At 41.9% G+C, this 224,709-nt stretch overlaps 5 protein-coding genes across 8 annotated transcripts; 2 read left to right on the top strand and 3 right to left on the bottom strand.

The window, feature by feature from the left end:
• The first annotated feature begins 3,785 nt into the window (after positions 1-3,785).
• On the top strand, positions 3,786-33,952 carry sec23ip (SEC23 interacting protein). Of its 2 annotated transcripts, none has more exons than XM_060926083.1 (18): positions 3,786-4,001; positions 14,769-15,277; positions 18,606-18,798; positions 22,539-22,732; positions 22,881-22,970; positions 23,071-23,191; positions 26,715-26,804; positions 26,988-27,129; positions 27,432-27,640; positions 27,796-27,887; positions 29,262-29,414; positions 29,525-29,620; positions 29,712-29,885; positions 30,396-30,551; positions 32,800-32,902; positions 32,998-33,183; positions 33,262-33,430; positions 33,537-33,952. In XM_060926083.1, exons 1-18 carry the CDS (start codon positions 3,872-3,874, stop codon positions 33,613-33,615), a joined length of 2,886 nt encoding a protein of 961 aa, XP_060782066.1. In that variant the 5' UTR covers positions 3,786-3,871; the 3' UTR covers positions 33,616-33,952. The 2 variants fall into 2 exon arrangements, with proteins under 2 accessions (XP_060782066.1, XP_060782065.1); XM_060926082.1 differs by having other exon boundaries at positions 3,787-4,001; positions 18,591-18,798.
• A 1,146-nt stretch (positions 33,953-35,098) lies between these two features.
• On the bottom strand, positions 35,099-42,444 carry csgalnact2 (chondroitin sulfate N-acetylgalactosaminyltransferase 2). Of its 3 annotated transcripts, none has more exons than XM_060926078.1 (8): positions 42,069-42,444; positions 38,015-38,967; positions 37,630-37,846; positions 37,205-37,306; positions 36,874-37,055; positions 36,538-36,632; positions 36,364-36,445; positions 35,099-36,252 (listed from the first exon to the last, which is right to left on the bottom strand). In XM_060926078.1, the coding sequence occupies exons 2-8, from the start codon at positions 38,664-38,666 to the stop codon at positions 35,960-35,962; spliced, it is 1,623 nt and encodes a 540-aa protein (XP_060782061.1). In that variant the 5' UTR covers positions 38,667-38,967; positions 42,069-42,444; the 3' UTR covers positions 35,099-35,959. The 3 variants fall into 3 exon arrangements, with proteins under 3 accessions (XP_060782061.1, XP_060782064.1, XP_060782062.1); XM_060926081.1 differs by having other exon boundaries at positions 42,344-42,439; XM_060926079.1 differs by lacking the exon at positions 42,069-42,444 and adding an exon at positions 40,760-41,990.
• A 26,655-nt stretch (positions 42,445-69,099) lies between these two features.
• ret (ret proto-oncogene receptor tyrosine kinase) lies at positions 69,100-126,977 on the bottom strand. Its single transcript, XM_060924769.1, has 20 exons — positions 126,753-126,977; positions 88,016-88,261; positions 87,485-87,763; positions 86,072-86,310; positions 85,097-85,292; positions 84,799-84,998; positions 79,651-79,933; positions 79,253-79,384; positions 79,019-79,129; positions 78,805-78,921; positions 78,333-78,589; positions 78,039-78,186; positions 73,694-73,801; positions 72,972-73,186; positions 72,420-72,542; positions 71,876-71,946; positions 71,636-71,773; positions 71,343-71,442; positions 70,614-70,761; positions 69,100-69,702 (listed from the first exon to the last, which is right to left on the bottom strand). Exons 1-20 carry the CDS (start codon positions 126,817-126,819, stop codon positions 69,545-69,547), a joined length of 3,336 nt encoding a protein of 1,111 aa, XP_060780752.1. The 5' UTR covers positions 126,820-126,977; the 3' UTR covers positions 69,100-69,544.
• A 25,415-nt stretch (positions 126,978-152,392) lies between these two features.
• Positions 152,393-213,985, bottom strand: si:dkey-192p21.6 (uncharacterized protein LOC565246 homolog). The gene is made up of 18 exons (XM_060924768.1): positions 213,907-213,985; positions 213,197-213,291; positions 205,247-205,368; positions 200,544-200,674; positions 194,750-194,819; positions 194,145-194,211; positions 193,437-193,516; positions 176,367-176,443; positions 174,998-175,028; positions 174,325-174,485; positions 163,072-163,184; positions 162,796-162,917; positions 161,860-161,983; positions 161,656-161,742; positions 158,983-159,060; positions 155,112-155,182; positions 152,844-152,956; positions 152,393-152,639 (listed from the first exon to the last, which is right to left on the bottom strand). Exons 1-18 carry the CDS (start codon positions 213,983-213,985, stop codon positions 152,458-152,460), a joined length of 1,803 nt encoding a protein of 600 aa, XP_060780751.1. The 3' UTR covers positions 152,393-152,457.
• Positions 213,986-219,777: 5,792 nt separating this feature from the next.
• On the top strand, positions 219,778-223,500 carry pcbd1 (pterin-4 alpha-carbinolamine dehydratase/dimerization cofactor of hepatocyte nuclear factor 1 alpha). Its single transcript, XM_060924767.1, has 4 exons — positions 219,778-219,880; positions 222,566-222,697; positions 222,822-222,902; positions 223,012-223,500. The coding sequence occupies exons 1-4, from the start codon at positions 219,812-219,814 to the stop codon at positions 223,102-223,104; spliced, it is 375 nt and encodes a 124-aa protein (XP_060780750.1). The 5' UTR covers positions 219,778-219,811; the 3' UTR covers positions 223,105-223,500.
• The last annotated feature ends 1,209 nt before the right edge of the window (positions 223,501-224,709 follow it).

The following is a 224,709-nucleotide window of genomic DNA, read 5'->3' as shown; positions in this document are numbered from 1 at the left end:
CTGTTATGGGTCATGGTGGATCTGGGTCCTATCCCTGGGAACACTGGTGGTGAAGTGGGAATACACCCGGGATGGGACACCAGTTCATCACAGAGTACAAATACACACACACACACATATTCATACCTAGGGGCAATGCAGAGAGACCTAATTGACATTATATGTCACATTTTTAGCTTGCTAGTGAAAGTTTTACCGTCAAGGGCACAAGTGCATTTGCATCCATTACACAATAGACACAGATTTAAATTATATACATGATTATTGTTTGCCACAGCATTAAGATAAATTGCACATCGTCGTCACTGCCAAACCCGATTTGAGATTGAGGCGAACCATGTTTGGTTGACTTGCCCAGAATTGCAGCAGTAGGGTGGCCAGTTCCTTTCTGTGCACTCACAAGCAATTTAGAGTAGCCAGTTAACACAACTGCATGTCTTTGGATTGTGGGGGAAACTGAAGCACCCGGAGGAAACCCACACAGACACAGGGAGAACATGCAAACTCCACACAGAAAGGTTCCTGTTGGCCACTAGACTCAAACCCAGAACCTTTTTGTTGTGAGGCGACGGTGCTATCCACTGCACCACTGTGCCGGCCCATAAATTACACAGTTACAAGTTATTTAAAAAAATTATACAGGGGGGCTGCAAAAGTAGGTATACAGTAATGAAAAACAAAATGTTGCACAAAACATTAGTATTAAATGAAACCTAGCACCGCTATTATAATACTGGTAATACTGGAATAATCCTTACTGTATATCTACAGTGGCGCTTGAAAGTTTGTGAACCCTTTAGAATTTTCTGTATTGCTACATAAATGACCTAAAACATCATCAGATTTTCATACAAGTCCTAAAAGTAGATAAAGAAAACCCAGTAAAACAAATAAGACACAAATATACTTGGTCATTTATTTATTGAGGAAAATGATCCAATATTACATATCTGTGAGTGGCAAAAGTATGTGAACCTTTGCTTTCAGTATCTGGTGTGACCCCCTTGTGCAGCAATAACTGCAACTACAGTAAATATTTCTGGTAACTGTTGATCAGTCCTGCACACCAGCTTGGAGGAATTTTAGCCCATTCCTCCATACAGAACAGCTTCAACTCTGGGATGTTGGTGGGTTTCCTCACATAAATTGCTCACCTCAGGTCCTTCCACAACATTTCGATTGGATTAAGGTCAGGACTTTGACTTGGCCATTCCAAAATATTAACTTTATTCTTCTTTAACCATTCTTTGGTAGAACGACTTGTGTGCTTAGGGTCATTGTCTTGCTGCATGACCCACCTTCTCTTGAGACTCAGTTCATGGACAGATGTCCTGACATTTTCCTTTAGAATTTGCTGGTATAATTCAGAATTCATTGTTCTATCAGTGATGGCAAGCCGTCCTGGCCCAGATGCAGCAAAACAGGCCCAAAACATGATACTACCACCACCATGTTTCACAGATGGGATAAGGTTCTAATGCTGGAATGCAGTGGTGTCCTTTCTCCAAACATAATGCTTCTCATTTAAACCAAAAAGTTCTATTTTGGTCTCATCCATCCACAAAACATTTTTCCAATAGCCTTCTGGCTTGTCCATGTGATCTTTAGCAAACTGCAGACAAGCAGCAATGTTCTTTTTGGAGAGCAGTGGCTTTCTCCTTGCAACCCTGCCATGCACACCATTGTTGTTCAGTGTTCTCCTGATGGTGGACTCATGAACATTAATATTAGCCAATGTGAGAGAGGCCTTCAGTTGCTTAGAAGTTACCCTGGGGTCCTTTGTGACCTTGCTGACTATTACACGCCTTGCTCTTGGAGTGATCTTTGTTGGTCGACCACTCCTGGGGAGGGTAACAATGGTCTTGAATTTCCTCCATTTGTACACAGTCTGTCTGACTGTGGATTGGTGGAGTCCAAACTCTTTAGAGATGGTTTTGTAACCTTTTCCAGCCTGATGAGCATCAACAACACTTTCTCTGAGGTCCTCGGAAATCTCCTTTGTTCATGCCATGATACACTTCCACAAACATGTGTTGTGAAGATCAGACTTTGATAGATCCCTGTTCTTTAAATAAAAGAGGGTGCCCACTCACACCTGATTGTCATCCCATTGATTGAAAACACCTGACTCTAATTACACCTTCAAATTAACTGCTCATCCTAGAGGTTCACATACTTTTGCCACTCACAGATATATAATATTGGGTCATTTTCCTCAATAAATAAATAACCAAGTATAATATTTTTGTCTCATTTGTTTAACTGGGTTCTCTTTATCTACTTTTAGGACTTATGTGAAAATCTGATGATTTTTTAGGTCATATTTATGCAGAAATATAGAAAATTCTAAAGGGTTCACAAACTTTCAAGCACCACTTTGCAGCCCCCTGTATATCATTAGCAAATTTTATCAATAGCTGGGTTTAAGGCCTTTGCTCCCCTGGAATTACAGACACTACCTCTTTTTCAGCTCTTTCAGTTCAACCATTAACCACATGATGATTTTAATTCAGAACACAGATTTTAATTTTATTTGGTGCTTCAGACTAGAAGGTTTATCAGGCTGGTCCTGGCCCAAGGCCCTAATGTTTGACATCCCTGCTACAGACATCAGGATGATGATGATGATGATGATGACAATTATTATTATTATCCATCCATTCATCATCTGTAGCTGCTTATCCTGTTCTACAGGGTAGCAGGCAAGCTGGAGCCTATCCCAGCTGACTATGGGTGAGAGGTGGGGTACACCCTGGACAAGTCGCCAGGTTATTGCAGGGCTGATACATAGAGACAAACAACCATTCACATTCACACCTACAGTCAATTTAGAGCCACCAATTAGCCTAACCTGCAAATCTTTGGACTGGGGGGGAAACCGGAGCACCTGGAGGAAACCCACGCAGACACGGGGAGAACATGCAAACTTCACACAGAAAGGCCCTCGCCAGCTGCTGGGCTCGAACCCAGGACCTTCTTGCTATGAGGTGACAGTGCTAACCACTACACCACCGTGCCAACTACTACTATTATTATTATTATTATTATTATTATAAGGGCATTGGTACAGTGGGTAGCACTGTAATGAACATCTTCAGGACCATTTTATTCTTATATTATATTTATATTTGTTATTTTGTCCCTGGGGCGGCACGGTGGTGTAGTGGTTAGTGCTGTCGCCTCACAGCAAGAAGGTCCTGGGTTCGAGCCCCATGGCCGGCGAGGGCCTTTCTGTGTGGAGTTTGCATGTTCTCCCCGTGTCCGCGTGGGTTTCCTCCGGGTGCTCCGGTTTCCCCCACAGTCCAAAGACATGCAGGTTAGGTTAACTGGTGACTCTAAATTGACCGTAGGTGTGAATGTGAGTGTGAATGGTTGTCTGTGTCTATGTGTCAGCCCTGTGATGACCTGGCGACTTGTCCAGGGTGTACCCCGCCTTTCGCCCGTAGTCAGCTGGGATAGGCTCCAGCTTGCCTGCGACCCTGTAGAACAGGATAAAGCGGCTAGAGATAATGAGAGATAATGAGATTTTGTCCCTGATATGCCATGGCATGATCTTTCAGTACAGTAGAAAGCAGGCACAAAAACGTTTGTAAACTCGCTGATCGATGATTTTGAAGGTTCTTTGATGGATTATTTTGGCCTGCAGCGTGTTCATGATCGTGTGAGCTCTTCCTGTAGAGCTCTACTGCATGTGCACCGCCTGACACATCATTACTGCAGTTTATTTTGTCTGAGTGTTCATGAAATCTATGTTAGTGATTAAAAGCTCTGGGTTCTCGCTCTGTCTGTGTGACGATTACGGAAGCGCGTACTGAACTCTGCTGGTTGAATCCGGCAGTGGGAATAAGCTACGTGTAATATTTGGTTAAAAATGGCTGAAAGGAAAACCAGTGTCCCCGGCTCCAGCGCTAACTTGCTTTTTTCCACAGCTCCGGAATTTAACTTCAATCTGCCGTTTATTCCTGTCAGCCAGGCAACTGATCCAGCAGTTTTATCCGGAGGTAAGAGAAAGTAGTGGAAGTGAAGCAGTGATGCTAGCTGTAGCTTCCAGTCAGCAGCTAATTGATGGCGAGTCTGGAGGGGGTTTGTTTTTCAGACACATCACTGTGAGTCAATTCCCGACTGTTAAAGCTACTGTATAATTTTATTGGCTTATTAATTTAAGTTTTGTTACCCGTCCTGGTAAAGCATGACTAGCTATTGTTTGTATTCAGCCGGTTAGTTTAGCTTGTGGCTAGCGAGCTTGTTTAACTGGACCGGTGTACAGCTGTCTATACTACTTAAATTTTTTCTTCTTTTAATTAACTTCTTTTTTGCAAACGCATTTCTTGTATATTCGACCTCAAACATTTACTCTGGAAACATTTAATTTTTAATTAACTCATGGTAAATATACAAGTGATTGTACGTAGTTGCAGAACTGGCTCTGTGTGGAATTTTGTGGAAAATGCTCTGGTAATAGGGCAGAAGGGACATTCGGCTCTGTTAAGCCCCACTACATTGAAAATACATGGAATTTATCAGCAGCATGTCAGACATTATTACAGATTACTGAGGAGCTAGTCAGAGTGTGGGAGAACTGAAGTTAGTAAAATAAAACAGAAACTGAAAGTTGGACTTTTTTTGCTGAGGGTTTATTTCTCCTCACCTGTGGGGAATCGGCTCTACTGTTTAAAAATATCATCTCATGGTTTGGGCCTGTTTTGCTGCACCTGGGGCAGGACGGCTTGCCATCATTGATGGAACAAATAATTCTGAATTATACCAGCAAATTCTAAAGAAAAATGTCAGGACATCTGTCCATGAACTGAATCTCAAGCGAAGGTGGGTCATGCAGCAAGACAACGACCCTAAGCACGCAAGTCGTTCTACCAAAGAATGGTTAAAGAAGAATAAAGTTAATGTTTTGGAATGGCCAAGTCAAAGTCCTGACCTTAATCCAATCGAAATGTTGTGGAAGGACCTGAAGCGAGCAGTTCATGTGAGGAAACCCACCAACATCCCAGAGTTGAAGCTGTTCTGTACGGAGGAATGGGCTAAAATTCCTCCAGGCCGGTGTGCAGGACTGATCAACAGTTACCGGAAACGTTTAGTTGCAGTTATTGCTGCACAAGGGGGTCACACCAGATACTGAAAGCAAAGGTTCACATACTTTTTCCCCTCACAGATATGTAATATTGGCTCATTTTGTTTAACTGGGTTCTCTTTATCTACTTTTAGGACTTGTGTGAAAATCTGACGATGTTTTAGGTCATTTATGCAGAAATACAGAAAATTCTAAAGGGTTCACAAACTTTCAAGCACCACTGTAGTGTTTTCCCATGTGTTATCTGTAACCGCTTATCCTGTGCAGGGTCACAGACAAGCTGGAGCCTATCCCAGCTGGCTATGGGTGAGAGGCAGGGTACATCCTGGATAAGTCGCCAGGTCATCGCAGGGCTGACACATAAAGACAACCATTCACATTCACGGTCAATTTAGAGCCACCAATTAGCCTAACCTGCATGTCTTTGGACTGTGGGGAAAACCGGAGTACCTGGAGGAAGCCCACGCAGACACGGGGAGAACATGCAAACTCCACACAAAGGCCCCTGTTGGCCACTGGGCTCAAACCCAGAACCTTCTTGCTGTGAGGTGACAGTACTAACCACTACACCACTGTGCTGCACCTGACCTAGTATGAGAACAAGAATGAAACTAAGAATGAGATTAAAATTCTCATTCCGTAGGCACTTCAGCAGAAATTTCAAACTCATTTGATTGTTCTGAATTTCTGGAATAATGAAACACTTCCGCGGTGCTCCCCAGCCAGCAGCTCCAATCCTGGATCCAGCTTAATGAAGTCATCAGGAGGAACCATGGCAGCCAGTTTCGGCCCCTACTCCTCAAATGCCTTCTGCCATGGTGGGGCCCCTCCCTAAGGAGGCTTCAGAAGAGCTGGTGCTGACTGGGACGTCATGAGCTAAACATATTACAGATAATACTAGCCTAGCCACACTTTGTCATCACGCTTCAGCCAGATGAAATACGAAGCTTTCTCTGCTGCCTGTTGCAACGCAGCTACCAACGTTCCCAATTCCCTAGTAGTAAATCCAGACCGACCACGCATTACCTTAGGCCATTTTTTTTTTTTTCCTTTATACCAGTTCTCGGCTAACATAATCACGACAACCAACAGCAAGGTGATAATACTCTGGATTCCAGCCAGCCTCTCTACAAGCATCAATCAGTTCCTCGTACCGCCTGTACTTCCGGTCTTCTGCATCTCCAAAGTTCTCTTCCCACGGGACTATTAATTCAAGCAGGATCACTTGCTTGGCATCGACACTCCACACCACTAAGTCTGGACGCTGACTAGTTGTTACAACCAGAAAGACAAGGGAACTGCCCAGGTCTGCCTCCACTTTCCATGTTTCCTGCCACCTCTTGTCCACTACTTGTTTCTTTGGGGATGGTTTTGTTGCTCCCTTTTTCCCTTCTTGGTGAAACACAACTTTTCTTTGGCACTCCTTCATCGGCAACTTCCCTTGAATAATATCCACCTTCATTTCAATAGCTTCTACAATGACCCTTAATACCTGATTGTGCCGCCAGGTATACGATCTTTCAAACCCATAGGGCAGGCGGACAAGATGCGACGCAGTGTGCCATACTGTCCACACTGGCACTTGCTGTCTTCAGACACTTTCCAACATACAAGGTTAGCTGGAGATGGAAGCATGTCATAAGTCAACCTCACCAAGAAGCTCATTCGTGCCGGTTCCCATGCCCACAACTCTTTCCAGGACAACTTCCTTCCAATCACAAGCTCTTCCCACCCTAAACACTGCCCTTGCTGACTACACTGCACCAGGTGTACGTACCTTCTCTCCCGTTCCATCCACTTCACCTCATTCACAACCGTGTCTCTTCTCTCCTTGTCATTACTCTGGCAAAATGGTTTAAAGTTATGTGTACCTAGTCCCCTCTTATCACTTTGAACTGTTCCTACAATGTCTAAATACCTCAAACTACTCATTGCTTTATCTACCTCTTCCTCGGCATTCCACTTCTTGCCAGTGTGCACCTCTAGAGGGTCCTCTCGAATGGTCTGGTCCTTTGAATACCTCAACATCATTACTGTTCTCACTTTACCCACCTTATACTCCTCAAAAATGGATGCAAGAGGTAATTCTAGTTGACCACCCTTCCCATACAGTGCTGTTATTAAGCTGTCTTGGAAGTCCAAGCCATTTCTGTATATAAACACTGCATCTCTGCTCAACCCTTGAAGCTGCAACCTCATACATCATAATGGGCCACATCAGTCTCGGGTACAGTCCAAACTGAAGACATCACACCTTGAACTTTCCTGGTAGTTTAGTCTTATCAATACTCCTAAGGCCTTCCTCTGCCTGGTTCAGGATCTCTACTCCTTGGTGACGATCACTCAGTGTGCCTTTGTACCACCTGCCTAGACTCTGCACCGGTTGTTCTCTCACAGTGGGAATAATGTCTCCAGCTAATGAGAAGTGAATCTCTTTGTTTTCCCTTTACAAATGAACAACTCCTCGACTTCTTAGCCTTAAACTTCATCCTCGACCAGGTAACCAGTTCATCTAGCCTTTCTAAGATCTGATGTGCTGCATTCGTAGACTTTGCAAGCACAGTGATATCATCCATAAATGCTCTCAATGGTGTTCTTAACAGGGCAATGTTGACCTTTGTTGATTTTAATATCATTTCCATGACTAAGACAAACAAAATTACCGATACAGTACAACCCCGATTCCAAAAAAGTTGGGACAAAGTACAAATTGTAAATAAAAACGGAATGCAATAACTTACAAATCTCAAAAACTGATATTGTATTCACAATAGAACATAGACAACATATCAAATGTCGAAAGTGAGACATTTTGAAATTTCATGCCAAATATTGGCTCATTTGAAATTTCATGACAGCAACACATCTCAAAAAAGTTGGGACAGGGGCAATAAGAGGCTGGAAAAGTTAAAGGTACAAAAAAGGAACAGCTGGAGGACCAAATTGCAACTCATTAGGTCAATTGGCAATAGGTCATTCACATGATTGGGTATAAAAAGGGCATCTTGGAGTGGCAGCGGCTCTCAGAAGTAAAGATAGGAAGAGGATCACCAATCTCCCTAATTCTGCGCCGACAAATAGTGGAGCAATATCAGAAAGGAGTTCGACAGTGTAAAATTGCAAAGAGTTTGAACATATCATCATCTACAGTGCATAATATCATCAAAAGATTCAGAGAATCTGGAAGAATCTCTGTGCGTAAGAGTCAAGGCCGGAAAACCATACTGGGTGCCCGTGATCTTCGGGCCCTTAGACGGCACTGCATCACATACAAGCATGCTTCTGTATTGGAAATCACAAAATGGGCTCAGGAATATTTTCAGAGAACATTATCTGTGAACACAATTCGCCATGCCATCCACCGTTGCCAGCTAAAACTCTATAGTTCAAAGAAGAAGCTGTATCTAAACATGATCCAGAAGTGCAGATGTCTTCTCTGTGCCAAGGCTCATTTAAAATGGACTGTGGCAAAGTGGAAAACTGTTCTGTGGTCAGACGAATCAAAATTTGAAGTTCTTTATGGAAGTCAGGGACGCTGTGTCATTCGGACTAAAGAGGAGAAGGACGACCCAAGTTGTTATCGGCGCTCAGTTCAGAAGCCTGCATCTCTGATGGTATGGGGTTGCATTAGTGCGTGTGGCATGGGCAGCTTACACATCTGGAAAGACACCATCAATGCTGAAGGGTATATCCAGGTTCTAGAGCAACATATGCTCCCATCCAGACGACTTCTCTTTCAGGGAAGACCTTGCATTTTCCAACATGGCAATGCCAAACCACATACTGCATCAATTCCAGCATCATGGCTGCATAGAAGAAGGGTTCGGGTACTGAACTGGCCAGCCTGCAGTCCAGATCTTTCACCCATAGAAAACATTTGGCGCATTATAAAACGGAAGATACGACAAAAAAGACCTAAGACAGTTGAGCAACTAGAATCCTACATTAGACAAGAATGGGTTAACATTCCTATCCCTAAACTTGAGCAACTTGTCTCCTCAGTCCCCAGACGTTTACAGACTGTTGTAAAGAGAAAAGGGGATGTCTCACAGTGGTAAACATGACCTTGTCCCAACTTTTTTGAGATGTGGTGTTGTCATGAAATTTAAAATCACCTAATTTTTCTCTTTAAATGATACATTTTCTCAGTTTAAACATTTGATATGTCATCTATGTTCTATTCTGAATAAAATATGGAATTTTGAAACTTCCACATCATTGCATTCCATTTATATTTACAATTTGTACTTTGTCCCAACTTTTTTGGAATCGGGGTTGTACATCCAGCTGCTATTCCCACCTCTAGTCTTTGCCAATCAGTCGTAAAATCGTCTGTTGTAAAACGCATCCGAAAGTTGTTGTAGTACTGCATCAGCATTGCTTTCACAGGTTCTGGGAACCAGAAATTTTCCATTGCCATCTCGATCAGATTGTGAGGCACAGGACCATATGCATTCGCTAAGTCCAACCAAATCACAGTCAAATCTCCCTTCGATGTTTTTGCTTCCTGTATTGTGCCCCAGATTGCAAATGCATGCTCCACACAACCAGGTATACCTGGAACTCCAGCCTTCTGAACTGACTCATTCATATTATCCGTTTCTCTGGACGAATTCTATCACTCTCTTCGCTATTATGCCGAGCAAGATTTTACCATCAATGTTCAGCAGTGAAATGGGTCTAAACTGCGCTATCCCATGGGCATTTTCTTCCTTCGGTAGGTAAATTCCTTCAGCTAAACACCATCTGTCCGCTACCAATTTCTTTCTCCACATTTCATGTAGGAGGCGAAAAAGATGATTTCTAAGAAGTGGGCATTTCTTGTACACCTTGTAGCTAATGCCGTCGTTTCCAGGAGCACTTTTGGCATGAGCTTTCCTAACAAAATCATCCACGTCCTTCATCTTTATTTCGCTCATATCAAATGCCATGCCTGGTGCTGTGGGCCTTTGGAGCCCCACCATCCTGGACAGCTTGTCCTCACGCTTTGGGTCACTGTAAGTTGCCTTCAGATGGTTTTCCAGCTCATCTTTCATGCATTCAAGCTTCCTACTTTTACTTTCCACAAAGAGCCCTTTTGCAAACTTGTATGGATTTTTAACGAACTGCTGCCTAATTTTCTTCTTTTCCTTCCTTTGACTTAGCCTCCTTTCTCTTCTCATCAAATCCCTGTGTTCCCTTTTCACCTGCCCTTATAACAATTTTAGACCCTCCTTTTCATGCTCCTCAGCACTTAACCACAACGTCCTTAACCTCTTTTTCTCCTTCCGCAACTTATCAGCTTTGCTCTTCCTTCTTGATGGTCTGCCCTTCTTCTGTCCCTGCCTTGGTAATTGCTCCTTCTCCAGGCCAAACCTCCTCAAACCTTCCTCATACACTGTCTCTGCCAGCTTCCCTAACTTCTTTTCAATCGACCCCTTGAACCTGCGTACTAGTTTACTCACTTCATCAAACTGATTGTATACCGCTGTATCATTCACCTTTGCCCACTTAATCTTGGGTTTCTTTTCAGGTATCCTCTCCACTCTGCTCAACTGTGGTATAACTCCCACTGTGGTTAGCCTCCTGGGGAGTTGGACTACACGTCTCTTGGCCGTACAGCCTGCGCTGCTGAGCAGGGTCCTTTCTCTTGCACACTTTTTTCCTTGGTGAATACGTAACCCATGATAGGTCTTAAAACCGCTTTCCGCAGCATTCGTACCTCTCAATTCTGTAGTCCGTGTCCAGTTCAAGTTCCAAATTGTCCGTATCCGGTCCAACGCTCAATTCCATGTTGTCAATCTGTGATCGATTATCCTCCCCCCGTTTCCAACGATTGTGGGGGGCTTCCTCTCTTAACCGGTTAGAGGAGAAAATTTGGAATTCAACACTTGGAATTTTGAAAAAAGGTTGGCCAGTTCTGGAGATATTTAAATTTTTGTGGCTACTGCCTCATATAGAGGCTGTAGCCACTATGTCATCATGCTGTAAGAGTGTAACAATCGCGCATACGCATACAGGTGTTCCTATTAAAATGGCCGGTGAGTGTATACAATTTGGTTCACCATTCGAAATAAATGGACTAGACTAAAGAAATCGCTTTCAGACACATTTATGCTTATTACCGAGGGGAAAGTGCGTTCCTATTTTAAAATGTACTCCAGGTTGTCCCCCTTTCCTCGCCGCCTTCGGCCAGTGGTCCCATGTGTGATTGTAGATGTGATGCACTTCCGAGTTGTTACAGGAAGTTGTCGAAAAGAGTATTGAGACCACTGAGCTCTAGTGCTGGGCCTTTTCCGGGAAATAAGAGTTTGGGTCATGGCGACAGCGTGTACACGTCAGCCTTGGTTCGGAGGTTTTAGTTTCAAAAACTGAGGTAAGAGTAGAATAATATAGAGTACAGACACTTGGTATATTTAAACTGTTCATTTTTGGATTACGCTTCATTTTTGTGGCTACTGCCTCCTAGAGTAAATATATATGCTATATTTACTGTATGGACATGGCATCAGAAAGCAATTTTATTTATAATTAGTAGTCACATGTACCAGGCGGCACGGTGGTGTAGTGGTTAGTGCTATCACCTCACAGCAAGAAGGTCTGGGTTCGAGCCCCGTGGCCGGCGAGGGCCTTTCTGTGCGGAGTTTGCATGTTCTCCCCGTGTCCGCGTGGGTTTCCTCCGGGTGCTCCGGTTTCCCCCACAGTCCAAAGACATGCAGGTCAGGTTAACTGGTGACTCTAAATTGACCGTAGGTGTGAATGTGAGTGTGAATGGTTGTCTGTGTCTATGTGTCGGCCCTGTGATGACCTGGCGACTTGTCCAGGGTGTACCCCGCCTTTCGCCCGTAGTCAGCTGGGATAGGCTCCAGCTTGCCTGCGACCGTGTAGAACAGGATAAAGCGGCTAGAGATGATGAGATGAGTCACATGTACCCATAGGGTACCTATTTTTCAAGTACGGCCGCCCGGGCCTATTGTTTTATCATATCGCATAAAATAGGTACCCTGTGGGTACATGTGGTTACTGCTTATAAATAAAATTGCTTTCTGATACCATGTCCATACAGTAAATATAGCATATATCTATATATTTACTCTAGGAGGCAGTAGCCACAAAAATGAAGCGTAATCCAAAAATGACCAGTTTAAATATCACAGAAGTAAAATATACCAAGTGTCTGTACTTTTATATTATTCTACTCTTGCCTCTTAGTTTTTGAAACTGAACCCTCCGAACTGAGGCTGCCGTGTACACACGGTCGCCATGACCCAAACTCTTATATCCCGGAAAAAGCCCGGCGCTAGAGCTCCATGGTCTCCATACTCTTTCCATACACTTTTACACTTTCCATAACAACTCGGAAGTGCGTCACATCTACATCACACATGGGACCACTAAAGGAAAGGGGGACAACCTGGAGTATATTTTAAAATGGCAAAAAAAAAAAAACCCCAGGTAATAAGCATAAACGTGTCTGAAAGCGATTCCTTTAGTCTAGTACATTTATTTTGAATGAACACCGGCCATTTTAATTGGAACACGTGTATGCGCAGCGCGTGACTGTTACTCATTCTTACAACATGATGAATAAATAAAAAGACGTGGGTGGCACGGTGATGTAGTAGTTAGCACTCTCGCCTCACAGCAAGAAGGTTCTGGGTTCGAGCCTAGTGACCGACGGGGATCTTTCTGTATGGAGTTTGCATGTTCTCCCTGTCTGTGTGGGTTTGCTCTGGTTTCTTCCACAGTCCAAAGACATGCAGTTGGTTTAATTGGTGACTCTAAATTGACTGATTGTAGGTGTGAATGAGTGTGAATGGTTGTTTGTCTCTACATGTTCAGCCCTGCGATGATTTGGCAACTTGTCCAGGGTATACCCTGCCTCTTGCCCATGGTCAGGTGGGATAGGCTCCAGCTTGCTTGCGACCCTGCATAGGATAAGCGATTTATGGATAATGGACGGAAAAAGGTGCAATAATTGGCATTTCTTTCCATCATTTTATCATGTCGTGATCTGTAGCGTTTATTTATTGGATTTACACCCCACTAACCATACATATTTAGAGTTCTTGAACTGTGGGGAATTGAATGTCATAATGGTCATTTACCTCTGGTGACCTTGGTACAACCTTGGGGACCTTTAGCGCGACCTTGAGACTGACGTGTTTCGCCCATTGGGACAAGTTTTTCTGTCTTGAATTCAAATTTTAGCCACAAACACTCAAACCATAGAGATTTACACTCCATACCAGGCAAGGAGTTACAAGCTACACAGAACAGTGACCTTAGGTTAGCCTGGCAAGCCAGACTAAATGTGAATATTTAGTCTGGTCTCGGTCGTAGACATTTCCGAAGGGTGTGGGTAGGAACAACCTGTTGTCTTTCAAACTGTCTCTGTGCATATAGGCCAACACTCTGACCAATCAGCGCAACAGTGACTGTGACGTAGTCAGAGCGACAGAAAGCAATGGGGGAGCCAGCTGGTAGATCAGACTTTTGCCATAGCCGGTCGGCAAAACAGCGAAAACGTCCTTCTTGAAAAGGAATGAGTGGAGAGCCTCTTCCTGCTCATGTTTCAACGAAAACTCCAAGTCTAATTCTTCTAAAACCGATTCCAAAGCGGAGTCAAACGCACGCTGTTCACTAGTGGTAGCCATCTTTCCTGTTGTGCTTTCTCCAGCATCGCGCAGCCTTGTCGTCACTCCTGCAAAAGCCTGCCCAAAGAATCCAAACAAAAACCTTGCGTTGTGATTGGCGGGCACGATTTGATGCCCGGGGTGTGTTGTTGATATGGTCCGAGGCTAGACCCACTCGTAGGCAAAAATATTTTTGGCTGCTAGGCGGGTGGGTCTAGTTTACTAGGCTAACCTAAGGTGACATTTAAGTGACCTGAGGCCTTACAGTACTGGACCATGGATAATGAGGGTCGAAATCTGGCGATAATTTACTCAGTTCGCAACAAACCTGGCAATGTTGTATACCAAAATGCTTAGAATTGCACTACAGAACTTTTTCTAAATACAAAATGGGGGCTATTCCTAACAGTTTCAGAAATCCTAGTAAATTCATCATATGGCGCTAGAACATTGTGGCTCGTCTCGGCCAATGTGGCCTTATATTGTCATTAAATAAAACTTGAAATGAGGCCTAAAAACTCAGATTTCTTAAATTCATATGCAAATCCTAGTTGCGCAAGTATAATTTGAAGAAGTGGCGCTGTTGGTATCATTGTTGCCTCACAGCTCGAGGGTCTTCAGTTTGTTCCTGAGCTCGGGTTACTGTCTATTCTGTGTTTTTGTGTGGGTTTCCTCTGAACTACTCTGATTTCCTCTCAACTTCCAAATACTTGCTGGTAGATGAATTAACAAGTCTAAATTGCCCCAGATGTGAACGTGTGCAAGTATGGTAAGCTGTGAGGGACTGGTGCCCCATCCAGGGTGTGTCCCTGCCTTGCACTCAGGGTTCCTGGGATTAGTTCTAGATCAGTCAGTTACTGAAGATGAATGAATGTTTCTATCATAAATTGATGTTGATTTTTGGAAGTGATTGGAAGAAAATTCCTGTTCTAATTTTATCTACAGATTGGAATGAAAAGACAATTTACCAATTTATTGTGTTTTATTCATTATATTTAGTTTTACCTTCAAGTTAAATTGTGAAATCAAGTTGTGACCTGCTATCTTGCTTTTCTGTTCTCATCTAGATGATGTGAGTGAAGTTGGTGAAGAAGACAGCTTTCTTGGTCAGACCTCATCAGCAGCACCTCAGTCATCAACATTCAGTTATTTTTCCGCCTCAGGGGGCAACAGTGATCCATTTGCTTCAATCGGGCCTAAGTCATACCTGCCTCCTGCTTCTTCTGTTGTCCCAACAGCTGCTGCTCCTTCATTAGTGTCCAGTGCTGCAAGTCTGCAACCGACCCCTCCGATTTCTCATGTAAACTCTGCGCAGCAGTATGGCAATGCGGTTTACCAGAACCCCATCAGCACACACACTCCTTCACCTACTGTGACGGCTACTCCTCCACCCCAGGCCAGCCAGCAGCCCTTTAATCCATATCGTCTCACAGCCACAAGTAGCAAAGCCAGCCCTTATATCATGGCTCCTGAGCTACAGCAGCAACCTCCTCGTCAGACTCCACAGCATCTCAATCCCTACTCTCAGACCCTACCACCTCCCACATTCCCGTCTGCACCCCCAACGTTCAACCAGGTATGGTCTCTTGTTTCTCAGACCTTAATCATACTGATTATTAGAGTGGGAATAAGGTTCCCCATAAATGACTGACTGGAAAGGTTTAAATTCTACAACTGTATGAGAACCATTATTGGGCTCTTGAGCAAAGACCTTAATTCTGCAAAATATAAAACATATATTTTTCTTTCCATGTCAGGGTTAGAAAATTTTGTAGCTGTTCACCTGAAGTCAGGTTTTCAGGGTCGTGTCCCCCCCCCCCCCCCCCCAAGTATTACTACAGTGCCTTGAAAAAGTATTCATACCCCTTGAACTTTTTCACATTTTTCCACCTTACAACCACAAACTTAAAAGTTTTTTTTATTGAGATTTTATGTGATAGACCAACACAGAGTAGCACATAATTGTGAAGTGAAACGAAAATGATAAATGGTCTTCAAAATTTTAAACAAATAAAAATCTGAAAAATGTGGTGTGCATTAGTATTCAGCCCCCCTGCGTCAATACTTTGTAGAGCCACCTTTTGCTGCAATTACAGCTGCAAGTCTTTTGTGGTATGTCTCTACCAGCTTTGCACATCTAGACACTGAAATTTTTGCCCATTCTTCTTTGCAAAATAGCTCAACCTCAGCCAGATTGGATGGAGAGCGTCTGTGAACAGCAATTTTCAAGTCTTGCCACAAATGCTCAATGGGATTTAGGTCTGGACTTTGACTGGGCCATTCTAACACATGAATATTATTTGATCTAAACCATTCCATTGTAACTCTGGCTGTATGTTTAGGGTCATTGTCTTGCTGGAAGGTGAATCTCCTTCCCAGTCTCAAGTCTTTTGCAGCCTCCAACAGGTTTTCTTCCAGGATTGCCCTGTATTTAGCTCCATCCATCTTCCCATCAACTCTGACCAGCTTCCCTGTCCCTGCTGAAGAAAAGCATCCCCATAGCATGATGCTGCCCCCACCATGTTTCACAGTGGGGATGGTGTGTGCAGGGTGATGAGCAGTGTTAGTTTTCTGCCACACACAGCGCTTTGCATTTAGGCCAAAAAGTTCAACTTTGGTCTCATCTGACCAAAGCACCTTCTTCCACATGTTTGCTGTGTCCCCTACATGGCTTCTGGCAAACGGGACTTCTTATGCCTGTCTTTCAACAATGGCTTTCTTCTTGCCACTCTTCCAAAAAGGCCAGATTTGTGGAGTGTACGACTTATAGTTGTCCTGTGGAGAGATTCTCCCACCTGAGCTGTGGATTTCTGCAGCTCCTCCAGAGTGATCATGGGCCTCTTGGCTGCTTCTCTGACCAGTGCTCTCCTTGCTCGCTCTGTCAGTTTAGGTGGATGGCCATGTCTTGGTAGGTTTGCAGTTGTGCCATACTTTTTTCCATTTTTGAATGATGGATTGAACAGTGCTTCTTGAGATGTTCAGAGCTTGGGATATTATTTATTTATTTATTTATTTATTTTTTTATAACCTAACCCTGCTTTAAACTTCTCCAGAACTTTATCCCTGACCTGTCTGGTGAGTTCTTTGGTCTTCATGATGCTGTTTGTTCTTCAGTGTTCTCTAACAAACCACTGAGGACTTCACAGAACAAGTGTATTTATGCTGAGAGTAAATTACACACAGTAGGACTCTATTAACTAATTAGATGACTTCTGAAGGCAATTGATTGCACTGGATTGTATTTAGAGGTATCAGAGTACAGGGGGCTGAATACTAATGCACACCACTTTTTTTTTCAGATTTTTACTTGTTTAAAATTTTGAAGACCATTTATCATTTTCGTTTCACTTCACAATTATGTGCTACTCTGTGTTGGTCTATCACATAAAATCTCAATAAAAAACTTTCAAGTTTGTGGTTGTAAGGTGAAAAAATGTGAAAAAGTTCAAGGGGTATGAATACTTTTTCAAGGCACTGTATTTTGGCAAACCTACATATGATGTACTGTACAAAAGTCTTGGGCACATGTAAAGAAATGCTGTATACCAAAAAAGACTTAAATAATAATGTTTCAACATTTAAAAAAAATACTATAAGCAGCAATAAGCCATAATAAATGAAATGGTCAGAATTTGGTTTGAGATGACCCTTTACTTAAAAAAAAAAAAAAGTAGTCTCAGGTAGAATGAGTGCGTGCAGTTTTATAAGGAAATGAGCTGTAGGTTTTACTGAGCATCTTGTAGAACCAGCCACAGTTCTTTTGGACACTGTCACACTTGCTTCTTAATTTTGCAGCAAAACCCAGTAGCCACTTTTTTTTTTTTAAATCAGAATTTCTCTCTTATGCTGCTCAGATACAAACTTTTTTTTTTTTCCCTGTAAGATTTAATTTTGTGCTGGAAAACAAATGTTTGGAACTCTAAAATGGTTTTGTACCAACTAGATAATGTGGAAGTCATAAAATAGAAATCTATAACCAAGTTTGTATTAAAAAGAAGAGGGGGGCCTAAGACTTTTGCACAGTACTGTATATTGTGTATCAAGTCTTTTTAAGTGTAGTGATATGCTCGTCATGTTACCCACTGCTAAATGTGAATCTTTGAGTTGATCACAGTATTTGACATTACAATGTTCTAAAAAAGGCCTTTCTGTTTCACTAATGGGGCTTTTCCACTACCAACGCGGCTGAGTTGGGCTGAGCCGTGCCGTGCTGAGTTGGGCTGAGTCGAGCTGAGTGGGGCTGTTGGGGTTGCATTTCAACTACAACCACGCTGAACTGTGCTGGCTGGAAGTGGGTGGACACATTGGGTGGAGTTAGTGAAAGTGGGTGGACGTCACGTGATGTCGTTAGGCGGCGCAAATGGTGACATCAGTGATCTTTTAAGCGGTAGTCTCATGACCCGGATAGTAAACAATAAACATGGAGGACATGGAGTCGTTAGTGTTGCTGGTCTTGGTGCTGTGGCTTGTCACCGACAACGCCAACAGATACTGGCAAGAGCGTATAGATGAGGCGAGGCGCATAAGGCTTCAGAAAGTCGTAATTCTTCTTCCGGGTTTACGGTGTTTACAGATCCCAGCGTGCTCGTGGGGCGTGTGTGGGCATGTGAGGACACTCCTCCTCACCAATCAGTGCACAGGGGAGTGTCTCCTCACGCCCCTAGCCCCACTCGGCTCGGTTTGGCTCACTTCGGCTCACTTCAGCCCCACTCCAAAACCGTGCGAGTTTTGGGTGCTGAGTAAGGCTGAAGTGAGCTCAGTCGTGCTGCTCTGAGGTAGTCGAAACGCGAGCCGTGTTGGGCTGAAGTGAGCTGAAAAAGGGTAGTGGAAAAGGCCCATAAGACAGACAGCTCTACCCATGTCGTCAGTATCCTATTGTTTCTCTGTAGCCTCCCCCTCCACAGGTTCCTCCCCCACCTTCAGGACCCACCATGGCAGGACCTATGGTTCCAGCCAACCCCATGATGCAATACTCGTATAATGTCTATGAGCCTGTTCAGCCTCACTGGTTCTACTGCAAACAAGTGGAGTCCAGGAAAGTTTGGCTTCCCTTCAGTATCTTGGATTCCATACAACTAGAGGAGACTTTTAATTCTGGTAAGCAGGACATGGTTGAAATATTATATTATGCTTATTTACAACTCCAAATCAGAAAAACGTGGGATGGTATGTTTAAATTGAAATCAAAACTGAAAACAATGGTTTGTAAATAATCTTTGACCCTATATTGCACTCATAACAATACAACAGCACATTATTTGATGTACCTCATTTAATTTTTGTTTTTCAAAATAAACATTTCAATTTTGATTATTGCAACACATTTCAAAAAAAGTTGGGACAGTAAAGCATTTACCACTTTGTGATGTTGATTACTTCTCACAACACTTAAAAGATGTTTAGGGATTGAAGACACCAAGTGGTGAACTATTTCAGGTCCCCCCCCCAATTCTTCCTGCAAACAAGTCTTAAGGTATGCAGCAGTATGGGGTTGTCACTGTCATGTTTTTTCGTTTCAAAATTTGCTGCACGTTCTCGATTGGGGACAGATGCCACCTTCTTCCCCAGCCATGCCTTTGTAATGTGTGCAGAATGTGGTTTTACATTGTCTTGTTGAAATATCCCTGGAAAAGATGTCTTGAAGGCAGCATATGTTGCTCCAAAATCTCACTGTACTTTTTCTGTATTAATGCTGCCATCACAGAAGTGCAAGTTACCTTGACCAAGGGCACTGATACAACCCCATACCATGACAGACCCTGGCTTTTGGACTTGTTGCTTGTAACAGTTTGGATGGTTCTTTTGTTCTTTGGTCCAGAGCACACAGTGTCCCTTTCTTCCAAAAAAAAAAAAAAGACCTGGAATGTGTTTGTCTGCCAATACACATTTCCACTGTGTGATGTTCCATCCCAGATGCCTCCAAATCCAGACAAGTCGATGGCACTTCTGAACACAGTTAACATTAAAGCTTCCTTTCTGCACAGTAAAGTTTTAACTGGTTTGTGGATTTAACTCTGTACTGCAAGGCAAGTTTATTTATATAGCACATTTCATACACAATGGCAGTTCAATGTGCTTTACAGAAGTAAAAAAAACAGTAAACAATAGAGAAATAAAATTACATAAAATAATTTTATTTTTATTCTAAAACAATTAATTAAAAGAAATTAAAAGAAAATAATAAGAATTAAACAGTAGTAAAAATAATAAAATGAAGTAGTAGTTCAAATAGGATGAGAAAGAAAAAAAACCCCCAGCAGAATAGAATAAAGAATAAAATAGGATAAAGCTAAAGTAAATTTAAAACATGCAGAGAAGTAAAGATTATAAAGAATGTAAAGAAGACAAAATTATTTAACAGAAAGCATCTGAAAACAGCTTGGTCTTTAACCTAGATTTGAAGCTGCCAACAGCAGGAGCATTTTTAATGTCCTCTGGCAGTTGGTTCCATAGCTGGACTGCATAGTAGCTAAAAGCTGCTTCACCACACTTTGTTTTAACAACTGGTTTTAATAGTAAATTTTTCTGTTTTGATCTGGTAGATCTGATTGGGTTAGGCCGCTGCAACATATCAGAGAGGTAATTGGGCCCTGAACCATTTAGAGATTTGTACACCAGCAGCAATACTTTAAAGTCAATTCTGTAGCTTACTGGAAGCCAGTGAAGGGACCTTAGAATTGGAGTAATGTGCTCTGTTCTTTTTGTTCGTGTGAGAACCCTCGCCGCTGCATTGCATTGCACTGTAGAGCTTGACAAAGGTTTGCCAAAGTAATCCTGAGCCCATGTGGTTATATCAGCTATAGATGAACGACGGTTCCTGATGCAGTGCCGTCTGAAGCATCGGAGATCACAGGTGTTCAGCTTAGGCTTGCGCCCTTGCCCTTTGCACACTGAAATTCCTCCAGCTTCCTTGAATTGTTTAATATAATGTACCGTAGAGGGTAAGAGATCCAAATCCCTTCCTATCTTTCTTTGAGGAACATTTGTTTTTAAACATTTCCATAATTTTCTTATGCATTTGTTGACAAACTGGAGATCCTCAGTCTGTCTTTGCTCCTCAAAGACTAGGCCTTTCCTGGACCCTGATCTTGTACCAAATCATGATTAGTCACCTGTTTTACCTCATAGCTAACTCTAAATAGCCCCCATCCTAACAAATTTTTTTTGGGAATGTGCTGCAGGTCTGAAATGCAGGAATGGATGTCTATTAACAAATGAAATGAAGTTGACCAGACAAAACATGAAAGATCTTGGGTTCATATTGTCTGCAATGAAATACAAGTCAAAGTAAATTCAGAAATCAGTGTGGGGTGGTTTTTTTTTTTTTGTTTTTTTTTTGTATTTTCCATACCAACCCAACTTTTTCTGATTTGTGGTTGTACTTGGTCCAGTCCCATAATACCAGTCAAAAATTTGGATACGCCTTCTAATTCAGTGGTGGGTTTGTTTTTTTTTTTTTTTGCTTTATTAGTTAAAATATATTTCATGTCTTAAAGTATGGATGGACTTAGTTGAACAGTTCTTGACATATGGATTACTACAGTTGTGGAATAGGGCTATTTACTGTTTGATTTCAAACACATGAAGAAGGCAAGAAATTGCACTAACTTTTGACGAGGCACCACTGTTAATCGAAAAGCATTCCAGGTGACTACCTCATGAAGCTGGTTAAGATAATGCCAGTAGTGAACAAAGCATCATCAAGGTAAACGGTGGCTACTCTGAAGAATCTAAAATATGAAACTTTTTTTTTTTGGGACCCCCCCCCCCCCCCCCCCCCCTTTTTTTTTTTTTTTTTCGGGTCACCACATTTTTCCATATATTATTTCATAGTTTTGATGTCTTTGGTATTGTTCTACAATGTAGAAAATACTCAAAATACAGGGAAACCTATGAGTAGGTGTGTCCAAACGTTTGACTGGGACTGTGTTTTCATCAGCACTGCATATTTTCAGTTATATGCTTTGAAAGCCTGTTAAGAAATGCTGGGTACAGTACACAAGATCACTACTGTTTCTAAATAGTTTTTATGATTCTTATCATTTATTAAGCACAGACTCTGTGTTCAGTGCTTTGTTGATTTCCACCATTTTTTTTGTGTGCGTAACCAAAGGTTCCTTTACATTTTTCTGTTTCTGACCACCGAATAAGTGAGTTTTTACTAGTCACAGGCTTTTATCGTTTTTGTTTTAAAAAATGTTAATTATGTACCGTCTGAAACCAAGTAACAAACATCAAGTTTTAGTTTTATTCCAATAAACACCCTTTGGGGGGGAAAAAAAATTGTGTAGCCCAATTTGGATGGGATTTGATATCTCCAATGACCTTTCACATGCCTCCTCCGTGATAAAACTCTCATGTCCAGATGGTAATTAAACTATTTATACAACCAAGAAAGTTGATGAGAGACTTTCTCAGTTTTGTGATTTCATGAGCTGCACTAGGTGACTAAATAAGCGGAGTAATAGCAATAAAAAAAAAACTTTTTCCAACTCAAGAGGCAGAATCTGCCTGCAAAGTCACAAATGTGTCTAACCGGATGGGACTAAAATCAGACCGAGTAAGTAATTTTTAGTCTGTACTTTTATACAGACATGGCCAATTTGGACAGAAATTAAATCTGAGCAGCACCTGCAAATGATGGAAGCATTCCAGGTCCTCATGTAAATTGAATCCCAGCCAAACAGGGCTTATGCCATATTTCAGTGATAATTAAAACGCATCATAAGAGCTGAGTGTGTACAGTTTCCAGTATTAAGCTAGGGAGTTGAGTGGTAGCAGGAACTGGTGGTTGTTGTTGTTGTTAATAAAATATTTTGTATGTTTCAATATCTCAGTCCAGCCAGACCCCGAGAATGTGATCATAAGTACAGATGGTGCACGCTATGATGTTCAGCTTTATGACCGCACTCGCACTGCTGTGTACTGGGAAGAGGAGCCAACTGAGGTGCGCCGCTGTACCTGGTTCTACAAAGGAGACACGGATAGCCGCTTTATCCCCTATTCTGAGGATTTCAGTGACAAACTGGAGGTATTTCACATCCAAATTATTATTATTATTATTATTATTTTCTTTTTCTTTTCTGTGTGTGTGGCTGTACTCGGATTTATTCTTACATGTTTTGGATTAAACTAGCAGAAAGAGAAGTGTGAGACCATAGAAATGTTACTTTTAACAGGCAGAATATAAGAAAGCCGTTTGTACTAACCAGTGGCACCGCCGGCTGGAATTTCCTTCAGGAGAAACGATTGTTATGCACAATCCAAAGGTATGCTGCTCATATTAGTCTTCCAAGCATCTTTTATGGGCTGTGTACTAAAGAGCTCCCTTGTCATGTTTATTCAAAACGTCATTGGTGCACGTAACAGGTCATAGTGCAGTTTCAGCCAACAGCCACGCCTGATGAATGGGGCACTACACAGGATGGTCAGACTCGGCCCAGAGTGGTGAAGAGGGGAGTGGATGATGACCATGATGAAGTCCCAGATGGTGAGTGGAACAATTTTAATTTATTTTGCTCACTTCTTCCTACAGTCACGCTAATATTTTAAAGTTCAGTGCTATGGTCCATCCTCTTCTTACACACACACACACTGCTTTTACTGCATATATACATTGCTTTTCACTGATGTATTGGTGATATGCCAGTTTTTTGTATATACCGCTGCCCTGGTATGCATCCTAGTACTTGGTCTGAAATAGCTATATGGTGTGTGAACAAGAACTGATCTTAAAGTTGTATTAGTAAATGTTTTAACTAAATGTCAGAGGTGGACAAAGTACCCAAGTTCATTACTTAAGTCAAAGTACAGATCCCACTGGTCAAATATTACTCCGATACAAGTGAAAGTTGTCCAGTCAAATTTTTACTTAAGTTAAAGTACAACCCCGATTCCAAAAAAGTTGGGACAAAATACAAATTGTAAATAAAAACGGAATGCAATAATTTACAAATCTCAAAAACTGATATTGTATTCACAATAGAACATAGACAACATATCAAATGTCGAAAGTGAGACATTTTGAAATTTCATGCCAAATATTGGCTCATTTGAAATTTCATGACAGCAACACATCTCAAAGTTGGGACAGGGGCAATAAGAGGCTGGAAAAGTTAAAGGTACAAAAAAGGAATAGCTGGAAGACCAAATTGCAACTCATTAGGTCAATTGGCAATAGGTCATTAACATGACTGGGTATAAAAAGAGCATCTTGGAGTGGCAGCGGCTCTCGGAAGTAAAGATGGGAAGAGGATCACCAATCCCCCTAATTCTGCGCCGACAAATAGTGGAGCAATATCAGAAAGGAGTTCGACAGTGTAAAATTGCAAAGAGTTTGAACATATCATCATCTACAGTGCATAATCTCATCAAAAGATTCAGAGACTCTGGAAGAATCTCTGTGCGTAAGGGTCAAGGCCGGAAAACCATACTGGGTGCCCGTGATCTTCAGGCCCTTAGACGGCACTGCATCACATACAGGCATGCCTCTGTATTGGAAATCACAAAATGGGCTCAGGAATATTTCCAGAGAACATTATCTGTGAACACAATTCACCGTGCCATCCACCGTCGCCAGCTAAAACTCTATAGTTCAAAGAAGAAGCAGTATCTAAACATGATCCAGAAGCGCAGTCGTCTTCTCTGGGCCAAGGCTCATTTAAAATGGACTGTGGCAAAGTGGAAAACTGTTCTGTGGTCAGACGAATCAAAATTTGAAGTTCTTTATGGAAATCAGGGACGCCGTGTCATTCGGACTAAAGAGGAGAAGGACGACCCAAGTTGTTATCAGCACTCAGTTCAGAAGCCTGCATCTCTGATGGTATGGGGTTGCATTAGTGTGTGGGGCATGGGCAGCTTACACATCTGGAAAGACACCATCAATGCTGAAGGGTATATCCAGGTTCTAGAGCAACATATGCTCCCATCCAGATGACGTCTCTTTCAGGGAAGACCTTGCATTTTCCAACATGACAATGCCAAACCACATACTGCATCAATTACAGCATCATGGCTGCGTAGAAGAAGGGTCCGGGTACTGAACTGGCCAGCCTGCAGTCCAGATCTTTCACCCACAGAAAACATTTGGCGCATCATAAAACGGAAGATACGACAAAAAAAAGACCTAAGACAGTTGAGCAACTAGAATCCTCCATTAGACAAGAATGGGTTACCATTCCTATCCCTAAACTTGAGCAACTTGTCTCCTCAGTCCCCAGACGTTTACAGACTGTTGTAAAGAGAAAAGGGGATGTCTCACAGTGGTAAACATGGCCTTGTCCCAACTTTTTTGAGATGTGTTGTTGTCATGAAATTTAAAATCACCTAATTTCTCTTTAAATGATACATTTTCTCAGTTTAAACATTTGTCATCTATGTTCTATTCTGAATAAAATAAGGAATTTTGAAACTTGCACATCATTGCATTCCGTTTTTATTTACAATTTGTACTTTGTCCCAACTTTTTTGGAATCGGGGTTGTACTGAAGTACTTGCTTTTAAAAATACTTAAGTATTAAAAGTACGTTTTCTGTCAATGCATTATTGTATTATTGACAACGCTTATAATACCTCATGCCTCTGAAACAACCGACTAGATTATTTTGTGAGTTCACAAAATTAATGCATGCTGTGCATTGTGGTGGTTTAATGTTAAACTAGCTCGTCAGTGAAGCTCCACTTGACATGCTAGCAAACTCTCTCTTTTTTTTCAAACAAAATCATATCGGGTAGCTAACATTACTAGAAAAGAGAGATTTCTACGTTGTTTATTTGGCAAGATTATGCTAAAACACATTTCTGAAAGGGCGGCACGGTGGTGTAGTGGTTAGCGCTGTCGCCTCACAGCAAGAAGGTCCAGGTTCGAGCCCCGTGGCCGGCGAGGGCCTTTCTGTGCAGAGTTTGCATGTTCTCCCCGTGTCCACGTGGGTTTCCTCCGGATGCTCCGGTTTCCCCCACAGTCCAAAGACATGCAGGTTAGGTTAACTGGTGACTCTAAATTGACCGTAGGTGTGAATGTGAGTGTGAATGGTTGTCTGTCAGCCCTGTGATGATCTGGCGACTTGTCCAGGGTGTACCCCACCTTTCGCCCGTAGTCAGCTGGGATAGGCTCCAGCTTGCCTGCAACCCTGTAGAACAGGATAAAGCGGCTAGAGATAATGAGATGAGATATTTCTGAAAGGACTTCAGATAAGTTAACGTTATTCATGTTGACGTAACTGTTTTTACATGCTAACTAACAGTGTCCAAGTTAACTAGCTATGTGTTAATGTTAGCCATGGACAAGGCTATGGCAACTTGGTGGGCAAATCCATAGAAAGTCGTTTGGCTAACCAGACTGCATAACTATTGCAACATTATCGCTAGCTCTAAAAGCACAGACCACTTCATTGCAAGCTTTCTCTTGGAATAAAACATTTACATACCTCAATATGCTACCGCAGGTTGGATGGCGAGTTTTTGTAGGTAAACATTTAAAATGAAACGAATCTTTAATCCTTTCAGAAAAGTGAAACATGGATTCTAGGTATGGCCATGGGTGCATGCATTCTGCGGAAGAACCACCTCCTTCCATTCTGCCATCAACTGATCGAGTTCAAATATTGCTGCTGAGAAATCACTGAACTTGATTTTATACAGTCTGTGAGCGTGACGTAACCCGAGTGAGTGAGTGATTGATTACTGACCGGCTGTCTCAGGGTCACTTGCGAAAAAATCAATCACATTTTTAGAAAAGGAAAGAAAAAAACATCCACTTTCAAAGCCGCTTCATAGTAACGAGGACCTTGATAGAAATGTAGTAGAGTAAAAAGTACGATATTTGTCTTTCAAATGTAGTGAAGTTAGTCATAAGTTTCCAAAAAAAAAAAAAAAAAAACTTAAGTACAGTACTCAAGTAAATGTACTTCATTATTGTCCACCTCTGCTAAACGTATATAGAACATTGCAGTCTTTCCCCTAGTGCTTAGTCTGAAACGGCTATATGGTATATAACATTGCAATCTCTTCTCCAGGTGAAATGCCACAAGTGGACCATCTGGTCTTTATGGTGCATGGCATTGGTCCGGTGTGTGATCTGCGGTTTAGGAGCATGGTGGAGTGTGGTGAGGCCCAAAAGCTGTTTATGCTTTATTTTTATTGCTAATGAAACTCTAAGTCAGACAGGGACTTTCCTTTATTTCTGATCCATAATTTTGCAGAGTATCAGTATCTTTATTGGTGCTATTGTAAAGGATTTGTCATGTAATAACAATGAGAACTGTGTGTGTGTTTTGAACGGCTCGCAGTGGATGACTTTCGCAGTGTTTCCCTGAAGCTGCTGCAAAGTCATTTTAAGAAGCCTCTAGACGACCGTGTTATAAGTCGTGTGGAGTTTCTGCCTGTGCACTGGCACACAGCCCTGCATGGAGATGCCACAGGAGTGGACAGGTTCGAATACTTGATTCAGATACAACTTAAAACTGTGCAAAAATACAGATACAGCATTTCCCAGTTTCAACATGTTTTAACCCCTAACATGAGTTACTCTTCCTTTAACACGCTGAACCTACAACTATCAAAAAGATTAAGGGACCACTTTCTCTAATTTTTCCATAGCTGTATAGATAAGAAAAGGTGTCTAGTGAGTAAAAAAAAAAAACCAACTGTTGTTGTAAATAAGGAATACATTTGTGTACTTGTGCCAAGCTCACTGAAATAGCTTTTTTTTTTTTTCTCTCCTCCTTGTTTAGGCGGATAAAGAAAATCACCCTGCCCAGCACTGTGCGCCTGCGACACTTTACCAACGAAACCCTCTTAGATGTGCTATTCTACAACAGCCCAACCTATTGCCAGACCATCATGGACACTGTAGCTGTCGAGATTAACAGACTTTATGCATTGTTCATCCAGAGAAACCCAGAATTCAAAGGGGGAGTGTCAGTAGCTGGACACAGTCTAGGTATAAATGTTTCTACTGCATGAATAACCTACTCTGTGAAACAATTCATGATGATTTTATTTTTTCTCCTTCTGTAGTTATATAGCACCACTGCACCTTCCCCCTGCCAAAAAAAATTTTTGCTTTATTATAACCTTTAATTGTTATATTTGTAGGCTCTCTGATACTTTTTGACCTACTGTCTAATCAGAAGAACCCATCTTCTGCCTCAACTCCGAATGGGACTGCTCAGCCTGAAGTTAAACAGGTATTTCAGATAAGTATCAGGTTATTGATCGAACAAGAAACTCATGCTTACTGCTGAGCATGACTCCAGTGGAAAAGATTGAACTGAACAGAATGCTTCAGAGATGAGCGTTTCATTGAATATATTAGTTGTGATTTAATTAGACTGTTTATGGGTTTATAAAAAAAAAAAGCATTCAAGTGTAATTCCTTGACAATAATCGTGTGTACCATTTGGCCATTGTGAACTGGTGTGAGCATTAGCTGTACCTCACTGGATCTTTTAGAATATCTGGCAGTGGGCACTTTTCACATCAAACTATCTGACGAGTCTCATTTCTGTCAGTCATCTCTGAGATGCGTCTAGATTGCATATTAATTATGGACTGGAATAATTAGTACGTGATGTGAATAATCAAGTGTGAAGGGGGGAAGCCATCATTCTGACGCAACCATTTTCCAAATATAGTTGGGACACTTGAGTGCTCATGTTTCAATAAAGGCACTGTGTGTGTGTGTAGGGGGGGATTGGCTTTTGTAATTACTTATGATGCAGAATTGACTAACATGGTTGAGGAATGACCTGGCTGAACTTCATTTTGCCTAGCAGAAGTCTCATCTCTCATCTCATCTCATTATCTGTAGCCGCTTTATCCTGTTCTACAGGGTCGCAGGCAAGCTGGAGCCTATCCCAGCTGACTACGGGCGAAAGGCGGGGTACACCCTGGACAAGTCGCCAGGTCATCACAGGGCTGACACATAGACACAGACAACCATTCACATTCACACCTACGGTCAATTTAGAGTCACCAGTTAACCTAACCTGCATGTCTTTGGACTGTGGGGGAAACCGGAGCACCTGGAGGAAACCCACGCGGACACGGGGAGAACATGCAAACTCCACACAGAAAGGCCCTCGCCGGCCACGGGGCTCGAACCCGGACCTTCTTGCTGTGAGGCGACAGCACTAACCACTACACCACCGTGCCGCCGCCTAGCAGAAGTGTGTTCGACTATTCACATCCAGTAAAATTCCATTTTTGTTAGTGTTTCTACAGAGGAATACACTGAGAATTGAGGCCATAGTTATATAAACAGGCATGTTAATAAACAAACATTCATGGGTACGGTGTTGAGGCAAGGTGGGACAAAAACCACTTGAATGTGTGTACTGTTTTATCCTGGCTTAAACTTCTAAAGAGAATTGTTAGACGTGCATGCATTTTGTAAACATAACTTTTTTTTTCTTTTTTTTTAATGTATAGATTCTATTGTTTCTGCAGACAAACTATTAGGAGATAACCAACCTAGTGGTTTATATGCAAGGGTGTAGATGGTGGATTTACGGTGTAATTCCATAACACCGGAGTGAGTGCTTTTGTGTTTTTTGTTGTAGGTGAGTCCTCCTGAGGTCTTTAGCCCGGCTGCAGCAGAGGAAGCAAAGGAAGAGGAAGATGAGGCCGCTAATTTGTCATCTGTTCTGGAGCAGCTGGGCCTGTCTGAGTACCTCAGCACCTTTGAACAGGAGAAGATCGATGTTGAATCACTGGTAAGAGCAAGTTTAAGTTTATTAATTAATTAATTAATTTTTAAAAAAAATTGTACCTGTATTCATTATCTAAGCCAGCTTGTGCTGTCATCTCCACCCACCCCCTGCAGCTTATGTGCACAGTGGATGATTTGAAAGAAATGGGTATTCCTTTGGGGCCACGCAAGAAGCTTGCAAAGTTTGTTAAAGAGAAGGCAGCGAAGCAGGTAAATGCTGTTGTCTGTAAAACAGGTGCTGTTTGTCTGTTTCTGGGTTTAATGCAGTTATTTAAACCCAGACTTTCTTTGTAATATTCAGGCTACACAACATGCTGCAGGAGAGCAAATTGTAGCTAAAGAAGACCTTAAACAAGTTTCAGCCCCTCAACAGACTGAATCGGTCACAGCTGGTGCCAGGTCCAAAGTCCCAGTGGGCAGACTTATGTCCTCCATGCATGTGGATTACAACTGCTTTGAAATTGGCACTGGGCAGGTAAAGTCCTTGGCCTATCTTTATTATGACCAAAGAACCCTAGTGTGCCCATATATACATTATCACTTCCACGCTGGCAGCCCTGCTGAAAGCTTACTGTAAAAATATTAGCTTGGCTTTATTGCCTTTTTATTACAGCCAGTGTTTCCCACAAACAAGTTATAGACATGGCATTTTGTCAAATTTTTTTTTTAACGCACATTGTAGTTATTAACTTTTTTATGCAACAAAAGGGCATGAACAAAGCTAATGAAGTCAGGGGGAAGTGAAGAGAATAGAATATGAACAAACAAGACAGAAGAACCTGACCTGGTAAAACTCCTTCCCTGGAGGATGTCTGATTGTATCTAATTTAGTGTTGCAGCTACAGAGGAGCTCTTGATGATTGCATTCATTTTCTACACACTTCAGGGATATAGTGGAGCACATGATCCAAGATGGTTACATTTCTTATTTTGTGTAAGTCAGACTTTGACATTAGTGCCTTTTTTTTTTTTTGTCCCCATGTAGGTGTCTGTGGTGTATCATGCTCTGGACTTTGACCCTGTCAATTTCTTTGCACTTGGCTCTCCAATTGGCATGTTTCTGACGGTGCGAGGGGTGGAGAAACTCGAGGATACCTACCAGCTACCCACCTGCAAAGGGTTCTTTAACATTTATCATCCAGTACGTTTCAGCACATCATAGACATTTTTCACTGTCATCACAAAATCAAAACCAATATTTTCCACGCATTCCCACTGTGAATTCTTTTTCAGTTTTTGAAATGGCATGTTGTGTTGTGCTCCAGGTACACTTTCAACTCGCACTTGTCAGACCATTTGATACAGCCTTTTTTTGAAACCACCAAATGGTTTTAATTTTGAAGCCCACTGTTCAACCACATACACTTGTGTTCAAAATAATAGCAGTCCAACACGACTAACCAGATCAATCACCGTTTTTGGTGGAAATTATATTACTACATGGCAGATAATTTACCAGTAGGTGTAGTAGAGTCATAGAAAACCAACAGACCCAACATTCATGATATGCATGCTCCTGAGTCTGTGTAATCGAATAATTAAGTGAAAGGGACGTGTTCAAAATAATAGCAGTGTGGAGTTCAATTAGTGAGGTCATTCATTCTGTGAAAAAACAGATGTCAATCAGGTGGCCTGAATTTAAGGATGAAGCCAGCACATGTTGTACATCCATTTCTCTCTGAAAACCTGAGAAACATGGGTCGTTCCAGACACTGTTCAGAAGAACAGCGTGCTTTGATTAAAACGTTGATTGGAGAGGGGAAAACGTATACTGTAATGAAGTGCAGAAAATGATGGGTTGCTCGGCTAAAATGATCTCCAGTGCTTTAAAATGGACAGCAAAGCCAGAGAGACGTGGAAGAAAACTGAAGACTACCATTCGAATGGATCGAAGAATAGCCAGAATGGCAAAGACTCAGCCAATGATCAGCTCCAGGGTGATCAAAGACGGTCTGAAGTTACCTGTGAGTACTGTGACAATTAGAAGATGCCTGTGTGAAGTTAATCTATCGGCAAGAAGCCCCCGCAAAGTTCCACTGTTTAAAAAAAAAAAAAAAGACGTGCTGAAGAGGATACAATTTGCCATGAACACATCGACTGGCCTAAAGAGAAATGGAAAAACATTTTGTGGACTGATGAAAGTAAAATTGTTCTTTTTGGGTCCAAGAGCCGCAGACAGTTTTTCAGACGACCCCCAAACACTGAATTCAAGCCACAGTACACTCTGAAGACAGTGAAGCATGGTGGTGCAAGCATCATGATATGGGAATGTTTCTCTTACTATGGTGTTGGGCCTATTTATCGCATACCAGGGATCATGGATCAGTTTGCATATATCAAAATACTTGAAGAGGTCATGTTGCCTTATGCTGAAGAGGAAATGCCCTTGAAATGGGTGTTTCAACAAGACAACGACCCCAAACACACCAGTAAGCGAGCAGCATCAGGGTTCAAGACCAACAAAATGAAAGTTATGGAGTGGCCAGCCCAATCCCCAGACCTTAATCCAATAGAATACTTGTGGGGTGACATCAAAAATGCTGTTTCTGAGGCAAAACCAAGAAATGCAGAGGAATTGTGGAATGTTGTCAAATCATCCTGGGCTGGAATACCTGTTCACAGGTGCCAGAAGTTCTCAGAAACCGTGGTTATACAACTAAAATATTAGTTTAGTGATTCACAGGAATACTAAATCCTTAAGATTTTCAGTTTATACAGTAAATATTTGGAGTTTGTAATGAAAAATGCAGACACTGCTATTTTTTTGAACAGCCCAATGTTCATTTTTCTTCATGTTTTGATGAATATAATGTGCAGTGTTCCCAATGCATGGAAATAAAAACTATTATAAGGATTTTGAGCTTTACTCACGTTTTTAAACACACTGCTATTATTTTGAACACAACTGTACGTGAAAATGTCCACAGTCATTGCAGTACCGGTACATGACTACTAGCAATGGGTTAACATGTCCTATTTATTTAGTTTATCGATGTGAATTTGATTTTTATCCCCTGCTGGCTGAAAGGCCCGAAGGGGGATTATGCCGTAGCAATGTCTGTCTGTCTGTCTGTCCGTCCCCTCACCTTTTGAAATAAATTTTTGGAAGAATTTCACAAAACTTGACAGGTTTCTTTATGTCGGTAATATGCATGTTGCAATTTTGTTCAATTCAGTTGCATTTTACCAGAGTTATAGCTGTTGATTACCAAACTTGTACCTTGACAATTTCATGAGGGTGTATTAAGCACTTCTAGCATAGAGAGTTGCCAGTGGGGGATATTGTGTTCTCCGAGCACTCGTTTTTAATGGAAATTTGCTCTATCCCACATGTACAATAAGCTTAATATGTTCTAATTCAATTAGTTTAAAATGTTGTCTGTTTTCAGTTGGATCCAGTGGCATACAGGATTGAGCCCATGATTTTACCGGATATAGAACTGGAACCAGTTTTGATTCCTCATCATAAAGGGAGGAAAAGACTTCATCTTGGTATATATGACAGAATTATTGGTTTGTTTGTTTTTCATTGCCTAGATCTAGTCATAATTAATAAATACCAACTTTCAGTATTTTATTGTGTACAGAATTAAAGGAAAGTCTGTCCAGGATGGGTTCGGACTTGAAGCAGGGCTTTATCAGTTCTTTAAAGACTGCGTGGCAGACCCTGCATGATTTTGCTCGTGCTCATACCTCCTCCACAAAGCTGCATGAACAGTTGGCCATAGTGGCCAGTCAAATAAAAGAGGAAGAGGAAATGCAAAGTGAAGAAGGTAAGTTTTGAGCAGGTTTGCAGGCCTTGTGCATGCTGATGTAGAACTAAAAATTATTTTCTGCAAAATTCTGTTTAGCTGACAGTAAGTTAGTAATGGAGACTCCTGAGCCTGCAAAGGAGGAAGAAACTCTGGTGAAGGTGGGCATGTTGAACGGAGGACGCCGCATTGATTATGTCCTGCAAGAGAAGCCCATTGAGAGCTTTAATGAATACCTCTTTGCTCTCCAGAGTCACTTGTGTTACTGGTATGTGGCATACAGTGTAGTGTTCATTTAAGGAAATAAGCTGGAATATTTATATTAAACTGACATGACTGACTTTTTTTTTTCTCTTTTCTCCCCCATTTCTCAGGGAATCTGAGGACACAGCTTTGTTCTTCCTTAAAGAGATTTATAAGACCATGGACATTTGGCCAGAGCAAACACACTGATGATACTTTAAAAAAATAAAGCACATGAAAAGACATTTTAAACAGTTTTGAACTTTGCAGGAAAGCCTGCTTCAGCAGTTGAATTTTTTTTATTTCCTATTTGTTTTCCTGTACAAATAAGAATGCATAAGTATTATTCTGTATATCTTAAATTAAGAAGTGGAGAATAATAGTGGTAAGTTCTATCATCAGCATTTTTATAGCGCTGTGAAAGATTGATTATTGATTTATAGTGAATCATGGTAGTAACAGAAACCTTACTGCAGTAGGTAAGGAAGCAGTTCTGTCCTATGTAACCAAGCCCCATAATCCACACATTAAACTGATTTTTGTCCAACCTGTGTGTTCTTGTCAGTGTTGTTGAGTCACTAAACCTCGAGTCCAAGAACAAGACTCTAACTGCACCATTGGCTGGTGGTTGTTGCTGCCTTTATGTGAAACCGTCTCTGCTACTGTGTTGGACTAACCTTACTGCTTGGCAGCTCCATTTTAGTTAACAGGCTACAGATAAAAAGCTTGTTCATCACTCAACAAGCCCCACTATCAACAGAGCATGCCACTTCTCTGGGTGGAGTCTTGCCAAATGATTGAAGTTTGAGGTTGTTCCCATCCTCACCTCACTAGTTCTTCTACATATGGAACATACAGCAGTGCATTTTTTTCCCCCACTACTCCAGGCATTTTAATGCCATTTAACGTTAGTTTGTTCCTGAACATGATGCATGAACAAGTGACTGTGCATTCTCTTACACAATTAGTATAAAAATTAATGTACACTACCGTTCAAAAGTTTGGGGTCACTTTGAAATGTCCTTATTTTTGAAAGAAAAGCACTGTTCTTTTCAATGATCACTTTAAACTAATCAGAAATGCACTCTATACATTGCTAATGTGGTAAATGACTATTCTAGCTGCAAATGTCTGGTTTTTGGTGCAATATCTCCATAGGTGTATAGAGGCCCATTTCCAGCAACTCTCACTCCAGTGTTCTAATGGTACAATGTGTTTGCTCATTGCCTCAGAAGGCTAATGGATGATTAGAAAACCCTTGTACAATCATGTTAGCACAGCTGAAAACAGTTGAGCTCTTTAGAGAAGCTATAAAACTGACCTTCCTTTGAGCAGATTGAGTTTCTGGAGCATCACATTTGTGGGGTCGATTAAATGCTCAAAATGGCCAGAAAAATGCCTTGACTATATTTTCTATTCATTTTACAACTTATGGTGGAAAATAAGTGTGACTTTTCATGGAAAACAAAATTGTCTGGGTGACCACAAACTTTTGAACAGTAGTGTAGATATAAATATCTTATGGCATGTTACAAAAAAAAAGTCCTCGTCTCCAATTTATGGTTCCGAATGCAGTTAAAGTCCAAGTCATGAGTCCTTAAAATTAGGGCACTAGTCAGACTCGAGTCTTACAAGCCTGGTTCCTCTGATTTAAGTTTTTGACAGTGGAAATGATTACAACCAGGAGCCGACACAGGATTGAAACACTGCTGTCCCTCTTTATTGAAGAAAGGTTGAGAAGTTTAGTCATCATTGCATTGTGCTGTTGTTTAACATGCTGCAGGTGCCAAACTGGTATTAGCAGCCACTACTAGGTAACTAATTTAAAAAAAAAAAAGTAACGGAAACTAAATGGCTAGTGGGTATTAATGGTCAGCACGTGATTTATATATATATTTAAAACCAGTTGGGTTTAAGTAAGCATTTACCCACTTCCACTAAACTGAATACCACAGGGTAGAGTCACCCTTTCACCAGCTGCATCTGACGCTTGCTGAATTGTCATTAGACATACTATCTTGTACTGAACAAGTTAATTCTACTTCTTCGATTTCATTCTTAGCGTTTTGTTCATATCCATTTACAACTGATTGTCTTTCAGCTGCATCCCCTTTTAAACAGCAGTGGCTCATTAGCACAGCACATGATTTTGATACTAAAAGCAATAAAAACATAACAGTAATAACATTTAAAAATAAGTGTATGATAACATGCCTAGGGTAGGCTATGAACGTGCTTGAACATAAAAGCACCAACTCGACTGGTCATTTTAAATTAACAAAAGAAATAAATGGACCTCCAGAACATGAATAACCTGGTCATCTCAGCCTTCATACGTAGTAGGTTCATATACAGCATTTCATTTGGCACAGTTTGTCCGTATTTATTCTTAGTTAATTCTTAGGACTCCATTTTAGTTATTAAAATATCTTCTGCATTAATTCAGAAAATGTGTTAATGTAACAAGAGCTGAACAAATCGCAGCTGGCTAAATTCTGCCTTCCTGAAATGCACTAACACTGTGCTTAATGTGAGCAGGTTTACTGTAATCGTTTCAATCCTCTGCCCTGCTCTGACTTTTGTAGGCCTGCTTGCGAAGGTGGTTTTCGATCTCCTCGCGGAACACCAACATGCCCAAATGAGAGTGAGACGCTTCGTTCATGGCTTTGGACTGGATGCACATGCGGTACTGTTCTGGTGTTAACTCATCTGCACACAGCTTCTCATGCCACAGGTGGAAGAGCCCTGAAACAGGCGTGCGCATCACTATCAGCTCACTCCTCAGATACTTCCTGTACAAATGGACATCCTCTACGCCCCAACCTTTCACTTCCAGATCAAATCCTCCTGGAGTGTTAATAAGAAAAGAAAAAAAAAGAAAGAATGCATGATGCCGCATTTAAAAAAAAAAACATTTACTTAAATCAGAAAATGTTACTCAGTTGTATGGCAGCTCACCAATGGTGAGGAAGTCTGAGCGATACTGACACGTCATGCCAAATCCAAAGTCCCTCCAGAATCCAGCATCTTTTTTATGAATCTGTAAATAATTCAATAGTGTTTCATATTAAATACTAGTTTATTCAATCCGCAGGATAACAGGAATGGAAAACAAGTCATCTGTTTACATACCAACTGATGTTCAATGGGTGGGGCCAATTCAAGATTTCCATATACTATGGCAGGATTGTATAAACTAAACACTACTGGATAGAACACTCGTTTCCCTTTAGTGGAAAAAAATGGACACGTAAAGAGGAGGGTAAACTAAAACAGGATAAACCCACCCCCCCACACACAAGAAATTCTACTCAATATGCTGTCTAATTACTGAATCTTCTATAATACAAGATTAACAGCATCAAGGTTTTACAATTCCAGACGACAGAAATCCCAAATCTCTATAGCATTAGTAATCAATTATCCACAAGTGATAGACACGAGCACATTTATTCTTAAATTACATACCAGGGGTTGTATTGAGACGGCATGTGTTGAGGAATTCAAGCGTGAAATAAATATCTACATCGCAGAAAAACATCAACACATCGGTCTCTTTCTTCCATGCATGAGCACCAATGTCCAATCCTCTGCCACGGGAAAATTCCTCATCCACAGGGATAAGAGTGTAATCCGTGAAATTCTCCTCACTTAGAAAAATGTAAGTGACAGATGAATACAAATAATATGAAAGACAAATGGACATCCATTTGAGTTTGATGAATTATGAATTACTTGGTCATATCACCCCTGATAACCAACCAGGGTTTAACCAGCTACACTGAGAACAGAAACAAACCTGGACATCTTTTGTAAGGATGAGGTCACCTCTTGCAAGCCCTCTTCCCCAAAGTAGACCACTGTAAGATGCACTCGCTTGTCCTGATGTATACACACCTCCCTACAGAAGAACTGTCATTATTACTCATTTTAATTCCATTTGACTTTTTTTTTAAGCAATTAAAGCAAACCTGAGACAGAAAATGCACCTTCTAGCCATAACAGACACATGGCAAAGATCTGCACACAGATCTCTATGTCACACATCATTCAATCTTCCAATGTACTTCTCATCATGCCTGAGATCACTGAATATATACATCTGCTTATTTAACCCCCCCTCCCTAAAAGTTTATTCAATTTCTGAACTGGGGCAAGTTTTATCTATTGTAGCCCAGTTTATCCAGGCAACTTGCTCTACAGATTTTATTCCACTATACTTACCTGAAGTTGTGTAGAAATTGAATAAAAGCTTCTGTTCTGCCTGACAGAGGCACTATAATATTGATGATTGTGCTGTCTGTGTCCACAGATGTGCTCCTCACTTTCATTAAAGGACCAAATGGACGGAAGAGGGTTACATGACGGAATTCATGTGCGTTTTCCTTCGCAAAGTACAGCTCGTACAGCGTGCCTTTGTCCCGCTCAGTTCTGTACAGTCCTAGAAAGCATACGGAGGGCACAAAAGTTCACACAATGTTTTGACCAATCCGATTTTACACTATTCTGAAATGCAAATATGCAACTGTTCAGCTCATACAAACAAATATTCCCCTAGACCCCTCAAAAAGTACACAAAAAACATGTCCACAAACATAAAGTAACTTACCCTCGACAAAGTGGCTCTCTGTAAAGGTCTGCCTCTGCATGGGGATGTCCTCCTCCTGGCCGTCCTCTTCATCAGGGTTGTTTAGAACATTCAGACCTGCCTCAATCACCTCTACCAGCTCATCTCGCCGGTCCTTGCGTACAGGTTTTTCCTCAGGATGCCGAGTAAGACCCATCTCCAGCTGATAAACCTTTGTGGTGGTGAAACTTTCAAAGGGCACTAAAGCATACTCGCTGGGGAGCCTTGCTCCTGTATTCACCTCTGCCTTATCGATCTGCGAATGCAGGAATTCCAACAGGTCACCGGGTTCCTGATCTCTGCCATCAACCAGGCCTTGTAGTCCAGGGCCCTCTTTTCTCTCCTGCAGGCTCTTCAGCTTGTCATTCATCTCCTGCAACTCCTGTTTAAGCTGCGCAATCTGCCTCTTGAGGCTGGCCGCTCGGCTGAGGTGGCGCTCCTCTTGCTCCTGGAGAAGGGCCTGATAATATTCTTTTCCATAAGGTTCACCTCCGAGACCAGGCAACCCATGATTCACATCAGCAGGTGGTGTACACTCCAGTAAGTAGGCAAAGAAGAGGAAGACAAGAAGCAAAAATATACCCAGAAGGAGCCAGCGCACCCGGCCTTGCAATGGCAGCCCTCGCCTGGGCATAGCGGGGAGAGGCACACAGTTCTCCTAATCAGCCACACATCTTCACATCTGCTCTGGCAAAACCTCACTTTATGCACAGACAGGTTAAATTCATGACATTTATCAAGATGTCATTTTGTATTAAACAAATTCTGTATAAAAGAGAAACCAAGAGCAGGGAGTGCAGTGAAGTCACACGTCATACTGCAGTCCTAAGGCATTTCAGCGTTTGTATTCAGATTCCTCAGAGACGTGTGAATATACTGCTCCCAGTGCTGCTTCTTCATGTTTACCTCGATCCAACTCAACAGGAATGTGCCATCTGGAAAAATACGAATTTTTTTTTCCCCATTAGAATTAACAAAAAAGGATCTTTTAACCCTTGTGTTCTGTTTGAGTCAAAATGACTCACTTAAAACACACACACACCTCCCCCCATTTCCTGTTTATATTACAAAGCCTATATTCAGGTCACTTTAATCCAAGAATTAAACAGATTGCAAAAAGTGGTTCCTTATCAATTGACACTGTCTGTAAAAAAAAAAAAAAAAAAAAAAGAATTCACTTGATGTTGTATCACTATTAGGGTGCATCAGTTGCCCCCTAAAAATGAAAAGTTCCTCCAATCATGATGCATTTTTGTTTTTATGTTCCTTTTGGTAAGAAAACACACTGGGTGAAATATTTTGACAAAATTCAAAAGTTTAATGGTGGCACCAGGAGCTCAAAGTTATGGAAAAAGCTGCTATTTTATGACTTTTATGACAAAATTTTGATCACTTTTCATGAAACATTATGGCACCTTATAGAGTATACCAAATATCTTAGATACTGTAGACAGTATGTCTAGAATGTCTAAAAATATTTGGAGGTTTATTTTAGGGTGTCACCAGCATTATCTATCAATGTTATAACCCTGGTTTTAAGCTTGCTGCCTATGCTAGCCCCTATTAAAGTGCCATTCCACCATTGGATGTATTCTTTGGCATAAAATACAATATATTTTATGACAACATGACTAGACAGAGAAATCTTTTAGCTTCAAAATGATATATCAAACATAATTTTTTGACAACGACAAGTATATTAATTTTGCGACCAAAGTCACCTAACCTTTTAATTTCCGCGCGGTAGTGAAACGTGATGTCATCGGCAGGTTCCCCTTCTTGCGTACCACGTGTCGGTCTATTTTTAGACCAGGAAACCCCCAAAGTGAGAGAGTCATTTCTCCTCGTATATGGGGGCCAAAAAAATTGCAAAAAATTTTGAGTTAATCTTTCAGTTAGCTAGATTTATTGGTATTATTTTTATCGCGTTCTATCCGCCATTGCTGATAATATGTGCCATGTCACACGTCACGTGGTACACAAGAAGGGGAACCTACTGATGACATCACGCGCGGAAATTAAAAGGGTAGGTGACTTTGGTCGCAAAATTAATATACTTGTCGTTGTCAAAAAATTATGTTTGATATATCATTTTGAAGCTAAAAGATTTCTCTATCTAGTGATACCCTTTATATATGTTGTCAAAATATATTGTATTTTATGCCAAAGAATACATCCAATTAGGGCTGCACGATATCAGAAAAATATGCGATATTCGATAACATGACTGAATATCTCGATATTGATATGCATCACGATAATTAAATATATACTGTTTTTCTTACCTCTACTCGCCGTTCTGCCCTGTATCTAGCATTTTAAAAAAAACACCCAATGCATCGCTTCCATTCCAACATTATTTTTTATTGGAAAAACATGGCTACACCTGCAATGGTGTCCATCAATCATCTTTAAATCTCTTAATTTTTGTGAGCGCAGCAGAAAATGTCTTAAGTTGAAGTAAACAAAAAACTGAAAACTACATTACATTAACATAAAGCATTCAAAATGGCAATTTCAGCGGCTCCCGGGAGATGAAGGTGAGCGACACAGATTCACCATAAACTCAAACACAATCTGTTAATAACACATGCGGGTGAGAGAGCAGTGGTGTGTGTGTGTGTGAGAGAGAGAGCGCGGTTTTATGTTTTTATGCTGCTGTACATCAGTGTTTGTCCCAGTGAGCCGCCCCACCACTGTTTTACAGGTACATGTCTTGCAAAGTACCTGAGTTTGCAGTACGTCATCCCTCCTGAATCCAACGTACTTCCAAATAGCAGACGTGCATTTTTTTTTTGGAAACCAGTTCCTCCTCACACAAGTTTGTCTCACCACACTTGCTACCGCTCCCACCTTCCGCCATCACCACGAGGCTTTTACTTGTTTTGCAATAGGGGGCGGAGTTATCCCGCAGCACTTGTTGACATTCAAATGTAATTGGACGGCACAGAAAAATGTGCCTTTTATCGAAATTTAAGTAATTTTTGCGGTATGTGTATCGCAAACTATGATATCGCGATATCGATACTTTTTCGATATATTGTGCAGCCCTACATCCAATGGTGGAATGGCACTTTAAAGTTATAATGATGCTGGATTACCTGTTTTCAAGACAACTGAAGATACAAGTGAAATATTAAGAAGCAAATTCTCAATGTCTATTTCCTATGTGGCCGTCTCAGATTTGGAACCATTACTCTGTCTTTTGCTACAACTTGCACAATGTTCTGGAATCTTTCTTCTATTGTGGCAGAACCAACTTTCTCATGGGCGAGTTTAACCCCACGCTCTGCCACATCATTTGTCACAATGAAGTTTGTGAGTGTTGCCTTTATCCTCTGGTAAGACGCCAAGCCATCCCATTGTGACACTGGTGTTAAGAGCAGATGATCACCGAATATATCACATTAATGCTTCTCAATCCCTTGCAAAGGTTCTTAACATGATCACTGGGTCACAAGAAATCAAGAAATGGAGTCCAACATTGTGATTCAAACCTTACATGAAAAAAGTGTTTTTTGGCAAAAAATGAACCTCATGGTGCCACCGTTAGACTTTTGAATATGGTCAAAAAATTTTTACAGGATGTCTTTATTGGTGAAAAGGAACACCCAGACAAAAATGCATCAGATTTTATGAAAGTGAGGGCAACTGATGCACCCTACTCACTATCATGTCTTATTTGCACTCACATCTGATTACACAATGTTAAAAGTAAATGTAAGAGCATGCCCAGGCATGAGAGGTAGTTTTGTTTTTGCCTGAAGTCAACATGACCCATGAACAATATCCAGAACACAAAGGCTCAATTTAAAGCTGGACAGAACTGCAGCACAATGGGCTGGTTAGACAGGAAACAGTGAGTAGTAACAAAATGTTAATATTAGCAACTAGACAGCTAATTTAACTCAAAACACAAATCACATTACACCTGTATCTTTTAGTTAATTAATTAATACAGCAGCTCTGTAAAACTGGTCAGACAGAGATGATTTACAGAATGATCTTTAACTATAAAAGCAGAAGTGAGGCTTACACCATTTCCTCCCTCAGCAACTTTCGACAGCAGACTCTACAACAGATTCACAACAAGAGCCGTTTAAACGACTTTTACGCCATATTATCCATCATTCCTAAAAATACATTACGAAACTGAATATAAGAGTGGAGCGGCGGAGTTCTCTCCTGTTAGCGAGAATGCTAACTAAAGAAAAGCTTCTCGCTGAAAGGATGGAGAGATGAAGAACCCGTGTGTTCCGTGAGCTTCTTTTCTTTGCTGAATGTAATACAGAAACTGTTGCACTGACTTACCCTGACGCTATATTTATGTTTACTTTTATTTTAGAAATGCGTGTGGAAGATGAGCTCTGCAAAACAAACGTGAGAGCTAAACGCCACGGGGCAGAAAACACGGAAGTACAAAATAAGAGCCAATTTCCGGTTGTTGTTGTTGGGGCTTTTTGGCTGTTCCCTCCCACACCACTTCATAATAAAAGTAGCGCTACTCATCTCATCTCATTATCTGTAGCCGCTTTATCCTGTCCTACAGGGTCGCAGGCAAGCTGAAGCCTATCCCAGCTGACTACGGGTGAAAGGCGGGGTACACCCTGGACAAGTCGCCAGGTCATCACAGGGCTGACACATATGGCCCTTTTCCACTACCCTTTTTCAGCTCACTTCAGCCCGACACGGCTCGCGTTTCGACTACCAAAAACCAGCATGACTCAGCTCGCTTCAGCCCTGCTTAGCCCCTAAAACTCTCACCGTTTTGGAGTAGGGTTGAAGCGAGCCAAAGCGAGCCGAGTGAGGCTGGGGGCGTGAGCAGACTCTCCCCTGTGCACTGATTGGTGAGGAGGAGTGTCCTCACATGCCCACACACGCCCCGCGAGCACGCTGGGATCTGTAAACACCGCAAACCCGGAAGGAGAAGAATTACGAATTACGAGAATTTCTGAAGCCTTATGCGCCTCGCCTCATCTATACGCTCTTGCCAGTATCTGTCCGCGTTGTCGGTGACAACAAGCCACAGCACCAAGACCAGCAACACTAACGACTCCATGTCCTCCATGTTTATTGTTTACTATTCGGGTCGTGAGACTACCGCTTAAAAGCTCACTGATGTCACTGTTTGCGCTGCTTAACGACATCACCTGACGTCCACCCACTTTCGCTAACTCCACCCAATGTGTCCAACCACTTCCAGCCAGCACGGTTCAGCACGGTTGTAGTCGAAATGCAACCCCAACAGCCCCACTCAGCTCGACTCAGCACGGCACGGCTCAGCCCGACTCAGCCGCGTTTGTAGTGGAAAAGCGGCAATAGACACAGACAACCATTCACACTCACATTCACACCTACGGTCAATTTAGAGTCACCAGTTAACCTAACCTGCATGTCTTTGGACTGTGGGGGAAACCAGAGCACCCGGAGGAAACCCACGCGGACACGGGGAGAACATGCAAACTCCACACAGAAAGGCCCTCGCCGGCCACTGGGTTCAAACCCCGAATTAGTTATTAGTGTGCTTGTTCAAGCACACAGCAGCCTTGCCTGTTCTTAAGTTTACTTATTCTGCCTTATTCTGACACGTTTTTTGGATCCACTACTCCTCCTAGGGCGTTCGAGATAGAGACACTGTTCCAACTCTGAGACATCTGGCCCGAAGTGGTGTAGTGTACCTGTATACAGCTTTTGGATCAACCTGCCCGTTCTCTTGTTCTTGTCGTTTTTCTTTTGTTTTTTTCCCCACAGAGAATGAATAGGGCTCATGAATCGAATTGTCCTACTTGGACACGCTCCATCGCAGATGCACCAAACCTCATGTGATACTTCAGGCCAACTCCCCCAACACATACATGCAATCGGTTCTGACCCGCACTCATTTTTCCTTTCTTTTTGCTCATCCCTTTTTCCTCCATAGGCTTGCATGGATTTTTGGCCCCATTGAAAATGAATGGTGTTTCAGGAGAAAAACTTTCACTCTCCATCAATTTTTTTAACCAAGTGACCAAACTTCAAGAAACTTCACTTGATGCCTCAGGCCAAATCCCCGCACAGATCCATCCCCTCATCTGAGACCTGCACTCGTCTTTTCCTTGGTTTTCACGCATCTCTTTTTACCTCCATAGGCTTCCATTGATTTTTGGCCCCATTCAAATGAATGGAGTTTTGCTCAGTAACACTTCACCACACAGCCATTATCTCTAGCCGCTTTATCCTACAGGGTCACAGGCAAGCTGGAGCCTATCCCAACTGACTACGGGCGAAAGGCGGGGTACACCCTGGACAAGTTGCCAGGTCATCGCAGGGCTGACACAGAGACAAACAACCATTCACACTCACGGTCAATGTAGAGCCACCAAATAGCCTAATCTGCATGTCTTTGGACTGTGGGGGAAACCGGAGCACCCTGAGGAAACCCACGCGGACACGGGGAGAACATGCAAACTCCGCACAGAAAGGCCCTCGCCGGCCACGGGGCTCGAACCCGGACCTTCTTGCTGTGAGGCGACAGCGCTAACCACTACACCACTGTGCCGCCCCTAATTTTATTTTATTTATTTTTTTGTTATTTCTTACAACACAGAAAGGAAGAAAGCAGAACTTTATTCATCACACACTTGTGAAATTTCCTCTCTGCATTTAATCCATCTGAAGCAGTGAACACACACATGCACACACACGTGAGCAATGAGCGCGCACACACACACACACACACATACCCAGAGCAGTGGGCAGCCATGCTAACAGTGGCCGGGGAGCAGTCGGGAGTTAGGTGCCTCGCTCAAGGGCACCTCAGCCCAAGGCTGTACCATATTAGCCTAACCTGCATGTCTTTGGACTGTGGGGGAAACCGGAGCACCCGGAGGAAACCCACGCAGACACGGGGAGAACATGCAAACTCCACACAGAAAGGCCCTTGCCGGCCACTGGGTTCAAACCCAGAACCTTCTTGCTGTGAGGCAACCGTGCTAACCACTTACACCACTGTACTGCCCAGAGGGAGTTGAGGAGCGATTTCTAACTCCAAAATAAACTCACAGAAGGAAGGCTATGTTTTTTTGCCATTTTTTTTAAATTAAGGAAAATTTTTGTCTGCAAAATATGGAAGTTCACCAGATCTATAGCTGCTTATCATGTCCAACAGGGTCACAGGCAAGCTGGATCCTATCCCAGCTGACTATGGGTGAGAGGCGGGGTACACCCTGGACAAGTCACCAGGTCATCACAGGGCTGGCACATAGAGACAAACAATCATTCACACCTACAGTCAATTTAGAGTCACCAGTTAACCTAACCTGCATGTCTTTGGACTGTGGGGGAAACCGGAGCACCCAGAGGAAATCCACGCAGACACAGGGAGAACATGTAAACTCCACACAGAAAGGCCCTTGTCAGCCGCTGGGCTCGAACCCAGGACCTTCTTGCTGTGAGGCAACAGTGCTAACCACTACACCACCGTGCCACCCAAGTTCACCACTTATTCCAGTGGGGGTGTTTGTGGGGTTTTCATAGTAAAAAATAAAATCTTTATCACTAAGGGAGTACAGTGTCTCGAGATGGCTAAAGAGGTGATTGTTTAGATCACTGATAAATGTTTTGGTCCTTTCACATTAAGAAAAAAAGATGTAGCAATGTTTTGTCCATGTCGCCACAGAAAGAACAATCAGTGCTTATGTCTGTATATTTAGCTAAGGAGGGGTGGCACGGTGGTGTAGTGATTAGTACTGTCACCTCACAGCAAGAAGGTCCTGGGTTCAAGCCCAGCAGCCGACGAGGGCCTTTCTGTGTGAAGTTTGCATGTTCTCCCCGTGTCTGCGTGAGTTTCCTCTGGGTGCTCCAGTTTCCCCCACAGTCCAAAGACATGCAGATTAGGCTATTTGGTGGCTCTACATTGACCGTGAGTGTGAATGGTTGTTTGTCTCTGTGTCAGCCCTGCGATGACCTGGCAACTTGTCCAGGGTGTACCCCGCCTCTCACCCAAAGTCAGCTGGGATAGGCTCCAGCTTGCCTGCGACCCTGGAGAACAGGATAAGCGGCTACAGTTAATGGATGGATGGATGGATTTAGCTAAGGTAACATTAATAGGGTAAATTTTGTGAAGAATCTTAAAATGAACTTCCTTCACTTTATTTGTAATGTAGTATTTGTTAGGTAACAGCCAATGTTGGAATGTGTTTAGTTTATTGCTGGGTTTCACGTGACATCACATCCGCCTCATTAGTTATTCAAAACTTTAGCTGGTGTTCTACCAAAGCTCAGTTGACAAAGCGTTTGTATGGAGAAGGTACATTGCTCGCAGGAAAAATGCCTTACGCTTGTGTTGTTTTAGGTTGTTCTAATCAATCAAACCGTGAAACTGAAAAGTTTCTTCAGGGTTCCCCGTGAACTAATAAAAAAGGGTGAACAAACACGGGATTTCACAAAAAGACGTCGAGAAAGGTGCCTTTTGAACCTCTCACTGAAATCGAAGGGAGCCGAGTCGAAGCATGCTCGAGTTTGCAGTGATCACTTCGTGAAAGGTTTGTATATCCCTCTCAGCTATGTCCTTAGTGTTTTCCAGTTAAGTACTTTTCTTGCTATGTGTTGTTATTTTATGGTACTTTTGTTTAGTCATGAAGCACTAAAGTCCTCAGCTGTTTCTTTGTTTACTCCTCGCAAAGTCCATATGTATGAAGGTTGCAACAAAATTCTTCCCCAGCCATACAGTTACAATGTGCCGTGATCACTTCTCCATCTTGTTTAACTAAGATCCAGGTCTGTAAAGAGGTTTCTGATGATCTTTGTGAATGATTTACTTGAGAGATAAGAGACAACGCAAGTGAGGATCAAGTGTACTGTTTGTTCACACTTCAACTTGCAGCGCTTCGTTGTAAAGATGCGAACGAAAAGCTTAAAAAAAACATACTTTCAAGGGCAAAAACAATACAGGATTCATTCGGCAGCGACTTGATACCGAGGTCCTTTACCCAGCCACATACAAAAAAGTTGTAAGCCTCCATACTCTTCCACGCTTTCATCTGTTTTGCGGTGTAGAAGGACGTCTGCAACACCAGATAGTTCGAGATGTTGGGGAACTCGACTGAAGGGTAGTTTTCGAGATCGTATGACAAATCCTTCTTTCCTAGACTGTAGAGGTCTATTCCATTGCACATAGCAATCTTCTGAATATATCTAAAGCAAGAAGTGGCTTCTAGATTACGAGCATACTCTGATAAATTATCGCTAGTTGTTTGCACTATGGCAGCTGTTTAGACCACCAGCTATTTCACTTCTGGTAAAACTGCTAAGAAAAGTCATGTGACTGAAACCCAGCAATAAGGCTGGTGTGTATTTAAGGGGGGAGGGGCACACCCGGCGGGGAGGGGCGCACCCGGCGGGGGGGCCCCCCCATCAAAAAAAAAAAAGTTTTAGTACATGGCTACTTGGAATTGTGACTTGATTGTATTGCAGATACCAAGATATGCCCGCTGTATTTTAATTAATAAGGTTTACAAAATAAATCGGTATGTGGGATTGAGCTGAAGAGTTTATGGTATAAATGTATATTTAATAGTAGGTCCTAGCTTAGTTTTGTTTTCTCTCTTGACATGAATGCAGTGAAAAGCAAGCTGGGTGAGTCCTGTTGGATTTTAACAGGGCGCAGGAACTTTGTGCATCAACATAATAACATACTGTATTCCCGGACTGCACTGTAGACTACATATAAAGGGTGTGTGCCATCCTTTTATGTTTATGGTAGCCAAGCCAAAATGATAAGATGCTGCAGCAGGTTTACTGCGTACATACAATTGTTGGCTGTCCGGCTACTGCTTGTGTTCATTAATTGGATATCCCTGTAGTTACTATACCCTGTGTATGTACATGGTACACATGCCATTTTGGGGGTGAGTCTCACTTTGATTTTTATGACAGCAGCTGGATAGGTCTGTGAGAGATGTTGATTTTTGCAACGGCTCTGAAGAAAATCTGCTTGAAATCCCCTGAGTCTTGGGAACTAAGACTTAATATAGAGAGCGTGCACGTGACGTCACGAGGTCACGTGATATTTGTTTATCTGCCATCTTGGACGGCATGGCCGCATATAGAACTTAGACGAACCCGTTCTAATTATCAAGTGTGTGGGAGTAGATCTTTCGAGAACGGTTATATCTTGTTCAGCATTTGGTTGTACCAATAGACAGGGCCAAAAGGAGGGCCTGTCATTTTATAGATTCCCCGCAGATGAGGAGAGACACTGTTTTTAGTCACTGCACACTTTATTGGACCATTGGGGTCTTTTCAAAATATTAGTTAGAACTTGCTGTATAATTGTAGTATACTGCACCACCTATCACCAAGTTGTGATCAAAAAAATATAACTGGTTTTCACATGGACGTGTAATATTAATGTTCTTAATACAGGGATGCAAACGGCGTGCCTTTTGGCGGATGCCGCCTTTTTCACGGCTGAATCGTGCAGATCTGATTTTTTTTTAGGGGGGGGGGTGTTGGAGTGTCTGAATAATTTCATCAAAGTAAATTCTGTATTAAAATTACTAAATGAGCAAATGCCGTTACAGTCCATGAAACAGAAAGTATAAGTATGAGAAGAAAACAGTAAATCAGAAAGCTGCGCACATTTGCGCAGCTTCCGCGCAAACGTGCGCAGCTTTCTGATTTACTGTTTTTCAGACAAAAACATACATATTTACAACCCTGTCATTATCTGGAACTGAGTTTAGATTTCGAACATTCTTACGATAAAATGTCCTGCATAGTCTCTTTATGATAAACGTCTTAATGCCACTTACTTGTGAGGTTATCAAGTAGACATTCTTCTTCGGAACCTTCCAGAGGTATAGTTGGGATACCCATCCCGCAACAAAATATTTATAAGCTTCCAGGCTCTTGTAAGCTTTGAGGGCTTTGCCAGTGTAACACGATTCACAATTAACAAGAAAATTGTAAATGTCGTGGTAGGCCAGATCGGGCAAATCGCCGGCACCGCAGCTCTGAATTTCCCTGAACAAGGATTGCGGCAAGTTGTACGGATCTGCAATCCTCAACCTGGAACACTTTTCCATGTAACGCTGCCTCACGTCACCTTCAAGATGCTGAACAAACTTAGACAAGTTATCGCGCGATGTAGATGGGGTATTTTCCGAATGTTCTTGGGGATTACTCCCTGGATCCATTACGCTCGCACAAGGTAAACAATCCTGAAGCCGTCCAATATGGCGGAGTAAACACGGACGGGTCACGTGACTGCACATCCTCTATAGGTCTTGTTCACATGCAACTCACACAATCATTGTATCGTTATCTCAGTCTATTAGACTCAGGAGCTCAGAGTGTAGTTACTGACTTTGTATTATAGACATGCAACTCTTGCAGTTTTTGTTTATAGTTATCTCGGTATTAAGCTCTGCCTTTCAGTGGCCACTTACATTGCCTGAGTTTACCTGGGTATAGTCACTACGGAGTTATGAAGTTATCACCCATAACTTCATAACTTCATGTCTATACCTGGGTATAGACAAAGACAACAAAGAGAAACATGGTGGTGGGATGACACTGTGCAGAAAGCCATTCAGGAAATGAAGAGAGCGTTCAAAGCATGGCAGGCAGCAAGAGATAGCATGGAACTAAAAACAATATACCAAAGTAAATGTAAACACGCTAAAAGGGAAGCAGCCATGGCCAAAGAAAGAGCATTCCAACAATGGTATGAAGAACTAAATACCAAGCAAGATGCAGAAAAAAATTTACAAAATTGCAAAGGCCAGACATAGAAGCAGGCAAGACATGAAAGAGGTCTTTATCATTAAAGACAGGAATGGCAAAGTTTTGGTTGAACAGAATGAGATTAAGAACAGACGGAGAGAGTATTACAATGACCTGCTCAACATCGAAAATGAAAATGATGCACTGCCAATTATACAGCCTGTCAAGGGACCAGAACCACTAGTTACAGAGGAAGAAGTTAGAAGGCCAATCAGCGGTATGAAAAACAACAAGGGAAGTGGACCATCTGGAATAATGCTAGATATCATCAAGGCGCTAGGAGATGAAGGCATTAAATGGATAACAATCATACAGGATATATGGTATCATAGAAAGCTACCAATAGGCTTAAAGACCAGCACAATTGTGCCTATATATAAACAAAAAGGAGATTCTATGGACTGTGGTAGCTATTGTGGAATAAAACTCATTGAGCACATACTTAAGATCTTAGAAGGCATTGTGGAAGAGAGACTGAGAAAGACCATCACCATAAATGAGAACCAGTTTGGATTTATGCCTGGAAAAGGGACAGTTGATGCCATATTCATCATGAGGCAGATGCAGGAAAAGACCTTGGAAGGCAACCAGATGAAGTAGTGGGAATTTTTAGACTTGGAGAAGGCCTTCGATAGAGTTCTGCGTGATTTGAACTTGAGGAGAAAAGGTGTCGCTGAGGAGCTCATAGAAATAGTCAGAGCAGTGCATACTGAAACAAAGACTTCTGTGAGATGTAAATTGGGAGTGTCAGATCAGTTTGATTTGAGAGTTGGAGTACATCAAGGATGACGTCTCAGCCCATTGCTTTTCATCACTGTGTTGGATGCCTTCACGCAGGATATCAGATGAGAGCTGCCTTGGGATATGACCTAGTCATAATGGCAACATCTGCGGTTGAGCTCTAGCAGAGGTTGGTTATGATGTGTGCCAAAGAAACAAAAGAACTACACATCACTGATAAAAGAGGACACTAGCTGAAACAAGTGACTGAGTTCAAGTACCTGGGCTCAACAATAGAGGACACAGGTTCCATCTCCAGGGAAGTTCAACTTTCCAGGTGGAGAGAGATCACACCAATCATCTGTGAGAAGAAGATACCTCTCTACCTAAAAGTAAAACTATACAAGACAGTTATCAGACCTGTGATGATGTATGGAGCTGAGACTTAGGCTCTTAAGAAGAGTGAAGAGATGTTGCTGGAAAGAACAGAGATGAGAATGCTGCATTGGATTTTGGGTGTAAGCCTACGAGACTGGCTGAGAAGTGAACAGATACAAAAACAGCTTGGAGTAGCATGCATCAATGAGAAAGTTAAAGAATCAAGACTTAGGTGGTATGGGCATGTCTAGAGGAGCAAGGATTATATCAGGACTGCCTTAGAGATGCCAGTAGTAGGTAGATGAAGTCGAGGAAGGCAGAAGCTTAGGTGGAGTGACTGTGTTAAGAGGGACATGCAAGAAAAAGGGATTTCTGCGCAAGACACACATGACAGAAAGAGGTGGCGTACACTGACCAGAGTGGTTGACCCCTCCACAGGAACCAACAGCCTGAAGGAGAGGATGTTGGTGGGTACTGGGCAGCCATTGAGAGACTGTCTAACCCCTTTATCAAGGGAAAAATGACATTAAACGATGATGATGATGACGACCTGGGTATAGTCACTGTCTTATATGTTTATTGAATGTCCTGAACAGGAGCTCAGATTGCAGTTGCTAAAACAGTAATAATTTATTAATATAAGGTGTTTTGTGGTCAGTATACTACACTGTAGTGTGTCATGCGGTAATCCATTATATGACAATGCAACTTTCATAAATATTACCATATATCAGTTGTAATTATGTTCTACGCATATACCTGCAATTCTTTTTTTTTATATATGATTTATTTATAAAAAGTTATACAAGACAATATGCACAACAGTCTTCACAAATAGTTACATAACTACAGAACGTATCAAACAACCAAACAGTGAAGACACACTATACAACAAACCCCCACCCCCACCCTTCCCAATCAAAAAAAAAAAAAAAAAAAAATATATATATATATATATATATATATATATATATATATATATATATATATACACACACACCAGCAAAGAACCTGTACCAATGGCAGTTGGGAGGTTAGAGTCTCATACTGTATTATAACCCATGTTCATTCATCATCAATCCAACCACTCACATTCACACCAATGTACACACACACACACACCACACACTCACTTCCACTCACATCCATAAGGATACACACACACACACATGTACAGGCTCATCCACTTGCATTAAGTGAATAGTTTATAAGAAGCATATGGAAAGAAAAAAAGAAAAAAATTCTTGCATGCTGCTAAACTAACTTACTGTTATTATAGGCTGTCAAGGTACTGGGCTATGGTGCATTGGAGGAGGTTATTTAATCAAATGGTGGCGACATCTAATTAAAAGGAGTTGACATAATCTAAAACAGGTTCCCAGACCCTATAAAATTTGGGTGAGATACCACGCAAAGAATATTTGACTTTCTCCAAAGTCATGAAATGAACGACATCCCTAATCCATTGAGAAAGGGAGGGGGGGTGGGAATCTTTCCAGTGCAGCAATATGATACGTCTTGCTAAAAGTGATAGAAAGGCCACCAATTCACAAAAATAGGGTGGTAGTTTATTGCCAACAGGTAGGACACCAAACAATGCAGTTAATGGTGACGGACAGATGTTAGTGGATGTAATAGCAGACAGAGCATCAAACACACCCTGCCAAAAGTGCCCAAGAGCAGGACAAGCCCAGAACATATGGCCAAGAGTGGCTGGTCCTAAATGGCACCGATCACAGCTAGAGTCTACCCCTGGATATACACGGGCTAGTCTACTTTTGGACCAATGGACCCTATGCACTACTTTACATTGTAAGACTCCATGCCGGGCACAGACAGAGGATGAATGCACCCATTTCAAAGCATGATCCCACTCCACAGGGTCTATCTCTGTATTGAGATCAGTCGACCATGCAGTACGTAGTGCATTGGAGGCTGAGGAGTGGTGCGCAAGGAGAGTGCAGTAAATCCTTGAGATACTACCTTTCATGTAAGGGTTGATTTTGAGAATGATGTCTATGAGTGTGGGAGGGGGTTTAGTAGGAAATTCAGAAAAATGTTTCCGTACAAAATCTCTTATCTGCAAGTATCTGAAAAAATGAGTTGAAGGCAAGTCATAGGCCTGTGCTAACTGACCAAAAGAAGCAAATTTACCATCAATATAAAGATGGTTAAATGATATAATTCCCTTATCTCTCCAAATTAAGAAGGCGTTATCAATGCTAGATGGAGTGAACAGGGGATTAGAGTACACAGGAGCCAAAGCAGGCATAGATTGTAATGCAAAATGTTGCTTAAATTGTGTCCAGATTTTAAGACAATTTTTAACAACTACACTATCCGAATGCACAGGCGGTGATGAAGTTGTGGGAAAGCACAGAAGGGAAAATAGAGATGATGGACCACATGAGGCCTCCTCAACTTGTAGCCAAGATGGAGGTTGGTCACTAGAATAATAGCAGTGTAACAAGGCTCTAATATTTGCTGCCCAATAATAAAGTAAGAAGCTGGGGAGGGCCAGACCACCCAGCTCTTTAGATTTTTGCAAGGTGTCTTTCTTAATTCTAGGGGCCTTATTATTCCATAAGAAGTGAGAGATGATTTGATCCAGTGAATGAAAAAAACGTTTACTAAGAAAGATAGGTATACATTGAAAAAGATATAATAATTTGGGGAGCACATTCATTTTAACACAGTTTATCCGTCCTGCAAGAGAGAGAGGCAAGAGAGACCATCGCTGAAAATCCAGAGACAGCCTAAACAGAAGTGGGGAAAAATTACACTTAAATAAATCCGAATAATTTTTGGTTATACAAACACCCAGGTACTTAAAACATTCTAAAGATGTTTTGAAAGGTAAGTCAGATAACGGATATGCCCTGGCCGCTGCATTAATTGGCATTACCTCACTTTTATGGAAATTTAGTTTGTAGCCTGAAATCTGACCAAATTTCTGCAGCACATTTAACACAAGAGGGACAGCCCTGTCCAAGTCTGACACAAAGAGAAGAAGGTCATCAGCATATAGGGAGACCTTATGTTCAACACCACCCCTTAAAATGCCAGGTATCTGGCTGGACCTAAGGGCCACTGCCAGTGGTTCAATGGCAATGGCAAATAATAATGGAGAGAGCGGGCAGCCCTGCCGAGTCCCACGCTTAAGGGAGAAGTAGTCAGAATAATCATTGTTTGTGCGAACACAAGCTTGGGGGGACATATAAAGAAGCCTAATCCATGACATAAAGGTATGACCAAAACCAAACCGTTTCAACACATAGAACAGATAAGGCCATTCGACACGATCAAATGCCTTTTCTGCATCCATGGAGACTACCACCTCAGGGGTGTCAGAGGAAGTTGGAGCATAAATGATATCAAATAAACGTCTAACATTATGAAAAGAATGTCTGTTTTTAACAAACCCTGTCTGGTCAGAAGCCACAATGGTTGGCAGAACCTTCTCCAGACGCCTAGCTAACATTTTGGCCAATAGCTTAACATCTGCACAGAGCAAAGATATAGGGCGGTAGTTACCACAAGAAAGTGGATCTTTATCCTTTTTTAAAAGGAGAGAAATGATGGCCTGTCTGAGGCCACATCCACACGACAACGGCAACGTGATGTTATTTAAAAAAAATATCGCCTCCAAATGGGCAACGATCAGTAGAAATCAGGTCCATATGGCAACGCAACGCTTGCTGAAAACGATGCAATACACATGCCACACCTCTAGGGGCGCTGTAAGACGGTCCCTTCGGACACACCAGAACAACCCATACGAAAAAGAACAGTAAAGAACTTATAAGAGTTTACCACTGTCTTAGTAGTAAATCCTTATAAATATAAATAAATATATATGCCATGTATGATTTACTCCTGAAAGTGGCCCATTTTGCATTTTCCTCATACAAATTTTTTATGAAAATCTAGTATGTATGACGTGAACATTGTGCATGGTTTTTACAGATAATGTGTATGATGAATTACACCGTCTTTGTATGCTTCATGTAATGTTTGTAGTTTTAAATTATATTTTACAGTTTAAAATGTATATGCCTTTTATATGTAAATCCAACACAAACATATGTGGATTTACATATAAAAGGCATATACATTTTAAACTGTAAAATATAATTTAAAACTACAAACATTACATGAAGCATACAAAGACGGTGTAATTCATCATACACATTATCTGTAAAAACCATGCACAATGTTCACTTCATACATACTAGATTTTCATAAAAAATTTGTATGAGGAAAATGCAAAATGGGCCACTTTCAGGAGTAAATCATACATGGCATATATATTTATTTATAAATCCTTATAAGGATTTATCCTTATATTTATAAGGATTTACTACTAAGACAGTGGTAAACTCTTATAAGTTCTTTACTGTTCTTTTTCGTATGGGAATAGAAGTAAGGACGCATGCGCATAAACTATTATGCGCGAGACTTCATATTAGCCACAAAGTCAGGAAAATCTGTTCGTAAAATTACATTATAATGACCAAATACAATGAAAAGTATTTTTCCAGTCTCACCTGTGAAAGGTAATCCCATGTGATCTCGTTTGGACGGTAAACCTGTTGGTACAGTTAAACGCAGCTAATCTTTATTCTCCGCTTTGACCTTTCCAATATGGCGGCGAGGATGACGTACGCGGAAGGCGGCGTCTTTAATGGTCCGGAATAAATTGAATACTACACGTTGATGGATTAATTTGCTGTTTCTCACCTGTGAAAGGTAATCCCATGTGATCTCCTTTGGACGGTAAACCTGTTGGTACAGTTAAACGCAGCTAATCTTTAGTCTCCGCTTTGACCTTTCCAAAATGGCGACGAGGATGACGTACGCGGAAGGCGGCGTCTTTAATTGTCCGGAATAAATTGAATGATACACGTTGATGGATTAATTTGCTTTTCTACGCCCTTTTTTGAGGAATGTATTGTAGGACTTAAACCATCATCTGAAGAGGTGAGATCGCTCCTTTTTTCCCCTTATTTTTGCTGGCGGGATTGACTCTGCCCTAAGGGCTATTCTCTCTCTCTCTCACTTTGCACCAGGCATTACACAATAAATATTCACAGTGAAAATATTTTGTAAGCGCGTTTCATGAACCAAGTTATAGGATTTCTTGACAACTCGCATCGCATCGCAATGAGATCATTGGCACTACTGGTGTTAAGAATCAGACCATTTTATAAATGAATATTTTGCTGTAGAGCTGCAGTGTTTGTACAATTGCATGTTTTTGCTTCACTATTACTGTCACTATTCTGCTTCTTGCATTACTACTGTGAACTAACACTGAACATAATAATAATAATAATATCCAAGCTCGTGTTTCACTCTCACTAGTGCTCTGTAAGGCTTTTTCCTGGTGATATTCGTTACACTTCTACCCGGCGTGAAGCATTCACAGTCATGTGGTTGTGACGTCATCGTAAACAAATCCGTTTTACTCATCCAGACGACTTCACAACGGCAACGTTGCCAGATCTTTCCACTCTGGAACCCGTTCTCAAAAAGATTGCGTTTTGGGCACCCAAAACGCCGGCGCCGTGTGGACGCCAGGCCTAAACGATAAGCAATTGTATCGGAGTCACCTGAATCCGTTGCCGTGTGGACAGGGCCTTAATGTGAGGGGGAGACAACCATTTTGTAAAGATTCATTGAACATGTTAAGTAAAATTGGAGCTAACTGATCTGAGAATGACTTATAAAATTCAGCAGGAAGCCCATCAAGGCCCGGGCATTTGCCATTCTGCATTAGCATTAAGGCACTTCTGAGCTCATCTACTGAAAAGGGTTCAACTAAACCAGATGATGTTGCATTATCTAAAGAGGGAATATCCAAAGAATCAAAGAAACTGTCATACTGCCTCTCATCAGCCACGCATTCAGAGGTGTATAATTCAGCATAGAAGTCTCTGAACTGTTTGTTAATTAACTGTGGATCAATAATTGACCCATTCGTAGTACTAATCTGAGTAATATGCTGTAGTGAAGATGCCTGCCGGATTTGATGTGCAAGGAGTTTACTAGACTTATCTCCAAACTCATAATATTTATGACGTGATTTTAACAACGACTCTGCAGCATCATTGGAAGCCAAAAGGTCAAATTCAGCCTTTTTCATGAGCAATTCTTTTGAAAGATCTGCATTAGGCGAACCCACACATTTAGATTGGAGTTCTGATATATCTCTAGCAAGGCCAACCCTTGCCTCTGAGGAGACCTTTCTCTGATAAGCTGAGTATGATATGATTTCTCCTCTTAAGTAGGCTTTGCATGCCTCCCAAATGACTGCTGCTGATGTATCAGTGTTTGCATTAGTAGAAATATAGAGCTCAATGGAGTTCTTAATAGTAGATACAAAATTTGGGTCAGAAAGCAAAAAAAGAGTTAAAGCGCCAGGGGGAACGCGTCATAGATCTACCAGAAAGGAAAATGTCCAACACCACTGGTGCATGGTCTGATATCACAATAGGATTGTAGGAACATGAACTGACAGATGGAAGAATTTTGCTGTCAATGAGAAAATAATCAATGCGGGAGAATGTACCATGAACAGGAGAAAAGAAAGAAAACTATTTAGAACTAGGGTTGAGAAAGCGCCAGGCATCTACAACTGCATACTGCTCCATAAACATCTGAATTACTTTTGAGGATTTAGATAAACTACAAGGTTTACTGGATGAACGATCAAGTGAAGGGTCAAGACAACAATTGAAGTCACCGCCAAGAATAAGTTGATGGGAGTTCAAGTTGGGAAGAGAGAAAAAAAGGTTTTTGAAAAAATTATCATTATCCCAGTTTGGGCCATATACATTCGCTAGAATCAGGTTATTACTTCCTATTTTACCTATGATAATAACATAGCGCCCATTTGTGTCAGACATCACTTTAGTCACAGAGAATGGTACGGATTTATGAATAAGAATTGTTACCCCCCCGGGCCTTACTTGAAAAGGAGGAATGAAAAAATTGACCCACCCACCCCCTGCGGAGCCGAGGATGATCCAAAGGCAAAAGGTGAGTCTCTTGTAAAAAGGCAATTTTAGTGTTTAGATGTTTAAGATGGTCAAACACTTTGTTGCGCTTGACAGGAGAGTTCATACCCTTAACATTCCAACTAACAAATCTTAGAGCGCCACCCGATATACGCAGTGTGTTTGTGTGCGCCATTATGTGATAGAATGACAATGAAGGCCTATAACACCACCAATAATTGATTCGTCCACCAAAAATAATTGCACCTGCCCCCACCCACGCACCAGATATAAGAAATAAAGCACTTGGCTACCTTGAATAGGCCTATATAGAGTAAAAACGACATGCATGCAAGAAAAAACAAAATACACATAAAACACAAAAAATCTAACTGAGAATACGATAACCCAAAACATATCTGTGAAGATACTCAGTCGTCCAGGTACATAGTAATCTGTGGTTGGTAGAAGAGAGCAACTGGACTTGCTTGAAAAGTCTAGTCGAAGGGAACTCATCCCAAAGTGTGTAGAAACATATCTGTGAAGATACTCAGTCGTCCAGGTACATAGTAATCTGTGGTTGGTAGAAGAGAGCAACTGGACTTGCTTGAAAATACTTTTCAAGCAAGTCCAGTTGCTCTCTTCTACCAACCACAGATAACCCAAAACCCACCCACCACCCTCCCAAATCCCATAAATCCAGCTACTGCACTAAAGAGCAGCAACATGGAGCACTCTGATTCTATGATCAGCATATTTTCCACACTTCCTAAAATAACGCGCTGCTCCCACACACACAAAAAAAAAACAAACTCATATTCTATTGCATGGTGATACTATAACAGAAAACGGTTTCTGCATAAGCAGGCTCACATTTAACACTAATAACACGCCAACTAGGCATAACATTGTCCAAACTCAAACCAACCAACCTCGCATAAAACATGGAAAAAAACAAAACAGCTCACGGCGCTATATCTAAGCACGTAGCAGGCTAAGCAAAGAAAACCATTCTCGTTGTGAAACATTGACACCTGGAGCAATGTCGAGGAGTTCAATGTTAGCATAGTCTGTGTAACTAACGAGAAAGAAAAAACAAAAACCATTAATTAACGTTAGCACTGCCAAATACGCGCGCACACACACACACACACACACACCAAAAAGGACACTTACGCTCATAGCACTAAATGCAAAGTTCAGTCACTTTCAGTCACACTGTTATCCACCTACAGATTGCGAACAAACTTAGTAGCCTCTGCGACAGACAAAAGCCATGTCCTCTCTCCGTTAGGCAGAGTAACGCGCAGCTTGGCTGGATAAATAAGAGCCGGCTTGTATCCACGCTGATAGAGTTCAGACATACAGGTTTTGTACTCGGCGCGCTGTTTCAACAGGTCCGGGCTGTAATCATCGTAGAGGCGAATCTTGTGGCCATTGTAGAACAGTTCACCTCGCTTGCGTGCTTCACGAATAACCTGGTCCTTAACCTGAAAACGATGGAACCGTACGATCACGGGTCGTGGCCGCTCGCCCAGAGCAGGTTTAGGAGCTAGACTTCTATGGGCTCGGTCCAGCTCAGGAAGAGAGGCAAGCACGTCCGAGCCAAAGACGTCAACGAGGAGTTGGGAGAAGAAAGTAGACGGGCGGTTGCCTTCGATGTTCTCAGGTAGGTCGATTATCCTTATGTTTTGTCGTCTACTTCGACCCTCTAGATCAGCCACCTTGGTTCTAAGATACTCGTTGTCACGTTTAAGGCAGCTGGGCCATAGAAGGTTCACGCTGCACACTACACGCGTGTAAAGAAAAGTGGACAAACGTAGCATGACTTGCTCTGGGCCATAGAACGGCGTTCACGCTGCACGCTGCACACTTCACGCGTGAAGCGTGAAATGAACATGCACACTTTTTTCTAGGCGTGAAGATGGAAATTCCAGTCAATGCATGCGGTCACCGCCGCGCCAGCCAATCAGAACGGGTCTAGGGAGATAACTCTGCTTTCAGGGGAAAACTTCAGAAAAAATATAATTGAATGGTATAATTGAAAAATAGTTCTTCATCGGGATTGTCAAGCAGATTATAGAATGTTCGGTGAAATTCACCACGGGTTTCTCTCAGAAGGAAGTGTTCTCGGCTCCAAATTCTGTTCCTTTTTCTCTTCCTCTGTCTCAGTAAAAGCAGAATGAGGCAATCGTCGTCATCCGAAGAGTCCATATTGTTGGTTACTCGGTCAAAGTAGAACAGACGCAACACGTGAACATCCAAGCATGAAGTTTAATGGCCCAGGGTCCGGTTCTTCACGTGAACGTGTAGCGTGCAGCATGCAGCATGAACCTTCTATGGCCCAGCAGCCTAATAACAGAGCATACAGACTCCAATTGTTGTATGCGGTTATCCATGTCGGTAGCATTATCCTCCAAAGAGGAAATTCTTTGACCATGGTCTGTAACCATATTGTGGAGGGAGTCCAATGTAGAAGAAAAGGAGTCAAATGATGACTTGAAGTCAGCAGCAAGAGCATTCCTGTGTTCCTCCAGTAAAGAGCTAATTTCAGCCATGCTGATGCTAGCGCTGGCCGGAGTAGAATTGTTTTTATCGAGTTTCCTATTAGGCTTGGACATTTTGAGTTTGCCAAAATGAACAACAGTCGATATAAAACCGTTTTCAAGAGAATAGTTTAAAAAAGATACTTGATAAAAAGGTGAATAAAAAGCTTATTGTGGGAGCGAGCTGCGCACACGTCTACTCCACACACTACATACCGGAAGCCACTCCCCTCAATCACCAATCTCTATACCTGCAATTCTGACAATATCATTTTCAGTGACTAATAAAATGGTTTTGAAAGTTCCTACTTTTAAAACATATTTTTGATATGGTAATTTTCTGTAAGAGATTTCATTTACAATATGTCTCTGACAGCTCAAAATGCATCTCCGGGCATTTAAAAGTTGCAGAGCTTCCCCAGGCCCCTGGCCTTACTGGGTTGATGCCCCCCCTTCCCATTTTCCTGGATCCACCCCTGATAAGGAGCACCTAAAGTCCTTTTTTTTTTCTTGCATACACAATTTTTTCTTCATCTTTAATAAGTTATTATCTGTGCATACAAAATAATCCATGATGCATTTATAAAGACTTAAAATTTAATATTTGAATAACTTGTGTGCACAAGATAATTGTATGGTAATAACTTGTGCATACAAAAAATTAAAAATCACCTTTAAGGTGATTTAAGGACTTTAAGGGCTCTGTATGTTTAGCATTTTGGTATAAGTGTCACAGTCTGGTCCAGTCCGTCCATGCCTTAGATTGTGGGACTTCCATGCCGGCTCCAGGACAAGAATTCAGTCCTGCCTTGCTGAAGGCCGTTTCCTGAAGCAGCACTTCCACACCTGCTACCACTCCTCTCCCATCAGCCAGGGCTTTTTTAAGAACTGTTTGGAGCTACGGTACTCCATTTGCCAGACTGTCTCTTGTAGACTTTCCTTGCCTTGCTACAGCTCATTGGTATTGTGTCTTCTTGATTCCCCCTGCCTGAATTTTTCCTTGTTTTTTGTCAAGTTTTTCTGTCCATTTTTTTGTCCCGGTTTTTGCCTGCCTGTTCTTTTGAATTGTCTTTTGCTACCTCTGCCTGGGTTTCCTTTGCTCCTGTGTTCATCAGTTTTTGTGAAGATCTTTCTGTCCTGTTTTTGTCCTTGATCGTGTCTACCTGCTGCTCTGTGTTTTGACCTCCTGGCCTGTTTTTTTGACTACCGATCTTTGCCTGAGCCCTACTGTACCTTTTGCCTTTCTGCCATCTACTTCATTAAATAAGTTTTCTTGTTACACTGCCTGTTTTCTGAGTCTGCTCTTGGGTCCTCACTTCACCTCAGCTTGCCATTCCTGACAATAAGTTAATTTATATAAATAACATATAATAGTTAGTACTCATTCTTCTTCTTTTGGCTGCTCCCGATTAGGGGTCGCCACAGCAGATCTTTCATCTCCATTGCTCCCTGTCTTCCGCATCCTTCTCTACCACACCTTCCACTTTCATGTCCTCTATCACCACATCCATGTACACTACCGTTCAAAAGTTTGGGGTCACTTTGAAATTTCCTTATTTTTGAAAGAAAAGCACTGTTCTTTTCAATGAAGATCACTTTAAACTAATCAGAAATACACTCTATGCATTGCTAATGTGGTAAATGACTATTCTAGCTGCAAATGTCTGGTTTTTCGTGCAATATCTACATAGGTGTATAGAGGCTGTAATGGAAATTTCTAATAAACACTTCAGAACGCTTAGCAGTTGTCTTTTCAGTTATTTATTATAGTAGATCATATAACAGATATATAAAATAGGAAAGGAAAGAGAAGAATAGAAGAAGACACCACTTCTGATGATGCTGAGAGTATGCGCACTCTGAGTTGTGTTTTAGGAATGTTATCTATTATATTCTGAAGGCATTCGCTCACTGCTTGTGTCTTCACATGATTGGCTCAAGATTTTCTATGAAGTTTTGCTAATGAGTGCACCTGGCATGCTTTGGTACGTGTAGGCAGATGCAAGTTAGGGAGAGCTCAAGCTCCCTGCTTATCACCACCGAGGTCAGGAAAGGTGGTTACATCATGAGAAGATGCGTAGTTAGGACGAACTCAAGCACCCTGCTCATTACCACCAAGGCCACAGAAAAGCGATTACAACATTGGAAAAAACATCTTTCTCAGTATATTAGGCCATTTGAGCTCAACACACAGAAACACAGAGAATAGGAATGTTCATCCACTAAATTTCCCTCACAAGGCCCATTTTCAGCAACTATCACTCCAGTGTTCTAATGGTACAATGTGTTTGCTCATTGCCTCAGAAGGCTAATGGATGATTAGAAAACCCTTGTACAATTATGTTAGCACAGATGAAAACAGTTTAACTCTTTAGAGAAGCTATAAAACTGACCTTCCTTTGAGCAGATTGAGTTTCTGGAGCATCACATTTGTGGGGTCGATTAAATGCTCAAAATGGGCAGAAAAATGTCTTGACTATATTTTCTATTCATTTTACAACTTATGGTGGTAAATAAAAGTGTGACTTTTCATGGAAAACACAAAATTGTCTGGGTGACCTCAAACTTTTGAACGGTAGTGTATCTCCTCTTTGGCCTTCCTCGTTTTCGTGTGCCTGGCAGCTCCATCCTCAACATTCTCCTTCCCACATGCTCTGCATCTCTTCTCAGGATGTGCCCATACCATCTCAGTCTCATCTCTCTTAGCTTAATTCCCAAGCTCTCCACATGTGCTGTCCCTCTGATGTGCTCGTTCCTTACCCTGTCCAACCTTGTCACTCCCATCGCAAACCTTAACATCCTCAACTCCGCCACCTCCAACTTTGCCTCCTGTCTCTTCGTTAAGGGTACTGTCTCCAATCCATACATCATAGTTGGTCTCACTAATGTCTTATACATCTTACCTTTCACTTTTGCTGGGACTTTCCTATCACAAATGACTCCTGAAATCCTTCTCCAACTGCTCCACCCTGCCTGCACTCTCTTTCTCACCTCACTATCGCAGCCCCCATTTTCCTGCACAGTTGACCCCGGGTACTTGAATTCACCAACTTTCTTTACGTCTACTCCTTGCATCTTCACTACACTCTCATCCCCATTCTCATTGATGCACATGTATTCTGTTTTGCTACTGCTCACCTTCATTCCTCTTCGTTCCAATGCATACCTCCATCTCTCCAAACCCAACTCAACTTCCTTTCTACTTTCACCACATATCACAATATCACCTGCAAACATCATGTTCCATGGTGACTCTTGCCTCACTTCATCCGTCAAGCTATCCATCACTATGGCAAACAAAAAGGACTCAAAGCAGACCCTTGATGAAGTCCCACCTTCACCTTGAACCATTCAGTTGTTCCAACTGCACACCTCACTGCTGTTTCACTGTTCTCATACATGTCTTGCACCACTCTAATATACTTCTCATTCACTCCACTCTTTCTCATACAATACCATAACTCATCTCTCAGCACTCTATCGTATGCCTTCTTCAGGTCTACAAACACACAATGTAGCTTTCTCTGGCCTTCTCTGTACTTCTCCATTAGCATTCTTAAAGCAAAAATTGCATCCGACGCGCTCTTCCTTGGCATAAACCCGTACTGCTGTTCACAGATTGCCACCTCTCTTCTCAATCTCGCCTCCAATACCCTTTCCCATAGCTTCATGGTGTGGCTCATCAATTTTATCCCTCTGTAATTACTGCAGCTCTGTACATCTCCCTTATTCTTGTATATTGGGACTAGCACACTCTTTCTCCATTCATTTGGCATTTTCTCATTCTCTAGGATCTTATTAAACAATCTCGTTAGGAACTCCACAGCCGTCTCACCCAAACATCTCCAAGCCTCAATTGGGATACCATCTGGTCCGACTGCTTTCCCAGTCTTCATTCTTTTCATGGCTGCCCTCACCTCATCCTTACTAACCAACTCTGCTTCCTGATTTGCTATCTCCAATGAATCTGACCTTTTCTCTCTTGGATTCTCCTCATTTAATAAATCCTCAAAGTACTCTTTCCACCTTCTTAATACACTCTCTTTGTTTGTCAGCACATTTCCATTTACATCTTTCATCACTCTTACCTGCTGTACATCCCTCGCTTCCCTGTTTCTCTGCCTAACTAGTCTGTACAGGTCTTTCTCTCCTTCTTTGGTCTCCAGTCTTTCATACGACTCCTGGTATGCATCTGCTTTTGCCTTTGCTACTGCTCTTTTTGCCTTCTGTCTCGTCTCTCTGTATAACTGCCTGCTTTCCTTGTCTCTCTGATCGTCCCAATTCTTCTTTGCTAGCCTCTTCTCTTTTATAATTTCCTGCACTTCTTTGTTCCACCACCATGTCTCCTTGTCTTCCTTCCTGATGACCACCCTAGCACCTTCCTTGCTGCCTCTCTTACTACTACAGCAGTAGTATTCCAATCTTCTGGCAGACTTCCATGACCACTCAATGCTTGTCTCATTTCTTCCCTAAACTTCTTCTGATGTTCAACCTCTTTTAGTTTCCACCACTTAATCTTTGGCTCCACTATTTCACGCTTCCTCTTTTTCACTTTCAAGCTCATCCTGCACACGACCACTTGATATTGTCTAGCTACACTCTCCCCTGCCATCACTTTACAGTTTCCAATCTCCTTCAGGTTACCCCTTCTGCAGAGTATATAGTCCACCTGTGTAGATCTTCCTCCACTCTTAAACGTCACCCTGTGCTGCTCTTTCTTTTCGAAGTATGTATTGACTATTGCCAAATTCATCCTCTTTGAAAAATCAACCACCATTTGCCCTTCCACATTTCTCTCTCTTACACCATATCTGCCCATCACGCCTTCATCTCCTCTGTTTCCCTCTCCAACATGTCCATTGAAATCTGCTCCTATCAGCACGCGCTCCTCCCTTGGTATACTTTCTACCACTTCATCCATCTTTTCCCAGAAAGACTCTTTCTCTTCATTCTCACATCCAACCTGTGGGGCGTACGCACACACAACATTGATTACCACTCCTTGAATCTCCAACTTCATACCTATCACTCTATCTGACACCCCCTTCACATCAATCACACTGTTGACCAACTCTCCCCTCAAAACAATACCAACACCATTTCTCTTTCCATCAACTCCATAATAAAACAACTTGCATCCATCTCCAGTGTTCTTGGCCTTGCTTCCTTTCCACCTTGTCTCCTGCACACACAAAATGTCCAACTTCCTTCTTTCCATCATACCTGCTAACTCTCTCGCTCTGCCAATGTTCCCACATTCATTCCTACCCTCAATTCTAAGCTCCTTCCCTTCCATCTTTCACTCTCTCTCCTAACACGCCTCCCCCCTCTCTTTCTCCTTCTCTGTTTTGGTGCAACAGTAGCACACTTTCCACCGGCACCCTGTTGACCAACAGTACCAGAGGCGGTCGTTGTTAACCCGGGTCCCGACCGATCCGGTATGGTATTTCTCTTTTCATTCCGCATGTTAGATTTGGCACAGTTTTACACCGGATGCCCTTCCTGACGCAACTCTCTCCAATTTATCCGGGCTTTGGACCGGCACCAAGAGTACGCTTATGCACCCCCAGTGGCTGGATTATAGTTAGTACTCATTAATTACATCTATACTAAATTAGAGCATGATTTAATAAGCTGTATTATGCCCACAGAGACAATGCTATTAAGAGAGACTTTTTTTTTAATACCAGTCTTGCTGTTAGACTGATTGTTAGAGTTTTCTCCATCCTGCATCACTTGCTACTGTGACAGCTTTTCTACTTACAATTCACAGTAATGTAAAGACTGCAGTTTGCAGACAAATATTTGCACTGGTTTCTTCCATTTGATAGCCTAATGTTAAATTCAATTTTGTGTAATGCTTTTAACAATAGATTTTGTCAGCTTCAGAAATCTGGATGTAGATTTCAATCCCTGATGAGCAAGTAAGAGGCAAGGAGAAACTTCCTGAGACAATGTGAAGAAGAAACTTTGAGGGTTCTAGGGAACCCATCCCCTTCAGGGTGACACTGGATAGTGGGATTATAAATCATTACTTGACTGCAGTTGTATAATATATCAAACAGGACTGAGTTGCAATTATACTGAGACAGAAAGAAACTGTATTTATGATCACAGCAGCAGATCCTAGATACAAATCTACACTATCCAGGCGAGATTACTCACTGAACTAAAGGTGACACTCAGGGATTAACTGTTTATGGGAAGTGCAGATCTGTAGGGTATCCGTGTGGGACCATCCACAGCAGAAAGTCCAAGACTGTTATTTTGTGTGTACTGTTATATAGTAATTATCCTGATTGTTTACCATTCTCTTTTGTATTTCTTTTTATGTAGTCCTGTGTACAGTGCTATTGGATGTTGTATTCCAGCACAGCCTGAAGAAACTATATTTCATTCCAATGTATACAAGTTATAGGGAGGAATGACAATAAAATCTACTTGACCTAATTATTTCACAATATATGACAATTCACTTAATGTTTCTGCAGCTCTGACTATCTGTGGTATTCCAGGATTTGAAAACCAGAGAGAGATTTGTTAAAATGTGTTATTGTTAAATGTTCCCAAATGACTAGCTTCAGTTTACCTTCCACCAAAATTACTGACTACAATTTAAACATACTGTTTGATTTTTCTTGCTGGGGCACATGGTTCTTACAAAACTAATCTGTACAAATAGTACAAAATGATGATACTGTGTACTGAAGGAAATCAGTATATGTTATCCATTTGAGAGGCAGCAGCTCTCGATCAGAATGAATGGGTTGGTGTTTCTGAACTTAGACATGTTTCTAATTAATTTGTCAGCATCAATGTGTTTGATGTAGTGAGGGATATATTTTTTTCTTTAAAGATATTTCTTTGGGCTTTTTTCACCTTCATTGGACAGGACAGTGCAGAGACAGGACAGGAAACGAGCAGGAGAGAGAGACAGGGAGGGATCGGGAAACGACCCCGGGTCGGAACCGAACCCAGGTCCCTGGACCCACGGCACGGCGCCCCAGCCACCCGAGCCACGACGCCCCCGTGAGGGATATTTTTGCTTAATATTCTTTTGAGGAAGTTTATGTTTAATGTGAAAGTAGTGTTTAACATTGTAGTGTCTTTTTTTTTTTACTTTAATGCAAGAAGGGAAAATGGCTTCACGGTAGCACTGTGCATTGTGTTTTAAATAGGCATTTCTTCTGAGAATGATTTATTTATTTTATTATTTACTTACTCATTTTTGAGAGATTTTATTATCTATGTAGTTCATTTTTAGTTCACTATTATTTTTATTATGTATACCTTATTACTACTATTTTACCCATCCATCCATTATCTGTAGCCGCTTAACCTGTTCTACAGGGTCACAGGCAAGCTGGAGCCTATCCCAGCTGACTATGGGTGAGAGGCGGGGTACACCCTGGACAAGTCGCCAGGTCATCACAGGGCTGACACACAGACACAGACAACCATTCACACTCACATTCACACCTACGCTCAATTTAAAGCCACCAATTAGCCTAACCTGCATGTCTTTGGACTGTGGGGGAAACCGGAGCACCCGGAGGAAACCTACACAGACACGGGGAGAACATGCAAACTCCGCACAGAAAGGCCCCCTGTCGGCTGCTGGGGTTGAACCCAGGACCTTCCTGCTGTGAGGCAACAGTGCTAACCACTACACCACCATGCCACCTGTGTGTGTGTGTGTGTCTATGCTTGTATATGTATGAAAGTGTATATATAGGTCTGTATGTATATTATTTGTTTTTTGACCTTATTGATTTACCTATTCATTTTATTCCTTTTCGGGCGGCACGGTGGTGTAGTGGTTAGCGCTGTCGCCTCACAGCAAGAAGGTCCTGGGTTCGAGCCCCGGGGCCGGCGAGGGCCTTTCTGTGTGGAGTTTGCATGTTCTCCCTGTGTCCGCGTGGGTTTCCTCCGGGTGCTCCGGTTTCCCCCACAGTCCAAAGACATGCAGGTTAGGTTAACTGGTGACTCTAAATTGACCGTAGGTGTGAATGTGAGTGTGAATGGTTGTCTGTGTCTATGTGTCAGCCCTGTGATGACCTGGCGACTTGTCCAGGGTGTACCCCGCCTTTCGCCCGTAGTCAGCTGGGATAGGCTCCAGCTTGCCTGCGACCCTGTAGAAGGATAAAGCGGCTAGAGATAATGAGATGAGATGAGATGAGATTTTATTCCTTTTCCCCCCTTTAAAATTAATGGTATAATAGACATTGCAACAAATCCCATGGTCTAATACACGTATTTCAACCTGTACTATATCCTTGTTTGATGTGATAGTAAAATATGATTGCACATGATAAAAGACAATAAGAAGAAATAAAAAAGAGGCATTTCTTCTGATTATATTTATATACAATGTATAGGATGTAGCCTACTATACAGAAGCCTGGCCATAATATAATATAAAAACAAGCAAAGAGCCAAGCAACTTCTACCAGTTTTATTGATTTCAAATTAATAATGTTATGATAATATAACAAGGAATCACACTCGTTTGCATTAGAAGGGTTGCACAAAGAATGTCTTCACAAGAAATAAAAAATAACTGGCCATGAGACACTAAATCAGTATATTCACACTGTTTAAATTCCAGAGGTATCATAAGAATATTCATAATTTTGGTGACAAATTCCAGTGGTATTCTTTTAGCAAATAGGCACAAGAAACAAGAGTTGTACTTATCAATATGGCCTTTGTATCCATTCTTTGTACAATTATTTAGCAAAAAAGAAAAAAAATCTACAGCAGGTGATGGAAAAGAAGTTCCCTTTTCATTTCTGGGCTGAGATTTTAACTGATTTATATTTCTAACTTGAGGCTATATTAGAAGCGACACAGGCACTTGAAAGACACTGAATATGCACATTAAAGTGTGTACACAGTCATGCAGATATAACATTGGCAACAGTACTTCGACGTGAAGATATCTAAACACTGCATGTAACAGTGTGAGTAATTCCAGTCAATCTGCAGTCAGATGCCTCTTTATACAGAATACTAAAGCGACAGAAATAAAAGGGAACCAACTTTAGCATCATATAACTTATATACAGTTTAATATACATTTACACATCTTCCACCAGTTGTTTTTAACTATCAAGCTTGTCCATAATTTTTGCAGGAGTAGGCAAAGCCATCCAGTTTGCATAAACACTATCATTGGCATATCTTGTAAATTCTGGATTAGTTGCATCAAGTCTGTTGAGCAGTACCGGGCTCTTCTCAGGCCAGTTCGGGTATGACATGCCTAAAAATGAAAACATATCACTGTTTCTGCACTGAAGGAAAAAAAAATTAGAGGGCAGACAGCAAGGCTCTCAAACGAAACTCTGATTTGTTGTTTATTTTCAACACAAATATTAAAATTTAAGAGTGCATGAGAGATGCCTCTGGTCCCAATATTTACATGGAATGTTTCTACATTCATGCAGTAGCCTACTATGATGTCTTGTTATCCATGTTGTGTAATATTTATTGGTATTTCTTTATAAAATAGAACATAAAGCAAAGCAGATTTCCTAGTATGCAACTTTGTTCATATTCCCTGATTATCGGGGCATTAGGATGGCTGCATAGAAAGTAAGTTTATTGCTAAATACACTAAATGATTAATGTCTAAAGCCTTGCTTATTCAATCATAATGGAAGAGTTTAATTAAAAAGCCTTACTGTGTCTCTATTCAGCATTTTGAACCTACTACAAACATTGAACTTCTGTAATATGTAAAAGATATTACAGAGAATGTCAGTAAGTGATTCATACCAAACATAATGATTTAGATGGGACCTGTTTCAAATGTAAATCCAAATAAAACTATAAACCACAAAGGTGAAAAATGATTCAGCGAATACAAAATAAGCATCTAAAACATGAAATTATACAAAATGTGTATCATACTTAAATTTAAAAAACCTTTAAATATGAACTAATGTGAACCTGTGAATGTGTTCATGTACATCGGAAGCAGGTCCAAAATCAGAAATCTGATCATTTACACCACATACTAACTCATTTTAAAATCTCAGGTAGTTTTCAGACATCTCCCAATTTCATGTCATTAGCACAATCACAGCACATCCTCCTTATGGAAGCCATTCAAAGATAAACAGATTTTATTTTTTTTGTTTTAGAATCGAGTGAATGCATGGGAAATTCTACCATAGAGCTTGTTTTCAATCCAAGTGGAAGGGAGGGTTCGAGGGAGAGGGGTGTTATTACAGTCCACTAGAGGAGTGTCCTCTTCGGACAGAGTGTCGTCATATAGCAGGGCGTCTGCAGGAGTGGAAGCTGCCAGATCCAGATAGTCCTTTCAAGACAGAAAAGGACAATTAAGACTCGAAAGAAATGCAAGATAGTACTGAATAATTTAATTATTGATAATGGTCAGCTTAGGAAAGCATGAATAATATTCGAAGAATTGTGATATGTGTTAAAAAGATATTAAAAAGATATCAAATGTCAATTTTTAATACTTTGCTTTACTTAAGAGCAGAAATAGCTACCGACATATGATCCTGTCTTGTAAAGGACAGGGGTAAGACACTTACTTTGCACAATCTTACCATTATAATAAAACATAAACCAGTCAAAGCCCTTGGTTTTTGCACATGCTAATCAATAGTAAACACTTTAAAAATGAACCGTTTCAACTTTTATAGCTGAATTAGCAACAAATTTGACAGTCTAATAAATCTTGTAGCGAAATGCAAGCAAGGTGGAACATATTTCCTAGGACCATTTGCTCATCCACCCCTGAACTTCTTACATGACTTGTGTTAGCAATAAGGAAATACAAGTGCCTTGGGCTGGTAAAATTGAGGTCCAGGTCTGCTTTTATTTTTTCATGAACATGTCTATGTGTCTAGCGTCATTTCTGGTCATTCTTACTCTGCTTTTCACCATCATCTTCTCCAGCTCTTTGCTGATGTCACCGAAGGTTGGTCTCTTATCCGGTTCTTGTTTCCAGCAGCGAAGCATCAGACTATACCTAGTTCATGAAAGACAATTTATCAGCCACATATCATACCCTCTCATAACCATTTTTGTACTCAGTAGTGCCTATTTAATAGTGCAGAAGAGAAGATATTGGTTTTGTATATAATAACATGCATGCCATTTGGTGGATATAATTTAGATAATGACACTGAAAATAATTAATCATGCACTTCAAATAAACACACATTTCTTCAGTGCAGTTCTCAGGTTTTTCCATCCTGTAGCCAGTCTTGAGAAGATTAAAGAGCCGCTCAGGTGCAATGCCTGGGTACGGGTTTCCACCCAGGGTCACAATTTCCCATAACAGCACACCGAAAGACCAGCTTAAAATGAAAGAGAGAACTTTTAGGACACTGTCATCACAGAACTAGTCACTTGGAATTATTTTTGTCATATAATACAGTACAGTATAATACAGTACTTACACATCACTTTGTGTGGTATATATATGGTCAAACAAGGACTCAATAGCCATCCATTTGACAGGAATACGACCCTGAATAGTGGGAATATATGACACAATGTGTATATGTACATATAAAACTTGTGGCACAAATATTACTGCACTATGCATTCATTAATATGCTATAAGTGCACTGTCAGAAACAGGGGTACAGTAGGAGTCCATTTCTGTTCCCCAAGGAACAATCTACACTAATGTATCCCCTAGGGCTCATTATTGGACTTCAAGGTAACTATGTGTACCTTTTTAGAGCCAAAAAGGTACATATATGTTCCCAATCAGTATATAAATGGTACAAATAAGTACCTTAGAGGGTACCGCCCCAGTGACAAGTCATTGTAGCCCTAAAGGTACAATGATGTACTTTGTTTTCTGAGAGTGAGTATCCATGCAAATTATGCACAGTTGTAATCAAGTTTATTAAAAAGCAGCCAAAAAGATTTGCTTCGAACAATTCTACATATCTGAAAAGTGACTTTGAAAACCTGACAGTTTTAGTACATTACCTTGCTCCTCTTCACATAAGAATCTTCCTCATAGACATCTCGAGACAAACCAAAGTCCGATATCTTCATCTTCCTGCCCTCTGCTACGAGTACATTCCTTGCCGCAAGATCTCTATGAACAAGCTAGACAAATAACAAAAATATAACATTAACTGAATGTAACCATGAATACTCCATAAATACTCAATATTCAAAACCACAACATAAAATACATTCTTTCATTTATTGTCTACACATTGTCCAATTCAGGTTCACTGGAGCCTTGGTGTAAAACACGAGGTGGGGCTGCCAGTGTATTGCAGGGTATGACACACACCCTCACATTTAGGGACAATTGAGTAGACAGTCCACCCTGCAGGCCATGTTTTTAAGAAGTAACAGTAAGGCAGGAAACCTAAATGCTCAAAGGGAACCTACATGAAGCTCCACACAGAGAGTACCTGTAGCTCAGGATCAAACCCCAGACCCAGGAGCTGTGAGACACCAACACTATGTGCTACAGTGTATATACTCTCAATTTAAATGATCAAGACTCGGTAAGTGCAGGTGTACCTTCATTTCAGCCAGGTATTGCATTCCTCTGGAGATCTGCCAGGCGAACGAAATGAGGTCTCCCATGGTCAGAGCTCTTTCATCTGGATTCTCAAGGTAGCTGGAGTTTCGGTTGGCATCACTACCCATGTAGCTGGGCCCCACTTTCCGGCTCTCTCTCAGGAAGTTTCGCAGTGATCCATACTTGGCATATTCAACAATCAGGTACAGGGGACCTGGGCAGACAATGGACAGATAATAAGAGCACAAAAACATTCACTCATTTTTTCCAGCTTATCCCACTTATGTGTGTGGGGTCACTACCATGTGGACCCTATTGATCCACATGTCATATTAATTGGAGCAGAGTTTTACACTGGATGCCCTTCCTGCCACAACCCTCCCATTTCTGGGCTTGGGAAAAAACCATTCACACCTATGGACAATTTAGAGTAGCCAGTTAACCTAACTACATGTTTTTGGACTGTGGGGGAAACCCAGAGCACCCGGAGGAAACCTACACAGACACGGGGAGAACATGCAAACTCCACACAGAAAGGCCCCTGTTGACCACTGGGGTTGAACCCAGAACCTTCTTGCTGTGAGGTGACAGTGCTAACCACTACACCACCATGCCATCAAAGAGCACAAAAACATTAAAGAACCATAACAAATGGTCATTTAAATCTATGAGGAAACTGCAATTTATGAAGTAAGAAATGCTGAAAATATACGGTTCTTACCATCTTGGCTACAAGCTCCATACATTTTTATTACATGTGGATGGTTGACCTGCTTCAGCAAGGTGAATTCTGACAAAAGGTCACGAAGTTCACTGTGGGAAGCGTTTTCTGTATCAAATAGAAACATACACAGTACATGTATAACAACACATTCCTACAATTACATCTTTGTATTTTTTGTCATTTACTATACAGAGTCTAGTAAGGCTGCTTCTTCGATAATGTAATAATGATCTTACAAGCTTAGCCTTAAAAGAGCCTACTGACTCCTGGCTTTAATTATAAAATATAACAATGAACCTAATGTTTGGTAGCATATTAGCTACTGGAATACACAATACAAGCTAGCCTAAAGTTGGCTAGCTTGCTATCAAATGGCTGCTGATAGGCACAATAATATAATGGCCTAAAGTTTGCTACCTTGTTAGCACTTGGTTTTAATAACATGATATAATACACCCAGCTTAAAGTTACCTAACTTCTTAGAGAGTTTGGTCTTACTACTAATGTCCAGTAGCTCCTGGAGAAATAACAATAATTAAGCTCGCTCCTTAGCTAGCAACATTAGCACTGTATGCAGGTAGATGAGTAGCAATGTTGCTAATTAACATAAGGCCAATTAGGTAAGGCATGTGCACATCTATCTATCTATCTATCTATCTATCTATCTATCTATCTATCTATCTATCTATCTATCTATCTATCTATCTATCTATCTATCTATCTATCTATCTATCTATCTATCTATCTATCTATCTATCTATCTATCTATCTATCTATCTATCTATCTATCTATCTATCTATCTATCTATCTATCTATCTATCTATCTATCTATCTATCTATAACCCTGATTCCAAAAAAGTTGGGACAAAATACAAATTGTAAATAAAAACGGAATGCAATGATGTGGATATTTTATTCAGAATAGAACATAGATGACATATCAAATGTTTAAACTGAGAAAATGTATCATTTAAAGAGAAAAATTAGGTGATTTTAAATTTCATGACAACAACACATCTCAAAAAAGGTGGGACAAGGCCATGTTTACCACTGTGAGACATCCCCTTTTCTCTTTACAACAGTCTGTAAACGTCTGGGGACTGAGGAGACAAGTTGCTCAAGTTTAGGGATAGGAATGGTAACCCATTCTTGTCTAATGGAGGATTCTAGTTGCTCAACTGTCTTAGGTCTTTTTTGTCGTATCTTCCACTTTATGGTGCGCCAAATGTTTTCTATGGGTGAAAGATCTGGACTGCAGGCGGGCCAGTTCAGTACCCGGACCCTTCTTCTACGCAGCCATGATGCTGTAATTGATGCAGTATGTGGTTTGGCATTGTCATGTTGGAAAATGCAAGGTCTTCCCTGAAAGAGACGTCGTCTGGATGGGAGCATATGTTGCTCTAGAACCTGGATATACCTTTCAGCATTGATGGTGTCTTTCCAGATGTGTAAGCTGCCCATGCCACATGCACTAATGCAACCCCATACCATCAGAGATGCAGGCTTCTGAACTGAGCGCTGATAACAACTTGGGTCGTCCTTCTCCTCTTTAGTCCGAATGACACGGCGTCCCTGATTTCCATAAAGAACTTCAAATTTTGATTCGTCTGACCACAGAACAGTTTTCCACTTTGCCACAGTCCATTTTAAATGAGCCTTGGCACAGAGAAGACATCTGCGCTTCTGGATCATGTTTAGATACGGTTTCTTCTTTGAATTATAGAGTTTTAGCTGGCAACGGTGGATGGCACGGTGAATTGTGTTCACAGATAATGTTCTCTGGAAATGTTCCTGAGCCCATTTTGTGATTTCCAATACAGAAGCATGCCTGTATGTGATGCAGTATCGTCTAAGGGCCCGAAGATCACGGGCACCCAGTATGGTTTTCTGGCCTTGACCCTTACGCACAGAGATTCTTCCAGATTCTCTGAATCTTTTGATGATATTATGCACTGTAGATGATGATATGTTCAAACTCTTTGCAATTTTACACTGTCGAACTCCTTTCTGATATTGCTCCACTATTTGTCGGCACAGAATTAGGGGGATTGGTGATCTACTTCCCATCTTTACTTCTGAGAGCCGCTGCCTGTACTCGAGTTGAGGGGGGATGGGGGGATGCCATCCCCCCTGGAATAAAAAATGGTCAAAATCATCCCCCCTCTAAAACGGGCATCCCCCCTCCCTTCCCTTGAGCAATTTTATCAATAAATGTGGACATTACTTCTATTTAACATTGGAATTAGAAATGCCATTCCACGTAGCTTTGCTGAAACTGAGCATACAATAAGCTACCGCGAGAGAGGGCACACGCAAGCGAAGCGTTTGAGGAGGTGACATTCAGTTGGGGTTCCGTTATTTTTTATTTCATTCGGCGTCAGTGACAGCAGCGGATTGCAGCATCATGGCCAAGCGGAGTGGGCAGCAAGACCTAAGCAAGTTCGGATTTAAGATCGCAAGAAAAAACATTTCAGGAGGTAAGTCAAGAGTTACAAATATCAGTCCCACTTTCTGTGAGCCCACTATCATGCTGTAAAGTTACAGATATGTAGCCTAATTTGTGGGCGGCGGATAAAAACACAGCTATCATAATGAATGTTAGTTTGGAGTCTAGCCAGCTATCGATAGCTTACTCAGGTTCATGTTAGCTTTGATTTCTTGTATAAGGCCATTAATTTAATCAGCCTGGACGTTCGTTTGTTATTCTTCAGGCAACAAAAAGTGTTATTCAAGACAGGAAGGCTAAAATAAACGACACTAGCAGTTTTGAAGGCTTCATTGCCTCATTAGAGAGCCGGTCACAACATGTAAGGCAGAGCAGGATTGGTGTAGGGCTCAACAAAGTGTCTCTGCTAAAATACAGCTTTCTTTTTCTTCGTCATAGGCTCTTCTTCTGTCTCCTCAATGGGCCTTTTCCCCTTTCCAAAGAAACTTTCCAAAGATGCCTGCTTTTAACTCATTTTGCTAGCTTGTATCCAGTATGTATCAAAGTGCTGCTATGTATCGAAGCAAAGTATCAAAGTATCCAAGGCAGCTCCTTGGTAACCGTCAACGTTAAGGTGTCACGTGACCTAGATAACAGCGGGAATCAACGTTACAACATTATAAGAATAAACACAATAATAACAAAAAGGAAAAAACAAAAAAAATGCATAATACCTCAAACATCTTTTAGGAAGTTTAGTCTGATTTACAATTTACTGTTGCTTGTTTTAGCTTATTGGTTACCTACCTACCTCTGTATTTAACTCAATGTTCCCAATGTTCAGCTTTGAATAAAAATTCTATTGACTTGATATGAAAAGATTCAGTTGTTCATTTACAATGCCTACTGAGGTTTTAAGAAATTATTTACCAAATGATTTAAAAGGAGCCTGCCTACCATGACTATGAAGTTACACTTCAAATTTGTCATCTGCATTTCACCCTAATATGGAGAATGTGGTAGGTATGTCAGCCAGGAGACTGACTAAATATGACACATGACATCCACACTGTGCATGTTTTACAGTAAAATACCAGTGTATTATGTTTTTTTACAACAATAAAAAGGGTACACAGCGTGTACTACACACTTTATCAGCACAAAATACTGTATGTCTGGTAAATGAACAAGGTCCACAGACCTACGTTGTGTGCAAACCCTCCCGACGGACCGACCGATGGGTCGACACGCGACTAAAAATTTCACCATCCCCCCTGGTTTGATTTTACACCTCGACCACTGGCCGCTGCCACTCCAAGATGCTCTTTTTATACCCAGTCATGTTAATGACCTATTGCCAATTGACCTAATGAGTTGCAATTTGGTCCTCCAGCTGTTTCTTTTTTGTACCTTTAACTTTTCCAGCCTCTTATTGCCCCTGTCCCAACTTTTTTGAGATGTGTTGCTGTCATGAAATTTCAAATGAGCCAATATTTGGCATGAAATTTCAAAATGTCTCACTTTCGACATTTGATATGTTGTCTATGTTCTATTGTGAATACAATATCAGTGTTTGAGATTTGTAAATTATTACATTCCGTTTTTATTTACAATTTGTACTTTGTCCCAACTTTTTTTGGAATCGGGGTTCTATCTATCTATCTATCTATCTATCTATCTATCTATCTATCTATCTATCTATCTATCTATCTATCTATCTATTTTAGGGTGCTAATAGCTATAATGTGGGGCTACTGCTATTTTGTAGACACTCAGCATTAATGTTTATGCCCAACCCAACTTTTTCACATTCACCTTCTTCAGTGTCAGTGCATTTAGAAGATGAATACTAATACCATATTTTTACTAGCCTAACTTTTATTTGGTCTTATGACATACTTCATTCTTTGTCTTACCTTTCAACATTTTTACAGCTACTGTTGTATATCCTGCCTTTCCTTTAAGCCGGAATGCTGTTGCTTTTACAACCTTCCCAAACTCTCCCTCTCCGAGAGTTTTACCCAGGACTAAGTTCTTTCGTGGGAATTCCCACTTTGGATCCTCCTGTTAATAAAGTCAAAACAACATCTATGCCTGAAAGAATGATTGTGTTTGCTTTAACACTTTATCAGCCTTTTTACACACTAGACTGAACAATAATAAATACATTTCAACAATAAAACATGGCAGAATCATATATACGCTCTTACAGGTATCTTGAAGGTGTCAATGGCCACCTGGTTTTCCATGGAGTCCAGAGATCCTCGTCGAACATTATTAGCAGAGTAGCTGATAGGATAGGACTGGGCAGGCCTGCGGAAAGTCATCTCAGCTGAAGCGATGGGCGGTTTGGGGGTGTTCTTGTGATAACGATGGATGAAATAGGAGGAGAGGAGGATGGAGACGATGAAGGAGAGAAGAACTGCAGTGGCTATGACAGTCTTACACATATCATCGCATATTGCCTCTGCATGAGAGATAATAAAGCAACAAATGTTAATGTCATAGGACAACTTGTGCATTAGTTTGGACAAAGAAAGATCTAGAATGATCACAATGCTGTGAGAAGTTAAGGGAATCACAAAGCTAAAAGGTGGTTTAAAATCAGATTCAAATAAACCTTCCAACACCTTTCACATGATTAATAATACAAAGTCTGAACACAAGGACAAATGACCTCACCTTCCATATCGTCCTGCTCACAAAAGCACTTCTCTGAATAGCAATAGCAGGTTCCATGTCCTGCCTTAATGCCTAAGGCCAGCAGGCCTTTCTCATGGCCTCCAATAACTGGCTCACCTAAACAACAAAAGCACTAAGTGTGTGTATCTAACAACAACAGAAGTAATCAATAACTCAGAAAGCATAAAGTCCCCAAATCTGAAAATTTGCTCACGGGTGCAATCCTGAGGACATATGGAGATATTTTTGCTTTCAACCACATCACAGTAACCATCTGGACATGTACGCAGGTCTGGAGAACAAGTGGAGTAATTTTCTGATATTACTGTAAAAGAATGCATATGCAAAATTAGCATAGTGTAATATAGTGCAGTATACAAAAACAAATCCAAAACAAGACACTGTAGCACACAGTGGTGCAGTGAATTATAAACATGGATAGTAATACCTTTTTCTGTGCCTTGTCTCCACTGACATCTTCCAGTGGGAGTTCCCAGGCCTCTGAATGTCTCACAGACCCCACGTTGTCTCTTCTCTGCACAGGCCAGTAAACGCTGTCCCTCTGTCCTTAAAGGATCCGCTACAATGCAGCCATATACACATAGTGAGCCAAGTGCAGTGACATTTCATTCCACCAACACAAACTTCACTGAAAGTATCCTGCCTGCTTCTCTTGTGCACAAGTCTACAGCAGCCACACTACAAAAGATAATGAAACTAAATAGTCATATTGATTACCCTGATTTAAACGACAGACAACCCACTTTGCTTATGTAGTAAGCAATCATAATCAAGCCACTGAACGTTAATCTATAAGATCTTTCAGTCAAACAGAACAATGCTTACCTTCGCCTTCAAAAATGATGATGACTATTGTTTTTGCCTGAAACTGCTTATGCTGCTCATGAGCAACAAGCACATACTGCAGCTCCTGACATTCAGGTCTGGACAGCGGTTCTGTGTCATTTACATAGAGAACGCCAGACATGTACTCCAGATTCCGTGCCACATCAACTGCCGTGTAACAGGACTGGATATTAGCTGAGATGTTCCTGTCACCCAATTCTAAATGGTATGCAATTTCAATACCGTTGAACTTCAGGCAGTTGTCCACACACACTTTACCAATCTAAAAAGAATAATCCAGAAGGGACGCCGTTATTTAACCAGCCATGTTTTGGTATATGCCTCGATTACATTAAAGGGTAAGAAATTTACTTTGTAAACATTTCTTCATTAATGTAATGTAATGTATTGTAATGGGAGAGTCATCAGCACATGTACTGCTTCAGTAGTCAAATGACCATGACTACAACCCCTGGCAAAAAATATGGAATCACTACTCTTGGAGGATGTTCATTCAGCTGTTTTACTTTGTAGCAAAAAAAAAAAAATCCAAACAAAAAAACCCCCAAATCACAGATATGACACAAAATTATTTTATTTAACAGCTGAACATTCTGACTTTGTAAAATGTACCTTAAAAAAATTAAATTAAATTGTTGTAATTAATGGCACATTTTTTTAAAGATCAAGTATAAGAAAAAAATATGGAATCACTCAATGATGAGGAAAAAATTATGGAAATCACCCTATAACTTGTATTTCTAAAACAAATACCTGCACAAGCCTAAATATGCAAATTAGTCTGCAGTTAAAAGAGAGCAATTGTAGACCTTAAAGTGCATATCACGGGTAAATTCAGGAGCAAGATCAATGTAATTCTCCTATTTTATATTAAACTTTGGTCAAATATCTGTCACATTTTGCATTTTGTGCAATTTTTTTACCTTGAGCAATACCAGAAAAATTCAGTTGAAATCAAGCCATTTGAGGCGAATTGGTCCGCCTCTGAAAAAAACTGCCATTTGAATTTCCCGGGAAACATGGATTTTCATGACGTCACGTGCGGGATGCCTCCTTCTGAATCCTACGTCAGCGCTGGTCTGTTTATGAGAAAACAACCTGGTGGTTTTCTGCAAATTTCTTCAACGTTATCACGTAATTATTAAAATGGTTAACAAATGTATCATAGGAGGGCATAGCAACAGCAATCTTGATGGGATTAGTACTCATCGTTTCCCACATTGCGCTCAGGTGGCAATTCCATATTTCAATGCATACTTGCCAACTTTTCAAAATTCTCATGGGGGAGAAAAGTGCGTGAAAGACATTTTCAATTGGACGAGGGTATGATGCGTGGTTGAAACAATAAAAAAAGTGGATCCCAATTAATTGCAAACCATTTGAAATTTATACAATTAAAGAGTTTTTGAATTGTTGATATTGTTCTATCAATTACTATAGGTTGTGGGATTCATGTATCAGGCATGAGAGAGCTCAGAGTGAAAAATCTGAAATAATACTCTTGTCTTGAATTTTATTATAATAACAATGAAAGGGAAGTCTGCTTAAATCAGATTTTGAGCTGAAAAATCTCATACCTGAATATTGTATACATACAGAGACCCACAGAAAATAACACAAGTGATGCTTTAGAAGAATGTTTATAATTTCTTAAAATAGTCACAGTGAATGAAAGTATTACTGAATTGCATCAAATGTGTTTTCCTTCTGTAAGCTCATGTAAAAATACAGAAAACTATAATATCATCTCATCTCATTATCTCTAGCCGCTTTATCCTGTTCTACAGGGTCGCAGGCAAGCTGGAGCCTATCCCAGCTGACTACAGGCGAAAGGCGGGGTACACCCTGGACAAGTCGCCAGGTCATCACAGGGCTGACACATAGACACAGACAACCATTCACACTCACGGTCACACCTACGGTCAATTTAGAGTCACCAGTTAACCTAACCTGCATGTCTTTGGACTGTGGGGGAAACCGGAGCACCCGGAGGAAACCCACATGGACACGGGGAGAACATGCAAACTCGACACAGAAAGGCCCTCGTCGGCCATGGGGCTTTCTTGCTGTGAGGCGACAGCGCTAACCACTACACCACCGTGCCGCCCCTATAATATCATATATAAATTAAATAAAATTTTAATAAGCTTTAGCCAAAATAGTAATAACTCAATTAAATAAATACTGCACTGTCTTAGTACTACTAAAATTCATCTCTCTCACTAAACACTTTCCAACAGAATTTTTAAAAAAGCACTAGAAATCCTATCAAAATCCTATCGGAATGCATCAAAGGAATTTGCTCATTTGTAATCTTTGACTGAAAGTTCATCTCATCTCATTATCTCTAGCCGCTTTATCCTTCTACAGGGTCGCAGGCAAGCTGGAGCCTATCCCAGCTGACTACGGGCGAAAGGCGGGGTACACCCTGGACAAGTCGCCAGGCCATCACAGGGCTGACACATAGACACAGACAACCATTCACACTCACATTCACACCTACGGTCAATTTAGAGTCACCAGTTAACCTAACCTGCATGTCTTTGGACTGTGGGGGAAACCGGAGCACCCGGAGGAAACCCACGCAGACACGGGGAGAACATGCAAACTCCACACAGAAAGGCCCTCGCCGGCCCCGGGGCTCGAACCCAGGACCTTCTTGCTGTGAGGCGACAGCGCTAACCACTACACCACCGTGCCGCCCTTGACTGAAAGTTTTCAAACAAAATTTAAAAATGGCACTATAAATACTACCATACTATCAAAATATACTCCATAAAGAAATTCACTCGAATGCAAAATTTTAGTACTACCAAAATACACTCACTAGTAATCTTTCACTTAAAACCTCAAAACTCTATCAAAATCAATCACTTTCCAGATAATTCACTTGTAAACTTTCACTTAAAACTTTCAAACATAAATTCAAAATAGCACTAAGACACTACCACACTATTCAAATACACTCACCAAACAAATTCTCTGTCATGAAAAATTTCACTAAACACTTTAGAAGTTGTACAGTTTGTTTCTGAAATGGTATAGAAGACTAGTTTATTTTCACACTCAAATGTCCATTATATTCTGGTTTAAAGTATCTTTACCTTAAAATGTATAACTGGCTGGTCAAACATTTGCTTATCCATGGAAATTCATTCTCCCATGCAACCTGGTGTTTGCATTCATATTTTTGGTGCTTGGTATTGGGTTTAGTGGCCATGATGAATGAATGCTTGTAAAAAATGTTGGACAGCCTGGGTGAATCCTACATTACGGAAGTGATTGTTGTTCTGGTCGTTGATTGGTTAAAAATCAGTTGACGTCAGCAGTGTTTCTCATACGATTCTGATTGGACATAATCGGGAGTATTTTTAACTTGGTGGTAGGGATTTCCCCAAACTGGGAGATTATCCAGCTTTTAACAAATATGATCAGGAGGCGGGAGATGGAGGCTAAAATCAGGAGCCTCCCGCTGAAATCGGGAGGGTTGGCAAGTATGTCAATGCAAAATCACTAGCTGCTAAACTTGGTCTACACAGGCTGTGCACTGAAACTGTGCAAGCTCTCGCAGCCTGCTGGCGCTTCCACAGGTGACGTCACGAATCTGGCTCCAGACTCCCTTGGGATTTTTCCAGACGCGTTCTGTTATTTTATTTTTTTCTGCTGTAGACAGATGGCCTTGTGCAAAATTACCCTTCTGGATGAGTGTGTAAAGGGACATTCTTTCATATAAAAAAAACAAATTTGGTCCAGGATATGCACTTTAATGAGCTGTTGTACCTGGCTGATTGACAAGAAACATGGCCCCAACAAGAGAGCTGTCAGTTGAAACAATGGAAAGGATTATAAAACTCCTTAAAAAAGCTAGTTCAACATGGAGTGTGGCAAAAGATGTTGGTTTTTCCCAGTCAGCTGTGTCTAAAATTTGGAGCAAGTACAAACAAAATGGGAAGGTTGTAAAAGGGAAACATACAGGTAGACCGAGGAAGACATCAAAGCATCAGGATGGGAAACTCAAAGCAATATGCCTTGAAAATAGAAAATGTACAACAAAAGAAATGAAAAACAAATGGGCAGAAGCAGGAGTCAATGTTTGTGACCGAACTGTAAGAAATCGGCTGAAGGAAATGGGAAACCATCATTAACACCTAAACAGAAGAAAACAAGGTTACGGTGGGCTAAAGAGAAGCAGTCATGAACTGTGGATGATTGGATGAAAGTGATATTCAGTGATGAATCACAAATCTGCATTGGCCAAGGAGACGATGCTGGAACTTTTGTTTGGTGCCGTTCCAATGAAACATATAAAGATGACTACCTGAAGAAAACAAGCAAATTTCCACAGTCATTGATGACATGGGGTTGCATGTCAGGTAAAGGACCTGGGGAGGTAGCAGTCATTACCTCCACAGTAAATGCACAGGTGTACATTGAAATTTTGGACACTTTTCTCATTCCATCAATCGAAAGTAATTTTGGTGATGATGAAGTCATTTTTCAGGATGATAACGCATCTTGCCACAGAGCAAAGAGCATTAAAACTTTTCTTCAGGAAAGGCATATCAACTCAATGACATGGCCAGCAAACAGTCTGGATCTCAATCCAGTTGAAAATTTATGGTGGAAATTGAAAAAAAAAAAAGGTCTGTGACAAGGCTCCATCCTGCAAAGCTGATCTGTCAACTGCTATACAAGGAAGTTGGAACCTGACTGATAAAGAATATTGTTTTTCCTTAGTGAAGTCCATGCCTCAAAGAATTCAAGCTGTCATAAAAGCCAGATGAGGTGCAATAAAGTACTAATTGTGATTTTTTTGGTTCATGATTCCAGAATTTTTTTCATCATCATTAAGTGATTCCATAATATTTCCTCTACTTGATCTTAAAAAAGTGCCATTAATTACAACAATTTCATTTAATTTTTTTAGGTATATTTTACAAAGCCAGAATGTTCAGCTGTTAAATAAAATAATTTTGTGTCATACCTGTGATTTTTTTTTTTTTTTTTGCTACAAAGTAAAACAGCTGAATGAACATCCTCCAAGAGTAGTGATTCCATATTTTTTGCCAGGGGTTGTAAAAGCATGCAAATAAGAACCAAAAACAGGCAGTAACATTATCCAAGCACCTGGGAGTAGGTTGTGGACTTCCGAGACAGCAAAGAGAAGTAGGTAATATTACTGAAGCTAACAGTAACTGGCAAAATGGTAACATTGAAATGCAGCATCATGGTTCCTTCAGGGCCTTGAAATGTAGTATCATTGACCAGAAAGTCCAACTGAAATGAGCGCTTCTCATCCACTGAAATGTTCCTATTGAGACGCAAGTCTGCACAAGGGCAAAAGAGGCACAACAATTACATTTACTGTGAGGATGTCAAAGTGACCAATCATACTGAATCAGACACAGTTCTTCAGCATCCTTACTGTACTTATAGACTGTCCCTCGCACATTGCCAAAGATGGGCTTTTCCTCACTGAAGCTCTGTTCAATGGTAAATGTGTTTTTAATCCAGGAGTCATTAGTCATGAGTGTCCATACATACTTATTCTGGCTCTGTTCCTTGTGATAGGTAGAAGTTGTGTCTCTGTCGTAGACAAAAAGATTGCCAAACGCAGCTCCCTGCAAAGGCAGAGCAACACTTATTAGACCTCGATTAAACAGGTAGAGGCATTAGAAACCCAAAGGTTCATGAAAGAAAAAAAAAATTATATATTTATATATACATATACAAAGTACTGTGCAAAAGTCTTAGGCACATGTAAAGAAATGCTGCAGACCAACCTTAAAATATAATGAAATTAAATGAAAGGTTTCAACATTAAAAAATAGTATAAACAACAATAAGCCATAATAAATGAAACAAAGTCAATATTTGGCATGAGACAACCCTTTGCGTCAAAAAAAAATAGTAGTCTCAGGTAGAATGAGTGCAGTCTTATTAGGAAATGAGCTGTAGGTTTTACTGAGCATCTTGCAGAACCAGCCACAGTTCTTCTGGACACTTTGACTGTCACACTTGCTTCTTAATTTTGCAGCAAAACCCAGCAGCTTTCATTATATTTTCTTTTTTAATCTGAAAAGTGCTCTCTTATGGAATTTGCTGCTCAGATACAAACAATTTTTTTCTGTAACATTTAATTTTGTGCTGGAAAACGAATGTTTGGAACTCTAAAATGGTCTTGTACTGACTCGATAGTGTAGAAATCATAAAATAGAAATCTATAACAAAGTTTGTATGAAAAAAATAGGGGGCCTAAGACTTTTGCACAGTACTGTATATATATTTAAACATATATTACACTTAAGATGTTTGTATTATTTGTACTTTTTGCAATACACAAATGGCTTCAAATAGTAAAATTCAAAATGACACAGAGATACTTCGGTGAAATGCTCACCTTACTGCGGCTAAATTCTATAAGCACATCGTCAGTGTCTGTGCCATTCACATACGGGGGACTGTCATCTTCATCATATATGTTGATATGCAAGGGTTTGCTAACAGTGTGCAACGTCTCTTCTGTCTGTACCAAACATACTATTATCAGACGATAGACCTCCTTCTCCTCACGATCTACAGGTGCTGTGACTACCAGCTCAGAAGTGGAGCTATTGAATGCGATTGGCACTGGAGACTCTGCATACAACAACAAAATGAAAATCATCTGATCATAATGACACAATTAGCCAAGTCTGTACACTGTAGAGAAGGAAAAACAAACGTTTTTCCAAATCATAGTTTGTGGTATGGATTTACTTCTGACAAAGTGGCTCTGGAGAGAGTCAGGAAGTCGGCACAGGACATTATATGGACACAGCTGCCCTCACTGATGGCCATATATAACACCAGATGCTTGCGCCATGTAGAAAACATCATCAAGGACTGTTCTCACCCAGGAAACAGCCTGTTTATGCTGCTGCCTTCTGGAAGGCGCTATAGGTCCATACAGGCCCGCACCTCCAGACTCATGAACAGTTTTTATCCAAGTGCCATAAAACAACTCAACTCTTAGTTGAATTATGTGCAATATTCTGTGCAATATTTTCTGGACTGTGCAATACACTTGCCCATCTATTTATTAACTTGTTGTTTTATGTCGATGTCTGCTGCATGTGATGTGTGCTGTTTTATATTTAGATTACACTTATTTTATATTCGCCTTTTTTATTTAAAACGTGTGCTGTTTTTATATTTTTATATATAATTTTAAAAATATATATATTTTTTATATTTTATATTACACTTATTTTATATTAGACTTTTATTTTTATACTGGATGTACCACTTGAGGAGTTGCACTGAAATTTCTTTGTACAGCTGTGCAATGACAATAAAGGCATTCAATTCAATTCAATTCAATTCAATTCAATTCAATTACTTCTCATCGCCATGTAACATCCCATATTTATTATTATTAACCTTTTTATATTTATATTATTTGACCTTAACAGTGCAATAATAAAAATGAGCTTCATCCATTTTTGGAGTTTGAGCTATTTCCGGATTTTCTCCTTATAAGTAACACTTTAATCTTTCCTCATGTATTTTGTAGATGGATATAGATGTTTATGAACAATAACTTGTGATTTCATAATGATAGAGCTGTTATGTGCAACACAATGTCAGAGCTCAGTTAGTGAATATCAATGAATACTGACTATTAGTATGAGGTTTTTCTGATTGATATTAGTCATACTCAAATAATTTAGGTCAATGCTTTAAAGTTTAACATGACCCCAAAACTCCAGGTTGGTAAAATGTGTGCTAGTGTATATGGTCCTTAATAATCAGCCTTTATTTCTGAAGGTACCTGTTTCCACCCTGTAGCTGATGGTGTAGTTGGGGCAGAGGTCAGCATGGGTAAAGCGACGAAGCTGGCGCAGAGCTCCAGGCATGCGGTTCTCTTTGATGTGGGGGCTTATATCTCTTTCAGGGAAGCACAGAGTCTCTATCTTCATCTGGCCACACGTGGGCACTGTGGCATTGAGGAATATGAGGACGACTTCCACATTAGGGGACTGAGTGCATTGCATTTTCGGAGACATGAGGGCCACTTTCAGTAACAGCCTCTTTGCAGATGAGCTGCTAGCTAGAAGATATACAGTCATTGAACATAACATTAAAACAGACCCATAAAAGATTTCTGAGACTTACCAGCTTCTTTAATATTATAGAATCAGGATAACTTTTAGCTGAACAAAACACAGATCTGTATTAAAGCAAACATTTACACAATGCATTCAAAAGTATACTACTGTGGTTTGGGTTATCATCCTGTTAATCTGAAGCAAGCAAGCATTAAAGTTCCCTTAAAAGGAAAAGCAGACTTTTGTAAACTCACATATTGACTCAAAGTCAGTCCAGTCCAGAGTTTTGTTCATGTAGAGCACTCCTGTGACAGCATCGATATGAAACCATGATACATAAGGAACAGGTTTCTGGATCTTCCTCCAGTACAGGCAGAAGTGCGGCTGCTCTGAAGCTCTGTCCTGCATGGCGTGCACCTGCAGCACTGGTGTACCTGCTGCCTGGCCAACATAGATACTCTCTGTGTATGTGCTCTGAGGAAAGTACAGTCCCCAGGAGCCTGTGACAAATAAATAAAAACATAAAAAGACATGAAGTTGTTTGCAGAGCCAGGATGACAATATTGTTGCCCTCAGTAACCAAAAAGGCTTTTTCATGGTTTGCTATTCATTAAGGTAAGACAGACAAAAGAAAGATTTTTTTTGTTTGTTTATTACTATGAACAGGCGGCACGGTGGTGTCGTGGTTAGCGCTGTCGCCTCACAGCAAGAAGGTCCGGGTTCAAGCCCCGTGGCCGGTGAGGGCCTTTCTGTGCGGAGTTTGCATGTTCTCCCCGTGTCCACGTGGGTTTCCTCCGGGTGCTTCGGTTTCCCCCACAGTCCAAAGATATGCAGGTTAGGTTAACTGGTGACTCTAAATTGACCGTAGGTGTGAATGGTTGTCTGTGTCTATGTGTCAGCCCTGTGATGACCTGGCGACTTGTCCAGGGTGTACCCCGCCTTTCGCCCGTAGTCAGCTGGGATAGGCTCCAGCTTGCCTGCGACCCTGCAGGACAGGATAACGCGGCTAGAGATAATGAGATGAGATTACTATGAACATTTTATTTTCTGCAGTTGGTAGTTTGTCTTCTGATTGCCATATTCTACAGCCAGCCAAGAAGAGGATAGAATGTTAGATGTCTATCTGCTTCCAGGGCTTTGAACCAGAATTTTTTTCCTATTGGTTTGTTCCAAACAGAAACGGAATTTTAACGTTTCCGGTTTTGGGTTCCACCATTAAATAGACGTTCCCGAACCGGTTAGAACAAAAAAATTTCGTTCCCGGAACGGTTAATTACATTCCCTGTCAGCTGTTTAACAAATGGCTATAAAATTATGTCTCTGTCTCATCCAGCTTAAGCCAAATGTAGGCTAATTCTATTACAACATTCATTAAATAAGACAAGAAATAATTCAAAACAATTATTATTTCAAATGTTGGCGATTTGGATTCTCAGTATGTCTTCCCATCTACACAAACAGAAAAAGTGCCAAAAATGAAAGACAATTCGTTTAGTGTGTTACCAAAGGCTAGTCAGACCCTATGCATTGATAGGCTAACAGAGGTTGTCATTTAATGTTCGCGAGCCTCTCATTAACGTGGACAAATATATTGATATCGTGTTTGAAATTGACGTTTTTGAATAACGATAGACTGCAATATTTACCTCTTATTTAAGATGTGGAGACGTGATAGTAGTCCACCCTCCCGCTCTCTCCATTCAGTCAGCGAACGTCACACAGGAAGTGAACCCCAGCGGGTCATAGAAACTTGCGCAGGAGAAGAATGACTTTTTTATTTGTAGGCTATGGAAACTTTGAGGAACGAAATAAAAACCGGTATTAACCGGTTACCATTATTTTTAATAAGCGTTTCTGTTCCGTAACATAAAAAATAATAAAGTTTCTGGTTTCGTTTCTGTTCCATGTGAAATAGAAAAAGTTCCCGGTTTTCGTTTTCATTCCTTGAACCGGTTCAAAGCCCTGTCTGCTTCACAACTGCATGTATTGCAAATAAATATTGTTCCTTTCCAATAAAAATACAGTCAACTGGATTCTTAGGATAAGGGCACTATCATGGCCCAGACAGAAACAGCAGTACTATAGCTCACATGGACAGCAGTTATTAACTAGATGAGTGACATGAGGACCCCTGAAGTAGCATTCTGGACCAGACAAAACTGAACCAGATCGGAAAAAAAAACAATATTCCACTCTAATATATATTTAGCTACTGCCTAAAAGCGGAGCTCCTGATGAGCGTAAAATGTGTTTCTAAGTGGCGGCCAGAGCTGTCACTCATTATTCATTTTTCAGGCGGAGCTGTCAGCCCAGGAAGCTGTGTTTGTTTTGCTACAGACGCTCGCTGCTGTGTTTATATTCACCCTAATGGTGCACGTTTGGCTAACCTGTAGAGGTTTACATCTTTGGTTGAGCGGCGCAAGGTGTGTAACATTCAGAGCATAATCTGTAAATATTACTCTGCAAAACGGTGTGTTTGTTTACAACCATGTTACATTAATTATTTTTGTTTTGTTTTCTTTAATTTTGACGGTGCTCGGTGTATGGTGTTTGATGCCCGGTGTTCAATGCTATACTCGTGTTCAAGAGGAATAAAATGCATATGCACCCACCAGAGACTCTCTGCTGTTGTTCTTAACATCAAGGGCTGCTACAGTGTTAGTAAATAATCCTATGTTATTTTTTAAAAAGCAAATTGAAAATAAGCACTGGATAAAAACCCCAACTATCTTATGTAAATAAAGCTAAAAATTTTGTTGTCTGGTGTCAAATGTTTATGGGATACTGTAGGACTTTGAGCGGGTGGGTGGAGCACAGAAGTACAGCAGGCCAGAACTGAGTTCCAAAAAACTCTTTATTTGCAGCTTTTCAGCATTACAATCTCCCAGTCACACAGACACGCACACCCACATCAGTCGTCTAGTTGGGGAGAGAGCTCCCTTCCTCTGCTCTCTCTCTCTCCTTATATAGGGCGCGATCACTGGGGAAGACACACAAACACAGGTTAACCCTTTGGTGACTGACCCCTTGAAAATGGTTCCTCCAGGAACGATGACTTTTCAGTTGTCAAGACAACGGAAAAACTAAAATACAAAAACAGAAAGATACATCACAATGCTCTTGTGCACAAAACAAAATGCTCTTGTATTTTAGTTTTTCCGTTGTCTTGACAACTGAAACGTCATCGTTCCTGGAGGAACCATTTTCAAGGGGTCAGTCACCAAAGGGTTAATTGACATCAGGTGCAGTGATTCTGCCACTTACCTTCCCTGACTCTGCCCTCCGGTCATAGACCGATGCTTGACCACGCCCCCGCTGCCACATACCCCCACTGCCTGACTCAGGCTGGGCAGCCATCCAGCCTGCAGCCGACTCCCCCCCTCCCCCCTTGACGGGAGAGTAAGTTCGCCACGACCATCTGCGCCCCCGGCTTGTGGATCACCTTGAAGTTAAAGGGCTGGAGTGCCAGATACCAACGGGTGATCCGCGCGTTGGCATCCTTCATGTGGTGGAGCCACGGGAGGGGCGCGTGGTCCGAACAGAGGGTGAAAGGGCGTCCCAGCAGGTAGTAGAGGAAGGCGAGGACTGCTCACTTGATGGCTAGGCACTCTTTCTCTATGGTGCTGTAGCGCCCCTCACACCCTGACAGCTTTCTGCTGATGTACAGCATGGGGCGATCCTCCCCCTCCAACTCCTGGGACAAAACAGCCCCCAGCCCTCTGTCCGACGCGTCCGTCTGCAACGTAAAGGGGAGAGAAAAGTCAGGGGAGTGTAACAGTGGCCCCTGACACAGCGCAGCCTTCACCTCAGAGAAAGCCCGCTGGCATTGCTCCGTCCACTGGACCGGATCTGGTGCCCCCTTTTTAGTGAGATCAGTCAGCGGGCTGGCGATGTCCGAATAATTAGGTATAAACCTACGATAGTAGCCAGCCAGCCCCAGGAACTGTCTCACCCCCTTTTTGGTCTTGGGCCTCAGGCAGGCCACAATCGCTGCTGTCTTATTAATTTGGGGACGCACCTGCCCATTGCCCAAGTGGAAGCCCAGATACCGTACTTCCACCCGCCCAATCGCACACTTCTTCGGGTTGGCGGTGAGACCCACTCGCCTCAGCGACCTAAGGACGGCCCTCAGGTGTTGCAGATGCCGCGGCCAGTCATTACTATAGATTATGATGTCATCTAAGTATGCGGCCGCATAGGTGGCATGGGGGCGGAGGACCCTGTCCATAAGCCTCTGGAACGTAGCAGGCACCCCAAACAGCCCAAAAGGAAGTGTGACAAATTGGTGTAAGCCAAACGGTGTGGAAAAGGCCGTTTTTTCTCGGGATAGTGGAGTCAAGGGGATCTGCCAATAACCCTTTGTCAAATCCAGTGTCAAATAAAAGCGAGCCTTGCCTAGTCGGTCCAGCAACTCGTCAATACGAGGCAGTGGGTACGCATCAAATTTAGACACTGCGTTGACTTTTCTATAGTCCACACAGAACCGGACCGACCCGTCGGCCTTGGGAACCAAGACCACCGGGCTGCTCCAGTCACTGTGAGACTCCTCGACGATGCCCATTTCAAGCATGGCCTCAAGTTCTTCCTGAACCACCTTTTTCTTGTGTTCGGGCAGCCTGTAAGGGCGGCTGCGCACTACCACCCCCGGGGGCGTCTCAATGTGGTGTTCTATGAGGCAGGTGCAGCCGGGCAGGGGCAAGAACACGTCCGAAAATTTGGTCTGCAACTGGGCAACCTCCGTGAGTTGGGTCGGGGAGAGGTGGTCTCCACAGGGGACTGGAGAGGTAAGCGATGTCAATGTTCTCTTTTGAACCTCTGGCCCCAGCTCTGCCTTCTCCAGAACCAACAACACCAATGCCACAGGGACCTCCTTGTTTCAGAGTTTGAGCAGATTGAGGTGGTAAATCTGTAGCGCCCCACCCCTGTCCGTTTGCCTCACCTCATAGTCAACGTCCCCGACTCGCCATGTGACCTCAAAGGGTCCTTGCCACTTGTCGATCAATTTGGAGCTCGATGTGGGCAACAGTACGAGTACTTTATCTCCCGGTGTGAACTACCTAAGGCACGTACCCCTGTCGTACAGGCGGATTTGCCGTTCTTGGGCCTGCCGCAAATTCTCCTGGGTTAGCTGTGTGAGTATGTGGAGTTTTGCGTGCAGGTCGATAATGTATTGAATTTCATTTTTGCTTGGTGAAGGTCCCTCCTCCCAATTTTTCCGCAGTACATTTAGGATGCCACGCGGCTTACGCCCATATAACAATTCGAATGAGGAGAACCCCGTGGAGGCTTGTGGGACCTCTCGCACTGCAAATAACAGGGGTTCGAGCCATTTATCCCAATTGCGTGCATCCTCACATACAAATTTTTTAATTATATTCTTGAGGGTGCGATTGAACCGTTCGACTAAACCGTCCGTTTATGAGTGATAAACGCTGGTGCGGATCGGCTTAATTCCCAGTAACCCATACAGTTCGTGCAGTGTGCATGACATAAACGAAGTGCCTTGATCAGTCAGAATCTCTTTGGGGATTCCGACTACGGAGATGACATGGAAGAGTGCTTCTGCAATACTACGTGCTGAGATATTGCGAAGAGGCACTGCTTCTGGGTATTGCGTTGCATAGTCCACCAGAACTAAAATAAAGCGATACCCTCGTGTTGACCAATCTAATGGCCCAACGAGATCCATCCCAATTCTTTCGAACGGGGTCTCGATTAATGGTAGAGGGCGCAAAGGCGCTTTTGGAATGGCCACTGGATTTACTAACTGGCATTCGCAGTACGCCTTACACCACCTACGGACATCGCTGCAAATCCTTGGCCAATAGAACCAGGCCATTATTCGGGCTAGTGTCTTATCCTGCCCCAAGTGTCCAGCCATGAGATTAAAGTGAGCCACCTGGAATACCAATTCCCGGCAGCTCTTTGGGATCAAAAGTTGTGTTATCGGCTCCTTCGTCTGAGTGTCCTGCGTCACTCGGTATAACCTATCCTTCATAATGGAAAAATAGGGGAAGGACGGGGTGGCGTTTGGCTGGAGCGTTTGACCATCGATTACTCTCAGTTGGTCAAACGCATGCCGCAGAGTCTCGTCTCGCGACTGCTCCAACGGGAAATCCGCGAGGGATTCCCCGAGAGAGGGAGGAGGAGCCTGCTGCTCCTCACTCTGATGCAGAGATGATGTAGATGGCTCTGTGACAGCTGCTCCCGCCAATGCCACACCGGGACCTCCCCCTGCTGAACGACGGCAGGACCCACTCTTCACTAAATGAGTCATTAACTCCTGAAATCCCGGCCAATCAGTCCCCAAAATTATCGAGTGGGTAAGGCGAGGATTAACCGCTGCCTTTACACTAAATTTCTCCCCTCGAAATAGAATGTTGACCGACACTAAAGGGTAGTTCTGAACATCCCCGTGCACACACAACACCTTCACCAATTGTGCTCCCCCCAATGCCTCGTCTTGCACCAGGCTTTGGTGGATTGAGGTCTGATTACAGCCGGAGTCCACCAAAGCCTGATACGTATCCCCTTGGACACTCACCGGTATGCGATATGCTCCAGCCCGATCGAGGGCGGTTCCTGGTGCATCAGGGATCCGGACCACTGCGCCCACCTCCATTGCCAAGCACTGATGCTGGAGGTGCCCCGGCTCCCCGCAGCACCAGCAAACCGGCCCGGGCTCTCTCTCTGCACCGGAGCTCTGGGGCTCACTCACCTGAGGGGGGGAGAGACGGACAAGGAAGCGGGAAACGGGAGGGCACCGCAGGTGCAGTGGGCCGGCTGGGGTGGAGCTGGCCCCTGCCTCCGCGGTGGGGGAATGGGGCAAGGATGAGACACAGAAGGGGAGGGGGAGAGAGAGAGAGAGAGAGAGAGAGGAGGAGATCTGTGATCCTGCCGCTGGAACAGCTGCCAGATGATCCTCCGCCAACTCGATGGCCTGATCCAACGACGCTGGGCGGTGGCACTGGACCCACTCCGCGGTCCCTTTGGGAAGTCAGGCGATGAACTGCTTCAGTACCACCAGATCGATGATTCCCTCGGCGTTGCAGTTGTCAGCCCTCAGCCACCGCCGGCAGGCATCCCGGAGTTACTGGCCAAACGCGAACGGCCGGCCGACCTCCTCTAGGCGTAGAGCACGGAAGTGATGGCGTTGTTGGTCTGGGGTGTGCCCCACACGCCGGAGGACAGCCTGGCGCAGGTCTGCGTAGACCAGCCGGCTGTCGGCGGGGAGCTGTAGCACGGCCAGCTGCGCCTCACCCGTTAGCAGGGGGAGGAGGCGCGCCACGTGCTGTTCCACTGGCCAGCCCCAGGCCTCTGCTGCTTGCTCGAAGAGTGCTAGGAAGGCCTCAGGGTCATCGTGCGGGCCCATCTTCGTTAGGGTGAAGTGGGGAGGGCCCACGGCGGTGGAAGTGGTGGACCCCGCCGACGCAAGGAGGTGCTGGAAGGCCTGATGATCTTACTGTTGCGCCAGCACCAGGGCCTCGAACCTTTGTGCTTGCTCCTTTCGGAGGGCGACCAGCGCCTGGTACTGGCTCTGTTGGGCCGTGGCAAGGGCGAAGATCAGGTCCACGAAGGGGGAGGACTCCATGGGGCTGTTCTCCTCTGTGCTCTTTTCCCGGGTTTTGGCACCACTGTAGGACTTTGAGCGGGCGGGTGGAGCACAGAAGTATGGCAGGCCAGAACTGAATTCCAAAAAACTCTTTATTTGCAGCTTTTCAGCATTACAATCTCCCAGTCACACAGACAGGCACACCCACGTCAGTTGTCTGGTTGGGGAGAGAGCTCCCTTCCTCTGCTCTCTCTTTTCTTATATAGGGCGCGGTTACTGGGGAAGACACACAAACACAGGTTAATTGACATCAGGTGCAGTGATTCTGCCACTTACCTTCCCTGACTCCGCCCTCCGGTCACAGACCGACGCTTGACCACGCCCCTGCTGCCACAGATACGTTGCCTTGCACTTATGATTGGGTTCCCTGTGGTCGTACATGTTTGTCGTTCATACATACGGATGTCGTACGGATGCAAAAGCCATCAAAAATCAGGTCGATGCATGACCATATTCTCTGAACTGTGGAGCTCTGCTCTCACGCTGAGTTCAAAATTTAGGTACACATAGACAGTGGTGCTTGAAAGTTTGTGAACCCTTTAGAATTTTCTATATTTCTGCATAAATATGACCTAAAACATCATCAGATTTTCACACAAGTCCTAAAGGTAGATAAAGAGAACCCAGTTAAACAAATGAGATAAAAATATTATACTCGGTCATTTATTTATTGAGGAAAATGATCCAATATTACATATCTGTGAGGGGCAAAAGTATGTGAGCCTTTGCTTTCAGTATCTGGTGTAACCCCCTTGTGCAGCAATAACTGCAACTAAATGTTTCCGGTAACTGTTGATCAGTCCTGAACACCGGCTTGGAGGAATTTTAGCCTATTCCTCCATACAGAACAGCTTCAACTCTGGGATGTTGGTGGGTTTCCTCACATGAACTGCTCGCTTCAGGTCCTTCCACAACATTTCGATTGGATTAAGGTCAGGACTTTGACTTGGCCGTTCCAAAACATTAACTTTATTCTTCTTTAACCATTCTTTGGTAGAACGACTTGTGTGCTTCGGGTCGTTGTCTTGCTGCATGACCCACCTTCTCTTGAGATTCAGTTCATGGACAGATGTCCTGGCATTTTCCTTTAAAATGAATTGGTATAATTCAGAATTCATTATTCCATCAATGATGGCAAGCCGTCCTGGCCCAGATGCAGCAAAACAGGCCCAAACCATGATACGACCACCACAATTTTTCACAGATGGGATAAGGTTCTTATGCTGGAATGCAGTGGTTTCCTTCTTCCAAACATGACGCTTCTCATTGAAACCAAAAAGTTCTATTTTGGTTTCATCCGTCCACAAAACATTTTTCCAATAGCCTTCTGGCTTGTCCACGTGATCTTTAGCAAACTGCAGACGAGCAGCAATGTTCTTTTTGGAGAGCAGTGGCTTTCTCCTTGCAACCCTGCCATGCACACCATTGTTGTTCAGTGTTCTCCTGATGGTGGACTCATGAACATTAACATTAGCCAATGTGAGAGAGGTCTTCAGTTACTCAGGCCCTGTCCACACGGCAACGGATTCAGGTGAATCCGATAAAATTGTTTATCGTTTCGGCCTGGCGTCCACACGGCACCGGCGTTTTGGGTGCCCCAAAACGAAATCTTTTGAGAACGGGTTCCAGAGTGGAAAGATCTGGCAACGGCGCCATTGCGAAGTCGTCTGGATGAGTAGAACGGATTTGTTTATGATGACGTCACAACCACATGTGCTTCACGCCGGGTAGAAGTGTAACGAACTCGATGCGAGTTGTCAACAAATCCTATAACTTGGTTCATGAAACGCGCTTACAAAATATTTTCACTGTGAATATTTATTGTGTAATGGTGCAAAGTGAGAGAGAGAGAGAGAGAGAGAGAGAGAATAGCCCTTAGGGCAGAGTCAATCCCGCCAGCAAAAATAGGGAAAAAAAAGGAGCGATCTCACCTCTTCAGATGTTGGTTTAAGTCCTACAATACATTCCTCAAAAAGGGCGTAGGAGAACAAATTAATCCATCAACGTGTAGCATTCAATTTATTCCGGACCATTAAAGACACCGCCTTCTGAGTAGAATCATACGTCATCCTCGCCGCCATATTGGATGGGTCAAAGCGGAGAATAAAGATGCCTCATTCATGTGCTGCGTTTAACTGTACCAACAGGTTTGCCATCCAAACGAGATCACATGGGATTACCTTTCACAGGTGAGACTGGAAAAATACTTTTCATTGTATTTGGTCATTATAATGTAATTTTACAAACAGATTTTTCTGACTTTGTGGCTAATATGAAGTCTCGCGCATAATAGTTTATGCGCATGCGTCCTTACTTCTTCTATTGTTCTGGTGTCTCCGAAGGGACCGTCTTACAGCGCCCCTAGAGGTGTGGCATGTGTATTGCATCGTTTTCAGCAAGCGTTGCGTTGCCATATGTACCTGATATTTTACTGATCCGTTGCCCATGTGGACGCGATATTTTTTTTAATAACATCTCGTTGCCATTGTCGTGTGGATGTAGCCTTAGACGTTACCCTGGGGTCCTTTGTGACCTCACTGACTATTACACGCCTTGCTCTTGGAGTGATTTTTGTTGGTCAACTACTCCTGGGGAGGGTAACAATGGTCTTGAATTTCCTCCATTTGTACACAATCTGTCTGACTGTGGATTGGTGGAGTCCAAACTCTTTAGAGATGGTTTTGTAACCTTTTCCAGCCTGATGAGCATCAACAACGCTTTCTCTGAGGTCCTCGGAAATCTCCTTTGTTCGTGCCATGATACACTTCCACAAACATGTGTTGTGAAGATCAGACTTTGATAGATCCCTGTTCTTTCAATAAAAATAGGGTGCCCACTCACACCTGATTGTCATCCCATTGATTGAAAACACCTGAGTCTAATTTCACCTTCAAATTAACTGCTAATCCTAGAGGTTCACATACTTTTGCCACTCATGGATATGTAATATTGGATCATTTTCCTCAATAAATAAATGACCAAGTATAATATTTTTGTCTTATTTGTTTAACTGGATTCTCTTTATCTACTTTTAGGACTTGTGTGAAAATCTGATGATGTTTTAGGTCATCTTTATGCAGAAATATAGAAAATTCTAAAGGGTTCACAAACTTTCAAGCACCACTGTACGTTTCTTTACTTGAGTTGACTCAGATTTAGGCCAGTCCCAAGTTTTTTGGACTTAACAATAGATGGCCTTATCTGTAAGGAACATTATCTAATGTATTTAAAATTGCATTAAATGAACACTGGATTATTTGATATGAAATTGAATATACATACAGTATATTTTTCCTCTTTACTTGTTTCCCTTGATTCTACAACATAAGCTTTAGGCAATCACAGTTGTCTCTCATGTGAGTAGCCATGAAATGGAGTGAAAAGACATGGAGTAGAGTTAAGTGGAGTCAAAATGTAAGATGTGAACCTTAATGAGGTAAGTGCACTTAAAGTCTTTATGTTTTACTCAAATAGTTCAATTCCTATTAAATAGCTAACTTGCTGGTTGAATGTTAGCTGTTAACAATGCCGAACTAGCAAGAATGTTACCTAAATGACTTACACTGGGCATATATTCAACATCAATTGCTTAACATCACTGCAGAAACCTAGCTATTTGAGTAGAACATAAAAATAATTTTATTTGTTTTACCACTCTGAAAGGATCTAATTTCCCCCAAAGATCCTGAATGCTTATCCTCTGGCCTAATTTACATAAAATATGTATTTTTGAAATATGAGTTTTTGAGATTTGTATTTAGGGTTCTGATTTGTTAAAACACCAAAACAGTAACTGGAATTTCTGATTATAAGGCAAATCTCAACCACTAGCAATTTCAAAACCAAGAAAAAACATTGGTAATTATTTAAATGTATTAAATACACCATATAATTTTAATTAATGTGATGTGTATAGTAATTCAGATATTCATATTATAATACTTTCGTCAGTTTCCACGCTCCATGGACAGTTATCAATGTGTATACTACACGTGTCCGCTGGATCATTCATGAAAATAAGTGAGTTACTCAGTGAAATCAAGAAAGGCATCCAGGTTTTAGATCAAGTACTTTAGTGAATGACAAGTAAAGCAGTATATCATATGACACTGACAAGCCTCTTAATGAATTTCTCACGTCAATATGATGTGGTTTCCGTTTCTCCTTGTACTCACCTTGGGAAGTTTAATTATGGTGGATAACATAATACTGTGAAGAAATAAATCATTACCTACAGTGGGATTGTGCATATTGGGGGGATGGGTAATCTATAAAACACCATAACAGCCCTGTGCGCTTTACTGGAAATTGGAGAGTGTTCTGCCTGTAATTATATCCCTCTTGTGTTCCTGTCCGACGGCTGTGGGCAGCCACTTAGGAACGTAGTAATATCATTAGCAGACATAGAAACTAGATTTTCTATTTCTGTTGTTGTAGTTTAGGCCTTGGCTCTGGTTTCACACACTGATTTGATTTAACTGTGCTGGGATGATAGGAGGTCAGATTGATGGATACAAAGCGTACCTTCCTGAAGAATGGAGATACTCCCAGGCACACTCCAACCTCTTTTATTAAATGCCTTCCTTAGACACAGACAGACATCAAAAAGAATGCAGTTACTTTGCAAGCTTTTTATCATTGCTCAAGGTAGTTGTTTCACTATATTTAATTGTTGCTCTCATACACTTGTTCAGTGATTTTTCTCTCATAAGAGGACAGTGAGATATCAATATCCTCTTATGTTTCTCTAAAGCAATGTATAATGTTCACAGGGATAAATGTTTAAAAAAGAAAGATTTTGGATTTTCAAAAAAAAAATCAGATTAATGATCCTGAATTTAGAGTGGCACTTGAATTTCAAGAAGTTTAGTCTATTATACAGACAGTATTAAATATTTCAGGGGAAAAAAATGCCAAGTTTTCTTCAGTGCTTCATGGTGATCACCAGAAAGAAGCATTTCCTTTCATTTGTGGAGAAATAAAATCTGGAATCTGTGTAGCTATGTGAATTCAGATAAAAATGTAAAACAAAATAAAGGGGAAAAAAAGACAATCGCTGAATACTACGGGAAAATGTTCTTGGAATGTGATACTAATTCAATACTACTAGTGTATCTCGTGTGCTCAAAAGCTCATACAAACATACAGCCAATGATGGATGCAAGGGACAGAAAAGGTTAATTCAGTGCAAGATAAAAGCCTGTTGTTGAAAGTAGCAGTATGTAGGTTATGGAATTTAGAGACTTTTATGGGAGACATATATTACCACAAGTACCTGGTGGACAAAAATTTTGCAACATGAGCTGTGCTGTGCCCTTTTGCACTGCAAGTAATTTGCTCATTGTAAGTGGTAAATGAATTTAATGCAATTTCAAGTATTCACATTAAAACTCTGAGGATGTAATTATCAACTTCACTCAATGTCTCCACAGTATTATTGTAAGAACGGAAAATATAATTGTTATATGTTTCATTTACTGCAATTCCCAAAATGCTTTGTATGTATCCCAAGATGCTTGGGGGCATAAGGGGGAAGTTGGGGGGGATTGTGAAAAAAAACCAATAAGTAAAGATTTGCATTTTCAGTTCGAACTCGTATGTCTGTGAGTTATTCCAGTAAGAACCCAAAACCAGAAATTACCAGGTTTTACACTGGTGGCAGCGGTGCTCTGCTCACGTTCGAGTTTCGTCTGAAGTTTTTTTTTTACTCTGGTAATCCGACGTAAGTTCAGCCTTCAGCCAAATGTCTGATGAGGACGTTAACGTTACCGATCAACCCGCCAGTCCGAGGAATGGAGCTGTACCACCAAGCCCAATAGCCAGACAGAGGGATAGGGCTGTAGCACCACAGCCAGCGGCGCCAAGAGCCCTAACTGCGAGGGATCATCATGTCCTCCTTCCACCGCCGTTCCGGAATGATGGCACTGAATCGTTTCAGTTGTGGGCAAGACGCTACGAGGTAATTCAAGAAGCACGCTACAGAGATACTGATGTTAATTTGGATTTAGTTATGGCACTGGAGTTACCCACTAGATTGCCACCTGACCTTTTCATTGTTTGGGATAATCTGCCCTCTGCTACACGAAATTCGTTTGCTGCTACAAAGAAACACTTATGCCGCTTTTCCACTACAAACGCGGCTGAGTCGGGGTGAGCCGTGCCGTGCCGAGTTGGGCTGAGTCGAGCTGAGCGGGGCTGTTGGAGTTGCATTTCGACTACAACCGTGCTGAACCGTGCTGGCTGGAAGTGGGTGGACACATTGGGTGGAGTTAGCGAAAGTGGGTGGACGTCACGTGATGTCGTTAAGCGGGGCAAACAGTGACATCAGTGATCTTTTAAGCGGTAGTCTCACGACCCGAATAGTAAACAATAAACATGGAGGACATGGAGTCGTTAGTGTTGCTGGTCTTGGTGCTGTGGCTTGTTGTCACCGACAACGCCAACAGATACTGGCAAGAGCGTATAGATGAGGCGAGGCGCATAAGGCTTCAGAAATTCTCGTAATTCGTAATTCTTCTTCTTCCGGGTTTACAGTGTTTACAGATCCCAGCGTGCTCGCAGGGCATGTGTGGGCATGTGAGGACACTCCTCCTCACCAATCAGTGCACAGGGGAGTGTCTGCTCACGCCCCCAGCCTCACTCGGCTCGGTTTGGCTCACTTCAGTCCCACTCCAAAACGGTGCGAGTTTTAGGGGCTAAGCAGGGCTGAAGCGAGCTGAGTCGTGCTGTTCTTTGGTAGTCGAAACGCGAGCCGTGTCGGGCTGAAGTGAGCTGAAGCGAGCTGAAGTGAGCTGAAAAAGGGTAGTGGAAAAGGGCCAATACAAGACGTTTTTGGCAGGAAAGATGTAAGGCAAGGCAAGGCAAGTTTATTTATATAGCACATTTCATACACAATGGCAGTTCAATGTGCTTTACAGAAGCAAAAACAAAAACAGTAAACAATAGAGAAATAAAATTACATAAAATAATTTTATTTTTAATCTAAAACAATTAATTAAAAGAATTAAAAGAAAATAATAAGAATTAAACAACAGTAGAACTAAAATAATAAAATGTCAAAAAGAAAAAAGGAGAAAAAGAAAAAGAAACCAGCGGAATAAAATAGAATAAAATTAAAGTAAATTTAAAACATGCAGAGAAAGTAAAGATTATAAAAAATGTAAAAATATTAATTATTTAACAGAAAGCATCTGAAAACAGCTTGGTCTTTAACCTAGATTTGAAGCTGCCAACAGCAGGAGCATTTTTAATGTCCTCTGGCAGTTGGTTCCATAGATGTACTGCATAGTAGCTAAAAGCTGCTTCACCACACTTTTGTAATCGCGTCATTCCAAGCTTTTCCTAACTCACGTTGTAGAAAGCCAAACGAAGCCATGGAAGTGTATGCAGCTGATGTGTGTAGGTTAGTGAAAGAAGCATTCCCAGAGTTTGAACAAAATGCCACTGAATATATGACACTCACACGTTTTTTGGCTGGTCTGGATCAAGACCTTCAGATTAAATGCCATGAGAGAGGAGTGAAAACATTCAAAGAGGCTTTTGCCATTGCAACCCAAGCAGAGCATGCCCAGCAAGTTGCTAAACTGTTACCCCCAAATCCATGCCAAAGCAACAGTGGTGCCACAGCTCAGTCTGTCAATACAATCTCAGAAGACCCTGCAACTCTCCACAAGGTGGTGCAAGATCTTACAGACACAGTTAGACATTTAAGTAAGGACATAACTGACTTGAAACTCACACTCAATGCCCCAACCCCCAAACCTCAATACAACACATACTCATCTACCCGTGTCCCAAGGTCCTCGTCCCCATGAAACAGAAGCCCTGGATACTCAACAGCAGCACGGCAGGCTCGTGGTTTTTCACCCACCCATTACCGTCAGCCATCCCCAGACCCATATCATAACTATCCTGCACGCTATGGGTTAGACAGCCGTCATCAGGGTTACTATGAACCTCGCAGTCGTGGCAGAGCATACTCCCCACACAGGGTACAGACACCAAGGGACAACCGCTACTACAGATACTCACCTGAGTGCCACGCTGACTGCTACGATGACATGCCAAGGCCTCACTATGGAAAACAAGGTGGTGATCTCACACGCCGTCGCAGCAGCCCAAGTCCAGTGCGCAAGCGTGTCTCATTCCGTGATGACAGGAGTGGTGAGCAGCAACACCACCACTACATGCATCAGGATGACCACCAGCAGGAAAACTACAACTAGCTGATGCAGTGGGGCATCCATCAGCTAGTATACAACTAGCCCCTGATGTTGGATCACTCAATGTGCCTGTTTCTCATGGATCAATGGTGCCCTCTTGTGGTGGGCAGAATGTACAACATGATGATGCTACTGCTATAGACAATACCAATTCTACTGCTTACATCAGGGGTACAGTGGAGGGCATGAACATGCACATTTTGTTAGACACTGGCTCAAGTATTTCATTTATCAGTGAGAATGTCAGAATGTCCATCCCATCTCTGAACAGACGGCCTATCAAGAAAAACCTGATCCTGTCAAAGTCTGTAACTGGGCAGAGTTTGGACACACTAGGCACTGTAAATATTTCGCTGCGCCTAGGTCTACTGCATTTGCAGCATGAAGTACAAGTCATTAGGAATGTGAGTCAGAACATTATACTCGGCTGGGACTTTCTTCAGCAGCGTGGCGCTGTGCTTGACCTAGGTATAGGTGTGTGTCGCCTACACAGCCACAGTCTGCCACTGCTGCGCTCAACAGACATGGCACCAGACAGCTCCACAGCCCTGGTTGCAGAGTGCACCACTATACCACCATACTGTGAGATGCACTGTTCAGTGAAACTGATACCTCCTACTGCTAATCTGAGTGTACCTGCTGAATACAGTGGCCTTCTGGAGCCTTATCAGACCGATTTGAATGGAATTGCAGTAGTTCGCACCCTGACAAAGGCAAATGAGGGTTACACTGTTGCCCGGGTTCTGAACCCTACAAACTCCCCCATTGCACTCCACCCTGGTATGCAGTTGGGTCAGTTCACCCCGACTACAGAGAATGACATTAGTACAAGTGCCCCCGCTGTTTGTCAGGTGTCAACACCATCGTCATCATCACAATCATTACCCTTTGACGTGAAATCTGGCAGTCTTTCAGTTTCACAGTTTTCTGAATTAAATTCCCTGCTCCTGTCTTACTCTGATGTATTCAGTACCACTCCAACCGACTTTGGAAGAACTAGTTTAGTGCAGCACAAAATCAACACCAATTCCGCCTCACCCATCAGAAAGCATGCCTATCGTACCTCTCCTCATATGCAGTCTGTGATTCAGTCACAAGTGGAAGACATGCTGGCCAAAGACATTATCAAGGTCAGCCACAGTCCATGGGCTGCGCCCGTGGTCATGGTGAGAAAAAAAGATGGAAGCTGGCGTTTTTGTATTGATTACAGAGGCTTAAACTCAGTCACAGTCAAGGATGCTCACCCTCTGCCCAGAACCGATGACACTCTAGATGCACTGAGTAGTGCCTCCATGTTCAGTACCATGGACTTGTCCTCAGGCTATTGGCAGGTGCAGCTTGACCAACAAGACCAGGAAAAAACAGCATTCACCACTGGCCATGCTCTCTATCATTTTAAAGTAATGCCAATGGGATTAGTCAATGCACCCCCCACATTTCAACATCTTATGCAGCTAGTACTACAAGGACTGTCTTGGAAGACATGCTTAGTGTACTTAGATGACATAATAGTGTACAGTAAGACCTTCACAGAACACCTGCAGCACTTGAAAGATGTGTTCGAATGACTCAGAGCTGCAAACCTTAAGTTGAAACCCTCCAAATGTGACTTCGTGCAGCCACAAGTGACCTTCCTGGGGCATGTTGTGTCTTCAGCAGGTTTACAGCCAGACCCAAAAACATTGACAAAGTACGAGATTGGCCAGCTCCAGAAAATCCTACTGAGGTTAGGGCATTCCTTGGGCTCTGCTCTTATTACAGAAGATTTATACACCAATTTGCAAAGATATCACAGCCTCTGCATGCCCTTACACAGAAAGGAAAACCTTACTCATGGACTGAGGTGGAGCAAAAGGCCTTTGACACACTCCGTCATGCCCTTACGCATACCCCCATTCTTGCCTACCCAGATTTTTCCAGAGAATTTTTGCTTTTCACTGATGCCTCTAACATCTCAATTGGGTGTGTGCTCTCACAGTTAAATGCCAACAACAGGGAACACGTCATTGCCTATGGCAGCCATACCCTCACGGCAACAGAGAGACGGTGGTCAACATTTGATCGGGAGCTCTGGGCAGTTGTGTGGTCTATACGGCACTTCCGTCAGTACCTCACAGGCCATTCATTTCGAATCATTACAGACCACAAACCTCTCCTTGGATTGAGAAAGATGGCCCTGGATTGTGATCCCACAGGACGGAGAGCAAGATGGGCACTTGAAATAGACACATATGACTGGACTATTGAACACAAACAGGGCCTCAAACACAGCAATGCTGACTCCTTGTCACGGCGCCCATGCAGGGCTGAAGAGCGCATGCCTGTAAGCGACTCCAAGGCTGTGGATTCAGTCTCAGGACAAAGGCAGATTGCTGGGCAGGCCACTACATCACTAAAACCTGCGGCTTCAACTCTGGCGGTGCACCCTGTCACAGCGAGCCTCCAACATGATGAGTTACTTTGCCTCGGCCTGGATAAAACTACTCTTGCAGATGCTCAGAAAAATGACCCGGTCTTGCAGGCAGTGAGCGAGTGGGTTGCAGGTGACAGCAGACCCCCTTTCCCGCGGCTATGAGGAATGCCTTCCGAGCTCCACCATTACTGGAAAGAATTCCCAAGGCTGGTCATGGTGGATTCCATCCTGTGCCGTAGAGTTCGCCCTCCACCAGGCGATCCTGTGTTCCAAGTGGTCGTCCCGAACCAACTGCGGAAAGAAGTGTTTAACATGCTGCATGGGCACTCACTGGCAGGCCACTTTGGCAGTAAAAGAACCATTCAAAATGCAGTATCCCATTGTTACTGGCCATATATGAGTCGGGATATCACAGAGTGGTGTCTTCAGTGTAATGCTTGTGAGGCGCGCAGACCACCAATCCCACATCAGCAGGCCCCAATGCAGAACATAGTGACATCAATGCCTTTTGAAAAAATCGCCGCTGACCTAACAGAACTGCCAATGAGTCACAGAGGCAACCGTTACATACTTGTCGTGATGGATTACTTTACAAAGTACATGAATTTGTATGCACTACCTGACCAGAGAGCAACTACTGTGGCAAAGTGTTTGTTTGAGGACTACATCAGTAGGCATGGAGTACCACACAGTCTGCATACTGATCAAGGTCGCCAGTTTGACTCGGATCTGGTCAAAGAGCTGTGCGCACATCTTGGAATTCACAAAACACATACATCTGCTTATCATCCTAGGTCGGACGGTATGGTGGAGCGAGCTAACCGCTCTATTAAGGATCAGCTGGCCAAATTCCTCTACACAAAAGGGGGTGAATGGGATGACCACCTATGCCATGTTGAATTCGCATACAACACAAGTGTGCATGCCTCAACTAACCACACACCTTTCTTTTTGACTCATGGCAGAGAAGCTCGCTTGCCTGTGGATGTCATCCTTGGGGACTTACCACTGTCTACCAGTGGTACACCTGGAAGCCCTAGTGAATACGGCACATCTGTCAGACAAAGACTTTATTCTGCATTTAACATGGTGGAAGACAACGTTGCTGTAGCTGGGGCTAGACAGAAGCAGTATTATGATCGCCACATGAAGCACAGTGCTTACAAGCCAGGCGACCTGGTGTGGGTCAATCTCCCGGCACTAGCCAGACAGAAGTTGTCCCCCCGATGGACTGGACCTTTTAAAGTGCTGCAGCGTTTTGATTCTCACTCCGGGGAAATTGGGGTGGATTACAACCTTCAAGACCAACTGGACCCCAGGGCAAAGCCTAAAGTAGTTCACTATAATCGCCTCAAACCCTACCGCTCACCTTGGCCAGATGGCGCGGCTCCCACTACACCTGAGAACAACCAAGCTCATCGAGCAGTAAGGCCACAGCTCACAGCCCTTTCAGCTTCACGGCCGTATGCTTACCATGTTCCAGATACAACAGCAAGCCACCCTGCAGCTCCAGACCGTGCTTCAAATGCAGCAGCAGGACACCCTGCATCTCCAGCCCGTGCTTCAAATGCAGAAGCAAGACACCCTGCATCCCCAGACCGTGCTTCAGATCCAGTGGCAAGACTCCCTGCATCACCAGACTGTGTTCCAGAGGCACTTGCAGACAATCCTACAACTGAGGGACACACGCCTCACGAGCAGACAACCAGATCAGGTCGTATTGTCCGTCTTCCTCAACGTTATAGGGATAACATGTAGATGTTTACACTGTTTACTTACTATTGATCTTTACCTGATCATATTTTAGGGACAGCAATTAACTGTTTACACTGTTTACTGTTTACATTTGATGTGTCCTTCTGCCTGAGCATGTTAATGTTATTTTTGTCGTTTCAGAGGCTGTTCCCAGGGAGTTCAAGAGTGCAGGGGCAATGGAAATAATGTTATAATCACACAATAGTACACTTGATGTGTAAGACATAATGTTTATTTTGGTAAATGGTAACACTTGAAATTTTGTTGTTTTTTTTGTTGTTTCTCTTCTGATCCCTTTTAATGTAAGCATTTTAAAACGAGGACGTTTTAATTTTCTGAGGGGGGAAGTAGTGTAAGAACGGAAAATATAATTGTTACATGTTTCATTTACTGCAATTCCCAAAATGCTTTGTACGTATCCCAAGATGCTTGGGGGCATAAGGGGGAAGTTGGGGGGGATTGTGAAAAAAAAAACAATAAGTAAAGATTTGCATTTTCAGTTCGAACTCGTATGTCTGCAAGTTATTCCAGTAAGAACCCAAAACCAGAAATTACCAGGTTTTACACTATAGCTGATATAAAAAAATATACTGTGTCCATCAGTCTGACTGTCATACGAAAATGTAACATGTAGCCTGATGTTGACTTATGAGAGTAACTAATCAATCCCAGAGCTCCCAGACAGCACAACACGCACAAAAATTACATCTCAATGACATTGCTATAGCTTATTTGCTTACTGGGAAGATGTCAACATGACATTGTTTTGGATCACTTTATGTTACCAGTATTTCTGTTTTAAAGCGTTTAACAAGTTTTATTTACAACTCCGATTCCAAAAAAGTTGGGACAAAGTACAAATTGTAAATAAAAATGGAATGCAATGATGTGGAAGTTTCAAAATTCCTTATTTTATTCAGAATAGAACATAGATGACATATCAAATGTTTAAACTGAGAAAATGTATCATTCAAAGAGAAAAATTAGGTGATTTTAAATTTCATGACAACAACACATCTCAAAAAAGTTGGGACAAGGCCATGTTTACTACTGTGAGACATCCCCTTTTCTCTTTACAACAGTCTGTAAACGTCTGGGGACTGAGGAGACAAGTTGCTCAAGTTTAGGGATAGAAATGTTAACCCATTCTTGTCTAATGTAGGATTCTAGTTGCTCAACTGTCTTAGGTCTTTTTTGTCGTAACTTCCGTTTTATGATGCGCCAAATGTTTTCTATGGGTGAAAGATGTGGACTGCAGGCTGGCCAGTTCAGTACCCGGACCCTTCTTCTACACAGCCATAATGTTGTAATTGATGCAGTATGTGGTTGGGCATTGTAATGTTGGAAAATGGCACATCTCTTTCAGGTCTTTCCTGAAAGAGACATCGTCTGGATGGGAGCATAAATGATGTTGCTCTAGAACCTGGATATACCTTTCAGCATTGATGGTGTCTTTCCAGATGTGTAAGCTGCCCATGCCACATGCACTAATGCAACCCCATACCATCAGAGATGCAGGCTTCTGAACTGAGCGCTGATAACAACTTGGGTCGTCCTTCTCCTCTTTAGTCCGAATGACACGGCATCCCTGATTTCCATAAAGAACTTCAAATTTTGATTCGTCTGACCACACAACAGTTTTCCACTTTGCCACAGTCCATTTTAAATGAGGCTTGGCCCAGAGAAGACATCTGCGCTTCTGGATCATGTTTAGATACGGCTTCTTCTTTGAACTATAGAGTTTTAGCTGGCAACGGCGGATGGCACGGTGAATTGTGTTCACAGATAATGTTCTCTGGAAATATTCCTGAGCCCGTTTTGTGATTTCCAATACAGAAGCATGCCTGTATGTGATGCAGTGCCGTCTAAGGACCGGAAGATCACAGGCACCCAGTATGGTTTTCCGGCCTTGACCCTTACGCACAGAGATTCTTCCAGATTCTCTGAATCTTTTGATGATATTATGCACTGTAGATGATGATATGTTCAAACTCTTTGAAATTTTACACTGTCGAACTCCTTTCTGATATTGCTCCACTATTTGTCGGCGCAGAATTAGGGGGATTGGTGATCCTCTTCCCATCTTTACTTCTGAGAGCCGCTGCCACTCCAAGATGCTCTTTTTATACCCAGTCATGTTAATGACCTATTGCCAATTGACCTAATGAGTTGCAATTTGGTCCTCCAGCTGTTCCTTTTTTGTACCTTTAACTTTTCCAGCCTCTTATTGCCCCTGTCCCAACTTTTTTGAGATGTGTTGCTATCATGAAATTTCAAATGAGCCAATATTTGGCATGAAATTTCAAAATGTCTCACTTTCAAGATTTGATATGTTGTCTATGTTCTATTGTGAATACAATATCAGTTTTTGAGATTTGTAAATTATTGCATTCCGTTTCATCTCATCATCTCATTATCTCTAGCCGCTTTAACATGTTCTACAGGGTCACAGGCAAGCTGGAGCCTATCCCAGCTGACTACGGGCAAAAGGTGGGGTACACCCTGGACAAGTCGCCAGGTCATCACAGGGCTGACACATAGACACAGACAACCATTCACACTCACATTCACACCTACGGTCAATTTAGAGTCACCAGTTAACCTAACCTGCATGTCTTTGGACTGTGGGGGAAACCGGAGCACCCGGAGGAAACCCACGTGGACACAGGGAGAACATGCAAACTCCGCACAGAAAGGCCCTCGCCAGCCACGGGGCTCGAACCCGGACCTTCTTGCTGTGAGGCGACAGCGCTAACCACTACACCACCGTGCCGCCCTGCATTCCGTTTTTATTTATAATTTGTATTTTGTCCCAACTTTTTTGGAATCGGGGTGTGGCAGCGGGGGCGTGGTCAAGCGCCGGTCTGTGACAGGAGGGTGGAGCCGGGGAAGGTGAGTGGCAGAATCGCGACACCTGAGGATAATTAACCTGTGTTTGTGTGTGTGTTTTCCCAGTAACCACTCCCTATTTAAGGAGGCAGAGAGAGAGGAGAGGGAGCGCAACCCGGGACCAGACGAGTGTGTGTGTGTGTGTGTGTGTGTGTGTGTGAATGAATGAGATTACTGAAACTGAAAAGTTATAAAAATAAATTGCCTTGTCTGCCTCCAAACGTTGTCCTGCCGTCCTCTGTGCTCCACCCACACTCGATACGCGCTACAGTGGTGCCGAAACCCGGGAAAAGGTGGAGCACCAACACAGCAGCCCCATGGAATCCTCCCCGTTCGCGGACTTGGTCCACGCCCTCGCCACGGCTCAGCAGAGCCAGCACCAGGCACTTGTCACGCTCCGAAAGGAGCAGGAGCGCCACTTTGAAGCCCTGGTGCTGGCCCAGCAGGAAGATCGAGAGGCATTCCGGCGTCTCCTCGCGTCGGCGGGGTCCACCAGCACCCCGGCCGCGGGCCCGTCTCCCCTCACCGTGACCAAGATGGGCCCGCAGGACGACCCCGAGGCTTTCATCACATTGTTCGAGCAGGTCGCCGAAGCCTCGGGGTGGCCGATGGAACAGCGCGCGGCGCGCCTCCTCCCCCTCCTGACGGGAGAGGTGCAGCTGGCCGCACTACAGCTCCCCGCCGACCGCAGGCTGGCCTACGCCGACCTTCGCTGGGCTGTCCTCCAGCGCGTGGGGCACACGCCGGAGCAGCAGCGCCAGCGGTTCCGCGCGCTGCGGATGGAGGAAGTCGGCAGCCCGTTCGCGTTCGGCCAGCAGCTCCGGGACGCCTGCTGGCGGTGGCTGAGGGCCGAAGATCGCGACGCCGAGGGAATCATCGACCAGGTGGTGCTGGAACAGTTCATCGCCCGCTTACCAGCTGGAACCGCGGAGTGGGTCCAGTGCCATCGCCCGGCGTCGCTGGATCAGGCCGTGGGACTGGCGGAGGATCATCTGGCGGCTGTTCCGGCAGCAGGACAGCGGACGACAGCATCTTCTTTCTCCTCTTCTCTCTCTCTTTCTCCCCTCCTCCTCCCGTGTCCCGTCCTCGCCCCATTCCCCCACCGCGGAGGCGGGGGCCGGCTCCACCCCAGCCGGCCCGCCGCACCCATGGTGCCCTCCCGTTTCTCCCTTCTGTGTCTGTCTCTCCCCCCCCTCAGGTGAGTGAGCCCCAGAACACAGCTGCAGAGGGAAGGCCCGGGCCGGTTTGCTGGCGCTGCGGGGAACCGGGCCACCTGCAGCAACAGTGTGCAGTGATGGAAGTGGGGGCGGTGGTGCGGATCCCCGACGCACCAGAGGCTGCCCTCGATCGGGCCGGAGCGTATCGCATACCGGTAAGTGTACAAGGGGCTACATATCAGGCGTTGGTGGATTCAGGTTGCAATCAGACCTCGATCCGCCAAAGCCTGGTGCAAGACGAGGCATTGGGGGGAGCACAAGGGGTGAAGGTGTTGTGTGTGCACGGGGATATTCACAGCTACCCGTTGGTGTCGGTCCACATACATTTCAGAGGGGAGAAATCGATAGTGAAGGCGGCGGTTAATCCTCGCCTTACCCACTCTTTGATCTTGGGGACTGATTGGCTGGGATTTCGGGGTTTAATGGCACGCCTAATAAAGAGTGGGTCCTGCCGGTTAACAGGGGAGGGTCCCGGTGTCGCTTTGGCTGGAGCTGCGGTCGCAGAGCCGTCTACGTCATCTCCGCGACAGAGTGAGGAGCCACCGGCCCCTCCTCTTTCTATTGGGGAATCCCTCGTGGATTTCCCACTGGAACAATCGCGAGACGAGACTCTGCGACACGCGTTTGACCAAGTGAGAGTAATCGATGGTCAGACGCTCCAGCCGGGTGCCACCCCATCCTTCCCCTATTTTTCCATTTTGAAGGATAGGTTATACCGAGTGACGCAGGACACTCAGACGAAAGAGCGAGTCACCCAATTGCTAATTCCAAAGAGCCGCCGGGAATTGGTATTTCAGGCGGCTCACTTTAATCCCATGGCTGGACACCTCGGGCAGGATAAGACACTCGCCCGGATAATGGCCCGATTCTATTGGCCGGGGATTCGCGGCGACGTCCGTAAGTGGTGTACGGCGTGCCGCGAATGCCAGTTAGTAAATCCAGCGGCCATTCCAAAAGCGCCCTTGCGCCCCCTACCATTAATCGAGACCCCGTTCGAAAGAATTGGGATGGATCTCGTCAGGCCATTAGATCGGTCAACACGAGGGTACCGCTTTATATTGGTTCTGGTGGACTATGCAACGCGATACCTGGAAGCGGTGCCTCTTCGCAATATCTCAGCACGCAGTATTGTGGAGGCCCTCTTCCACATCATCTCCCGGGTTGGAATCCCGAAAGTGATTCTGACTGACCAAGGCACCTCGTTTATGTCACGAACACTGAGCGAACTGTATGGGCTACTGGGTATTAAGCCGATCCGCACCAGCGTTTATCACCCACAGACGGACGGTTTAGTTGAACGGTTCAACCGCACCCTCAAGAATATTATCAAAAAATTCGTAAGTGAGGACGCACGTAACTGGGATAAGTGGCTCGAACCCTTCTTGTTTGCAGTGCGAGAGGTCCCCCAAGCCTCCACGGGGTTCTCCCCGTTTGAATTATTATATGGGCGTAAGCCGCGCGGCATCTTAGATGTACTGTGGGAAAATTGGGAGGAGGGACCTTCACCGAGCAAAAACGAAATTCAGTACGTTATGGATCTGCGCGCAAAACTCCACACGCTCACCCACCTAACTCAGGAGAATTTGTGGCAGGCCCAGGAATGGCAAGCCCGCCTGTACAACAAGGGCACGCGCCTTAGAGAGTTCACTCCGGGAGATAAGGTACTCGTCCTGTTGCCCACGTCGAGCTCCAAATTAATCGCCAAGTGGCAAGGACCCTTTGAGGTCACACGACGAGTCGGGGACGTCAACTATGAGGTTAGAAGAATGGACAGGGAGGGGGCGCTACAGATCTACCACCTCAATCTGCTGAAACTCTGGAACGAGGAGGTCCCCGTGGCGTTGGTGTCGGTAGTTCCGGAGAAGGCGGAGCTGGGGCCGGAGGTCCAAAAAGGGTCATTGGCATCACATACCTCTCCGGTCCCCTGTGGAGACCACCTCTCCCCGACCCAACTCACGGAGGTCGCCCAGTTGCAGGCCGAGTTTTTGGATGTGTTCTCGCCCCTGCCCGGTCGCACTAACCTCATAGAACACCACATAGAGACGCCCCCGGGGGTGGTAGTGCGGAGCCGTCCTTATAGATTACCCGAACACAAAAAAAAGGTGGTTCGGGAACAACTTCAGGCCATGCTCGAAATGGGCATCGTCGAGGAGTCCCACAGTGACTGGAGCAGCCCGGTGGTCTTGGTTCCCAAGGCCGACAGCTCGGTCCGGTTCTGTGTGGACTATAGAAAAGTCAACGCGGTGTCTAAATTTGACGCGTACCCAATGCCTCGTATTGATGAGCTGCTCGATCGACTAGGCACGGCTCGCTTTTACTCGACACTGGATTTGACGAAGGGATATTGGCAGATCCCCTTGACTCCATTATCCCGGGAAAAAACGGCCTTTTCCACACCGTTCGGCTTACACCAGTTCGTCACACTTCCTTTTGGGCTGTTTGGGGCGCCCGCTACGTTTCAGCGGCTGATGGACCGGGTCCTCCGGCCCCATGCCACCTATGCAGCCGCTTACCTAGATGATATCATCATTTATAGTAATGATTGGCAGCGGCACCTACAACACCTGAGGGCCGTCCTTAGGTCGCTGAGGCGGGCGGGACTCACTGCCAACCCGAAGAAGTGTGTGATTGGGCGGGTGGAAGTACAGTATCTGGGCTTCCACTTGGGCAACGGGCAGGTGCGTCCCCAAATTAATAAGACAGCAGCGATTGCGGCCTGCCCGAGGCCCAAGACCAAAAAGGGGGTGAAGCAGTTCCTGGGGCTGGCTGGCTACTACCGTAGGTTTATACTAGGGTTGGGCGGTATTACGGTAAGAAGGTATCCCAAGGTATCCAAAAGTACCAACGGTATCGGTCTCATTACCGTCATTTAAAAAAAATATATAATATCTAAATAAATATGGAGTACATGAGGTCATAATATAAAATAATAAATTGAAGATCATCCCGAATAACTGTGTGATCGTATTTTCACTAATTCTATCAATTTCCTAAAGAAGTTCTCATCGCGTGCAGGGTTGTTTATGTCGTTACCATGGCAACCCTGCGTGACATATGGAGTCTGACAGAAAGCTTCGCAAGAGACTGAGACCGCAGTTGAAAGATGGCAAGTCAAGATAACGAGTTAGTGGCAAAAAAAAATACAACATCGGCAGTGTGGCAGTATTTTGGTTTCAAACCAAACGAAAAGGGAGAGCCAGCAAACACAGATGAAGCTGTGTGTAAAGTATGTAAGAAGACGGTCACGGCGCGAGAGGGGAACACCTCCAATCTGAGTGTTTTGAGTAGGTTACATGAGTAACAACAAGGTAAAATAATATAATGTATGACATTTGGGATGTGGGTAATAAACGTTTGAAATGTCATCTACTGAAGAAACGGAAGAAAACATCGTAGCGTAAACCGTTAGGTTTCTGGTGGGAATTAGCAATGCGCTTGCTATCTTTGTTGGGTGTGTTAAACCGTATGGATTTAAGTGGAATAATTGTAAGGAGTTATGTGATCAAGACAACGTTTTAAGCAAGGTAAGGCCATTTGATTATTAATTTGCCCGCCATGGCATGATGTGGGCCCATATGATTTTGCCTTGTGCAGCTATCAAGCATTTGAATTAGGTTCGCCTCATTTGCGCTGAAGAATATGGTTTATCGCGCAGTCTAAACGGACTTGGGTGTTGGTTGATTCTTTTTCTTTTCTTTTTTTATTTCCCATGCTTGAAAGGGTATGATCCTGCTCATCGTGTACTTTTTTTGATGGAGTAGGTGAAATAGTGCTGCAAATGGCGTTTCAACGCAGACATGTGTAAACGACAGTTGAATGCTATTTTCAAGATGAAGGAAGAGTTGCGTGATGCTTTGAAATATCTCTTAATCCATTCATCAATGCACAAAATTCGCTTTGCTGCTTAATCCATACCACAATGCACATAATTCGCTATGCTGCTTTTAAATAGTACATTTGAGGCATAGGCGCAGGTCTGGACAAGGTCCGCCGGTATAGGCGCACGTTACACAGTAGGCCGAAACAAAATATTTTTTTCTCGGTAATACCGTATACCCCGGGAAAACACAGAGACAGTTTAAAGGTATCAAAATTTGGATACCGCCCAACCCTAGTTTATACCTAATTATTCGGACGTCACCAGCCCGCTGACTGACCTCACTAAAAAGGGGGTGCCAGATCCGGTCCAGTGGACGGAGCAGTGCCAGCGGGCTTTCTCTGAGGTAAAGGCTGCACTGTGTGGGGGGCCACTTTTACACTCCCCTGACTTCTCTCTCCCTTTTGTGTTGCAGACCGATGTGTCGGACAGAGGGCTGGGGGCCGTTTTGTCCCAGCAGGTGGAGGGGGAGGACCGCCCGGTCCTGTACATCAGCCGGAAGCTGTCAGTGCGTGAGGAGCGCTACAGCACAATTGAAAAAGAGTGCCTGGCGATTAAGTGGGCGGTCCTCGCCCTCCGTTACTACCTGCTGGGGCGCTCTTTCACTCTCTGTTCGGACCACGCGCCCCTCCAGTGGCTCCACCGCATGAAGGATGCCAACGCGCGGATCACCCGTTGGTATCTGGCACTCCAACCCTTCAACTTCAAGGTGGTCCACAGGCCGGGGGCGCAGATGGTCGTGGCGGACTTCCTCTCCTGTCGGGGGGGGGGACGGCTGCAGGCCGGACGAGCGCCCGGCCTGAGTCGGGCGGTGGGGGTATGTGGCAGCGGGGGTGTGGTCAAGCGCCGGTCTGTGACAGGAGGGTGGAGCCGGGGAAGGTGAGTGGCAGAATCGCGACACCTGAGGATAATTAACCTGTGTTTGTGTGTGTGTTTTCCCAGTAACCGCTCCCTATTTAAGGATGCAGAGAGAGAGAGGAGAGGGAGCGTAACCCGGGACCAGACGAGTATGTGTGTGTGTGTGTGTGTGTGTGAATGAATGAGATTACTGAAACTGAAAAGTTATAAAAATAAATCGCCTTGTCTGCCTCCAAACGTTGTCCTGCCGTCCTCTGTGCTCCACCCACACTCGATACGTGCTACACGGGGTTGTAAAAAAAAAAAAAAATTAATTGCTGATTGTAGTCATGTGTGCTGTACTGGATGAACTATGGCCCAGAGAAGTAGATTTTGTTAATTTATTATGGTAAAAGTAACTCAAGCTTAATCTGAATCTGCTTATTATATGGTGATTGTGTGGAGATAAAATAATCATCTTCAAGAAGGGTTTCTGTTTTACAATACTAATGGATATAATGGGTTTAACTCACAAATCACAGTAAAAGATGGCTGAACAAAGTGTAGATTAAAAAAAAGCAACCAAAAACACTTTGTACCCGCATCTTTCCAGTTGACACACAAGATCGTTGTGAAGTCACACTGAGACAAAAATGATGCACGTTGTGCAAACTTATTTTTGCTTTCTATGTTGGCTACTCTGAGTCCTTAGCTTGAAGAATGCGCTGTAACTGCAGCAAGTTACAAAGAAGTAGGAAGCATCCGAAAACGTTGGAGAATATCACCCAGCTAGATTATCAAGCTTTAACCTTTGACTTAAAGTCTCTGTTTTGTTAAAAGAGAAAAGGGGGAAAAACAGTAAACAGCCAATGGTTTTCCAGACTGGAGTAGTCAACTAGCTGGCTAACATTTACTAGCTAGTTAATAACACAGAATGGAAATCTTAGAACAAATGTGCTATGAGGTCATGTTTAGTAGATATGGTTGCGCTTGGGTGTCTCTAGCCATAGTAATCAAACTAGCCAGTTAATGTTAGTTAGCTAGTTAAAGCTAGCAAGTTTTTATGACCATGATCTGGAAAATAACAGGGGATGTCATTGTCACTTGTGTGTATCTTCATGTCACAGCAGTATCTGTCATCGTAGCTGAAAATTTTATAATGTCCGGTTGTGGTGTTATTATCATTCTATGTTTTCAAGTATGACTCACAAAAGCACGAGTAAACACCATATAGCTTTATTTTCCCACTCAAATTTTTTTGCTTAAAAAAAATTTGAGTTGCTTTTTCTTTGTTGTGGGTTATTTTTAGTTACCATTTTTCTTGTGAAGAATACTTTATTACATTTCTATAATGAATAATCAAATAAGCACGATCATCACAATAATGATTATTCAATATAAGAATAATAAAAATAATAAAAAAAGTTATATATAAGAATATATGAGTCAATATCTAAGTTTTTTTTCTGTTCAACTTGTGTTAATTTATTTTTTAGGATGGTAAAAGAGAGCAATATTTTATTACATTTGCTCGTAATTTCTAAATTCAGTTTATTTCCAGGACAAAAGCTGACTGAATGTAGGTACTTTATATTTCGGGATAATTAAGTAATTCTACATAAAAATCAGCATCAGGTACAACAACATAGTGCAGTGAGAGAATTATGGTTTGTCTGCCATAGTTTCTGTAGGTGTTAAATTGTATATTTTCAGTATTACAATAAGAGCAACAAGCTAGCCTTATTTACGTTTAGAGAAGAATCATCTGGCAAAGCGAGTGATTATTAAGCTTAAATATACTGTAAGTGCATTTGTATTGTCAACTGATTATAAATATGCAATGCATTCACTGACATGACCTTTTATAGCCACAGCCTGGATCATGAATCTAAAGCACTATGGTGCAGCCTCCTGTATTGATTTCAGCTCCCATGCCAACTGACTCTAAACCTACTATGTGTAAACACACTCACACACATAGATACAAAAGATATATATATATATATATATATATATATATATATATATATATATATATATATATAAATAAAATTACTGTATATAGTTTAACACTTTTAATACTCAAAAGTGTACCTCTTTCAAGTGCATTTCTTTTCAAAAGTGTGTGCTTTCAAGCAGGTTTTTAAAACCATAGGCTGACATATCAGTATTAGATCTAAGCAGTATTATATTTAAGCTTAATACTGATATGTCAGCCTATGGTGTTAAAAACCTGCTTGAAAGCATACAGGTTTTCTTTGTTATGAATGAGGCCACATTCTTAAGTCGGGCTTTATTAAGCCCACTGCATACTGATACACAGTCCAGAACAGCGATCTGAAAACCTTGGACAAATCTCATCACAGATTTACCGTCTCACTGAAGGACAGTGAGTCTGATGTATTGGCTGCTCAGCGACTCAACCGAATGATGAGGAACGCCCTCAGGATCAGTCAAGACAAAGACACGAACTTGATTAGCTCAATGCACGCTCCACCACAGAGATTTAGCATCTATGACATCATGAGCTGTTACAGAGTGGGGGGATCTTACTTGCCATTCTCTTGAACTCAACAGAAAGCGGAAGGAGGCAAACAGTCAGAGGAATCTACCATCCCATAATCCACTTACCCGTCAAAGAGTGCTATTCATGTGATATGTGTAAGTACTGAGATGCATTTACTGCAATTACACGTTGTGCCGTTAAAGCAACATGGCTACAGCTGAAATTACTCAAAATTACTATATGTTTATGTAGCAATCATAATCATAACTCCATGTTCGTTCCTTACTGAAACACAACAGCTGAGGACAAATGGACTGGTATAGTCAGTGGAGGTCATGAAACAAAGTACTGATCTGTGGGAAAACATGACCCGTGCCCTTTCATTCAAGGTCAGCATACACAGCCAATGTCTCCAAACAATGGTCAACTGGAAGTCAAGTAGTCTGACAGCTGGTCAATCAATAGCTATCGTAATCAAGACTGGCAAAACTGAAAACTCTCCTTCCACCCAACCAAATGCATATTATCTTATCAGCCATACAGCTAACAAACCGTGGAGACAGAAACAATTATAATATAAAAAACTGGATGTTCATGTCACATCTCAGAATTCAATTGCATTCTACAAATTTAGCATAATTTTAAAAAATGCAAACAGATCATTGTTACTCAATCCACTTAAAGCATATGATGACGACTGTGTATAATATGTGTATAATATCACAAAAATTAATTACCCTGCCACTGCAAAGATTTAATTAACTAAAAGGCCGCCAATTAAGCTACAATTCAATAAAGGGCTGTTATTATTGATCATTATGTGGCAATTTCCCTTCACCATATTCCATGCGTGCCAGAGCTCTTTTCAGAAATTCGTACTGGTTGAACAGTTGGACATGACTATTACTTTTATATATCACAAGCAGGATTCTAAAATGCAAATATTTCAGAAAGGTTTTTCTGAGATTCAGTCTTAACCTGATTCAAAGGCTATAGAATCCTTTACAACAAAGGACTGCATTAGTAACTTATTAAACAGTCATGGTTTTCTAAATGAAACAGGCAGGTATTTTAATGTAATACCAATACAACCACCATCACCATTAAGTTAAACAAGGAATAAAATGCATCAGGACTACACATCACTCATTAGAAAAAATCTAATTTAAACTCTGCTGTTGGACTGGGCTCTACATTTAAATTTGGTTTGTAAGCTCTCTTGGGATTGTCTAGGACATTAGGACTCACTAATGAGAAACCTTTACACAACATGTTCTATTCAATGTCATTATTATCAGGACAATTACCAGCAAATCTAATCTAGAGTTTAAAAATTTGATTTAAGATGGACTCGAAGATAAAAGGGCATCAAAGACACAAACAAACAACACAAATTAGACTTTTTGAGGTTGTGATTCAAACGATAATCCATTACTGTGCAAATGAAAGACACTTCTAGATCGTTCTGATAATTACCCCTTCTACACCAACCTGTGGCTTGCTCATGCATTTTACCATAAGCACCTACTAAGTATTAATTTCCTGACTCCATGGATGAAATTGTCCATTAGGTAATTTTGCATGAGCCAGGAATTCTGAGAGACCATAATGAGCCATTATTTCTTGCATTTTGAAAGAGTGAAAAGAGGATAAACTATATAAATAATTTAATTTTGTTTCATTTTATATTTTTAAAAAACATACTGATTGAATGATCGTGTCTAGCGAACATAAAAAAAATGTTCAGTCCATTTTAAACAACTAGAAAGAGATAACATCAGCAAAGCCATTGTTATTGTTGTTCATTCTTGTAAATGATCTCTCAAATGCCTCACCAACCACCGGAACACAACGTGTAAAGACTCGTGTAGAGAACAAGAGCTCCAAATGCCCTTGGGACATAATTTCAATCAATGTCTCCTTGTGCCTACACCAGAGCAAATTAGATTCCACTGATGCATGGGATGGAAATGTGACCCTTAACTAACTAAAAGATCAGGGATGGCACTCCAAAAGGTACAGCAGTCCACATGCGCAACGTGGTTCACTCAGACATAACAGATTCCTACCAAGGTTTTTCATCTAAAAATGATTTTGGACTCAAAAGAATCTATAATGCAACCATGATCTTTACCTTATTATCATAATGCTTATTGATTTATCACACATCTGAAACTTAGCATAATATATCCATACATCCATTATCCATAACCACTTATCCTGTGCAGGGTCATGGGCAAGCTGGAGCCTATCCCAGCTGACTATGGGCGAGAGGCGGGGTACACCCTGGACAAGTCGCCAGGTCATCACAGGGCTGACACATAGACACAGACAACCATTCACACTCACATTCACACCTACGGTCAATTTAGAGCCACCAATTAGCCTAACCTGCATGTCTTTGGACTGTGGGGGAAACCGGAGCACCCGGAGGAAACCCACGCGGACACAGGGAGAACATGCAAACTCCACACAGAAAGGCCCCCGTCAGCCACTGGGCTCGAACCCTGAACCTTCTTGCTGTGAGGCAACAGTGCTAACCACTACGCCACTGTGCCACCAGTATATATCATTAATTATGGTCCCAATCGATAATCCAAGCATACTGCCAGAGCTCAGAATCCATAGTGTTTGTGACATTTAGTACATAACCAGCTATAAAGTATATTTGTTAAATAAAAAGCTGATCTCAGAGCTCAGGGGCCTGTAGATTAAATTTACTTTGTCAGAATTTTTTGTTCATCTAAAACAGTCTTGCCTTTTTAAATCATACATTAATATTCTTTAAAAAGAAAAGTATTCATAAATTTGTCAGAAATTAGAGTTCTTTTAACTGTTCTCCCGCAAATTCAAAATGCTTTACATTAGAGGAGTTCTGTCTAAATTTTTATTTTTAATAGAAAATCACATTACAATACAAACTATCAAATAAGGACTGTCAAATCAATAGCAAATATGATATATAGTGGATTCTTCACAATCACCCTGGCTTAGTAAAATATTAAAACTGGGTAATTAGCAGGAATAAGTTTTAGTAAGAACACTAGTTTCAGCAGCAACAGCAACAACATAAACTGGAATACACTTAATGTGATCATTTCATTAAAATATTAAATTTTACAAAAATACATTTCCATTGGGTTATATAAATAGCATAAATGATAATTAAATGTTATATAATATAGAAGCATTTAAAGGTAAACACAATCATGGAAAACGTGGTTTCAAGGAAGTGAATTTCAACTTTTGAGTGATGGATAAAAAGAATGATGGCAATGTAAGTGGAGCATATAAAAGACACATCTCTTCTCTAAAATGCAGTCTAATCAAATTTGCATTTGTGCAATCATACAAAAAGTGGTGACGATAGCAAGAAAATCAGCAAGATTTACAAGCTCTCTGAAAGCAACTCAAGACACAAGCTAAACTAAATCATATAATGTAATAAGTGGCTAAATCAAATAGTGTCATGCATCAAATAAGATTTATTGGCCTGCTCTGTCTCAAAAGCAGTGGCTGCTGATGAAAGTGATTGTGCTAATACAGACATGGAGAGGAGCAAGCTCACCCTGATCAGCTAGCACTTCCTTTGCTGTGAGCAATCTCCTGCGGCCGGATCGTGAGAGATTACCACTTGGGTGAGAGTATAAAAGGTCAGAAGTCGTCCCAGTTCAACAGATAGCGTAACAGGGTCAGAACCAGGGATCCACAAATCAATGATTCACACACCCAATACACAAAAGGATTTGGTATTATGTCGATACTGGCATACATACAGTATGTCTGTATGCCAGCCTTTGCTGTGATGCAGAACAATGAAGAGATGCAGTGAGTACAGACGTGAATGAAAATAACCTTCTCTGATACGTTATGAACTGTGTGCACTATGCATGCAATCAAGCTGAGTTTTACTGTGAATAAATTAGTCTGAGTGCACTTGTATGATATTTGCCACTTTAATAATTATACTTCTGTTTTTACAGAAATCCAGATTTAGATCTAAATCCCTCATGAGCAAGCAAGGACAAACTCTCAGAGATGACGTGAAGAAGAAATCTCGAGTAGAAACAGTTTCAAAAGGGAACTGATCTCCTTCTCGGTGACACCAGATAGTGGGATTTTGATCAGTAGAGTAAACAGTTGTATAGAGAAAAGGCAGCATTTCTACATGTGTTGAAAGGATGCAGGATGTACAGTATATTATGAATAGGGGTCCTGGTATGATTAATGATTATTGTGTAATGTTACAGTATATGCCTAAAACATATTTCTCCTTCACATTATCATTATTTCCATATAAATGATGAAAAGCTAGATCATAAAGTGATAATAATATGCACTGAACTGAAAATCAAGGCTAGCTGACTACATTATTAACAAAGCATGCACGCCTACTGACAATTTCAAATGCCAAATGAGCATGTATTCATACAAATAACAAAACGTTAAAAAAAACCTGGCATAGTTTCGCGATAATACCTGCAATAATATCCCATAAAACCACAAATGCATACCCCACCCCCCGAAACACATGTTACAAAAATGACGCATTCTTTTCAAAGCAGGAAACAAACAAACAAATCACAAAGCAAAAAACAGATCTGAGTTAAAATATCTCATTGTTACAGTGATGTTTTCTGAGATTTCAAACAATGTTCAAACAGATATATTGCTGAATATTTAATGTGTGGTATATGATATTAAACATGAGCTCATTCTCATATGACAGTATAGTGAGATAACATCCTGGTATCAATTCCATCCTCCAGTAAACAGTGTTTCTCGGGTCTACTACAAGGTTAGTTTTTTCAGGTCCTGACTCAGAGGACAGTAATATATGAATTGTTCTAGAGCCCAGACTGCCCCACCCTATGCATTTTCCGTCAGAGAACATAAATCTAAAGCTGGATCAAAACAACTGAGCAGAAATGAGACACCAAAACACTAAGCCCAGCCTCATTACCAACGTCAGACTTATGCTCTTATGATGCAAATACATCACATCAACATAAAATGGCTCTATAAAAGAAAGGATGAGTAATCAAAGCACATAATAATTCCAGTAATCTGGCTACAGTGCAAATGTCAAAGAGATATCCTGAGCTGAGACATCAGATAGTGATAGTGGATTGTTTCCCTTATTTCCAATATAGTCAAAACTCATTACTTTTGTACCATCCATTTTCATTGGAGGAATTGTCATAAAACAAATGAGATCCATTCTGTAGGTGGAGTTGCCAACCATCTCGTGTCTTTAATGAGGGATTTTAAGCCTCATCTGTTATCAGAGCCGTGTGCTCTATTATTTTACTGGCAGTATTTTCCTTTCAGAAGACAAACACACCATGTTTGTCAAGAGTTCTGCCCACCTGCTGCACACCTGCCCTCTGACGGTCACTCAGCCTTTGTTTTCCTAACTGTCAGGAAACAGGGCACTGTACCATTAGCAACATGGGCTTTTTCACAAAACAAACCACTAAAAAAAAAAAAAGTCCACAAGAGGATAGCATTTCATATAAATATACTGTACATCCCAGTGCTTAAGCACATATGAAATAGAAAAATATGAAATTGTATATTACGCTTTGCATTTTGTGACAAAGTGAGAGGTAAACCGTAAACTGGAGAAAGAAGCACTACTCTTTATCCATTAAATCCCTGAAATGAGAAGTTCAACAAAGAATGTGCAGTAACTTCAACCAAGCCATTTCAAAACTTAATCAACTGAATGTGGTGAACTAATGTAGCAAAAATCATTTTCATCAGTCAGTTTTTCTAAACATCATCTCATAGGGCATTAGGAATATTTCACAACAAGCAGTAATAAATCAAAAGTTTGATTTATTTTTCTTTCAAGTAATCCTCTTACAAAAATTATGCACCAAAGAAATTATGAACAGATAAAATAAATAGCTTCATCTCATATTCTGCTGAGACGAAACTGCCACTGGAATATTTAAAAATGAGGATAAACAACAAAACAAAAACATAAGGGATTTACATTAGAATAATTTTGTGAATTAAATGCTTAATTCAAGCGAACAGCACATTGCAAGTATACCAAAGACATCAAAATACAATGACGTAACCTTAATATTATATGTTCTGTGTCTGTATGTGGATTACACATATTAAACTAAACTTCCTAAATTAAAACAAATCATATTTAATACATATATTTGAATACATCTTATTTTCATTTAATTATGACTGATATTTTCATAAGATTCTTTTGATACCAAAAGCTTGATTTATCATTTACTGATCAGAGTGTCATGGTTCAGCCTCTACTCTCTATCAATTACAATAATGAAGGAATATAGAAATGCATTACTCATTGGCGCACGCGCACACACACACACACACACACACACACACACACACACACACACACACACACACACACACACACAAAGCTACATGCTTTCTGGATAACCAAAATAGCAATAAAACTATGTACTACTTTTGCCTGCAATCAAATGGCACCAATGTTTTTATTCTTTGTTAATGCAACTATCCTCGTCTACAAATATCTCAGCTATGAGTTAGAATTTAAATATAGTCATTTTTCAGAGGCTAGTGTTAGTGCAGTTGGACAGACGGTTTTAAATGGGATTATCAAATATAACAGTGTATATATGGCTTGTGTGAAGTATGTGCCCTAATTTCTGTGGCCACAATGCAGCTTACCACTTACAAAAAGATAGAGGCACATTCGCTTAGAGCAAAAATACGTAAGAGAGAAGCTCTAAGACACATTTAAACCTTGAGGATTTACAACGTCCATTTGTAAAAAGGCAACATAAATGTGTGTTGTGTGTGGTTCATAACTATTTTTGATAATCATAACACCAACTTTTCTCACTTGGTGTTTACAATGTGCTAAAACTGTCTTTAAAAAAAACATTTTTAGGCTACCAAATTCTATAGTGAGGAATAAGCGCCCTGTGATTCCAGTGCATCATTGCCAAAAGTTAAATGCTAGAAACCTTAAGAGGACTTCTGTCATCTCTCTGAAGGTAACATTAAAGATAGGATGGGATGGGATACCTGACAAAAAAGATCACCAAACTAGAGTCTTCTTTCTTTCTTTCTTGAAAGTAAGGGCCCTATACAAAGATCATTCAAAGAATCCTTTTTCTAAAAGTGTGTAATAACATAAAATACAAGCAACGAAAGCTGTTGCCTTAATGAACTAATTTAAATGTGGTTTATGGGGATTTAATTTTGAAGCAATATGTTTTCTGTGCACTTTATAACAAGACATTGAAGCTTCTTTATGTCCTTATGCCTCTTTTTTTATGTTCTGAGTACTGAATCATGTCCTCTTGTGAGTGCAGATGTGCTCTGGATTTCAGGTCTAACTATTATTCTGAAGCCAAAGACAATTAATGTACAATAACGTGATCTGTTCTATTACCATACTGGAAAGTTGTGACCTCGGTCTATCTGCTTCATTCTGAATCCAGACAGAACCTTAGTAAAGTCAAAGTCTATGATGTCTTAAGTAGAACTTGTGTAACTTCAGATGGAACAAGTGCAAATGCGCCTTTATTAATAGGATAAGAAGAAGCCTACAAAGACATCATTTATTAATTTCAATAAAATATTGTTGTTTAAATCCCAGTCTGCTGAGGAAATTTAGCTTAGAGCTCAGACTTACCTTCCCAGAGGAGCAAGAGGACCAGGACGGTGTCTCCCCACAGCGTTAAAGCCCGAGTCCTACCCATGCCGCACAGTCATAAGGGGATAATTTCGCAACAACCCGCTAAATCAACCAGATCAAACGTGAAGCGCTTTTGTTTCAGGGAAAACAGACCCAGTATATTCAAAGGTGAAACATTTTTATGCAGGAGTCCAAAGAAGTCCGTATGCTGAGTATCCCATTGACGGGCTGCTGAGAGTGCGTGTGTGCGCTTGCGTGCGTGCGTGCGTGTGTGTGTGTAGCGACACGCAGGGGGGAGGATCAACTCCCGCATAATGTTGAATACGCAGCTACAGCATCACCAACGTTCTCGGATTCCCTAAACAAAGTCAAAGGCTAATTAAAGGACATTTATAGCCTATTTAACATATCTAACATAAAGTACAAAATTCCCAGGGCTGAATTAACACATACACTGGACTTTACTCTAGAAAGAAAGCACAACTTTATTCATCACACACTTGTGAAATTCCTCTCTGCATTTAACCCATCTGAAGCAGTGAACACACACATACCCAGAGCAGTGCTAACAGCACCCGGGGAGCAGTTGGGAGTTAGGTGCCTTGCTCCCTATGGAGCACTTGCATGTGACGTCACAGCCGATCCAGATTGTGACAGACGCCATCTTGTCGGTCAAACGCCATATTTCCCCCTTCTACTTCTACTTCTGGTTCTACTTCTGCTTTTACTTCTACCTTTTCTTCTGGAAAACCCTACTATATACAATTCTACTACAACGGCTGCGGCTACAAGCTCTCCCTACCTGTGCACGTTTTTTATGTTTTTTGTGTGTTGTTCGTCTGTACCGGACTTCAATATCCACTACAACCGTATGGACTTACTGGACATTGGTTTCCAGCAGAAAATGACGGTTTGTAGCGATTTCCATCGCATGCACAACATTCCGGACGAGATAGCGAGACCAGCGGGGTCTCCGTGGATTGTTATCGGAAGCAAAGCGAAGGAGGCGGCGCCGGGAGCGAAAGCAAAAGCGAGGCTGCAGGCAGAGCCGGCCTGTTGACTAAGCTCAGAAAACAGCCACTCAAATCTCCACTGCTAAGCCTCTACCTCTCCAACGCCAGATCCATGGTAAACAAGACGGACGATTTGGAATTACAGCTGGAATTACCTTATTCTATTCTTTAATCGGCTGGTCAGTGCTATACTCAATACTTAAGTGACTTACCCATCCAATGAGGATTATTTTCTTGTTTACAAGATGCCACATCTGAGTCGCTGACAAATCCTGAATTTCTGTAAAGATAACTGACCAGAGATTTATAAGCACGCAGTGCTTCACCACTGAACAGCGAGGGAAAGTTGATGAGGTAATTATACAGTCTGGGTATTCCACTGGCAGTTCAAAATCCACTGACACGGTCGTGAACACTACGTCCGGTAAGCCATAAGGGTCACTAATCTGTAGATCGTTTATTTTAGACATATATCTAGTTATCTGTTCATTAGAAAAATGAGCCGTGTAGTCCATCGGTTGAAATTGATCCATTCTGTACACGAGTGCAGTAGTATTCAGCTGTGTTTTTTTTACCGACAAGATGGCGGCTATGTACTTTCCGGTCACGTGACTGCAAGATCTCTATTAACCTAACCGCATGTCTTTGGACTGTGGGGGAAACCGGAACACCACGCAGACATGGGGAGAACATGCAAACTCCACACAGAAAGGCCCCTGCCGGCCTTGAACCCAGAACCTTCTTGCTGTGAGGCGACCGTGCTAACCACTTACACCACCGTGCTCCAATACTCACAGTACTCATGTGGCATCACATTTTTCAATCCATTAACTTTGCTGGGGTTTGTACTGTAGTATATGGTAGGCTGAGGAAAAGAGCCCAATGCGTGAAAGATACCGATGCATTAGTCTGCTTTAAGTTAATCTAACAGTTCTTCTAACCAAAGAATACATTTTCCATGAATTTTACAACATTTTTATTGGCCACTGTCCCAATAAAGAATGCTTGTGTTGGCTTTCTCAGGCAATAAGCAATCATTCTTACATGGATTTAGGAACAAAACAAACAGAAATGGATTATGACACGAGCAGGAAACAGGAAACACAAGATGTTGCACTGATTACACATCAGCAGAACAAGACAGCCAAATGGAGATGGCTGCTGAATAGAAATTCAGCTAGTAGGTTGAATATAAGGGTGTTTATTCCATCCATCCATCCATCCATCCATCCATCCATCCATCCATTATCTGTAGCCACTTATCCTGTTCTACAGGGTCACAGGCAAGCTGGAGCCTATCCCAGGTGACTATGGGCAAGAGGCAGGGTATACCCTGGACAAGTCGCCAGGTCATCACAGGGCTGACACATAGAGACAAACAACCATTCACACCTACGGTCAATTTAGAGCCACCAATTAGCCTAACCTGCATGTCTTTGGAGGAAACCCACACAGACACGGGGAGAACATGCAAACTCCACACAGAAAGGCCCTCGTCGGTCGATGGGCTCAAACCCAGGACCTTCTTGCTGTGAGGTGACAGCGCTAACCACTACACCATCGTGCCACCACTAATATACTAATTATAGGATATAGACTAATGTGATGATTTCACTAAAACAAGTAAATCATAGTCGGGATAACTTCCTTACGTTTCATTGATGGAAGTAAAAAAACAACAACAAAGTAAGTGAAAGTTGTATCTCCAGTATTGGCTTTCAACAATAAGGACAAATAATGGAGAGATGTTTATTTCAGTTCTGATGATGATGATTATCCATCCATCCATTCATCAATCCATTATCAATACAGCTTATCCGTCAGGGTTGACTTTGCGCAAGATGCGGGATACACCCTGGACAGATCACCAATCTATCTCAGAGCTAACACAGAGACTAACGACCATTCGCACTCACATTCACACCTATAGGCAATTTAGAGTAGGCAGTTGACCGCATGTCTTTGGACTGTGGGATGAAACCAGAGCACCCGGAGGAATCCCATGCAAGCATGAGGAGAACACGCAAACTGCACCGAAAGGCCCCAGTCGGCGGCAAGGTTAGAACCCAGAACTTTCTTGTTGTAAGGCGACAGTGCTTACAACTGCACCACTGTGCCACCCATTATTATTATTATTATTAGTAGTAGTAGTAGTAGTCGTAGAACAACCACGATTCCCAAAAAGTTGGGATGCTGTGCAAAATGTAAATAAAAACAGAATGCAATGATTTGCAAATCCTTTCCGACTTATATTCAATGGAATACAATACAAAGACAAAATAGTTAATGTTCAAACTGCTAAACTTTCTTGTTTTTTTAAAAATATATACTCATTCTGAATTTGATGCCTGCAAGACGTTCCAGAAAAGTTGGGACGGGGCAACAAAAGACTGGAAAAGTTGTGGAATGCTCAAAAAAACACCTGCTTAAAACATTCTACAGGTAAACAGGTTATTTTACTAACTGGAAAGGCTCAGTCATTCACAAGCAAGGATGGAGCAAGGTTCACCACTTTGTGAAAAACTGTGTGGACAAATAGTCCAACAATATAAGAACGTTTTTCAACATACAATTGCAATGGAATTTAGGGATTTCATCATCAAAAATTCAAAGATTCAGAGAATCCAAATAAACCTCTGCACATAAGGGGCAAGGTTGAAAGCAAACATTGAACACCTATGACATTTTGATCCCTCAGGCACCACTGCATTAAAAACGTGACATGATTGCATAAAGGATATTATTACATGGGCTTGGGAACACTTCAGAAAACTGCTGCATCTACCATGCAAAGCAAAAGTCATATATCAACAACATCCAGAAGCGCCGCTGAATTCTCTGGGCCCGAGGTCATCTGAGATGGACTGATGCAAAGTGGAAAGGTGTGCTTTGGTCTGACAAGTCCACATTTTGAATTGCTTTGGGAAATCATGGATGTTGTGTCCTCCGGGCTATTGAAGAAAAGGACCATCCAGATTGTTACCAGGACAAAATTCAAAATCCAGCATCTGTGATGGTTACCATTAGTGCCCATGGTATGGGTAACTTGCACATCTATGAAGACACCATTTATCCTGAAAGGTATATACAGGTTTTGGAGCAACATATACTGCCATCCAGGCAATGTCTTTTTCAGGGACGTCCCTGATTATTCCTGCAAGATAATGCCAATCCATATTCTGCACGTGTTAGAACAGTGTGGCTTTGTAGTAAAAGAGTGTGGGTGCTAAACTGGCCTGCTTGCCTCCCATTGAAAATGTGTGGAGGATTATGAAGAGCAAAATATAATAATGAAGACCCTGAACTGTTAAGCAACTGAAGTCGTAGATCAAGCAAGAATGAGAAATAATTTCTCATTCAAAACTTCAAGAGTTAGTGTCCTCAGTTCCCAAGTGCTTACTGAGTCTTGGTAAAAGTGGTGTAACACAGTTAACGATATTTGTGAATTGGTGATGTCAAACTCACCATCTACGGTACCTGCACCAGATTCTATAGACTGAATGTCATTTCATTGCAGTCCTCTGTGATTAGTCTGAGTGGTTCTCATCCTGTCCCCTGTCCCAACATGCCCCTGTCCCAACTTTTTTTTGGGATATGTTGCAGGCAACAAATTCAGAATGAGTGTATATTTACAAAAACAATAAAGTTTATCAGTCTGAAAATTAAATATTTTGTCTTTGCATTGTATTCAATTGAATATAGGTTGAAAAGGATTTGCAAATCATCACCATGGTTTTGGGGGCGGCACGGTGGTTAGCACTGTCGCCTCACAGCAAGAAGCTCCTGGGTTCGAGCCCAGCGGCCGACGAGGGCCTTTCTGTGTGGAGTTTGCATGTTCTCTTCATGTCCCCGTGGGTTTCCTCCAGGTGCTCTGGTTTCCCCCAAAGGCATGCAGGTTAGGCTAATTGGTGGCTTTAAATTGACTGTAGGTGTGAATGTGAGTGTGAATGGTTCTCTGTATCTATGTGTCAGCCCTGTGATGACCTGGTGACTTGTCCAGGGTGTACCCTGCCTCTCGCCCATAGTCAGCTGGCTTCAGCTTGCCTGCGACCCTGTAGGACAGGATAGGCTATTGAGGTTTTTCACCCACGTGACCAAGTCATGTGATGCATTGTTAGGCTGCCATTTTGGACGTCACGGCTCGAATCAGTTTGAATGCGAGGAAGGCGACAAACAAAAAACATAAAAGAAAAAGGAGCGAGATGCAGAAAACACCTTCACTATCCAGCGACGTAGGGCATTTACAGGGCGAGCAGAGGGAGAGGTATTTGCAAAAATTGAGGTTAGCAGGCTTAGAGAACTACGTTTACCTGCTTCCACCAGGATTGTTCACTGACGTACGGAAGTACACGAAGCCCTCGTCTTTACCTGACTTCGGCCCACATGCTCTGTATACCTATGTCGTTAAAAACCCATCGCCATACACAGGTATTGATCTGAAAGCGTATAAGAGTTTGGATGCCTACAAATATTTTGTGTCAGGCTGGGTAACATGCCTACATCAGTAGGTCGTCCCTGGAGCCGGTGGTCACCATCTTATTACTGCTAAGGTTTGTTCACATTTTCATTTACTTTCGGTCCTCAGGATAAACAAAATGTTATTAAATGTCATTGAAATAACTTCTTAGTCTGTTGAGACATGGCCCGTTATAAATTTGCTGTTACCAGGCAATGACCAAGAACTGTATTATTAGGGTCGGTGTCTGTGTTGTAGCAGTGTACTAGCAGCTAGCTGTTAGCACTAGCTAATGTCAACAACATAGTAGCTAGTATGTTACTGTAGCAATGCTTGCGTTCAGTCATTTGGATGACTGTTAAAACCTTTCAGTCTCAAGTTTTTCCTTTACTGTATTTACTAGTTTACTGTAATTATGATCCGGCAGCTATTTACACCAGATCCAGTGTAAATAGCTGCCGGAGCGCGCTCCGGCTTGCTCCCCCTCAAATTAAGCAGCGCGCTCCGGCTTGCTCCCGGAGTGCTCCGGCCAAGGTTCCGGAGCGCACTCCGGCTTGCTCCCCCTCAAATTAAGCAGCGCACTCGGAGCTGCTACAGTAACATACTAGCTACTATGTTGTTGACATTAGCTAGCTTGACCTTCAAAATGGCGGACACCGGGGCGTCACGTGACCCTGTGACATCAGGTGAAATACCTCAATAGATAATGGATGGATGCATTCTGTTTTTATTTATGTTTTACACGGCATCCCAACTTTTTTTTGGAACTGGGGTTGTATTATCCTGGTTTGGAATTTCTGTGTTCTAGGTGAACAGTTATTCAAAATTAGCCTCAAATAAGCACAAAAAACCCCCAACATATTATGCTTCATTAAAAGTTGTTAGAAGGTGGGTACAGTGCAGTAGTGGTAGTGCATACTTTATAGGCTAGTGTTAAAGCTGCTTTGGTAAAGCTGGATCCTGTACTCAATACAATTGAGAAAATGCCTAACCCACTTTATAGCATGTCTGTCCTTGGGTATTCCACAATGCACCAATTTCATTAAAGAGCTTTTATACACATCCAAGAGCACACTGAAGGCCTGATGTGACAAAATGGCAACTGGCTGCAATGGCAGTTACAGAAGCCCTCAGCTGGAGATCAAACCATTAAAGAGACCAGTGGTTGCACAAGTGGTACAAGCTGCTGACATTTTGCACATAAATCTACACTGTTTACTCCCAGAACAATGCAAGCAGACCTGAACACAAGTCAAGATGTACCTTTTTCCAATAGAAACATTTAATGTGCACTATGGTTACCCACAGGCGGCACTAAAAGGAGTACCATTAATGATATTTGTGAATTGGTGATGTCAAACTCACCATCTACCTGCACCAGATTCTATAGACTGAATGTCCTTTCATCACAGTCCTCTGTGATTAGTCTGAGTGGTTCTCATCCTCGATAAAAAAAAATAATGTCAACACATGGAGCAATTGTGATCTTTAGTAAAGTATGATATCAATGCTATTTAAGAAGCCTGCTTAGATGCACTATCAGGATGTGCGATGAACCTTCCTGATGACTTTAAAATACATCTTCCACTAGTTTAGAAAGAATCTACCCTGGTGGTTTGGAATGTAAGGAAGTAGAATAAAAGTGTACATCTGTAACTGTCGTTTTACAAATAAATGGAGGACTGCCAGGCCACCTGGGCCACTCAGGTTGATGATAATGGCAAGAGGACAAGTGTGCCATAGTGGGGATTTTTTTTAGGCTAACCATGTGGAATCATGTTCATGAGGTGATGACTTTGCTATGGTGAGGAAACAAGTACAGAAAACTGTCTACTTGTTCTGAATAGAAACCATCCTCCTTGATTTCAGAGACAGTGTTACTCCCATAAGAAAATATAACAAGCCACTTATGGGACATTCCACCGAATGGGTGCCATTTGCTTGTTGTATCACTCCCAAATTAAACTTAATTTGTTATATCTTTTCAGCCCTGTGATGACCTGGCGACTTGTCCAGGGTGTACCCCGCCTTTCGCCCGTAGTCAGCTGGGATAGGCTCCAGCTTGCCTGCGACCCTGTAGAAGGATAAAGCGGCTAGAGATAATGAGATGAGATCTTTTCAACACTGATTATAATAACAACCATATTTAACTATTCAAAATGTGTATTGGTCAACCTCAGGCTACGTTACAAGGTTTGGAAGTCAAAGATGGCTGCATTTTTTCAGTCCTGTTACCAAAACTCTGAAAGTAACAGGACTGAGTTTTTAGCCTAGGATTAGCTAATACATGGAATTAAGCCACATGGTGTCATCGCTAATAGCATGACCACACTTAGCACATTCTAGTGATTTACCAAAAATCTGTATTTTTAAAATAAACAAATATCATCTAAGAAATAATGTAAGTAACAGGACAGTATGTTGACATTGACCTTATCAGTCAAAGTTAAAAAATCATCAAATATACAGAAAAGTAAATGAGAGAACTAACTTTTGGTCTTCCCATGGCCTTCAGAAGACACAACTGATGTAACTTCCTGTTGAGCATATGATTTATGGAATGTTCCAAATTTATCAGATGGGGTAATATGTTTGGGTAACAGGACTGAGTGAAAACCCAGGGACATGACTAAAATGTGTATTTTAATTAAGATATTGTAGATTTCTTATGAAAAAAAATATTTAAACCATGGATAGGATATGGAGTCACACAACAGTGCAAAAGAAATACTGTTTCTGAAGGATTTTAATCATAATATTTCATAGTTAAGTATAACGTTAGAGTGCGGGGACAGGTAACACATGCTATTTTTCAGTGTTTTAGGTAGTTTTTATTAACCCTTACAATTATATATCTTAAATTTGAAATCAGATCAATGTGCAGGACATTCTGCGTAATAAGGAAATGTATTTTAAAGTACATTTTTATGTGCATTTATACATATAATTTTCTAGGGACGGAAATGGCACCGATTCGGTGGAATGGCTCTTATGTAACATATTGAAGCAAACTATTCTGGCACAACTACTATTTAGTACTATTAATCAAGGTAACATATGATGGCACTTCTTGAGTTTTGTTGTTGATCCTGGCAATGGAAATGACATTAATGCTGGGCTGCCAACTCTCACGCAATGAGCGTGAGACACATGCATTTGATTGTCTTCACACGCTCACACGCCATACCTCCAATTTCTCACGCTAGAAAAAAAATCTAGTTTATCTATCTGATCTAGGCTACCCATTGTGTCGCGCCAACCACTCGCGATCGATCAATTACGCCTTACGCACGGCTAAACAGGCAGAGAGGTGTTCCCTTCTGTACACACTCCCCTATGGTAGGTGGCGCATCTAATGATGCTGCACTCGCCGGAAGTTGGATAATTGCCTACCGTCAATTTAGAGGAAGAGGAGAGAGAAGAAGGTATCTGAGTTGAAGACGGGTGTCTCAGACAGGTTTGTACATATGCACGCCAATGTCTGGTCTTACTGGCATAATTATGAACTTATATAAAGTTTCTGAATCATTTTAGCCTATAAGTGTTGTGAGAATATTTAATGCCATATCGAGAGCTGTGTACTAGGCATGCTAAATCATTATAGGCCTCCTGCCGTGCCACAGCCTCTATCTTCCCCAACAAGCAGCACGGGAGAGCACCTCCTTAGCACACGTTTATTAAGGTGCATTTTTAGTTTGTTTACTGTATGTTATCATACTTTATGACTTTATTTGAAGCCATACTGGAAATGTTGTAAAATAAAGCAAGTAAGAGATAATATTACAAATGCAAGAAGAGCCATTAGCCACCATACCTATTGTTTATTTACAGGGTATTTACTTTTAATTATTTATGATGTACGTAATTGCTCAGTTAAAGTAAATAAAGCATGGTCACCTGTAATATCAAAGAACTTGAACTTGTGAATAATTAAAAAAAAGACAGAGAACAATATATTGAGGAGACAGGGTTTCAAAGAGGGCAAGACAGGTAGAGAATATTTGTCAGATAACAGGCCCTGATGAATGCTCTATTACTAATAAGAAACAGAGATAATAAATAAATTAATAAGAAATATATTAATATAGCTTATTTAAGTATGACCACAATTTTTAAGCCCAACTTTGTGTGCACATTCCCACCTATGGCCAAGGTTCAGCTTTTTGTGTTTCAATACTGTTCAAACTTAATCATTTTAATGTTTCTTGTAGCACATGCACATTTTGGTTACTGTTTAAGCATTTTATTTGTTCTTTTGCTGTTGATATTTTTCCCCATGCCAATCTTCTGCTGAACCCAGTGGTGGGGAAAGCCTTTAAATGCATAATGAATAGTCAGTGAGGGACAATCTTATTTTTTGCAACAGTTATTAAAAACTTAACATTTAGTTTCAATTCAGAAGGTGTTTAGGCTTAGCTGATGAAATATTTTCAAACATGAACTTGCCTTTAAATCTGAAACACAAGTCTATAGGGCTACAGGAACATTGGCAGTCATCAGTAGTTTTCTAGTGTGGGGGCTTTTAAGCCAAAACTTGGTGCTTTTGTTGGCCACAAGCTGAAGGCCTGGCAAGACAGGGTGTGTAAGAATGTAGGTATGGCACAGCAGGCCACTCCAAAAATCCACCAGAATGCAGGAACATCTACTAAATCCAAAATCCCCCCCCCCCATCTCCAGCTGGACGACCCACAAACAAAACACCAGAATGCAGGGGGACAAGTGAATATCAAACTGAATACAAAATTCCCACTTACTGCATGGTGTGCGGAAAAATTTTGCTGTCGACCCCCCCCCAAAAAAAAAAAAAAAATCTCACTCCAAGGAATTTTGAAAAGTTGGCAGCCCTGATTAATGGCTCTGTGTAAGCTGCAATCTCTGATAAGCTGATCACCTCAATCTTATGACTTGTGGCTCTACCTCTATGTCTGCCATTGGTCTGTGATCACACCACAGTCACTGTGTCAGATAACAGTTCTGGAATCGACATACATGCAAGTTAGGATGTTTATTTAAAACTCCAGCAAACAAATAAAAAATGAGAATCAAAGTCAGGGTCTAAGCCAAGCAAAGGTTCAGTCAGTCCCCAAACATCAAAATCAGGGCACAATCCAGAACATAAAAAAACAGGTTAGAACAAAACAAAACAAGTGTTGCCAGGCAAAACAAACCTCGCCTGGTAGCACTTATGATGAATATGAAGGAAGATATCGCGAAAAAACGATTTTGACCTTTTTGGTGACCTTGATCTTGACCTTGTGTGTGAACATACTTGGCCAATAAACATGGTTCTGATTCTGATTCTCTGCTGCTCTCAGCCAGTCAGAACACACTGTACTGCTTACTGCTCTCAGCCAATCAGAACACACTGTACTGCTCTCACACTGTACTGTGCGATTGTTACACTCTTACATTCTTACAGCACAATGACATAGTGGCTACCACCTCTATATGAGGTAGCAGCCACAAAAACCTTGACCTTGACTGGATGACCCCCAACATTTTGTAGCTTCTGTTTGAGACCAATGCCCATCTATCCTGAAAGTTTCGTGAAGATTGGTCCAGCTGTTTTCCCGTAACATCATTAACAAAACAAACAAACAAAAAACAACAAACAAACCCGACCGAAAACAATACCTCGCCCCCTGGTGAACTCCGTCCTGGGCGAAGTAACAAAAACCCAAGCTCATCAACCAGAGTAGCAATCACAAAATAGAAAAAAGCTTGGTAAGTCAGGTATGCACAAACTGAACACTACTTTGCAATGAATATGGAGACTGAGAGTCCTTAGTGTAGCAGTAATTGTATACAAGCGTGAGCGATCAGTAAGATGGTGAACATCAGAGAGTTTGTGTGTTGTAGTACTTGGCAGCCATACTTGTAGACCATGGTGTGTTCTTGAAATGGAGTCTGGAATGGATGTTGGTGCTGTCATGACACACTGCTGCACTACCAAAAGTCGACTGAAAACTACACTGTGATTATAAATGCTACATCAGAATCTTTTCCTGTTCACCATGCTTTCCCAAAATAAAAATACAATTAAAATAAAGAGGCAATACACTGGTGTATATTCAGGACAGCACCTCAGCTATTCAGCTGCATTCTCATGTTTTTCCTAATCACAGATGCAAAGGCAGACATTGGGCCAGTAAATAAAACAGGATACTTATAGTTATACTTGTATTTATTTATTTTAGATAGCCCAACTAAAGAAACTGTTTCTCTCAAAAGAGCCTTATAATTGGTAGCTCACAGCTAATAAACACAAATAATAAACATTAGTAGAATACAGTGGTGCTTGAAAGTTTGTGAACCCTTTAGAATGTTCTATATTTCTGCAAAAATATGACCCAAAACATCATCAGATTTTCACACAAGTCCTAAAAGTAGATAAAGAGGACCCAGTTAAACAAATGAGACAAAAATATTATACTTGGTCATTTATTTATTGAGGAAAATGATCCAATATTACATATCTGTGAGTGGCAAAAGTATGTGAACCTTTGCTTTCAGTATCTGGTGTGACCCCCTTGTGCAGCAATAACTGCAACTAAACGTTTGCGGTAACTGTTGATCAGTCCTGCACACCGGCTTGGAGGAATTTTAGCCCGTTCCTCCGTACAGAACAGCTTCAACTCTGGGATGTTGGTGGGTTTCCTCACATGAACTGCTCGCTTCAGGTCCTTCCACAACATTTCAATTGGATTAAGGTCAGGACTTTGACTTGGCCATTCCAAAACATTAACTTTATTCTTCTTTAACCATTCTTTGGTAGAACGACTTGTGTGCTTAGGGTCGTTGTCTTGCTGCATGACCCACCTTCTCTTGAGATTCAGTTCATGGACAGATGTCCTGACATTTTCCTTTAGAATTCACTGGTATAATTCAGAATTCATTGTTCCATCAATGATGGCAAGCCGTCCTGGCCCAGATGCAGCAAAACAGGCCCAAACCATGATACTACCACCACCATGTTTCACAGATGGGATAAGGTTCTTATGCTGGAATACACTGTTTTCCTTTCTCCAAACATAATGCTTCTCATTTAAACCAAAAAGTTCTATTTTGGGCTCATCCGTCCACGAACATTTTTCCAATAGCCTTCTGGCTTGTCCACGTGATCTTTAGCAAACTGCAGACGAGCAGCAATGTTCTTTTTGGAGAGCAGTGGCTTTCTCCTTGCAACCCTGCCATGCACACCATTGTTGTTCAGTGTTCTCCTGATGGTGGACTCATGAACATTAACATTAGCCAATGTGAGAGAGGCCTTCAGTTGCTTAGAAGTTACCCTGGGGTCCTTTGTGACCTCGTCGACCATTACACGCCTTGCTCTTGGAATGATCTTTGTTGGTCGACCACTCCTGGGGAGGGTAGCAATGGTCTTGAATTTCCTCCATTTGTACACAATCTGTCTGACTGTGGATTGGTGGAGTCCAAACTCTTTAGAGATGGTTTTGTAACCTTTTCCAGCCTGATGAGCATCAACAACGCTTTTTCTGAGGTCCTCAGAAATCTCCTTTGTTCGTGCCATGATACACTTCCACAAACATGTGTTGTGAAGATCAGACTTTGATAGATCCCTGTTCTTTAAATAAAACAGGGTGCCCACTCACACCTGATTGTCATCCCATTGATTGAAAACACCTGACTCTAATTTCACCTTCAAATTAACTGCTAATCCTAGAGGTTCACATACTTTTGCCACTCACAGATATGTAATATTGGATCATTTTCCTCAATAAATAAATGACCAAGTATAATATTTTTGTCTCATTTGTTTAACTGGGTTCTTTTTATCTACTTTTAGGACTTGTGTGAAAATCTGATGATGTTTTAGGTCCTATTTATGCAGAAATATAGAAAATTCTAAAGGGTTCACAAACTTTCAAGCACCACTGTACATAGCTGAAAATGCTTCATTTTGTAAAAAATATTTATCACACTGTAGACATTTCTCATAGGAAGATATTGTTTACATAGCTTTACTTAAAGGGCACATAATCAAACCTAAAAGGTCTATGTTAGCAGAGATCAATTTACTCTACAGCAGACATGACATGGTATTTTGAGACATATATGGTTAATGTAAATCAATAAAGGCAAGCAAACACAAAGCAAGATCCATGACACATGACCACAGTGAGTTTCTACTGTGATACGAGCTCATTTAAATGAGATTCTACATTAATCAGCCATAAGATTAAAACCACTGACAGGTGAATTACATTGATTATTGTGTTACAATGGCACCTGCGAAGGGTTGGGATATATTAGCCAGCAAGTGAGTAGTCAGTTTTTGAAGTTGATATGTTGGACTAGGAAAAATGGGCAAGCATAATGATTTGCACAACTTTGACAAAGGCCAAGTTGTGATGGCTAAATAACTGAGTCAGAGCATCTCCAAAATGGCAGGTCTTGTGGGGTGTTCCTGGAATGCAGTGCTTAGTACCTAGCAAAAGTGATCCAAGGAAGGACAACCAGTGAACCAGGGACAGGGTCATGGCTGCCCAAGGTTCATCAACCCATGTGGGAAGCAAAGGCTAGCCTGTGTGGTCCAATCCCACAGAAGAGCTCATGCAGCACAAATTGCTAAAAAATGCTAGCTATAATAGAAAGTTGTCAGAACACACAGTTCATCACAGTTTGCTGTGCATGACACTGCATAATTGCAGACCAGTCAGAGTGCCCATGCTGACCCCTGTCCACTGCTGAAAGCACCTACAATGAATATGTGAGCATCAAAACTTGACCATGAAGTAGTGGAAGAAGGTGGCCTGGTCTGATGAATTACATTTTCTTTTACATCATGTAGTGCATGTACATCACTTACCTGGGGAAGTGATGGCACCAGGATGCACTATGGGAAGAAGGCAAGTTGGCAGAGGGAGTGGATGCTCTGGGCAATGTTCTGCTGGGAAACCTTGGGTCCTGGCATTTATGTGAATGTTACTTTGACAAGTACCACCTACCTAAACGTTCTTGCAGACCAAGTAGACCTCTTAATGGCAACAGTATTCCTTAATAACAGTGGCCTCTTTCAACAGGATAATGCACCCTGCCATTGTTCAGGAACATGGTTTGAGGAACATGACAAAGAGTTCAAGGTTTTGACTTGGCCTCCAAATTCCCCAGATCTCAATCTGATTGAACATCTGTATGATGTGCTAAACAAACAAGTCTGATCCATGGAGGCCCCACTTCGCAATTTACAGGACTTAAAAGATCTGCTGCTAATCTCTTGGTGCCAGATACCACAGCATACCTTCAGAGGTCCTGTGGAGTCCATGCCTTGATGGGTCAGAGCTGTTTTGGTGGCACAAGAAGGACCTACACAATATTAGGCAGGTGGTTTTAATGCTATGGCTAATCAATATATTTCACCCCTACTAAACACCAGGGGTACTGAATATTGCCTGGTCACCTACTTTATTCTCCTCACCAGACTATTCTTTCTTTGCTTTATTTTCTTGTAACTACCACATCCCCTACAATCAGACAGGCTAGCAGCCTGTGCAAAAGGTCACCAATTCAATTCCCTGGACCAGCAGGAATGGCTGAAGTACCCTTGAGTACCACCTAATCCCCAACTGCTCCCCAGGCTGGTCTGGGTATGTTGTACATCGCTCTGGATAATAGTGTTTGCTAAATGCCTGTAATGTAATGTAATGGTGCCATGCTGCTAGCACGTTTGAGAACCCCCACATTCTCTATTCTTAAATACTAGCACGAACCACACTCTCTAATATAGATATTTAGTCACTGCCTAAAAGCAGAGCTCCTGATGAGAGTATGAGCAAAATATTTACAAGGGCACTAAAATCAACTTGAATAGAATAATAGCATATGAATCATCGAATTTTGTAGTGTATTTCACTTCAATAAATTGCTGTATTGTCTTGTGACAGTGAGACCAATAATGAGATATGTGTCACAATTACGCATACATATTTATTCCTTTCTTTGACACCACATGCCATGCACCAGAAACAACACCACGACATTTATTATGGTGTGACTCTGCTGGGTGCCTGGTGGACAGCGGTGAACCAGCGCTTTCACTTTACATCATTACTATATAGTTACGGTCAGATATCAAGCTTGATATGCCAAACAGTTGCCTGGTTACATCTTACACGGCCATGCACTTTGGAGCTCGGAGCACAGCCAGACTAGAAAGTGTGCACACGACTAATTAGCATGCACCTCTTCCTAATTAGAGTGCAATCATATCAGGACTCTCAGTAACAGACAGACTTTGCGAAAGCCTTGTATTTTGTATCGCTTTTCTGGTTTTGACCTTGTTTTTGTTTTTGGACTGTGAATATGTGGTGTAGTGGTTAGCACGGTCGCCTCACAGCAAGAAGGTTCCGGGTTTGAACCCAGCGGCCAGCGAGGGCCTTTCTGTGTGGAGTTTGCATGTTCTCCCCGTGTCTGTGTGGGTTTCCTCTGGGCGCTCTGGTTTCCCCCACAATCCAAAGACATGCAGTTAGGTTGACGTGGGGCGGCCTTGGGCTGAAGTGCCCTTGAGCAAGGTATCGAACCCCTGACTGCTCCCCTGGCGCTCTGGTGTGGCTGCCTCACTGCTCTGAGTGTGTGTGTGTGTGTGTGTGTGTTCACTGCTTCAGATGGGTTAAATGCAGAGGATGAATTTCACTGTGCTTGAAGTGTGCATGTGACAAATAAAGGTTTCTTCTTCTTCTATTACTGCTGATATCCTGTCTGTGCCTCACTGCCTGTTTTTTTGACTCTGCCTTTGTCTATGTTTTGGATCTGTTTGCTAGCATGCTTTCAATGAACCTCTTCCTGCACTTACATCCATCTAACATGACAGAAACTGTCAATTGTCCAACAGGCTAGGCGACTAATAAAACTGTTTTAACTAGTTTTATATGAAACTGTCATGAATATTTTCCAAATGAATATTTTTTAAATGTGTTAGCAAATAATCCCATGTTATTTTTTAAAAAGCAAATTAAAAATAATTGCTGGGGAAAAAAACCCCATCTATCATTATGTAAATAAAGGAACAAATTTCGTTGTCCAGGGCTTAAGTGTTTATGAGCTATGTTGCCTTGCGCTTATAATCAGATTCCCTGTGGTGGTACATGTTCATTGTTTGTCATACATATGGCTGTTGTACAGTCAAGCCATCAAAAATCAGGTTGATGCATTTCTATAAGTATGGGGGCTCTGCTCCATGCATGCAAAGGAGCTCTGCTATAACACTCGCTATTCTCAGTTAGCAGGCAAGTTAGCAGGGTTGTGAGCCACACTGCAAGACCTGCGCTCGTGTAACCGATGTCTGAATCCCCTAAAAGCCAAAGACAGGCACTAAAGATGAGTTTGCATTAGCCATATAAAGGATGCAGCCCTTGGTTTGGACATTGTCTGCACTGACACAGTGTGTCGGCTCTTAGATTTAGACTGGGAGGAAGCTCCTCAGGTGGGCTCATGCATGGACTCGTTTGCATATGTGAAATCAACTCATTGTCAGTTGCGGCCATTATGAGTCATTGCAGGATACTGAATTGAAATGAAACTGAAACTGTCTTTTTGCTAGTGATCACCTCAGGAAAAAGTGTTGGATGCCTTGGCGATAACCATGTCTTAATGCACGAGTGGCCATATAATTTGGGGATTGCCTTAACCTAGGCAGAAACCTGCAATCCAAAGTCAAATTATCTCTTTGTCATTAAGAAAGGACATGGGGAGCTCCACTGTCTAAACAATGACTTGACCACTGGGTGATGGATGTCAATGCCATGGCTAGTAGCAGGTTGAGCAGCCAACATGCCATGCTACAAGGAGTGTCTCCTCCTCATGGGCATTACTTAAAGGCATGCTGCTCCAGGAAGTCTGCACTGCCTTTATCTGGGCATCACTGTCTACATGCAAAAAGGTGTCTACAACCCCAAATCAGAAAGCGTTGGGATGGTATATTGAAATTGAAATTAAAACTGAAAACAATGATTTGTAAATAATCTTTGACCTGTATTACTCAAAACAATACAACAGCAAATTATTTGATTTTTTACCTCATGAATTTAATAGGGTTTTTTTTTTCCAAAATAAACACATTTCAATTTGGATTCTTGCAACACGTTCCAAAAATTTTAGGATGGTAAAGCTTTTACCACTTTGTAATGTTGCCATTCCTTCTCACAACACTTAAAAGATTTTTAGGGACTGAAGACAGAATCACAACACTTCTCAACAATTAAAAGATGTTTAGGGAGTGAACTGATGAAGCATTTCAGGTGTTATTTTGTCCCATTCTTCCTGCAAACAGGTGTGCAAGGGTACGGGGTCGTCATTGCCATGTTTTCTGTTTCAAAATTCATCACACATTCTCTACTGGGGACAGGCACCCTCTTCTTCCACAGCCATGCCTTTGTAATGTGTGCAGAATGTGTTTTTTCATTGTCTTATTGAAATATTCCTGGAAAAGATACCATTTTGAAGACAGCATATGTTGCTTCAAAATCTCAATGTACTTTTTTGTATGAACGCTGCCATCACAGAAGTGTAAGTTACCTTTGCCAAGGGCACTGACACAACCCCATACCATGACAGACCCTGGCTTTTGGACTTGATACTGGTAACAATCTGGATGGTCCTTTTCGTCTTTGGTCTGGAGTACACAGCATCAGTTTCTTCCAAAAAAGACCGGGAATACGTGTTTGTCTGACCACAATACACCTTTCCACTGTGTGATGGTTTATCCCAGATGCCTCTGAGCCTAGAGAAGTCGATGGTGCTTCTGGACACAGTTTACATACAGTAAGGCTTCCTTTTTACACAAACTTTTAACTGGCATTTGTGGATGTACCTCCATACTGTAGTGCTTGACAAAGGTTTGCCAAAGTAACCCAGAGCCCATGTGGTTATATCAGCTATAGATGAATGATGGTTCTTAATACAGTGCTGTCTGAAAGATCAGAGATCATGATTCTTCAGCTTAGGCTTGCGCCCTTGCCCTTTATGCACTGAAATTGCTCCAGATTCCTTGAATAATTTTATGATATTAAGCACTATAGAGGGTGAAATATTCAAATCCCTTTGTATCTTTCTTTGAGGAACATTGTTGTAACGTTCCCTACGTGTGGGTGGAGCACAGAGGACGGCAGGACAGAGATCGGGGTAAATAGCGGCTTTATTGCCAAACTTTTCAGTCTAACAATTTGTATACTTTTAATACACAGGGAGACACACACGCATTAGCGTCTCGTTCAGGGATCAGCTCTCCTCTGCTCTCAGCTCTCCCTCTTTAAATCGGGCGCGGTCACTGGGAAGACACACAAACACAGGTTAATTGCTCTCAGGTGTAGTGATTCTGCCACTTACCTTCCCTGACTCCGCCCTCCTGTCACAGACCGGCACTTGACCACACCCCCGCTGCCACATACCCCCACCGCCCGACTCAGGCCGGGTGGCCGTCTGGCCTGCAGCTGACTCCCCCCCCACCCACCCACCCTGACAGGAGAGGAAGTCCGCCACGACCATCTGCGCCCCCGGCCTGTGGACCACCTTGAAATTAAAGGGTTGGAGCGCCAGATACCAACGGGTGATCCGCGCGTTGGCATCTTTCATGCGGTGGAGCCACTGGAGGGGCGCATGGTCCGAACAGAGGGTGAAAGGGCGCCCCAGCGGGTAGTACCGGAGGGCGAGGACCGCCCACTTGATGGCCAGACACTCTTTTTCTATGGTGCTGTAGCGCCCCTCACGCACCGACAGCTTCCTGCTGATGTACAGGACCGGGCGGTCCTCCCCCTCCACCTCCTGGGACAAAACCGCCCCCAGCCCTCTGTCCGACGCATCGGTCTGCAATATAAAGGAGAGAGAAAAGTCAGGAGAGTGTAGAAGTGGCCCCCCACACAGTGCAGCCTTTACCTCAGAAAAAGCCCGCTGGCACTGCTCCGTCCACTGGACCGGATCTGGTGCTCCCTTTTTAGTGAGATCAGTCAGCGGGCTGGTGACGTCCGAATAATTAGGTATAAGCCTACGATAATAGCCAGCCAGCCCCAGGAACTGTCTCACCCCCTTTTTGGTCTTGGGCCTTGGGCAGGCCGCAATTGCTGCGGTCTTGTCAATTTGGGGACGCACCTGCCCATTGCCCAAGTGGAAGCCCAGATACCGTACTTCCACCCGCCCAATAGCACACTTCTTTGGGTTGGCTGTGAGCCCCGCTTGCCTCAGCGACCTAAGGACGGCCCTTAGGTGTTCAAGGTGCCTCGGCCAGTCATTACTATATATGATTATGTCGTCGAGTTAGGCGGCCGCATAGGTGGCGTGGGGGCGGAGGACCCTGTCCATCAGCCGCTGAAACGTAGCGGGCGCCCCAAACAGCCCAAACGGAAGTGTGACGAATTGGTGTAACCCAAACGGTGTGGAAGAGGCCGTTTTTTCTCGGGATAGTGGAGTCAAGGGGATCTGCCAATATCCCTTCGTCAAATCCAGTGTCGAATAAAAGCGAGCTGTGCCTAGCCGATCGAGCAACTCATCAATACGAGGCATTGGGTACGCGTCGAATTTAGACACCGCGTTGACTTTTCTATAGTCCACACAGAACCGGACCGACCCGTCGGCCTTGGGTACCAAGACCACCGGGCTGCTCCAGTCACTGTGGGACTCCGACGATGCCCATTTCGAGCATGGTCTGAAGTTCTTCCCGAACCACCTTTTTTTGTGTTCGGGTAGCCTGTAAGGGCGGCTACGCACTACCACCCCCGGGGGCGTCTATGTGGTGCTCTATGAGGTTAGTGCGACCGGGCAGGGGCGAGAACACATCCGAAAACTCGGTCTGCAACTGGGCGACCTCCGTGAGTTGGGTCGGGGAGAGGTGGTCTCCACAGGGGACCGGAGAGGTATGTGATGCCAATGTCCCTTTTTGAACCTCCGGCCCCAGCTCCGCCTTCTCCGGAACCACCGACACCAACGCCACGGGGACCTCCTCATTCCAGAGTTTCAGCAGATTGAGGTGGTAAATCTGTAGCACCCCACCCCTGTCCGTTCGCCTCACCTCATAGTCAACGTCCCCGACTCGCCGTGTGACCTCAAAGGGTCCTTGCCACTTGGCGATCAATTTAGAGCTCGACGTGGGCAACAGTACGAGTACCTTATCTCCCGGTGTGAACTCCCTAAGGCACGTACCCTTGTTGTACAGGCGGGCTTGCTGTTCTTGGGCCTGCCGCAAATTCTCCTGGGTTAAGTGGGTGAGCGTGTGGAGTTTTGCGCGCAGGTCCATAACGTATTGAATTTCGTTCTTACTTTGTGAAGGTCCCTCCTCCCAATTTTCCCGCAGCACATCTAGAATGCCGTGCGGCTTACGCCCATACAATAATTAGAACGGGGAGAACCCCGTGGAGGCTTGGGGGACCTCTCGCACTGAGAACAACAAGGGCTCGAGCCACTTATCCCAATTACGTGCATCCTCACTTACGAATTTTTTAATGATATTTTTGAGGGTGCGATTGAACCGTTCTACTAAACCGTCCGTTTGTGGGTGATACACGCTGGTGCGGATCGGCTTAATTCCCAATAACCCATACAGTTCGCGCAGTGTCCGTGACATAAATGTAGTGCCTTGATCAGTCAGAATCTCTTTTGGGATTCCGACTCGGGAGATGACGCGGAAGAGTGCCTCGGCAATACTGCATGTTGAGATATTGTGCAGAGGCACTGCTTCCGGGTATCGCGTTGCATAGTCCACCAGGACTAATATAAAGCGGTACCCTTGTGCTGACCAATCTAATGGCCCGACGAGATCCATCCCAATTCTTTCGAACGGGGTCTCGATTAAAGGTAGAGGGCGCAAAGGTGCTTTTGGAATGGACGCTGGATTTACTAATTGGCATTCGCGGCACGCCGTACACCACCTACGGACATCGCCGCGAATCCCCGGCCAATAGAATCGGGCCATTATTCGGGCTAGTGTCTTATCCTGCCCTAGGTGTCCAGCCATGGGATTAAAGTGAGCCGCCTGGAATACCAATTCCCGGCGGCTCTTTGGAATTAAAAGCTGCGTAACTCGATCTTTCGTCTGAGTGTCCTGCGTCACTCGGTATAATCTATCCTTCATAATAGAGAAATAGGGGCAGGACGGGGTGGCGTTCGGCAGGAGCGTTTGACCATCAATTACTCTCACTTGGTCAAACGCATGTCGCAGAGTCTCGTCTTGCGATTGTTCTAATGGGAAATCCGTGAGGGATTCCCCAATAGAGAGAGGAGGAGCCGGCGGCTCCTCACTCTGACGCGGAGATGACGTAGACGGCTCTGTGACAGCTGCTCCCGCCAAAGCGACCCTGGGACCTCCCCCTGTCAAATGGCAGGACCCACTCTTTACTAAGCGTGTCATTAACCCCCGAAATCCCGGCCAATCAGTCCCCAAAATCAAAGAGTGGGTAAGGCGAGGATTAACCGCCGCCTTCACTATAAATTTTTCCCCTCTGAAGAAAATGTGGACCGACACCAAAGGGTAGCTGTGAACATCCCCGTGCACACACAACACCTTCACCCCCTGTGCTTCCCCCAATGCCTCGTTTTGCACCAGGCTTTGGCGAATTGAGGTCTGATTACAACCCGAATCCACCAACGCCTGATATGTAGCCCCTTGGATACTCACCGGTATGCGATACGCTCCGGCCCGATCGAGGGCGGCCTCTGGCGCGTCGGGGATCCGAACCACCGCGCCCACTTCCATTGCCGTGCACTGTTGTTGAAGGTGGCCCGGCTCCCCGCAACGCCAGCAAACCGGCCCGGGCTTTCCCTCTGCACCGGCGTTCTGGGGCTCACTCACCTGAGGGGGGGAGAGACAGACACAGAAGGGAGAAATGGAAGGGCACCGCGGATGTGGCGGGCCGGCTGGGGTGGAGCCGGCCCCCACCTCCGCGGTGGGGGAATGGGGCAAGGACGGGACACAGAAGGAGGGGGAGAGAGAGAGAGAGAGAGAGAAGAGGAGAGAAAGGTCGACGTCGTCTGCTGTCCTGCCGCCGGAACAGCCGCCAAATGATCCTCCGCCAGCTCGACTGCCTGATCCAGCGACACCGAGCGGTGGCACTGGACCCACTCCGCGGTTCCTGCTGGTAAGCGGGCGATGAATTGTTCCAGCACCACCTGGTCAATGATTCCCTCGGCGTCGTGGTCGTTGGCCCTCAACCACCGCCAGCAGGCGTCCCGGAGCTGCTGGCCGAACGCGAACGGCCGGCCGACTTCCTCCAATCGTAGAGCGCGGAAACGCTGGCGCTGTTGCTCCGGCGTGCGCCCAGCGGAGGTCCGCGTAGGCCAGCCGGCGGTCGGCGGGGAGCTGTAGCGCAGCCAGCTTTGCCTCTCCCGTTAGGAGGGGGAGGAGGCGCGCCGTGCGCTGCTCCATCGGCCACCCCGAGGCTTCTGCGACCTGTTCAAACAGCGTGATGAACGCCTCGGGGTCGTCCTGCAGGCCCATCTTGGTGACGATGAGGGGAGATGGGCCCACGGCCGGAGCGCTGGTGGACCCCGCCGACGCGAGGAGGTGCCGGAACGCCTCGCGGTCTTCCTGCTGGGCCAGCACCAGGGCTTTGAAGCGCCGCTCTTGTTCCTTCCGGAGTGTGACGAGCGCCTGGTGCTGGCTTTGCTGGGCCGTGGCGAAGGCGTGGACCAGGTCGGCGAACGGGGAGGATTCCATGGGGCTGCTTGGTTGGTGCTCCACTCTGGTTCCTGGGTTTCGGCACCACTGTAACGTTCCCTACGTGTGGGTGGAGCACAGAGGACGGCAGGACAGAGATCGGGGTAAATAGCGGCTTTATTGCCAAACTTTTCAGTCTAACAATTTGTATACTTTTAATACACAGAGAGACACACACACACTAGCGTCTCGTTCAGGGATCAGCTCTCCTCTGCTCTCAGCTCTCCCTCTTTAAATCGGGCGCGGTCACTGGGAAGACACACAAACACAGGTTAATTGCTCTCAGGTGTAGTCATTCTGCCACTTACCTTCCCTGACTCCGCCCTCCTGTCACAGACCGGTGCTTGACCACGCCCCCGCTGCCACAATTGTTTTTAAACATTTAAATAATTTTCTCCCGCATTTGTTGACAAACTGGAGATCGGGCCTCTGCATGCTCTTGCGACAAGGCTTTCGCAGATAGCTTTTCGCAGACAGTTGTAATTTATCGTTGAGCAGGGAGTAATAGGCGTGCGTGATGTTATTCACCGCCACAACACAAGGGGGCGCGAAGTCGCGAAATCACTAGGAGTAGTTGGTGGGTGTGGTTAGTGGAGTGTTTATCCTCCGGTTACTTATAATGACTAGAACTGGAGTCGTATAGATGTACGTACTTCCTCACTTCCTCGATCAACTGCTCTTCGTGCTGCTCCATCTTCGCTCATGTTTTTAAAAATGGCGGTCGTGAAAACAAACCAAACCGGGAAAGTAGGGAAGCGGAAGTGCGTGTACAGCGGATGTAGAGTGGATCAATCAGAGCCCTCTTGTCTGCGACGCTGTCTGCGAGGCTTCTGCGGTGGTCACAATTTTTGGGAGGTGCGCGCAGAGCATCTGCGAAGGGGGGGCTTCGCAGACGCCATCTGCGAGGACTGCGTTGTCAGCATAAATTGGCCTTTATAGCCCATCTTTGCTCCTCAAAGACTAGGCTTTTCCTGGATACTGATTTTGTACCAAATCATGATTACAATCACCTGTTGACATCACCTGTTTCAAATCACATCATTATTTAATTGTTTTACCTCATTACTAACCCTAAATTGCCCTCGTCCCAACTTTTTTTGGAATGTATTGCAGGTCTGAAATGCAGAAATGGATGTATTTTAACAAATGAAATGTACGTAGTTGACAAGACAAAACATGAAATATCTTGGGTTCATACTGTCTGCAATGGAATGCAAGTTAGTAAATTTAGAAATCACTGCTTTCTCTTGTTTTTATTTGCATTTTCCATACTGTCCCAACCTTTTCTGAATTGGGGTTGTATTTACCACCTCCAGCAATTACCCATTGTTCATACAGCCACAACTACATATATAACTAGTGATAGTGTGTTTGGATATGCTTAAACATTAAATGCTAATAGTATATCTAGTTAAATGTTCCAACTATTTTCTAATAAGCAAGACAATTAAGCTTTTAAATAACATAATGCCTATTGCATAATACAATCAAAGATTAACATATGACTCAGTGATTTTAGCTTTTCAGCTCATGATCTGTCTAGTATATCAACACTTATTAGTCCAGTTCCCATATTAAAATTTCATTTTAGGACTGTTATAATTTGATCAGCCCCAAATGAAAAGCTTTCTCCTAAACTGACAGAAAAGAAAGTCTTTGATTGAATTTTCAGTACAGTAGTGAAAGATAATTCAAATTATTAAAACTTTTCAGAATAAACTTAGTACAAAAATTGGCCCTAGATAGCCTTATGTCCCATCATGTAATGTCTGTTCAGTAACTTCCTCTTTTTCTCATGAGACTAGACATAATGCAGATTGTTAATGAGAGGACATCTAAGGGTGTTCCATGTAAAGCTGCTTCTGAGAACTCTCATGCAGAGAAATTAAATATTTCCATTCTGACTAACGCTCCCTTGATAACCACTCACAGTTGGGAGAGATGTTGGGGATGCTGATAAACATCTATTATTCACATTTCTTTTATTAGAGTTAATAAATGAAGCTTATACTGACTGTCTTATTTGATGAAGATCTGTGAACAAACCTTCAAGTCAGCAGTGTTATTTCCCTGATTTTGCATTAGTGAGTCTGAAAAGTGTTGCCCTTATTAGAGCTACTCCTTGGTGAGCAGTCCAGCTTGACCCCTATTAAAAGACTTTCAGCTGAAGAGCAGATGGTACTCACTCTCTGTCTTCCAACCCTGAAGGGGGGTGACTATGGCAACTGCTTCAAAATGGTCACCCCTGAAGTGGCAGAATCACTTATTCTAATTTGTTAAGTACTACTTCAGCCCCAATTATTTAATCACTACATTCAGAGTCTTATGCAACTGACAACAAATTAAAAAAATCCCAGGTGTCTGCAGAAGACAGGAAATCAGACAAGTACATTTAAGTACAGTACTTATTTACTAATTGAGCACTGGAATATTTGACATTTAGTTTTATGGATTAAACTAATACATCAAGGCTAATACAGAAGAATTAGTTTGAATAAAATTAGACAGCATGTGGAAGTTGGGTCATCCATCCAATTTAAATGCTTGCTATTCACAATCAAATAAAATACAGACTTAGATTTTGAGGAAAAATTGTTTGCGGTAGAGCAGATAGGTGATAAAGATCCAGAGTGCAGTTCCCCACAGGCTCTGGAACAGTGGTTCCCAGTGACTGTCCTGGTAGCGCATCTCCCAGCTGAAAGGAAAGTAAAAGCCCAGCAGAGAATGGCCCACATACACTAAGATGGAGTTCATTCCTGAAAACGAGTTCACACTTAATTAACAAATTGGTTTGCACATTAAATATATTAAGACATTAGAAACTGCATAGGTACTTTATGAAATTAAAGTATTAAAAACACTTCATATGAAGAACCTCTACAGCAAAATATGAGAATACAAATGCATTTTAATGTGGGAAAAAAAAACTGGTTACGCATAAGTTTCCTGCTTGTTCGCACCAGGATAAATGAAAGGTTGGCCACCCCACCATTCCTTGATGTCCACAACAAAATACATCATACCCAGCAATACAAAGGACATGGAGCCCATGCAGGTCACATAGGATAGAGACCTAGAAAATGAGTGAAACAAAAAATAAACTCCATTGTAGAATCTTAGAAAGGTAGTAGAAAAGTCAAAAGTAGATTGGGGTACAGTTCTGGCAGAACTTGAATTTTTCCTTATCAAAGAGGGTTAGAAATAGCAAGCTAAAAACCCTTAACTAACCAACAAACCCTTAATAAACCATTGAACAGTTTAGTTTAAGAGTGTAGATATGCTTTTTTTTCTGTTTCTTAGTGCTATTCAAATAATTTGTTTTAATTTTTTAATACCTGAACTTCCAGAAATGAATTAAACATTAAGGTAATTTAGAACCCTTTTGTTTGTTTTTTTAGTTGTCTATCTGGGGGGAACCTTTAAAGTAAAGTATTCTAAGAGAATATATAACAAGACCATCAATGATGCTGTAGCTCACGCCGGCCCTGTCTAGTCCAGAAGGAAAGATCTAAAAGTGGGCCACCTTGTGCAATAAAAGTTGCAAGCTATATACACTCTATACAAGCTATATATAGAAGCTGTATGCACCCTAGGAATACCAATCTATTTGCCAGAAAGAATCAAAAACGGTGAGGAATTGACCGAGAAGAAGCAATTTTTGTTGAACTGCTCATTAAGGCTTAATTGATCCATAACTTCATTAATAATTGTAATTAAGCAAATCTGGGTAGAAGTTATATGCACTCTAGGTACCCCTACCTTCATGCCAGAAAGAATCAAAATCAGTGAAGAATTGAGGGAAAAGAAGCAATTTGTGTGGAAACTGCTTGTTAGGGCTTAATTACTCCATATCTTCATTATTAATTGCAATTATGCAAATTTGGGTAGAAGCTATATGCACCCCAGGCAGACCCACTTTCCTGCCAAAACGAATAAAAATCGGTGAAGAATTGAGAGAGAAGTGATTTTCGTGAAATCTGGATGATGACAGACAACACCGCTCATTGACTGTCAGCCGGATGAGCTAATAATTAGAGTTTTTATTTTCTCTTAGCATCCTTTATTTATTTTTTATTATTTTATACAACCCACTGATTTAGCTTCTTTTTACATTTAGAGCAGGAACCTGACAGAAAGCCTATCAAGTTCCTGGTCACAATGGACAGTAAAATTCCAGATTTTGATTATTTGAATGTCAGAATTTTAATAACATTGAAATATAATAAACCTTTCACACATGCACAAAAGGACATACATCAGCATTTTACAGTATACCCAACAAGGCTGTAATGGACAGAACAAACTACAATGGTAAAAACAACAAAATCCAAACAGAAACAGATGAATAATTTACAACGCACCAAACCTGTCCTGAAATTATCCCTAAGAGAAATATTAGCATCCAAAGTGAATCTTTGGCACCTGGTCAAAAAAATCTAGATGTCTACCAACAAATCACATTCCTGTCAGTTCCTAAGTACCAGGATGCAGTATGGAATTTTCTCCTAATGTAAAATGGCTGCATCCCAGGGTACTCCAGCAGGCATCTCTTATGTCAGCTGAAGCAGAGCCAAAACTGACTCTTGGCTCATGCTTAATTACTTTTAGGAATCAAGACAGACATTCTCAGGGGCTCAATAAGCTGCATATTATGAACTGTCCATAAAACCCAGGTATGTAATTGGTTTAGATGTGCATAGATGGAAGGAAGTCTCAAAGATTAAAACATGCTACACACACACACACACACACACACACACACACACACACACACACACACACACACACACACAATTCATTATATTAATAATATAAAATATGAATGGTATTGTTAATAACAATTAATGTTAATCTGGATAGTAACATACGTATATGTTCCAACCATAACACAAATAGTGCACCATGATTCAGTGCTGCCATCATACCACCTGCACATTTCACTATGCCCCATATGAGTGCTAGTGAGAAGTAGACTTTGGACATGATGGAGAATTGGGAGTGTAAAACTGTGCTGTTTCTTGGCTGTAAAGAAGAGTGATCTTGTTAGAGGATGCATCACCTGGCATGCCTCATTCTTCCAAGTGAAAGGGTGATTATTTACAGGCCAGTCACAGTTAGAGGTAAGTAAATGTGTGTTTTAGCAGCCTCTGATTTGTGCATACTGTAGACTGAATCCTTCTTTACTGTGGAGATAAGTGGTTGGATTTAGGGGGTCAGGAAGCACTTACCAAAGGTTTTTATTGACAGGTATAAATCCAGAGTCTCGTGTGCACTTAGAAAGGATGGCCGTCAAGATTCCCTGAGGGTCAAAATGAAACAGATTTCAAATCAATGCTGAGCCATAAAGCAAGCACTCTCAGACACTGGAGATCTAGAGCAGCACAATAAAGATTCAAACAGATTAGCTGAGCTTCGAAGACATAAGCCTTGCCAAGTCTTGCAGACCTGTACACAATACAACATGCTAGTATCTTTCATATGCCAACTTTTAATGCAATATCATCTTACATATAACATGCTTTATGCTAGATGTTTTACATCCTTTGTTACTATACAAAAATATTCATGTCTATACTCTCTGAAAAACTACAGTCATTAAAAACACAAGTATATTTTTCTAAAGCAGACAGTGACTTAGACAGAAGTATTTTGCTTTGGCATGGGAGGACATATCGGCATCCAAACCGGCTCGTTAGAGGAATATCCATCATTTGTATAGATGACAGAATCAATGATGTGGAAATAGCTTGGCTGGGTTTAGATTGAGTCTCCAGGCTATGTAGGCAGGATGCAGAACTATCACTGCTATGTGGGGCAATCGCTCAATTTTAATCTCACATGGCCAACCACTGATCGTTGAACTCTAATTAACTCCGGGGCATTGTTTATGAGGATATAGGGGAACAACAGCCTCAAAAGCTCATCTCATGCCACAGGTTTCCCATCACAGCTGCCAGGCTCACTCTCTTAGAGTATGGTTTATTACATTGTTTTTGTGGTGCGAGACAATTATCATTGCTAACCAGAATATAACCCTTGTCAAGAGTGCATTAACCATAGAACAGATTGTTCAACGTGCAGCTTGTCCTCTTAAACTGGACTGCTCTCCAGAGATGTCAGTGATAACTGATGGTTGTTCTGGTGCTTGCTGAAGTTATGGTGTACATACTGGCTTCTAAGCTCTGTGTGTCAATAAATATTTCAATATGTTCAAGACTGGCCATTTTCAGTCTTGCCTGGAGTGGTAAAGGTTGTATTTAACATTACACTCCTCAAAAGTTCTTTCTAAAGCCTATAACAAGATCATTCTAACAGTACAAGTATTTCATGCTCTATATGTATATGAACATAACTAGACATTCATTACTACAAACTATGAAAATCCTCTTTGCCCTGAATGATCTTTAAGATGTCTTCACAATTCTGAGGCAAACCTTGAACCTAAGCCATATGTTTCTCAACAGAGGCTATCAGACATAAAAAGTGGGAATATAATGCTTTAGCTTTATTTTTTCAACATAATGTTTCACTGTTGGGTAGTTTATTTTATCATGCTGTGCCTCCAGGTGAAGAGTAACAGATCTTCCTTCCTTTATTTCAGCACCCTGAGCAATATCCCTCTGTCATAATGGCCAGTGTGATTCAACATGGAGGCTGTAATGGGCCAATTTGTCCTAAGAGCTAAGGATAATAAAATGTAAAATACTGAAATACTGGTATCAAATACTGGTAGACATCTTCTAACACTGGGATCACAACATATGCTCTCTCCCTTAATGTATCTTTCTATGAAAAGTGAAAAAGACATTCTACATTTTTATTTAAAGAGCTATGAATGCAATTAAAATATGTAAAGAATAGAAAAGTAACAAAAAAAAGTAATGCAATAATGTATTGACTACAATAAATGAAATGAATAACAATTAAGTGCTTGTGCATCTTTAGATGCACAGTGATCGAACCTTGGAAGGACCCTATTTAAATGATTACAACGTTCATGAGTAAATTACAAAAGATGCACCTTTTGAATCATGATTTACTGCTCTGTCTTACATCATAAAATCAATCTTGTTCATTTACAGCTGCAAATAATACTAAACCTCACACTCTACAGTCCTTATGAAATTTCTATTACTGAATATCTGAATTTTGGACCTACTGTTGTTTACAGCTCGAAGAAAATAATGTCTCCAGAAAAATTCTGGTTTGCTAAATCCCAAGTCTGAATAACAATGGTCCTAAGAAAGCACCAGCCAAGATCCTGCTCAAAACAACTTTGTTGAACCTTAGAGACAGAGTTTTACTATCACTTTCCTGGCAATCCCTTTGTAGTTACTGTCACTGACTAATATTCTTTCACATCTTCCTCATTTCATCAGCTATTTATCAAAGCTTTTTTTTCAGTTGAATCTGGTAAGCAGGTAAAAACTCAGATGTACAATGAATGACAGATTTGGAAATATTGGTGAAATGAATTTTGTATACCTATAAATGCTCAAATTTGGTAAAGCAAGACTAATAAAATTACAGAATAGCAAAAATACAGATTTCCTTGGTTTATATATATATATATATATATATATATATATATATATATATATATATATATATATATATAAAATCATACAAAACCAATTTGATATTGTTCATGTATCTAAAACACAAAGAATGCTATTGGCTGAGGTTCTCTGGTCATAGGGCTGTTGAGCTTAATGTCTTGAATCTGCCAGACAAAAGTCTTCAATCAGCACATGTGCTCTCTGGAGAGGCCATTCCAGAAACTCTGCTGCCAGACCCCCAAAACAAGACAGCAGCAGGATTTTCCTGCAACATACAGCCCAATATTCCATGGGCCTTAATTAGAGACTCGGTTGCGCACAAAAATTTACAGTTCATTTACTGATTTCAAACTTGTATTTTTGAGCTGGTGTTCAAAAACACAATCCGGATGAGAAAGACATGCCTTGTGTACAAATGGTAATATGCCCAGATGCCCCTAAATGAACTCAATTACAGATAAATATGTCTGTGTGAACTCTGCTCTCTTCTTTATCCAGGAGGCTCTCGGAGAAGAGGACATCTCACATAACCCCCAGGGGACAGAGGTTTAAATGCCCTCCCACACCACACCACCACCCTGACTTATGTCCCCTTCTCCATCCAGACCACCCAAATGGAGCCTTCATTCCCAAAGCCTGAATCCTCTCCTCGTAATTAAATCCATCTAATTATTTTAATAAGCAAAGTAAATCTCAGCATGTGCCCTATGTACTCTAAGTTTATTTTCTTGAACATCTTAATTGTTAGGACACAGTTGTTTGGTTGAAATTCAATTGTATTCATTATAATGTATATCCAACTGACATGTAGGATAACAGTTCATTATCTGAGTAAGTGTACACATATTGGGAACAATACAATGGTAAGGGATTTGGATTGTCTTCTTTACATGCTGTGTAATTAATATGTATCATTAACAGTTAATATGCTAGAGATCCACATACTGCGCACAAGTCATCCGGTCCAGTCCCGAGAGAGCTCGGATACCAGTCTCTGCCTGGGAACCCATTCCGTGCATGTAGAGACAGATCATATGACGCCTACCTATTTCATTAACTGTCTGCAACTACATGCAATATAACACTTGTATGCCACAAAGGTCTCATAGTACAGTTTAGATATTGGGTATATTTCTCGCCTTCCTGTAGAGATATAATAGCCTTTCCAACCCTTTTTCTTTTCTATAAAGTGCTGCATGTACTTAATCTCCTACTAGTTTCAAAATTTACACTGGTATATACATCTTTTGGATTTAAAAAAAAAATTTTTGGACATATAAAGCTTACTGCAATACTGTGTTATTATCTATTAAAAGGTTGAATACATTACTGCAAAAAATAAAGAAACAAGGAACGCTTATAAAACATATAAACTCAGCAGTGCATCCAAAAAGGACAGAATGCATCCTATACTCATGAAACTGCATTTTTAAATTAGAAGCTGAAATATTTTACTCTTGTAGAATACATTATAGTGTTTTATCTTTTTTGTGTACTGCAAAGAACGATGTAATGATGACTTTAAATGTCAACAACATACCAGGATGACAGCCCAGATTGTGAATCGTATGATAATCTTGCTGTTGAGTTTGCGGTAGAAGAGGAAAATCTTTCCTGCCTGGAGAAATAAAAAGCACATTACAGCTTATCACATGTACCTTAAATAAATGCTTACAGTCACTGTACTATAATGTAGTGCGTGTGTGGGGTTTCCACACAGCAATAATCCCAGTTTTCAATGAACACCTACAGTATTTATGTAAGTCCACATGGATACAAATGAACCATGTAGGTGTTAATTCAATGCTATGGATTCTGTTGTGAACTCATTAAACCAGAATACAATGGCAAAATGTCAACTGATATGCAATTAATACACTGCTTGTTTGGCACACACTGAAGCTTATGCAACATACATCTACATTCTGCACAAACCAGAATCCCATCTCACAGCTCCAAATGCTGGATTACAGGGTTCACGGAATGCATAATGGTGGATTTGGTAAGGCTGCTAGCGGATATGCTGGTTATGTCCCTGACACTGAGGTCGGGTTTCACTGCTCTCCACGCTTACTGATTAAGCCAGTGATGACGAATGTGGCTCAGCCGAGGACGCACTAGTGGACTGACACAAGCGCCAAGGGCCAACACCTGCCGTGTTCTTTAAGGCGTGTTGATTGACAGGCTTGCCTCTAACTGTTTTTCATCTCCGCCCTCAGGGAAGGGAGCAATGTGTCCAGGTTTGCACGACAGGTTCTCACCCCTCAAGAGCAATGCCACTACCAAGGGGTGAGAAAGGTTTTAGTCCTCTGATGGACAGTACTGTAGTATAGGACACTACATTACACTACACATTGTTCTGTGTCCCCGAGAAGAAGCAGCTGTGCATCAGCGGAACTAGTCCAGCCTTCGTCACCTGTAATAACAATATTAGGGTCTTTTATGTGGTGGTGTACGAATGGGAAATTGAAGCTGTTATTCACAAATATTGACCACATCTTTACACAAGAGAAAACAATTCAATTCTAAAGTAATAAAAGTGTTTCAAAAGGCATGGTAGGACCTAACATTTAAAAGTAAATACTATGTACTGACCAAGAAGGTTTGTATGTACAAAAAAATTGGTTTGTAAATGAAATGTTTGTTAAATGTATATAAAAAGTGTTTTGTAATTAAGGGAAATGACTTTAAAAATAAACGTAGCATAAACAATAGTGGGCGGCACGGTGGTGTAGTGGTTAGCGCTGTCGCCTCACAGCAAGAAGGTCCTGGGTTCGAGCCCCGTGGCCGACGAGGGCTTTTCTGTGTGGAGTTTGCATGTTCTCCCCGTGTCCGCGTGGGTTTCCTCCGGGTGCTCCGGTTTCCCCCACAGTCCAAAGACATGCAGGTTAGGTTAACTGGTGACTCTAAATTGACCGTAGGTGTGAATGGTTGTCTGTGTCTATGTGTCAGCCCTGTGATGACCTGGCGACTTGTCCAGGGTGTACCCCGCCTTTTGCCCGTAGTCAGCTGGGATAGGCTCCAGCTTGCCTGCGACCCTGTAGAAGGATAAAGCGGCTAGAGATAATGAGATGAGATGAGATAAACAATAGTGCTGAATTGCATTTAGTGCTACCTGATATTAGCTACATAATTTAGCCAAAGTGTTTCATTTTATCATTTTAATGTACACTTCATTAGTAATTACATTCATTTTATGCAGACAAATCCAATACAGCCATCACTGGGAACGATACTGGTTCTGTCTGTACATGCAAGTCCTCCGCTTTGTTTAAGTAGTTGATGTGACAGATTTGCGCAAAAAGGGTCAACTGCAATACACCTCAGTTGTTTGTCAAATATAGTACATTATTTGATATTCTACATTTGTTTGTAATTGTTAGTGTGAGCACACGAGACAGTTATGTACAATCAGTAGTGGCTCATGATCATAGATTTTGGACGGGAAGGTCAACATTAATAAAGACATAGCCTATCACACTTGACTAGGCTGCTATCTAGTGAATTTAACTACCGGTAGATATTAAGCAGGTGAGAGTTGACAACATAGAGCCATCCAGAATAGAATCTAGCAGCTAGTTTTGAGTTTGTTCAACTGTGTTCAATACAGCAGGTGTAATATAAGTAGAGGTAATGGTATGTTAAGGGTTAAATGTTAACAGCTGGTAGACTTTTGTGAAATATCCAACCCAGCTACATCTCAAAATCTCAAAAACACTTAAAACTAGCCAAAAAAAAATTCAGGCATTTAGACCACAGATGATTTTTAAACTAGCCCAATCTGGCAACAACGGGCGTCTATTAGTGTTTGTTGTGGATCCCGTTTTTGACCACTAGTTGCAATAATAATTCAACAGAAGCCAAGTGGGGCAGTGAGTGTTCTGCCCCATGATGGTATAACAAGAAAGGCAAGCAAATAAACAGAATGACAATGTCAATTTCCAGTATTTTTAAATCATCTTTCACTTCGAAGAGGTAATTAGTATTTCAATAGAATTTAAAAATGTGTGATGTTGTGAATGAGGACTTGCAAAACATGCACTGAATGGCTGATATAAAAGGTGAGTCTTTGACTCTGCCCCTGTGGAGGAGCTGACACTGTGCAGAACAAAGCAGCAAATTGGGATGATTAAGTACATATGTACAGTATGTAATTTAAAATACATCTTGCTTTTCTTGTAGCTTCTGTAACAAATCTGTGAACGTAACTTACCTGCATCCCAAAGAATCCCATGACAATAGAATTAATAGTACCTAGGACTCCTTCTGGGTCAAAAGGCTGAGTTGTGTGATACATAGCCTGTGAGAATGAAAATATGAAATAATAATAGTAACAATCAAACTTTTGAAGTTCTATCAGGTCTACAGAATACAGAGTAGATCTAAGTGCCCTGCTTTTGTGGGATCTTATTCTTACCTTACATGTTGGATGCCAGTAGATATTGTTTCCTAATAACCATCTATCTATATATGCAGCAGCCCCGCCTGTGCAGTTTGGGTATAGACCATTATCTCCTATACCTCCAGCTCCTAAATACCCACTGTAGGAAGCAAGTATGATTTCAGTGCCGGACCACACCAAAACTGAAAGGAGTCATTTTCTCAATTAAGCACCGTTACTTGAAGTGTAGTAGCTGGATATTTATATATTATATTATATTCTGGACAAAAATGAGATGCAAAAAATGCGCATCCATTTCTGAAGATACTAAGCTGTCTGCATGTGTGTCAATGCCTTTATAGGGTCAGACAGAATGAGAAGGTGTATAAAAGGAAGAATAGAAGATAAGAAAAAATAGCATAAATAAACTGGTGAGAAAAAAAGAGAAAAACATAAAGGAAAATGGAAGAAGATGGATCCTCTGCCTTTGCTTCCTTTTAGTGCACATGAAGGACTGAGATTGGCTAATTATTCCCTCTGAAGCATTTGCCACACACTCATAAATCATCAGGAGTGTCTCATAAGAGCTGCACAACACACCAGCCTGCTTGCATGCTCTCTCTCTCTCTCTCACACACACACACACACACACACACACACACACACACACACACACACACCAAGCCATAACTGTGTATACCTTTATATCCATACAAAATACAAAAGCTTTATTCAAGACACGCTTCCTTAAAAAGGCACTATGCATTGACACTGATGAACAGTAATAGTGATGTACCTGTCACCTAGTTAATAATGTTATCGTGATATATGAATAATATCATGATCATATTACATTAGGATCAAGCTCAAGGATGTAGATTAAACATGTGTCACAAATGCATTATGCTCACAAATGGTTTATTGCATTGGGGATTTATGCATGTGTTCTGCTGTGGAGTTTCTGCAACTCACGTGGGGCAGTTGGGCACAGGCAACAGGAATGTGACACACAGCCACACTGTCTCCAGCACCAAAATGAAAATCCACTCAGGCCAGTAGAGCACCACATCCTGGACAGGGCTCCACCAGCGGACCTGCAAAAGTCAGTATCAAACCTCAGTGAAATTTCATCTCTTAGCACAGTGTTCTCAGTGCTAAAGTTTTAGTGTTGTGTCTTTGCTTCAAAACACTGATAACTCAAAATACTAGTGTGAATAAGAAAATTCATCACTAGAGATGCTGGTGCACCTGACTTAGTGGGATCTCTTGATAGGGAGAGAATGTCTGCATCAGTGACAGGATGAAGTAGGTGAAAGCCAGACGCTGAAGCACTCCAGGTATCCGTAGCCAGGACCATGACACTTGCATGCAAAAACAGACACATTTTATAACTTTTTGAGCAAATCAAAAATAAAATCTCATTCTCATCTCATTATCTCTAGCCGCTTTATCCTGTTCTACAGGGTCGCAGGCAAGCTGGAGCCTATCCCAGCTGACTACGGGCGAAAGGCGGGGTACACCCTGGACAAGTTGCCAGGTCATCACAGGGCTGACACATAGACATAGACAACCATTCACATTCACACCTACGATCAATTTAGAGTCACCAGTTAACCTAACCTGCATGTCTTTGGACTGTGGGGGAAACCGGAGCACCCGGAGGAAACCCACGCGGACACGGAGAGAACATGCAAACTCCACACAGAAAGGCCCTCGCCAGCCACGGGGCTCAAACCCGGACCTTCTTGCTGTGAAGTGACAGCACTAACCACTACACCACTGTGCCGCCCAATAAAATATCTAAATGAGAAAAATGTCAAATTCATTTTAAAACTGAGGAAAAAAATATATTTACAGTGGTGCTTGAAAGTTTGTGAACCCTTTAGAATTTTCTATATTTCTGCATAAATATGACCCAAAACATCATCAGATTTTCACACAAGTCCTAAAAATAGATAAAGAGAACCCAGGTAAACAAATTAGACAAAAATATGATACTTGGTCATTTATTTATTGAGGAAAATGATCCAATATTACATATCTGTGAGTGGCAAAAGTATGTGAACCTCTAGGATTAGCAGTTAATTTAAAGGTGAAATAAGAGTCCGGTGTTTTCAATCAATTGGATGACAAATCAGGTGTGAGTGGGCACCCTGTTTTATTTAAAGAACAGGGATCTATCAAAGTCTGATCTTCACAACACATGTTTGTGCAAGTGTATCATGGCACGAACAAAGGAGATTTCTGAGGACCTCAGAAAAAGCGTTGTTGATGTTCATCAGGCTGGAAAAGGTTACAAAACCATCTCTAAAGAGTTTGGACTCCACCAATCCACAGTCAGACAGATTGTGTACAAATGGAGGAAATTCAAGACCATTGTTACCCTCCCCAGGAGTGGTCGACCAACAAAGATCACTCCAAGAGCAAGGCGTGTAATAGTCAGTGAGGTCACAAAGGACCCCAGGGTAACTTCTAAGCAACTGAAGGCCTCTCTCACATTGGCTAATTGGTTAATGTTCATGAGTCCACCATCAGGAGAACACTGAACAACAATGGTGTGCATGACAGGGTTGCAAGGAGAAAGCCACTGCTCTCCAAAAAACTTGCTGCTTGTCTGCAGTTTGCTAAAGATCACATGGACAAGCCAGAAGGCTATTGGAAAAATGTTTTGTGGACGGATGAGACCAAAATAGAACAATTTGGTTTAAATGAGAAGTGTTAAGTTTGGAGAAAGGAAAACACTGCATTCCAGCATAACAACCTTATCCCATCTGTGAACCATGGTGGTGGTAGTATTGTGTTTTGGGCCTGTTTTGCTGCATCTGGGCCAGGACGGCTTGCCATCATTGATGGAGCAATGAATTCTGAATTATACCAGGGAATTCTAAAGGAAAATGTCAGGACATCTGTCCACGAACTGAATTTCAAGAGAAGGTGTGTCATGCAGCAAGACAACGACCCTAAGCACACAAGTCATTCTACCAAAGAATGGTTAAAGAAGAATAAAGTTCATGTTTTGGAATGGCCAAGTCAAAGTCCTGACCTTAATCCAATCAAAATGTTGTGGAAGGACCTGAAGCGAGCAGTTCATGTGAGGAAACCCACCAACATCCCAGAGTTGAAGCTGTTCTGTATGGAGGAATGGGCTAAAATTCCTCCAAGCCAGTGTGCAGGACTGATCAACAGTTACCGGAAACGTTTAGTTGCACTTATTGCTGCACAAGGGGGTTACACCAGATACTGAAAGCAAAGGTTCACATACTTTTGCCACTCACAGACATGTAATATTGGATCATTTTCCTCAATAAATAAATGACCAAGTATAATATTTTTGTCTCATTTGTTTAACTGGGTTCTCTTTATCTACTTTTAGGACTTGTGTGAAAATCTGATGTTGTTTTGGGTCATATTTTTGCAGAAATATAGAAAATTCTAAAGGGTTCACAAACTTTTAAGCACCACTGTATAACTTACTTTGTTTCATCAATTTTTATTTTTGGAAAAAAAAACCTTTGAAAAAAGAAGGAATCCAAGGCACTCTTCATATCCAACTATATAAAAAGCCTTTATTTTACATGGCTATTTCATACAGAAAACATGAGCTGAGCAGCTGAGCAGGTTGCTGCTCAGCTCATGTTTTCTGTATGAAATAGCCATGTAAAATAAAGGCTTTTTATATAGTTGGATACAAAGAATGCCTTGGATTCCTTCTTTTTTCAAAGGTTTTTGCATTCCCTATACCAAAGAGCACCTTTAATTAAATTTTTTTCATCAATTCCTGAGAAACTTTGGATTTTTTTCTCATATCAATTTTATTTATTTATTTTTTTTATTTCCATGTGCTTAATCAGTACAAGTTGCATTTTTAGAGATTGTGCGATTCTGTCTCCCGTAATGTCTCCATTCTTTGACAATTTATTTAACAGCTTAATTTAATAAAAAATTAATATAGAAAGATAATTTTTTCACTATTTTTTTCCACTCATTCATTCATTAATTTTCAATGAGCACTTTATCCTGGAAGGCAGAAAAACACCAATGCATAAATACATGCGCACACACACACACACACACACACACACACACACACACACACACACACACACACACACACACACACGGCAATTTAGCACAGGCAATCCACCTACTGTAGTGTTTTTGAGAGGCGGGAGGAAACTGGACAACCTGGAAGAAACCCATGATAAAAGAAACTCGACACAGTTCCGAGCTCATGATTGGAGCCATGTGTACATTTTGTAATTTAAATTATCTAAAACCTAAAATAATTTCTAATTTTTCTCTTTTTTAAAGTAAAATTATAGACTTCAAGTTAAAATGACACTTACTGCTTTAGAGAATTAGAGATGGGGATTCTGTTTGTCAGTACATAGGTGTGACCTGCCTGACCGAAACTAATCACAATTATTTGAGCCCAAGGGGTGCTGAAGAACGGACACAGACAAGAAGATTGATGCTAATCTAAGCATTTAGTTAATTGAAAACCTCTTTGTGGCATAGAGGAGGACCGTGTGAAATAATATAATCCCAATCATTGATCCAACAAATCAAATAAAAAGCAGAAACACTCCACCTCGCTCCAGAAAGAGAGGAAGTGACTTCAGTGACTGATGGTGACTATTAGTTAAAGCACACAGCCATGCTTTTCAAAGGAAGTGTACTTTCCACTTTATCCTATCTTACTGTATCAAGAGATCTCGAGTCGATTAAGAGGTGGAGGTTACGGGCAGCATTATGTGTCTTTGGATGTATTATTACTGTTGTTGTTGTGGCTATGAAGCAAAGAAAGAGAAAAAAAACAACCCAAAGGCTCTCTGAGAGGCGGGCTGTAAAATGGGCCTAGCAAGACAGACCGAATAGCAATGAATGGAATAGACAATGACAACAAGAAATCCCCCAGAAGTGTACACGTGGGTGCAGAAAGTGACTTGGTTGAGAAGCCTGGACATCTGTCAATGAAGGATAAAATGTAGAAGAAAGCCTGACCAGCATCCTGGCACTGCTCCGGCAGGTCAGATGAAAGGGGCCCAAAGCCAGGTAGAGAACCACAGCGCAGCAGGACCCAACAGTGCTGGGAGGTTGCCAGCAGAGCAAGCAGGCCAAGAGATAGAGCCAATCCCCCAGAGCAATGTGCACATCAGCCTCCCTCCAAACACACAACCAGTATACCAGTCTAAACAAACAAGAAAGGTGCAACAAAATCAATTGGCCAAAAGGTAAATAATCAAGAGGAAAGGCACAGACTCAATAAACACCTGAGTGGAGTCTTGGAGCACTCTTTGTGAGGGAAAGTTGAGTGCAAACTGAACATCATATATGAGGAGTGCAGAGGAAGGTTTGGGAGATATGTAACGGTCAGCAAATTACAGTCATGTGAGCCACAGCCCTGAGACAGAAAGGAAGGCAGGAGAAACAGATCAAGGAGCTTTTACAGACACCAGCTGCACAAGAGGTGGAGGAAAGCAGCCCCAGAAGACAAAGCCAGCCTGAAGGTGCTGTGGGATGAGCTCAAGCAAAGGCTTGCCAAGCTGTGCTGAGTAGACTGAATCAGGAGGCAGAGGAAAAGAAAAGGAAAGAAGAGACTTCTTCAAGGATCCTTTCAAGTATGCTCACAAGCTGCTTGTTTAAAAACAAAGTGGAAGGCTAGACATCTCCAAGAATGAACAGGAGAAGTACATCAAGGGCCAATACACAGACACAGCCAAAAATACCTCATTGAGCTCACCAGGGCATGTGCCATGCCCATCACCACCAAGCATCCCCTTTGACACCTCCATGCCAAGACTGTGCAAGATTGGAGAGGTCATCAAAAGGGGTAGATTAGTTTCAGTGCCAGGATCAAACAGGCTCCCCTTCAAGCTGTACAAGAACTGCCCCAAACAGTAAAGATCCTGTGGAAGCTTAAGAGGACTGTGTGGAAGAACCAGATGATCCCATCAAAATGACAACAGGCAAACGGGGTCTTCATTCCCACCACCATCAGCCAGTTCAGAAGTATTGCCTTGTTGAACATGGAAGGAAAGATCTTCTCAGTGCTGGCTAGAAGGATGACCAACTTCTTCAAGAACAGTGGCTATATTGACAAGTTGCCAAAAGGCTGGACTCCCAGGCTTGCTGGGATGTACTGAACAGTCCTCTATGATCTGGGAGCAAATACAACATGTCAAAAGGGAAAGTGCTGACCTACATGTGGTGTGGCTCAACTTGGCAAATGCCTACAGCAAGGCTTTACAACAGGATGGCAACAACTGGAAGTGGACATTGCCATGGGATGTGCCATCTCTCCCATACTCTTCATAGGCACCCTAGAGATAATGCCCATTGGAGCCAGGAAAGTAGTCAGAGGCCTGAGTATACCATTGGATGAAAGACTCCCTCCTCTGAGAAGTTATATGGATGTCACAAGCATCTTACAGACAGCCCCATGCATAGCAAGGCTCCTCAAGCACCTTAGTGAGCTGATGACATTGGCAAAGATGAAGATCAAGCCTTCAAAGCCACAGAGCCTTTCAATTGGGAAAGGAGTGAGAAATGATAGAACAGTGTTTGTCACAGGAGGAGAGGAAATTCCATGGCTGGTGGAGCAACTTGTCTGAAACCTTAGAAGACAGTACACTTCAGAGCTCTCTGACAGACAGTTGAGGAGGTTGGCACAGATGCAGCTGGCAAAAATTGGACTGACAAGGATTGACAGCAGCCAGTTCCCAGGGAAATATAAGGTGTGGTGTTACCAGTTCACACTTTACCAGTGCGTAATGTGGCCACCGAAAGTGTGTGAAATTCCATCATCAGTCGCCAAAGGATGGATGGCATCTCCTACACTTACATTAGGAAGTGGTTGAGTCTCCCCTGCTGCTTCTCTGACTCAGGCCTTCTTGGCAAGAGTGTTGCAACTTCCACTGAAATCCATCAGCCTTGGATACAGGCAAGAGAAAAGCCGGTTTGTGTTTGAGCAAAGGGAATCTATGAACCAGCTGATAAGGAGCACAAAGGTGGATGTCCACACAGGGTGCAGATGGAGGGCACAGGCAGAGGTGGACCAAGCCATCAGCATGTTGCAGCACAAAAAAGTTCTGGGAAGAATGTAACACAGTTGGGCAGGACTGGGCTGAGGAGAAGATGCACATTTCTGGTCCAAAGCCACAAGGGAGCAGAGGAAGACAGTGATCATGGAGGAGATTACACAGGTGGAGCAGGAGCATTACCCCATCAAGGCAGTGTCCCAGGGCCATGCTATGAGGCCACCACAAGCAGAGGCATCAGCTGAGCAAATACCTGGCAAACTCTGCAAGGACGGCTCAGCTTCTTGATAAGGGCAGCTTGACACCCTTCCATGCCTCTGAAAACTCTCCCAGTGATTTAGGAGTGAAGACAAGTGCCTGCTATGCAGCAACACAAGTCTCCAGCACATCCTGTGAGGGTGCAAGGTTGTACTGGTGCAGGGGCACTTCCAGTGGCACTGATGGTGGCACAACCAGGTGCTGAGGATGCTGGCAGAGCTGTCAGAGAAGTGCAGGGTGGGGGGCAAACAACTCCTCCGGTCACCATCGACCGCTTGTTCCCTTTGTCAAGCCAAGAGAGAACCAACAGAATAGAAGCCAGCAGCAGGAAAGACACCATCTCTGCTTACTCCAGGAAAGGCATGAGAAATGCATGTTGACCTCAGCAAGCAGCTAGTTTTACCACCAGAGATCACACAAATAACTCTCAGACCAAATGTTGTGATGTGGTCCACAGCTGCCAAGAAGGTCTGTATCATCATCCCTTGGGAGGAGGGGATACCAACAGCCCATGAGTTCAAATGGCTCAAGTTCTCTGCACTGGCAGCAGAGTATACGCAGGTTGACTGAACCTCAAATCACCCAAGCAGGAAGCAGGGGCTTTGTCGGCAAACCAGTAAACCAACTTCTCTGTGCTGCTCATATGATGGGGCGAGCCTTCAGAGGGCCATCAAAGACTTGAGAGGAGAGGCTGAGAAGTCAAGCTACTGGTTGTGGCTACAGAGGAGGGACATTTTCTGGGGTTCAACACCCCAATAAGGGAAGCTGCAGGGGGTGGCGGTGAGACGTCCCCAACTGGCCACTGCACACCCCCCCCAGTGGGAGATGTACTTGACAGTGGGTGAAACAGCAGTGAACAGTGGCTCCAACTGACAACTCTGCAGCTGACCCAGTGTGCACCAGCAGAGTTGCAGCAGACAAAGATTCCAAGCAGGAAGAACACCAACACATAATAATAATAAATTATTATTATTATTATTATTATTAGTGTGCTTGCTCAAGCACACAGCAGCCTTGCCTGTTCTTCTTAAGTTTACTTATTCTGCCTTATTCCGACACGTTTTTTTGATCCACTACTCCTCCTAGGGCGTTCAAGATAGAGACACTGTTCCAAATCTGAGACGTCTGGCCCGAAGTGGTGTAGTGTACTTGTATACAGCTTTTGGATCAACATGCCCGTTCTCTTGTTCTTGTCATTTTTATTTTGTTTTTTTCCCACAGAGAATGAATAGGGCTCATGAATCGAATTGTCCTACTTGGACACGCTCCATCGCAGATGCACCAAACCTCATGTGATACTTCAGGCCAACTCCCCCGACACATACATGCAATCGGTTCTGACCCGCACTCATTTTTCCTTTCTTTTTGCTCATCCCTTTTTCCTCCATAGGCTTGCATTGATTTTTGGCCCCATTGAAAATGAATGGTGTTTCAGGAGAAAAACTTTCACTCTCCATCAATTTTTTTAACCAAGTGACCAAACTTCAAGAAACTTCACTTGATGCCTCAGGCCAAATCCCCGCACAGATCCATCCCCTCATCTGAAACCTGCACTCGTCTTTTCCTTGGTTTTCACGCATCTCTTTTTACCTCCATAGGCTTCCATTGATTTTTGGCCCCATTCAAATGAATGGAGTTTTGCTCAGTAACACTTCACCACACATCCATTATCTCTAGCCGCTTTATCCTTCTACAGGGTCGCAGGCAAGTTGGAGCCTATCCCAACTGACTACGGGCAAAAGGCGGGGTACACCCTGGACAAGTTGCCAGGTCATCACAGGGCTGACACATAGACACAGACAACCATTCACACTCACATTCACACCTACGGTCAATTTAGAGTCACCAGTTAACCTAACCTGCATGTCTTTGGACTGTGGGGGAAACCGGAGCACCCAGAGGAAACCCACGTGGACACGGGGAGAACATGCAAACTCCTCACAGAAAGGCCCTCGCCGGCCACGGGGCTCGAACCTGGACCTTCTTGCTGTGAGGCGACAGCGCTAACCACTACACCACCATGCCACCCACCCCACATCCACCAAACTTCATATGGCACCTCAGGCCAAATCACCCGTCACACACACATGATATCGGTTCTGACCCACACTTGTCTTTGTCTTGCCTTTCATCCGTCCATTTTTTCTCCATTTTGCCGCTAATCAATGGAAGCTTGACTGAGTCATTCCTCCCTTCCCCCATAGGTGATGATGCATTTGGCAAGGATCTGCTCATTTGAGACTTTGACAGCAAATCAACTTCAACTCAATGGCCACTTTATTAGGAATACTTACACGCGCACACGATAGCAATTAGCATATAAGCATTCACGTGTTACCATGCTAGCTGTTAGCATGTTACCCATTACGATATCATGCCGGCTGTTAGCTCGCAAGTTGTTAGCATGTTCACCATTAGCACGTTATCATGAGAGCTGTTAACATGTTAGGATTAACATGGTAGTATGCAGAGTTCACATGTTTGCTGTTAGCGAGTTCGTCTGAGCATGATAGCATGCTAACTGTTAGCATGTCACCCTAAGCGTGTTAGCATGCTAAAAGATAACATACTAGCCATTAGCATGTTAGCTGTTAGCAAGATAGCTGTCAGCATATTAGCCTTAAAATGTTAGAATTTTAACAAATAGCATGTTAATCATTAGCATGTTAGAATGCTAGCTGTTAGCATGTTATCTATTAGCATGTTATCTATTACCATGTTAGCATTAACATGTTAACATGCTAGCTTTTAGCATGTTAGTATGTTAGTATGCTAACTGTTAACATGCTAGTTGTTAGCATGTTGGCATTAGCATGTTGGCATGCTAGCTTTTAGCATGCTAGCTGTTCTGCTACAGCTCAGCAAGCACACTGCATTTTCTCTGCAGAAATGCAGTCTAATTATTATTATTATTATTAAATGATTTTTTTTCCACACAAATGGCCAGAATGGCACATTCCCCTTAGGATGCATTTGATATAATGTTTATTGAAATGTTTTTTCATCTGGGCAAATACGTCTGGGAACACAGATAACATTTTTATTTTGATATATTAATTTGATAAATATATATAGTCAGGAAGTGATCAGACAAGTACATCTCTGCGATAGACCATGCTCCCTGTTATTGGCTGGGAGATATGTAACTGCCAGCAACTTGATGAATGTCCACTGGGCTTCTGTTCTGTAATAATGCTTATGGTACCATTATTGCTTTTCTGTAAATCAAGCCCCTAGCCATGCATCTTTGAATGAACTGGGTCTGAGAGGAAAACAAATCATTGGATCAGCAACCCCATACTATGCTCATGTGATGTTTGAATCGAAAGCAATAGCTTGAATATTCGGAATTTACATGAAGTATTCAGGCATTAGATAAGCGTGACTATTCAGGTATCCAATAAAAGTGGGTGAATTCTACTGTTTATGGTAAAAGCTATAATTCTATTACACATAAGCGCCATAGAAAAATGTCCAGCTGGCACTGTGAAACTCTATCGCTCTTAATTGAGCATTAAAGCAGGCCTTGCTTTTGCACTGTGCACCTCTGTTAGTGGTCCCCTGATATGATTGCCACTGGAAAGTATAACAATATTTTGTTTAACCTAGTTACAAATACATCTACACAAACAGCTACATTAGTGCAGCTAATGTACAAGCAGCAACCTGACTGCTTTTCTTACTTCCTCAATATCAGGGGTTAACATGGTCACACTGGTCCTTTTAGATCCTGTTCTATACATGTTATCAAACTTTATTTTAATACTGACAGATATTCTCTTGTTCATTCTATTTTGCTGAACAGATGTATAGCACAGTCTTCAGAAATAACATTCTGCAGACTGTTAAACAGTGAGTCTTGTATTAGTATCGTATTGTAGTTAGTCTTGTATTAGTATTACACTGCACAGTGCCTCACATTTAAGCTTGGTGCCTTGCGTGAAGGTATTTTAAGACAGACAATCTGAAACTGTGACATTTACACTATATGTATTATACAGTGTTTGAGAACATGACATTTATACTATGCTATATCACAGGAAAAGGGCTCCTCAGGAATCTTCCACTATTCCATACCTGGACTGAATCAATGTGATTCAAGGACTGTATATGTCTATCATTATTTGATGGAAATGTACTGGGAGCCGGGCGGCACGGTGGTGTAGTGGTTAGCGCTGTCGCCTCACAGCAAGAAGGTCCGGGTTCGAGCCCCATGGCCGGCGAGGGCCTTTCTGTGTGGAGTTTGCATGTTCTCCCCGTGTCCGCGTGGGTTTCCTCCGGGTGCTCCGGTTTCCCCCACAGTCCAAAGACATGCAGGTTAGGTTAACTGGTGACTCTAAATTGACCGTAGGTGTGAATGTGAGTGTGAATGGTTGTCTGTGTCTATGTGTCAGCCCTGTGATGACCTGGCGACTTGTCCAGGGTGTACCCCGCCTTTCGCCTGTAGTCAGCTGGGATAGGCTCCAGCTTGCCTGCGACCCTGTAGAACAGGATAAAGCGGCTAGAGATAATGAGATGAAATGTACTGGGAGCCTGCAATAACCTGGCGACTTGTCCAGGGTGTACCCCACCTCTCGCCCATAGACAGCTGGGATAGGCTCCAGCTTGCCTGCGACCTTGTAGAACAGGATAAGCGGCTACAGATAATGGATGGATGGACGGACGGACAGACTGATGTATGTACTGGGAGCTGGAGAATTAATTTATGCTAAATTATGCCCCACTAACAGGAGAGGAACCTAATGTGGTCTTCTGCTGTTGTAGCCACAAGGATCAAGTTGTGCTTTTGGAGATGCTTTTCTGCTCGCCATGGTTGAAAAGAGTGGTTGTTTGAGTTACTATAGCCTTCCTAATAGCTTGAACCAATATGACGTCTCTCATCAACAAGGTCCAGGGAAGTGATTTCTTTCTTGCACCATTCTGTGGAGACTAGATATTGTGTTAAAATGTCAAGAGATCAGCAGTTTTGGAAATATTTAAACCAGGTCATCTGGCACCAACAACCATGCTGCAGTCACTGAGATCACATTTTCCCCCATTCTGAGGTTTGCTTTGAACATTAACTGGCCTGTACTATCTGCATGATTTTATGCAATGCACTGCTGCCACATGAATGGATGATTGAATAATTATGTGAAGGTTTGCCGGTGTTTTTAATTAAATGGTTTATGAGTGTATTGGATTATGCTTTTATGTTACTCACATAAACCATCTCTGGGGCTGTAGTTAATGAAACAGAACCCAATAAGCATCAGCACCACTGTTCTCCAGCTCAGCTTGCGCAAAAGTTGGAGTCTTGTCACACCTTTTCTTCGCATGGAGCTAAATGCTAACATTACAGATGTTCCTATGATGAATACAAACCTGGCCAAAAAGAACAGAATTTATTCTTTACATTGACTGCATGTACTTGCTACCACAAAAGCTGTCCTGTTTCAGTACTGGCAACAGGATAATGCAGCTTTTTTTAATTTCTCTCCTGCATATTAATCCATTGTTTGATATTCAATATTTTGTGCATTATTTGAAATGGATGAAAGCTACAAAGTATTGCAATATAGACTATCCTGAAGTGCTAGAAGTACTATTTCTTATTCTTCATTTAATACATTTAAAATTAGTGCATGGCAAAATGCTTGGTTTTCCTGCACCAAGAAACTGGCCTTTATTTCAGTGTTTCAGGCTTAATGTACCAGTGGAGAAAGATGGATTAATGGGTGGTGTGTGTACCATACTGCAGTGTCAAAAAAGTTCTAGAATTGAATCATTTTGAAGAGAGATTTAGCTTCAGGAAGTTATTCCACATCTTCCATATAATCAGAAAATGGAAGGTAATCATTCTGTATTGATTTATTAAGTACTTGCTGGAAGCTTACCAGGGCATCACAAGATCAGCTATGGTAAGGCCTGCGAAACACAAAGAAACACACACACACACACACACACACACACACACACACACACACACACACACACACACACACACACACACGTGAATAAAGCAAAATGATGGAATGCTGGGAACAGCATGCATCATCCTGTTACTAAAAGAATTACAATCAGACCAACTATCTAGAGGAATCAAACAGGAACGATATTCCTATGATCACTTCTATCTACTGTAACTGCATGGTGTTACTCAGAGAATGTTTGTGTTGTTAGTGCTAAAACGTATACAGGGAGGTTACACGGAGTTCATCTGTGACTACTGCTGCAGATGCACTTTGTAATGATCCCCATTAAAAATTAAACTTGCATCCCAAGCTGCCTCCTGTGAGGACGATCAGTGATATTTATCTTCAGGGCAAACCTCTGATTAGAAGTGGACAGCCATCGATAAAGAAGATGTGATGAAGCAGGTGGAGGAGGAGAAGTAGAAGGAAAGGTATAAGGAGGAGAAGAGGAAGATGACAGTGATAATCTGTCCAATATAAAAACATTTTTCCATTTTGTTTCCATTCAGTCAACTTTGTTTTTTTAAATTCTGAGGGAAACCATGACTTCACTAGATAAATCACTAGATAAAGGGAAGTATCAATGACATGGGCATTCCTAGCAAGTATAATATTTACTACAGGTCAGGAAATCAGGGCAAACTGAAACCCAAGCCATGATTGTAGAATCATATTGGCTTTGCAGTTCAATAGCATAAATCTCAATTGCTTTTAAAAAGCGTAAACCATTACAGCAGTGCTAACACAAAGGTTATGCCATCACTACAATGCTTTTAAATGGTGTACATCTTCACCGCAGTGCATTTAAATCACTACAGTGCTTATAATTAGCATACATCACCACAGTGCTTTTAAATTACGTACACCATTACTAGTGTTTATAGTGTACATCGTCACTGCAGTGTTTTTAAATAGTGTTCACCATCTTACAGTGCATTTACAAAGGATACACCATCACTACTGCACTTTTAAATACTGTACGGTATTACTGCACTGTATTTAAATAGCGTGCACCATCACTACAGTGCTTAAATAGCGTTTACCAATGCTACAGTGCTTTTGAAGTGTACATCAGTGCTTTTAAATAGATAAAGTCCGCACATTGCATTAAAAGACAATGATGAAAGCTAGCGTAGATGAAAACTGTCACGTACATTATAAGGACTGAAATTTGTCTTGTTTATGAGTGTACAAATGTGATGATGAATTTGACTTCTTAAAGAGTAACCTAAGATGGCTTGGTGCACATATTCATCCATCTATATCATCATACTTTCTCATAATACTTAACCATTCCATGGTGCATGCTGAAAGAACCAGTATCTTCCACCTCCATAGTTCACAAACACCATAAGGGTTATAGAGAAGCTACAAACATATGAACACACACACACACACACACACACACACACACACACACACAGATCATCATCACCTTATTTTTAACTGCAGTATGTGACTATGAATGACTGTATATTTTCAGCTTCATGGTTAGGCCTACATTGGATATAAAAAGTCTACACACCCTTGTCAAAATAGCAGGGTTTTGTAATATAAAAAAATTAAACCAAGATAAATCATGTCTTCTCACACCTTTAAAGTGATATAGCAACCAAAAAAAGTGAAAAACAAAGAAATGTTAACAAACAAACAAACAAAAACAATATCCTGACTGAACAAGTGTGCAGACCCTTTTATAATGTGGAATGTACCTGTGCTCATGTTCAAAATGTGATTATTATACACCTGTCATAAGTGAAGTGATTCTGATTAACCCCAAATAAAGATCAGCTCTTTCTGTGGGATTTTCTTGATCATCTTGGTTTCATCGGACCGCTGAAGCCATGGTCTTGTACAATGCATGTAAAGGATCTCATTGTTGAAAGGTACCGATCAGGAGAGGGGCACAAAAGAATATTCAAAACAGTACATGTTCCCCGGAATACTGTGACATTTATCTTCAACAAGTAGAGAAAACACACTGTAAAAAATTATTTGTTGCATTAACTTAAAGTGATTAATTTGGTTGCCTTAAAATTTCAAGTTTGTTGAAACTCATATAATAAGTTAGCACAATGCAGCTTGATTGCCTCATTACGCTAACTTACTATACGAGTTTTAATGAACTCAAAATTTTAAGGCAACCAGGTTACTTACATTTTTTAATTAAAATTTTTTTTTTTAATTTAAAAAAAACCACAGTGCAGGGCACCACAGTGACATTACCAAGAACGGGACATACCTCCAAAATTGACAAAAGGACAAGACGAAAACTTATCAGGGAGGCTGCCAAGAGGCCTACAACAACATGAAAGGAGCTACAGGAAAATCTGGCAACTACTGTTTTCTGCATATGAAACAAACAAACAAACAAACAAACAAACAAACAAACAAAAACAAACTCGTGTTCTTCACATGTATGGGCTATGGAGTCAGATGGCTAATCTCGTTTAAAATAAAACCTGCAGGCCTCTGTTAGGCAGCTGAAGATGAAGAAAATTTTCACTTTCCACCATGATAACAACCCAAAGCAGAAATCCAAGTTAGCAAAGGAATGGCTTCAGAAGATGATCAATGTTCCAGTCAGGCCCCAGGTCTAAATCCTATAGAAAACCAATGTAATAACTTGTTAAAGGCTGTGCACAGGAGATCCCCTCACAATTTGATAGAACTAGAGCATTTTTGCAAGGAAGCGTGAAATAAAATTGCCAAAGCAAGATGGGCTAAGGTAGTAAACACTTACACAAATAGAATAAGCACTGTATTACGAGCAAAAAGTACTTTAACAAAAAAAGTACTAGCCAACGGGTGCATACACTTGTGCAACCAAGTTATTGTAGGTTGTTTCTTTGTCTTGCCTAAAGCATTTCTATTTATTTTTCACTTGGATTTTGCTGGTTGCTATATCACATTAAAGGTGAAAAAACAATGTGAAATGAGATATCTTGGTTTAGTCCCCCCCCACACACAAAACTTGCAGCTTAAACTGATAAAGGTGTGTAGAATTTTTATATTAACTGTATATAAAGTAGGTTCCAGCACTTGCATTTAATAAAAATATTAATATTTGCATTGGGCATAGTCTATTTTAGACACTATAAAACATGCAAAAACACATCCATATCAACTTGTCACTTTTGTTATTGGATAGTCCAGGTTTGGATGTTGATTTTCAGTAAATATTCAAAATGACTATTGCTGTCACAATTTCAAATCCAGTCCAAGCTAAGCTAAATTGGTTTTAGGTGTGAATGTGTGTGCATGTGGCCCTGTCCTTATGCACATGAACTGGCGTCTCATCTAGGGTGAATACTCCCACCTTGTACCCAGTATTACCCAGTGTATGAAATAAACATTGTTAAAAGATTTGTTGACCATTTTAAGAGTATCTGAGTCAGACTGTCCAAATAAAGTCTTTCTGACTGTGTATATCTGTATTTATTCTATCCACATTCACTGGATATGAGCAGTCACGTGCTCCGATTGGCTACTCTACGACTAGGATATCCACTCATATACCATGACCAGAGAAAAACAAAATGGCGGAGTGCATCAAGTCAGATATATCACTTTGTTATCAAGTATTTAAAAGAAACAGAAATAGCTAAATAAAAGAATACCCCCCCCCCAAAAAAAAAAAAAAAAATTAAATATCTCCTGTTCCACGCTCCAGTCCAGTCAGTGGCGCCAAACCACCAAAAAAAGAAGAAACAAAACTGGCGGACTGTGTTACTGAACCATCCGAGGATGAAATAAAGACTCCACTTGAAAACAAAACCCCCCAAAATACACAACAAAATATGGAATAAAAGTATTTGATAAAAACATCTTTTTTTATTTTTCAAGAATTATAGTATTTTTCATAAACTGCTACTGTAATTTTGCTGGTTTGTTTACATTTGAAGTGAAAATTATTTTGTCAGAAGTTTTGTATAAAAAGTTTTGTATAGTTTTTTTTTTAATTTATTGAATTTGCAAAAAATAAAAATAATAATGCTCCGTTTCTCAAAATCCAGGGTATGTGGATATAATAAAATAGTTATTCCACTCAAGCTCATTGTATATGGTTTATAGCTGACTCGACGCGACATGGCTCATTGGCTATCAGCTCACATCTGACTCAATTTCGTGGAATAACTGTTAAAAATCTATAATCCATCCATCCATCCATTATTTGTAGCCACTTACAGTATCCTGTTCTACAGGGTCGCAGGCAAGCTGGAGCCTATCCTAGCTGACTATGGGCGAGAGGCGGGGTACACCCTGGACAAGTCACCAGGTTATTGCAGGGCTGACACAGAGACAAAACCATTCACACTCACACCTACGGTCAATTTAGAGCCACCAATTAGCCTAACCTGCATGTCTTTGGACTGTGGGGGAAACCAGAGCACCCAGAGGAAACCCACGCAGACACGGGGAGAACATGCAAACTCCACACAGAAAGGCCCTTGCCGGCCGCTAGGCTCAAACCTAGGACCTCTTGCTGTGAGGTGATAGTGCTAACCACTACACCACCATGCCGCCCAATATCTATAACTATGAATCTTCTTAAGGGTGAAAGTATAAATGTTTATAACAAAAGTGTTTACATCATATGTATAATGAAAAGTGAAGCCTGTAAAATGGTATTAGTGCCAAAGTTAACCCCATTTATGATGCTTCATTTTTAAAAATATGATAGCACCACTGTGAGCCAAAATGTTAGGTTTTTCTAGCTATTATCTGATATTGATGCAAAATCAATACATTTACAGAGTTTCAAATCTGATTGTCTTCTACCATCTATGAATTTTTCAAAGAAAAACAGGCTCCAAACCGCTGCTTTTAGTGCTTTCAACAACTCCCCATCTGCCACTTTGTTGGTCTGAACTGCTTGATTGTGGCTTAAACTGAGAGTGATGTAATGCGCAAACATGCATAAATGCTCCCAACAAAACATCAGGCAAAACTCAGTTGGTGAAAGGATTCATCCGTCTTTCAAAAATGCCTACAAGTATAATGTTCAATTGTTCAATTGCTGGTGGAAAGTAATAAACATGATACTGTCGTATTTCAGATTTGAAGGTTTCAGATAGAAGCTTATGTTTTATATATATTGTGTGAAAAATGTACTGCAAGGTAATGCAATCTATGTATTATAAATCACTCAGGAAATGAATGCTCGCCCTCTGAATCTCCTCACCTCAGAAATGCTGACTAAAGCTCTCTGCTGTAATTTATTAAAGACATGCAGCTTAGTACAAGCTGCCCAAGTGGCAGGGTAGTGAACACTACACTAAATTAGCACAGTTCATTTCTAGGCTTCTTCCCTGCTTCCCAAAAATGCATGTTTTGCTTACATGCATATTCTCTGTACACATTATATCCGCCATTAGAACACAACCAATAATACCTCAAGTGTAAACCTTTCAGTGTCAAGATTATGGTGTGGTTCGTTCTCTCTGGAATTTGTCCATCGGACTCTTTTTAAGTACCACAAAGTGATCAGAGAAAAACCCCAGAATAGACTCCGTGATCAAGCTTACTGTATCTGTACTGGCCCTCCCTTGTTTTTCCTTATGAAATTCAATTAAGAGATCAGAACAGAGACCATTACTGCCCCTTTTAGGCCTAACCTGCTGATACAAGATTTTAATCGCATGCCATCTTCCAAAGAGGACTATTAAGTACTGCAGATCTATCTCGCTCATTCTCAATTTTGTTCTCTCACACGTGGGCACACACATACACACTCACTCACAATTTGTGACTCCATCCATTAGTAACCATAGTAACAAAGACAAAGGTTAAGTCGTTTTCCAGATGCGGCTCAAACAGATTTTGGGAATATAGGACTATCATTTTAATTAAATGCTTCTCAGTGTCTAACACAATGCTACACTTTATGTTGAAGAAAATCACTTCTGATAGATTAAAAACAATTAACTTTGTCTGCCAGTGTCTCATTTATACCAAGAATACCTACAATTTAAGGCAAGTTTCAGAAATGACACAGAGGTGAAATAAAGCTGAAACAAAACATAGTTCGTAGCACATTTTATGCGAGTGTATGGCAAGCTTAAGGGGAAACATTAGCACATTCTAAGTGTAGCTTGGAATGTTATGCATGATATTAAATACCAGTAAAGTAACACATTCCTAAGTCATAAACACAAACTAGCAAAGGGGTCAAAAATGTGGTAGGATTTTAGGCAGTAATAGCTCAGTGATTAAGGTTCTGTGCTAATGACCAGAAGGTCATGGGTTCAAATTCCCAGGGCTGCCAGCCTTAATGACTAGGTTTCATATGTTAACTTTATTCTACATCATTGAAATTTCCAACCATCCATCAATTATCTATAACTCCTATCCGTCAGGGTCATGGGGAAAGCTGGAGCCAATCCCAGCCAACTTTGGGTGAGAAGCAGGGTACTCCCTGATCTGGTCATCAGTCTATCTCAGGGCTAACACAGAGATGAACAAATCACATTTACACTTGTGGGCAATTTAGAGTAGCCAGTTAGACCTAATCTGCATGTCTTTGGACTGTTTGAGGAAACCGGAATGCCCAGAGGAAACCCACGCAGGCACGGGGAGAACATGCAAACTCTATAGAGAAAGTCCCCCATTGGCTGCCACGCTCAAACCCAGAACCTTCTTGACAGTGCTAACTACTGCACCACTGTACTGCCTGTCATTGTAATTTGTTTCAGAAGAAAAATAAACAAACCAAAAAACAAACAAACAATGTCTCACCACCTTCATCTATTGTGGGTCTAAAGTGGTGATGTGGTAAACCATCTCACAGCAATTCACAGAGAGAAATATTTGGATTCATATTTGCTAATCAATCATTATTTTATCAATATGAAGATTTAAATGTGTTACTCTTTCTGTAATTAACCATTTTAATTTTATATGTGCATTCTGAATTTAGTAACACTGCCTTTTTGTATTTAATATCATGCTCTTAACCTTTCTGCCTGCATGAATTTTATAATCATCTCATTATCTCTAGCCGCCTTATCCTGTTCTACAGGGTCGCGGGCAAGCTGGAGCCTATCCCAGCTGACTACGGGCGAGAGGCAGGGTACACCCTGGACAAGTCGCCAGGTCATCACAGGGCTGACACATAGACACAGACAACCATTCATACTCACATTCACACCTACGATCAATTTAGAGTCACCAGTTAACCTAACCTGCATGTCTTTGGACTGTGGGGGAAACTGAAGCACCCGGAGGAAACCCACGCGGACACGGGGAGAACATGCAAACTCCGCACAGAAAGGCCCTTGTCGGCCACGGGACTCAAACCCGGACCTTCTTGCTGTGAGGCGACAGCGCTAACCACTACACCACTGTGCCGCCCTTTTATAATCATTTTATAATTAAAAAAATTTTGTACAGTTGTGTCATGCAGCGACAACACATCTGCATCTCAAACATTTCTGCTAGTTAACAAAAATGTGATTTTCCACATTTTAAGTGTTGCTAATGTTAAATCAGATTAAAAAAAAAAACTGAATATGCTATATAAACCCTCTAAACTTGTTTCTCTGAGATCTAGAATAAACCCAGTGAACCAGTTAATCATAATTATGAGAAAACTGGCAACAGGCTTTCCACTGGCAAGATTAAAACCCAGATCCTTTTTAAAAAATTAAAATGGCTGCAAAGTCTCCAGTTATACTGTACTATATCAACATCATGTCAATGACATCTGGCAAATTGACTGCAGTGCTTCTCTGCTCATATGACAGATGCTTATGTCTTCAGCAGAAAGTTTTATCTTATTGCAAGACAGGCAATATATTAAATCAGCCTGGAAGGGAAAGAATTCAAGGCAAAATCTCAAATTTATTATATTCTAAAAGAGGCCTTAGCCAAAAAAAATTTAAACAGTTGTAGGCAACATTAAACCTCTTGATCACCAAGAAAATGAATAGCAGAACTTTTCATATAAAGGCTATAACCATAAATAATCTGATCTTTGGATTCTGAATATGATACATAAATAATATAAAACTGTAACAGGGAACATAACATAGCTTATAGGTCTCCATACTACCAAAATATTTCTCAGGTTGTTAAGCTACATGTTTGGTGCTTCGGAACATGAAGTAAATGATGTGTCTAATTCACCCACGGCAATTTTGATGCAGAGCTCCTGTTGCTTGATCATTACACTAACAGTCTACAGTATGCATAATGCAAGGAGGTGAATAAATGAATATACATGTAGTTACTTACATATGTTACATTACATATGTACAATTATATATATTATATATACAGTGTCTTGCAAAAGTATTCATCCCCCTTTGTGTTTGTCCTGTTTTGTCGCATTACAAGCTGGAATTAAAATGGATTTTTGGGGGGTTAGCACCATTTGATTTACACAACATGCCTACCACTTTAAAGGTGAAGAGAGTTTTTTTTTTTTATTGTGACACAAACAATAATTAAGATAAAAAAAACAGAAATCTGGAGTGTGCATACAGTGGGGCAAAAAAGTATTTAGTCAGCCACCATGCAAGTTCTCCCACTTAAAAAGATGAGAGAGGCCTGTAATTTTCATCATAGGTACACTTCAACTATGAGAGACAGAATGGGGGGAAAGAATCCAGGAAATCACATTGTAGGATTTTTAATGAATTAATTGGTAAATTCCTCGGTAAAATAAGTATTTGGTCACCTACAAACAAGCAAGATTTCTAGCTCTCACAGACCTGTAACAACTTCTTTAAGAGGCTCCTCTGTCCTCCACTCGTTACCTGTATTAATGGCACCTGTTTGAACTCGTTATCAGTATAAAAGACACCTGTCCACAACCTCAAACAGTCACACTCCAAACTCCACTATGGCCAAGACCAAAGAGCTGTCAAAGGACACCAGAAACAAAATTGTAGACCTGCACCAGGCTGGGAAGACTGAATCTGCAATAGGTAAGCAGCTTGGTGTGAAGAAATCAACTGTGGGAGCAATTATTAGAAAATGGAAGACATACAAGACCACTGATAATCTCCCTCGATCTGGGGCTCCACGCAAGATCTCACCCCGTGGGGTCAAAATGATCACAAGAACGGTGAGCAAAAATCCCAGAACCACATGGGGGGACCTAGTGAATGACCTGCAGAGAGCTGGAACCAAAGTAACAAAGGCTACCATCAGTAACACACTACACCGCCAGGGACTCAAATCCTGCAGTGCCAGACATGTCCCCCTGCTTAAGCCAGTACATGTCTGAAGTTTGCTAGAGAGCATTTGGATGATCCAGAAGAGGATTGGGAGAATGTCATATGGTCAGATGAAACCAAAATAGAACTTTTTGGTAAAAACTCAACTTGTCGTGTTTGGAGGAGAAAGAATGCTGAGTTGCATCCAAAGAACACCATACCTACTGTGAAGCATGGGGGTGGAAACATCATGCTTTGGGGCTGTTTTTCTGCAAAGGGACCAGGACGATTGATCCGTGTAAAGGAAAGAATGAATAGGGCCATGTATTGTGAGATTTTGAGTGAAAACCTCCTTCCATCAGCAAGGGCATTGAAGATGAAACGTGGCTGGGTCTTTCAGCATGACAATGATCCCAAACACACCATCCGGGCAACGAAGGAGTAGCTTTGTAAGAAGCATTTCAAGGTCCTGGAGTGGCCTAGCCAGTCTCCAGATCTCAACCCCACAGAAAATCTTTGGAGGGAGTTGAAAGTCCGTGTTGCCCAGCGACAGCCCCAAAACATCACTGCTCTAGAGGAGATCTGCATGGAGGAATGGGCCAAAATACCAGCAACAGTGCGTGAAAACCTTGTGAAGACTTACAGAAAACGTTTGACCTCTGTCATTGCCAACAAAGGGTATGCAACAAAGTATTGAGATGAACTTTTGTTATTGACCAAATACTTATTTTCCACCATAATTTGCAAATAAATTCTTTAAAAATCAGACAATGTGATTTTCTGGATTTTTTTTCCCTCATTTTGTCTCTCATAGTTGAGGTATACCTATGATGAAAATTACAGGCCTCTCTCATCTTTTTAAGTGGGAGAACTTGCACAATTGGTGACTGACTAAATACTTTTTTGCCCCACTGTAGGTATCCCCCCAAAGTCAATACTTTGTAGAGCCACCTTTTGCTGCAATTACAGCTGTAAGTCTCTTGGGGTATGTCTCTATTAGCTTAGCACATCTAGCCACTGGGATTTTTGCCCATTCCTCAAAACAAAACTGCTCCAACTCTTTCCAGTTAGATGGGTTGCGTTGGTGTACAGCAATCTTCAGGTTATGCCAGATTTTCAATTGGATTGAGGTCCGAGCTTTGATTAGGCCATTCCAAGACATTCAAATGTTTCCTTTTAAACCACTCCAGTGTAGCTTTTGTTAGGACTTGGACTTTGTTGGCCTCTAGAGGCCGCTATCATTCCTTTTTTGTCGTCATGTTTGTTTTGACTGCTAGAGGCCGCTATTGTTTCTGTGTGTTGTGTTTTGTGTTTCCATGTGCCTTGTGCCCCGCCTAGTCCTCATTATTGTCACCTGTGTTCTATTTAGTTTGTGTATTTATACTCCCTCAGTTTGGTCTCTAGTCACGGAGTCTTTTTTCTATGCTGTTTAGTGCTAGTTACCTCTGTCCCGTGTGCCTTGCCTATGTCCTTGTGTTCTTTGTATTTTTGCTTTCTTTTGGACTTTGTGGATTTTGTTTTTGACTTTTTGGATCTTCTGAGTGTTTGGATTTTTACCCCTTCTTTTCTGGTTATTGGCTTTTGTATTGACTTTGAACTTTTGGATTTTTTATTTTTTCCTTATATCTTCTGAGCGTTTTGGATTATACTTTTTGGATTTTTTGCATTGTAAATAAACTGTTTTTTGCTACTCTACTTTCGCCTCACGCCTCTGCACTTGAGTCATTCCCCTGGTGGCCTAGTGGGGGTTTGCTGGATCACTACACCAGCGACCTGGGTTTGATTCCCAGCAAAACCCTAACAGAAAGAAAGACTCCGTCATGACCGACTCAGCAGAGGCTTCGACAACTGTCTACCCAGCCAACCTTCAGGGAATTATGGCTGCTTTAACGCGCTTCGGAGCTATCATGGACATACACTTGCAAGCCAACGTGAGGCCCTTGCTCGTCATGAGGTACTGCTTCAGCAAATTGGGAAAACCCTGGCACAGCTGACTCCTCTGCCTCCATCTCCTGCTCCACCACCTGCTCCCTCTCCAGTGTCTCCTGCCACGCTGTCTCTTCCACCTTGCGAACCCAGTGCCAACTCACCTTTGAGCTCCAGCCTACCACCTACACTACGGATCGCTGCAAGATTGCCTTTGTGATAACCTTGTTAGCTGGTAAGGCATGAGCTTGGGCAACAGCCATCTGGCAGCGACAGGGACCTGGGTGCTCTGATTTCAAGCTGTTTACGGAGGAGATGCTTCGTGTCTTTAACCAGGCGGACATCAGTAAGGATGCAGCCAGGAAGCTCATGTCCATCCGACAGGGAGGAAGCGTGGCAGACTACGCCATCTCGTTCCGGATGCTCGCAGCAGTAAGTGGATGGAATGAGACTGCCCTTGTTTCAACCTTCCACCATGGTCTGTCTGGCCTCTATCGGATGCCCAAGTGACCTCGAAACACTGATCTCACATGCCATTCATCTTGACAACAGGATTAGAGAGCGCCGCCAAGTCCAGAGCTTCCCCGGCCTCACCGCCTCAATCTGGAGCCTGTCTACCTCCTCCAGCGACTGTCCGGAGCCCATGCAAGTGGGCCGTACCTGTCTTTCTGCGTCTGAGAGGGAGCGCAGAAGGAGGGACAAGTGCTGCATCTACTGTGGCAAGCCTGGCCACTTCCGAGCATCATGTCCCAAACTCTCGGGAAAAGGACCGCCCCGTCCAGCCGAGGGAGGGTTGTGACGGGGCCCGCCCTCTCTCCCGAACTTCCTGGCCAAGGAGTCTACATCCATCTCCATCTCCATCTCCTGGGGTGAGTCCGTCCACTCTTGCCAGGCCTTGTTAGACTCCGGGGCGGCTGGAAACTTTATGGATGTTCACTTCGCCCAAAGAATCAATGTCCCGACTGCACCTCTTGAAGTCCCACTGTCTGTGTCTGCCCTGGATGGCCAAGCCTTAGGTGATGGAAGAGTCACCCAAGTTACTTCTCCAGTCTTTCTCCAGTCTCAAGGTCACAAAGAAGAAATATCCCTGCACCTTATTCATTCGCCAGAGTTCCCAGTCATTCTAGGCCTTCCCTGGCTTACCCGCCACAATCCTCGTATAGACTGGGTAACAAGCCAGGTTGTGGAATGGGGTCCTGCATGCTATGCCTCGTCTGCTCTCCAGCTCTCCTGTGTCTTTTGCCGAGCCTCCTGATCTCACAGAGTTATCTCAAGTTCCCACAGAGTACTGAGATCTTAAAGAAGTTTTCAGCAAGGGCAGGGCTGCCGTTCTTCCTCTGCACCGTGCCTACGACTGTGCCATCGACTTGCTTCCTGGGGCTACCCCTCCTCGCGGCAGACTGTTTTCCCTCTCTCAGCCAGAACGCAAGGCCATGGAAGAGTACATCAAGGACACCCTGGCCTCTGGGTTCATTCGACTCTCCACCTCATCTGCTGGTGCCGGCTTCTTCTTCGTCAGCAAGAAGGATGGGGGCTCCGGCCATGTATTGATTACAGGGGCCTGAACAAGATCACTGTGCGTAACCGCTATCCCCTTCCGCTGATGTCCACAGCGTTTGATCTGCTCCAAGGCGCTACTATCTTCACCAAGCTGGACTTACGGAATGCATACCACCTCATCCGCATCCGACAGGGAGATGAGTGGAAGACTGCCTTTAAACACCCCGTCAGGGCACTATGAATACCAAGTGATGCCCTTCGGACTCACCAATGCGCCAGCTGTCTTTCAGGCCCTTATCAACAATGTCTTGAGAGACATGATCAACCTATATGTCTTTGTTTACCTCAACGACATTGATTTTCTCCAAGACCTTGCAGGAGCATCGCCACCACATCCGCCAGGTTCTCCAAAAGCTGCTAAAGAACAATGTTTGCCAAAGCCCAGAAATGTGAGTTCCATGTCCCCAAGGTCTCCTTTCTGGGTTTTATTGTACAAATGGGACAACTCCAGATGGATCCAGCCAAGACCCTGGCCATCCGGGACTGGCCCACTAACCAAGTCCATTAAAGAAGTTCAGCGGTTCTTAGGGTTTGCTAACTTTTACCGCAAGTTTGTCAGGAACTTCAGTTCTGTAGCAGCGCCCATTTCGGATCTCACCAGAAAGACAGGTGGATCCTTTGTCTGGTCTCCACAGGCGGAAAAGGCATTCAGGGACCTCAAGCAATGCTTCTGCATGGCACCCATTCTGGTCCTCCCGGACACTTCGCAACCATTTGTCGTCGAGGTAGACGCCTCGGACAGTGGCGTCGGCGCGGTCCTCTCTCAACGTTCGGATGGAAGGTTACACCCCTGCGCATACTTCTCCCACTGCTTGAGCCCTGCGGAGTCCCGGTATGATGTGGGGGATCGGGAACTGCTCGCAGTTAAACTGGCTCTTGAGGAGTGGAGGCACTGGCTGGAGGGAGCACAACATCCATTCCTGGTTTGGACGGACCACAAGAACCTAGAGTACCTCCAGCAAGCCAAGAGACTTAATCCACGACAGGCTAGGTGGGCCTTGTTCTTTAGCCGATTTAACTTCACCCTATCGTACCGCCCTGGCTCTAAGAACACCAAACCGGACGCGCTTTCCAGGCTATTCTCGTCCAACAACAGGGAAAGTGAAGTTGGACCTATCATCCCTGTGTCCCGGATTGTGGCCCCTGTCCGCTGGGGTATTGAGGAGGCCATCCGACAAGCTCAACGCCAGGACCCCGGCCCTGGGACGGGGCCACCGGGCCTCTTGTACGTCCCTCGTCAAGCCCGGGCCAAGGTTCTCCAGTGGGGTCACTCGTCCCCTCTCACCGCCCACCCGGGAGCTCGGAGGACCCTGGAATTCTTGAGAAGACGCTTCTGGTGGCCAAGCATAGAGAAGGAAGTGAGGTCATTCGTTCTGTCCTGCGAGGTGTGCACCAGAAGCAAGAACCCATGACAGCATCCCCAGGGCCTCCTGCATCCTCTGCCCATTCCCCGGCGTCCCTGGTCCCACATGGCAGTCGACTTCATCACGGGTCTTCCTGACTCACAAGGTAACACTGTCATTTTGGTTATCGTCGACAGATTCTCTAAGGCCTGCCGCTTCATACCGCTGTGCAAACTCCCTTCTGCTCTTGAAACTGCCAAACTTATATTTACCCATGTCTTCCGAGTCTTTGGTCTCCCACAGGACATCGTCTCAGACCGGGGGCCCCAGTTCTCCTCCCGAGTGTGGCGCGGGTTCTGCAAACTCATCGGGGCCACTGCCAGCCTCTCTTCTGGGTTCCACCCCCAGTCCAATGGCCAGACTGAGAGGCTCAACCAAGACCTATAAACCACCCTGCGAGGCCTGGTGATGGATAACCCGACATCGTGGAGCACCTGGCTGCCATGGGCAGAGTACGCCCACAACACCCTGCAGTCATCGGCCACCAAGCTGTCGTCGTTCCAGTGCCAATTCGGGTTCCAGCCACCTCTGTTCCCGGACCAGGAGGAGCACGCTGGGGTGCCCTCGGTCAACCAATATGTGAGACTGTGTCGCAAGACCTACAGCAAGGTCAGGAGGACCCTCATCCAGACCTCCAAGGCCAACCAGACTCAGGCCAACCGCCATAGAAGGCCTGCCCACGTTTTCCGCCCTGGGCAGCGGGTTTGGCTGTCCGCCAAGGATCTTCCGCTGCGGGTGGAGAACCGCAAGCTTGCTCCTCGCTACATTGGCCCCTTCAAGGTGGTGCGCAGGGTGAACCCTGTCGCTTACCGGCTCCAGTTGCCCCGGACTCTAAGGATCAACCCCACATTCCATGTTTCCCTGTTGCGGCCCGTACTGTCGTCCACATATGCCCCTGCCCCAGGAATCCCCTGTGCCCCCGCATTTTCCAGGGTCAGACTGTGTTCACTGTGCGCCGCCTGCTTGACTCCCACCGGGTCCATGGTGGGCTCCAATACCTAGTGGACTGGGAGGGCTATGGCCCTGAGGAGCGCTGTTGGGTCCCCGCCCGGGACATTTTAGATAAAGAACTTTGTCGGGACTTCCATTTGGCCCATCCTGAGCACCCTGGGAACGTCAGGAGACGCTCCTTGGGGGGGGGGGGGGGGGGGGGGGGGGTGTCCTGTTAGGACTTGGACTTTGTTGGCCTCTAGAGGCCGCTATCATTCCTTTTTTGTTGTCATGTTTGTTTTGACTCCTAGAGGCCGCTATTGTTTCTGTGTGTTGTGTTTTGTTTTTCCATGTGCCTTGTGCCCCGCCTAGTCCTTATTATTGTCACCTGTGTTCTATTTAGTTTGTGTATTTATACTCCCTCAGTTTGGCCTCTAGTCGGAGTCTTTTTTCTATGCTGTTTAGTGCTAGTTACCTCTGTCCCGTGTGCCTTGCCTATGTCCTTGTGTTCTTTGTATTTTTGCTTTCTTTTGGACTTTGTGGATTTTGTTTTTGACTGGATCTTCTGAGCGTTTGGATTTTTACCCCTTCTTTTCTGGTTATTGGCTTTTGTATTGACTTTGAACTGTTGCATTTTTTTATTTTTTCCTTATATCTTCTGAGCGTTTTGGATTATACTTTTTGGATTTTTTGTATTGTAAATAAACTGTTTTTTGCTACTCTACTTTCGCCTCACGCCTCTGCACTTGAGTCATTCCCCTGGTGGCCTAGTGGGGGTTTGCTGGATCACTACACCAGTGACCCGGGTTCGATTCCCAGCAAAACCCTAACAGCTTTAGCAGTATGTTTAGGGTCATTGTCCTGCTGGAATGTGAACCTTCATCCCAGTCTCAAACCTCTGGCCGACTCAAACAGGTTTTCGTCCAGAATTGCCCTGTATTTAGTGCCATCCATCTTTCCTTCAGTCCTGACCAGCTTTCCTGTCCCTGCAGATGAAAGATATCCCCACAGCATGATGCTGCCACCACCATGCTTCACTGTAGGAATGGTGTTTTCAGGGTGTTGGGTTTGTGCCACATGGCATTTCCCATAATGGCCAAAAAGATAAATTTTAGTGTTATTTGACCAGAGAATTTTCTTCCATGTGTTTGGAAAGTCTGCCACATGCTGTTGGGCAAACTCCAAACATGTTTTCTTCAGCAATGGCTTTTTTTCTGGCCACTCTTCCATAAAGTCCCACTCTGTGGAGTGTACATTATGGCTTAAAGTGGTTCTATAGATAGATACCCCCATCTCCGCTGTGGATATTTGCAGCTCCTTCAGTGTTATCTTTGTTGCATCTCTGATTAATGCCCTCCTTGCCTGGTCTGTGAGTTTTGGTCAGCGGTCTTCTCGTCAGGTTTGTAGTGGTGCCATATTGTTTCCATTTTACTATAATGGATTTAATGGCGCTCCCTGGGATATTCAACGTTTGGGATTTTTTTATAACCCAACCCTGATCTATACTTCTCCACAACTTTGTCTCTGACCTGTTTGGAGCGCTCCTTGGTTTTCATGTCGCTTGCTTAGTAGTGTTGCAGAGTCAGGGTCCTTCCAGAACAGGTTGATTTATACAGACATCATGTGACATCATGTGACACTTTGATTGCACACAGGTGGATCTTAATCAACTAATTATGTGACTTATGAAGTGAATTGGTTGGTTTAAGGGTTTCATACGAAAGGGGGTGAATATGTGAATGCACACTCCAGATTTCTGTTTTTTTTCCATCTTAATTATTGTTTGTGTCACAATAAAACAACAATTTTCACCTTTAAAATGGTAGGCATGTTGTGTAAATCAAATGGTGCTAACCCTCCAAAAATCCATTTTAATTCCAGCTTGTAATGCAACAAAACAGGACAAACACCAAGGGGATGAATACTTTGCAAGACACTATGTATATGTATAATTTTAACTACCGGTATGTAATTATGTAACTACCATGTAACCGTAACCACGTATGCACTCTTAGAAATTGATTACAGAAGTTCATCTTGTGTTATCAAATATGTATCAAGTTCTGGGTTTTGCAAATACACAAGGGTATCATTACATTATCCTAACAAGCCCCTTTATCTCAGAAACAAGCCACAAAGAAGCCTGGAACATATTTTGGCAAAACCAACAATACAATGGCACAGAAACTGAAGAATATCCTGTTATAGATACCAAGTGTCAGGCTGCACAAGCCAAAATTGATGTTGATAAAATAGAAGGGATTTACATAAGATGCCCATCTTTAACAGCTGTTACATTATAGTTACATTATAGTTAATGTGTGACTACACAAGCATTACAGACACACTGGAGACAAAGACAGAGCTTGGCATGACGCACAGAAAACCATTAGACTTAATAAGAAAATGGGCTGTTGCATTTCAAAAAGCCACAGCAGGTGCGTATAGATTAAAACATCTGGTTTTATAAGCACTTCACTTTATGAGAATATGGCAGAAGTTGCTGGAACATTAAATAGCAAATTACATTTTGAAACCCCCCCACAGATATCTGTATTTCAGGAATGCTATAAAAACCATATCTGCTTCCAAAAATGATTTTGTTGGTGAAACTGTATTTTAGAACAGAGTTGTTAAGAAAATTGTCTTAATCTTTAATGGTTTATCAAACAATACAGATAAATAATTGCTTATTTCATTAAAAAGGTGGTTATCCTGCTTTTAAAACCCTGCTTTAATCTGCATAGGGAAGGCTGGATCTAAAAGTGCCAGTAACATGAAATATGATTCAAATTTGGTTTGATATAGTCAGGAAAATGAATTACCATTAATAACCGTTGGCCAATATTTCCAGCTAAATGACATCTGATCTCTTTTACTCAGGTACTGATCTGAGAACTCCTGTTCTGTCCAGCTCTAAAATCACAGGCTGTTAAATATGTGCTGATATGCCACCAGTATTATTACATCAAATTTTAGGCAAGAGGGAGGTCAAAGCCAAGGCAGTTTCCTGTTTCAAGAGAGACATGCTTTGTGTCTGCCCTCCAGCCACTATTACATCCTGCTGGGCCTCCAGATTAAATCGCATCACCCCTCGCCAACAGCAATCCACTGTTCCCTACCACAGACACATAAGACATTACAGATGATGCCTCAAGCAACCCCTAGATAACAATGGCCCAAGTGAGCATGTGTCCAGACTGTGACCTTTCAGCTATCTTGGTTGTAGCTATCCAATAGATTCTCTTAGCAAACACAGTTTCAATGTGAAAACAATTAACATACAGTATTGATAGCAATCTTCATGGATAAATATGATTTAATAGCAGCTGACTGCTGAATATATATTAAAAAAAAGTACAATGATTTTACAGAACATACCCTCGAAATGTGTCTAATGATTTTAAACGGGATGACTTTGGTTGGCTTTGGTCCATGCTGGCTTGATTTGTGGCTTCTTCCTACACAACAAGCAAACAACAAATGTCAAAGGAACAAATACAGTATGTCCTATTTGAGAATATAACAAACACCACAATGGATATTATTATTACTGAATCAGCTCAACACGTCCCTGCAAAGAAAATACAGGTTGTAAATTATGACAGATGTATTGGATAAACATGGGAGCAAATGTGCAATAGTCTGCACATCTGTGGTATCTGTTGCCTTTGTTAATATAGTGGACAAGATGAATATGTTTGGTGAGCATGAACAGTTTCTCTCATTTCACAAGTAGAGGTTCCCATTTCCCATATGGCTTTGTTCTGGCAGAAAGATCCATCACAAAGGAATTAGCACAAACATCTTCCTGCTCTGGCTCTTTCAAATCGCTGTATGTAGTGCTACAGACCAAGCTAATCAAACTAGGAATCTTAGATGAGCTAAATCAAACTAGAGCTCATTCTACATTGAACAGACAAAAATCACAAGAGACATCAAATAATGTATCTGACATTTGGTATTTGTTTTTTTCTTCTTCTAATATACCTGGTAGTAGACAGTAATTGTATTTTTTACTCTGCAATATTAGAAACTGCATCGTTACCAGCGAGGTGTCTTAGCGAATTCGTCTGTTATCACACTTACCCTATCCGTAGAGTATTTAGCCCTGCAGCAGCAAAGGAGATTTTTGAGCCTTAATGTGCAGCTACATCTATAATACATTAAATAAATTATTTAATATGATTGTATAATATACATATCATATGAAGGACTCCAAATAATGTAAACCTTCTGATCATCATCATTTATAAGGAATTTATCAATCAATCAATGATGCATTATAATATGTCTCACTACTAGCATCTGCGCCATGCACTCATACACTGCTAGTTAAAGTTTTCCTGAATAATAAAGTCATTACAGCAGCCCAGAGCCCAGACATGCCATTGCCTGATTAGGAATCAAATGCAGGAAGCAATACCGCACACCCATTGTCAGAAATTTTGTTTCGACTACAAAACAAGAAAAGTTTAATATTCAATACAATTTATTCCATTCACTAAGCTAAACTGTGTTCAAATTGTATGGAATTGTAGTGCAAAATTCTCCAAGGTATTCCAATCTAAATACCTTATCACACTCAAAAATCTGGTATAATTAGGACATAAGAGAAGAATACTAGCTGTTGCTTTGATTTTTGATTCATTCAGATTGTGTTTGAACCAAGTGTTGATAAAAAAAAGTGTTACCTGGACAGAAAAGGTATAGAGGCCCAAATAAAGGCCAAAATGACTAGAACAAAAGCAGCTACCCACAAAGCTGTGAAAATAAATTTAAAATAAATATTGATTGTCTCAGTTGCAAAACTGATTAGTAAAATATTTGGCTGATGTGATTATTTTATAAAAGTGTAATTTTTATAGTATGGTCAATGCATGAGTAGGAAATACTTGAGTAATTGTACTTCTTCATAAAGTATTACTTTGGCATATTTATAATTTCCTTGAATATTATTTAGATTATTAATTACAATTCCAAGAAAGAAACTTACTTTTTTATTTAGACCATCAAAGTACTCATTACAAATCACAAAAGTCTCTTCTCTCATCCAACCAATGACTGTATGCTACACAGTGTGGTCCAAAAGTCTGAGACCACATTGAAAATCAGGGACTCTTCCACAATTAAAATAGGAAATAAATAGGTTTTAGAACAAAGAAAGTAAATGTTCAACATTGTGAACATGAAGCCATGGCCTAACAGTTAGAGAAACAGCTTTGGGAATAGAAAGTTGCTGGTTTGATTCCCTAGCCCAGCAGGAATAGCTGAAGTGCCCTTGAGCAAGGCTCCTAACCCCCAACTACTGCCCAGTACTACTCTAGGTATGTTGTACCATCACCTGGATAAGACATCTCCTAAATACTGTTAATGTAATTAATATGGAAAATTCTACACTGTTTCTAGGTCTCCGTTTAAATGTAAGGAAAATGTGATATTGACCATGTTAACTACTTTGAATGCAGAAAAGCTCTCCAAGCAGAGTATTTTAAAGCTACATTTTTAGTTATTGTGACATCAAATCTGATCGTCGATTATGACGCATTTGGCCATGTGCATAACTGCTTTGTACAAAATCTCAGATTGTCCTTATACTTAATCTATTCTACTGAAACGTGTGTTCAGGTGACACTCCAATGGATTTGATCTGAAATGGAATATAAGGTTTTGCACACACTTGTGTTCATGCTAACTCAAGTGCACACTGTCATTAAAGCAAAAAAAGGGGACATACCAAATACTACAAAATTCATGAAATTCATGTAAATATTTCAAAGATTCTCAAGTAGTTGTTGTTAATATAATTCAATGAAAATCACTATTAAATTAGAAAAGAATGGAAGATAGAAGCATTTTCACTAGTGACCTCAGACTTTTGGAGCCAACTGTATATCAGTTGAATGGACTCCGTTTAGGAGCCTATATTCAGAAAAATACTATCAACAACCACGGTCAACTGTGATGAACGCCATCTAGGTTTTGCGACTAATTCTTCCTACACTAAACCATTTAGACACATGAAAGCACCATTAAAACACCAGAATGTTTTTTTTTTTTTTGGGCTTTTTTCACCTTTATTGGATAGTACAGTATAGAGACAGGAAATGAGTGGGAGAGAGAGAGACGGGGAGGGATCAGGAAATGACCTCGGGTGGGAATCGAACCCAGGTCCCCGGATTTATGGTATGGCGCCTTATCCACCTGAGCCACGACACCCCCCAACACCAGAATGTTTTTAATTTCGAAAAATATTTGGAGTGAAATAATTACATGCGTTTGAGCCTTACATTTACATGCCTACATGATTCTTACGAGCAGGGTTGAAACTCAATCACTGTGTATCACGGGGAGACCCTCAAGAGCCTAATAGTTTCCTGTTGCATAGCACAACCCCCCCCCCCCCCCCAATTTGTCACTGCAAAATCAATCTGTGCAACTGAAACCCTGGATCACCAGTAAGCCAGTGTGGAGGGGAATGATTTTTTTCAGTGCATGATGGAACACATGACATGGTCTGCCAGAAGGTATCATCTATGATAAAGGTTCCTGAAGAAAAAGTGAAACACTGGTAACCACTAAAGGTACAAGGGGAGGCATTTGTGTGGAAAAACAAACACTAAAATGGCCATTTAATCAGCAAGTGAATACACACCATGACACAAACGCTGTGACGTACTGAAACTGTTGTGATGGCTGAGCTGAAGGGCTACTAGGCCATGACCAGGAAATTAATTGACACTATTTTTAAACTGCAACTACTTCAGTGTACAGTGGTGCTTGAAAGTTTGTGAACCCTTTAGAATTTTCTAAATTTCTGCAGAAATATGACATAAAACATCAGATTTTCACACAAGTCCTTAAAGTAGATAAAGAGAACCCAGTTAAACAAATGGAGACAAAAGATATTATACTTGGTCATTTATTTACTAAGGAACATGATCCAATATTACATATCTGTGAGTGGCAAAAGTATGTGAACCTCTGGGATTAGCAGTTAATTTGAAGGTGAAATTAGAGTCAGGTGTTTTCAATCAATGGGATGACAATCAGGTGTGAGTGGGCGCACCCTGTTTTAAAGAACAGGGATCTATCAAAGTCTGATCTTCACAACACATGTTTGTGGAAGTGTATCATGGCACAAACAAAGGAGATTTCTGAGGACCTAAAAAAAAAGCGTTGTTGATGCTCATCAGAATGGAAAAGGCTACAAAACCATCTCTAAAGAGTTTGGACTCCAACAATCCACAGTCAGACAGATTGTGTACAAATGGAGGAAATTCAAGACCATGGTTACCCTCCCCAGGAGTGGTCGACCAACAAAGATCACTCCAAAAGCAAGGCGTGTAATAGTCGGCGAGGTCACAAAGGACCCCAGGGTAACTTCTAAGCAACTGAAGGCCTCGCTCACATTGGCTAACGTTAATGTTCATGAGTCTACCATCAGGAGAACACTGAACAACAATGGTGTGCATGGCAGGGTTGCAAGGAGAAAGCCACTGCTCTCCAAAAAGAACATTGCTGCTCATCTGCAGTTTGCTAAAGATCACGTGGACAAGCCAGAAGGCTATTGGAAAAATGTTTTGTGGATGGATGAGAGCAAAATGGAACTTTTTGGTTTTAATGAGAAGCGTTTTGTTTGGAGAAAGGAAAAAACACTGCATTCCAGCATAAGAACCTGATCCCATCTGTGAAACATGGTGGTGGTAGTATCATGGTTTGGGCCTGTTTTGCTGCACCTGGGGCAGGACGGCTTGCCATCATTGATGGAACAATGAATTCTGAATTATACCAGCGAATTCTAAAGGAAAATGTCAGGACATCTGTCCATGAACTGAACCTCAAGAGAAGGTGTGTCATGCAGCAACACAATGACCCTAAGTACACAAATCGTTCTACCAAAGAATGATTAAAGAAGAATAAAGTTAATGTTTTGGAATGGCCAAGTCGAAGTCTTGACCTTAATCCAATCGAAATGTTGTGGAAGGACCTGAAGCGAGCAGTTCATGTGAGGAAACCCACCAACATCCCAGAGTTGAAGCTGTTCTGTACGGAGGAATGGGCTAAAATTCCTCCAAGCCGGTGTGCAGGACTGACCAACAGTTACCGGAAATGTTTAGTTATTGCTGCACAAGGGGGTCACACCAGATACTGAAAGCAAACGTTCACATACTTTTGCCACTCACATATGTAATATTGGATCATTTCCTCAATAAATAAATGACCGAGTATAATATTTTTGTCTCATTTGTTTAACTGGGTTCTCTTTATCTACTTTTAGGACTTGTGTGAAAATCTGATGATGTTTTAGGTCATATTTATGCAGAAATATAGAAAATTCTAAAGGGTTCGCAAGCTTTCAAGCGCCACTGTATCTACTATACAAATTAATTGTCTATCCAGTTATAGTATTGCAAATAAAATCTTGAGGTTGTCCTTATACATTAATGAAAATACTAGAGCTTATTTTACCAAGAGTGTTTTTGTTAATTAGGCTCCAGCTTGCCTGCGACCCTGTAGAAGAGGATAAAGCGGCTAGAGATAATGAGATGAGATGTATATTTCAAAGAAAAATCACTGACATTATTTTGTGACTTTCACAGAATGTTCTAATAAAGTCTAGCAGGCCTGACAATGTCCAAATGAAGCACTTGTAATGTCTGTTTACAACACTACACAAATCATGGCTTATTCTTCAGAATCAGTACAATTGCACTTACTTAGGCATTTTGAACAATTCTTCAAAAGAAATTTATCAGGAATTGATCACAGTGATGATAATAATAATAATAATAGAAAGCATTTAAAGCCTCTAACAGCTAGTTCACAGAAGGTCATTACATCAAATGGTTATGAATACATCTGCTGGTGTGTCAGAGATCTTTAATGTTTTTAGTATAAAATCCATCCATTATCCGTAAGTGCTTATCCTGCAAAGGGTTGCGGGCAAGCTGGAGCCTATCCCAGCTGACTATGGGCGAGAGGCAGGGTACACCCTGGACAAGTCACCAGATCATCCAAGGGCTGACACAGAGACAACAATTCATACCTACGGTCAATTTAGAGCCACCAATTAGCCTAACCTGCATGTCTTTGGACTGTGGGGGAAACCGGAGCACCTGGAGGAAACCCTCGCAGACATGGGGAGAACATGCAAACTCCACACAGAAAGGCCTTCGTCAGCCACTGGGCTCAAACCCAGAACCTTCTTGCTGTGAGGCAACAGTGCTAACCACTACACCACCATGATGCCCTGATATAAAATAATACTATAAAATAAAATAAGAGATATTCAGATCACTTTTGTTTCTTTCTGACTCCAATTAATGCATGCTACAAACACGTCAAACCCCAAATCCATGACAGGCTTTTACAGTATTACAAACGTACTATTGACATTACATACAAAAGAAGACCCCTGCTTCTTATTAGTAATATTGCAAATAAATTCAAGTCTGTATATTCTGCTTGACTATTTATTCTCAGCAAATTATGGCAATATTGGGGAAAAAAAACTACAGAAGTTCCCTTTTAATATTCAGTGAAAGCATAAGAGTGTCCAATGGCACTAAAAGTACATCCATTTGTTAGCTAAACCTATGAGCAACCCTGATCAGGATAAAGTGGGTACTGAAGGTGAATGAATAAATACATGAATGAATAAGCCTCTGTTAATGACACTAAGAAAAATACTCTATGGGTCTATTCAAGCCCCAATGTGCAATGGTCAGCTTTTTTCTGTGCTCTCTGCCTCCAGCCTGCTGATCACCAAGCCGATTACTTAAGCTGTAAGAGCCCACCGGAGCCTGCATATAATCACTGGACAGCGCAGCTAATGGAAGCTCATCATGTGGCCTACAGTTTCGCAACACTGTCCATATATCTAGCAGATAATGGTTACTTATCCTTAAAGTCTGATCTACAACGTAATCTGCGCTATTGTAAAATAGACTCTGTATTATGGAGCATGGTGCTTTCAAAATCCCATTATGTCTTAATCCTCTGTGCTCCTCTAATGTATTTCCCACAATGCTCCTCTCATGGGGCAGTTTCCAAAACAAACATGGCAGAAAAGCTTTCCTTTGAGCTGTTTTTGAAGAAAAGGGCAATGTATTGAATCAATATTGCATGGCTCCAGCCCCTGGGATGCAAAAAAGCACTTCTCAGAGAAGATGTCTAGATCACAAGATCCATGTTTCCCTTCTGCTAAATCAATCAAGGTTTATACAAATCAAAGAGAATCTTTGAGTTCATTCAATTATAGATAGCAATGGTTAAAGTGTTACCATTGTTACATCTGTTATACAACTACACACAAATAAATAATCTGATCTGAAGTGATGTGTGTGGTGACATTGGGGAAAGCGAGACTAATATTCCCACAATAGAAACCCGTCTGCAATTTATCCGGATATAAAATTAACTGTCAGAAAGAAGACATAAAGTTTAACATACTTTTACATAATAATTCAAATAGTTTGTACTTACGTTGATAGGTGCTATGTGGAAACTTATCCAGAGAAATATAGCAGGTTACACTACCGGTAAGTGCATCTCCAGGTGTGACCCAAAGAGAATAATGTCCTGCCTCTTCAAATTGATAGTTTAAGCTGGAATGATGGAAAAGGAAATATTAATAAGAACAATGAAACATCCAGAATTTTACTAATAAATGACAAATCCAAAATTACACTATATTAGAGTTTACCATATTTTATATAGCATTTTAAAACTTGATCTGGTTCCATCCATGTTGAAATATTTCAGATTATACATGGAGATGTGCATTTTTTTTTAACATAGTATAGACTGTGGTAACAATTTCCATGACTCATAGACAATTATTTATTAACAGCATTTTAAATATTATGTATTATAGACACGCACATAATGAATTGCATAAATCCAGTTTTATTGCTGAGAGGAATAAAAAGCAATATTATATGGAAACGAGTGCTTTACTGCTTCACTTGTATTTTTCATACAGGTACTAACTACATCCAGGACATGGAGAACCAAAACCGTGACATAAATCTCTATATGTCACTTGCGAAGAAATTGATGAATTGTTTTGATAAATTTAGGTACTTTGTGTTTGTGAATGTGTCTATATAATAAAAAGAAAATCACAGGTTGGCTTGAAGATATGAAGTTTATCTTCTTGCATTGAAAAACTTACATTTTTCATACCAAATACATCACGAATCTGAGCGACATATTTTTCGATATTTCACTCCAGTGATGTCACTCCCAGTGTTTTCCCACTGAATGGATGCGCATTGTAAAGATAGTGAATCTGTTCAAAATTAAAATTCATTTGATTAACTTGTGCAAGGACGCGTTATCCTAATGGGCTTCATGGGCAGCTGCCCAGGGCCTTGGCCACTAGGGGGCCTCGGAAGTAGTGAGATCGGAAAATATGAAACGATATTTTCAGAAGTTTTGATCATATTGATAACATTTTTGATGCATTTCGCCACCCGTAAGGAAGCTCACCTTGTCCCGTCGCATAAATCACCCGTCATTGTCAATATGATCACTGTCCACCATGTCTTCACACGCTACGCCAGCTTGAGTTCAATGATTCAATTAATGACTTCGCTTTCCAGAAAAGTAGGAAAGTGCCCTTGTAAGTTGACCCATGGCTGTCAAACTGAATGCGCAAAGCTGTGTGCCACTGCTGTTTGGGACATTACGTGTGTGAAAGGATGAAATGTTTCACACAGCCTAACATTTTGAGATTTATTTCTGAGAAGCAAGATATTTTTCTTTCTTTGTTATCGCTCTTTGTTTTCACAAGTTAAAAGTCGCCTGGATTCCAAAATGAAAACGAACGGTTATATACCAAATGAATGTTCTTGTTCTGAATACTAAAGAAACTGTTGTAGGCCTGGGTTATGTTCTTGACATGTTCATTGACTCACTCATTCAAAGGCTTCTTGAGGCTAAACTTTAGTTAACCAGACTTGTTAACCGTGATGTCTGATGGATTTTTTCACCATGCAATTGCCTATTTCGCCATTGCTTTTTCTCGATTAAATAGGTGTTGATGGATATAAAGTTTTATCGTTCAATAGTATTTCTAATTGTGCCACTGTCATCATTATTTAAGTTTCTGTGTCTAGTTAGACAGGCACGTCTGAGGGGGTGAATTTGCTGAGCGCAGTTGACAACAGGCGGGGGTGGGGCCTCGGGGGTGTGCCTGCCCAGGGCCTCGGCAAGGGTTAACGTGGCCCTGAACTTGCGTATTATTTTGTTTGGATGTGTCTATATAATATAAAGAATATTACACTGTGGCGGCGGCACGGTGGTGTAGTGGTTAGCACTGTTGCCTCACAGCAAGAAAGTTCTGGGTTCCAGCCCAGTGGCTGACGAAGGCCTTTCTGTGTGGAGTTTGCATGTTCTCCCTGTGTCTGCGCGGATTTCCTCTGGGTGCTCCTGGCTGGGATAGGCTCCAGCTTGCCCGTGACCCTGCACAGGATAAGCGGTTACGGATAAGGGATGGATGGACTACACTGTGGCGCGAAGATATGAAGTTTATCTTCTTGTGTTGAAAAATAGATCATTCCTTCGCTTCGCTCACTTGTGATATATATATATATATTCACCACTTGAAGATAAACTCCATATCTTCACGCAACCGTGTAATATCCTCTATGTATGCCATTAATAAACGGCATGGTGGTGCACTGTCGCCTCACAGCAAGAAGGTTCTGGATTTGAGCCCCAGTGGCCGTTGCATGCCTTTCTGTGTGCAGTTTGCATATTCTCCCCGTGTCTGCGTGGGTTTCCTCCAGGTGTTCCGGTTTCCCCCACAGTCTAAAGACATGCAGTTAGGTTCACTGGCTACTCTAAATTGTCCATAGGTGTGAATAATCTAGAAAATAATCTAGTAGAAGGCAACGGGAAACCACTACTGTAATTCTTTCCTAGAAACTCGGACCTGCTGTCAAGCAGAACACTAAAGATGATGCCACTAATAATAATATGTTATATACACACTATATGGCCAAAAGTATGTGAACACCTAAACAGTCATAACTATGTGCATGCTGACCATCCCGTTTGCTGCTATATTAGCCTCCATTCTTCAAGGGAGGATTTCCATTAAATTTTGGAATGCATCTGTGGGAATTTCTGCCCATTCAGCTGCAAGAGCGTTAATGGGGTCAGGCACTGATGTCAAGCGAGGAGGTATGGCACATAGTCTGCGTTTCAGCTCATCCCAAAGGTGTTCAGTGGGGTTGAGGTCAGGACTCTGTGCACACCAACCTTGGCAAACCATGTCTCACTTTGTGCACAGCAGCACTGTCATACTGGAACAGATTTGTGCTAGGCCCTATAGTTCCTGTGAAGGAAAATCTTATTTACAGTATACAAAGACATTCAGGGCAGGACAGTGGTGTAGTGGTTAGCACTGTCGCCTCACAGCAAGAAGGTCCTGGGTTCGAGCCCAGCAGCCGGCAAGGGCCTTTCTGTGTGGAGTTTGCATGTTCTCCCTATGTCCGCATGGGTTTCCTCCGGGTGCTCTGGTTTCCCCCACAGTCCAAAGACATGCAGGTTAGGTTAACTGGTGACTCTAAATTGACCGTAGGTGTGAATGGTTGCTTGTCTCTGTGTCAGCCCTGTGATGACCTGGCGACTTGTCCAGGGTGTACCCCGCCTCTCACCCATAGTCAGCTGGGATAGGTTCCAGCTTGTCTGTGACCCTGTAGAACAGGATAAGCGGCTACAGATAATGGATGGATGGACAAAGACATTCAACACAATTGAGTGCTTCCAATTTTGTGGCAACAGTTTGGGGAAGACCCACATATGGCTGTGATGCTTATGTGTTCACATACTTATGATTAAATAATGTACCGTATTATGAAACAAACTTGGGTCTGCCTTAAGAAATTAATTATTACATCAAATATGCTTTTAAATTTTAAGTTTAAACAATAGGACACTATTTAATCCATTCAACTCACAGACTATTGTTCAGGTATTTAACTTAAAGCACACTATTCAGCGACTTGTAGAATTATACAAGATTCAGTAGTCATATTTATATAGCATCCTGGCCCAAGAGTCACCAGATCTGAGGCATTCCATGGACAGTTGTTATTAAAAGGGTGGTGGGGTGTTAAACCGGTTTTTACTGCACATACATTGTCTTATGCCATTATTTTGCATTATGCATGGCATGCAACATGTTATTTCACATATTATATATACAGGAATTGCAAGTGTTATTCATAGACTCACTTATTAACCTCTGAACCTTAAAATCCCAGGAAAGGAAAGCTTTTATTTTATTGCTACGGTTAAGGCTCAGTATTCATGAGGCTTGAGGGAGCCATCTAGAGCATGATGGGTAGAAATGCAGTTCTTGACAACATTCTACCATCTCCTCTTTCATTCCAAAAATGTGTGTTGCAAGCATTCATTGATCGTTCTGGGGATGACATACCAGCCGCCATGTTTATTGGAGGGGGAGGGGGAGGGGGAATCAATCGTGGTTCCATCTGGACAGGGATCCTACTATTGATCTTCAAGAAGCACAAGACTAGACCTCAGCCTGGGGTAATGAAGTAAAGGCACAGCACCTCATTTTCTGCAACTAGATACCCGTTTAATATCCCACCACCCTTTTAATAACAACTGTCCATGGAATGCCTCAGATCTGGTGACTCTTGGGCCAGGATGCTATATAAATATGACTACTGAATCTTTGTGCTTAACAAAGATGGTTGGGGGTTCTGTGCATACTGATGATATCTTAATGGCTCTTTTCTTTATTTTGAATGTCTGCTCCTATTAATCCCAAATGGCAGCAAGATCAATAGCATGCGAGATATCATTCAAAGGCCAGCACCTAAAGTCAGGTCAAATGCTGACACACGATGGTCTATGCCGGTTTAGAGATTGCAAATGGAATCTTCTGCTATTAAGGCTGTATATTTAATCCATGTCAAGGTGCTTCAGCCCACATAAATGGAATGAGCCTGTCCATATGGACACTGATTTATAGATAGGGATGTTGATGTTAAGTAATTCATTCAAATGAAAAAGGATTTTGCACATAAGAACAAAACAGTGCATGATTTCAGTTTTATTCCATTGCAGTTCAAACAGGAAATATTTAGATGTGAATCTGAAACAGACTGGATATTAGTGTACAGCTGTAGTGTAACTTTAAATATTACCTGCACAAAGTGTTAGTGGCATTCACCGGGGAGGCTTTCAGAGTTAAAGTGAAAGGTGTGCTCAACACCACAGACACATTTCCTGGTCCAACTTCCATACTTGCCAAAGGTTGGTACAGACACTGCAGACATTATGTTTGCACATTATTTTTATACCACTTTGCCAGCCATAGACTTGCATTAGTTTTTAAAAGGTAGGTGTAATATGATGTATAATATTTATTATTCTATCCACATTGACCGGATATGAGCAATTGTGTGCTCTGATTGGCTACTCTACTACTAGGATATCGGCTCATATACCACGAGTAGAAAAAAAAATGGCAGCTTTGTCATCAAGTATTTACAACCCCGATTCCAAAAAAGTTGGGACAAAGTACAAATTGTAAATAAAAAACAGAATGCAATAATTTACAAATCTCAAAAATTGATACTGTATTCACAATAGAACATAGACAACATATCAAATGTTGAAAGTGAGACATTTTGAAATTTCATGCCAAATATTGGCTCATTTGAAATTCCATGACAGCAACACATCTCAAAAAAGTTGGGACAGGGGCAATAAGAGGCTGGAAAAGTTAAAGGTACAAAAAGGGAACAGCTGGAGGACCAAATTGCAACTCATTAGGTCAATTGGCAATAGGTCATTAACATGACTGGGTATAAAAAGAGCATCTTGGAGTGGCAGCGGCTCTCAGAAGTAAAGATGGGAAGAGGATCACCAATCCCCCTAATTCTGCGCCGACAAATAGTGGAGCAATATCAGAAAGGAGTTCGACAGTGTAAAATTGCAAAGAGTTTGAACATATCATCTACAGTGCATAATATCATCAAAAGATTCAGAGAATCTGGAAGAATCTCTGTGCGTAAGGGTCAAGGCCAGAAAACCATACTGGGTGCCTGTGATCTTCGGGCCCTTAGACGGCACTGCATCACATATACCCCTTTTCCACCAAATCAGTTCCAGGGCTGGTTCGGGGCCAGTGCTGGTTCACAACTCGTTCAACTTGCGAGCCAGCTGAGAACCAGTTTGCTTTTCCATAGCTTGCGGTGCTAAGGGAAGACACGTCATTACGTCGCTGTATACGTCAGTTACGTCGCTACGTTTGCATAAACCTTGGCGCGAATATCGAAGCAAAAACAACACGGAAGAAGCAGCAGCAGCAACAACAACAATAATAATAATGGATGACTTCGCGTTTGTATAGCTGCTGCTTCTCGTCGCTTAAAAATGGTGATCTTTCGCGGTCTTGTTATTGTTGTTGGTCTTAACAACTCCGCCCCCCCGCTGACGTAAGCGGTTCTTTCCTCTGGCCCAGCAGAGAGTTGGTGCTAGCCTGGAACTGGTTTTTCTGGCCCCAGAGCCAGTTCTTTGTCAGTGGAAACAGAAAACCCGGTTCCAAACTAAGCACTGGCCCTGAACCAGCCCTGGAACTGCTTTGGTGGAAAAGGGGCAATACAGGCATGCTTCTGCATTGGAAATCACAAAATGGGCTCAGGAATATTTCCAGAGAGAGAGAGAGAGATCTTTATTTTCATACTAAACACTAAAATTTACAAATAACAAAAACATAAAACAGACAAATAGTATGATGCTGCCTAGAAATAACTGAAAAGCTAATTGAGCTAGGCAGCAAATCTTTTTATGATTAATTGAAAAAGTCAGATGAGGCACAAATACAATCAAACATTGACAAAAAAGGAAAAAAAAACAATGAGAAATGAAAATGAAGATGCAAAAGCATAAAAACCTAAAAAAAAACCAAAAAACAACTAAACAAACAAATTTGGAAGAGACTAATATGAATTTAAAAAACTGGCTTTGATAGAAGACTTGAATTTACCAAGATTGAAAGATTTAAATGATTCATTAATACTATTCCAAATTACTGCTCCTTTAAATCGAATATTAAATTGACCAAAATTAGTACGAGCTGGAGGCAGAGAATAACTTGACCTTGAGGCCAGCCTGGTATTGTATTTATGCCTTGTTCTGACACTTAAGAAAAAATTATCAAAAAAAGAAGGCAAAACATGTGTGTTGAATTTATACATAAATATAGAATTACAATACAAGACTATATCACAAAATTTGGGAATGTTCAGCCTTTTAAAAATATGAGAAGTGTGTTCAGTAAATTATGAAAAAGTTATAATTCTTACAGCTTTCTTTTGTAATATTACTAAGGGCTTTAAAGTTGATGGGTAGGTGTTTCCCCATACTAAAATACCATAAATTAAAAATGGGTAAATAAGAGAATAATAAAGTTGCACAAGAATGTTCTGAGGAACATAATAGCGAAGTTTAGACAAGATTCCAACACCCCTAGATAATTTCTTTGACAATTGATTAATATGCTCTTTCCAAGTAAGATGAGAATCTATTATTACTCCAAGATATTTAATACTAGATTTTTGTTTAACTGGCTTCTGATTCAATGTAATTATAAAAGGGCTTAACAATTTCTTTTAAAATGGATGAAAAAAAATATCACAAAATTAGTTTTATCTACTGTATATTAAGGGATAATTTGTTTGCACACAGCCAGACATGGACTCTCTCAAGTTCTGAATTAATTTTGACTTGTAGAGAGTCCAAGGAGGACTCCGTAAGAAGTAAATTGGCATCATCTGCAAACAAATGTATGTCAAACAGCTTGGAGCAATTACTAAAATCATTTATATATAAGACAAAAAGAAGAGGGCCTAAAACAGAGCCTTGTGGGACCCCACATGACACTGATTGATATGCCGATGAAAGATGGCCAAATGAAACAAATTGCTGTCTGTTAGACAAATATGAAACAAACCAATTATATACAATACCACGACTGCCATATGAATGTAATTTGGCAAGCAGAATTTTATGATCGACAGTGTCAAATGCCTTACAAAGGTCAAGAAAGATACCACAAGAGTAAAGGCCTCTCTCAATTGCTCTTTGTATTTTATCTGTAATTAATAAGAGAGCATGCTCTGTTGAGTGGCCAGCTCGAAAACCAAATTGGCCACTATATAAAATATCAAACTTATCCAAGTATTTGACAAGTCTATTGTACATTAGTCGTTCTAATATTTGATTGAAAATGGATAATAAAGAAATAGGTCTAAAGTTAGAGACAGAAAAACGTGACCCAGATTTATACACAGGTATTACTCTAGCAATTTTAAAAGAATCTGGGACACTACCTGATGAAAAAGAAAGATTGTATAATATTTGCAGAGGTTTTGAAATCACAGTATTTAAGGTCTTAAAGTGGCATTCCACCATTGGATGTATTCTTTGGCATAAAATACGACAACATATATAAACGGTATCACTAGATAGAGAAATCTTTTAGCTTCAAAATGATATATCAAACAATTTTTTGACAACGACAAGTATATTAATTTTGCGACCAAAGTCAACTACCCTTTTAATTTCCGCGCGGTAGTGAAACGTGATGTCATCGGCAGGTTCCCCTTCTTGTGTACCACGTGTCGGTGTCCTGTAAAGTTATCCCACCTCTTGGATTTGTCCTACCAAGCCTACTGTGCATGCGCGAAGCCTACTGCGCATGCGCACAACACATGACGCCATTACAAATAGCAAGTTCTCATGCAGACCGTTTTATTTTTCACAAGTCATTACAAATTATTTGACTCGGCCAAAGACTCGACCAATACGCACAAAACATAAAAATCGGCAAATGCGTGAAATACTCACCGATTTTCTATCAGCCCAGCTGATCGGTAGGACAAAACTACTGTTGAATTTTCCTACCCTCCTGGATTTCGCGCATGCGCAGTAGGCTTCGTAGGACAAATCCAAGAGGTAGGATACATCATGTGGTACACAAGAAGGGGAACCTGCCGATGACATCACGTTTCACTACCGCGCGGAAATTAAAAGGGTAGGTGACTTTGGTCGCAAAATTAATATACTTGTCGTTGTCAAAAAATTATGTTTGATATATCATTTTGAAGCTAAAAGATTTCTCTATCTAGTGATACCATTTATATATGTTGTCGTATTTTATGCCAAAGAATACATCCAATGGTGGAATGCCACTTTAAGTAATGGGGCTGGTAAGCTATAGGGGCCATAAGCCTTCCCAGACTTAAGCCCAGAAATAATATCCTGAATTTCTCCAATTTCTACATAAGTCAAAAGAAAACTGTGGTGAAGTGAAGCAGAAAGGAAGTCAGAAAATGAGGCATTCACCTTTGGAATTGAATGACTTACATTTTTCCCTAAGTTAGCAAAATAATTATTAAAATTCATTAACTATGTCAATTTTATCTAATAAAGTTTTGTCAGATGACATGATAATCTTTAAAGGTGTAACATAATTTTTTGAATTAAGGGTGACTAGCTCTTTTATGCCTTTCCAAATATTTTTTATGTTTGATTTATTATAAGTAAAATAATTCTTATAATATTGTTTTTACTTACATTAATTAAATGATTTAGCTTATTTCTATAGACTTTGTATTTAGCAAAAAGACACAGATTTCTAGTTTTCATGAATTTTCTATACAATTTATTCTTATAACCTATTGAGTTTCTAATTGCTAATGATAACCAAGGTTTAGATTTAAATTTAATTTCCTTTCTAGACAACTTTTTCAAGGGGGTATGGGTATTAATAATCTCACTGGATTTTGAAAAGAAAATAGTAAAAACCTCATTGAGGCAGCATGGTGGTGTAGTGGTTAGTGCTGTCGCCTCACAGCAAGAAGGTCCGGGTTCGAGCCCTGTGGCCAGCGAGGGCCTTTCTGTGCGGAGTTTGCATGTTCTCCCCGTGTCCGCGGGGGTTTCCTCCGGGTGCTCCGGTTTCCCCCACAGTACAAAGACATGCAGGTTAGGTTAACTGGTGACTCTAAATTGACCGTAGGTGTGAATGTGAGTGTGAATGGTTGTCTGTGTCTATGTGTCAGCCCTGTGATGACCTGGCGACTTGTCCAGGGTGTACCCCGCCTTTTGCCCGTAGTCAGCTGGGATAGGCTCCAGCTTGCCTGCAACCCTGTAGAACAGGATAAAGCGGCTCGAGATAACGAGATGAGATGGGAGAAAAATCTTATTGATATCATTTGTGCCACCAAATAAGCTTCCCCAATCAACATCTTGAAAGTCAGAGATCACAGCATTATTATCTAACTTGGAAAAGTCTCTCATGTATTGTTGCTCATCACAAGACTTGGATTGAGTCGATTGAAAGAAAATTTGGTAGATGGTCAGTTAAAGGAAACACAATACTACCACTGTATGTAGTAAATTCTCATGAATTAAAATAAATATGATCAATCAAGGCAGCTGAATGACTGGTAATTCTAGTAAGCTGCAAAATATATGGCTGAAAAGCAAATGTAGATAATTGATTAAGAAATTCACCTGTGGCATAATGGGCATCTGATTTCAAGAGATCGAGATTAATCTCATCTCATCTCATCATCTCTAGCTGCTTTATCCTGTTCTACAGGGTCGCAGGCAAGCTGGAGCCTATCCCAGCTGACTACGGGCGAAAGGCGGGGTACACCCTGGACAAGTCGCCAGGTCATCACAGGGCTGACACATAGACAACCATTCACACTCACATTCACACCTACGGTCAATTTAGAGTCACCAGTTAACCTAACCTGCATGTCTTTGGACTGTGGGGGAAATCAGAGCACCCGGAGGAAACCCACGCGGACGGGGAGAACATGCAAACTCCGCACAGAAAGGCCCTCGCCGGCCATGGGGCTCGAACCTGGACCTATCTATAGTTCAAAGAAGAAGCCGTATCTAAACATGATCCAGAAGCGCAGACGTCTTCTCTGGGCCAAGGCTCATTTAAAATGGACTGTGGCAAAGAGGAAAACTGTTCTGTGGTCAGACGAATCAAAATTTGAAGTTCTTTATGGAAATCAGGGACGCCGTATCATTCGGACTAAAGAGGAGAAGGATGACCCAAGTTGTTATCAGCGCTCAGTTCAGAAGCCTGCATCTCTGATGGTATGGGGTTGCATTAGTGCGTGTGGCATGGGCAGCTTACACATCTGGAAAGACACCATCAATGCTGAAAGGTATATCCAGGTTCTAGAGCAACATATGCTCCCATCCAGACGACGTCTCTTTCAGGGAAGACCTTGCATTTTCCAACATGACAATGCCAAACCACATACTGCATCAATTACAGCATCATGGCTGCGTAGAAGAAGGGTCCGGGTACTGAACTGGCCAGCCTGCAGTTCAGATCTTTCACCCATAGAAAACATTTGGCGCATCATAAAACGGAAGATACGACAAAAAAGACCTAAGACAGTTGAGCAACTAGAATCCTACATTAGACAAGAATGGGTTAACATTCCTATCCCTAAACTTGAGCAACTTGTCTCCTCAGTCCCCAGATGTTTACAGACTGTTGTAAAGAGAAAAGGGGATGTCTCACAGTGGTAAGCATGGCCTTGTCCCAACTTTTTTGAGATGTGGTGTTGTCATGAAATTTAAAATCACCTAATTTTTCTCTTTAAATGATACATTTTTTCAGTTTAAACATTTGATATGTCGTCTATGTTCTGTTCTGAATAAAATATGGAATTTTGAAACTTCCACATCATTGCATTCCGTTTTTATTTACAATTTGTACTTTGTCCCAAATTTTTGGAATCGGGGTTGTAAAAGAAACAGAAATGGCTAAAAGAATATAGTTTTTTCCCCCCTCCAGTATCTCCTGTTCCACACTCCAGCCCAGTTGGTGGCAGTAATGCACCTTTAAGCGGTTTGCCAACCGCCAAAAAACCCTAAGGCAGAACAACAAAATGGTGGAGCATGTTGCTGAACCAACTGGGGATGAAATAACTCTACTCAAAAACAAAATGCCATAAAAATACAAAAAAAAAAGCAACAATATATGGAATGAAAGTATTCAATGGTCAGAATGCATTTTTATTTTTTCAAGAATTATTATGGCATTTTTCGCAAATTGCTACTGTCATTTCGCCGGTTTGTTTACATTCTAAGCCGAAATTATTTTGTCAGATGTTTTGTATAAAATTATTTATAGAATTTTCAAAAAATAAAAAGTGGTCTGTTTCTCAAAATCCAGTGAATGTGGATAGAATAAAACAATTATTCCACTCAATCTTTTCATACATGGCTTATAACTGACTTGGTGCTATGCGCCTCATCGGCTATCAGCTCATGTACGACTTGATTTTGTGGAATAATTGTTAAATATCACTTATGTTTTGTTTTTTTGCTAATTATCTAACTGCTCTGCTTATTGTTAGCTATCTTTTTTTAAATGTTTTAGGCATTAAACATTGTACTATGATGATTATAACTATTATTATTATTTCCATTTATAGAATTTGGCAGATGGCCATATCCAGAGCAACTTAAAGAAGTGCTTTGCAGTCTCCATCAAAACATATGCAGTACCATGAGCTGGCACACCAACAAAAACACTACAAGTTGGGTTTTTAATTAGTCCTCATCATTATTATTGTTCTCATCTCATCTCATTATCTGTAGCCGCTTTATCCTGTTCTACAGGGTCGCAGGCAAGCTGGAGCCTATCCCAGCTGACTACGGGCGAAAGGCGGGGTACACCCTGGACAAGTCGCCAGGTCATCACAGGGCTGACACATAGACACAGACAACCATTCACACCTACGGTCAATTTAGAGTCACCAGTTAACCTAACCTGCATGTCTTTGGACTGTGGGGGAAACCGGAGCACCCGGAGGAAACCCACGCGGACACGGGGAGAACATGCAAACTCCACACAGAAAGGCCCTCGCCAGCCACGGGGCTCAAACCCGGACCTTCTTGCTGTGAAGCGACAGCGCTAACCACTACACCACCGTGCCGCCCCCATTATTATTGTTGTTGCTGTTATTTTAAATTAGCATTATGGAGCACTAATCAGAACATCGATGTACAGATCATTATGGAAACTGAGTAATACAATATCTAAATACCTTATAGCAGTAATCTGAAGTGTAGAGAACTTGAACCCCATAGGACATCTGATTATGGATGGTTAGTAAGGCTTCATCCATTTTCAATGTAGCTTCTGCAAGTTAAAGATGATACCGCTATATAAAAAAGATCCTGATAAGTTGAATTTTCCTTTTAATTATCATGCTGGCTGATATATAATATACTTAACATGTACAATTTCAGTAATAATTTAAATGAACCAAGAGAATAAATTTGTTGTTTAAGCTCAATACAAATACTTATGACAAATTCTTTGATATTGAAGAACTAAGAGAAATAATAAATAATTCCCTGATACTTTTTCATCTTTTACTAGAAATAAAAGATAAATTCTAGCCTTTCTTGAGGGCTAAAGATCAGGCTCAATGAGAAGGCTAGCCTTCTCGCAAAAAAGGAGCAGTGACTAAAAATGTGACCCATGTTGACATCTCCAGGACTAACACAAATCTCCAAAATTTGGTACATGCTCAGATTGCTAGCAGAACAGCTTTTCTTGACAATCTTACAAATAAAGTTTTTGATGCTGTAATAAAAACATATGTCACTCATAATAACAGGAGCATTCCAGCATGACAGCTGCATGCTTGTTTACAAAGTACTGAAATTCCAGAACAATTAAATGTCGCAGATAATTTGTTTTCAAATTTCTAAATGTCAACACTTATTTTAGTAATAAATTGTATCCTGCCTGTATTCATGGTCATCTCACATGGTCCTGTTGTGAGAAGAAGAATATAGAAAACATGTCTCAAGCTGCGGATCTCCATCGTCAGCTAAAAACCTGCTTCGCTACTGAACTCATTTATTATAGGCTACAAAAGATATAAATAAAGAGTTCAAAGAGCACAGAGGTGTGTTGGATATTTCCCAAGGTGGTTATGACGCTGTTTGTCATTTCTCATTTTAAAACAAGGTTGCCAGCTCTCGTGCTTTTGGCATATGACTCATGCTTTCATGTCCTATCTTAGTATCACGTCAAGCAAACACTCATGTCCCTGCAGGGGCAGGAGCTTTAATGCTTGTCAGAACCCCACTTTCACGATACAGTAACTGAATATATTAGGCAATGAATTTAAGACTTGTGAAGGTTTAGTGGTTAAGATTTTGAGCTGGCAATTGCTCAGAAATTCGTGATAAAGATTCTTAACCTTCACCATGCTCAGTTGCATTAATTGTATCCTGTCTGAATAGTGAAAACATTTAAGGTAAAAGGTTTGTTGTCCTCAGCAAAGCATCCTGAGAAACCTGAAAGCGCTCTGAGACCATCTTACGGTATGTGAAATTAGCTAGGCCTTTAGGGCTCCAGCAGCTTTAGTTAGGTACATACCAGGATAGTCACAAAAAATAAAGTGTACCCAGTTGATTACACTAATTATTGTTTACAGACCCCCAGGGCCCTTGCGTATGATGTCACGCATCACATGATAATTACACCTGGGGGTCAAACACACCATCTTTTGTGTAAAGAAGGCTTAATCTGTCTTCAATATGTTTTATTTTTGTGCTGTTTTTGGTTGTTCAAATCGAGAAAAAGATAAAAAGGCATTACCGTCTCCCCGCTATCAAGAAAAATGTTAACAAAGAGAAGCAAATGCTTCAAGAACAACAAAGAAATGAGTGGTTAAAGAATACGATGAGAGGCACCAAGCCTGAAAACTCCAGAGAAATTTGTGATTGTATATAAAATGTATTTTTAAAAAATAGAAAGTCGGAAGCGAGTATGGAAGAATTTGCTTAAGAATCTCGTTTTATTTTTTCTGCTCGCATTCGAGTTAGCTTCTTCATGAAAAAGTGTTTGCTTTTCTTACAGGTGAAGCAGCTTCCTTATTCAACACAGAAAACTCAGACCGGTTTCAAACAACTCAGTAAAAAAAAAAAAAAAACAACAAGGAGAGACATGCGCGATAAATCCTGAAAGAACAGAAAATCTTAAGAGCAGAGAGAGCTGAAGCTTTGTTTCTGTTATCAGAGGAACCCAGTCCTATGCAAAATGTCACCATGGAGCCAGAGTGTAGTAGCTAATGACCCTACAGTTCGAGAGAGTTCCACACACACAGACTGAACTTTACAACAGCTGCATGCATGTGAAATGGAAATAAATTGACTAAGGCAGGAAAAACTATTCCAGATAAAATTGTTACTGTCAGTTACACACTTAACCTGTGTGACTCAGTTGTGCCTTTTGAATAGAGAATAAATGAAGAGGGAACTGAACATTCACCGTTTATTGAAATGATTATTACAGGGGTGATTACAGTTACTAATATGACTATAGCTACAACTGGAAAGCGCTGATTCTGTTAACATTTGTAATTTTTTTGTACCATCCACTATAGTTAAAATTAAAATAAAATCTTACAATATTGTTTGAAAGTCTAGTGCAAGATATTTTATTTTACAAATAACAACACTTCAGATATTGTTTTAACAATAATAAGCATCACTGTATAAATGACAGAGTGCAAATAGTTGTGTAACTAGAAGTCCTTGGAGTTGCTGAGTCATGGAGGGCCGGGAATACCATCTAGCCAACAGTTCAGGTTGGTGCTTTGGCTTTCGCAACATTCTGTTCCCAAAAGCTGATGTCGGGAAAAAAAGTCTTTACACAAAGGAGGTTTTCTTGCTTTTGTAATTAGTTTTTTTTTTTTAACTGTTCTTCTGTGTCGGGACTCTTCGGGAAAAAGAAGGTATATTCCAACATGTTGCTAATGCTAGGACACAAATCTGCACTGTCAATCCAGTCATTTTGAGGAATTTTATATGTGAAATGGAATGAATGTGGCTAATGAACTCTAATTTTGCGTATATCTATCCCTTTGCTTCTTTCTGTCTAAGATTTTCCAAGTAATCTGGCAGTAGAGCTTTTTTTAGCTGTAGTTTTCTTCGGACAACAGCAACAGATGCCGGACAACTTCGCTTGGCTTTAGTATGTGCACAAAGTTCACTTATCCCCCAGGCACAGGGTAGCGATGGTTGCCAAGGTAAATGTGACATCAGTGCAAAGGGTCTATTCTGAATTCTTTTGTGAATTTAATCTCAAATTCACCTGTAGCATTTGTGTCCATCATAGCTTCAGTAGGGGTTAATCAGAACATCACAAGACCCATGCATAAATGGTCACATTTTCTATATAAATATAGAAAATATAGTCACATTTCCACAGACTGAAGCTATCTCGGATCATTATTTCATCTCATTTAAAATGTGTCTTAGTAATGATAGAAGCACTCTGCCATGCTAGTATGTCAAAACCACATTCATGTCGGCACATAGTTTTATCAGTAATCTCCCAGAGTTATCAACTTTGATTGGATCGTCTCCATATCCCACAGAACTTTATCAGGGAATGGAATGCTTAGTCAACGCTCTGCTACACTCTAGATAATGTAGCTCCATTTAAAAGAAAAAGATACTGCAATTAGACAGAAAAACTAGCACCCTGGAATAACAAATCACACTTGCACCTTAAAACAGACCACTTGAAAATTAAACCGTAAATTGCATCAAACTAAACTGGTAGTATTCCAATCAGCATGGAAGAAGAACCTACTGAACTATAGAAAAGCTCTTAGTGCTTTTAGATCAGTGTATCTCTCCACCCTAAGAGAAGACAACAAAAATAATCCTAAATTCTTATTTAATACTCTAACAAAATCAACTAAGAATAAAGACCACCAGAGAAACAGACACACAATCAATATGTAGTAGTGATGACTTTATGATTGTTTTCAACGGCAAAATTGAAAACGTCAGGCAAAATATTCAGACTAAAAATCAAAAGCCAGACAATTTGACTGATCGCTATCAGCTTGTAGATCTAAATGGTGAAATGGTAAAGTTTGATGTTCCATAAGGTTCTGTTTTAGGCCCACTGCTTTTTTCTTTATATAAACCCTTCAGACACAAGGAAAAACGCTATGGAACTTCATGTGGTTAGCGCTGTCGCCTCACAGCAAGAAGGTCCGGGTTCGAGCCCCGTGGCCGGCGAGGGCCTTTCTGTGCGGAGTTTGCATGTTCTCCCCGTGTCTGCGTGGGTTTCCTCCGGGTGCTCCGGTTTCCCCCACAGTCCAAAGACATGCAGGTTAGGTTAACTGGTGACTCTAAATTGACCGTAGATGTGAATGGTTGTCTGTGTCTATGTGTCAGCCCTGTGATGACCTGGCGACTTGTCCAGGGTGTACCCCGCCTTTCGCCCGTAGTCAGCTGGGATAGGCTCCAGCTTGCCTGCGAACCTGTAGAACAGGATAAAGCGGCTAGAGATAATGAGATGAGATGTCAACCACCCGTGTACAATTGTACACATTATGTCCAAAGGGGATATGTTACCTCTGGGTAAAATTATTCATAAACATAGTACAGTATTAACTTCTACTGTTATGCTGATGACACACAGTTGTATGTTTCAGCAAAGCTTGATGAGAGACACAAGCTAGATCAAGTTGAGGAATGTGTGAAGATACTGGATGCTAATTAACTTCCTTTTACTTAATTCTGACAAGACTGAAGCACTTGTACTAGGATCATGTGCAGCTAGAATTAAGCTGCCCATTACATACTAACTCACTAAGGCCATTCAGTTTCATCATGTGCAGCAGTAAAAGGCCCTGGTGTGTTTATTGACTCCATTCTTTCATTTGAAGCTCATTTAGATAATATTACTAGAATAGCCTTCTTTCGTCACCTTTCAAAATGTGACAATGAGTCAGTCTCTCTTTCAAGCTACACATGTTGCTCCTGAAATACCAGTGATCCTGACTGTTTCTGCTCACTAGACCTGCCTTGTGCCCTATTTCTGGTTTGAGTTCTCATCACTTCGCTCCTGCAGAGGATAGCCCCAGATAGACAGCCAAGAGATACACTTAGAAATTGTGAAGATGGCTTTGGATTGCAATTTATATGACCATTTTTTTAAAATGATGGCTTAGGCCTGAAATTGCCATGATCATGAAGACAGCACAACTGTTCCCTTATTTTTTTTTTAATCAAATGATCTAGGTTTCCAAGACCAGGACATTATAGAAACTATCATAGTAGAAACTCTTAACTTTCTTTGTCTTTGACAGCAAATCCTGTCCTGTTTCACTTAACATGGAAACACCTTACAGCATTTCTGTTAAAGGCAATGAGTCAGAGCAAATTACAATCTTCAGTAAAACCTCTACTGAAACCAAAATGATTATGTCATGGCATTCAATTAACTCAATCATCCATCCATTATCTGTAGCTGCTGTACAGGGTCACAGGCAAGCTGGAGCCTATCCCAGCTGACTATAGGCGAGAGGCGGGGTACACCCTGGACAAGTCACCAGGTCATCACAGGGCTGGCACATAGAGACAAACAACCATTCACACTCACACCTATGGTCAATTTCTCATCTCATCTCATTATCTCTAGCTGCTTTATCCTGTTCTACAGGGTTGCAGGCAAGCTGGAGCCTATCCCAGCTGACTACGGGCGAAAGGCGGGGTACACCCTGGACAAGTCGCCAGGTCATCACAGGGCTGACACATAGACAACCATTCACACCTACAGTCAATTTAGAGTCACCAGTTAACCTAACCTGCATGTCTTTGGACTGTGGGGGAAACCGGAGCATCCGGAGGAAACCCATGCGGACACGAGGAGAACATGCAAACTCCACACAGAAAGGCCCTCGCCAGCCACGGGGCTCGAACCCAGAACCTTCTTGCTGTGAGGCGACAGCGCTAACCACTACACCACCGTGCCGCCCTACAGTCAATTTAGAGCCACCAATTAGCTTAACCTGCATGTCTTTGGACTATGGAGGAAACCCATACAGACATGGGGAGAACATGCAAACTCCACACAGAAAGGCCCTCGCTGGCTCGAACCCAGGACCTTCTTGCTGTGAGGCGACAGTGCTAACCACTACACCACCATCCCACCCAGAATCATAATGTATATGAAAAAAACTTTACTGAAATTAGGCAAAGCTTATCTAAAAATAGGGAGGCATGCATTGTTCTCTGGTTTTTAGTTTTAGTCTCTGTTTAATTGTTACACCCAAGTGCTGCTCACTGTGTCAGTATTTTGGAGAAAATCTTAATTTGAATTCAAGTCAATGAGCTAAACCTGACCTCTCCAAGATGGCGGCATCGTTGCCGTGTCTAGCTTAATTAACAGACGCATCTACATCTGTGCCCTCAATGACTATTTACACGTCGTCGTATTTCATACTTCACTTTGGCTCAAACTCACAAATGATTTCCGTGTCCCTTCAAGGACCCTTGTGTAGAATTTAGTTACTTGGTTTGCAGAGAGGATGCACTAGCTAGGCTTCTTCCGCCCTGCCTGGAGGGGGACTTTTCATTCCATCTCGGTGTGCGACAGCTGGATAGCCGACTACACGTACTTATGTGTTAACAGGTACTGCATATTAACACGACAATTTCATTAGTTTTGACCCCAATCGCCTTCCATACGTTAGTCTAAATTCCCAACCTGTATTATGATAAACCCCGCCTCCTGGTGTCGTGTTGGTTGTAGGTGGCCAATGGACATGTGAGGCTGTGTGTAACCATGGGACAGTAATGCAGGAGGCGGGGTTTGTGAGAGCACGGGTTATGGGGACATGTTTAATCCAGAGCAGGAGAGCTGGAGGGGTAGGAAATTAAGGAATACTGCTCTTAGACAAAACATGGTAGGTACATTGTACAGACTTTATTATTATTATTATTATTATTATTATTATACGACTTCAGCTATTATATTAAACTGTCCCTAGCTCACAGTGCGCATTTTATTCGTATTCATCTGCTGTCCATTTTATAGTAAGCGAGAGACAATGTGTTCCACCTGTTGCTGTTGTTTCTCTGCCAGACTGTCCGTAATTTCTTTACTTTATATCAGTGTACACTCAGGTTTCTCGCCTGTCTGTGTTTATACCATCAGCAGCACATGCTGCTATAACAGTGCTGCATTTTCAGACATGTTTTGTCCCTGTTTTGTCCTGAGTTGTACATTTGTGTGATCCGCGCGCGCATGTCTTGAGCTCCTGGACTCCTGCAAGACTTCGCAGATGATCTTGTTGCTAAGAGACGTGTTGATTGATGTGTGACGGTGTTATCAGCTTCATTGTGTGACTGTTTGCAGTGAGATGCGACACTGCCGCTTCACTCACACACTCACACACAGGAAAGTGCTGATGCTGATCATTCAGACTCAGATCCAGAGTTGCAGTCTACATCATTACAGAGAAAATGCCACTGATCTGTGATGTCATGATCAATCAGTGCTGATTAACTATAAGAATCTGCTAAAATGGCTTAATTTTGTTAAGCCATACATTACACAAACTTACTGTCCTTATCTCATCTCATCTCATCATCTCTAGCTGCTTTATCCTGTTCTACAGGGTCGCAAGCAAGCTGGAGCCTATCCCAGCTGACTACGGGCGAAAGGCGGGGTACACCCTGGACAAGTCGCCAGATCATCACAGGGCTGACACATAGACAACCATTCACACTCACATTCACACCTACGGTCAATTTAGAATCACCAATTAACCTAACCTGCATGTCTTTGGACTGTGGGGGAAACCCACGCGGACACGGGGAGAACATGCAAACTCCACACAGAAAGACCCTCGCTGGCCACGGGGCTCGAACCCGGACCTTCTTGCTGTGAGGTGACAGCGCTAACCACTACACCACCGTGCCACCCGACTTACAGTGATATCATTTTTTAATACAACTGAGCAGTTGGGCCTTGCTCAAGGGCCCAGCAGTGACACTGAGGGTTTTTTTTTCCACCCACTATGAATAATGTTTGAGAAACCTTTTATCTTTAAAAAAAAATCATCTCCTTTCTTACTGTACCCTCTGAAAATAGGATTAAGTGTTAAACTCATGATCTCGTGAGACTCCTGTAAGGCTTTTGAATGGGAAAGGGTTAAATAACCCAGTGTGCACTCCAGTGAAACATGGTGAAAGCTCCTAAGGCTGGAACTGCAAGTCATCATTGCATCCAGATGGGTTACAGTGCAACCAATCATACAGCTCCTTTATGAAACCTCCCCCTGCTGAATGATTGTATTACTCTTGCATTGCTGTTTAAGGTTTAGTAATGTAAATATATTGTTACTAATATAGAATTTAATTTTTATTTATATGTATTAACATATACAGTATTTTTTATAATAATAAAAGCCATGCACATAACGTTATTAGAGACAACATACTGGATGGGTTGAAATTAGGTTGGTGTCTAACCTCAGGTATAATGGGTCAAGTGGCCGGTGTTGTTTTTAGTGTAATTGTTTTAGAACTCATGGTCTAATTATGGCGGCACGGTGGTGTAGTGGTTAGCGCTGTCGCCTCACAGCAAGAAGGTCCTGGGTTCGAACCCCGGGTCCGGCGAGGGCCTTTCTGTGTGGAGTTTGCATGTTCTCCCCGTGTCCGCGTGGGTTTCCTCCGGGTGCTCCGGTTTCCCCCACAGTCCAAAGACATGCAGGTTAGGTTAACTGGTGACTCTAAATTGACCGTAGGTGTGAATGTGAGTGTGAATGGTTGTCTGTGTCTATGTGTCAGCCCTGTGATGACCTGGCGACTTGTCCAGGGTGTACCCCGCCTTTCGCCCGTAGTCAGCTGGGATAGGCTCCAGCTTGCCTGCGACCCTGTAGAAGGATAAAGCGGCTAGAGATAATGTGATGTGTGTGATGTGTGTGGTCTAATTATGTTGTCAGATTCTGCACTTTTCTTACATTTATGGCAACACACACATTCACAGTGTAGCAGCAGGTAGCATTGCATCCTTTCACCTCCAGGTTCAGTCTTGAGCTCTGCTTACTGTCTGTTTTATTTACATGTGGACTTTTATGTTCTCCCCAAGCCCATGCCTTGAGGTTTCCTGGTTTCTCTGGGTAGGTGGATTGACTAAGATAAATTGCTCATAGATGTGAATAAGTGTGAATGTGTGTGTGTGTGCATGTTGCCCTGTGACTGGACATAATCCTACCTCATGTCAAGTGGTCCCTGGGATAGACTCTGGATCCCCCTCAACCCTGTCTGGGATAAAGCAGTTACAGTACTTAAAATGAAGGAATGAAAATTACATTTATTTTATGACGTTTGACAAAATTTCTTCTTTAGAATGGTTTGCAGAAGTCAAAGGGGTCCTTCTTGGGGGGAAAAAAACAAACAAAGTCTGTGTGCTAGAGCATAATGGCCTGAATTTAAAGACACTAACATGACATTGCCTGATGCATGAGTAAATATAAAATATTTTTTTTTTAGTCTTGCTGTGTCTTGGTGCATCTTTGTCTAACCATATGGGGTGAAGAACTAACTAAAGCACAGCTATAATGTGTTTTGTTGTAACTACACAGGCTGGTAAGATTCAGGTCCTGACTTTGGAGGAGAGGGAGCAGCTCCTCCCCATGCTCCGCAATGCACAGTGGGCTGAAGTGGTGGGCAGAGATGCCCTCTATAAGGAGTTTGTTTTCAAAGACTTTAACCAGGTGAGCATCCACATAAAACTAGTTATTACTTTTCTCTCATTGGCAATGAAAACACAGCATATGTGCTGCAAGTAAAACATCAAAAAATTTTCACACATATAATATGAATCACATTCTCTCTTAGGCCTTTGGGTTCATGTCTAGAGTCGCACTACAGGCTGAAAAAATGGACCATCATCCTGAGTGGTTCAATGTTTACAATAAGGTATATGAGTACTAATAAGTTAAGCGTTTTCATGCTTATCATGAGCAATGAAAATTCATTCAATAGTTTGCCAGTAACACTATCCCCTCCCTGATTTTCTCTTTGCCAGGTTCACATCACTCTGAGCACACATGAGTGTGGAGGATTGTCGAAGCGTGACATTTCACTTGCTACTTTCATTGATCAAGTCTCAGTGTTGTGAGGATGACTCCCTTTCTTTTTGGCACAAACAGACCAGACCCCTTATGTCTCACACTGCTGAATTAAAAATATTTAGTAAGTGGGGTTTCCAGATACAAACTAATCCAAACCCACACTGAAAATCTTTGATGGTGTGTTACACAGACAGTATCAATAAAACCACAGGATACATTATCTGTAAATTAATAATCCTATGTTTATAATAGATAGGATGGTCTCATGTCTTATAGATATAACCCAGTATCTACTCTGCCCTGAAAAGTATTGTGCCTTTATTTTCTATACAGTGTGCACAGGGTATTGCTGTCCTTACAAATTCAACTTTGTAGAGTGTCTCAAACATTGTGATGGTTAAACTGGGCAACTCTTTCCAAAATAAAGCAGAACTTTTCACCCAGTGATTCTGAATTTATACTGAGTATCTGCACACAATTGTTTTCCCAATCTTTTCACATGCCTTTTAAACAAAAAATATGCAAAGCAGATGCCATGAAAGGGTAACAGAGTTTGAATTGTCCACTGGTTACAGCCGTTGCCCACATACAGGGGGTAAATTATAAATCAAGGAATAGCAGCTCTACTTCAGTGTGTAAATATTTCTGTTTTGGGTTAAGGGTTTAAATTAACTAACTACGGCTGGGTAGTCAGACCTTTTCAGTATTCCTTGTTTGCCGGTTTTGGCATATCAAATAATGTTATATATCATATGAACCATCGAATTGTGTCGTGTAGTGTACTGTGGGTGGTAGAAATGGGCAACTGGACTTGCTTGAAGATTCTTGAAAACGTTTCACCTCTCGTCCAAAAGGCTTCCTCAGTTCTGTCTGACTAATAGGGAGTATCAGATATTAGTCAGACAGAACTGAGGAAGCCTTTTGGACGAGAGGTGAAACGTTTTCAAGAATCTTCAAGCAAGTCCAGTTGCCCATTTCTACCACCCACAGTTTACTATGACCTGGATGATTGAGAATCTTCACAGACATGTCGTGTAGTGTATTTTGCGTCAGTAAATTGCTGCATTATCTTGTGATGGTGATACCAATAATGAGATACACATCACAGTTATGAATACATATTTATTCAATTTTTTGACACTGCATGTCATGCGCCAGAAACACCGTGACATTTATTATGGTGCGACTCTGCTGGGTGCCTGGTGGACAGCAGTGAACCAGCGCTTTCACTTTACATCATTACTTTACATCATTATGACAAACTCTTTTACTACGAACTTTCACATATAATGAACTAAGTTCATGTCCCCTGTCTTTAATGAAAATGAGTCACTTTTCAAAAAAACCCCATCACTGAGCCATGCATTCCTCTTCCCACCAGAGGCAAACAATAAGCAATCGAGTCTGTGGTCAAGTTAATAATACGTGTTAATGCCATAAAACAAAGGCTTAACTAGCTTAGCTTAGGTGTCAATCACTAACAATTATCGAGAACAGGCTTAAAAAAATCGCTTAAAAGGACTTTATTTTATGAGCTAAAAGCAGCTTCACTTGAGTCTTTATTCCATAAGCACTGTTGTCATGGCTACTTGTAAACTTAACATATTCTCAGTCTGTCAGAAGATGCAGGTGATCGACAGATGTAATTGCTG

Source organism: Neoarius graeffei, chromosome 7 (assembly GCF_027579695.1).
Source record: "Neoarius graeffei isolate fNeoGra1 chromosome 7, fNeoGra1.pri, whole genome shotgun sequence".
Lineage (NCBI taxonomy): Eukaryota > Metazoa > Chordata > Actinopteri > Siluriformes > Ariidae > Neoarius > Neoarius graeffei.
This window is presented reverse-complemented; position numbering and strand designations above follow the sequence as displayed.

Bases quoted from the DNA above. Each gene is read 5' to 3' on its own strand.
- sec23ip (XM_060926082.1), top strand. From the start codon at position 3,872: ATGGCTGAAAGGAAAACCAGTGTCCCCGGCTCCAGCGCTAACTTGCTT. The intron at 26,805-26,987 runs GTGAGGCCCAAA...AACGGCTCGCAG, and splicing joins TAGGAGCATGGTGGAGTGTG to TGGATGACTTTCGCAGTGTT. The intron at 30,552-32,799 runs GTACGTTTCAGC...GTCTGTTTTCAG, and splicing joins TCTTTAACATTTATCATCCA to TTGGATCCAGTGGCATACAG.
- ret (XM_060924769.1), bottom strand. From the start codon at position 126,819: ATGGGTAGGACTCGGGCTTTAACGCTGTGGGGAGACACCGTCCTGGTC. The intron at 79,934-84,798 runs GTGCTTGGATAA...TATTCTTTTTAG, and splicing joins AGTCCACAACCTACTCCCAG to ATTGGTAAAGTGTGTGTGGA. The intron at 73,802-78,038 runs GTAAGACAAAGA...TATTTGATACAG, and splicing joins AGCTGTAAAAATGTTGAAAG to AAAACGCTTCCCACAGTGAA.
- csgalnact2 (XM_060926078.1), bottom strand. From the start codon at position 38,666: ATGCCCAGGCGAGGGCTGCCATTGCAAGGCCGGGTGCGCTGGCTCCTT. The intron at 37,847-38,014 runs GTAAGTTACTTT...TATGCTTTCTAG, and splicing joins AGAGAGCCACTTTGTCGAGG to GACTGTACAGAACTGAGCGG. The intron at 36,446-36,537 runs GTATGTAAACAG...AATTATTTACAG, and splicing joins CACCCATTGAACATCAGTTG to ATTCATAAAAAAGATGCTGG.
- si:dkey-192p21.6 (XM_060924768.1), bottom strand. From the start codon at position 213,985: ATGGAGATCCGCAGCTTGAGACATGTTTTCTATATTCTTCTTCTCACA. The intron at 161,984-162,795 runs GTGAGTTGCAGA...TGCTTCCTACAG, and splicing joins CCTGTGCCCAACTGCCCCAC to TGGGTATTTAGGAGCTGGAG. The intron at 152,640-152,843 runs GTGCGAACAAGC...ACTCGTTTTCAG, and splicing joins CCAACCTTTCATTTATCCTG to GAATGAACTCCATCTTAGTG.
- pcbd1 (XM_060924767.1), top strand. From the start codon at position 219,812: ATGTTTAATCCAGAGCAGGAGAGCTGGAGGGGTAGGAAATTAAGGAAT. The intron at 222,698-222,821 runs GTGAGCATCCAC...ATTCTCTCTTAG, and splicing joins TTTTCAAAGACTTTAACCAG to GCCTTTGGGTTCATGTCTAG. The intron at 222,903-223,011 runs GTATATGAGTAC...TCTCTTTGCCAG, and splicing joins GGTTCAATGTTTACAATAAG to GTTCACATCACTCTGAGCAC.